Consider the following 233,049-nt stretch of genomic DNA (forward strand, 5'->3'; position numbering starts at 1 on the left):
CCAATCCTATCCCCCATTTTAAACTGCCTCTTTGAGCAGCGCACTTACTGCGCAAATGACGCAGATCACTCAGGATGATCTGGAGCAGCTGACAGACCAGAGGAGGTATTTATTTCCCCCATTTCAGTGACCCGTCTGCTATAACATGAGCTTCCCCCAAACCAGGCTTCTGCTGGCATGTAGGCCGTAAAAAAGATCTACACACCGAGACGTACGTGAGCCTTTGCAGCCCATATTTCAAGGCATTGTGAAAATCTTCAAATTAAAAGGATTGTTATTTAAATGAAGTCATCTGTGGAATTATTCCGTTACAGACTTTTTGAGAACTGAATGCATGGCTCAATGAGGCCTTGTACACACTTGCAATGAAAACAGGTTGACATTCACATTTCTGCTGTTGTGGATCTTAGTACAGTTCTGTATATATATATATATATATATCTGTTAAGTGAATTGACGCCTTTGCTACTGTGGCATTGCTCTTTAATCTTTGTTGATTGTAAGTGTGTGCAGAATAACACTACCACATACTATTGAAAATGCATTAAATTATGTTCACCACTTATTCAATAAATCAAATACAGTACAGTAGCAATTAACTAAGTCACCTAATAGAAGTCAAATGAAATATTAATTTAATTACTTAACATTTTCACCTGACTGACTTTTTCAAATGTGAACTACAATTTCACATGTGAAAACAAAATGTGTGCCTTATTAATTAGCATAGGTTACCTTTTCCCACTCTCCTCTCATAAGTGGAATCATTTTTATAGTTCCTATGTGTGCTGTACTCTTCACATGTCGGGTGTTCACATGTGGTTTTTCAACATGTGATTTTCTTAATAAGGGTTGAAGTTTGAAAGAGAAAAAAAATCATAGTAAACACACAAATGATACCTTTAGTTTAAAAATCCATTACTTTATGTAATTAAAAATGATTAAGGCAACTTGTGTTACTTGTACGATTTGTTTTGTTTTGGTTCACTTACATTACGACTTTACAATTGTAACAAATGAAAAACATGCGATTTCACTGACATTGCCAATCAACAGGAAGGGATAATGAGTGTACATATGCTGCCAACCATTAAATAAACATAAAAAATAAGCAGATGGTCTAATGTCTGTTTCTAAAAAGAAAAAAAATACTTATTACTGAAATTACTGTTTCTTGACATACTGTACTCAGATGTTTGTCAGCTACTGTAATGTGCTGAAGCAATTTTTTGTACATTTATTTTTACATTTTGAGCTGGATAACTTACTGTAATCCTCCCTGCTCCTCTATATGTAGTTTTGCTTCAATAATGCAACCTCAGTATATTATGTAATTTATATTATATTCACCGTGTGGGGCACTTATAACAGGAGTCTGAATGATGGTATGAGTCTGACTGAAAATTTAATCTCAAACTGAAACAAATAGCTCTGGGATATTATGATATTGACTGCCATTAACCGGAAATAAATCTACATCATACCGATTTGTTTAACTCCATTTGTATTGATTCTTCTTTAACTTTTTGGAGTTTTATTACTGTTGTCATTTCTTTTCCATTTCGAGAGATCATGGGAATTTATATCCAAAAAAGATTTCCAAAGCAGGGCTCCACGCTAACATTTTTCCAAGGAGCTGAAAAAATGGAAGAAGGTGAAAAACGTAGGTGCAAACTAATGCATCCCAATTAGTAGATGTGCTCTGCAAAAAATTTTCCAGTTATCACACATCCATTTTTGCAGATCAAATGCTCAGGAAATGGAAGCACTGTGGAACCCTTCCATGATGCAAAAAATATACAATACATAAAAATAGCTGTTAAGAACTGCATGACACAGGAAGAACACCTGTCCTCAGGACCCCCCTGAGACAGACTCTGTTCGCCGGCCGGGTGGATATCAGAGCACATTAATTTGCCCCGACTTTGTCTACGCACACCTTTGGCGAGCGATGACATAACTGCGGAATCCCACATCTGACAAGCGGGCTGACCCTAATCACTGCAGATCAGGAGATACCGGCGTCGTCGCGGCGACCGGCTCCCGACCGCTCCGAGGCGCCGAATAACAAACGCTAATCTTTCACGGGCTCTTCGCGGACCTCCGGGCGGAAGGCTCCGGAAACAACACAAGTTTAGCCTTCTATTAAGCGCGTGACATTGGCCTCTGTAACGGACGAGCAGCGGATGGCTGCCAGACCACTCGGGTGTAACAAAGTGTCGGGCCTTATCTAATGATGTAAACCGGTTTCACTCCCGATTTCACCGCGTGAGCCAAGCACTGCTATGGAATTCATCCAAGATAATATGGTCCTCCACTGCCTGTAAAGCACACATAAATTAGATCGACATTCTATTCTGAGTGGTTCAAGTGCTCTCAGTTAAAGTACAGTGTTAAAATACTACTCTTCTCAGTAAGAATCCAGCAGAGTGTTGAACTCTGGGATACGGTCAGTGGGAAGTAGCGTACATCAAGCCTTTTTCCCGCAACAAGCCATTTTCCACCCCCAAATTACACACAGTTACTACTACTGCTGTTTAGCATACAAAGTCTCAAAGGACTGGGTGACTTGGACAACAGCTTTGATTTCCAGGGTAAGCTTGCAGGCTTACAGCTAAATGCCCACTCCAATCACCAGCTGGGTTCAGGAGGATCACCCAGACGTATTTCAAACAGGGGCTGCTGGGAAGTGAAGTCAATATTTTACAGTTGTGGAGTATGTTAAAGAAAGATACAAGCTTCTTCACCTGCCATAAGTGTGTTATCTGAATATGCAAATGCAAGTCCTTGTTTCAATTAAGTCGAGGCTTAAACTGTGCTGAGAAAACAGCCTGTGTTGGTTGAGATTTTTCTGCTGTGGGCCTTGCAAGCTCATGATTTAAGCATGACTCACTGCTTAGCTGAATGTTCTTTCCCAGAGGAATGGGTATTTTGGAAGAAGATTCTGGCACATCAGACATCCCTGCATCTTCCCATGGTTCAAACTATGAGTCACGACTACGCGCCGTACCCTCTAGTAGGACTCAGTGTTCCTACCTATCTACCATAATTTCCAAATCCATTCGGAAAAAACCCCACGTTTCGATAGCCTACCAATCTGTATGTGCACGGAGTGATGATAGAAACTTCCCCGGCAACAGACATTTACTCCACTGATGTACCGCTTCAAGAAAGGCAGACATTTACAATGCGGCAAATTGAAATATATTAGCGATACAACCAAGGTGGCGGAGGGATGTAAATAGCTCATTTTGCATTCAGTGTCAAACGTTTTCACGCTTCAACCACATTTTGTATCAAGATGATGGAAGCGATTTGAATATCAAGGCTGCGCTCCTGCCTTTAGCCAACAGGATTTACGTTCTGCATGACTTGAGAAGGGCAGAGGGGCTCGCCGAGTTCTGTTGGCGATGTTTCAATCACGAGACAAAGGTGTGGCAGGAAAGAAACCCAAAGTTGATATACCGGTACGACCCGCACACCAATTAGAGATGAAGATTCGGTCATATCAGGACTTTAAAATTAATCTCATAACCTAGTTATATAACCTGCAGCTTCTCTGCACTGCCTCACAAGACACTGGTTATGCAAAATGGGAATGGAACATTTCATTAATTTATTCATTGGTTACTGTACTGTGGCCAAACAAACTATTTGAATGGCAGCAGTTATGAACTTCGTCCAGCACAATACTGATTCTGTAACACATCGCTTGACTATGTTTGCCCTGAGAGGTGGCCTACATGCATGTATACAGGTGGCTCTCTGGTAAGGTTTGTCATTCACACCGATGCAACTGCCTCTTTAAATTTTGCTACAGTAGTAAAGAAATAAACAATTTGATGACACATGTCCTACAAAAAAATTCCAGAGGCACCTACTTGAAATGAGTCAGTATAAAAGTCTCTCTGCACAGTCTGCTGCTTTCACTGTGGTGACCTTTAGATTTCTGTAAAAGGGTCTATGGTTCCTTAGTTGAATAAAAGTCAGGGCTCTTTCATTGAGGCTCAAACTTCAGTTCAGTTCACGCAATACTTCTTGCAGGAACTGTCTCACAAAAAAAGAAAAAACGATGAAAGTATAGGAAAATAGAGCCAAAATTCTGAGGGAGTATGTTTTGAAAACAGATTTTCCCCCCCTCTGACAGTTGCTTGACTATGATGAATTTAGCCTTGTTGTGCTCGCCTCATCCAGGAACTTTGCCGAGGCTACAGAGAAAGGCCTTTTTTTATTAAACTACACAAAAATGTTTCGAAACAACCTCAGCGTAGCCTGCTCTGAGCACAAGGCCTTGCGAATGCGCCATCATAGCCTTTCAGCCCTCTCCATTCTGAAACAGGATCACCTTGGCAAAATCTACAGCGCTCAAAAGAGGCACATACAGTACTGTATCATGGCTTACTGCTGCTACAGCCCCAACACAAACCGCAACGAGCCAATATCGTTAGGAGAGAGTACTGCCTCTGTGGTAGTTCGGGAAATCAACAGCACAAACAAGACAAGCAAGAACTACAAAACCCAAACAGACAATACAGACAAAAGCAAGCACTCCTTCAGGCTAGTATGCTGCTGTACTTTAACTAAAGTCCCTTTTAACTGAAGCCTAGTCAAATTCTTACCTGCCTCTCTCCATTACAGCCTGCACATACATGTATGCATATGGGTTAAATCTGCACATACACTAAGTGATCACTTTATTAGGTAGACCTGTACACCAGGTTGTTAATACAAATATTTAATCAGCTAATCTGGCAGCAACTTAATGCATCCAAGTATGGAGAGATGGTCAAGAGTTTCAGCTGTTTTTCAGACCAGAGTGTGGAAGAAATGTGATCTAAGCGACTTTGATTGTGGAATGATTGTTGGTGGAATGACATGGTGGTTTGAGTATCTCAGAAACTGCTAATCTCCTGGGATATTCATGTACAACAGTCTCTAGAGTTTGCACAGAATAGTGCAGAGAACATCCAGTGAGCAGCAGTTCTGCAGGTAAAAATACCTTAATGAGAGAGATCAGAGAAGGGCCAGACTGGTCAAAGCTGGCAGGAAGGTGAGAGTAACGCAAATAACCACACATTACAACAGTGGTATGCAGAAGGGCATCTCTGAAGAGACCACACGTCAAACCTCAAAGTGGATAGGCTACAGCAGCGGAAGACCATTAAGTCTAAAAAATAAGTCTAATAAATACCTAATAAAGTGCTCACTGAGTATATAACGCAAACATTTGCTATACTTGCATAAGCAGTAAATATTTCTCTCATGGGAACACAAGAACGTAAAATAGCTGTGATTCTTGCCAGTTTTATTACTGAATCCAGAATACCTGGATTACCTAACATTAATTATTCTTCCAAAAATAAACCTACAGTTAAGTGCTTTTTTCACTTTTTAAAAGTAGATGATGGAACAAAGAACTAAGAAAATCATTCTTTATTGCTTACCTCTGAGATTTGATTAGATTGAGAAGCAGCATAATTAGTTTAGATTACGTTAATGAACACAGTCAAAGAATGACTATCAAGTGAGCTACATTGTTTGACTCACCAAATGAAAATCATTTTTCTTGCTCGTTTTTGGTTAATTTTTCAATAATTTTTCATCATTGCTAAAAACTGTACATGCACAGTGGTGTGCCAAAATGTGGGTAGCCCTGGTCAAAAAGCCATTTACAAGTGAACAGAAGCAAACCTAACCTCTTAAGTCTTTTGTGCTCATCTAACACTTTCATCTTGCACTTATATCATTATCTTCATGTTGTGGTAATGTAATCATTCCTCATTTCTAGTGTATGACTAGCCATAACTTTACTCACTTAGCCAATGCTTATCGTGTGAACTAGATTTGATGTTCATGGCTATGGGTACTGATATAAGGATGAGGATTGTACCTTATCTGACCTGTGTTCTGTAGTTATTTGGTATGTTGCTTTGGATAAAAGTGTCTACCAAATAAAATATAATGTAAAAGTGGAAAATTCAGCCGCTTATGCATAGATCTCACATCAGGCAGATATACTCAGGCCCTTACTGTATCTCTTTGGTCCATCTTCCAAGCAGAATGAAAGAGTTAGTGTGGCATCATCTTCAAAAAATTCAGTAGAAAAGGCATCCCACCAAAGGTTGTCGCTCTCCTGAAACAAGAAACAAGAATTAAGGATCGTTCCGAGATTTAAAATTCCAAAGACTTCCAACCACATTCAATCTGACAACATATTTCTTCTTATATTTCACTAATAGGTTTCAGCAAAATTGGCATTTTGTAAACAACTCAATAATTTCAGTACAAAGTAAAATGTTCAGTGCTAACTCAACTCCAAGAAAATATACAGTACTTCAGCAGGAATAAAAAAGTCTGGTCTTTTCAGGTAAAAAGAAGTTGGGAAAGCATAGACCCGCAACTGCTGCAAACTGCTATTTTAAGAGGCGCTGTAATGTTGTGCAGTACCATCTATTGTGAAAAGGAGTGAGGAAAATGTTCAGACGTAGCATTGCGTCAAAAGGATACGTAGCAGCACAAACAGTCACCACAATAGTTGAATAAAGTTCCCTGCTGTGAAGTGGGCTGGCATGTCAGACAGACTGGCACATCCCAACATTCAACTCACATCTTCCTGCAAGATGCTTCCTTTATACGATACCCTCGTCCATTGTCTGACGGGGGAAATTCAAGACGTATCTGAGGTACTAATTAACTCTTTCCATTGACTTCCACAAAATGTAAGACAATAAATCAAGAATTGTCTTTCAGGCAGCGTCTGACACCACTTACTAAACTCTTTTGACATTTGAGTGAGATTCAATATCAGACTTTTCAAAAAAGAATAGGCTAGATGACAGTTTTTGCAGAAATTGGACATGTGCATATGACAACATGATAATACCAACTTTAAGCACTATGGCAGCATTTAAACAGAATAAAAGATAATGGAACTGAGAAATAAAAATAAAAAAGAAATAAAATGGTCACCCATGATTAAGACACTATCTGACCGACTTTGAACTGAACACAATTAAGCTGACCTCTCAAATTGTTCAGGCTGTCTGTCTAATCACCGCAATAGAATCATATTTAGAGAACATACTGAAGAAATATAAGCTATTCTTATAATTATCATTATCATTACATTAGCAAGATTTGCAAATGAAAATACTGAAACTATTGCCACTTTCATAAGGTATATTGCAATATACATGCTATTGTGAAGTATATTTATCTAAGTCCATATTTTTCAATATATTCAATTTCTCTAAGGGTAGACTTCCTACTCGGACAGAAATTCTCAATGCCTTTTCTTATCTATCTGCTGTGTCAATACACTGACAGTCAGAACCGTGTTAAGAAGCGGTGGATGTGTCAAAACACCTGCCCTCAGTTCAGCATAAAGCTTGTCTATGTTACACTTTGACTACTATATAAATATCGAAATATTGAGAACATTTGCTCTAACCACTACAGCATTTTACGCATAAACGTTTGAAGTATAAATCAGTTTTATTATTATTATTTTATTACACAATATTAGTTTGAGATAACATTCAAGAACTGAAGATAAGGCAATAGTTGCATATATCCTTAGATCACAAGAAAACACTCCAGTTCCAAACTGATATTCCAGAAGGGAATCGATTCTAAATGACACCCCCTTTTCAAAGACTTATTCATTTAATTAGTTTTAGTTCTCATATGCAGTTTAGTTATTTTAGAATCCTCCAAAAAGTGATACAAGAGAGGATGTCTATGAGGTTTCTGTGTATCCCCCTGTGTAAATACGCATAGGCGACAGTGACTGCTCAGGCAGCATGCAGCACCAGTGAAGAACAGCCTCATCATGTTCGGTCTTTGTAAGCAAATGTTTCACAGCGGGAACAAGCACCCCTGCCCTGTAACGTTCTCATTCGAACCTTAAGCCGCGCGCGGTCCTTCTGACATGATGCTGCATGTCACCACGGAGACGCGGCGTGCCCCATACCCAGGCCTGACTCCGCCACATCACGTCCTACTCTCAGGAGCGAAGCAGCCGCCCTGACACACAACATCGCGAGGCGGGTTCTGACAGGCGGGGTGTTTGTCCGTATTGTTTGCTGTGTGTTGTGGAGCGGTGGGGGTGGGGGGGGGAGGCGGGTGTAGTTAGCGGCCGCGCGCTGTCGTGTGTAATGAAGACCGGCCCGGCGCACTCCCGTGTCTCGCCTCATATCAACGCACGTGGGCCAGAGTCACGGTCGACGCAGCTGCACAAACATTGGAACGTATGCCGCAACGACTCATTTAACGGAGACACTTCAGACTGTACCCTATTAGCGTGAGTCTCAAACAATAACACTGTGGAGTCAATCAGCGCTTGTCTTTAAATATCAGTTATTATTAATTATTTATTATTAAGGGGTGGCTGGGACTCGACTGGGTAAGTCTGGGACTCTACAGTACAGCGGCCTACGTGACCTCTCCAGATAATCCAACACTCCGACCGCACTCCAAGAGGTGTTCAGGGGTCAATCAGTACCTTAGCCTGCACGCTAATGTGTGCCATGCTCTTAACAGTGGTGTCACGTTCAGGGGGTCTATCAGCATCTTAGCGTCCCCGATACTGTGTGTCATGCACTAAATGACGGCCGGCAGCCCACCAAAAATATGACCGCTTTTCAGCTTAGTTACTAATGAAACCTGAAACATTTAAGAAAATTGCGTCTGGAATTTATTATAATTGCAATCTATTAGGAACATATTTGTCACAACAAGATGGGATTTAGTGGTTTTGCGGTTCAGTGAAAAGGCTGTATTTCTTGAATTTGTAGGATAATGGGCGAATTCACAGACATTAGTGGGGCATGGGGACCCTTTTTTTGTCAGAATAAAGCAGTCAACAGTCAACAGTAGTGACCTTGTAGACAGTATTTTTGCCATTTAAATTATTGCCTAGTTCCCGCAGAAACACCAGTTTACAGACAGTAAAACACTATGCAAAGATGTAAAACAACATATCCAATGCACAGATTGAATTCTTTCACAGGATTATCACAATGCCTGTCGTTGTTCCTTATATACCTACTAGCACAATGAGTATCAGTAAAGAATGCTGTTTTTTTTAATTCAGCATGTTGCACCAAATTGCTCGATTGACCTTTGTTCCATTACACATCTGAAAATCCAAAGTTTCTCTTTCATGGGGTGTGTGGACTACACTGCAGGGCTGCTACACATAGAGAAACATTTCTGATGCTGGGGTCGGCCTGTTTACACTCCTGACTCATATCGTCTTGTTTCAGCATCTGACCTGTGTTCGCTATGTCAGTGTTCAGCTCTCTCTGCACTCCCTCGCACACAACACGGACATAAATAAACGCACGCACATGAAAACACAATCACACCTCTCTGCAGCTACTTTTAAACAGAAAACCACACAAATTAGTCTAAAAAGTTGTGAAAGTAAGGCAAGGAGTTGGGACGGGCGAGTGAAGAAATTGTAGGCCTAAACGTACCAAGTTCCACACTCAAACCTTTAGGGGACCTTCAATGAAATTGGCTATGAAACTTCTACTTAATTTGGCCTATAGATGAACTAACAATGTATTGAATGCAAAAGCTTTGAAAACAATCCTACTTCCAGGAAGAGGATGCCTGCACTCTGTGACATATAGCAGTGTCCCTGCCGTCCGGCGGGGGGGAAATCCCTCTGGCAGAAAATAACTCACTTCCAGTGTAACCTTTGTGTACCATAAGAACCCCAGTAACTCAGCCACCCTGGCTCAACCAGATTCTCTCAGGGACTCAATCATACTGCGCAAAAGTCAAATGGGACATTGATACCTGAAATCAAGTGAATGGCACTCCCATATCTATCTCAGTCAACAGGTTTAATACACGTGCACCCATGAGAAATTTATTAGGTAGACCTGTACACCAGCTTGAAATTCAAATATTTAATCAGCCAATCATGTGGCAGCAACTAAATTCAAAAAAGCATTCAGACGTGGTCAAGAGTTTCAGCTGTTCTGACCAAATGTTAGAATCGATGAGAAATCTATGTCACTTTGAACACGGAATGATTGTTGGTGCCAGACAGGGTGGTTTGAGTATCCCATATCTCCTGGGATTTTCATGCACAACTGTCTCTAGATTTTGTAGAGAATGGTGCAAAAAACAATAACATCCAGTGAGCAGCAGTTCTGTCACCGGAAGGTGACAGTAACACAAATAACCTTAAAACAGTGGTATGCAGAAGAACATCTCTGGACACACAACATGTCAAACCTCTTAAGTGGATAGGCTAAAGCAGCAGAAGACTATTAAAAAAAATAATAGGTCTAATAAATACCTAATAAAGTGCTCACTGAGTCTATACATAATATACATACTATATGTATACATACACATGCACTATACACATATATGCACATGTACACATACATACAGTATACATACACATATGCAGAGATGTACATACATATGCAGACATGTATCTACATATACAATACACATGTACACACATACATACACACATACATACATACAAATACAGTACATAGTATGTTACTCCCCATACAGGCCTTTCAAATAAAAAGGTCACACGAGGCAGTTAAATTTGTTGCCGTTCAGTTATTGGCATGACAGCTCACTGAGATTTTCTAATCATTACCTTCCAGACAAGACCCATGGCACAAAGAACAACTCGTATACTGTGTCCTGACAGGGGCGATTACCGTCTGCAGCAGCTCTGGCAATGCCTATCTATAGCCGCACAGAAACATATTTTCCAAGGCCAGGTTCTGTCGCGCAAGCATTAAGACAGACAGCGAAAAGGACGGAGACTATGAGATCTACACCTTCATTTTTATAAGGCTAAACAAACAATGCCTTCACAGCCTCGGTGGAAATTAATCTGTAATTTAGTCTCCGCGTATTATTGGGGTACTTACCTTTCAAGGTGACTAGATGCTCTGGAAAAACATTGAATAATGTAGGCATAACCTCCCCGAGAACAGAGAGCTTACAGAGGGCAAATCATTTTACGTATCTTCAATAAAGCCGAAAGAGGCTAATGTAAATACGCTTGAACAGAACAGAACAAAATTTTGTTAGGAATAAATATGCTGGCCTATTTCCTACTGTTTAAAATGGTCAGTGGGTGCTCTTCGGTTATTGGTAAGACTCTGGCAACTGTCATTTTGCTTAATCGCTCGCCAATTGTTTTATCTGAATCAAAATGCAAAAGATGCAAGGACAATTTTCAAATTCATTCCAAAGACATACAAGAGCATTAAAAAAGTGTGAATAGTTTGTGTTCAATAGTCCCTTCCAGGGTTGATTCCTTTAAAAGCCATTATCCTCTTATACTGCAGCCAAAGCATGTCAAATCCTGTGCTTTTGCCTTAATTGATTCCGCACTTCCTTCAGAAAAATACTATCTAATATGGTCAATATGTAACAGGCGTGTTTGAAAAGGTCCGTGAACCAAACCGCAGCAAATTACTGCAATCTGGGACCTCAGGTAAACTGGCGTGCTTCGTCTGGGGCGGTCTGGCTGATAAAGTGATATTGATTTTTACATATCGCCCTTGTCAAAGGGATTTATAAATGTGTCAATGCCTGTTCTCATAAGGATCACAGCGAGACAGCTGAACGGATTTATGTTGAATCCGCGGGATTTGAGGGACTCTGGGCTGTAGCTTTAGAGTAAATAATTGTAGCCCCCTTCCTGAGGACAGCAGGCTTCGCTGAGGACTAAATTAGCTACTGTGCTCCATGTCAATAAGTCCAGACTGACGGGTCCCAAGTGCCCCGTCCAAAGGTTTCTTTCACCCTATCGCACGCGAGAGGCATCTCTGTCTGGTTGTGTGTGTGTGTGTGTGTGTGTGAGAGAGTGCGAGCGTGCGTGTTTTCGTCAGGGGGGAGGGTTGCTCTTTGCTCCGCAATCGATGAGATGCTAAAAAGATGTTTAGAAATGTCAGGTTGTGTACAGACAGATGCTAACATACTTCAGAGATATTAGAGAGAAGCTGGTATGCACCATTGTGTGGGCAATTATCAGAATAAGATGATTTGATCTTCTGCGAGTGATACTGTATGTGTTTATATCGGTCAAAATACACATGGCTTGGGGTTAGTTGTAATGAAAAAACATATTGACAATTGCCTTGTCAATTAGTTAATTTGACAAATAAACACGTATTCCATACTGATATATAGACACTGATGATGTGTTTTCTGTCATCAGTAATCCTTAAAAACCGAATAAAAGAGAAAAAGCAATTCAGCATAGGGAACCTGGAGCTGACGCTAGGCCTTGCTTGGCTTTCCCTCAAGGTAAAAAAAAACATCAAAATTAAAAACATTAAATCTGCTCACATTGTGCCCTCGTTCAACAAAGGCAACACTTCAAAAGGCAACAACATTTTTATGTACGGTGCATTACCTGACATTAAGACTCGGCAATTAAGCTCTTAGTCAAAAGGAACATTTTCTCCACTTTCATCTTCTTTGCACCACTTTCAGACAGAGGCAAAGGGCACCCCACGTCCTCCACGCTTCAGCCTCTCTGCTCATAGCTTGCAGCTTGCTTGGCTCCATTTGAACGCTCCTGTTCAGAGGGTTTCTGCATGTTCGAAATGCTCGCCTTCTTCTTTACTCTTTATTACACCTCTTTATTCCATGCCTCTGGAGAGCTCCAAACATAATACATATTTGTGTTTGTCAGATTCAACCATCCACACTGCAGTGGTGACTCTGCTGCTCTGGCGGTAAATGATATGTTATCTGGTCTAACTGCCATTTTAAAAGTATTATGTACAAGGAAACAACATCACATCGCAGCTATGGTCCAATGGGTTTTTTTTTGTGGGACTTGTGATTGACTACACGCAGTAGTAATGACCCACCTGCAACTTATTCTTGTCACCGCTGCGGGGTTTACCACTTTGCGGGATGGGGGTGGGTTTGGGTGGTGTGTACGTGGGGGTGGGGTGGCGGTTGGGGTTTGAGGTTTGGTGTTCAAACCATTGAACTTGCTTTACTGGGTAACATAAGGATGAGTCATCTGAGACGCGTATGTCTGTTCCTGTATTTTCCTTGTTTATCAGGTAGGCCTTTGGAGTACTTAACACACACTTAATACCAGAAGACAGGCTTTGACTGCAGATGAAACATGACAGCTGTTTGGGCCTTCTGATATTTGAACTTTAAAGAGAACTTGATAGTAAATTGTGTTTACTATTATCCTACTGTCTTACATTTATCTACTTTAAAATAAACTGCCCTCCAACTTACTTCTAACACCACCCTACACAGCCACCATCACAATAAAACATAATTAAAATGATAATTTTAGCAATAATAGTAACTGCAATTTGAAAATGTTACCGTTGACACAAAAATACAGTATACAAAAATCATAAAATCTTTAAAGCAAGAAAAATAAAAAAGGCTTTTGCTTCAGGTCAGTTTTCAGACACTGGTTATTGCACGCTGAGGTGAACTCATTTTACTCCTTGTTTTTGTTTTTCCATTTTAATTAGCTTCCTTATCATCTTAGCTCAGAATTAATTAGACAAAGTGACAAAAAATGCTTTCTTAACTTGACTTCTGCAAATGCGATGCACCCATTTTTACATATTTATCCTTATGAATTCAAAGCTCAATGTCTATTTGGGGGACAATCCCCTGAATAAGATTGCTATAAACTACATAAATCATGGCACATTAAAAGTATTTATTTTTTTATCTAGTAGTTTTCTGTACCATTGAACACCACGATTTCATGTGAATAGAATTAGAGAACTACTTAAGTCAGATTAAGTCAGAGTGAGCTTATTTTTCTTATTTTTTAATTCAATTAAGATATAAAATGGGCTACTTTCTACCATTTTACACTGTTATTGTTTAAAATATAACACTTTATTAGGTATTTATTAGACTTCTGCTGCTGTTCCCTACCCGCTTAGAGGTTTGACGCGTTGTGTGTTCAGAGATGCTCTTCTGCATGCCACTGTTGTAATGCATGGTTATTTGCATTACTGTCACTGCACTGGTGAACAGCTCTACCTATTAAAGTGAATGAATATACTGTATATACTCCATATGCATGTACTGTGCTTTGACTGGACCCTTCATTTTCAACACTTCCCATTTTGGTAAGTTCAGCCATAATAAATCTGGACCTAATAAATTGAACTTCAGAGGGAAAAAATGAACAGCTGTATACATTATAAGTCAAAGTTAAGGACAAATGTTGATTTAATCCAGGCCGACGATGGTTTATTTGAAAGTTAAATTAATATCTCCATGTAACCTTTTAAATGTCAGGACATTTTTGGGCACCATTAGCAATTTTAGATCACCTGTTTTCAGTTACCTGCTGGACAGTATTTTATTAACTAAAATAAAATCATCTCAAAACCTAGTGAACAACACATGCAACACATCTCATCATCAAATTCAAATGGTGCCATTTGAGTGAGTGGTCAGTGGTTTGTTGGTTGGGCACAGCCATATATCCTGGAGACCACACTAGCAATGGGAAGGACGGTTGACTCAAAAAACCAGATTAGCAGAGTACAATGCGGGCTGGCGCCCCTGTCATCTGACTCCGATTAACACGAGAACAGTCCATCAGGTCCTCTCTGCAAACGACTCGCTCGCTCCCACACTCCTTCATTTAGAGACACGAGGGAAACTGTCAAGTCGAGACTTTGATGCCAATAAATGAAGCACACAGTGTTTAAACGGCGAGGCCCACTCCTTTTTATAACTGTCAAACAGGGACGGCATGCTAGAGCGACTGCAGCTAATGAATGAAGAGCATTTTTAAGTCAAGTTAAGAAAGCATTTATTTCAACAGAATTACATACCTACCATACACTCGACAATCCTCTAATAAAGACTCCTAAAGTTAGAATAAATTATCACAATGTGTGATTTATGATCATAATTTAGCACTTTCTGGAGGAATCGATAGTGATGTCTTTGTTAAAAAAACAAGGATTAAACTGTATAAATCGTGCCATTAAAAAGTTATAAATTACAATAAAATATTAATCTATTTATCATTGCAATATTTACTTTTTAATTAATATCTCCCTTTTATATCTCAAGCAATGTAAGCCAAATCACAAGGTCACTACAGTCTCCAGACATGCATTTACAGTCTGCATACAGGTGTAATCACTCCTGATGTTTTTCTGCCCAGGAAAGCACCAGAACTTTCCAGAAGGACAATGACCTCAGTCTCTCTCAGTTATTTTATTCACTGAACCTGGGTTATACATAAGTGCAGAGAGCAATTATTATATGAATATGAATTATTAAAGGCCTGGTTCAGGTTTTTTTCAAGCTACAGGACTTATACACAGGTTTTGAAATATGTAAATAGGGCAAAGATATCATTCCCTTTTGATGTGAAATATGTCATTTCTAAACGTAAATACTGGAGGTCCATTGTGATGTCTATTTGTTATGGATATTTACTTGAAATTTCCTGATTGGTAGCCAACTAAAGAGTGGCACCAGTGATCGGTTAAAATGAATCTTTAAATGACTAGTACCCAATACTCCTATAGTAGGAAGTAAGCAAACTTTGTTGATTTAGGCTACTTGTTTTCTTTTTTCTTTTTATTCTGATTTTGATTGCTCATGGTTAAGTTCTACAGAATGTAAAATAGTATTTTATTTATATGATTATATACAATTTTGCCCTGAAATGGTTGTGCCAAAAGGCGTGTTCATCTAAAGGTCTGCTGTGCCCAAAAAGTTCACACACAATACATTATTTCTGATACACAGGATGACAAAACAAGACGTAAATGGAATACGACCATCCCTTATCTGTTATCAGCGCAACACTGTACCCTGGAAGGAACTGTGGGAAATTTGCAGGAAAAAGGTGGGAGTATTGTCCCAGTTTCCTGGTGGCCAGCCCTATGCCTCATTGTTTGTATATTTTTTTTCTTCTTCTATTTTTCAGTCTAATGTGTCGAATCATGCTCTGCCCTGCAACATCCCCTATCCGGCTGGGGTTTGATACACTATTTATCGATCTGTAGTAAGTGCACCACTGCTAATGCAATAGTCTGCAATGCCAGCGCCAAGCAAACTGTTTACAACCAAACAGGAATGAACATGAATATTGCATCTCGAAAATCCATTTTCAGTAAGTCACGGCCACCGATGTGCGAGTGGAAGATTACAGCGCATGATGAACACGCTATTCGAGGGACGGAGTGCAGAAAAGCAACAACAACAACAACAACACAGTAAACAACTTTTGGGAGAGCTTGTATCTTACAGTTTGTCTCAGCAGAATTACGTACAAGCTGACAGGTGGTGTACGCCAAGTTGAAGTCAAAAAATAAATTTACATTCGATGAAATGACAGTTTACAGTTGTGCCATTTTTCGCAGGCAGGGTGTCTTGTCATGAACTTCCTAGAAAAGGTGGCCTTCTAGAAAAGCTCTACAAATAGAGGAGTTTGAGAAAGGCCTTTAACTCAAGATCAGTATTAAGTCTGTCGTTTGGATTGACAATAAATCTTACTGAGCTCTAGCTCAAGCTTACAGATGGGAATTTGGTCAAAGCACAGTAACCACCCCGAAGCTTTACTGTAACATTAGTGGAACTTAATCCCCCTTGATACATGGATACACATTACTGAGGTAATATTTAGAAATAAATCACAAATGAACAAATTGAATTTGAAGTATCACATTTATACCCTCGTTCTGTGGATAATGTGGACAATATTTTATGGACGCATTGCCAAATGTACAAGAAAACACAAAGCCTCTTTGTGACAGCGTCTCCATAACAATCGAGATACAAATAGAATAGAACTGAATTAAAACTCAGCAGACAAATGAATGTGCTGACAGCACTGAGGCAAGTTGGGTCCAAATGGCCAAATGAATGCAGTGCAAAGAATCAGCAATGACATGAAATTGTAGAGAAAGTGACTGTAGACTGGTCAAAATCAAAATGCTTTCCACTTCTCCTTTAAATGCGTGGGTGTGTCGCACTTCCTGAGTTTCTTGGTGGAGTGCATGTTCAGTGATACTAATCTCGAGTATGATTGTCCTTTATGCTGTTAGTGTGACATTAAATCATCTTTGATGTGTTTATGCTAATGGTTTCCTAATTACAGACGAAGATTGCTCATTGATGTTTTATTGACAATGTATGCTGAACATAATTTCTGCTGGTATAGAGCAATTTGTCTGCTAATTAATTGAAAACATTCCAAAATGTGTTACACTGGTTAGTTTCAGACCTGTTTTTGGTGAGTCACTCTCTATAAACTCCATTGCTGATCTTTTTGAAGGAGGATTTGGCACGGATACGCTTGATAATTGATATAGTCAGTGAATACACACATTACGTCCCAATGTGATATGAATCTGGAATTTTGTAATACGCGAGCGTATTTTTTTCTCCTCTTTTTATCATTGATTATTCTCTTCGTGGCGTAACGTTTAAAGCCTGCTCTCCCACTGAATATTAATGAGGTCTATGCTAATGAGCTCACACGGAGGCTCCTCCTTGGAATGTTAATCAGCGCTTTATTTGCATTCGACGAGGCGTCAACGTCTCCGCTCCCTGCATAGTAGCAAGCTCACACTCGGCGTGATGCAGAAACACCACTATGGCTCAGGTGTCAAACCTGGTATTTAAACATAAAGTGCATATCCGTGCACAAAAATACATTCAATTATGACAGCAACAAATACAATAAAAACAATATCGAATCATTGCGGGTTGATTCATTATAAACTGCAGCTGAACACAAATATGTCACAAACTGATATTTCAACTGATATATCAATTCCCTCAATTACATATTTTGGGTAAAGTGACTAATTGCAAGGTTAATTTAGTTTGTAATAATTCAAGAGATGGTCCTATGAATGTTTACCACATCTTCCACAGTTCTGCAAGAATATGCGCAGCTACGAGAAGGAAAAATTAAGATGTGGGGGAGAGCCAGATAGCTGCATGTTTGAGAAACGGAAATCCCACAAAGAATGGGAGTAGTGACAGCCGGCCCTGTCGTACATGTTCATGTCACCTCACCTGGGGAGGGGAAGTGTAGAATTAAATCGCACAGAAAATTAATGCTTTGGGAGTAATGAGATTATCAACGGGAGGCGCCCAGCGAAGGTGGCACGGTGTCAAGAGGCGCACAAAAGAAAACAAAACCCTCTCTTTCTTCGACACCGCTTCGCGCCCGGACCGGGGGCCCACCTGACGAGCCGGACCCGGGGCAGAGAGAGCGGCTCAGCTCAGGACAGAGCAGGTGATGGGAGGCGGAAGGCGCAGAAAACGCTGAGCTTGTAACATTTAATCATGAGTTTTCCAGTCAGCTTCAAAAAGCCCAAACCGCCGTCTGCAATATCCTCTCTCTCGGCGCCCAGATTTGCCGGCGATCTCAGATCTTGTCTTCATCTCTTCTATCGGCTGCGGTGCCGTAGTGAAAGGCAGGACTCCAAACCGCTTTATACTCGGCCTTAAACGGACTTATAAACCGGATTTGCGAGGAATTACGACAATTAATTTTTAATTTATTTTATTCTAATTAGCACAGGAATTCTTAATGAACCTCATTCAAGTAATCCCCTTGCTTTTATTTGAACGCACATGCCACCTGCCACATATTCGGAAGATACAATTCACTACAAATGACAATATACCATTGCTCTACATGGCAATAAAGAAAGTAGAGTCATTCAGTGGTACAACTGCTCAGCCTCTCAATAATCAAGCTACCCCGGCTTTGTCTGCACCTTCACCTCATCCTTGTAAGCGGTGATCTATCTTCCACTGAACAACCAAAACTCTTCGAATTACAGTGTTAAAAGGGTGTCTCCAAAATCCGACCCAAGTAAACGGCGTACAGAGTGAAATGGTAATGGGGAGAGTCTCTGTAAATTCCCCAGTCTAAAAAACATGGTTTTCAGTGTCTGTATTAAGCTCATTCCTCAAGACTGCTTCACGATTGTTACAGCTTGCGTTCAGGTCTGATATATGCGACTGAAATGTACCCACACTGTCTTTCCTAAAATAAGTTCTGCATTTCCTATTATATACTGTAGCTTAAATCCCAGTATTATATGCTTACGTCCCATTACCACCCACGTTATGCTGCCTATTTCTCATTTGTTTATTTAATAACCCCACTGCATCCTCCATTTTCTCTCACACTAATATTTACCTTGTATTGTTCTTCTCCTCCCTGTACAAAAGAGAAGTCATTTTCCATTGTCTACGGCTTTCTTATAGAGAGCAGTGAAGGGTTCATCTTCAAAGGTATTTTGTGAGAATTGCTGTATAACTATCCATCAGCCCAATGATGGATGAAACAATGTTACAGCCTCTTCGTTTAAGTTCAGAAACGACTGCACAATTAAAGATGTTATGGTAAGCTTGCTGAATACCTGGCAAAAACACTCTCGGAAATAAGGGTACAGTGGAACATTTTTGTTTTTCAAGGAACACATTTCAATGAAAGGTACAATGCTGGTACAATGCTGTTCTTTTGGGTAGAAACAATGAATTATTAATTAAATGGGAAGAATAATTGGTTATATTTTATGCACCTATAAGGTACCACCCCAGTGACAAGGTTGTGTACCCGTTTTGGTACTTTTCATACCTTTATTTCTTTTAGGGGTGACATTGGTTCTGGATGTAAGAACAGCCATCTGGCTGCCGGTTCGATCCCGCCGTGGGTGTGTTATAGTGTCCCTGAGCAAGACACTTAACCCTCACTTGTTCCTGACGAGCTGGTTGGTGACTTGCATAGCAGCCAGTCGCTGTTGGTGTTATACAGCGCTTTGGATAAAGGTGCTATATAAATGCAGACCATTTATTTCTAAAGTACTACCTGAAAGAAACAAAAATATTCCAGGCATTGCAATATCCCCAGCAGCTCAGTGAGATGCTGTAAAGATACTGGCTATGAACAGAGCTGGGTCCGACCATCTTAGGCCTGGGCCTAAACTTGACAGTGAGCCTGCTAGAAGTAGAGTGGGTCTAATTCATCTGGGGTTCCTCAGATAGCTCCAGGTCCTAGCTAACTTCTTGCTAACTGCCCACAGGCTACCAGTAATTGTCAGTGGGAAATCACCACATCTCCAAACAGCACTGGCTCTCCTTCTATACTGCATGAATGGTGTAGCATAGCCACTGCCTCACTGAGTAGCCCATCAGAGGGAGACAAGTTAGTCAAGAGGCACGCCGAACGACTCCGTATGCGGGAGAGAAAAAACCCCTGGTAGGGTCATTATAAATTAATTATAGAAACCATGGTATGTATTATGCTGTATATGTATTCATTTTTATTTTAACAACCCTGCAGCTGTCTTGTGAAATGAGCTCTTTCTCAGACCACGATGGTTTCTGGAGGAGGGGGCTCCTGTCCCAAGGTGCTTCCAAGCTTTCCTGAACCAGGTAATAGTCTGATGAAGCAGACATTGTACATCCTGAATAAAACAAAAGCTTCATCCTTGAGGGACTCTAATAATGGTCTGTGACATGGAAAAAATATGTCAGCGGAAGCACGGTGATCTGAGAATTGTGATAATGTCAGAGATGAGCATGTGTGAACTTTTAGTGTGTCAGGAGCGCCTACTTCACAGCAGGAGTACACTGGAAACTTAGTGCAAAAAAAGCTGCATGATTGCATAGCCGCTGAAGGTTTCTTGGTGGCGAAACCATCTGATTTCCACTGTTTTATTTTAAATGAACAAAGTTACTACAGTATCTGTCAACAGGAGCACACAATTGGCTTGGGTAATGCTGGTATACAACAGCAGTTGTTTAATTTGTCAAGCATTCGGTTGGAACGACATACAACATATCGGTCAATACTAGGGATGGGCTCCAGTACTCAATTACTAAAAGACAAGAAAACTGCTTGAGTAGTATTCAAAGATATTTGAAAATAAATGTGTCAACTTTGTTATTTCATGGAAAAAATGATTCATTGGATAAACCTAAATTTTTGCCTTCAATCTGTTACACTGATATTATTTAGGTTCTCAGTTGAGAATTTTAGGTTAATTTGAATCAATCTAAAATCACAGGTGCAAACAAATGTATTTGCCAATGGGGCAACAGCAAAATGGTCTTAGCTATTATCCCAGACTTACAGTGTACAGTATTAAACTTAATTTGTCAAAGCATAATATTTTTTTATAACTCCTTCAGTAGCAATAGTGGTTTCTCTTCATTTGCTACAAGTGAGTATGAATGACTGCAGCTGTCAAAAATGTTTTGACATACAGTAGGCTCGAATGCATGAATGTACTGCTAAGTAGCCTTGCTTTTGTGAGCATGTCTCCAGCAAGCACATCTGTCTTCCAAGCATAACTAGCTTGCTACATGTTTACTTTGCGGCCCAGAGGTATGTCTTCCTCCTCTCAGTCAGTCACTTTTGCTCTTCTAACCGTCTCTGCTGTCACTCGTAACTACAATGGTGTCATCACTTTCCTCAATTGTAGAAATTGCTCTCAACTCTTTTATGTGTATTTCCTTTGGACAACCTTTGAAATTGTTTGTATTCAGTGTTCAGCGATTAGCCTGCTATTGATGAACAAGTAGCTAACCATTAGGCTAAAGTTACAAACAGCGCAAACTCTAGAAACGGTTAACATTAGGTCCAATTGGTAGTGACGTCATCGGTGTAATGTAGCTGGCAAAGCCGATAATGTGATGGTGGTGGAGGAGACACAATTAAGTTTGTGGAAGAAAATAATACAGTATCTAACTAGGTAAACTAGAAAGAATGTACTTGCACAGTTAACCATCCTTAACCTAACCAACCAAAATAAGAAGAATGCACTTATCCTTTGGAATATAAAATTGAATTGAGGTGAAATATTCTGAACGAATCTTTCATATTAATATTCAAATCTATAAAACTGTACAACTTCAATGTGTCTCACTGTCAGAATAATAGATACAGTGTCTAACTCCATGCTTCATGTTTGTTTCATTTTTCCAAAAAAATAATTTATACATATTTTTCAAATAAATGCTAAAAGTAGCCTTTTTCATTTTTCAAGAAAAGTCCTCTTCTCTTTGGCTCAGCTTCATGCCTTGGCTTCTTTTTAAGGTCAAACCCTTCTGTTAAGGTTGGCAAGGCCTGAGACACCACTGATATAATATTCTCAGAAAAATAAGGATACATCACAATACAGCCAAAATCATTTTTGTTCAACTCCTTTTGGGCCAACAATTTTGTGCCAATTCCATCTCCATCAATTGCAGCTATACTACCATAATTGCTAATGCGCTCCATTGAACTGTTCATTTAAACTGCGTAAGAGTAAATGAAGATATTATTCCGCTTGTATTTGTGATAGACATTCACTCATCAGCGGCCAGGCCTGGGTCATTTCATTTCCCTGGATTTCTGCTGTTACTTATTTAGTTCCTCTGAAACCTATTGTCCTGTTTGTGTTGTGTTTTTGCCCTTGTTCATGTAACACCCCTCTCAAATAAATGTAACCCTGTTACATCTTAGATTTTATGTAGTCTACATAAATTATCTTATCTTGGCTTCTGGATGTATTGGATGAATTATCTTCAGAACTGTTACTTTTTGAGAAGAAATCTTTGGTTAAAAGCTGGTGTGCCATAGAGTTAATGCGTCCTTGGTAACAAATATAAGGGAGTGGAAGTCTTCAGGGGCTTACACCACTTCTCATGAATAATGCATCATGTTTTGCCATTGCATCTCTGCAACATTGCTTCAGTTTTCTTAAAGCTACAGCGCACAGCACCTTAGTAAACCTTCATCCACCTGATCTGTGATTCAAACTCAGCTGAGACTTTTTACGTGATTAGACTAATTTACTGCAAACTCCTATTTGTAACCATTTACTTTCAAAACCAGTGTTATCTCAGTTGTTCATAAGCCCATTGCAAATTTCTTTCCTTTTTAACATTAATTTAAAATAAATTAATTTGTTGGTGGCTAGACTGTGATACTGTTATCCATAGATGTACTGAAATAGATTAAAGAAATTAAACAGAATTTATCAAAAAATGTGAAGTTTTATCTCACTCTGCTCTAATGGCCAGACTACATAAGACTCCTTCAGGCATGAGCGTGACTTCAAGCAAGCAAAATCCTGAATGAAGTTTGCCAATCTGCTTTCACCCCCAAAAGAAACGGGTTAGGACACCCCTAGTGTTATTCAAACATATTTATTACGATTTATATTCTGGCTTCAATGATTTTCATTGTTGTTAGCCTGCCCTGAGCTCATATTCTACAGTGCGATTTGCAGCAATTGTAATGGATTAGCGTAATATTTAGAAAAGTCAAAATAATGATATCACATTTCTTCCTTAACAGTCTTACTTCCAGGTTCATCTGCATGCCTGCATACGACATAAGATGAATAAATAAATAAAAGAATTTGTAAGAACAGTAAAACTCCCGGTGTTAATCCAACTCAAACAGAGCACACAAGTCCAATTGGAACCATATGTACTCTGTAAGAGTTCATTAAACACTGAACATTTTTACATTTTACAGTGTCCCCTCCCAAGAATACCCTGTGGACATGGTACAGTGTATCTCCGCCTACACCATTCTTATGCATACTGTATATACATACTACTTAGACATTTTAAGACTGTAAATACATACTCCATACACCCCTGCCCATCCTTTTTGCACATTATAATGTAAAATCTGGTAATAAACTGTGGATGACTGAAGTCCCACAGACTTGGGACTGTGTGTCTCTGTAGGTCACAGCACTGAGTTGTAAATCATCCTTTTTAATTCCCAACGGTGACCTGATTTACAGGCCTCTAAGTACTCAACACAGTACTATATTTACGAGATTAGCGCAAGCATCTAACACAATATGTTTGAGAAAAGTCTTCTACTGCAGTTAGCCTTCTCTGAAGAACACACAGGATCACAAACCAGAGCATAGCCGATTTGGTTTCAGATCTATAAAATATAAGTGCCTCTAACTCAAAACACAGTTATTACTCCACACTGCTATGTGATAGAATGTCATATATTATGTACTCTCATACTTGACGTTGTCCCTCTACAGCCAATCAAAGAGGTTGCATTGATTGAAACAGAAAGTTTTTTTGTTTATTTTTAGTATTTTCATTTGGAAGAGGTAGTCCATCATAATTTCTCACCTTACTTTGGAGATCTATCTAGGATTGTTGTTTATAAGGTTTGATGCTTAAAATGTTAAAATACTTCAATTAATTATGTATCTGTAGTATAGAAGAAAACGCATACACACAGTCACACCATGTACAATGCACAACATTTACGCTAAAGTGGAAGTAGGACTGAGTTTTGTCCAGTGGGAAAATATGTTCATCGAGGCCTGTACTCCTTGACTACTCCTCGGCCGGATCACATTGAATTTTATCATGAATAAATTATTATTAGAATTCATTACAAGGCTTCTAACTCAAATGTTCCAAAACATTATAAAATGTGCATGAACGTGACCTTTTCTCGGTCGTTTAATCATTTTAATCATTTTCCACTATACTCCTGACTGAACACATGTACGCTGTGCGCTTTTTTTTGCTTTAGTTTTTTTTTTTTTTTTTTTAAAGGGGGGCGGGTGGTGTTGTGGGCAGTGGAGCGTGATTGTTTTTGGAATGTTGGTAACAGAGTAACATGTTTGCTTGTGAATGTGTAAGTTTCAGCACGTAGACAAAAATGTGTTTACTTGATAAACCAACTGTGGATAACCCTCACCCCTCCCCACTTGGTTTCATTATGTGCCAATCTGGCGGCATATAATGCAAATAAAGGTGATAGTCTCAAAGTGAATGGATAAATTCATACGCATAATTCTGCATTACGCATATAAATAATTTGTAGACTACAGCACAGCAAATACCAAAACATTCTGAAAAAAATAAATAATAATGTGTGCATTTTAGGGTCTAGAACGACACACACTATTTGCAGCGATAACCGATTGTTTTATCAATACTTACTGTACAAATGAAATGATGGAAAGACCGCATCTAGTCTACATGTACAGCAGCTTTCCCAGTACAAATATCAAACTGACCCGGATGATTACCGCTTAATCAAATTCTAACTTCAGCATGACTTTTCATGTGTAGCTCCCCTGCTTTCCATGATTCGTCTGCTATTATCATCCGTAGCAAATGTTTGGAAAGCTATAGCCCACCCTGCGCAAGACCTCTAAAAACTTACTTCAGTAACGTCACCCACAACTGCGTATTCGTTCATTCATGTCCTAGTTATGATCTAAATGTAATACACATGATCAGTTACATAGTTCAATTTTCATGTGCTGTTTATGATCACACTAAACAAGGTAGGGGGAGATTAGATAAGGTAACGCTAAGGTTGCAGTCCAGTAGTTACATCAGAGGAGAACAGCACTGTTGTCTGAAATTCCACAACAGTTATGCTTCGGAATATTAACGTTATATGTGAGCCTATCGCGGATATGTCGGAAACGGCAGACACTGGGGCTTGTTGCTACATGTGAACGAGCAGACTGATAATAAGTGTCTGTAAACATACAAGATAATATGAGAAACGCGTGACACACCAACACCGCCTGCCACCATATGAAATGGACCAGGCACAAACACCACGCACTCAGCACTTGATAAACATCTGCAGATCAGGCTGTGAACTCACCTCTGTGCGAGACTGAAGCCGTTTATTCATCTCGTAGATCCGATACTCGGGCTGTACGATGTACGGCGAATGCCTTCTATAGAAAGGTCCGAATGGGGAGGAATAGAACGGATCGTGGGGTGTACTGGACATATTGTCTGCTTGCCGCTATTCAAGCTACACTGCACGATTTCAACATCCATACAGAGCACATGGACTCTAATGTTCGGTATACACTGCAAGCACTGAACAGATATCTGTAGTCTCACTCGGTGCACGTTGAGCGGAGCAGCTAGCTGCACTGGCAAAACGGGAGAGGGAGGGGCAGGAACACGGGGAATGGAGGAGGGGGGGACTGGGGGGATTATTGGATACCTTTAGGCTGCGCGGATTGCGCCTAGAACAACAGTTTGTTGAAGGGTCATTTCCTGTCAGTTCTATGGAAAACTATAATTCAGAAAGCAGAAGTAGATACTGAAGTAGAGTTATTTTTGATTTGATGAACGTAGAAAGAGCTTTTTGGAACCTGATAACGAGCGTTATTGTATTTGTTCCCCAGCATGTATTCTCCCGACACCAGTTGAGAAATTATTTAAACGTTAACGAGTTTGCCATTCATGTTTTTCGCCACTATACTTTAAAACACTGTAGTTGTGACAGATAGGTTACCTTAGAATAGACAACAAAATTTGAAGATTTGGGCGGAAAGCCTCAAAAACAAGTTTGAATAGCCTTAGGCACAAGGGATGGTCATCTTTCCAGACGGTGATTGAATCAGAAGCACAGTAGCCAAAAAACGGGGTGCAGAAATATAAGGCTCAAGCAATATACACGTACAGAGCTCAACAGAAAATGTGAACCCAGAAACAAACAACCAAATTACAAGTTTCCAGCAAGACAACGACAAGAACCTTCTGTACAGCAGTTTGCTCCATGGAAGTTTCAGAAAAGACACTGCAGTCTGTGCATTTATAAATGATCCAAAAAAGAAAACTAGAAACACCTGGGCTGATTGCTAATCAACCTCAGGTGTAGTGACCTTTACAGTGGATGAGGTCACCGCTGTCTATATCCCTGTAGCTCTCTCAGGCTTCCCAGATAGCAAGAAGCTATCACAACCAATATGGATGGCAGAAACTAATATGAGTCACTAATATAGTTTAAAATGAGTGCACCATTTTGAGAGATGCATGTTACTTTCATTATGAAATCCTATATTTATATTTTTCATTTTATATTATACATCTTTTTATGAATTATCATTACATTTGGTTTAACTCTTAACACATCTTCTGGAATGTTGAGCAGCTGCTTTGTATTACTTTTATGATGCCTCTCACAAGGTAGAAATTAGCCATCAAGCCCGTATGGTCTCTAGCTTGAATAGGGCCAACTTTATACTGAAACATGAAATGTGTTGTGCAGTTTTCATGAAGTATTTAAGCTGGCTTTACCACATTTTTCTTTTCTACTCTGAATCTGAATAGCGTGATTTTATTAATTTGCCTGTCGTGTTGCCACAGTACAAGTGGGAGAAGTCTGGAGAACGTACACGTGTCTTACAGAGTACATTTTAGTCTAATACACTCTAAGAAAAAAATTCCTTCCAAGAGGAATCCTGCGATTCCTTAGAAAAACCCCAATCTTTTGGGTCCGGAAAAACGGTTCTTTGTCAGGGAGCTTTCACACTTCACACCCATGATAGATGGTTCCATAAAGAACTAACAAGGCTTCTTCAATGAAGATAAGCCAACCCCTTTTTTTCTGAGAGTGCAGAGTACATGAAGTCCCTATTAAACTCTGTTAAATTAACACTAGACATTTGACTGTGCACCTGTGCTACATGCTACAGTACTTATCGCGCTGTGTGGGCAGGCACCCGATTAACCATAGCCGTCATTCTTGCAGATTGACAAAGGTACACCCCAATGACTGAAATCCTCACCTTCTCTAGGTGATTCTACAGCCAATTAAAATGACAACCTGCGGGGTGTGGGTCATGTTCGGAACTGGCATGGGCAGGATTCCACACCGTGGTGATATCACAACACTAAAACTGAAACACTATCCGCACTCGCAACCCCATTCTTAACATTTTTAAAAGATTTTTGAAGAACTCTTAATCCACAGCTCAGAATACTGTATGTATGCATGTTAATATCCATCTTTCTAGTTACAGCACTATCTATCTACAGCACGGATTGTGAATTTCTTTATGCTGCTGCATATGATGCAGTATTTTATAGAATTGCACCAAAATGTAGTTGTGGTTGTTAAGAATAGCAAGTGTGTGGGTGGATGCAAGCACAGCATTCATTGTGTGTGCCGGTTCAGTGAAGCAGCTTGTGAAACAAAACCAAAAAAATTGAGGGTCCTTAAATGTGGAGAAATGCATGACTTTTACTGTAAATGGACTTCAATCTCAGGTGAGACAGACAGGAGAAAAACAATGTGTTCAATTAACCAGCCATGCACAGAATTGGCAGCGGTCAAAATAAGCTATGTCTGAAAGAGGTATGGTAATAACATAGAATGGATTAGTCACCGCTATGAATCTATCCATATAAAAACACCCAAACCATGCTGGAATGGTAACGTTGACCATTGAAACAGGCTATAATTCTTGTCCATGATGATGTACACAGCTGTGCCTGTGCACAACAGGCTGAGCAGGTTTGGCTTTCAGGAATGCTTCTGGAAGGATTGATTTTTTTTCTACTCTTAATAAATTCAACCGGAGAGCAGAGAATCTCAGGCTCTGGCAGAGAGGCAGGGGATCTCTTGGGAACAAGTTGACTGCAAATTAAGCAAGCTCTTGCTCTCTTCGTCTGAAAGAATATTCCTCACTTATTATGTGTTCCGCAGCAACATTTTAAAAAACAAAATATAAATACGATATGAGTACAATGAGAAGGAACATTTGGGGTGGGGGGTACAGTATAGGGATATTAGCCTTCAAAATACATGTCAATGTTGTGTTCCTTGAAGGGTCATCAAGATTTACTACATTTCTGTGGGAAAACAAACAAGTTATATGAAAAATATGTTGTGCTAGTTTTTGGTTGGCTATTTATATGCACAATGAATTATTAAGGAAACAATTCCGCCGCATATATTTCAATATTTTCCGTAATTCTCATGTGATCAAATGGATAAAATAAATAAGATGAAAGCTCTCAGATAAGCTCTGAAGAAGACCAATTTCATGATGTTTATCAATTTCTTTCAGGAGGCCTTTTTGGAATGCTGACTCTTTTTTTTTTTGTATGAAACTTCTGATTACAATGGTACCGTAGTATTCCTGAGATTGGCTCATGTCTGTGTGAAATGTTTACCTGAAATGTTGTCCAGGTTGTAACTGTTATTGAAATAAAATAAAAACAGCCAAGAGAAAGGGTGTGCTCTACTGAGTAACAGATAAGGTGCTGTCTAAAATGTAAAAATAAAGATGTGTGAATAGAAAACAAAACAATTGAATGGTGAAACCAATGACAGAACAGAAAAGTAAAAATCACATTTATGACAGTGATATTGGCATTGCTAATTGTTTTAAATGCAATTGTATCAGCATGGAGAGGACAGACTCATACTGTGTAGAGACTAGAGAGTAATTTCATACTTTCATTAACTGCAGTGTGAATCAATGAATCTATAATAACCTATAATTACCATTATTTTTCATAATCTCATCATCATTTACAGTGATTGGGAGGTGGGGCTCAAGTCAACCAGTACCAATGTGTAACTTCCAACTGGATGATATACAGCAGCCATTTTGTGCCCCAACATTCACCACACATTAGCTCATGTTTAGTGAGGGGGGATTATTTGAGTCAATTACACTGCGGAAGCAGGTTGAGAGAGCCAGATTGTACATTTTGTCAGGAACTCCCAAACTTTGCAATAATGCTAACCATGTGATCTTCAATGATCATGGTTAGTCATGGTTAGTCATGTTCCATCTGAAAGGCAGTATCTCCTAAAGCACAGTGTTCCCATCACTGTATTAGGGCATTGCCCCCTACTGGCTCCTACTTCCAGCACTTCCAGCACTAAGTTCGTTTTCTCAGGAAGTCACCCCTCTTAGTAATAAATGAGTACATACCTGCATCACTTCAGCAAAATCAGGGAACATGGTGGATTTGTATGATTTGAAATCACAGTACTAAATAGGCATAGTACATAAAAACATTAACTTGCAATATATATTCATAAAACCAGCAACAAGTTTGTTTTGGTGTTGAATCAACAGCCATCAGACCAAGAAGTATATGAGGTATAGAATTAGATGCTGGTTAATTACAACGCTCTTTCACACTTTTTGGCCTGACCAAGTCTATATTTGTAAAACAAGTCCCTGTGGTCACATTTGTATAGTAAGTGATCTCATCTATGGACAGACAATCTGAATGAAATATCATTTTTTTGATGTTTATCTTTGTCCTTCTGAACATACGACATAGATGTTGTTACTAGGCGACAGCAGCCACAAATCTTTACTCTGATTAAAAGATTCAAAATACAAATAATACATTACTTTATCTGCGGAACTGCAATAATTCAGGTCAATTTGTGATGAAGAACTGCTATCATATGACCTGGACAGAATTCACAAACATTCCCTAATTCACTAGTGTGGTAAGTGCACTAGTAAGCAAAGCATGGTTAGGATGCATATTTTATTCAAAATTGCTAGTAAATCATGATTATCGTGTTTTTCTTATCTAAATTTTGCTATCGTTTTGCATTTCATTGTTTCTCCCTGAATGGCCAATGATATAAATAATCAAGGCTTGAAACAGATATGCATCATAAAATTATGCTTCTCTAATTAAAGGAATTTTGATGGTCTCAGTTCAGAGGTGTCTGCCATGTTCAGAAGCAATTCATTTTCCAGCGCTTGCCTGAATTCTCTATTACTTTGCCACCAGGTATTTTACATCAGGTGACTTCTTTTGTCTGCATTTTAATGTATTTAAACATTTTTGAGAGAAAAATATTCATGGATTCCCAGACATTGTGTTCTGGAACAGGTACAGTTTGTGGATACAGTTATTAAAAAGCGGTAAAAAGAGTGATATGGTTGCCCCCTTTCTGTCTCTTAATTGACATTGGGTAGAAATGTAAACTTTTCATAATTATTTATGTTAATAGGGCAATGGCATTTAATTATTATATTTACTTGTGACCAATAGGTTTGGATTTTAATTTAGAATTGAAATTGATTGATTTCAAATAAGAACAATGAAAATGTATGCTTGCTTAAATTTGACATAAAAAAAAAAGCTAAATAAGAAAGGCGATTACTTCTTCCAGGAAAACCAGAATTTTTCTTAAACAGGTTGGTTTCGTTCTGGAAACCATATTTATTGTTTCATTGTTGGTGATGCTGACAGACAGTTAACCAAATTTGAGTTATTTTGCGATTCTCATACTGCCAATCTTCTGTGCTTGTGTGTTTCCAAAATCAGGAAGAGAGTTGCTGCAACTGGTGCAAGTGCAAAACACCATGCCAACCATTATAAAGTATTTAAACCTTTGTAAAAAAATATAAAAGTCTCAGAAATAGAAACGGAATACGTCTTGATAACATAAAGCCCCAGCCCCCTCTTAAGCCTGTGGCACTTAGTTGAGTAATTAAAAAGTTAGAAAAATCTATTAATACATTTTCAATTAAAATCTACATTTCTAATATTGCAGAGACCTTTCTTTTGACATTTCTACCACAATTAAATTGTTTGCCAAAAGCCATCTTCACTGAGGTGCAGGGGCTCTAATATTTATCTAGTCTGATGGGGTGTATGTGCTACAAGGGACAAATCTGCACGCTTTGATATCTTTCATTCGTTCATTTTATTTATTGAAGGCATTAAGAAAGATGAAGACTGGCTGTGTTGCTACGGCGCCAGAAACGCAGAAGTGAAGAAAACCAAACATCTCGGAAAAGACCGAAACGGGTCAGAACACATATAGAGACTTATTCCTTTTTCCGAGCTTCTTCTGGGCTGTTTCTATGGTAACATACTGCACAAACTCTGCGCATTTACATTTAAAAGCATCTGCTGCTCCTAATATGCGGCAAACAGGGAGCAGTGCGCTGAAGATTTGTGCCGCATCACACCTGTAATGTGAATAATTGCCATGTACGCATTTCGACATTGCTCAGCGTAAATAAGCTTTCTGACTGCTACTTAAATAGCAATGTATGCATTTGAAAGCAGGGAGAGTCTTATCTTGACAGCACCTTATTGCTTACAAGCCAAAAGGCAAGTTTGTGCAACAGTATACCTGCAGATTTCAGTTATGTGTATAATAAAACAAAAAGCAATGTGTCACCATTTAGCATCATTGTTTTGGATCTACCACAATAGTGGTATATGTAGTATTATACAGTGTTTTCATCAGTGGGAAACAGGGTAATTTCTCTGTGTCAAACCTGTCACCATTATGCAACCCAGTCAAGTCCCACCCTTGTTTACATCCTGCTTCTTCCATGGCTACTGAGTGGATTAACTCACTTATGCCTGATGTTAATATTCATACTTCCCTTTCATGCTGTGCTATATCTGCATACCAAGTGACTGGCAATAACAAAAATGATCAGTACTTGCTGTTCTATATTATTGTCTGTTCAATGAAGAAAAGCAATGTGAGTAAATATTACAAACTCACCATAGTGCGCTATTCTTATCAGTCCCAATTATGAATTTAGATTTTCCAGCAAATGTGCAAATTTTCCACCCCAGTCATTTGTATACCTCTGCAGAAGTATTCCTGGTTTTCCAAATAAAGCCGAGGTAATGCTATTGACTATGGAAACTACTAGAACTGACCACCAGGTTGAGGTACAGTAGCACATGCCCAATGGATTTAATCTATACTTAAATTATGTTTAAATAAAACTATTTTTCTGGAACAGCTTGTTTTGATAGTGTATGTTATACTGATATACACTGTATAGAAATGGACATATTGTACGTACAGTAGTTGAAAAACGAATGAGCATTTCCTTTGTCCTTTGATGTTTTGTGCGATATGTTCCGACGCTTTTTTGTTGGTTGGTCGATATAGAAATCAAAATGGAAGGAAATAAATGCTTCAGTTTTTATAGTTACAAAAGATGATGTTTGATTATTTGTTGCACATTATATACCTATGTATAGACCATACTGCACACCATACAGTACTGTCATGCATTACAGACTTGGTCCTAAATATTGGACCAATCCAATATTATTTACAAATGTATGTTATGAAGGGCACAAGGCAGTTTTTAATCTTTGTCTGTAATTTTTTCCAAGGTGTTTGACAGGTGTTTAAAATGTCTAGTTATACTGTATATTGTTATATAGTTATATAATATATCCTTAATAATGGCTAATGTCTATTGTTTGTTATGATAAACAACCAGTTATAATGGCATTTAACATTAAGTAGAAATGGTTGAAGCATCAACAGGTCTTGGAGAAAAGCTTGTGAGGCATGGGATCTCACCTTAATGGCTTGCTCTTTTGGCGGAACACTATCTATGCATCTTGTTTATATGCATATCACATTAACACTACTATTTTTGACTAATTGTCTTCAATTTTCTGGCATTTTGTCATTTTGAAGTCACAGTTTGGACACACAATCCAACAAAGAGCATGTGTAACAAGGACACTGTGGTGATTGGGAAGAGATTATCCAGTCACGTGAATGGATAATCATCTTAGTTCACTTTGCCCCTGAACTTTGAGATCAATATGAAAGTAATTAATACTTGCTCATCACCATTCACTAAAAGAACATGAAAAGTGCAAAATATGTTGCACTTTTCAGAAAATGAATAGTGCTTAGATTTAACCTGGGACTATCACAAATTAATGCATGCATGTCATAATTTTATCATAAACTACAACTGACTATTAAACCAACAGTCATAAAAACATAGTTGAAGATACTTTTTTTGGTAAAATATATTATATCCACTAGTTCTTTGGCAATTTTATATTTGCTATTTTTACACTTTGTCAAGTTGTTTCATTTAGGCTGAAAAACATATAAATGGCAATAATAAATTCAGTAAATGCATTGTAGTTTTCATTGTTACCAACAACCTCAAAAATACTCAAATTTTGCCATAGCCTTTACTCTTGTACACCTAAACAGACCTGGTTGCTTATTTTGGGATCATTTTCTCTGTTGAAATGGAACTCACAGCACACAAGCTGTACGATCTCGAACAGAGGATTGCGTTCCCAAACATGTTCATTGGTAGAATTAAAATGGAGAGAAGAGAAACAAACAGAATAGGACGCAGAGCAGTTTGGGTGTGGCGCCATTCCTCAATCACTAATGTTTTGAGAATATGGCTGAAATCTGTTCCGGATGCTGGAGCAATGAGACCGCTGAGCGAATCTCATTAGCATTGTAATAGCTTGCAGGTTCATTTGCATTTTGCCTTGAGTGAATTTTCTTCCCCTATGCTGGAAGAGGAGGGGGGTTTGGGGGGGGTGGGGGGTGGGGGGGTGGGAGGGTGGGGTTTGGGGTAGGGGGAGGGGAAGGGGTGAAGTGAGAATCCAAAACTTTGAAGCTGCTGATTCTATTTCATTTAAGTTAGACCAATTGTAATTGAAAAGCACTTTTCAATTATTCTTTTTTTCACTTGAGAGACAAATGCAACTTTCAGGCCATTTTGAGTTATTGTGGTAAAGCATCTGATTGACTAACACCCATGCATGCACACACACACACGCACATGCACAAACACGCACACACATGCACACACACACGCTCGTACACACACGCACACACACGCACACACACATAATTAAGATTAATTTAGGAATTAATTACTGAAACTCTCTGAAATATGCTGTTATGTCTTTGAAAATCCTCAGTGATATGGAATATTTAAAGGATTATTTTAACTGATAGCCACTAAAACGTGCATGTGTGCTTCTATCTGAAATAACCGAGGTGAGTCTCAATAATGATGTTCCTTTCCACCACTTTCAATGATTATCATAATACAATAGTTAAAATACACCTCATATTGAAATAGTACAAGTCAAACTTAAATACAACAATTATGCAATTATATTAATGGGTGCCCATGCTGTTCTCTGAAAAATGTTCTGCAATTTATTGAACAATTATCATTTAATATGTATGGGAGGCCGATGTCTTTTTGTTTTAAAAGGCAAACACATTTTGGAAATATAACTCAGGGAATTAGGTAGACAAATGTACCAACAAGTGTGTGACTATTGCAAGATGTATTTATGATTACTTGCTTTGCACATCAAACCAAATACTTCCCAATACTGGTATTTTTATCATTGAGCAAATGCATGTGTATTCTGCAGGTACAATCAAAGAATTTCTGAACATATTTTGCTAATGTGTAAGAAGGAACCATACACTAACAGTGTCAAATTATTATTTCTCAATATGTTTTATAATCCAGGTTGACACTGAAGGGTTAATAACTGGATTGTGAGTAAGTAATTATCCACACCATTTATCAGAAATGGCATTATAAGTATATTTATCAATGCTCATAGGCATCTCTAAGGATAGGAAAGATGCATTGTAATGAGTAAACAAAGGAGCAGCCACATATTAATTGAGATCCACCATTTCTGTGGGTTAGTGAATGAACAAAGAAACTAATTTTCATTAAATTCAGTCTTTAAGTACGGCTGTCAGAGTTTCACTTATTTCCATAACCATGTCATAAAGTGATGATTGTGTGAGATGGTAGTTATTATAGTCTTAATTTTTTAATTTTTTAATTTATCATTAGCTAGAGTCTTGAAGCAGCTAGTACATTTAAGTGACTTGAAAATTTAATTCAGGCTGGTTGTATGTACAAGTTCTGACCATCCATATGAGTGTAATTCTGTCTATGTGTGTGCGTGTGCATGTGTGTGTGTGTGTGTGTGTGTGTGTGTGTGTGTGTGTGTGTGTGTGCATGAGACAGTGCTATTTGTCTGTCCTGGAATGAACTGCAGCTGGAATCAAGCCTGCTTCTTGCATTAATATTGCAGAGCCGATGTGCTCTCCAATCTTTTCATCACTTTAAAAGGATACATTTTAGCATTGCTAAACAGAAAACGTTACATATGCACTCTAACCTGCTTCATGAGTCAAATTTTAATTTGCTTTTGCCTGAAATAATCCAGTTACTAGTTACTGTAGAGTTATGCCCAAAACTATTTGTGCATGTTGCTTGCAAAATTAAATAAGGATCTAGAGTAATGTGCTTACAAGCAATAAGTAATGGTGTTCAGTGTAAATAAAAGAAAATCCAACATACCATAAGCATATGGCATTGTGGGAATGACCATGAACACATTTTAGATTACTGTGAACACATTATACAGATTTATAGACTATACATATTATACTATTCAACTTAATGTAAGATTTACATAGACAGACATGACTTCAGCAAGCTTTGACTTGAACAAAATGCTTTGATTTCAGTTTGTCAATTTTATGCGAAAACTAGCAACAAGTCACTTCAATATGTTATATGTAGACATTATGTTACATACAGGTAACATACTGTACAGAATTTTATTCCAAGCCTGAAGAAAGCGAAAAAATAGAAGTGTAAATGAAATAAAAGGAGCAAGACACAAAACAGTGTAGGGAAAGTTTATAATTATTAAATAAAATATTTATTAACATGGTGAAATTCATATTCCACCTCTTCACGCACACAAAAGCAAAGTTATGGTTAGTGCAATACAGTTATACCAAAATCAGGTTGTGGCAGTCAATAACCATAACTTTAGATAGATTTACATTCCGCATTAAACAATCAACTTTAGTTCATAAACCCAACATCAGTGAAGTTAAGTTAAGGTGCATTATAAAATGTTCCACTTAATAAATATGAACTTGAAATATGAATATGAACCAAAAACACACCATGAATACGATGTTAACATATTTTTTTTAGAATAATAAGGTGCACTACATCAATTGCAAATCATTCTGACATTTTTATTTGGCTACCTTAATGACGGTTCAATTATTATAAAGCTCCAGGAGCATTACTGGTGTACAAGGCAGGACACAACATCTGTTACAGATTACATTACACTGAAGTTGAAGTGCAGCTTAGCTTTGGCCAGAAGACAGTGCCGCCCCTCCATATTGTGACTGGATAGGGGGATATGGGAAACCTCTGACATGTCTCTATTGTGGCTGCCAGAATTATATAAAAACTACCCCAAATTCTATTGAGAACGAAGGGTATTTTCTTCAGTGTGTATACCAAACCCAATTTTTAAGTTCATCCATGCTGCAAACAAGAGTTGCCCTATTCAAACATATTCTTGAATTTATGAAACTATCACCAGGGGAAAACGAATATGTCGGTTGGACGACCTCAAGATTTCAAAATAATCGAGTGAACTTTTAGTCAACCCGATATTCCAAAAAAGATTTTGTGAGCGGGGTAAAAAAAAAAAAAATCTTGTCAGGCTCTATTACAGAACTAGGGTTATGTGTCAGTGCAATATTTGGACTGCCCACTACAAAGCACCTGGGGATTAGCGATGCGATTATGAGAGAATTGGGTACTGGTCTGTTTTCAGCCAGTTTGAGAGAGGTTCCCCGTTCAAACAATTTGTGCAATACTAAGCAGGAGGAGAAAACAAAGAGCTACGCGCTTTCTGAACATCCTCGCTAACACAATCCTCTGGAGTTCCACTGCGAGACGTTTTTGCAAGCAGTGGCAGTTCAAAACCATAATTAGAATAATGAGCTAGGAGCCCAGGGTCCAGAAAATGGCTTCCAACCCAGCCTCTGTTTTCTGAATAGTCCCAAATTTGTACACTTGTGTACTTACATTCAGTTCCAGCGCACTGCTTTATCTGTTATTAAATCATAACAGATCTGTTATGTTTATTTTGCCTTGATATTGTCTCGAGATTCAGAGATAAATAAAACATATTTTTTAAGGCTTTATGTTATGGGGTTATATCAGTATGACAGTATATTGTACCTGCGGGTTACTCTTAGCTATGCTGGCTGTGCTTTTGGTGGCGTTTGCCTGGAGAAAGATATCCTTTGATTATCTTTGCCTATTTTCACAAAGTGTTACAATGTAGTATCAGGTGTGACCAGATTAAATGTCATTAATAGTTATTTAGGTAATGTAACAATTTACAGTAATGACCCCAGGAACCATTCACATGTGTGATAGGCAAGAATTGCGTGTGGCAAGGCATTTTATCTTTTGGTTTGATTGTGAAGTGTACATTTTAGGCATTGAGGATGAAGATAAAAACTTGAACTTTATTATGAAAATGTTTATGGGCTATTTCCCCATTTTCTGTCCAACATGTCTGTCAGTTAAGGAGAGTAAATGCTAGCCGTCTGTGAGATATGCAAGGCCTTTTGTGAAGGAATCTTGTTACAATACATACTGTACATGCATGTACATGCTTTTTTTCTCAGGCGTATACGACACTGTAACAAATGCAGTCATCATGCATTGTCCACTCTTATTGTGATATAGCCTACCCTATGCTGCTCTGCTGACAGAATACCAGTTATTTGTATTTATATTAACTTACAAGCATGTTTATTCAGATTTGGCAATTATAAAGCAGCCATAGTCCACCTTGAACAATCACATAAGCACCATACAAATACACTGGCACCCAAAAAAACACCGTTCTATGGAAATCAGCTCTCAATTGAAAGAAAACATCCCTCAATCTATGGCCCAGGAAGTTAACGGTGGCTAACTAACAAGCCACGTGATAGCAACAGCTATACTATTGAACACACACACAATAAATCACAGGAGATCAGCAGTTTCTGAGATACTCAAACCACCCTGTCTGGCATCAACAATCATTCCAAGGTGAAAGTCACTTTGATCACATTTTTTCTGATGGTTGATGTGAATGAAGCTCCTGACCCATATCTGCATGATTTTATGCATTGCACTGCTGCCACACTATTGGCTGATTAGATAATTGCATGAATAAGTAGGTGTACCTAATAAACATGCAAGTTAAATGCATAATACAGTTATATGAATGACTGCTTTATGTGGGGGCAAAGGCTCAAAGCTTGGGCTTTGATTCAAAACTGCAGTAAACACAGAATGAGGCCACAGAGGTAAGTGCTGCTTCTTTCTAAAGAAATACCATACAGCAGGGTAGGGTTTTAGACAGAGGTCCAGGACAGACATCGAATGCAGTGGAAGTTTCTGTAATGTAAGCAAAAATGGACAGAATTATTCTCCATCCATTAAAGCTACTGCGTAACTGAATCTCAGCAAATGAGACTTTATTTCTGCATTTGGGGAACTGAGTTAAAAGTGTGTACGCATTCTGAAAGGGGACCGCAGTAATTGGAAGGTGCTCATCTAAAGTTTGTATGTGCAGTCTCCACCAGAGAATGCATGAAATAGGCTATAGCATTGAAGAAGCTACAACATTTTACATCATATAGTAAGAGAGGATAAGTGTTTATAGTGATATAGAAACTGGGCTTATTGTGTTTATGCCATAAATGAAATACATTTAAAATTCAAATCTATTCTCACATGTACGTATAATTTCAAATTAAATCTGTATGAGATAAGAACATGATCTGTTTTGTTAAGTTTTGTGAAGCAAAACTATCATTATCTGTGTTTGCAAACACTTCAAAAACGGTATTTAGTACAGATGGACTGTCTCAGAAAGAGAATGATATACTAAGCTCTTTAAGGCAGCATACATGGATTGTGATTGATCATTTTGAATTTCAAAACTGAAAGTACACACATCTGCCACACCCACACACACACATACACACACATTCTCAGCACACACACACACACACACACACACATGCTCAGCGCAAACACGTGCACATTCTCAGAGCACACACACACGCATGCTAGGCGCATACGCACACACACATGCTCAACACACACACGCACATGCTGAGCAAACACACACACTCACATGCTCAGCACACACACACATGCACATGCTCAGCCCACACACACACACACATGCTCAGCACACACAGAGGCACATGTTCTGCACACACACACACACAGACGCACATGCTCAGCACACACACACACATGCACATGCTCAGCACACACACACACATGCTCAGCACACACACACACGCGCACATGCTCAGCACACACACACACACACACACGCTCAGCACACACACACAGACGCACATGTTCAGCACACACACACACACACACGCTCAGCACACACACACACAGACGCACATGTTCAGCACACACACACACACACACAGACGCACATGCTCAGCACACACACAGATATGCACATGCTCAGCACACACACACACACACATGCTCAGCACACACACAGATATGCACATGCTCAGCACACACACACACACACATGCTCAGCACACACACACACGCACATGCTCAGCACACACACACACACACACCACATGCTCAGCACACACACACACACACACGCACATGCTCAGCACACACACACACACACCACATGCTCAGCGCACACACACACGCACACGCACATGCTCAGCACACACACACACACACCACATGCTCAGCATACACACACACGTTCAGCACACACACACACACACATGCTCAGCACATACACACATGCACATGCTCAGCACACACACACACACACGCGCACATGCTCAGTGCGCACATGCTCAGTGCACACACACACACACACACACATGCTCAGCACACACACACACACACACGCACATGCTCAGCACATACACACATGCACATGCTCAGCACACACACACACACACACGCACATGCTCAGTGCACACACACACACACACACACACACACACACACTTCCACCTCCTCGCCCAGTCCTCCCTGTACTGCCTTCCCATCCCCCCCGGTCAGTTAATAAGACCGGCTGCCGGAGCGCTGCAATGTCTCCTGGGAATTGGCTCATGCAAAATGCTGCCCCGCTGAGAGAATGGAATTCTACCCACACAAGACCTCCAGTCGCCCTGCTCTGCAGGAAACCACAGTCACATGCTTACACTTTCCATCATACTATGCCTGTGTATTTCTCTTACATTATATGCAGAAAATACACATACACACACCCACACAAGCACATACAGTACACACACACACACACATGCACGCACATACACACACGTACACAGACACATACATACGCACATGCACACATACACACCCACTCTTATACATATGCATACACGCATGCACCCACATATACACGAACATATATACAATATTTATATATACAATATATATACAATTTTTTTACAGTTAAATATAAGGGTGTACAGTATATACATGGGCCCCTACATGTTCTTCCAAGGTTTGCTGGCATCAAGGTAAGTAATCATTCATACTGATAGTAAGACTAACCTAAATGGGAGAAAAGAAACAACATAAAAGGGAAGTGTAGTTATAACAGACTAAAAGCCCATTTTAGAATTTTAGACATTGAGGATTTGGATTTTCAGTTCGCTAAAAAGTATTTTTCAATATTGAGCTGACTTTTTCAAAACTCTTCAAACTACTCTCTGCACCAACACAGAGCTTTGCACAACTGTTCATGTTCAAAATGCACCAAAACTACCAAAACTCTGCAAACATGTCTCAAAATAAATGAATTCACCGAAACACCAGCACTAGTTTTCTTCCAACAAGAATACCTTGTCAATCACAGCACAATGAGCTAAAAACACTAACAACTGGTGGCATTACAGTAGATGCACTACTTATGTCAATCTTTAAAGTAGTATTTTTTTCAGCTCTCTAGTTCTCTCTAGTTTTTGGAATCAGTCAAAGTTTTGACTTATTCTTTGACTCATAGTGTATCAATACACAGGTACAGTTATGCTGGTTTTTGTCCACCCAGTCTACTTCATTTGGCCACATGTTCTCATCCACATCACACCATAATATATGTTCTCTCTTGCTATACACTGGGGAAGGAACCTCTGTGCATGCCTGATAGATCCCTGGTAATCATCAACTGATATAGCCAGGCATCCAGCATCCATCCTCTTTGTTGAATGGCACCAGAAATTCATACTCCTCTCCCTCTCCCCCTCCAACATCCAGCCATCTGTCTTCCTCTTTAACCCACTTTTGTGTTTCTTCCTGGATCAATCTTGAGCGAAATCAGTCCAAAGATGAAATTGAAATTCCCTCAATACCTGGGCAGGTCTCCAACTGAATCAGGTGTGATTGTTCCATTCAGTAACCAATTCATAATCAGAAGCACAATCTGCATAAACTTCAATTAGCACTTTGTGTCTATAACTATAATGAAAACTTTTTAAGGGTTTTGAATGCATTTCAATAAAGCAATTTTGGCTCAGCAAATTGCTATCCACTTGAATATTAGCCTATATGTTAGGTTTTGAACTTGAGCGTATCAGTTTTAAAATAGTGTGTGCAAACATTTACAAATTGAGCTGTAGTGTTGTAGTTGGTCGTTGAGCCTGATTGAGAAATTAATTCATAAAACTGTGTCCGTTGAATGCATTTATTTTTGTCAAAGAAATAGGACCACATCAAGTGCTGTTGTGCTAACTGTGTGAAGAGTTCTGAAAACATAACTCGGTATCAAAAAAGCTTGTTGGCAATTGTAAAAAAACTGTAATTGGAGAATTTTGACTGAATTCAAATTCAGTCTCTTCAAGCTATCGCCAATGGAGGATTTAATGGTAAAGGTACATGGATCTGAAGTGTTTTTACAAAAACAAGTAACAACAGTGACACTCACTGGATCTTATGTGTCAACCAAAGGGCAAAACTATTTGAATGTAATTTTTAAAGAAAATATTCCATTCACTATTCCATTTCACATTCTCTATGTTTTGAGAACAACAGAAAAACTCTATCTCTAGACTATAAACAGTCATGGCCTCTATGACAACACTAACAAGATCGACTGAAATTCACAGCCCTTACTGACTAGTTTCTCCATTAAACACAGTAGTTATCAGACAAAAAAGGCAAAAAGATAAACACAAATTCAACTATTCTTGGTTTAAAACACACTTTCTTTGAATATGCCTGCACGGTATGTTCGGAGATATACAGTACGTCCAGCTTCATGAAGAGTTTTTTGGCGTTTCGCCAGTGAAAAGTGAGGTCAGTGGGTGACCTGTGAGGGGGGAGGGGGGGGGGGGGGGGGTGTATCCTCTGGGAGCGGGTATGGCAGTCCTCTACATTGTGCCATGATCGCGTGGCAACCAGGGCTTGTTACTGTCGAGGCCAATTATTCCTGCTAACAAGCTTGTGGAAGTGTCTTTGTGTTTGTCACCTCAGCCTGCGACAGACCCTGCTGACAAGCACCATGGAATCAAGGCTTGAGAGAAAAAATAATCTTGTTGACAGTCAAACTGGCAAATGTTATTCATCTTTTTACCAATGGAAATAACTGCCTCGTTTTACATTTTGGCAAATCAACGTATTCATGGGTAATATGTGTGATTTTGGAAATGTAATTTATTTTTCCAAAATCTTTTTTGTGTTTCCAATGCAATAATGCAGCCTTTAATTTATACCGTCGAGTCTATGCATAATGCTGAATGAATTTGGCTCAGAAATGCAGCGCAATATCAATGAAATTATAATAATAAGCAGTTGCAGAACTTGGCCCTAACTAAAAAAAGACCGCAACGGATAAATAAATAAATAAACACACAAACTGTCTCGTCTGCCTCTCTTCACACTTGGCTGTCAGTGATTTGGCTCGGCATGAGAGGTCTAGTACGGTTGCCTACATCGTCGTTATCCCATCGTTGTGCGCGGAGTTAGCAGTTTGTGCTAATTCCTTAAAAATGTTCTCCTAGGTATCAATTTGTTTGTTGATGGACTTGACAAAAAACATGGCCTTGGATGATAACATGTCTGTCTTACTGCAGAACTCCCCACTCAAAGCGCCTACTGATTTCTGAAGCGTGTCCTGGCTCAGACAGTGGGTGTACTGTGGCCTAGCTGGGTGTACTGTGGCCTAGCTGGGTGTACTGTGGCCTAGCCGGGTGTACTGTGGCCTTGCTGGGTGTACTGTGGCCTAGCTGGGTGTACTGTGGCCTAGCTGGGTGTATTGTGGCCTAGCTGGGTGTACTGCAGCCTAGCTGGGTGTACTGCAGCCTTGCTGGGTGTACTGTGGCCTAGCTGGGTGTACTGTGGCCTAGCTAGGTGTACTGCAGCCTTGCTGGGTGTACTGTGGCCTAGCTGGGTGTACTGCTGGGTGTACTGTGGCCTAGCTGGGTGTACTGCAGCCTTGCTGGGTGTACTGTGGCCTAGCTGGGTGTACTGTGGCCTAGCTGGGTGTACTGTGGCCTAGCTGGGTGTACTGCAGCCTTGCTGGGTGCACTGTGGCCTTGCTGGGTGTACTGTGGCCTAGCTGGGTGTACTGCAGCCTTGCTGGGTTTACTGTGGCCTTGCTGGGTGTACTGCAGCCTTGCTGGGTGTACTGCAGCCTAGCTGGGTGTACTGTGGCCTAGCTGGGTGTACTGCAGCCTTGCTGGGTGTACTGTGGCCTAGCTGGGTGTACTGTGTCCTTGCTGGGTGTACTGTGGCCTAGCTGGGTGTACTGTGGCCTAGCTGGGTGTACTGCAGCCTTGCTGGGTGTACTGTGGCCTTGCTGGGTGTACTGTGGCCTAGCTGGGTGTACTGCAGCCTTGCTGGGTTTACTGTGGCCTTGCTGGGTGTACTGTGGCCTAGCTGGGTGTACTGCAGCCTTGCTGGGTGTACTGTGGCCTAGCTGGGTGTACTGCAGCCTTGCTGGGTGTACTGTGGCCTAGCTGGGTGTACTGCTGGGTGTACTGTGGCCTAGCTGGGTGTACTGTGGCCTAGCTGGGTGTACTGCAGCCTTGCTGGGTGTACTGTGGCCTAGCTGGGTGTACTGCTGGGTGTACTGTGGCCTAGCTGGGTGTACTGTGGCCTAGCTGGGTGTACTGTGGCCTTGCTGGGTGTACTGTGGCCTAGCTGGGTGTACTGCAGCCTTGCTGGGTGCACTGTGGCCTTGCTGGGTGTACTGTGGCCTAGCTGGGTGTACTGCAGCCTTGCTGGGTTTACTGTGGCCTTGCTGGGTGTACTGCAGCCTTGCTGGGTGTACTGCAGCCTAGCTGGGAGTACTGTGTCCTTGCTGGGTGTACTGTGGCCTAGCTGGGTGTACTGTGGCCTAGCTGGGTGTACTGCAGCCTTGCTGGGTGTATTGTGGCCTTGCTGGGTGTACTGTGGCCTAGCTGGGTGTACTGCAGCCTTGCTGGGTTTACTGTGGCCTAGCTGGGTGTACTGCAGCCTTGCTGGGTGTACTGTGGCCTAGCTGGGTGTACTGCAGCCTTGCTGGGTGTACTGCTGGGTGTACTGTGGCCTAGCTGGGTGTACTGTGGCCTAGCTGGGTGTAGTGTGGCCTAGCTGGGTGTACTGTGGCCTTGCTGGGTGTAGTGTGGACTAGCTGGGTGTACTGTGGCCTTGCTGGGTGTACTGTGGCCTAGCTGGGTGTACTGTGGCCTTGCTGGGTGTACTGTGGCCTAGCTGGGTGTACTGCTGGGTGTACTGCAGCCTAACTGGGTGTACTGCGGCCTAAAAAATTTGAATAAATAGGTTTCAAATGGGAACTGTGTTTAAAAACAGATTAGTTTAAATATCTCTGCATGGAGCTAAACATGTCTTACTTCCTACCTCTCTAACGGAAGTCCTTTTTAGATTTTCAATAATATAATGTGTGCACAATGCCTTCAAATATCTGGCTTACATAAAGGAGGAACATGCAGTGATACAGGCATACAGTACAGTACAATATCAAGACTGCAATTATTTTGAATTGTGCTACCAAAAATGGTGAAGATTTAAGCCAGATTTAGCCAGCTAATTTAAATCTGGCTTAAATCTTCACCATTTTTGCCACAGTACACCCAGCAGTACACCCAGCTAGGCCACAATAGCCAAAAGGCACTCCGGTGTGGTTATTTGGAAACGATTATTTGGGAAAGGTCCTCCTTAGTGGAAATGTTTGACATATTTCCTAAAGTACCCTTATCAGGAGTGTCATTCTAGAATAAAAACACAATGGTCCAATTCAGCTGAAGGACCCTGACCCTAGGAAAGGAAAGCTGTGAGCTTCTGTTTTAAATGCCAGAGGACTCCATTTTCAACTGAAAATTTCATTTCGCTTCAGGGTATCTAGATATACTGTATTTTGATTCACTTATTTGAAAATACTGCATCTAAATATAGAATGATACTAAAATATTGTGTCTCAATAGCCATTATAAAGTATAGACAGTATACAACGTAGGCATCGTTGATTATAATAATGTACATTTTAATGATGCCATTCATAAATTGGAAAGATCATACAGCTATTAATTAGGAGAATGATGGAAAGACTTTTCTTCAATGAGACAGAGAGAGACAGCCTTACTGAAAGCATTTGTAGAAAATGCTAATTGATTGCAAGCAGTTCAGACAATGCCATTTCTGATGAGGCCTTTTGGGGGAGGGCTTTAAAGATGACCTCACTTTAAATGAGTACATGTGACGTAAAGGCTTATTAGCTGAGGTAAGAAAGCATTTGATGAGAAATCAGCCGGGATTGTGTGATGGTGCTTGACCTAATGCCTTTTTGGCTAAGGTACGAGAGCTGATAGCAGATACCTGAAGATGACTTAAAACGGACACATCGTACAAATTAATAGCCACACGCATAATCTCTGCTGCAGCAAGTATTTTAATTGTATTTCTTGTTTTATAATTTATATGTGTGTGAGAGAGAGAAAGAGAAAGAGAGAGGGAGATTGAAAGGGAGAGAGGGGGAGAGAGAGAATGAGATATACATATATATATTGAGAGGCACAGAGGGAGAGAGAGCGAGAGTCAGACTGTGATAGAGAGAGCGATTGAGAGAGCGAGAGAGAGCAAGAGAACTAGAGTGAGACAGCAAGGGTGATAGAGAGAGATTGAGAGTAAGAGAGAGAGAGGGGGAGAGAGAGGGGGAGGCAAGGCAAAGAGAGAGAAGGAAAGAGATAGAGTGAAACGGGCAGTCTGAGCTTTGAAAGGAAAAGGCTGAAAACAAAAGGCAGAGAGACAAAAAAACCCTCAGATAAAGGCTAGCAGCAGCAGTGCAATTAACGCAATAGCGCTAGCAGTACAAACATCAGGAAAAAGAGACGGATGGACATTGGTGGTGCGGTGAGTTCCTGGGCCACCTTTGAGGTCGCACCAAAGCGGATGAGTCACCCAGTGCCTGGGCTGCTGGCGCAATCACACCCCAATCAGCCAGTGTGCGGCTACAGGCCGGGGGGACTTCACACCGGCCCAATGGGTTGGGTGGAGAAGCTCTGAGGCAGCAGATCAGCGAGCGAGTCCAGGGGAAGCTTACCGCCCGCACCGCTGTGCTGCTGCGAGATAGCGCCGTGTGTGTCCCGTACTTAAACACGCCCTGAACTCGCACACACACGCGTGGTGGCGACTGAGATCTACGGGCAGACTCGGCCTCTGAAAAACCCGACTTCACTGCATCGAGACGATGTGAAGAAAATGAAATAATAATAAAGAAACATTCCTCATCCTTCCTGCAGAGGTTCCTAAAGAGCGGCTGCTGCCGTCGTCTCCATGGAAGCCGTAATTCAGCTTTTTGTTGTCTATAACCTTGCTGAAAAAAAACCTCAGTCTGTGGATTTAAGCTTATAAAATTCCTTTTCGGATTTGCTGTTGGGGACTTAGTAACACAGACCCCCCCCCCCCCCCCCCCCCCCCCACATTCTATAATCGCTCTACAGATGTTCCAGATATTTGACAGTGGATAGCAGCTGAGAATCCGGCACTGCACCCCACAGTCATCTGCTAATAAAATACCTAGCCTAGCCTCTCTCTCTCCTAGCCTATCTCTGCATTAGCCTCAGTACAGGAGGACAGCACCAGAAAAAATAGTGCACAGTAAGTTTAATGGAGTCATTATTCAGCAGTTAACACTACTAAAACACAAAGCGCTTATCAGAATTGGAACATTTTCCAATGAATAATCTTGTAAATGCAGCATTAAAGTTATAAAAGCAAGAGCTAGTGTTGATGGTTATCCATGTTTTTTAGTGATGCAACAGCTACCCAAGAATGACTACAATCAGGCACGTGGCTTTAATTGTCACATACATATATTCACCATATGCAATATGGCCATCATTAAAATTAGATAGGTTCACTCAGCAACACCAATAAAGTTGATATATGACGTAGAGAAGGGGCAGAACAAAATCAAGCTGACTTGTATTGCCATGAAAATGAATGAGATCCTAATTTCTGCATGGATTTTTTATTAGTTGTGAACCTAAATTAAGGTCAGAGGAGAAGAGCCAGACTGGTCAAAGCTGACAGGAAGGTGACAGTAACGCAAATAACCACACATTACAGCAGTGGTTATTGCATCTCTGAACACACAACGCATGAAACCTCAAAGTGCATAGGCTACAGCAATGGAAGACTTAAAAATACCCAATAATGCTAACTGAGTGTATCTTGGCAGGTTGCCGGCATTATGCAGTTATTCATTAAAATTCGCATCACAAATAGAAATATTTTACATCAGGGGTGTCCTGTTTTCTCGGAAAAGGGCTGATGTGGGTGCAGGTTTTTGTTTTAGCCCAGCTCTAGGTCACCTCATTCATCTAATTAACAAATTACAGTCATCAATCAGGATCTTGATGAGTAGAATCAGGTGTATTAGTGCTGGATTAAAACAAAAACCTGCCCCCACACAAGCCATTTTCACACTAAAATGAACACCCCTGTTTTACATAGACAATAGCATTGAGGGGCACTGCTATTGAATTGCAGGCTATTCATTTGCAATTAAGGTAAATAATCACTGTACAATACTGATTCCCACAGGATTTCATTTTCTTGGCCATTTTGGCCGAAATGGATAATGGGATAGAATGAAAGACTGTAAAATGCTTGAAAAACAAGGATGAACACTGGTGAATGTCAGACAATGTGTGGTAGTTACACCTAGTTTTTTTAGCAACATCGCAAACTTTTATCATTTATCATTTTCCCTTCACAATTTTCGAACATATTTCGAAAATTTCCCTGAAGCATGTATGACGCCTTCATTAAAATGCCACAAAGTCTTTACACATAACTCGTAAAATGTAAGATTTTACAAAGGGTAAAATAATGCAGGTTATTGAAAATGCATGTGGCAGCACACGTGATGTCACTTAATTGCCCACTCTCTCACTCAAGTTCTACACACATGATTATGAATGATTAAAAAATACATTATATAGGAGACATTATATAGGCTTTATGCAGGCCTTTGCGTGTTTCATGTAATTTCACAACGCTCAACGTGATGAACCGAACTGTTTCCAATGAGTGATTGGAAAAAGCAGTGAAAGATTGCCCTTACACTTGAACTTAATTAAACACAGCCATCGGCATGCTAATAGCACTAAACTGGTTTTCTTTGGGCAAAACCAGAGTATCCTTTCTATAGAAATTAAACAACATATACTGTCATTTATGTATTTGTTCATTCATTTGAAATGTGAATAATTGGTCTGAAAGAGTGTCCTCTGTGGTTCAGTCTCTGTCTCCCAGTGGAAATGGAAACAGACCACTGAGCTTCTGTCTGTGGAAAATGAGGTCTGTGCTGATAGAGTTCTCTAGAGAACAACCACCCAATAGAACATCACACACACACACACACACACGCACACAGATACAGAAACCCCCCCCCCCCACACAAACACATTCACGCACACACGCATGCACACATACATGCATTCACGCACACTCATGCACACACGCACACATGAACTGAACAGATGTCCAGTTTCATATTCATTTCAAATATGAATATAGCTTCTTACATTTAACAGCATGTTACCATGAATGCAATACTTCTTTGTCTCTGTCTCTCTAATACGAACATGCACACATTCAGTATCCTAGTCCTACTGTTGCAAAAAGATGATTTCACTTTTTTCCACAAGCAGGTTCATAATACACCAAAAACCAAAAAAAACATGTTTTAGAAATAATTGCATGTTTTAAAGAAGCTTTTTAATGGCTGCAGTATTAAATATGGCATACTTCACTATAAAACATGCCATTTTATTACAAATACTGAAGTTTGGAATACAATTATAGATCACCATGTGTATACAATATACAGTTTTACACTTGGCATAGAACATAGAACATATTGTAATAAACTGTTTACCTCCTTTCTTTCAAGGTGAGTTTACATATTCTTGTGAACCTGGTGCTCTTCTATCGCTAAAATACGCTAAAAGTAACATAAATGCAACAAACTATTTGTATATTCCTACATATTAGTACATCGTATTATATTTGTCGCTGTTCATTGGTGGGGTGTAAATTATATTAAAAAAACTGTGATTGTGCTATTTTTTGAGTGATAATGTATTCATTAATAACATTCTGTTGTTATTATTTTATTTATTTTCTAGAGGCTGCAAGCTCCCTAGTCGTCTGTGCCGTTCATGAATACTAATTACACTGTCTCCACGGCACTGAATCCTGCTGAAACAATGTAGCTGGTTTACGGACAGAGAAAGCCTCGCACCGCAAAATTCACACTTTAATCCGCCTCTCCGTCACCTCCAAACCCGATGCAGAAAAAAATTTTTTTGCTGCCTTTATTTATATTTTTATTAGCTTGCGTGTTAGCGCCACGCGTTGGTGCGCCGTTCACCGTTTCACATTCAGCACAACCTCACAACGAGGGGTCTGAGGACGAGTATCTGTGAAAGACTGGGGCTTTTGACAGTGAATGATTGCTGCACACTACAGGGAGATGTGGCAAGCACCCTTTTTTCAAGGTCAGTGTGTCAGCTGGGGATTTTAGTCCTCCCCTCCCGCCCAGTTATTTTCCATTCAATTAGCTGATTAACGTTTTAAATTGTTTAATGGTGTTTAATGGAAAAGTGTTCTTTGCTATAAAACACTGGGATTGTATGCCTTCCAGTTTTGTTTCAAGCCATGTAAAACAGCATACAACATACATTTTCAAAATATGAATATTCCATTGAAGCTAGCATAGTTTGACCTCCTGTGCTCATACCGGTTATTGCAGAAAAAAAAAAATCTAATAAATACCATGATGTGTAGCACACAGTCCACACACAAAGCCTTAATTCTGAGCGCCCAAATGTATTGACTTGGTGTCATCTGAGTAATGCCTTCTGTGAATCAATGCGTGCTTAGGAATATTAAGGCTGTAAACTCACACAACATTAAACAACCTCATCCTGACACAGTCGGAGGGGACGTTCATCCCGGTCCTTAAAGAGTAGAAAAGATACACGATCCTGAAAAATGCTTCATATAATAAAAAGCTGCCGTCGATCCTGTTGAATGCAACCTAATCTCTTCGCAGCCCTCGAGAATCCCATCTGTGTTGAATTCGAGAAGTCTGAAAGCTAATTCAATGTTTGGCTCAGTGTGACCCAGTGGCTGTACATCCCGGTGAAAGCCAGGGAATCAGAGGGAGATCAGAGAAGGTTTTCCTGAAGATTGATTACAGCTCAGTTTTAACTGACGTGATAATTGAAAAAAAAAAGAAAAAAAGAAAGTTCCATTGATAGCCTGCAGCTTAAGGCTGTATTTTCAGTTTGCTTAAAATATAGTCCTAGGGTAAAGATTAAGGAATACTTAAGACTACCCCACCTTTCAGAGACAGGGCACGCATTTAGCAGGATTGGGGTCTTCTGTGTAGGTTCAGCGCTGTGGATAGAGAGTAGACGAGCAAGAGAAGAAAAAATGCTAATAATTTCAACAATTTCTTCTCGCTCAACATTTATTTATTTTTTACCATTGGAATATCATTGGTTCCAATTATTACTGTCAACCATGAACACTACAATACACTGTCATGATCAAACTGGCCAAAGTAATGAAGTACTGATAAGACTGATGCATATTCAACTGACCTTTAAGCACTGAATAGAACACAAAACTGCAAGGGCGCTGAAATCATATGAGAACGACAAACACAACCAAACGCCACAAAGAAAGAAAAAACACGCACAACAGAGACAGGGGGTCAATGCAATGCTAGATCCTGCTGTGGTCAATGGGTGCAAAGTCCAGGGGTTAGAAAGTAAAAATCCTGCCATGCGTTTCTTCCACCCATAAACTCAGTTAGCTGATTTCACTAAATCATTATGCCTCCTGTCTGAAGAATTAATGAGCAAATCCAGGTGATTGGAATAAAATACTGGGGAGGATTTGTACTTTTGAAAATTTCTGAACATGGATTTTCTACCTCTGGTGAAAATGAATGGCACCTGCTACATAATCTCAACATTGCCATACATTTGCAGATGTCTTCATGACTGGTGTGTAGTTAGCGCCATGTGTCCATGCTAGAAGCCCGAATTGAGTTCTGCATCCTGACAGATGTGTTCCCTCGCTGAGCCAAACTCACCAACTGTGGCAGAAATTAAACCGAGGTTGGTTGCTACATATCAGACAAAACCTAGTGTGGTGACTCTAAGGGAGATGAAGAATCACAAATTACCGCTACCTGACCTCATCGCCCAGCTAAAGCCGACCCAGGGCACCTGTTAGTCAACCTCTCCATCCACTTCAACACCAGGTCTTATGTCCTCTTCCCTTTAGATTAAAATTCATCCCTGCTAGGTCCACAAGAAGCAGTAGTTGCAGTTAATATAATTACAGTGGGAGCAATAATTATTTGATCCCTTGCTGATTTTGTAGGTTTGCCCACTTACAAAGAATGGAACTGTGTAGAATTTTAATCATAGGTACATTTTAAGTTTGAGAGACAGAATATCACAAAATAATCCACAGTAACAACATCATATAAATTGTATTAATTTATTATCGTATTTTTGCATGAAATAAGTATTTGATCCCCTACCAATCAGCAATAATTCTGGCTCCCACAGACAAGTTAGTTTTCCATTAAGAAGCACTCGTTACATCGTTATGTAGCTGTATAAAAGACACCTGTCCACATAATCAATCAGATTCCAACGTTTCCACCATGGGCAAACAAAGGAGCTGTCTAAGGACATCAGGGACAAAATTGTAGATCTGCACAAGGCTGGGATGGTCTACAAGAAAATAAGCAAGCAGCTTGGTGAGAAGTTAACAACTGTTGGAGCAATTATTAGAAAATGGAAGAAACACGAAGTCACCGCCAATCTCCCTCGGTCTGGGGCTCCACGCAAGATCTTGCCTCATGGGATGTCAATGATCATGAGAGAGGTCAGGGATCAGCCCAGTACTACACAGGAGGAGCTTGTTAATGACCTGAAGGCAGTTGGGACCACAGTCACGCAGAGAACCATCAGTAACACACTACACCGTGAAGGATTAAAATCCTGCTCCGCGCGCAAAGTTCCTCTGCTGAAGAAGGCACATGTACAGGCCCATCTGAAGTTTGCCAAAGAACACCTGGATGATCCAGAGGAGGCTTGGGAGAAGGTGATGTGGTCAGATAAGACCAAAATAGAGCTATTTGGCATCAACTCAACTCGCCGTGTTTGGAGGAAGAGAAATGCTGAGTACAACCCCAAGAACCCCATCCCCACTGTGAAGCATGGAGGTGGAAACCTTATGCTTTGGGGGTGTTTCTCAGCGCAGGGGACAGGATGACTTCCGTATCGAGGGGAGGATGAATGGGGCCATGTACCATCCCTGAGTGAGAGCACTGAAAATGGGTCGTGGATGGGTCTTCCAACATGACAATGACCCAAAACATACAGCCAAGGCAACAAAGGAGTGGCTCAAAAAGAAGCATATTCAGGTCCTGGAGTGGCCTAGCCAGTCTCCAGACCTAAACCCCATCGAAAATCTGTGGAGGGAGCTGACGCTTCGAGTTGCCAAGCGACAGCCTCGGAACCTTAAGGATTTGGAGAGGATCTGCAAAGAGGAGTGGACCAAAATCCCTCCCAAGATCTGTGCAAACCTGGTGAAAAACTACAACAAACGTCTGACCTCTGTGCTTGCCAACAAAGGTTTCTCCACCAAGTATTAAGTCCTATTGTTCTATGGATCAAATAATTATTTCATGTGAAAATATGACATTAAATTAATAAAATTTATTTGATGTTATTGTGGATTATTTTGTGATATTCTGTCTCTCAATGTTAAAATGTACCTATGATTAAAATTCTACACAGTTCCATTCTTTGTAAGTGGGCAAACCTACAAAATCAGCAAGGGATCAAATAATTATTGCTCCCACTGTATATAGTAACTATGACATTGTACTGCATCCAGCATCAGCCTCTAAACCACAATGATTCTCAAAGTCCCCTGTACACCTGCTGTGTTCAAATGGGAGAAAGGGTGTGGTTTCAAACATGCCAAATGCTTACCTTTTCTAAGCAGAATCAAGAGAAAATCTCCCCCCTAGTATTCAACCAGTAGAAATGATAAATATCCAGAGGATTCAGTGACATTCCCTAATTGAGAGAAGTGTGAGTACAGGTGTCCAGTTGTTAATGTCAGATCTATTCTTGCATCCACATTCATGCACTATTTTCGTTTGTCTGAGGTTCTATGTTTTATTCTTGTACATTGGCAGGAAATGTCCTTTCCAATGCACCTTTCAATGAACCAGGCTAATTAAGCATCATAATATCAAGAAGGAAATTGGAACTAATACTGTTTGGCCTAAATAACGATATAATCTAAAGAATTTACACTCTGCTAGCTCATGTTATTCCATCTTCACAGTTGAAACATTTCCAAATGGAGTGAATAGAGTAGAATTCATACATATGGCCTCCTTTCTGGCCTGAAAACAAAACATTTGGATTTCAGGTGCTTTTCTCTGTTACCAGATTTTATTTCATAAAATAAACAGGAATGGTTGAATTGGTAGGACAAATAATAGTTGAAATAAACAGTCACCATTTTGACAGCAGGTTCCAAATAAAGTATGAAAACTTTTGTTTAGTGCAATCATGTTTTTTTTGAGTGGCTGAGCTGTGTTATTTCACATACTGTACAGTATCTGAATTTCTGAGAAACAACGAAAGGAAATACAGTATGCATATTGTTTAAACAAGTGTATATTCTGTAGATTTGTCATAGATAACAAGTATAGTAATTACACCTTAACTACTCATTGTTTAATTGGCTAAAACAGTACATCATGTTAGGCATTGTCACTTGATTGGCCAGGTGCATTTTTCCATTCTATTATACACTTTACCATAGAATGATTTAGAAATGTACTGTTCAGAAGTATGGTATTATATATAGCCATTATTTGTGTTAAATGATTCTTCCATTTACATCTTCACACTCATGTTATTAGAATAATAGCTCTCACAAATTTCATCCGATGCAGTTGTTCTGGGACATATCTTCAGCTGGAAATAGAACAGAGAGGAGAAGGGAAACCATCACTACATCTCTCTGACATATTTCAGTCCTGAGCTCAAAAAAACAAGTGTGTACAAATACAGTATTCCGCACATACAGAAAGATTCTCTATTTTATAGACAGGAGTTCTCCATTGATCTCTCTCCACAACTCTCCCTGCTTCCCATGCTGAGAGAAACACGTCTTTTAAAAGCACGTCGTTACAACTTTTGCATGATAATTCAGCAGCATAGATCAGTCAGAGGTTCTGCCATCAGGAAAAAAGATGTCATACAGTCATAAAATATTCACATACAACTATACTATACAAATATACACAACTGAGCACAATGCTATATATACATCTGAAAAAAGGCAATATCCAAAAATACTGTGTAACTGCGCTGAACATTTTTTTGTGAAAAACAAAGGTTCTAGCCTTTCCTTCAGTGCTGCCGCATCCTGAGTTCTTAGATGTGGCGTTACTATGGCAACCATAACTTGGTGACCTCGTTATTTCAGCCTAATCCTGATCTGAAATTATAGTTGCTCCACCCTTTTGCCTGGCTGGCCTGATAACATAATCATTGTAAATGAGGATGGAAAAAAAAAAACAGCAAAATGAGCTCTCCTCAGTCTCGCTCGACAGAAAATTCAGCAACAATTACAAATACATCGGTTGCGCTAAATGTTGTTGTGATTCACATTTTTCATCTCCGGTAATATTATCTTTTTCAGAGTGTACTGTAGGTTGAGTTGTAATTTCTTTATTTAGGGGTATGCTTAACCAAGTATAGTTAGAGAATAGATAAGTAAACCTTTTCTTTTTACAGCATGTGGGGTTGCAGATTACATGACTGTGTGGAATTTGAAGACAAATAACTAATTTAATGTGACAGAGGTTTCAATCTGAATTATTGATTGAAGTGGGAGACCAGCCTCAAAGACTTGATGTGTTTTTTATGAAACTTCCAATTGAATAAAATGCACCATGAATCCACATTATATTTTGTTTACTAAGTTTAACCCCTTAGGTTTTGCTTCTTTTCTTGACACATGCTTATGACAAATGACATACCCAAAATAAAATAGTGCCTATTCTTGAACCCTTTTAACAATAGGCATAAGCCTGGTCTCTTCTGAAAGGTAACCCTTTGGGGTCGGCTTTCCAAGAGTGAGAATTACTCCAAATATTTTTTCTCACTGAAAATATTTTCTGTTTTTGACTGGGTACAGATTTCTGTAGCTGTGGCTTGTGTGCTTAAACGCAATGGCACACAGTCACAACACTGGACAAATCCCCTTTCAAATTTGAGGCCAATATCACCATAAATAAGCATTCTGCATTGTTCTTTCTAATCTATGTCGAGGCTGTTTTCCAAAAAGGACATTCGGAGACTCATGGACACATGGAAAGTAAATTATATTATGGGTCTTATGAGGCAAAATGCTGCATTTTGCAACTTTTTATCCTGTAAAAGAGTGTTTGCATTTCCCCCCCACCTGTCATCCTCCCCTACCTGTCTGTTCCAAACTCCCTCTCCTTGCAGCTATCCTGAGACAGCATCAGGTCAAGAAGATCAAACAAAAGAAGTACAATAATCACAATAATACCATCTTATACACTAATATGTTCGTTGAGGTCCATGGATTTAAGTTTTTGTAAAATACCCAACCCCAAGTCAAACACATCCCATAATTTCACATGCTATTTATTATTCAAAAGCAGGCTGGCTGCATATGTATAAGCATACTGAATAATAAGAAAATATTTTGAGAATGTATTTAGATGATCATCAATATAAAATTGGGTCACGTTACTGAAAATGTGTTATCAATGGTGTTTTCTGTCTTCCTCAGAAATATTCACTCGGATGACGTATTCCTTGGAACTCCTCCAAAGGAAGTTCTCTACTTAGACTTAGACTTAGAATTTCAAAAACGTTTTTTTTGCCGAAGTGCAACAGACTCATTAGTATTCGTATTGAAACTGCTATACTTTCGTTACACAGACAACAGCTTGTCTAAAATGCTGTTATTTTAGGCAAGCCTAACAAATTATACACTGTTGGAAACATAATGTCATTAGCTAAAATGCTTTTTAGTCGTCACTTCAATACCATGCCCTTAGTCGGTTTGATGAGCTGAAGTTATACTGAATGGGGGTAAAGTATTTTCTCTAAATTACAAATACTGTTCAGAGACAGTTGTAGATAATAGCATTTCTACCTACAAGTACTTTAGTAGAAGTATACAACGGCAAAATGGACAACAATGATAATTCCTCCAGAGAAATTTCAAGTTAACAATGGACATTACTCTTGGACAAAACTCAACGTTTTCTCAAGTTAGTACATTTTTAGAATGAGAAACTATTATGCATTTGGTTTGCTGGACCCTTGTCGTGAAAAGGACACTGACATTATCTAATTTCTTAGAGTATGTGGATTTGCAAAATGAGGTGAAGGTGAGGTCCCCCTACACTTGTATTACCACCCACATGTTACAAAATAAGGAACTGTTGTCGCTAAAGCAGTGGCATGTTAAAATAGGTTATACGGATAGAACAGTGAGTTTTAATGCTTTCATGCTGTATATCCTCTAATCATAATGATTAAAAATTGCAGGCTGAAAAGAGGAATGAATGCAAAAAAACCCTCATCGACCCAGCCCTGGGGGGATTAATTGTACTTAAGGGGTTAAATCATACTATTTTTACTTCTGTTAATGATGGGTAGAAATACAAATATAATAGCATCTATTTCAATTTAAATGCATTATTGCACAATACCGTCCATAATATACTGCAAGAAAACAGAAACTTTTGCCTGCATCTGTCTTTCATGTTATACACAGAGGAGTCATGATTTAATAATTGATAGAGACATGATTTAAATTCAGTTGGTGAAAAGGACATACAAAATGTTTTGAAACATTGATGGCTCCTTGAAATAAACATGGAAGCGAATATAGAATACACAGTCATGCCTCTTTGATAATTCACTTAATTTGCATCTTATTATAAACACATTTTATTACTTTGGACTGAGATGTACTTACATATTCAAAAATGTCATTAGTCGGGTATCCCATTCCATGAATTAACATGAATAATGCAAGCTTTATCAATCATTTTTCAGACACATGGTCAAGAATCTAAGTGTCAGTCTGTTCAATTGTTTTTGGACTCCTCACAGGCAGTTTTTGCAAGATATTAGTGGGACAGAAATATGGTTCCTCCACTGCTGCGTGCATAATTCATCCTCTTGTAAAGTTCACAAAAACATCAAGATTTTCAATTTGTATGGAGAGAACAAGCTGTTTGCTCATTGCCACAGACACTAAACTACACACTCTCTGCTCTCTCTCTTTCTCTCTATTTCAATTTCCATTTTCAATTTCCATTGGCTTTATTGGAATGACAAATACATATCTGTGTTGCCAAAGCATATAAAAAAATACAAATAGTAATAATATTAATAATAACAATAACAATAATAATAATAATAATAATAATAATAATAATAATAATAATAATAATAAATAAATAAATAAATAAATACATAAATAAATAAATAAATAAATAAATGGACAAGATAAAAAAACAAAGATACATACGATAGATACATGCACAAACATATTCTCTCTCTCTCTCGCTCTCTCTCTTTCAATTCTCCTCCTCTCTCCACACACATGGTGACTATCAAGTGCATGAATATTTTACCTTCTTACCATGTTTTGTGTTTTGTAAGTTGAAAGAAAAATACATCAGTCGCTATGGATTCCCTTAAAAGACTGCCATGAGCAATATGCCTTTCTTATCAGCCGTTTGTCATAAAAAAATTAAGTGAGACTTTTTATGTTTTTCCTACATTATCCAAACCATCCTTTTTAACTTTTAACTGACTGTTCCAAATTCATTCCTGTAGCCCTATTATGTGTGCATATGTATTCATGCATTATGATGAACCCATTTCATGCAATGTTATATCCCTGAAATATGCCTCAAATATGCCTCAATTTATATAGATTTGTGCTTGGAAACTAGATTGAATTAATGCATTTTTTAAAATATTCTTTTGGAAAATATTTCTATAGTTCAAGACCAAGCCATCAATTCAATCAAAATTCATCAGCAATCAGCTCTCACCACTGTTAACTTGCTAAACTGACATTGAAATCATGACAAAAACAGTGATACTTATGTTTAACCCTGAATCAAGAGTTTTCACCATTTGAACCCTGGCCTTAGTTCCCAAATTTTTTCAATTTTTAGTTCCACAATACATCAGACATCAAATCTACTGTCAATTCTACTGTCAGTCAATGCTAAAAATGTATTCACCAAAGAAATGAGAATCTTGTGGGTGCCATTGTGGCGGTGTATAGGTCAGGGAACTGCGTGATTTAAAACCTGCTACAGTAGCATCTTTGAGTCCTGGCTATAGCATTGATGCTTGCTGTACACTTGAACAATGAGCCTACCCTGAGCCCTGCCAAAACATTCCAATGGCATAAATGAGAATTATATGATTTCACCAGGATAAGGACATTTGCAAACCAAATCAATAAAAGAATGTTGAACATGTGTTACTTGGTCTACATCTGATAAAAGACCTCAGCTAAGATGTGTTCGCGAAACAATATAGCCTTCAAAAGCCATTGAGAGCTTCAGAAAGCCTGTCATACTTTGGTTCTCGTTTATTTTGCAAAAGAGTAAAACGTCTTCAGTATTTGCACCATTGAATGCAAAACATTAAGGCCTGCTTCTTTGAAGCAGAAAATGTATGGAGATAAAATATGTAAGGTTACTATTTCAACGCTTGTGACTCGGTTGCATCATGTTCTTATTATTCCAGTCACACAAGGCTACATTAGTAATGTAAATGCGTTTTAGACAAGTATGTGTGATCTCATTGACAGATTGTTTTCATTACAACCAAACTGGCGGTCAGAAGAATTTCCCAATGGGAGCTAGCATTCTCTTGCTTTGGAAAAGATTATATTGCTACTGAATATGAGAACACAAAAATGCAGCCAGAAACAGACAAAAATAGAGAGCATATGCATGTCATATGCATTGTTTATCGGACATACCTCTATCTTAAATACATTTTGTGTTTATGTGGAAACATTTTTTTGATAAATATTTAAATTATGTAATCTGGTAAAAACTATGTTTTTTTCTTCACATCTGAGAAAAATCTTGAACACTCACTGAACACATTATTAAGTAGACCTGTGTGTTAATGCACATATTTAATCAGCCACTGATGTGTCAGCAACTCAAAGCATAAAAACAAGCAGACATGGTCAAGAGGTCCACCTGTTTTTCAGACCAAATATCAGAATGGAGAAGAAATGTGATCTGTGATTTGACTGTGGAATGATTGTTGGTGCCAGACAGGGTGGTTTGAATATCTCAGAAATCTTCTGGGATTTTCACGAGAATGGTGCGAAAAACAAAAAAACAGACAGTGAGCAGCAGCCAGACTGGTCAAAGCTGACAGAAAATAACCACACATTACAACAGTGGTATGCAGGAGAGCATCTCTGAACACACAACGCATCATTAAGTGGATAGGCTACAGCAGCAGAAGACCGATAAGTCTTGGGTCTAATAAATACCTAATAAAGTGCTCACTGGGTGTATATTGGAGAACACAAGACCATGCATAGCATAGCATACTCTCCTTGTAGCTTATAACGCACATTGTGCTTTCAAAATGTGAACCTTGAGTAAGATTTGTGGGCTGTAAAAGGAATGCTTTATGCCTGACCCTAAAATCACCCTAGTCAGAGACAGGAAAGGAGTTGGGTTTGTGTATTCTGAAGCCTTTGGGACACGATTCCCAATACAATTATCTCCGAAAACCTAATACTTAAAAATTAAGAATCGGGCCTGTGAAACGACATCCTCGACCTGAACACCAATAGCGGAAACGCTTCATCATTCCCAGCATCTCCTGCGGCAAACCATAACTTAGCCGCGAAAGTGAAATATATCCCAGAACAACAACTCAGAATACCCCTTTGAAGAGCGGTTACTGCACAGAACATTGTTAAATGACACCCTGGGATCTTCAACGAGAGAATAAAACTAAAGGGAAAGTCTCTGGAGCCTTGCAAGGGCCATTAACTAAATGTGCGTTAGGTAAATCAAACTAAGTGTGGCCAACCTTTCGTGAATCGCAGGACATTTTTCAAATACTCCTATGTTAATTCAACTCTAACAGTTTATTTGAGTCCAATAGGGACCGCATGCACTGTGTAAGAGTTCATATAACAAGGAACATTTTACAGTGTTCTCTTAAAATGGAGTTCAAGACAACTGTGAAGCAAATTATCAGGAATATGGCTGGGAAACAGACGGTTTAAAACGAATAGGGAGCGACAAGCTCCTGAGCTTGGCCTTATCGCCCTTATCCCTGGGACATGTTTAAAAACTTCACCTTCTTCCGTTGCTTGGCTCCATCCTTGGCCTGCTTACCTCTTATCTCTGCGGGTATATCTCAACTAAAACTAGCAAGGACTGTTGGCTTTCAAATTATACCCTCTTACTGCCCATGCCTAAGGTAGCACTGAACTCTGTAAACAGGCCTTTAGTGTATGTTCTCTGCCCCTACAACCTGGAACTGCTTTTTTCAGCTAGATGAGCTGATACCAGTTTGGACATGTAGTGAATGGTTTGGTGGCAGACTTGATTGAAAATTTTATTTGTTTCCTTGTCTGTCTTCTCAGGCAAATGTTTATTTGAGCGTCCACTGTATGTTTCACTATATGTTTTAATGTTTGCTTTTATGTTGTTTGCAACACTGTATTGCTGCTATCTTGGCCAGGGCACCCTCGAAAAAGAGATCCTGTAAGCTCAATGGGACTCACTTGGTTAAATAAAGGTTAAATAATTAAACTAAACATGGTGAAGGAACTGCTCTCTCTTTGGCGATCCCCAACAGGAGCCTCTCGACAGCTGGGTACCATTGTTCCCGTATTGGGCAGCGTCCGTGACAACCGTGATGCTCCCGTCGTTTCGCTCATGAGACTGCAATGTTTTTGCGGCTCCGATGTCAGGGGCTGTCACTTTATCGGGGTCAAGTGGGTGTCGGAGTTTTGACAGCGCGCTAAACGTCCGGCGTTTCCGAGGCGTCCCAGCGCGCTCTGGGGAGGGAAGGGAGCGTCCGAGCGGTGAGGGCGGGCAGAGGCAGGAAAATAATGAACCTCCTGGTGATTGGCTGGCCGTGGGAGCACACTCAGGTCACTACTCAGAGAAAAAAAATGCGAATGCATGAAACGCTAATTGCTGTATTTGTTCCTGAGGCAACAGAGGGAGCGTTTATCTGAGAATTCTGGGAAATGACCTGCTAAAATATAAACCATGTATCACAATGGTGAAAGAACAGCACCCTGGCCAAGTCCCTTTTGGAACAATGATGGTTACCCAGAATGCACTTAGAAATCACTGTTAAAAGTCTGTACTTCCAGTACAAAGTGTTGTCAGCAATTGTTGGAATTCTGACCCTTGTTAATGTCTTCCATTGGCTTATGGGCTCACAAATTATCTCACAAATTATGGACAGAAATGCATACCTTTTTTAATTTAGATTTTGTACCCCTGAAGTAATTAAATAAACTTTGAATGGACACAGATTATTGATTTTGGACAAAGATAGTTATTGCTTAATTATAAAGTACGAGTAATTACATACAGCGATAGTGATTTATGCTAAGGGACCGGCAGTGGCATAAATTAAAGAACTGCCAGCCCTCTAAACCAAACCCACTGCTGTTACATTCTTTGTAATGAAGTTCACTTGGTTCTAACATATTCATGTGTAGCCCTCCCGTCTTTGAGAGCGCAGAGAGAAACAAAGCCATCACACCACCGCATTACTACAACAAACAAAAGCACATGGCCCAAACACACTTGACCTAAATAGGACAACATCTGGCAGCATCACCGGGAGGGGGGCGGAGAATACGAACTCACAGCTTACAGTCACATGAGACACACTGCCAATGATTGGACGGAGTCCTCCTGACTGAGAGAGGTACAGTATATACAGTATGTCCTGATCAACACCTAATATCTGTACAGAAAATGATGGACATTTTTCCACGTCTTTGCAAAGGCTGCGCTGTAGTGTATAATGTATGTTGAAAATGTATGCAGTATACTTACTGCATGAGCAGATTTCTATAAAAATAGAACAAAGTGTACATTGCTTTTGAAATTTTCGCTCTCCCTTAATTAGCCTGCTAGTTGGGAGGAAATGGTTGCCGGTATTAGGACTGCATTACCTTGCCTCATCTTCTGGAGCTGTATCTCTTAAAATGGCTCTTCTGAAGATAGCATTTCCCTTGATCTGTCAATTTCCTTCTATTCATACCTCTTTTTTCAAACATTCATTTGAGAAGAATGTGATTTTTTTCAAATAATTAATAGGCTGTAATTCATATTAATATACAGTGGCTTCAGAATGTATTCAGACCCCTTTCGATTTTGCACACTTTATTGTCTTTTTGATTTTTCATAAATGTATCTAAAACCTTGTTTTCATTTTGTCATTATGGGTTATTAAGTGTAGATTAATGGGACATTAAAATAAAATCTGCAACACAATAAAGTGTGCAAAAATTTAAGGGGTCTGAATACTTTCTGAAACCAGTGAATGTTCTATTTTGCCATCTTTTTGGCCTGAATAAATGTAAGTGTACACTTCAATATGGTATCTAACTTGCAATTGCCCTAACATGAGCAGTATTTAACTCTTGTTATTACCAAAATGTTATTCAAATGCACTCATATGCTTTACTGGCACTTAGCAGGCATGTTTGTCAAACCTTACTAATCAAACTCAAGTGCAGCGGTCAGGACTGAAACACAATCATTCTCTAGAGGGGGACACAGCAGAGAGCAGGTGCAAGAAGAGCAGTCGGCTGTCAACTTGTCAACTCCCCTAATGAACATTAAACTAAGTTATTCACACAAGAATACAATTACCTTAATGAACAATTAACTACATTATATATTATACCAAAAATATATGATACAAAATACACACACACACAATTCAAATATTACATGTCATAAACCATTATGTAAATATGCAAATGGAATGATATGATTTTTCCTATTTAAACGAGTAACATGGTGCTTGAATGTGACACTTGCCAGTTGTCTTTAGGCAACAATAAAAAAATATTTATTTTATTTTATTATTCATCCATTTAAATGTCTTTTTTTAAACTTATTTTTCTAATTTCCCACTATAAAAGTTTGCATGTACTGTCTGAGTGTAGTATTGAGAAATGTCAATTAGCTATGACGTGCCCCCACTTTCCTGTAGGCCAGTGACGCAAACTGTGGGTCACGAGTTATAGGGGAGGGATAAGGGGAGTGGATAGATATTACTTATAAAAAAACTAAAGAACGGACACATTAAATACTTTCTTCAAAGTGGTTTCTTCAATGCCCTCTTCTGCAACAAAAACCTAGAATGTGTTCAACCACCACTCCTTCAAGACATTTCTCTGTATGAGAATTGAAAACATTGTGATCTGCATTATGCATTTTCTCAGTCTCAGAATATACAGTGCCCCAGCGGTGTGCAGGGAGTCTGACGGAATGTCACAAGAGTCACAAGAAAGTGCTTCAGAACACATTTTCACATTTTCAATTTTCAAAGGACAGGCTGCTCAACACACAGGCATACACGCGTATGTTGCAGAACTTTCAGTAAATCTGAGTGAGAGGACCCGGCCCCTTACCGAGTTTACATCATGTATAGCCTTTGGAGTAGGGGCCACAATTAGTGCCCACAACTATTTGTGTTACAAGCTTGGATATACAGTAGCATGTGTCATGTTGTATTTTCCATTGATGTTATCAAGCTGTATATTCATTGATAAACACATATTCATGTAATGTAAATGTAATGGATTTCATATGGCCTCGTATGTGGAAAATGTATGTCACTGGACAAACATCTAGTTAGTTACGTACTGTACAGTTTAGGCATATTCACCAGCTAGTCATGTAGGAAGTTGGAAGTCTGCTAGCTTCATAACTTTTATAGTGCTAGCAACAGCAAGGTTACCTTGCTGGTTAGTTATATTGGTAGATATTGATAGGTATCATTTTGAAAATGTTTCACATTTGCTAATAAGATTTGACATATGTTTATCCAGCTAGCTAGCTTGTAAAATTCAATTTTATTTCCAGCTTTGTAAGTTAGTAAAAATAAAAGTTTCTTATTTTACAACCACATAGATTATAAATCATCATTTGATTTAGATGTATTGTACTTTATTGTAAAGTGAATAGATCTACGTCAACATTACCTTCTTAAAGATATACAGAATGGTCATAGTGAGTGACTGTTTCCTCCAGAACAAACCTTTTAATCACTCACCATACGTTTGGGAGAAAGGGGTGGATTTGGACAGTCTTGCTTTGCTCTTTGGGTGCACACTGTGGTAATTACGTTAAGTTAAAAATGCCAAGATACCACACTTTACCATATTACTGTAATATTTGTACTGATAGTATGTGAATTTCATGAACCTATAATAAACTTTGATGGAGAACGATGTGCTTTCCTATCATTATATTAATCTTTGCAAATAATAGAGCACACAGGTTTGCAGCCTCAATCACATTCAATCTTTTTCTATTGTTCTTCAGTCGTCCTGGCTGCCCCAACATGCACTCAGCATTAAAGCAAAATCAGCCAATCAAAAAACAAAGGCTCTTAACAGAGACAATGGGCACCTATGATTTTATAATCACCTTTCAGTTCTTCTAAAGCTTGAATTATTGCCCTTTTCCATTGAGCTGTCTAGGATTGTTTAGTATGCACATAAAATGTGCATGCAATTAGATAACCAGTGTTAACCCAATGAAATCTCTTTAAAGAAATATGTAAAATATATATACACTATTAGACTTATTTTTTAGACGTATTCTGCTGCTGCTGTAGAGGTTTGATGTGTTTGATGTGTTTGTGTGTTCAGAGATGCTCTTCTGCATACCACTGTTGTATTGAGTGGTTATTTGCGTCACTGTCCAGCCTGGACGTTCTCTGACCTCACTCATTAACAACACATTTTCGCCCGCAGAATTGCTGCTCACTGGATGTTTTTTTGTTTTCCGCACCATTGTCTGCAAACTCTAGATACTGTTGTGTGTGAAATTCACAGGAGATCAGCAGTTTCTGAGATAATCGATCCACCCGATCTGGCACCAACAGTCATTCCAGTCAGTTAGATCACATGTCTTCCCCATTCTGTCATTTGGTCTGAACAACAGCTGAACCTCTTGACCAAGTCTAAGTCTATTCCTTTAATTGATGCCACATTATTTCCTGATTACATTTTTGTATTAACAAGCTGGTGTACAGGTCTGTCTAATAAATTGCTCCTTGAGTGTGTATCTACCCACAATGCCCACAGCACCAGGTATAAAGTTTTCACTTTAAGTTTATACTACATTGATGTCAAATACCAGAGAGATTTCTATGAAAGAGAAAAGTAGGGGGAAATCATTTCAAATACGCACAGTGAGAAAAAAAAATTGCAGCAGAAATGAATTGGAAAAGTTTGGGCACAGTGTATTTTTAGATGTAATAGAAACATTGCTCAGTGCAAATGCATCCTAAGAGAAGCTTGATCACCTAAAACTTTGAGAATCTGGCAGCTGTGGAAGAAATGCGCCACAAAGACTCGCTGATTCCCCACAGAAGAGAACGTAGACTGATGGAATCCAACGAAAGCACAAACAGAGAACTGGATGAGTCCACAGATGCATACTCTTACCAAGCCTGTCAAAGGAGCTGACTGTTATTCCGGAAGAACTGCTGTACCCACTACCCGTAAACTACTCCTCTGAGCTGCAGTAAACTTACTAAACATACTGCTTATGCAGTAGATTTAAAGTCTCAACTTAAGTTTCGGAATACATTTGACCAGAAAAGCAGTGTGTGCCTCCATGCAATTGCTTGTTCTATCTTGGAGCATAATTTTTCAGAGGCTGACAATGCTGCCTTAGGGAAGTATTTCTGAGGAACTCATGTGGAAATGGGTTACTTCTGCTCAATGCGATTCCTTGGACTGAAATTTATTGAAAGCTAGATCTAGGCAAGACTATTGTTGAAAATAGAAGTACATAGTAAAATGTTTTGTGTTAATTCAACTCCAATAGGAGTCCAATAGTGGTCTTTGCTATCAACGGACAGCCCCACATGACAGCAAACATGAGATACACCATTTCAGTGAGACTCCTGAGATTTAAATTCTCATTCCTAAACTTTAGGTGACTTTTGTTGCACAGTACAATAACCATTGTATTTCCTTAAAAACAGTATTAGAAATAAGCACATTTGTATAAACATGGCTTTAATAAAACACCAGTAGTTTATGAGTACATTTTCTATCACAAATGAATTTAAATTAAATTGCTTCTATGAATAAACTACAATATGAACAATACCAGAATGATTGCTAGTCTTCCAAATGGATGCCATTGTTTTTGTACCAAGCTCAGCTTTCACCCCTGCGGCATACGGAAGCATTTGTAATGTAATGCTTTTGACATGCATTTTATACAAGCCATTGTGACTAACACAACTAATTCATAACCTTGACTGATGTTAATGAGATAATGAGATATCGGGCAGCACAATGATTGTTAATAGTTGAGCAAAAGCACAATGAGTGTTAATAATTAAGCAAATAATTAAGCAAACGGTGGCTTCATAACATTCATATTTACATATTTGTTATTAATCAACTGGTGAAAAAAAACACTACTGAGTGCAGTTCAAAAACATAACCCACTCAAAACCTGTCACTCCACTTCTTGGATTGTGAATTGATCCATGCTCTGTGGAAAAAAACAATAAGAATCAATAAAAATCAATACGCCTTTTAAATCGTACCCCAGGGAAATTCCTTTGTTGGTTGGAAAAGGAAAGAACACAACTCTCGCAGAAATCAAAGAAATAAATGAATCCAGTGAATATTCAACATGGGACATTGTTTAGTGGCTCGGTGCCAACAACATCATCTAGTGATGAGAATCCTAATTTTGTGCCATGAATCACGATCGCAAAGTCATTTAGCAGTCAGCGCCATCTAGAGGTAGGATGACATGACCTGTAAGCCAGAAGAGACTGGCTTGATGGGTGACGCTGACACACACACATGCACACACTGAGTGAGAGAGAAAGAGAGAGAGAGAGAGAATGAATAAATATTGCATAAAAATAAAGCAAAAACTGGAAAGGAGTCATAATGTTGAATAAAGTACTCTCCGGAGATACCCGGGCAGACCGCAGAATGTGTGGAACCCCAGTTCGGGGAGTAACGCAGCACAGCTAACTGAAAGGACAGAAACATCACTCTGGCATTTCCTCACAGCGCTGCCTGAGAGCAGGCCGGACTGTTTTCATCTTCTGAGGGGTCCGCAGTTCCCCTCGCACAGAGCGCGTCGGCCAGTGTAACCATTTCCATCTGCCGTCCCATTACATATATTCACTGTTTGTTGATCTCAATGGTTTCCACATGTCCGACTGCAAACTCCGAGCCCCGAGGACAGCACCGTTGGAAAGGTCCACTTTAATCAGCGAATTTATCTTCCTGCGTCTATTGTAAACATCGCCCTGGCCAAATGCTGGTGTTCAAGTTCCTGACAATAAATCACTCGGGCATTTGTACATCTGCCCCCACTGCGGCTATTAGACCCAGAGGTATCCACCCGTCTAAAGTGGTACTAAAACTCAGACTCAATCTGAGGAGCACAAATAAATGTAGATCAAAGGGTCCAACTAAAGTCAATTCTTGATGAGGGCAACAATGTCTCCTGCTTCAATTTGAACTGAAAAAGAAGAAATTACTCAATACAGTGCTCTCAATTTTGGTGCCACAACTCAAATAATAGTTCAAGATAAAAAAATATCACTCGAAAGGTGAAAAAGGTGAATAATTGCGGATTCTAAGGTTGATGTGAAGCTGTATCATTACACACAAACATCATTTGATCTTTTCACATTCCAAATGACTGGCAACGAATTGAAAAACTATTATTTTTTGTTTATTCTGACATTTTATTACGACATAATTTTTTAAATATTCGCTTACTTGTCAGCATGTTAAGCTTCAACTGTTGGTGAACTTTATTGTCGACATTTCTATCAGTTTTCATGTGTTGGTAGGCTTTTTTTCTCTGAATTAGTGCTCTGCAAATGCTATTCCGATTCACACATCTATAGAGCAACACTTGATGAAGGTGAATCCATGAGCAGGGCACAGTGGATATGTAGACCAGAAAAACTGCAGTGGAATCCATCAAAGTCTGAGCAGCAATGTTCCCTGAAGCACCACCTATGCTCTGGGGTGGGTTCATTGGGATATCAAAGGTATCACAGAGAGGCTGATGGGAAATGCAGTCCAGATGTGGTTCAAACTGTACTGCACTGCATCTCCCTGCAGCACTGGTTTGAAATGTTATGCAACATGTCCCTCGCTGGTTGCTTCAGGCTCTCTCCTCCGCAACGGTCAAATCCGACTGTGTGATTCCACTGTTCAGGGAATGACAGCTTTTCCATCTCCGGCTGTTCGACTGCCACCAGGAAGTCTGGCTCTGTATCGCTGATATTTTTTCCCTGGACACAAGACAAGTCTTAACGACGTGACCAGGGTTTTAAGGAGAGCTACAGTATCTTCAGACACAACTTATTAAAATTCACATCTCTACACATACACAAATTTCGCCTGAGTCAAAAGGAAGAGAGACTGAAAGTCACATTGAAAATTTTTAATGAGCGATACTCTTTTGGGCTACATTTCCACACAAACGCACAGCATTATTTGAATGCAATGCTGATGACAGTGGCATGAATCAAGCATGCCATTTTATTTGGAATTAGAAGCAGCATGCTCCATTTGAGACATCATGTAACAGGGAGATGAGAATTCTGTGATTCATCTCACACAGTAGAAATGATGTACTCCCAGTAGGGGGTACTTTCCTGCACTGGCGCCATACAAAGTAATATATGCAGAACATGTCTAATATGGCATTTTACATCGCAAAATTAATTTTCATACAATGGGAACAAAAAAAAGAGAGTCATGCATAAGCTAAATGGCTTTGTTTATTCCCACTGATGCTGAATGCTTTGATTTATAGGATGAAACAATATGTGGAATTACAATGATACTGTACATAAAGTATTTTGCACATTTTGAAACAGAATTACAGTCGTCAAAGAACAACAAATGATTTGTAGACAGCTGACTTGTAGTTGTGTAATTATGTTTTACTGAATGATGAAAGCAGGTACTTTTAATCTTCCTCAATGTAGTTCAGTCAAAATATGATTCATATTAGAATTACAAGACAATAGAACATTACAGTATAAACCATTGTATACCAACAGAATACTTCCCAGATTTTTTTCTCACATTATTAAATAATTATTTCAAAGCACATCAGAAAGCTTGCGTTCAAAATTGCATTTGATACTTATAAACAGAGTTTACCTCAGATATGAGACTATCAAACATACATACAAACATCAGCTAATTACACGTGCATCACCGTTATTTTATGTGATTTCAGGCTGAACTGTGTGGAATGAAATGGAAAGAAAGCCCTGGATGCTGCGTTGCTTGTTTCCTGAGATCAATCCGTCTCGGTGGCTGAAATAGAAGGCAGGGGGCCAAGATCTATAAAAGCCTCAGACCAAAGCAGTCCATCTCTGATGATTCATCCCCAATGGCCTGTAATCAAACCTGCCTCTCCATATTTCTGTGCTCTTTGTGTAATGGGACAGGGCATACCTGCCTGCAAATACTGGTGTGCTACTCTGGGGAACCATATATAAACCTGTAAAAATATTTGCCAGGCGACATTCCCTTCCCCAGTGAACCCCCCTCCCCCTGTATAATGAGATGCTAATGGTACACTTCTATTAGAAAAAAAAAGCAAGTCTTTCGATTGTTTTTGGTTTTGAGGTATCAGTCTGAGGTCAAAAGATTAATCTCTGGATCATTGAATATTTTTATAGACACAGTATACATTTCAACATGTGCCAATGTATATTTGCCGTAGTATATTTGCAACGGGGTAAAAGTAGGTCAGACACAGTGATCAGACAAAACAAAGATTTTGTTTCCATAAATATGATAGCTGTCAGGCTTTCTCATCTGAAACACCTCACAAATTCCTCCCTTATTCTTAAACAAAGTTACAGGCATAAGTAATACCTACCTTGTTTAATTTGTCAACATTTATATCACACCTCTGTTGTTCATAGCATACAGGAAAAAGTGACTTGACAACTACGATCTGGTGACAATTGAGTCATTGTTATGCATTCTCCCTGGCACAAATTCAGAAGTAAAAAATCATTTTAAATATGTATCCCAGGTAGGTTACATTCAACATATAGAATGTCATTATTAAGACCAGGAAATGTGACTCTTACTTAAAATGAATTGGGAAGTGATGGAAGTGCTTATGAACCACAAATTCAGATATTGTCAGAGATGGTTCATCATAATAATTGCTTGTCCTCCCATCATTCTGCAATATTACCTGTTTATATAACAAATTATTCTATGTCTGTTTTCAACCACACTGTATTCTTCCAAAAATGTCATCCTGAACACAGTGTTAGAGTGGGCTGAGCTCATTTGTTGAAGACTTGTAACAGTTCTTTCTCAGCAGATGGCTGTAGCTGTGAATACTGGAATTATGCATGGGATTATGGACGGTATGTTTAATTAAGGGTAGACTATACTCTGCAAGTCTGCTTTAAACTTTTCAGAAAACCTCCTCTATAATTACTCTTTTTGCATGGATAGAAATGAGCAGTTGTGCACGTACACAGGCACAAACACACCTACACATACTTCTATATTCATTCATTGAACTACACATGCTGTGTGAACATAATTGCATCATAGGAAATCTACAGTATTTAATGTTAACTCATATCTGTACATTTTTAAAGCCACACATATTTTTCATTTAACCACAAAATATAATTCTGGGATCCTTATGGTGGTTATCAGTAAAACTTAATTTAGTCACTAAGGTCAAACGCTCTCAAGCAGATTAATTGAGTGAAATAAATTGCTCATAAGAGGCATTGACTGGCACAAAACACTTGGAGGGATATAACTTTTCATTTGTTAGTGTAGTTTTGTCCTGTATATATAAATAAACATACTGCAATATTTAGTAATGTTGTTATCTGAAATATTTATATATATTGAAACATTATATATTGAAATATATGTGCTGTGCTGAAGTGTCAAATAGTACCATTTTATATTTAAATATTGGATGCATGCAGAATTCCATACATCTTTTCCAAAATAATAAGTGAGTATGCTAGTGGTATGAGGAAAAATAAATTCAATTGACTCAGAGTATAATTTACTGTGAGTGGAAGGAATGGTATCCAAATATAAAAATATTGAAAACCGAGTTTGCCTGTGTTGCCAGGCAACTGAATCCACAAATGACACAATAAAAAATCATTACTAAAGAAAAGGTATTAACTTTTTGCTTTTCCAGCAATGCTATTAAGCAAGTTACTAATGTGAAAGCTGTTCATAATGTAAAGATGTCCCTTAGAATGGCTTTATCAAGGACAGATAATTAAATGCAACTATATAGAAATTCTTTTCTTCTGTGATTCTATAACAGATCAACTTCTACTTTATGTAGTTTTAGCGTATTTAATAAGTGCTATTATGATATAGCAGTATGCATAGCAGTGCCAGTTTTATTCTAGATATGTTACATTTTTATTTTATTAGTACAGTATTTTTTGCTATTTATTAGAATTTTTCAAATTCAATTTTGTTGCAAATGACCACAAAAGGAGATCAAGATTTTGGTCAGATACACCAAAGAGAAATGCAAGCAGAAGCACCTCATACTTACTGTCAACTTATGAAGGTGGATCACTAATGTTTTGGAAATGTTTTGCTGCCAGTGGTCCATGGGCACTATTTAAGATCAATGGCAATAAATTCAAGCACCAAGAATTTTGGCAGAAAATCTGGTTCTCTGATAGAAAGCTGAGACTCCAAGCATGCTTCAAAATACACACAGGAATGGCATTGTGAAAACAACATCCATGTTCTGCAATGGCCATCTCAGTCTCCAGAGTTAAATCCCATCAAAAACCCAAGGGTATCAATGATTCTGAAAAGAAAAAAACCAAAAAGAAAACAACTATGCATTACAACAGTGGTATGCAGAAGAGCATCTCTAAACACACAATGTGTCAAACCTCTGGACAGGCAACAGCAGAGAGTGGACAGGCAACAGCAGAAGAAAACTTAATAAGTCTAAAAAATAGGTCTAATAAATCCCTAATAAAGTGCTCAATGAGTATAAGTAGGTAAGTAATGGAAAAATTAATATATGTCAAGAATTTAAGTCAGTTTAACGTAATGCAGTGTGAAACATTCACATAATTTGGACTAATGGAACCAATGTACAGTATGGATGTTAAGGGCACAGCTGTGTTCTGCATTTACTGAACTCTAACTAGACTGCTTAGCATGAATTATTTCAAAATGATCCCTATGTTTGACCTTGGATGCATTTTTACTCGGTACTGAAAAGTAATGTTAATTTTAATGATGTTAATCATTTATTTTGCTGAAGTTGAGTTTAAGACTCTATGAAATACTGCATATACTGTATATTGCTGCAAAATGTGGAGCACAACTGCTAGAGAATGCACTGTAACCATGACAACAGAAAGCAGACAACCACTCAGATCACAGAATTTTAACTGAAGGATGAACGTACAGGGTTACCAGTTTTCACATCCATTTCACTTAAATATATTCCAGGTCTGGATTTCCACTAATATTCTATGTCTGAAAATATAGAAGTTGCAATCCAGAGAATAGGACTCATGATGACTTCTATTGGGTTTTCTTATGCCATTATAGGGATGTTACACTTAAATATGTCAAAGCTGAATTAAATAGGCAGTTAGTTCAGGTTGAGGTTTTCAAGAGAACACTATCAATTCAATTATCCTGTGGGTCATTTCTATTAATCAGTTACCAAGGTCCATTGATAAAATAACATAATTTTGTGAGGAAACTAAATGAGTTGAAGAGGCAGACATTAAAATGTGATTATCAACCAATGAGTTAAGCTATAGAAAGCTACAGAGCACAGCACTCCATCTCTCTCCTCACTCTGAAGGACCAAGTAAGGATCAATATTGATTCAGATTCACAGACCAAATCAACACATATCAATATTTTAATATTACTGGGATCAGGTCTATATTCCACCTTAAATATTGAAGAATGATTTTGATTTTGATGCATGATCATCTGATAATTTCTCCCCAGGTCTCAGGCCATTCTATCTGAACATTTTCTTCGTCTTCTAGACCGTGCCTTGACTTCAACTGTTCCATTTATCTTCCATTTTTTAATAATATTTCTAACAGTTTGAAACGTTGAGAGTGTTTTTTGTTTTTTTGTAGCCTTGTCCTTCTCGGTGGAAATTAACCACCTTCATTCTGACATCCTTGGACTGTTTAGAGGAACCCATGATTGTTAACACCAGACAGAACAGCCACTGCAGTTGGATACTTTAGAAGTGAGCCATGGAATGATATTAAACTTACAAAATGAAACCCTAACAAGTAAATCACCTGGGTCTGGGCTTTAGTAATCATCTTTTTAAAAAGTAACAAACTATTGCAAAGGGCCCTTTTCCTATTATATCATGTATAAACAGTCAAATTTGGTCTCATGTTTAGCTCAGGTTTGCTTCTGTACCAATATATTCATTGTAAAAGGCTATGGGTGCCCACATTTTTGTTTGTGACCGTATATGTATTCATTCTGATTCAAGAGACCTTGCAACACATACTCCATTAATAAAAGTTGACATAATTATGTATAACATACACTCATGGAAATTCCTAATCGCAGATATGGATCCTTCAAATTAAAATGCTAAAAACTGCATCATATTGGGCCAATGGTCTCAGGGTGAGATATTGATATTGAATTACCCAACATGCCTCTCTTCCATGAAACAATCTCACAAGATCACCTCTCTCCAACAGTCACTAGACACCCAGACAATGTGAAGTGTTAATGTGAAAAATAGGACCTTCCCCTCAAAATAATGTGTTCTCTCGTTATTTTGTTTCGGCTCGCACAGCCCCACAATTCCTGCTGCAACATGGTACACAACTCACCCTTGATACTGACAAAAAACTATGCAGCAAAGCTAGAAAGAGGTATTTGTATGGAAACAACTGCATGATTGGATTCATAATTACATGCAATAGATTCAACAGCTCTCACTTACCAATTCCTTTTATATTGTACACTGTATCTACAAATTAATGAGGGACACACATATAATAAAATATATAAATATATTATCTGGCCTTATTCTGCATGAAGCCATCTTTAAAGCCACCCAGTGCACATGACTCACACAGCCAAGGTGAAGAAAATCATCTTATGTCTTGGAAAGGGAATCAGGGGCCTGCTCTTTCAAATATAACTTGATGCAATTCCAATTATGATTTCACACATACGCAATTCCAGCTATAAGTTACATTTATAGTGTTCTAAAAAATGTCAGAAACTTGTTTCATATGTGCTTGATGTCATAGTTCATTTCAAGGTGCATTTAAATACACTCAAGAAAACTACAGGAACAGCGTGAAATGACTACAGAGGGAAGGCATTATTGGTCAAAACCTGCCACCTGGTGGCTCAGAGGCAAACGTATAAGAGAAAAACTGCATGTCATAAGAACATGAATACAAATTTAACACAAAATTGACTTTCCAAACATAAAAATTGCATCTAAATCAATCTACTGTATGAAGTAGTGTGCTACAGTGTCAGTCTGGGACAGGTCTGCCAATAAAACCAACAGTGACTTAACAGTTATATAACTAAGCAGACAAAACTGAAAATAAATCCTCTCTCTTCTCATCTCTCACATGTACCACCACCAGGTCTGTTGAGGTGAAATATTCCATTTACTGACAGCAAAGCTAATTTGCACTGGAAGGCAACCTGAGCAATGTTATAATTAGGCTTGGGCCATAATTTCTTGCTCGTACAGCAATAGTTACTGCCTAAAAATAGACCTAGTCAAACAAAAGCACCTACTACTCTAGTACAGCCAAGAAATATTTAACTAGTCAGATTTAACAGTGAGAATTAATGCTTTTAATGCCATGATTCTGCAAGGCTATGATGCACTGCAACTACAGTGCACAAATGGTACTGTAAACTATTGTACCTGCACTAAAATCTCAGAAATTACAGTGTGTACATGTCACCATGGTACCCACTGAAACGTGGATTGAATTCATACATAATCATAAATCTGCCCCTAAAAGGCACTTAAAACTAAAAAGGAGCAGTAACTTTAAATTAAATTCCACAAGATACAGGCTACAGATCTCTCTGTAGCCTCTGTGTAGACAGTTTATGAGAGATTTAATGTTTCATATAGACCATTAAAAAACTGTGCAACTGGTTGGGAATCTTAGGGAAAGCAAAAAAACACCCTGAATCACTTCCGCAAAACCCATAGTTTGTCATTTTGATTTTCTGGAGCTACATGTTTGGATGTAGTAACAATTTATTAGAATTTCAAAAATGTCACTATTCTGTTTCTTATTGCAGAAATTTGTGAAGTCAGGTCCTGACATACACAAAACTACATTTTCTTATTACACCTTAACTCAAAATCCACAATTTGGGACATTCAATGACAATTTTCATCAATTCTAATATCTTAAACACTATTTGTTGTAAAATAATAAATAAACAAAGAAAAATGATTCGGTTTTTTTTAATTGCAGGTAGCTTCTGTTTTGATATACCACATCAGATACATTTTCTTGCAAATAAATCATATCTGGTTGACTAAAAACTGACTTGTACTGTAATATTGATAGACTTAATGTCTCAAGGTCCATTTTCTTCACAAAACATTAACACCCCACCCACATACAGAAGGTATAAACACAGAGTAAGGCCACTGAACTGGAATGCATTGTACGTTTAAGGTGTGACAGCGGGATTCGCTCTTCATTTGATTCTGTGGTTTTTTTATGCGAGAGGACTAAATGGGAACTAGGGGTTGCTGCCCCCTGCAGGTTACTTCTGGCACTGTCTTCACTGAATTGCGGGCGTCGCCACCGTTCTCCCACCAGACGTCACAAGCTGCATCAAGCTCCCCGACGCCGGGCGTCCTACACCTGTTGCCCACTTGAAGAAGGCTCTGGAAGATGAGAAAAGACATAGTTCGTATTTATACCACAAGCACAGCTTTAACAAATGACCTGGGAGCCTGTTTCTATGAGTCCAACCCTTCACTTCCTGCTGCACTCTCCTGCTCACAAGTTAATCCCTGGGGTGAAGTTCGTCCATGCCCCTCGGGATTATGGAGCTTCGTCAAATCTCCATCTAAATCCCTCCGTGCTACAGGGTGGAGACTTGTCTCTTTAATCCTAAGCTTGTCTGTGTACAGTATGCAAGGGCCAATGACATTGAGGGCTACAAGTACATTGGTTTACTATGATGGCAATCATTGTGTACTACAATCAGGAAGTCCAACTCATGGGATGATTTGATCGGAGGAGCTGCAAAAGCCTAGTGGTCTTTTTAAATGTGCAGCCATTAATGTAATCTGCACAGAGATAGCAATGGCTAAACTTTAGTGAACAACCAAATTAAGCCTATCAAGCAGTCATATTGTTCATTTTTAAAATTGTTCATGTATACTTTTCCATGTTGCATGTTTTGCCATATAAACAGTAATTTTCTTCAAATACTGTATGTTTATGTGTGACCTGTGGAAAGCCACCATATTAATCATTTTCTGAAAGCCCATTAGTGCCATCTTCTGGTAGTACTTACAGTATAATGCTGTGGCTTTCTCAGCCCATACAGACCCAGTTCCCCATTAGAAATGACAAAACCCAAATAAATTCAGCGCAAAGGCACTATACATATGGTCCCCACAGCAATTCATAAAAACATTCTAAAAATCCATTATAAATCCAGGAGGCTTCAAAAAAGGCCTATGGTGAAGTAGAGATTCCTATCCCCCCAGCATCACTGTAACAGCCCTACTGTGACCAGCCATGGTGGTGGTCTCACACGACACTCAGATCTTCTCAAAGCAGGTTTCACACGCCACATCCCACTCACTCAGCCACATAGTCCAGCGGTGTCCAGGACCCAAAGTCCGCGTCTGGCATCCATTTCCTGTTCATCGGTGTGTCCAAGGTAACGCTGCGGAAGGCACACAGAGCAGTCACATGATCGGGTTCAGGACTGAAATAAATTTAACGACCTGTAATGAGCGCTTTAATGAACAATAAAAATTCAGAACACCAACCGTGGGCGCTGCAGCACCAGGCAACACTAGCAATTTCTCACGAGGCAAAGTATTACAGCACCAGCAGACTCCTCTGAACATTACCTCTAATTCTCCTCACACTCACCAATTAGCTCAGTATCCGACCAGAGCCTCCAATTCATGGCTTCAAGAAAAATGATATTGCTAATTAAAAGTACTTAATTGGACATACCAAGGTAATTCACATTCCCATCAAATTGCTCATCCCTAAAATTCAGATTTATAAATTATGTTTATGTACAGTATATCCAACAAAGCATGTATTTGGGTTTCAAATTTTAATGCAATGCAACAACCGTAAGGTGCTTCTTTAGAATGTCGACTACACAGCGACATGCAGTGGCCCTGGCTTCGCGATTCATCCATTCAACCCCCTCCACCCCAGCCCCCACCGTGTCAGTGGTTCTTCTTTCAGAGCAGATACAGAGTTCATACTACAGTACGCATTCTTTAAAAAACATTCACAATAAATGTCTTATTTATAAGACATTTATCAATCTATTTGTTGTTTTTTTCAGGCTACACCTTTGAGCTCAAATCTGAAGAATTTCAGGAAAAGCTATACAAGCTGACCAAATGCCATTGGCTATCTCTGGTGAAACTGCAAACTCATGGTGCTAATGCTGACCAGATGTGTGATAGAGGCTCCATGAAGAACAGAGCACAACTCAACTTCCTTAAAAACATCAACTGAGCCAGAATGCTACAAGCAGAAATATTACATTCCCTGGTAATGGGTATGCACATTGCACTTTGTTGTACATTGCTCTGGATAAGAGCGTCTGCCAAATGCCATTAATCTAATGTAATGTAATGTAATTTACCTGCTACAAATCACAATTATCTATGAGAGCTTGGCAATATGACAACTAAATATTTAAATAAAAATAAAACCGTAAAAAAGATGTGGGAATACTTAACTAAATCTCAGGCTAGCTTTTGAATACTGGATTCATTCCAATTTATTTCTAGAATAGGCTTTTTGTCAATTCTGCCATCCACTAATATCATCGGTACCTATCAGAAATATAGTCTGTTTTTCTATTATGGAACAGGACCATTACTCAAAAGGGCAAAATGCATTTTTGTTGCACCGAATGGAGGGTTTTTTGTGAGTGATGGATACAGCAATGTGGACACTGGACCACTGTTCCTCTTCTCTTTTAGGTGGATTTCTGGTAAAAATGGTACTTCTTAAATTAGATTTAACCATTAAAGGTCCCATATTGTGGAAAATGATATGTCCCTTGCTATCTGGATTATAAAGGAGTTGATGATGCTAAAAAAACACTGAAAGTATCAAAACACAGTCCTCAAAATCCAATGTACATTTAAACGAGCAGTTTGGACTTCCGTGAAGTTCCGTTACCTTGAGCTCCAAGCTCTCAGCACAGAATACAGTTCATTGATATTAATGAGCCTTAAAGACACAGTCACTAAAATGACCTGTCCATAGTAAAGCTCATAAGAGGTCCTGGAGAATTAACTGGTAAAACTGGACAGTGATATGTTTTTGGTACTTAAAACCACACAAATGCATTCTTACGGATATGAGGACCTAAAACACTGGAAAGGTGTACAATATGTACTTAATATTGGAATATTGATTTTACAATGATACAGGATTGTCCCAGATATACAAGATCAATTCCGGTGAATGCAAATGTGCCTCCATGTTACATGTGCCTGAGAAAAGAGGGAGGTTGTCTACTGCAGAACTTACGGTAGAATGGCCACCGCTGTGCTACCCAAGGGCATGCCACTGTCATCTCCAGCCAGGCTCTGGCACAGCTGGTGAACAGCAGCCTTAGCCATGCCATACCCCACCATGCCTGGGAGAGAGGGGTCCACAGCCAGTCAGGAGGGCACAAAGGCACACCACAAAGACAAAAAAACTAAACGCACAGACAAACAGGCTATAATACTGAATCCTCCAAATTCACACGAGGTAAAAATAATTACACAGCATCAACTGGTGGTAATCAGGCACTCTTTATGGAATAATCTGATCAGAGATCAGATATCTGTTGGGAGATATCATACTGTGTTCATCAGTGGCAACCAACCCTGTTTCTGGAGATCTACTGCCCTGCAGGTTTTCACTGAAACCCTAACAAAACAAAGCTCATTCAACAGCTAGAGATCTTATTAAGCTGCTAATTACTAGAGCCAGGTGTGCCAAATTAGGGTTGAAATGAAAACCTACAGGATGGTAGATCTCCAGGAACAGGGTTGGCTACCACTAGTATACATTCAGATGAAATGCAAAATTTCAGTAGACTGTGAGACTAGTCAGCATTGTCCATTTTGCACAGAATCAACACCAAGGAATTTGTAACTGCACAAAGTCCAATAAATACCAATCCTAATTGAAGTCAGATTGGGCTGCAGCTGTTATTTGTCCTTTTTAAGTGCAGTCATGGCAAATGCAACAGTTGTGACGGAAGAGTTCCAATATTCTGCATTTAACCAATTCACAATTACATTGATTTTGATTGGTGCTTAATGGTTTAACCTTGTTTGAGAGGAGGTAAATGCTTGTTTCAGAAGAGGAATTTACTATACCAAGCCCCTCCTGTCTGGGGTGCTGTCTGGATCCCCTTATCTACAGCCTCCTTAAAACTGTTCCAGACTTTCATCTGCTAAACAATTTCACTGCGTCCCACATTTTACTGCTCACTGAAGGCTGCTGCCTTTTAAGTACAGCCAATGAGAACAGGGGGCGGAGTAGCTTTTGGCCGGACACAGCTTTCAAAACTCAGTGATTTCGCAGTGTAGTAGGAAATTGAGCTTGATGTTTAGACTTATCATTCTGAAGACACAAGAACCTAAAGTGGATTCTTATGTTTTACCGTTTGCAATAGATATTACACCGGGACATATACATATACTAATATGCTACGACTTGATTCAGTAACTTTTTGTTAAGACAGGGTAACAACCACAGGTCAGAGGTCAGTCCTATATTCCTTGGCACATGGCTGAACCATTCCTAAATCTCCTATGGAATGCTGGATGCATTCGCTTTCCCACACAAACACCTTGCTCTAATCTGAAGAGGTTAAGAAGCTCGTCTTAATCAAGATTTTAAGAAAGGGGCTGTGTTGTTTGATATAGGCTACAAAATAAATGCAAAGTACCCTGTGGGATTCTTCACAAAAAAGCTAATTCTATATCTTTGTCAAAAGAGGTATAGAAAGATGGAGAACTGGAGACACCCTAAACTGGGTCTGATGGAGGAAATGTTTGGATGAATCTCCAACTGAAGTAAAACCTATTTAAGAAAGGGCGAGGGCACTAAAAGTAGTGACAGCCGACACATATTTGGACCATATTAAAGAAACTAAGCTGGCTAACATGGTCTGATGAGAGTCAGCGTTAGATGCTGAAATATCAAAACTCCCAATTACCGAGAGAAATGTTCATTTTGTATTTTAAATACAGAATAACGACACTAAAGAGGTAGCCATCTGTAAATTGTTACTGCAGAACACAAGAGGCCTGGACTGTTGTTTACCAATTAAACAGAGTGTGTTAGAGCATAATGTTTAAAAAATCTGGGGCTGTGGATGCATATGCTTAATGACAATTGCTGGAAATATAATTAAGCAGTGCAGGAAGAGACCAATTCAAAGGTAAAACTGCAGTGTACAACTTTATACTGTGTTGTGAAACCCACAACTTTCTCCTTTTGAGTACTTAACTATTATGCAACTCTGCTATTCATATGCTATTTTTTTTAAACTAAACAGTAATTTACAGAAAGGACAAGGTAGACACAGATGTAATAAGAGTATCAGATATGTAATTAACTTAAAATTCCCAGTATGGATACAGAAACATTAATATGCAGATCAGTGTTAAAAAAAAGTATTCAAATAAAGAGTAAGTCCAGCACATCCCAAAATAATCTTTGCTCAATAAATTATTTTATCCTGCAAACACCTTCTGGTTTCTATTCACAAAAAAGCATTTTTTTTTGGACTGTGGTTGGATAGCATGTGAGCCATTCCCCGGTCTGAAGGCATCATAATACAGACCACATGTTGAGTCAAAGTGCTGAGTCACTCTCCTGTTCCGGCTTGGAGAGAAATTCTGGAAGGGTTAGATGCTCTGTTCTAGTCTTCTGAAGCTGGAGTCCTACATGCTCTGTTATAGTCTTCTGAAGCTGGAGTCCTACATGCTCTGTTTTAGTCTTCTGAAGCTGGAGTCCTACATGCTCTGTTCCAGTCTTCTGAAGCTGGAGTCCTACATGCTCTGTTTTAGTCTTCTGAAGCTGGAGTCCTACATGCTCTGTTCTAGTCTTCTGAAGCTGGAGTCCTACATGCTCTGTTCTAGTCTTCTGGAGCTGGAGTCCTACATGCTCTGTTTTAGTCTTCTGAAGCTTGAGTCCTACATGCTCTGTTCTAGTCTTCTGAAGCTGGAGTCCTACATGCTCTGTTCTAGTCTTCTGAAGCTGGAGTCCTACATGCTCTGTTCTAGTCTTCTGAAGCTGGAGTCCTACATGCTCTGTTCCAGTCTTCTGAAGCTGGAGTCCTACATGCTCTGTTCCAGTGTTCTGAAGCTGGAGTCCTACATGCTCTGTTCTAGTCTTTTGAGTCTTCAGTCTTTTGCATGTTTAATGCAATTTTTAGCACTTTAATTTACATGGGAATCCGTTGCTAGCATTAGCAATTCATTTGAACAGTTCTGTGGATCCACCATTAGCTCTAGAGCTTTAGTTTACCAGGGGATCTGCACTTAGCTGTAGTATTCAGTATTTCAGTTTATCAGTAGACATGTATTTTTTTTCAGTTGACTGACAGCCTATAATTTAGTCTTGCAGGACCTATTGCTCAAGCTTTGGTTTGTTTTTTGGGAGCTTGTGTATACATGAACGGTCAAATGTCAAAGTCTGAAAGAAAGAGTGAGAGAGAGGACACAGTACAAAGAAAAACACACCACCAACAGCAGGAGTTTAAAAAGTAGTCCTACCAGGGGTTCCGGTCAGGGATGCTTTGGCCCCTGGCAGAGTCAGAAGACCCCCTTCCTTTAGATGTTTGGTGGCCAGGTGAACAGATATGACTGAGGTCCAGACACTCTGCTTCCACATTAGGTCGGTGTTCTTGTACAGGGCTTCAAAGGAAATGAGCAAAACGGCAGATAACATTATAACATTCTTCTTGGCTACTTTACAACTATAGCTAGATCTATAAGTATGTATTATATAAAATGATTCGCTATACGATAAAGTACGCACACACTGAATACTTTATTAGATATTTATTAGATCTATTTTTTTGTACTTATTAGTCTTCTGCTGCTGTAGCCTAATCAAAAATAGAGGTTTGATGCATTGTGTGTTCAGAGATGCTCTTCTGCACACCACTATTGTAATTTTCAGTTGTGACATTTGATATATGAAAGCCTTACTTTTATATGAACACATGTTCTGCAAGTCACACTGCATAACAGTCATGTTAATTGAGGATAATCTCTCTGGCAGGTTTGGCTGCCTCTGTGACGCTGACCTTTATCGCTGGCATTGCCACCAGCCCAGCCTCCAGCCACACAAAGGATAGCATCTACTTTCGAGTCTCCCAGCAACCGGGAGACATCTGCTGTCACCTGCAGCAAGAGTAACAACACAGAATGAACAGAGCTTACAGTGTGTCCTACAGTGAAACAACATAGATGTGCTTCCATTGGCAAAAATGAAAGTTGTATGTGGAGTCGGTCTTAATTTCTAGTTTTGGTTTGTAAAATGCATTGTGCAAATAAGTCATCACCAACAGCACTTTTACGTGGTATGGTGTTTGTTAGATATCTCTATGGCTTTTTTTGGGTATAAAACTACATGGCACATGAAGATGGTGCTAACGATGACTATCATCCAGCAGAGACGACTTTGTAATGGCTGTATCGTTGGCGTCTCGACACGATGGCTAATAAACAGTAGCCGTCATCACTGACGCAGGGAATGAAAAGCTCCACCTACCTGGTCCGCTTGATCAGTAAAAGAATCGGACAGCTGGACAAGCACGTTTGCATCTGCGTTTTCATTAGATGCGATATCAACAGACGCTACCCACTGCAGAAAAAATAAAGCAAATAAAGAATATAATCCATATTTTTCTTATGAATGGCTTCTTCATGTCTTTCAAAATGAAAATAAAAACAAAACAAGTAATCATATAGGCTATACAGCTACGGAAAAAATAGTTGCTGGTTTTTACAATACGAGAAAAAGTAAAACTATGATATAAGCCATTATTTCAGACACCTGTTCAATGTAAAATACTAACTTTAGTTACGATACATGTCCTCGTGGTATATTGTAAAATGTAAAATGTGTAAATTACATCATCCGCATAAGGGTCTTACCCAGCCTTTGGACTTGAAATACTCGACACATTTTGATCCCAGAGCACCCCTTCCTCCATAGATAAAAACTCGGTGCGCTTCAACAGCTGCCATTCTCGCTCGCTCTGTCAACGCACTGTAATGACTGCTTTTGCAGTCGCTACTTGGCCCGTTGAAAACCACCCGTTGATCGCAATAAACATGGTTGCCAGAACATCAAGAAAATCCCCGAGTTATGATTTTCTTTTGCAATAGAAGGGTAGAGCTTAGGTAGCCTACCAACACTCGTGTAAGAAAGCCACGAGACATACTTGTATTTAGGTGAATTGAAAATATTCGAAATACTCCGATAAAGTCACCTAATCTAGTTTGATTGGATAAATTGGTCTGTGAAGTGAAACTTAAACCAAGTCACTCAGTGGATCTCTGGTACCAGAGAAGACAAAGAGGATTGTTCATAACTATTCATAGCTTCGAATGTAACGTCATTAGCAAATTTACATTTTGCTAATGATTTTGATACCCGTGATTTAAACCCCATTTAAAGATTTTACTCAAACTTGGCAACCATGCAACGCATCACTTGAAGTCCCTCCTACCCACAGCAAACGTTTTCTCGCGGATTTACCAGTGGAGGATATACCGACTGGTTATTATTTAACGCGGAGCATTAACTTCATCTTGACAGTTTAGCTTTTTTTGTTTGTTTGTTTGTTTGTTTTAAAGTAGCCTAAATGACTACCTGTAGTAAAACACAACTACAAAAAAAAAGAAAAAGGTTTATTCGTGAAAAAAGCTTGCAAGTTTCCCAAATTGCTAGTCTAAAGCTCCCAATGCGTTTCAAAGGCAGTCTGAAAAATTGCCTACAATTCACACATTGTACAGAAATGCACCACATCACATCGAAATTCTTTATTTAACTAGTTACTAATGTTTGTTCAATAATTAAGTTACTAATGTTTGTTCATGGTTTGCTTTGCAAGGAGCATTTTCCTTAGGGAGTTCATGCTAGTGACAATTTGGTTATGTTGCAAATTCATTAGTTAAACTCGCATCCAATTTATTCTTCACACGATACCATTGCTCTTATCAAGACAATCTTGCCTCAATGCCGTTTAGAAAATGGATGTGTGGATTTTATGTATTGCATCGCAGTGGGTAACCCATATAGTAATAAAAATGGCTGTTTTAGACATGCTTCGATATTAAACATTTGAAGTTTGTTCTGGACAGTGTCTTCCCAATTTCCGAAAGTAAGGTGAGCAGCATGCGTCTCCTGCAGAACATCCTAGCTGTTGCAGTCCATCATATACCTACTGAGTTGGAGGAGTACCAAATTAGTACCAGCTCAGTACCAAATTAACCATATGGGGGCTTTGGCCAATTTTGTGCTGTCCTTTGCTGGCTCTTGGATGAAAAAAAAAAAAGCAAAAGCCGTGGTAAGCAGCCTAAAAGGCCAAAATTGAACAAGAAACAGACATCTTAAATCAGCCATATTAACCAATGCAGTCAATTTGTACGAAGCACTCAACTCTTGACAATCAGCTGCAAAAACGTCTGAGCCAGATAAGATGAGTGGTTCGTCACACACAGTCCAACCACAGGTCATGGGGCCTGTGCACACACCGTAGTAGCCCAACCAGTAACCCAGCTCAACCACAGGATAAACCACCCAGAGTTACACAAATTAGTGGTTTATGTACATTGTACCAAGACACTGAAAAATAACCGATCGCCTAGGGAAAATACAGCATTCTGATTGGCCGAATCGTGTCACATGGGAGTGAATTATTTTTGTATAACCTTGCTAATGAGAACATGTCGAACAGGTGCGTATAATTTTTTCACAGCTAAGTATATGCGCACAACATCATACACAATGGCTTTGTAATTAATGCAAGTAGTACGGTTATAGCCGACCTGGTGACAAAAATATGTTACTGTAGTCTACATCGTATAGAGTTAGATAACCATGGTAGATGTTTCAAACATGATATAACATCACACGTTTACTGTCTGTAATTCACTCCGTTAAACAACAGAAAGTATAAAGCGTAGAGGAATATACGTAGACATGGAAAGCCCCGAGATAATAAAATATGTTCAGTAACGTAGACTCGCTGTTCTGTTCGACCGCTTCCACCAGAAATTAATGTCCCTTCAATTTCTGTTTTAAGCCTACCCGGTTCGGTGTCTCTGGTTAACAACAATGCTTCTTTAGCATCTGGACACATATCACAGACTTGCAGTCATCAAACCCCTTTTTAAGAAGGCAAACTTAGGTGTGAACAACTTGTCTAACTACAGGTCTATCTTGAACCCCCTGTTCCTCTTGCTAAACTCTGCTAAACTAAAGACAGAGACAAAAGTGGGGCCAAAGTCCCTGAGATGCAAATTATCCAACTATATGCATATATATCCATTCATAGATATAATTTGCTGGCGGCACGGATGGTGCAGTGGGTAGCACTGCCGCCTCACAGCAAGGAGGTCCTGGGTTCGAATCCCCGTCGGGCGGGGCCTCTCTGTGCGGAGTTTGCATGTTCTCCTCGTGTCTGCGTGGGTTTCCTCCGGGTACTCCGGTTTCCTCCCACAGTCCAAAGACATGCAGGTTAGGCTGATTGGAGAGTCTAAATTGCCCGTAGGTATGAGTGTGTGAGTGACTGGTGTGTGTGCCCTGCGATGGACTGGCGACCTGTCCAGGGTGTATTCCTGCCTTTCGCCCAATGTATGCTGGGATAGGCTCCAGCCCCCCTGCAACCCTGTTCAGGATAAGTGGGTTAAGATAATGGATGGATGGATGGATGGATATAATTTGCTGTCATCAAAGATCTTGCTGTTACTTTTGACCCATTACATTACATTACACTACACTACACTATTGGCATTTGGCAGATGCTCTTATCCAGAGCGATGCACAGTTTATTAGACTAAGGCGGAGACAATCCTCCCCTGGAGCAATGCAGGGTTAGGGGCCTTACTCAAGGGCCCAATGGCTGTGCGGATCTTATTGTTGCTATACTGGGATTAGAACCACAGACCTTGTCCCAGTCATTTACCTCAACCACTACACTACAGGCCGCCCCAGATCTTGCATTTGATACACATACTAAAAAAATCTGATAATGCTGTCCTTACATGATGCAGAAACGCTAGTCAAAATAAGATTACTGCAATGCTCTTTTGTCTGGATGTACAAATTCCTCTCTGAAAGGGCTCCAGCTAATTCATAATGCAGAAGCTCATATTCTCACTAGAACAAGGAGATTTGAACACATCAGCCCAGTGTTAGCTTCACATCACTGGTTGCCAGTTAAATTCTGAATAGACTATAAGATACTAGTTCTTATCTTCAAAGTCTTATATAGGCTTGCCTCTTTGTACTTAAATTATTTACTTCTTCTTATATTCTCTCACGGATGCACCGTTCACAGGGTGCAGGCCTCCTTGTTATTCCTAGAGTAGCTAAAAGTACAATAGGTGGCTGAGCCTTTTCCTAGCGTGCTCCTCTCCTGTGGAACAAATTGCCAGCTGATGTTCTGGGTGCAGACACTATCACCTCATTTAAAGCTAGGCTTAAAATGTATCTTTTTACTCTCTCTGATAGATGAGGGGCAGGAGTGGGTGGCTGGCATTAGCTATAGAGTCTATGGTGGGCTTAGCGGTCAGTGCTGTCCCTGGATCATTATTGTTAGTGCTATGTTAAGCTGAACCAGTCATGGTCTGGTGGTGACTGTCTCAAGCCTGCCCTCATGGCTGTGTTGGCCCCTGCCTCTGTTTCCCTTAGCTATGCTGCTATAGCCTTATTCTGCCGGGGTTTCCCTTATCACACACAGGCACCTCTCTCTCCTGCTCTGCTTGATCAACTACCATCTGAACCCTCTAACAATGTTTCTTTCCTCTTCTCCCTGACCTGGGCACTTGCCTGGAGCTCTAGCCCATGTTTCCTGAGCACCCCTCCTGGCCTGGAGCCCAAGACCAGTTGTAGCACCAAGCCTGTCCCCTTGCCTGACAGTGCCACCCATTGGTGTTCCTGCCATCTCTCTACATGACCAGAGTCATCTAAGTGGCAGATGGTAAATATTTATATAGCGCCTTTATCCAAAGCACTGTACAACTGATGCTTCTAATTCATACACACAATCACACACCAACGGCGATTGGCAGCCATGCAAGTCATAAACCAGCACTTCAGGAGCATTTGGGGGTTAGGTGTCATGCTCTTGGACACACCCAGGGCAGGATCAAACTGGCAATTGTCTTGACTGCCAGATGACTGCTCTTATTATCTGAGCTAATGTCGCCCCATCTTTGCTTGGGCTTAATTAATTTGGATTGGACATTTACGTACTATAATTAATCTGTTTACATGTAATACAATTTTTTATAACAAACCGGTGCCAACCAGCAGCAGATGGGTTCCCCTACTGAGTCAGGATCTGCTCAACATTTCTTCCTGTTCAGCCAGTGAGTTTGTCCTTGCCACTGTTGCCCTTGGCATACTCTTGGGGGCCGTTTCTCTGTAAAGCTGCTTTGTGATATAGCCCGTTTGTTAAAAGTGCTATAAAAATAAACATGGATTGATTGATTGATTGGATAATAGCATCAACTAAATACCTGCATTGTAATTATTCTCAAAAAGAAAACTGTGAAAATCGTTTGATCAGAAGAAAAACGCTGTACTCAAATTGTCCCACACAACATAACCAATATTTTGGAACCAGAGGTTAATCTCAGAACTAATGGACAAACATTCTGTAGCAAGGTACTAATGATTTGCCTTTCATATCTGTATGTTAAAAGAAGCAGTTCCCAAATCTAGCCACTAGATGTCAGGATAAACCCTTAATAAAAAGGTTTAAACATTAGACCGTTTGTTCCTTAACTTTCAATAACACAGTATAGAGTTGGACGAATTTAGCCTTTTAAAAAGAAATCATATAATTACAGAGGGCTATGATTACGTTTATGACAATGATGTACAGTATCCAGGAATTCAGTTTAGGGTGTTTGAAATTCAGAAACCGAACTGACAAATGTAATTTAATAGAAAATGGCAAGGCAAAAACTATTTCAGTTGTTGCAAAATAGTCCACGGTATCACAGATTATTTCCTGTAACTCACAGGAAAGTAATCTGTCCTGTGAGCCAAAATGGCGGGGGAGAGCTCTGACAGAAAATAAATACACTAAAGCTGCTTTATCTCTGACACTGCTTTGTGGCTGCAGTCACATTCCCCTGTCCTCTGTGGCCCTAGCTTCCTGCTCAGTAGCAGCTGTGGCACATGATACCTGGCTTTATTGCTAGGTGCAGGTGTAAGGCTTTGGGCTATGAACAGGAACACCAGGAGAGGTAATGGCTGGAGTCAGTTTTCCTCCTGTGCTCACATAGAGACTGAGCTGATAGGCAACCCACTGCTCAGGGACAGGTGGGAATAGCAGGGACAGAGTGACACTGAGTTAAACCTGGAGCTCACTCCAATCCATTATTTTCTCCTCTTTTTTATTTTTCTTTCTCCTTTTCTTGCCCTTAGGTCCACTCATTGGGAGAGGCTACAAAAAGAGTAAAACGAGTAAAAACAGGGAAATCTAGAAAATGTGAATTAGGCAGATGGAATGCCCTTGCTCCTTTAAACGTCAGTTCGAAGCCACGTCAGTTACAGACATGGCAGATGCATGGAAGATGGGGAGAGGTGGATCCATAGGTTGGTCATTTATATGACAGGCTTTCCAAAAACAGACTTCCACAACGGATGCGCTGATGTTTTCTTGCTCAAAGGAAAGATTGGGAGTTCCTAACTTATACTTATAGCTCCTAGAAGGGACATTTAAGGGGTTGCAATGTTTTTAAAGATGGCGGACCTTTCCAGTAACATCGGACCTTTCCAATTTCCAGGTCAGGAGCAAGGAAAGGAAAAAGGTGGAGAAAATAAGCCATTGTAATGAGTCCCTGGTTTGCCATTGTGTCTATTTTCTGGAATTTACCATGTACCATGTACCCATGGTCATTAATTTAAATCAATTGAAAAATGATATGCGCCCTTGAAATGCTTCACACCTGCGATTCTAGATTATGCCAAAGCAAATATCGATAACACATATTGGTGAAAATGTCTGTGTTAATTAACTGACTTTACCGTGCCATGCATTGACTGTTCTGCAAAGAATTATGCTGAAAGCATTTGGTACAGCAATGTTGCAGTTTACATGTTATTTAATGTGTGTGTGTGTTCCTTTTTTCATAGTGCTTAACAAATTGTTAAATACTGCACTTTTCTTTCTTTAAAAAAAAATAAAAGGCCTTTTTCCAAGTTTGTCATACTGAGCATCTTACCAGATGTCATCATTTTCCTCAGCATTTAAGGCCATTTTAATTTATTTTGAGATTTCACTGAGAGAGACAAGTGGCACAGCACAATAACCGCAGGGAAATCAGTATATAATTTTGAACAGTATGCCTTTTTAAGTGGACGTTTATGTAGAAAATAGTAGCAATTTGCCTTTTTCGAGTAATTTTTATTGCAATCCACTTTTCCGCAAACATGTCACATGCTAAAATCGAAAGAACAGAAATTTTAACAATTGGGAGCAACTAAATGCATAAAAGAAGACATGTGATCTAAGTTACTTTCATCATGGAATGATCGTTGGTGCCAGACAGGCTGATTTGAATATCTCATAAACTGCTGATCTCCTGGGATTTTCATGCACAACAGTCTCTAGAGTTTGCAGAGAATGCTGCGAAAAAAACAAAAAAACAAACAAAAAAAACATCCAGCGAGCAGCATTTCTGTGAGCAGAAATGCATTGTTAATGAGAGAGGTCCATGGAGAAGATCCAGACTGGTCAAAGCTGACAGGAAGGTGACAGTAACGCAAATAACCACGCAATACAACAGTGGTATGCAGAAGAGAATCTCTGAACACACAAATAACCTCTTAAGTGGATAGGCTACAGTAGCAGAAGACCGATAAGTCTAAAATAAATAAAAACCCAATAAAGTGTTCACTGAGTGTATATCTCCATACCTAACACATAAATATGCGTGCATAACACAACCCAATGATTTGTATCCTTGAACTCATCCACCTAATTTTAAAAAAGAGAAATTAAAGAAAATGGAACAAATGGTTTAATAAAACATTTCTTACAATTCAGTCAGTACTCTCTTTGCAACATTGGGGCTTTTCTTAATATTTATATTGGTTCTGTATGCAAGACATTAATTAACAGTGTGATGAATAGCTGTAATCAGTCCAGTACTTGGTGTGCTGCACTGACTTTCAGTGCAGATGCGAAAAACCGACTTCGGGGGAAATAATGGCGGCACTCTTACTTATTTAAACTATAAATCATGTCCCAACCGTTTGACACAAGAAGACAGCACGGATAACTGATGACCAACAGAGTGTATACTATTTTAACATTTACATATTTTATATACTTTTGATTATTTTAGCTATTTATAAACCCAAGTATATACTGTTTATGGCATTACACTTAAATAAAATAATACTTGTTTAAACATGTAAAGACAAGTATCTAAAGTATGTAACATGTTTATGTAAACATGTCAAACGTTCCTCTGTAATAACTGTTGTGGATAGGCCTATTGAATTAGGATAGACTGTGATCCGCTTTCAACAGTAAGTGAGTGAATGATATAGGCTGTAAACCTACAGTGCCCTTTACATGAAACTGTAATATGCGTCAATCACGAACAGAAACGAACCGTAAACTCCAAATATTGAAATGTACTTCTTCGTCCTGTAGACGATATATCTGTCAAAGCACTATGGATGTTTATGAGAAGACCATAGTAGTAATCTTAACACGAAGGATTTGTTGAATTCCTAGTATTGAAAAACAAATCATTCTAATTTCAACGCTCGAAATCTCTTAGCAGCAGAAGACTGTCACGGCAGCTGACAGTTCAGGCTCCGCTTTATTCTGCGGGCTTGTTCATTGGTGGATACTGTGATTGTATGTAAAGCCGCTCGGGACGTAGGCAGTAGGTGAGGTCTGAGGCAGTAGCCTGTGTTTCAGTGATACAGGAGACCCCAGACAGAGAGGTGAGACGAGTTTTACTCAGGAGCTGTCCACTCAACTACTGGTGCTGAAGTCAGGATCCCTTATTCACGAACGGTATCGCCACTGAAGGAATACAGTTTTTGGTTATCAGCTTCGATTACGGATTTACACGAACGCGGCTGCCGTAAAACAAATTGTGGAATACACCAAATCCCCGCTTGAGACACTGTTGGTTTTAAACTATTCTTTTTTGATGTTTTTGTTTTCTTCTCTATAAGTCTCCTGGAAATATTGTAGCCTACTGGATGCCTTGTGACTGCACGATCAGGTAAATACAAATATATTATAGTCTATATTATGATATAATTACAGTATATGTAATATTGGGATACAAACATAAAATACAAGACTCGCTTGCATGATCCACCAAGCACGATAACGTCAATGATGTAGTCTCAAATGAGTGATGAATAAACTTGGCTAGTGTGTTACAAAGTTCCCAAATTTATAATCAAGGCATCTTTTGACCACTGACATTGTCGGTGTTCATAAGCCGCCTGACATTAACATCTAATCTTTATCCTATTCCCATTACAACTCTGGTGCTTTTAACGTCAAATAACACTAGAGATACTATGGAGGGTACAAAGTTGTGAAACGCGTCTTTACGGCATATATTTACGAAAATAATGTTTGCGTTAAGAAATATTAGATTCATCAAGGACATTTTGGAGTTTTTAAAAGGCAGTTGTTCTTTAAGCGCGATGTACTGTAAGCAGGAGAATGCTTTGTGTGATTTTTTTTTCAGTCCTCACTAAGCCTCGCCACCGTCACCGTCACGGGGATTAGAGCGTTTATTCCCCCCGCTGAGTTCTTCTATGTAGTCACTATTTCGGGTTCATAGTTTTTTTCCCCAGCTAGACTATCGCCTGTAGTTGTATCACGAGCAATTCGCTTTCATGCCCTAATGTGTTTTTCCCGCTCAGAAGTCGCAACCTCACGCAGTAAGAGGCTGTGATGTGGCTCTCGCTTGTACTTGGTTCATATTTTATATATATACTTTTCATTGTAGGCTATTTTTGACAACAATCTACTTGACTCTTCGATACCCCGTGATTTGTGTGAAAGCAACAACGGTTTTAAAACAATGGGCTGAACTGTCCAACAAAATCGTGATGTGCACTGCCAACTGATTCAAATTTTGTCACATATTTTGTTTTGAACTTGAGAAACGCCACTGAAGCCCTCAGTGATGAACTTCAGACCTAAGCGCAGCTTGGAACTCATAGCCTCATAGGTTTGAACCCCTTGCTATAGCTCCTCCTAATTCACTGACTTTGTTTTTAAAACAGTATTATTTCTGTGCTTATATTTTATTGTATTTGGTACTATATCTCAATTGCTGAATTTGAACATAGAAGTGATGGGTGAGTAGATATGTACCATGTCCTGGAAACTACGCATCTGGTCAAAGACGTACGTGCATGCATTTATGTTTATTTTTAAACAGATTTTATTTTATTTTTTTTCATTTCCCGTCCTGTTTTCAAAATTTGCTGGCCAAAAAGACATGCTACATTGCATGAATCTGACCAACTACCTAATACTTTCAGTCAGCTATATTAAACCACTCATTAATCATTGAATGTGTACAGTTTTTCCTACAGGGACTGAATATTTAAAATGGTCCCCATAATGAATAATGAATTCATGAATAGCATGCCTATATGTGTGAAAGGTACAATTCTCGAGTCAATGCGCTCTTCCCTGCATTGGGAATGATTTACTGTGATAAGAGAATCCCCATGCTTTCCACAATGAAAATTACCTTCTATACTGATAAATACAATGCACTTGGATGTCTGACTTTGACTCATCAATACGCTATATTAAAGTCAATTATTTTAATTGAGCAAACATGTTTTCCAGAGTGAATTACAATGCAAGATAGCATTTGCATCCAGTGATATTGCAAATCAAGATGTGTGGCTGACAGTTGTTTTTAAGGTTGTATAAGGAACTTTGGACAGCATCAAATTATAAAGAAATATGGGATACCAAAAGACGGCATATACATTCATAATCGCCTAACCTCTACAGTATATACTAAATTGGAGGTGGGGGGCAGTAGTGTTTATAAGAAGTAGCAGAAAGCTAGAAGAAGTGCTGGTTAATTTGCTGCCGTATAATATATTAAATACCATACCAAGCTTAAATTAAATTTAGCCTTTTTTGATGAGCCTATGGGCTGGGGATACCGACTGGGAACTGCCATTGGAACATGATCACATTCGGTTTTTCATTAGAGAGTAACTTCCAAGACCTGGGAATGAGCTGGTCTGCTTTAGCTGAGCTGAGCTGAACGGAGCAGGGCTGTGCTGAGTACCTTCCATTATTTAGGAAGCAAAACATTTGAGCTTGCTCATGTCAGCTGGAGCTGGGGAGATTATGTTGAGCAACATTTGTCACTGAGGCGCGGGTAGTCAGACAATAATAAAAGGAACATTTATCATAGGGGCGGGGCTGGAGGAGAATGCCCCCTGTTGTTTCTCCGCTGAGTCTGAAGCTCCAAACGTTGACATTAATAATCCCTAATGGTCTAGCGAAGCGTCGCATTTTAATGGCTGCATTTTGTGAATGGTTTGACGTTACGTATTTTCTGGGTTGTTCTTGCTATGACACGTGCGTTATGGGCATTACGTAACACATTCTGAAAGGGGGAGGGGACACCGTGGGGATTTGCATGCAGTGGGGTCCAAAAGTCTGACACCACGAGTGAAAAGGCTATTTTGCATTCTTTTCTAATTTAATACAAACTTTTTCATTACAGATGATATTATCAGCATATCAATTTGAGTGAAAAGTTGATTCTTTTAGAAATGTACTTAAATTTCAGAATTTCTTAGTGTTTGGTATGTCTCCCTTTTGCTGTAATGGCAGCGTGCACTCAAGCTGGCATGGACTCCACAAATTTGTGCAAAACCTCATGATTCTTGTTATCCCAGCATTATTTGATAATGTTTCAAAGAGCATCTTGTGATGTTACTGATTACTTTGCTTTTGTCAGTCTTCAAGTGTCCCCATAAATGTTCAATGGGGTTGAGGTCAGGTGATTGTGGATTGTGCAGCACTCCTGGCTCTTCTTTGGTCTTCAAGTAGTTCTTGCAAAGCTTTGAAGTAACTGTAATTTGTTAAAATGTTTTCAAACTTTCTGTTTATTTCCAGGATTACATGAACCCCCCCAATATTTTCAATGTGGTCTCTGACCTTTGGACCCCACTGTATGCATGCTAATTCCTCCCACCCAAATGATAATGCAGCTGGCCATTAAGACTCAATTAGCCAACTTTGGACGAGCCATCTTACAAGGTGTGCACCGCTGACTAATGAGAAACTCACAGCCCACCAGCGAAGAGGGACGACGTCATTGATCTTGACAGTTATCTTTATGTTAGTTTTCACTGCTCGTAATTCCCAGTAGTTCTGAGGGAAGAGTATGTGTGGATGAAGCATGCGAGGATTACTGATTTCCCCTCAATTCTCACAATGTGCTATGAACTGTGACTTTTACAGACAGTTTTATCTACCATTACCATGTTCTTTTAAAATACAGGGAAAAGATGCAAATGAATGCATTAACACCTCACATATGATTAATTATGTGTGCTCCATATCTAATAATATACACCCAGTGAGCACTTTATTAGTTATTTATCAGACTTTTGAGACTTTTTAGGTTTTCTGCTGCTGTAGCCTATCCACTTTGAGGTTTGACACATTGTGGGTTCAGAGATGCTCTTCTGCATACCACTGCTGTAATGTGTCTAAATAATGATTTGCATGCAAATCGCAGGAGATCATTTCCGAGATACTCAAACTACCCTGTCTGGCACAAACAATCATCCCACATCAAAGTCATATTTCCTCCCCATTCTGACATTTGGTCTGAAAAACAACTGTACTTCTTGACCACTTCTGCATGCTTTCATTTAGTTGCTGCCATAGATTGGCTGATTACATATTTGCATTTACAAGGTGGTATACTACGTAATAATGTGGTCACTGAGTGTATTCTTTTCTTTGTGCAAAATTAACCACATGGAGAAATAAAATACTTTTCCTCCCAACATTTTTGCTTTTATGCATGCAGAAATAAAAGATTGCTGTACAATTTCAACTCGGAATGAATATCCTTACTGGATCTGAAAGTGAACCCAATTTCCATTACACCAGGGGGGCATTGGCACAGCCAGAATCTAGTGAATTATGCTATTGTGCCTGGGAAAGAAAGTAAAAAAACTGTAATGCTATGAACATGATTAAAATTACTGAAGCATGCTATACTCTGAGAATGCACGCTGCTATCGTACACTATATTCAGTTAGACTGTTTTGTATCTGTTATGGCCTGTATTCCGGTTTCCTTTTCTTTTCCTGTTTGTCCACAGGAATTAAATGCCGACAACCGGATATCACAGTCCTGGAAGCCCAGGTGAAACCAGAAGACAGCTGTATATCGACCACTTTAACCATTTGACGCTTAACAACAAGCCATTTCAGTCCAATTGCACTCAAGCAATTTGAAGGGAAAGTCTTGGAGGTTGTAATATAAATTCAGGAATAGCTTTATGGCATTCGATTCCTGTGAGCTCAGTATGGCTAAAGGCTGGTGTCTGATAACTGTTTTCAATCTCAGCTGTTATATTAGCTTGCTCCAGTCTGATTGGGAGTCCACAGTGGTTGGGCAGAATTAGGCTTACTCTGCTAGGGGTAGGGTAGGTTTCATTTCCTAGGATTATTATTAATTCCTTGTGGAAACATGCCTGGTGCACTCAAACTTCTGAGTTTCATCAGTGAAGGGTAGTGTGCCCTCTGATTGGTCTTATATCCCTTACAGTAGTCCTGTGTGATTCTTACAGGAAATTTCATTGGAGAAATTGATATTTAATTATTTGCCTGATTTAAGTATGGGAAATGCTGTTTTTTGGGGGCATGAATGAACCAATATGTAGTTTTGATTTGTGCTACAAGGCATTTGAGACATTAGGTATGCTGAATTGCGTCACTCCCAGTGGTTCGGATTGCACAGCTAGCACAAGCTTCTTTTCAATCATTTCAGTATTATGGACCATGTTTTCTCTTCACAGAGATTTGATTTCCATGGGTAGATTAATAAAAGATTACCCTTTAATGATTCAGCCTGGCTTTAGATGACTTAGTCCTGATGTCATCCACACACTCATCTGTGCTTGGTTTTATTTTTAATCAGCAAAATATCAGTGCAACGGTTTATAGGAAAAATATAGGGTATATATATATAAAAAAAACTGAACTAAGGTTTATTCTTGGAAACTGTCAGCTTCCATGAAACATAGTTTTCAGGTGAGAGATATTTTCAGCACAGTCGATTTCCTTCTTAAACCTCCCGTTATGTTCTTACACTCTCAGAAAAAAAGGTTCTTTGGCTTATCTTCATAGAGGAACCCTTTTTAGTTCCTTATGGAACCCTGTTTCATAGGTGTGAGGTGTGAAAGCTCCTGGACAAAGAACCCTTGACCTGGATAGGGTTCTTCTGTGGAATCACAGGGTTCATTTTGGAATTGTGAATGGATGTATGGATACATTTTAATCCTATATGTTTTAATCACCACCTAGTTGTCATAATAGCCATTTACAGTAACCCTCCGTTTGTATTTTACCTTAATTACCATGTCGTCAGCCAGCTACAGCTACAGACTGAGACTGACAGGTTTTACAATTTACAGCAGCAGCCTAATGCACTGTATGATACAGCACTCATTTCATAAGGAAACCCTCATTTTGCAGCACCGATTAGGCCTGTATTTTGCATGATGGAGAACTCATACGTTCTGTTAGATTATCATGTTTTAGCATGCACATACCTCCCAGCTATTGTGTTCATCTTGATGACTTGTGATAATGAACAATTTCACTACTTTCACTATATGCATCACAAATTCAAACCAAGGATTCAATAACAATTTCTGATTAAATAAAACCTCATTAGACAATATAAAATAAATAGCATGAACGTGAAAATTTTGATCCGTATACAGCCACTTTTTCATTTTTTCTGACTGGTTTTTAAATCATATTTGATTATAATTTGTCTACTGCATTTCTAGATCAGTGCTATTGTCCAAGATGGTCAAAGGTTTAATTCATGCCTTAGTGAGCTTGTCAGTGTTGTCCACTCCTCCCTTGCCATTGCTGTAGGCTTAACTGGATCATGTCACCCATATCCTGATGTCATTTTCCCCTGTACAGCTATATTTATGCCCTCAACAGGGCAGACGGTCGTGTCGAAAGAGTAATATTGCATTGTAATCTCACGCCTACGTGGTTGCTAATCAATCAGGAAAAAAAAAACATTGAAAAAGAGAGCAGCCTTGTATACTGAAAAGGCAGCATTGGCTCCCAGCAGATTTGGTGGTTGTGGTCACATGCAGGACACCAGGACACCTGTTCCTTTTTTTTTTTAATCTAGGTCCTGTTTTTCCAGTCCAGGGGGTTTGGGGAAAGGCAATCTTAACTGAAATAGGTCCATTGGAGCAACTCTCAGTTGAGAGGGTAGAAGGGACTTCACTTCAGTAGTCAACATCAAGCAAAATGCCCTCAGGGTGCATTGAGCAAGGCCTCTGAAAGGACCTGGTTGTTTATCCAGTGTGACCTCAGGCCCAGGATTGTACAGGCATGGAGAAAGCTTCGCCTGCTTATCCCACACATCCGCACTCTCATAAATAAAGGCTTGAAAAGTGCATGAAAAGGTCCAAATGCTTGTAGCTGGGGCAGGACCCTTTAGGTACATAAAATTATACCCTTAGGCAGCAATATATAATTAATTTGTTTGTCATGTTTTGGTAAATGGACTGCATTTAAGTAGTGCTTTTATTCAAAGTGCTTTACAATTGTCTCTCATTCACTCACATGCACACACACACACACACACACACACACACAAACACACATACACGCATGCACATAACGGCGATAGGCTGCCATGCAAGGTACCAATCAGAAGTAATTGGGGGTTAGGCGTCTTGCTCAGGGACACTTCGACACACCCAGGGCGGGGGATCAAACCAGTGATGGGATTCAGACTTAAAATGATATTTAACTGCTGGTTGCATTGCAGATTTACTAAGGGACACATCTTAGAATTACTCTTTTATTGTTGTTATCGTCGTATTGTCACATTTAGCCCTGGTTTAGTCGGTGATAGGGCTAAATGTGATGCCTCTCTCTTTTCTGATCCTTCTCTCACGAAAGCCGCAGTATAGGCACAGCATGTGAGAACCATAAACCCAGAACCCGGCAGGTGTTCTATTGGAAGATAAAGTATGGATCCTTTCTGAGACCGTCATGAAACTGAAGACACGCTGGCCTACGCTTGAATCTGATGTGGGGGTTTTGTTGGAAAGTTTCTAGCCCGACTGAGCTCAGTAACGATTTGTATGGCAACCATTCACTTTTCCTGGCTTCCATTTAATCATACAATACGTCCCTCAGCTTAAAAAAATCAATTTGAAGCAATTTTCCTTTCTTCTGTGTTCTCAATCTTATCTGTAGCCTGACCACATCGCTGTGTTACTCTTTGCCAGTTTGGGAGAGTACAGACTAGCATGCATTCACCTCTGTCAGCTCTGATTTTCTGGAAGTCCACCAGCTAAACTTTTCAGGCTTGACATTAGATGAATACACTAGCTGAATAACTGCTACATGTAGACTGCAGGAACCTGATTATTCGGAGGAGACGGTGTTGGACTGTTTATGTGAGGGAATGACCCCTGAACCTCTTCTTCCATGGACCATGTTACGGTATCATTACAGCCAATCGGATTCCTCCCTTTGCTGGATACCCACATGATTGTCACAGTGTGTACAGCGTAAGGTATGTGTGAGAGAATATGCCAGCCAGAATGCAAGTGACAGAGAGATCAGAGAGAGAGCGAGATAGTGTGTGTGTGTGTGTGCGCGTGTGCGTGTGTCTGTGTGTGTGTGTGTGTGCGCGCCTGTGCCTGTGTGTGTGAGAGAGAGAAAGACAGAAAGGGAGACTGAATGACAGAAATCCTGCCAGGAGAATGCAAGTGGCAGAGAAAGATCAGAGAGAGACCAAGAGAGAGAGTGTGTGTGTGTATGCGTGCGTGCGTGTGTGTGTGTGTGCATGTGTGTGTGTGTGTGTTCGTGAAAGAGAGAGAGAGAGAGAGAGAGAGAGTGTGACAGCGACAGAAAGGGAGACTGACAGAAATCTTGCCAGGAGAATGCAAGTGACAGAAAGATCAGAGAGAGACAGAGAGAGAGAGTGTGTGAGTGTGCGCGTGTGTATAGAGTTTTGTTTTGAAAGCATTACATTCAGCCTGCTGTTGTTCTGACAGTTCACAGAGGACACTGGCAGTTCAACACTCGCTGTAAAGGAACAGCTGTGCCCAGAAAAATCCCTTCCCCTGATTTCCATTCTCTGCTCTCAATCCACCAGAAGCTAAGCACAGCACTGTTTCTTGTGTCAGAACGGACATTTAAATTGGACACCGGTGTCTAATTATAATAATTTAAACCGGCTGAGAGGAAAGGGGGGGGGGGGGTAACGGTAGCTGTTACAGAACATGAGAAATAGAAACAGACCTGACTAAAACATGTACAATCTCACACACACATTACGCGAACCTGTTCTGGAAATACTTTCGATTGTAACAGTCTGCATATCTGTGGTGGTAAGACAACAGTCAGCTTGGTGGATTTATCCATGACTGGAGTGAGGAGCAGAGTGTGTTGGTAATTATTTTTTGTTTAAGACGCTGTGTTGAATATTTGGGCAGAGCTGAATTCCCCCGAAAGATTCTCTGCCTGATACAGACGAGAATTTGCCATATGGAGTGTGCTTGTGATTTATCATTTCGATCTTCCCCTATTATTTATAATTGATTCATCAAGACAGCATCTGTTTGCTACACTTGGGTGAGTGTAAAGACACACCACTCAGAATAGCTTGCCCATGTGGATCCTCAACTCAGTCAGCTATGCTTTTCAAGCGATAGACCCAAACATTTATTTTGGATTCATTGCTTTAGCAGGGTGGTTCATGCTAAATTCAGAATAAATATATATAACGTTTTATGGCTTTAATATATAATATATAATTGCAGTTCATACACTGATTAATTATTTACCATGTATCACAACAATAATAACAAGTAAACAAAGTCATATTTTGGATTTGTGGATTTTTGGAGGAAAATAATACAAAGGAAATGAAAGGCTGCTTACAAATCAGCGCAGAAGCATAATGTTAAATCTGGTGTTAGGCAGAAGCTGTGTGCACTGTATATTCAAATGAATGTGTTGCTTTTGATGTAGAACTCTTTGTTTGGAAAGTAACTTGTGTTATATAAAACAAGATTCTAACTTCCCTTGTATACCTCATAGCCTTGTTATTTGCGTGTTCAGGCCTACCGTTTGCCCTTCTGCTACTCTGTAAAGTGTCTTTCCGACAGTCTTCCGGAAAAAGCGCTATACAAATAAAATTGAATTGAATCGAATTGAACGAAAGTTAAATGACCCTGTCTGTGAGATGATCAATTTCATAAATCAGTAAAGCAGTCTTCAGCACATTTATCCAGATCAGTGCATTTCTCTCCAATGCCAGCCTGCTACAGACAGCAGTGCAGGACCCCAAGGACAGAGACTCCAGCACTAATCTGTTTTAATGCCATTCAGATCCTCCGCGCTCAAAGACTCAATGGCAGATGGAGTTCCCTACTGCTGACCTAGCCCTCTAATTCCCGTCCGCCATGTTTACCATGGTCGCTATTACAAAACCCATCAGTCACTTCCGTTTTATTCTCATCCCTGGATGGTATATAACTTCTGTTTCATGCAAAAGCATATGCCAGATTTAATTACACACGCATTGAAGATCTCAGCCTGCTGTATGTATGCCGTGTGCATGTCTCATAACTCAACCAAGCTTTTTTTTTTCAAACCCCATATGGCGAAGTTTTTCTCTGCCCGCCAATTACATTTTCAAGAGATATAACCTAAGGTTAGTAACACGAAGACATTTTAAAAATTAAATTGCTTATGACCAATGGAGGCTTCCTGCAAGACTGTGATAGGATTGAGGGTCAAAGACAGACACCTGGGTAATGGAGTCCTATTGATTTCTTACATCTCTCTGAAAATGAAGGACCACTGAATATCATGGGCTCATAATCACCAGCATTAATTTGCTCTTATCATTGATCCAGAGAAGCACATAAGGGACAGACTGAAGCAAAAAGAGAGCTCCTCTGCTCAATGATTCTGTCTGAGTTTGGTCCCATCTTTCTGCTGCTTATTGTCTGGCTCAGTTTTTTAAAACTTACCATTTTAAGCAGCTAATGGAAGACTGAAAGCAATGAGCCATCAGCCACTGGACTTTTTGCTTTTTGCTAATCTGCATATTTGATAATAGATTGGGAGAGCCTCATTACCATGCAGAAAAAGCAGAAAAATAGCCACCTTCCAATGAACCTTATCCAACCTGTTCAGTTGTTTGTTCTATGACCTTCATGTGCACTGCCTTTGGTTAAAAGTATGCTGGAAGTATAATGCATTGCAATGTCATGTAATGTATTGTAACTTGTGTCTGCTGGTATCCTAGCTGTGGTTGCAGGATATATTGTATACTTCAATACACAAGCATTCCTCAAAGTCAAATCAATGAAAGTAAATGGCAAAGCTCAAACAAGCTGTCGTATGATTTTTATGGCTGTGGTGTGCGGTTATTGTCACTCTCCCAAGAAGACGGCTCTTGATCCCAATACACCACCCTCCTTTAAAGATCTGTCACTCTTCATCCAATTCTATCTGAACTCATAAGACAATGTTTGGAAGTGGATTACTACAGAAGCCTTTGAATATCACAGGAAGGATTTGAGAATGAACTCTGCTCACACAGGAAAGAAAACCTTTGTATATTTAAAAAAATATGCATTTCATTTAATCAGACATTTAATTCTGATTCCGGTTGAAATGCATTAGGTTTTTTTTTGGAACGGATTTTCAAAATTCTAAACCAGCTCTAGCTCTATTGCTTTCAATTGCTGCTTGTGTTACATCAGTATTAATTAAGAACACAGGATCTTACACCTTAAATATAACCATGTGCATATCATACAATATGCCAGTTCCTGGAGTATTGGAGGTGTTTGTGGTGTAAGCATTGGGAAAAAAACATATTTATCTGACTCATTTTCGAAAACTATAACTGTCTGGAATGTTACAAAAGTTTGTTTGTGAAAGCAGGGGAAGGTGCTATTGGAACACGAGACGCCCAGAGACAACGTGATGTGTACGCTTTGGTGTTGGGCATCCCAGAGTCCATACCTGGCACTAGCATCCCTCTGGCTTTGTCACAGAAGTCTTGGGACTTTTTACCTGACTCAGTATTCAGAGATCTTGGGACTTAGATCCTACTCCAGAAATCTGTAGGTCTTGGGACTTGTTACATAATTCAGCATTCAGGTGTGGGGAGTTTCAGCTGCTTAAACTCAAGAATCTCTTGTGACTAGCACCTAGCTGTGAGTCAGGCAAGTATAGCATGTATAAGTATACATACCATAGTGCCGGGACACGGCTACACTTGTATTGTAGTGGGTTCTTATACCTCTGGGTTGTCGGTATTTGTGAAGCTGCAAAAGAGTTAGAAAGGAGATGCAGATGAGGTGAAAACGTGATTAATAATTTAGGATAATTAATACGTTTATTCATAAGCATAATCACCGGGTGAGTCTGAGAGAGCAAATATGAACACATTCTGCATCTATAGCTAAACACAGGATGGCGTGCTGGCCAAGAACATGAAAATATTTACCAACAAAATACATACTGTAACCAAATGACTCCATATGGCAATGACCATGGTACCAGGAGAACTATTAAGCAACATTGAATTTTGCTTTGGACTTCCCTTATATGTTATCCCGAGCAAGCCGTCCACTCTCTACAGTTCCCTTTGTTTTCCCAAATAAGGTCTGGACAGGAATAGGTCTGTAGCACCCTGCTCCACCACAAAGAGACCTCCCTACTCCCCCAGGAAGGTGCATTGTAAACTCCTCCATAATCTAGTGATACTCTACTCATAAGATGCTTTGTATGACAGTGCATGATCTTATGATTGTTGCTATCATTCCCCTAGATACGTTTCTATGGAAGTCTAAGGTGGTGATCCCTCTATAATCCAAACACTTATGTAAGAATACATATCTAGAAATATACTTTACTTTGAATTCCATACATAGTTGTGATCATAACCTCCTTTTAGAGTGCCATCTCAAAACAGCTCATTGTATTTTTGTCTATGTCTTTTACATGTGGTATCTCCTGCATTTCAATTGATATTATATCATGGTAGCTACCTAGTCTCATAGGATATACATACCTTGGAGCACTTATGTGCAGAAAACACAGTTATGTTCTCACAGGTAAACTTTGGTACAGTTTCATAATCAAATGTCCTCTGGGGGTTCTGAAGCGAAGCTGTCACAGGAGAACAGGCTTGTTTGCTGGAGAGGCAGGCTCAATCACTCCACTGATTTACAGTAGTAAGGTAGTTAGTGCGTCCGCTTCTTCCGTTTGTGGTCTGGGTTCGAAAACCAGATTTATACAATAACATAGCAAGCTGCTTGGCATAAATACAACAAACTATATTAAATCAAAACATGTCAAGGAGGAGGGGAGGGTGGATTTGGGGACATTTTCTAACTGTTCTTCATGAATCTGTTGCTAAATTCACACATCCATCACATGTCAGTAGTCTACCTAATATGTAAAAATGGGTAGTTCCGGAGGATTTGAAAAAATTGCTGGTAATGTTACAGTCTTTAAAGTCTGAGTGTCTTTACCACTCCCAGTGGACGTTTCGTTTGAAAACTGCAGCAAAGTGTACCTGTGAGAACGTAGCCGTGGTTCTGCAAAGAAGTGCTCGGAGGTACACATATCCCATGAGACTAAGCTGTATTATTCACAGTCCACCACATTTATCATATAGCCCACAGTTATTTAGCTGCGCGTACATCTAATGCTTTTTTCAGTCTATAGCATAGACATTAATTTTAGCTTGATTGCCCTCTGGCCAAACGGTGCCTGACATATCCTGGCCATCTGTTTATCCCATGACATGTCCTGGGTTCTCATTCATGCCCAGTCCAAGGGGTCAACCAAAGGTCACAAGCAGATCTGGGTTTAGTGTATTTAATTGTTTTGGATTCAAATACTTCTACGCTTTACTGAGCTTGTCTGGTGTAGTGGAACCTATGCTCTCAAAAAGTGCAAACCATGCCTTCTGATCCTCTTGGCAGGCCCAATTGCCCCAGGCAAGATCAATCGAACACAGAAACATATTGGAATTATGGATTTGACCCAGGTCTGTCTACAGCAGCCATTCATAACCTGTGGAATTCATGGCTCCACTGGGGCCCAGGGGTGGAACTGGAGTCTGGAGTGAAGGGACACAAGAGTTAGTTAGGCCAGTCTTAATTGAACCTCACGGTGTTATTTGTGCCATCCAAATCCCCACTGTAACGATGTAATAGGATTAATTAGCAGGCCTAATGAATGTCAATGACCATGGGCTGCGAGTAGCCAATGTTTCTGTCTCTGAATATTCAGACCCAGACTCTTAATAATGAACAGACATTATTTCCTGGCTTTCCTGTACCATGGTTCCGACCTATACTACAAATGCATTTATTTTTACTTTTCATATAAACATAAATATTAACATTGAAATTTAGAATATGCAAAATGACATGAATTTAGCCAGTAAAAGCTACAGTTAAGTGGTGGGCTTGTGGTGTCTCATCCGCTCCCTTCAGCATGATGTGTTGTATGCTCCACTCTTCTCTGGGTGTGTAAAGCAGGACTCCTCAAATGTGTGGTTGGGATGGGCTCTGTATGGGAGAGGCTCTGCATGTGTGCTGTTTCCTTCCTGTTCAAACTGAATTAATGAAGTTCCCTTAAAACCTGCATTAACATTGTTGTCTTCAAACAGTTTTGACCATCCTACAGGTTTAGAGTATGCTCACGATTGCGTTCCTTGTCATTCTTTCTAAAGGCAGGTTTGTTTTTTAATTGGCATTGACATACGGTTGGTGTTCTCAGGTTCTGTAGTTATGATGCATTTATGAGTCTTGTGTCGCTAAATGGACAGTATTACGGCGGAGCCCTGCACTTGAGGAATTGCATTTTACAGATGAGATTAATGCCAGCACACCCTACGACTCCCCAGGAAGGAGGGTTGGCAGGCCTGGCGTAAACAGCCAGAAGAGGACCCTGCCCTTTCTGATATAAACAACAGAATGGAGTCCTAGTGGACTGCTTTCTGACAGATACCAAAGGGATTATTAATGGGAGTTTATTTAGAGAATATTTTATTCACTCTCCTTCATCAAGGTACAGTAATATGGAAAAAAGTTTGAAGATATATGACAAATATAAGACAAATATCACCGTGATCATCTTCAACCTTTTTCTTAACATTACCTCGGCTTTATCATTTACCAAGAAGTATTGAATATGTTTTTAAGAAGTTATGAATATGTTTTTTTTGTGAATTCCAGCAGGATGGAGTTATGAATATGTGTTTAAGAAGTTATAAACATGTGTTTTTTTGTGAATTCCAGTTTCATCATGAGAACGTGAAGTGCAAAAGTAATATAACTGAGGAAACAAGTATACTTAAGCATAATTGAATCATATATTTTAAAAATGCATTTTAATTCTATTAGTAGAACTGTTTGCAAGTATAATAAAAAAACAAAAAAGTCTGGGAACACTTTGAATGCATAGTAACCAGTTACATAACATTGTTTTGGTTGATTTATGTTTTGTAGTGCTGTGTAATATAATTTAGAGTCCAAAAAAGTTGCTTGGCAGTGTGCTCAGTTAATACAATTAATTGCAAATCGTTATGGTAATTAGCTTACCAGAGCGGTTCTTTATATTTCTTTAGTTTTCTTTTCTCCTTTAATTGATTCCAAGTAGATGTAATCCTCTCAGTGTGTTCAAGGATGTTATTGATAATGTTTGCTTAAGCTAAAGTCAGATTCGCAGTGCCCGTTGTCTTCTGTAATTACTCCACGGTTGATGTATTATCGGAAAGAAACATTGTAGAAAAAAAGCATTGATTGCGGTCAAACGGATTGTTTTGCTGATTATTTACCCTTTGCCTCTTACAGCAGAAGACCAATGAGGACCCACGGGCAGCGCTTGGCGATTTTAACGCTCGGACTCTTCTTCTTGGGAACTGAAGGGAGGCCTGGCCAGGATGGACACAGGCCTAAACTCTATCAGCCTCTAGTGCGATTCCGTCATAAGGTATCGATCCCTTTCAGTACGTTCTCAAACAAGCAGTACCCTGCCTTTTGCCAAAGAGACTAGCAGTTTCTGCAGAGAAACCTGGCACGTTGATATAGATGCATTTTGGCCCAGGAAGTGTGCTTTTTATTACACTGTTTCAACATATCACCCGTGTCGAACACTGATGGACGCCACTGAATGCAAAATGTGTCTCATCAAGGTTAATATGGTCACCATTGTGGGCTTGAATGCCAAGTGACCTTGTTGAGAACAGAGCACCCTGATATTGTTGAATTATTGAGTGTATATTGACATTCTGGAGAGGACAGTGAATCCCACAAACATAATTGGGTCTCGGAAAATGCTTTTATAAATCAAAGGACCATTTTGTTGGACTTATTAAGGTTAATTTATTTAATAGGGTCAAAACTGTGGCCATGAATGCCAAGTGACCTCCTTGTGAATGGAATATCCTGTTATTGTACAATTATTGAGTGCATATTGACTCTGCTGAACATAAAGGATCTCGCAAACATAATTTGGTCCTGGAAATGCTTTGATATATCAAAAGAACATTATGTTGCGCTGAAGAACCCACTCTCTTATGGGAATTCTCTGAAAGGCAGCAATAGCAGGAGACATAATATAAATGGTATTGGAATCATCATCATTGGGTAAATGATGAAATGGCTCGTTCGTGTAGGAAAATGTAGGCATTTCCCAGTCAATGCTTCTGTGAGGAATCCAAAAAGCATGAATGTAATAAATAGGATGTAACAGAGGCAAAAATACATTCATTACACAATAATGGAGGCCTTAGCTCCGAACAGTAAAAAAGTTGCAGCGCTTTATAATTCCAAGGTATTTTAGAATTGACAAGTGTACAGTATAACTTTGAAATGGAAGCAGACCTACTACGTTTTTGAAAGAGCCAGCTACCCCCTAGACTATCATCTCATGCTGAGTGTATTTACTATGCCTAACTGTATTTACTACACTGGGCTGCAAAGGGTACTTGTTCATACTATATGCAGGCTCTCACAGTCCAGATGTCCCTTGTACATACTGCACTGTTGCAGTGAACGCCAGTGATTTCCCAGCACGAGACCTAACTCAAAAATAGACTAACTTATACACCAATGCTGCCATACATACAGTACATACATTCTGCAATGGTCAATATCTGACAATATGTGTTCTCTTGGAATTAATGTATTATTTTGCATTACAAATTGTCCTAGTGCACCTTGTCACCCAGTGTTATCCAATTAAAAGGATGCTCCTGAACATAAACAGTATAGTTTTGAATTAACAGATGGGGAAAAAAATCAGTCATGTCTATAGTAGTTTTCTCAATTTAAGTTGAAGTAATGCCAGAAAATGGGTCAATTTTATATGTTACACATCACGATTTGCATAATATGTGCAGGACAACTTCTCTATGTGAAAGACAGCTTCTCTGGCTGAGGATGACAGTGAATGGAAGAGATTTATGTATTTGTGCGCTAATGATGTACCAATGCTGCTAACGACACTGCAGCTAGTTAATCAGTGCAACACTGAATGGAAATAGTGTTATCTCGTTTCCGTTCTCCTACTTCAGTTTAACCTCAGTGTCGCCATCAGAATGCTCACTCCCTTTGTGTAATTGGGAGTGCCACTGCTACCTATAAATTGGTGTACGGGAAATCCCATGGCAGCATGCAATGGATTGAGACAGACAAGCTCTGACTATAACAGAAAGATTCAGGCTTACAGTGTAAGGAATAAACAAGGCATGCTGGGACCACATTGTTATACATATACAATAGTATCTAAGTTGCATTTGTGAGAACAAAGGTGCTCAAGGGAAAATGTTTAAAAGTTAATGCCACTAAGGAATGTAAACAAAGGTGATACTTTATAGTAATATGGGCTCAACATAATCCATTTAAATGTAATCTAGTTTGACATAACCAGGAATGGAACTTAAAAAAACAACAACTTCAGAACATACGTGCAAATAGCAGTTGCTGAAGTTAACTTGCACCAACACAGAAGACCCTGCATCCACAATTGTATGTAATTGTGGCTGTGGCACATCCAGTTCACATGCCTCTCAAAATATAGCAAACTGTGGAGGTGCCAATGCATGTGAATTATTGTCAGTGATTGGTTCTTGGTGTGTGAGAGAAAACTCTTCTGTCTCTGTTAAAACACGGTGGCTAGAATGAAAGCAAGCAGTGTGCTGACACAGTACATTTAAATATATATATGCACTCAGTGACCACTTTATTAGGTATTTATTAGACTTATTTTTTTGACTTGTTTCTGGTCTGTGGCTTCACTTCAAAGTTCATTTCTTATAAACGGACAGTTTCATCCACAGCTGTAGTCCAAGCTGCAATAGCTAAACTATTGATAAATAATAAAAATATGAACACACATGTGTCATTCCAGCTATTTAGCTATGTTATTAACATATCATGAACATGCTTCTGAGTGCTTGTGGAACGTAACGCACCAGTTGGGCTGGGGTATCAACCTGAAAGCTCCTTTGATGAGAGTGTAATAAGTATTTATGTCTGATTGTTGTGGACGGTCTGATTACTTGTTGGCGAGCATACAGAGACAGACAATGCTGAAGATTTACAGTATGGCTGCATGTATGTCCTTCTTTTCCTCCTCCCGTACCCCTTCATAAATGAACTACTGCTATTTATTGTTAGGCTACATTTCAGCTTTGAGCAGATGGGTGTACCTTGAACACATTTTTATGTGCAGTCCATTTATACAGGTAGATATATTGGTGAAGTAATTTTGCTCAAGTACCTTGCTGAAGAGTACAGTGGTAGTGGATGACAATCAAACAGAAAACCTTTGCATTATAAGCCCAGTTACCTAACCACTACACTGCTTCAAAAGAATTATATTTACTTCATACAGCACAGTGTAGTGGGTGCTCTAATTCAGGGTTAGCCTATCTTCAGGATGGTTTTGTATTTTTTGGTTTTGTTTCTTTGTCATTATTAATACTGATGCATTGCAATTATTTGTTATAATAATAGTTATATAACCGACACTGATCTGGGGTCACTTGCAGGGCATTAATTGCATGACTCATTTATAAGCGTATAAGCCGTTCCGTGACACAGTCATGCTGACCCATGACAGCTTAGCGGGCTAACGTTATTGGTGCTGGTGTACGTACAAGCCAGCCGTGCATGGAATCTTCAGTCTGCACAACCGTATCGGCCCTCCTGGGTTGTCCGTTAGACTGCAGGAGGAGCTGGTGAATGCGAATGTGAGAAAGGAGCCTTTTTGGTCCGTAACAAACAACCAGAGGCAGACACAAGCTAATGCTACGTGAGCTCCAAAAAGAACTGACACATTTGATAAAAATGAGCCAATAAGTTTGGAGGCTATTGCAGAAGTGAGAGTGCTCCAAGAAGCCTTTAATATGGATGAATATGAATTAACTCCTGTCCTAATCAGGATAATTACCCTTGTTTAGCTGGATGTCCCAACTGAACAGCTCTTAATTTATTGCCTTAAATCATAGTTTGCTAAAGTGTCAGCTACTTTAGTCCTTCCTCCGGTCCTTCCTAAAACACAGCAGTTTGAGTATTTATTTGACATAATACACATGTCCTTGATCACTCCCTACTCCCCAGCTAGACCACTCCAGTCTGCCAGCTCTGGTCGCCTTATGGTTCCCTCTCTACGTGCACCTGGTGGTCGAGCTGCACGTTCACGCCTGTTTTCCATTCTGGTTCCTCAGTGGTGGAATGACTTGCCTACCACTGTCAGAACAGCAGAATCCCTGCCCCTATTTGGACTCAGACTCAAAACCCACCTTTTCAAACTCTACCTTAGTTCTCCCTCCTGATTTCCCCCACCCCTCCTTTCTGATATCCCCCCCCAAAAAAAAAACTAACTAAAATTTTTCACTTATGATGACGACTATGTTTAGAACAGCATTTCATGTGTATTTTCCTAGTTCTGGATGTGATGCTTTGACTTATGGTAGAACCTATGCACTTGTAAGTCGCATCTGCCAAATGAAAAAAATGTAAAAATGTAAATGACAAAAACATGTTGCATTGAAATAAAAAAATGTGAATGTCTTTTCAATTTTATTGAATGTAGGTTTCAGCATTGTAAAATATATAGTTCTTGAGACGTCACTGTCTCTGACAGTGGATAAAAATTAAATGATGGGCCTTAGGAGGCCATAACCACCAGTCTCCTGTCCTGTTCTGGATATTATACAGATTATTCTATCACTTGAACAAAAAAGTATGTAGTTATAATGTGGGACTGCAGATTACATCAGTGCAGCAGTAACAAATCTGTGCTGCATCCAGGCAGATCATTTTTTTATTCCACTATTTATCAATAGGAACCTGGGGGTGTTTTGCATAGCTCCCTGGCTAAACCGAAAAACTAATTAAATGCAGGACAGCAATATGTTAATAACAGGAGGCTGAAAATGAAAATGCTGGCTAAAGTCATTTTAAAAGGTAATAATTTACATACACACACTCGCGCACGAGGACACACACACACTTTTTACCACATTGCAGTAAAGTTGAACCGCATGAAATGTAGCAACTTTTTTTATCTCTTCAAATAATTATACATTGAGATTTCAAAAATAATTTGCTGCCTCGAGTCAGTGTTGTCTTTCTCTGCCAAAATGACTTTAGCCTTGTGAAACATCAGCAGGTTCAGTTGACTTCCCTGCTGTAGCCCCGGCCAAATGTACCCCATAAAGCACCCCTCATTCAGAAGCACTGGGCTCATTCCAATCGCTTATTTTCCTGCACTCTTTTCCTTTCCTTGCTACCGACCTGGGAATCGATCAAGGTCTGCCATCTTTCAGGACATGCCAACCCCTTAAATGTTCCTTTTAGGAGCTAGAAGTACAAGTTAGGAACTCCAAATCTTTCCTTTGAGCAAGAAAACATCCTTTGTGGAAGTATTTTTTTTGCCTGACGTTTATATAATCAACCCGTGGATCCACCTCTCCCTATCTGCCATGTCTGTAACTGACATGGCTTCGAACTGGCTTCTGATGGAGCAAGAACATTCCATTCACGTCTCAATTTATTTTTCTTGCCACTTTTCTTAGCCTCTCCCGACGCGTGGATCTATGAGTAGATAAAGAGAAAAATAATCGATTGGTATGAGCCAATTGTGCCATCTCCTTTTATTCCATCCATGGTTTGTCAAGTAAAGGACCAATGTGGAGAGTATGCTGGCATGTTAAGTGCTTAATTAACTTAGGAGTCACACCTTTGTAGAAGCACCTGATTTCAATATATTTTCTATCTCTCATTTCTATTTATTTTGGCAGTTACCTATACATTTTTTTTGTTGCAGATTGCATTTTTTTTGGGCATGTACTGCAACCTTACTGCAATGAAAAACATACCTGGGCACACACTCCCACACAAAGGTATGTGCACTTGTGCAATGCTGTATATTAGTCTTGGCAGCTCAGGACAAAACAGATAAACAAAATGGACCGATCAACTGATTTTTCATGTTTGTTAGTTTAACAATCACACAACGACTAATTGACTAAATATTGAAATAGCATTAAGGAGGATTCAGGTAGCAATTCAAATCTGTTATTTACTTCTCTATAAATCATTTGAAGTATAACAAGGATTATTATATACTGTACTATATTATATATTATTATAATACTTTTGTCCACAAATATTTTGGGCATCTTAAAACTTTTTTTTATTATAACAAATAAAATAATTGCTATATAAAGCTCAAGAAGGTAACCGTATCAAAGTCGCAATTAAGATAAAACTAATGAGATGGTAATACGTCGTCCTCATTTAAATTTGATAGTGCTGCTTGATTAAACAGTGACAATTGAAACTGATTGTGACTGTGTTTTAGGCAAGAGGCCTTTCTTTCTAAAATACAATTTTAAATCATGAAGATCAATATTTTAGAAGGTGCACACATTTTCTTTCTCAGCGTTGATATAGGTGCTACAGTAACTGTGAAAATCTGCTGTCCAATGGCTGCATCACTTCTTGTCTTGTGTCACCACCTTGCTGAAGAAATCCACTCATGATCCATCTGCCATCCACAACTTTATAATCCTGTTTTTACTGAGCATTGTCTCAAACCACTCCCCATTCTTAAGACTCTTTGAGACTTGTCTTGCTTTTAGCATACAAAAAGCCTGATGCTAGAAGGACTGAATTGTGACATTATTCTTAATTAAAGGATTGATCTTCCCTGAATTTGTGTATTGACTTTGTGGCAAGACTGAAGTGAATCTCAAGTCTGCAGTAAATGCCCACATGATGTTTTATGCTAAAGATGGTGAGGTGAATCAATTCCTTTCACCAGGGAAACACATTTCCCCCTCTATTTTTTCCTCTTTTTCTTTTGAATCCTGACACGCTAATATTATGTGTTTAAGACTACAAAGCCATGGAACAGCAATCTGTAACTGCAGGTTTTTTTTAGTTGAAACCCCAGCTATGTACCATACATCTGACGCAAGTATTCATTTCTACAGCTGAATTGTTACAGGAAAACCCCATGTTCAGTCGGCCTAGTGTTCACCCAGACAATGCAAGTCGAGGAATTCAATCAGTGGTTAAGTCCTACCAGAGACTACTACATGAAGCCTGCTGGCTCTGTATTGCACTTGGAGAATAGAGAGAGAAAAACATAATATGGCAAAGGTATGTACTGCACATCAAGGTGCTTCAAGCCGTAGCAACCCGGACGTGATCTGACAGTATTCAGTCGACTGCAGTTCTTCAGCTTTACAATGTTAAGAGCCGTGTCACAGCAGGGAACTATTTATCATCCTGATCCATCCATTCCGTTTTTTTCCGAAAGGCACCTCGAGAGCAGTTCCATTTAAAACCCAATCATGTTTTTTTTCTGCGGCTGGTACCACTGCTGCGACGTCTACTGTCTGTCCAGTGGGGCACAGACCACCACAGGCAATCATTCTTTTAGTGTGCAGTTTACCAGTTTTGTTTTGAAGCCATTGAATTGGTGAACCACATGTCCTGGCGAGGCGGCACGGATGGTGCAGTGGGTAGCACTGCCACCTCACAGCAAGGAGGTCCTGGGTTCAAATCCCCGTCGGCCGGGGCCTCTCTGTGCGGAGTTTGCATGTTCTCCCCGTGTCTGTGTGGGTTTCCTCCGGCTACTCCGGTTTCCTCCCACAGTCCAAAGACATGCAGGTTAGGCTGATTGGTCTAAATTGCCCGTAGGTATGAGTGTGTGAGTGAATGTGAATGTGTGTGAGTGTGCCCTGCGATGGACTGGTGACATGTCCAGGGTGTATTCCTGCCAATGTATGCTGGGATAGGCTCCAGCCCCCCTGCGACCCTGTTCAGGATAAGCGGGTTCAGATAATGGATGGATGGATGGATGTCCTGGCTACATTGGCTCAGGTGGTAAGACCAGTCGTCTGGCAGTTGGAGGGTTGCCGGTTCGATCCCACCCTGGGTGTGTCAAAGTCGCAGTGTCCCTGAACAAGGCACCTCACCCCAAATTGCTCCTGACGAGCTGGTTGGTACGTTGCATGGTAGCCAATTGCCGTTGGTGTGTGAATGTGTGTATGAATGGGTGAATGAGAAGCATCAATTGTACAGTGCTTTGGATAAAGGTGCTATATAAATGTCAACCATTTACCACAATTCATACATCATGCAGGACTGGTATAGCTAGCACTTCCTCCCTGGGTCGTATTATGGCCAATGGTTATTATTGGCCACCCTTGACACTGGTATTCCTAGGATTTGATTCTGGAGTTTGTAGTGATTCTGAAAATGAGTAGTTTAACTGGTCATACCATCTGGGCAGCCCTTACATCAGATTTTCCTTTGGAAAATGTATCTATAATTGGACATTTATATGGATTTCCATGCACTCCTGGAATGACAGAGGATGTTTCAGCAACACGATAGGCATTAACTGGATATTTTAAATTGGGATCAAAAAGGTAGTGCTTAGTTGGGCATACCAAGGACATAGCATTCAACGGTGGTTTATACATTCGTAGTGGCTTCTGGTTTTCGACTGGATTTTATTTTAAAAAATGTTTTAAACCATGCTTGCTTCCATTTAACCATTCACAGATTCTGGTTCTCAAAGCATTCATTCAAAGGGTTCATTCAACAGGGATTTTTAGGAAACCAAAGGTACTTTAATAATAATAATAATAATAACCATACATTTTATTTATAAAGCACCTTTCATGCATGAAAATTCAGTGAATTACTCACATGTTAATTTTGATTGCTGATCGCATTGCCTTTGAAAATCAATTTATTACAGATTTTGAAACGTTCACTGCTTGATATAACCAAAAAGTTGATAAACTGGATGTGGGCAGTCCGTTCAGAACCTTTCACTTCAGCGAATAAGCATTCTGAACCGAGAAGATGTTTCCCTCTCCGTCACTGGGAGCCATCCATTGCCACAATATCACGCAGGGTAGAGAAAGCGACAATGTAACAATCATCGCGGCCGAGGTAAAGGCAGATTAAACGGGATAAGAAGAGAGAGTGCCTTCAGATCCCGTTTGAAAGGCGAGCTTTAGCAGAATTAGGTCCCTGGGATTTGTAGATAAGATAAAGATAGAGGCTGTCTGTCAGCTTCTTTTTATCAGGGCAGATGGGCGCTCAGCTCCCAGGAGAGCTGCAGGAGATTCTCTGCCAAAGCCCTGCGTGAATCCATTGTGTCTCCATCGCCTTTCATTACGTTTAAAATGATGGATGGTTTTTTTTTGTAGAAAAAAAGCCTTTTTTGTGCTGTCCAGCTTTTCTGTTTTTGCCCCACTCGTCTGTTTTGATTATCTCATTGGCGCTCCGTTTTCAGCTTAGAGACTTGGAAGCGATGTCTTTTTTGTGAATGACATATGCTCTGCGGATTATAAAACGGCACGTTTTGAGCGGTAATTTGGTACAGCTGGTGTGCAGAGCTGTAGGTGCGAGATCACGGGCTGTGGGTTTTTATCGCTCTTTTCTACTTTTAGAGGCCCAGCTAGGGAGAGGTTATGAACTAATCCCAGCCCAAATCTCCTTACCTCCTCGCACAATCTTTTCTCGAATCAACCTCTTACTACGCTTACTACTCGTGTACCCCTTGTTGGCCTGCGGAAACTGGCTTTATGGTCCTCTCCTTTATCCCCTTGCCTGGTCTTTCTCTCTCTCTCTCTGGCTTTTAGGCCTCCACTTTCCTGGGACTGCCAGCTCACTGCAGACAACCCCACACCTCCCAATCTGCCACAGCGCACCGTGCCTGTACCATGGTCTGGCTTGTGCCTGTACCATGGTCTGGCTTGTGCCTGTTCCACCGTCTAAATTTCTGCCTGTTCCATGGTCTGGCTTGTGCCTGTTCTAGCACCTCAGTTCAGAAGAAACATTTCTTCCAGCTCCTCTACCCATCGAGTGTCTGTAATTCACTCAGGGTCATTCGGTGACCAAGACCCATGACCTTTCAATGTTTAGCTGCTGTATTTCAACAAAAACAAATATTGTTACTTGCAGGTGGAGTGGGCAGACCCAGACATTTTTTGTTATGTTGACTTGTGATTCCACAGTAGCATGTTGTTTTGTTTCTAAGCAAATTACTTTCTATCTTTAATTGAATGAAAGCAGAGGTACTCTTGCAGCACTTTCCAATTAGCTTAAATGCCCATTTTTACACCCCAGTAGAGAATTTCTTTGATTAATGATTGGTAGCCAGGGCTCATTTGCGTAGGCTCAACACTTTCACTGTACAATGTACAAAACATGAGCATTTAACAACCTCCGCTGAAATATTTATTTCTGTATTGGGTATGAATTTGGTATAGAATTGAATAATTATGCCTGTAATTTAAAAGGCACAGTAAAATGAATGCATTTGTTGAATCATTTGGCTCCCTGTACTAAAATGAGTGATCTCACAAGATATGATGGGTCCATTCAAAGACTGGTCTCAACATTCACACATGTCCTTCATGTAAAGCATTAATATGAATGTGACATTTACTTTATCGATAACAGATACTACTTTCTAGTGAAACATGAATAATGCCATGCTAAATGCAATGGAGAATTGAAATGCATGGAGAATTATACATTGGTTCGGCCCTCCTAAGATTCCCAGTAGAATAAGCCTGTCTGCATTCTAACTGAATTTATTTTGTTCTGTTTGCCATACTGCGTGATCTTTCAGCTTGAAATTTCTGTCCGCCTTATTCAGATATTTTCGAGTCCTTTCAAGACCATCTGCACCTAAAACCGGTTTGCTGTCAGATCGGCTGTAGTGTCATTGGCGGTTGTTTAATTAAGAGGGTGGATTTCATTTCAAAGGCGATCGCTGGAGCAGTGCTGGTAATGAACCCTTCCACATGCCTCTGTCAGCTGGTTGTAAAATATTTTGTGGAAAACCTGTCACTGGGAGGTGGGATTTCTGACTCTAGCTATCTTCTGTATATCCGCTGTTGTAAGCAGTACTGTATGGCAAATGGTTAACAATCTAGTTATTTACTATATTTTCAAGAAATGGTTGAGTGATCCAGAAATGTCTTTTAATTAACATTTTGACAATCAAGTCTGGTTGGAGGGCCTGTTGCATTGCTTAAATGTTATCCTGTGATTAAAAGGGATGTACACTGTACAGAAACACTGTACTGTGCCGTTTATTGTATATGACGGTGCTTGCCAAAATAGTTAGCTTAAATTAAATTAGAGCTGTACATTTTCATCGGTCCAAAAGTTTACTCTTTCTTGTAAAGAGCTGTAAACATAGTATCTATATGTAGCTCACAGTCAAGGAATGAATTGAATTCCACCAATTTCTTCCCCACATAGGAATAGATGGAAACAATTAGACTGATATAAGTCGATATTGCACTGAAATTGATTTCTCTACTGTTGCTGATGCTTAATGCATACCATAATAACGCCATACAATGTAGTTTGAAGCCATTCACGGATTAACCTTTACAGTCACCTTAAGATTTTTTTAACTTGCTGGCATCTTACTTAGCAATGAGCGTGACTGGTTTTCTAAAGTTTCATATTAGCACAAATCCTGAATTACCTACTTGTGAGATGTTGCATTATGCATTTGCCCTATCATCTTACTCCCCAGTTCCTCATAATCTTCAGAAAAAATCCTGATGGTCCTTATGGAGAATCTGGCACAGTGCTTCTTTGAACGTTCCTTTAAAATTGCAAGAAACCTTTTCATTCCTTTTTACAGAAAAGCAGGAAATCAAATCCCGTTGATTCCTCTAACCTTTCCGAAGGGAGACCTTTCTCTCATCTTGAATAGTCATCTTGCACTTCCGTCTGCGCCTTAAAATTTATTGTACATTCTGGTATGTGAGTTGGCAAACCTGTGTGAGTAGTATCGCAGTTTGGAGAAGAGCAGTTAGCGGTTGTAGTGCCCTAACAGGCAAGCAGTGTCACAAAGTACTATCTGCAATTGCTTTTGTACAAACAGACCCAGAGCCATAGCAATAAACATTTACATTAAATCATATTAGGGGTGGTGGTGTGGCACAATTGTTGGGAGAATTGACTTTGTAACTCCAACACTGTGGGCTTGATTCCATGGTGACACACTGCTGTTGTACTCTTGTGCAAGGTGCTTAACCTCAATACCTTCCGGAAATTTCCAGCTTCATAATAGGCTGCAGGTAAAGAATGCAAGCAGTGTAGGTCACTCTAAGTAACAGAATTTGCTCAATGCTTTAATCAATGTATTGTACATACTCCTGAATCCACATGGCTTCTTAGGAATCTTATGTTGAATGTTTTATCCACAGAGTCATGAATAGTTTTTTGTTTTCTTTCTTTTTTTGGAGCTTTTGCCTCCGGCGCGTGATATATTATCCTTCACCTTCTCTCTCTGTTTGTGTTTCAGCAGGATGGGAGCCCGGAGAGTTTACGCATTACAGGTACGGATTCATTATTTATTCCGCTTTCCGCACTTTAAGATGGCTGCCAGATCCGCTTGCCTCTTAGCACTCCTGCTGCCCCTTCCCAGCTTTCAGCTTCTCAGATAATATGGCACCCTGCTCGCGCGCCCGTGCCAAGACGTATTCGGTTGGCTCGCCCGTCGTTTCGTTTCCTCGGCGGTGACGGGAAACATCAGCGCTTCACCTCTGCCGTGCCTCACGGCTGAAATGCACGCGCCCGCCGTGTCTGCCCCACCGTCGGCGAGTGTGAGCACTAAAGCACAGTAGCGCCGACCGGCAAGGAAGTACTCCTTAGCCTTGATCCTGGAGGGCCTCGATATGTCCAGACTATCATTTCACTCTGCCATTTCAGCCAGACAATCACAGCTTCCTTCGATCCCTGTTCTGAAAGTGATTTTTATTTTTTTCCCCAAGATAGACAGAAAGTTCTGGACTGTAGGTGCTGGTAATGTAGTTTGATTTTCTGCAACAGTAAATTGATGGAGCTGCCTAAAAATCACTACAGTATTGCCACTTAATATACTGTATGAGTGGTAATTCATATTCATATTTACATTACACTTTTTTTATTTTGCATTTAGCAAGTATTCATATCTATGACTTGTTTACATAGTTGCTTTTACATAGTTACGTGTTGTTACACCGTTATGAATATCCTGTGTACTGAACCACTCTAGGCTACACACCTTGCTCGAGGGCACAACAGCAGAACAGAGGCAATCCGACCTGCAAACCCTGGATTACAAGCTCACAGCCCTGAGCACTGTACTACACAGCCACCATGTTTGAACTGGAGGCATGCTGGATATCTGAAACACTGAATTATTGACCACAGTGACAGATGTGCGTGGCAGAACAAAATAGTATGAAATATCAAATACTGCTTACAAAATCTGGGTTAGAGTTACCCAACTCAAGATAAACAAAAACAACTTAACATAAATAAAAACTGTTCACGGCTTAAGTCAATATGATTAATGACAAAATACACTAGGGGTGTATAGTTTATCCTACCCTGCTGGGTCCCATAATCCAGTTTTTTGGGGGTTTTCTACCAAGGTTTTATGTATGTCAGGCTTCCTTGGCTGAAATAGAGTGCAGGGTAGGGGAGTGTCAGGCCTCAAGTGATCCACAGTCCATGTGGGATGCAAGAGTTGAAAATTTAATTTTCACCATCGATATCGATCTGAAGTAAGGCAACGAGAACTGGAAATGGAAAAATACATAAAAAGAAGAGGGGAAGAAACCCTGCAAGCCAGACTTCTTATATTTGTTGTTCTGTAGTGTGGACCTTGTTGTTAGTGTTGTTCCGAGGTGGAGGCGGAAGAATTTTAAGTGGGTGATTGTCATTGACAGTGTATACCATCCTCAGTGCTCACCTGTTGGAATTCACAACGCTAGACTCACTGTAGAATGAGATACGCCCGAGTGACTTTCCCCAGACAGCAGTGTTGAATCTCTCACTATAAGGTTACTGCAAGGTGAATCAGGCAAATTGTTGACATATAAATAACCACACAACGCTGCGCCGGATTAAATATTCTCCTCCACGCTCGGATTGACAATAAAGGGAAGACGAAAAAAGGTTGGGAAGAGAAGTTTTCATGTACAACGGCGTAAAATGCATACACGGCTTTCACAACAAACGGTGATATTAAGTGACCTTGAAACTGGATGCTTGAGTAACTGAACGACATTGCGTGCATTCCAGCCACTTAAACAAACTGTAAACCTCCCTGAACCTCCGGTTTAATGGGTCTCAAAATGGAGTTCTCACAGCTGTCTCTGGGAAAAGGGCGCTCCCTTCTCGTTTCTTCGTTGGGAGCCCTCACCACTCAAGCCTTATATTATTTTACCTCAAGATTTGAGTGCTGAGCACACAGAGGCCATGCTGTGAACCTGAGAGGCAGAAATTGGTTAGAGCTTATTATTGTGACGATTTAAATTCTCTCACTGCTGTCAGTTCAGATAGAAAACCGTGTAAACTTTGTAAGAATCTTTGAATTCAAATTTTCATTTGAATTTCATTTCAAGCAGAAAATATGCAGCTATAAATATATGCCTATTGCATGACATTAAAATGACAATTGATCACATTAAGCCATTGTACATTACTAGCAACAATGAAGATGTCTGTCATTGGGATTTAATACTCAGTGGCTTGGCTACCCTCTTGCCATTTATTAGGATAAATGAGCTAACTCTCAAAGGTGCAAATAATTTGTTTACCCATGGGTATTCTGATGATACTGATGGGTATTCATTCATGTTCTGCTTGTCAGGCAAAAATGCACAATTGCCACCTTTTGAGGGAATAGAACATTTTTGTTACAAACCTTGAACATAGCATACACTCATATTTATCAGTGAATTATAGAGCTGCAAGCCCGCTGCTTTGCCTCAGCGTTTTCCTGACGCTTTGCACTTTACTGAGTGAAAGAAGATGTGATATTATTATATAATATAGTAATATGCATCTCGGTGACATGCTCTCTATTCATAGTCAGCTAAATTTCAAGGCTTGCATAAGATACAGTGGTGAGGAAAAATTTGGTTGAAAAGCCTTTTACAATTAATATCTACGTGAACAGAAGCAAACCTGACCTCTAAATGGTACAATGTTAACATGACACATTTTTTCATCTTCATCCTTTATTCTCCAAAAATACCTTCTTTGATGGTGGCATAATTGTTTTGGTTTTGTCAAAATATTGTTTCAAAAGGCTTCAGGCTTCTCAATGTTTTCTTTTGCATACTTCAGACACTTCATTTTGTGTTGAGGTCATTCTTTCTGGGAACTCTGCCATGTAGGTCTTTGTTGTTTAGAGTAAGTTGTATTGATGTCCTGTGAACAGCTAGACCTGTGTCTGCTATTCTTTTATGCATGTCTTTTGTAGTGATGTGTGGATTCTTCTGAGCATTTCTCGCAAGGTTTCCTGTGCCGTTTTATCTGAAATAGGTAGTTTGAGACGTTGAGTTTTTTTGTAGCCTTCTCCTTCTTAGTGGAAATGAACCGTGTTCATTCTGAAACCCTTGGAGAAGTGTTTAGAAGAACCCATGGTTGTTAACACCAGACAGAACAGCCACTGCAGTTGGATACTTTAGAAGGCATGGAGTTATTTCTGAATAACCCTGGAATTATACTCACCTGACTCATTGAAGCCCTAACAAGTAAATCACCTGGGTCTGGGCCTTAGCAATAATCTTTTAAAAAATAATCATCTTTTTAAAAATAATCCAAAAGGGTTCCCAAACTAATGAACAGGGTCCTCTTTTTGTCATTTATAAACAGTACAAAATGAAACTAAAAAATTGCTGTATGTGATTTGCTTTCGATCACATACAGATTCATTGTGACATTTAAACCAGGGGTGCCCAAATGTATGCACCCCATTGTAAAATGGAAAAAAAGGATGATTCTGTTACCATTTCAATGCTCATTGAAAGATAGAATTTCCTTGAACCCTCAACAGTGTGAATCTTTTAGCTGGAAGAACCGCTTCCGGGAAATGTAGTCCTGCCATAATGTAAAAACTGACTGAAGGTGACTAACTCAATGTAATGCCAATAAGAGAACTTGCTAAACAGTGGATTCATTTTCAATGGGTGACTCTTTCCTAAGGTGATACATTTGTGTCATTTTACATTGTAAAATTGAGCAGAAAATTGCTCAGAATTATATAACTCAAACTATGGATGGCTCAACAGAGGCAAATTTACCAAAGAAAAGTAATATGAATAAATATGAACTTTCATCTGAAATATATATAGTGTATAGCCTATACCAAATGCACAAGATGTATATTGTGGCATATATACATATAATTATATTCTAACTAAAGATGTATCATCCATTCTCCATCAATCTGTGTTACATATGAACTCCACTGTAAAACCACAAAGTTCAGTAATAATCCCCATCAATTTTCCAGTGTAACTGCAAACAAACCTGATCTCACTGTGATTGATGAGTACCATAAAGAGGTGTTCCTACTAGAAATAGGCTGTGCCTTCGATTCAAGTTTGGAAGAAGCATATCTAACAAAAAAATTCAAATACTGGCCATTAGTACAAGCCATAACTGAACTAGAGTATAAGTGTCAGCTCCTAGTTTTTACATTGGGAAATATTGGCCATGTCCACAGACTAGTGGTCAGAGGTCTAAGATTAATTGGCTGGCTAAATGGACAGCAAAACGACTAGTTTGAAGAAGATGTTTCTTGTGCCCATAATGTTTTGTGCTGGTACTAATAACTGAGATTCAAATGTTTATTCTGCATATTGTTTGCTAGATCCCTACTGGAAAGCATTCTGCTACTCAAGTGAAGGACATCAGAATGTAATAAAAGACATTTTTATAAATGTGGACCTAAATAAAGAATTAAATGTACAGGTAATGACATATCCCTCGTTAAGGTGTGCAATCTGCTGTAAGTAATTACCAGCTGAGCCGCTCAAGTGGTCCTTAAAATCATTCCTCAGAATTAAAAACCTTTGGGGTTAAAAAAGCTTTGGTTTGAACTGAATCAGGCCATTAGCCTCAAACTCCCAGAATGTGAAATGTGGTGACATGTCAGAAGCTATGGAAGCAATCTCTAGTGTGCCCTTTACCTCTGACAGATGCATCTGTGTTCTCCCTGTATGAGCTGCGTCTGTGGCTTATTAATGACGGAGACAAGAATCAATGACAGGCTAAAGATAGCCGAGCTACTAATTCATTTGGCAGAAAGTAATATGAAGGTAATGCAACCGATATCCTGTATTCACTAGAAGGTCAAACCAATAATGGGGGAAGGTTGGGCCTATCTGTCTGTAAGGATACACTTTTATTCCCTGTTTATCTGACTATAAGTACGTACATGTTTGGAAATTAGATTTTTGTAGCAAATTAAATCGAGCAAAGAAAACAAAGAAGAAGTATATAGTGCAGTATGTGTATTGTGGCAAGTGAAATGGAGGGCCTTGTGTTCAAATTAAACTTTTACTTACATCGGCATTTCAGGTCATTAGGTCAGGTGCACCATGTAAAAACAATCCTGATCACAAAATTCCTCATTATTGTTCATTAAATCCAAATGGTGGAATGAAAACCCTGAAAAGGCAGACTATTTAGAATGTTGGTTTTCATGATCATGCCGCATCAATGGCTTCTGATGAATTCATCTACCGTGGTTGAAAAAAAAGGTTGAGCAATGCTGATTACTCAAAGCTCACTGTAAAAATAATTTTGCTTCAATTTAAAAAGGTTAGAGTCCATGCTGCATTAAGCTTTTATGTCATTGCATATATGCCATTAAGGTAATGTTAAGTGAACTTTAAAAGACAAGTTGTTTACACTAATTAGTGTCTTCTTAAGTTCACTTAACTTTGCATTTTAAATTTTTTAAATTGAAGCAAGATTTTTTTTTACAGTGCACTATTTATAATGGAAGAGTCTTAATGGAAGGATATGCACATATTTTTACCAGGATTCATATGAACATATAAATATTTAATGAATTGATATCTACTGTATACATTATACTGGAGTCTAACAAAAGACTCTAACAAAAATATATACAGTGTATTCCCAGAATTTGACATTCTGAACAACCTATCATCCATTTCAATTCCCTACAAATAGACATCTTTATGAAATTTTATTCTGGAAGGCAACAATCTTAAAAGTATTTCATACTTTAGAGGAATATCATGTTTATTTCATTCCTTTGTGGAGTAAACATCATACAGAATGCTTATCTTGCCAACACATTTTAGATTTAATTAGTTCTAATTCTCTTCCCATTATTTAATTATTTACTAAAAGCAATTTGATTACACAATGCTTTAAGTAATATAATTCCTGCATTCGTAATTAAAAAAACGCGCTGCATGCAGTTCAGTGTACATTGCGAAAGCACCACATGCCATTCCGTAGCCTTCTCACGTCTGTGGTGTAAATTACACAATTATACATCCTGCGATGCATCCTGCTTCAGCCGCGTGATGAAACGCACACAGCTGCAGATTGTTTTCCAATTCATTTAGTACACTGCAGGCTCTCAGTTCACATTTTCAAATGCTGTCAGTCTAAGGCTCTTGGCCTTTGCGTTAGCAACTGCTACAGTGGGACCATGTGCCATGCCTCTCATTTGTCTCCTATTATCTCATATAAAAACATAGCGATACACATTATAGATTACCTCAGATATGGAAATCGGGTGATATCAGAATTGTGGACTGCCCATCAAGTGAATGTGGGTTGAAAGCAGAAATAACATATGCAATTATGCCTCACCTATGTGAAGCTCTGATACAAGAAACAAAAACAAAAAAAAGACACTTTCCATAGATTATTATTGATTATTAAATGGTTTTGGGTGTGTGGAGTGGTCAGTAGGGCAGCTGGCTCTCAGGCCATGTGCAGTTCCCCCTGCCTTGGCAGGGGTTTAAGGGCAGTGTGGCACTTTCTTAGCTGGGGCCCCTTCAGTGTTTCTTACCCTCTCTGCTCTCTGCCTGTCTGTATGAAAAAACACAGTGGAGTGTCCTGCTCTCCTTGAGAAATCGAAATGCTTTATGCATTTGAATGCTATCAAACAAAACAAAGCTGATTAATATTTGTCTCCATTGGCAACTCCATGTGTTCCATGTCTAGTAGCACCACGAACGTGGCACAGAGCACCGGCATTTTAGTTACGAGGTCGTCTGAGCGGAGGAAAATGAAAACAATTATTTGACACAAACTTTCACAATACTTCATGTTTTATTGACACACTGCCTATTGCGGTACCAAACCATGTTGACACAAATCTGACAGTATCTCGAGGCAATGCAACAGATAGTAGGCTACATTTTTTTGTGAAATAAATAAAAACACATCGCATAGCCCATTGCACTTGACAATGACAGAAGTAATGAGTGCTGAAAACTCACTTTTCACTTTTCACCCATGAATCACCACAGCGTAATACTATTTACAAAAGAGGCAAAACTGTAACACACACACACACACAAATGTGGTAGACTCCCACAGTCTCTATAGTATATGTGTCTGGGTTGAGTTATATGGATTTAAATAGCATTGAATTTAAAAGATCCTCTGGCTTAGAGTAGATTAAGTGAGAAAATGGCACCATTCATAGCTCTTCGTGTGTACGGCTTACATATATTCAATGCCCCCACTTTGTAATTCACTCCCACCATTTTATCTTCTGGTCTGTGCATGGTGTGCATTCACATGGAGAGGAGTGTGCTGTCTGCATGCATCTTCACTCTGACAGTGACTGCCCTTGCCAGATGTTAGATATGTGTTGCATTTTGTGGAAACTCTAAAAGGTTAAAAGCCTCATCTACCTGACAAAGGGACAAACAACTTAATAGGTACCCACAGGTAACCAAAATTTCACTTAGAGGAACAATGAATATTTCCTTACGACCCTAAGAATATGTATATTGGAAAAGTCAGGATTTGCATCTGCTGAATATTCATGCGGAAACAATGTTGGAGAAACTGCTGACTGCTGGTACACAAACCGTGTGTTTTGTGCTGAATGTACTATACAGCAAGGGCAGCTGAGCAAAATACAAGCAGAATAAAACTAATACGGCCGTAAGAAACACTAAGGCGAGTATATACAACTACTATAGGCCTGCTACTAATAGTACAGCCAAGTATTACACATTTTATGCACTCTACTGGGATTATTGTTATGTAAATGGAAGTAGTTATGTTTAGTACTTTGCTGCATATACTTTGCATGCAGTGAAAGTGTGTGACCCATAGATATACTTTATTGAACCCTGTGGGGTAATTTATTCTCTGCATATCACCCATCCAAGTTACTTAGGAGCAGTGGGCAGCCACAGTGCAGTGCCTGGGGACCAACTCCAGTCGTGAGGCCAGTGCCTTGGTCATGGGCAATGATAGGAACACACCTAACTGAACCTGACCTGCATGTGGGCATATTCCTACAATCAGAGTGTTTATTCTTTTATTTATGTATCTTTTCATCGACAATATCTTGTCTTTATAATTCTTTGTAACTGGCTGAATGTAAAGCACTTTGAGCTAAATTTATGTATGAAAGGTGCTATATAAGTAAAGCTTATTAATATTATTATTTATCTGGTGATGTTCTGCCAGGTCTGTTCTGAAGCCATCTTCAGCCCCTGCTTGTTTTGGTGGCTAGTTGAATTCAGTTTTCTCTTCAGTGTATGAAATGCATGTTCAGTTGGATTCAGATCGGGTTAATTGGCCAGTCAAGAATTTTCTGGTATTTTCTTGAATTTCTTTGGTGCTTTTGCAGTATGTTTGTGGTCATTGTCATTGTGTTTGTGAAGTGCCGTCCAATGAGTTTGGAGGCTAGAGGCTATTGCTTGCACTTGAGCAAATTCAATGCTTCTGTACACTTCAGAATTCATTCTAATAGCAAGCATAAGACAAGCATACAGTACATGGCCAACGTTTCACAGATGGGGGGGTGCTTTGCATCTTGGGTAGTTCCCTTTGGCCTTCACACTGCTCATTTATGCTCTTTGCTTTTGGGTCCATCCAGTACTTTTTAGGTTATAATAAAATTGTATTTATTGTAGGTCTATCATACTGTGTCCGTGCATCCCAAATATCCTTTCTATAATCAAAATTTTTGGTATGGGATAGCATTTTTATCGATGTGAAAAGGAATATGTTATTGATGAAACTGATCTGATTGTAGGTTGGGTATGGCCTTCTTGAATTCTGCATTCCTCTGACACACCTGTCCCTTTGTATATTCTTTTAAAAAATCAAAAGAGAACAAAATAATATTTTTCACAAACCCACTCTCTAATTAAGCCCGTCAAGGTTTTTATCAGTAGAAAGTATTTGCTATGAGACCTTACTCTGCTTTCCTTCTTAAAATTTTCTGGGCTCTCTTTTCTTTGGCCAATAAAATACAAATTCAGATACATTCGACATGTATGCTGCAGAAGGAATATTTTTGTCTTTTCACTGTACCCAGAAACTCCTTTCTCGAGTTCTCCATCGTCAAAACAGTAAATGGCTGTCATATCCACTGTAAAAATGACAAAAGCTTTGCTAGGGGGGAATGAATATTACAGGAAATGTTCAATGTCTCATCGTACTTTGTCCCCATTTTTAGAAATTCTTCCATTTTAAGGATACCTGGAAATGTATTCGATGGGTTGAGATTTTGATGGAAGAAAGCCAGCATTTTAATTGGTAGCATCTTGCCCAGAATAAGACATGTTCATTTTAATGTGCACTCAAATTGCGACAGGAAAAAAAAGCCATTTTCAAGGTATTTTTTTAGTGACATTAATATGATTATTTATTTGCCTGGAAGTGAAGGATATTATTTTACCCTCCACTTGTATCCATTTGTGTTATGCGTTTATCGAAGCCATTCCAGTTTTGTCTAATCTGTCATTTTCCAATCACCTCTACATTACTTTTAGCCAGTAGCTTACTATTTCTGGCCACAATAATGTTTTTTTTCTTCTTCATAAAACTAGTGCAGATAAAATCTGCTATTAGTTGAAAACCTCATTTACAAACAGGGGTTGCAGCAAGGGTTGTCTTGGGGTACCTTACTACTTGCTTTTTCTACATGCATAATTTTTGTGAGATAAGGAAAATTGGCCCAAATAGGCCTACTAACTCTACCCATGAACTCTACCCACCTACATCCTTAGAATATCTTTTCTATACGGATTTGATCATTTGTATGCAGCAAAACAACTCTCCATAGTCGAGTATGTTACTTGCTTTCATCACGCTCTCAATCTCTTTCTCCTTCCTGTTTTCAAATCGCATTTATTTTAAGATTACACTCATTTGATATCTTTGCAATATAACACTGCCATTATTATTACTGCATTTTTCTTTCCTTTGTGTTAAGGATTCCACTGTGTTAATTAATGAGTTCATAAATGGAGCATAACATGAAATTAAATGTATTGCTTTCATATTATAACTCCCTCAATTCTTTCCATAGTCTGAATTTATCTTTGTGTTAATATATTGTATTTTTCATGCTCATAATCTCTTTATATTGCTGTTCTTTTTTAATAATTCTGTCTTTGGTTATTTTGTGTGTTCTTTCCCTCTCTGTTGCATCATTATGGAGATTAATTATTTGCTTTGCTGCAAACAATGCATGTGTATACTTCATCTGGATTCTTTATAAGATGGATACATTATTTATTGCAGTCAAAATGGGCGGTGCTGCCCTGCATGTAACAACAAAGACATCAGTTATTGGTCAGGAAAAAAATCTGGACTGCATCTATTCCTCTATCAGTATAATCTATTAAATTATCTGTTCCTTCCATTTAGGTTCATCCAGCTGTCCTGGTGTATTACTGTGTAGTGAGCGCAGGAGCAGTAGTGCTCACTATGTTTTTTACGTCGCGCCATTTCTGTGTTATGGATACCCTGAAAAAATGATCATAAAACATGAAGTCATTTTTTATGCGAAAACAACTCAGTTTAAATCCAACGGATCCTGACACAAGACCACTCATTCTGTGGGTAAATCAGAACTATATGTGCTTTTTTCTAATTTCATGACTGTGCATTTTATTACATTTGAATTAGAGCTCACAATTCCGTAACACTTTACAATAAGGTTACATGAATTGGCATTAACTAATGTAGTTGAGTAATTAACTACTGCAAAGTCAATCTGTACAGCTCTCTTTATGTATTTGTACATCATTAATCCATTTTAACAACGACATTAGTTAATGGCTATTTATGTTAGAATGTAAAAAAACAGTCAATGTATTTGTTAATGGTTAATTAATTATAAGTATATCCTATGGTTTGCTAATGTATAAATACTAATTTAACTAATACATTAGTTAGTAGTTAACAAATACATTAACTAATGAAAAGTTGTAAACTAAGTAAACATTTTGCACACAGGTCATTGACATGACATAGCCCACAGACAGGCTAATAGCAGCCAGTCTCACTGTCTGTCTGAAGTGGAAAGCAAGCACTCAATTTCTGAAAATGTAACAGATACATTAAAGCAAGGGCAGCCAAAAAGAGACCAGCTTGGTCGGCATATATAACAGAAAATGCCAGCTATTTTGGATAGTTTATTAGGTTAGTCATAAACACCAACCAAGTGAGTTCACTAGCTATACAGAAAAATGGCAGTGACAGTGTTAAGGCCAGCTAGTTAACTAGCTAACACCAGCTAGCTTGTAGTTAGGCTTTTAAAAGTAGTTATACCTTGCTAGCTGATATGGAATATTTATCATTACACAAGAGAACATGCAAGCAAGATGGAACTTAATATAAAAAGTTGTGTGGGGATAGCCATTTTAAAGCACTGCTGGATTTATCATCCAAACTTAAGGATAACAGGCAGTGTGGTCATATGGAATCTGAACCTCTATAATACATTGACCCCAAACAAATACATAACTCTTCTAGTTCTACAGAGAGAACAGAGAGAATTTGTGCTGCTTTGATAAAGTCAATTCCATAGAGTACTTACAGTACATAAAATAGAAAATAAGAAAAATAGAGAGCCAGGTTTGCCAGGAGACTTTCCCCAACAGATCTGTATAATCAAAAAATGCCTTCTGAATTCCAACCACCATGATCTTTCTTAAATGTCTGAAGAATTAATGATATCATCGCCTGATGCGTTTATCGTTCCTGTTGGTGTGGACCAATTTTATTCCTTGCTCAGAGACCTGCTGATTCTCTGAGAAACAGAGCTGCATAACTGTTTTCCATTTGTCTGGTCTTCCTAATTGATGCCTAGCCTAATTCCTGCCTGCTCTGGCCAACGGTTGACTAAGCATATTATAGCACTCTACTGTAAAACAAAGAGCACCTCATATTTAAAGACTCTGTGCTTTTAGTTGTCACCCATAACAAATACAAACCTCAGGCTAATGCTGTACTTGACACACTGCCTGGTGAAAGTGTGCAGCTGTGGTTTTCTGCTTAAACTCGAGCTTTGGGTTCACAGTCCAGAAAGCCAACCAACACCATAGCCTGCTACCATCATGCAAAACTGAGCATTCTCATCATGTCTGTAAGGCACTATACCCTATGAAATTAATGCTGCTAAAGTGTACACCTTGTTTAAATGAACCCTATGTTGTCATATGTTTCATGTATTGCCATAATGACATTTTATAATGTGCCTATCCCCCCTCCACCCCACATCTACAGTACTTATTTAAAGTGCAGTTAAAGTGAAATTGTCACTGGAAACTAAAGCTTAAAATGCAGACCCGATGCTTACAGCTGCAAAGGAGCTATCACTAAAAGTACACAATGGCTGGTTGCCACAAACAAGACAGCTTAATGTTATGTGAATTAGCTGTGGGAGCTCTGTGAAGAGTTTACAATTAGCGGAGCATGGCTAGCCTGACAAATAGGGCTGTTTAGAGAGACAGTATGTGGGTTGCATTTAAATTTTTTTGGGAACTCAACAAGCCTGCATTGCCTCTTCTCTGCCCAGACTGTGGACCACAAGAAACAAAACATTCTCATGCAAGCTGTGATACACAAACATTATTATTATTTTTTGGACATTTAGCCTTAAGAAGTTTGAGGGAAAAAAAAATCTACATTTTAAATAGATCACTGCAAGGAAACAACAGAACAGACCAGGAGTACACTGAGCACTCTGGCTTGTCAGATGTTGTTATGAGTATCATTGATTTGAGGGCTTAATGATGAATTCTTCTGGCTCACTTTTTCCCCCTGAAGAGAACATGGTACTTCATATCCATTGTCCTTGATCATTTAAGGCTGTCTCGTTTTTCAGCTTTTTACATCTCGAGCACTTTGATTCTGTAAGTGCTATGGCAGAACGGATATTGGACTCCATCGCAAATACAATTTTTGTTGCCAATTTTACACACACCAAAGATGGATGATACTTTCATTTGATATGATTTACATATATTTTTAGCTTGTTTATAAAAAATATTTTTTCTTTTCATCCTTTGGTTAGGTTCTCCTAGACCATGCCATGTTTCCCAGTTGATGGTTTGAGAGGTGTTTAGTGTATAACCATTTTAAACTTGAGTGCTCGTGTTAAAATGGAAATGACCTTTATGAATGAATTCCTTATTTCATCTTCAAATCTTCCATTTATTCCTGCAAAATGGTCTCTCAGTTTGGGAAAAGTCCACGTCGTTCACCCGGCAGCTATCTTACACATTCTGCATGGAGAGATCTGTTTACACAGCCACTGCAGGCAGACCTCCGGTGCCCAATCAACCAGACTGAGGCCCCTGCCGACCGAATCCCTCTCTCCCTCGGTGAGGCTACGGCCAATTAAAAGCCACCCTGTAGGTATTCTAACCGCACCGAGACCGGCATGGTCAGGATTCCACTCTTGAACCGGTTGCAAACCGCAACTGGCTATAATTGCGTGATCTGGCATGATGTATTGCCACATCTTTGTCAGACAGAGTCTTTTGTCCTTAAAGAGCCACATGGACATGCTTTGTGCACATTCTTTATACCATTTCTTAGAGGAGATAATGCTTTCTGAGGTGGGTAGAGGAGTAAGGAGTAATGAAAATGTTCAAATACTGTATATGTTTCATTTCACACCTCATTGGTGCCCTGAGACTAAGCACACACAATTGTAACTATTAACAGTGAGAGGGAAAAGTTATGCACATCTAGTTTATGATACAGCAGAATTAATATGCTTTTTGCCATGTTTTCTAAACGAGCTCTGGTTTTGGGACCATTGATTAATGCCCTGCTTACCAAGAAAATAAAAACAGCTTCTTCTTGGCATGCTCTGATAAGGATTAATCACTCTTGACTTCCTATAACTTCCCAGTAATCACACTTTAATTTGAAAAACTCTTATCAAACATAGCAGTGACTAATAACAGTAAAAAAAGATTTAATGGTAGCGAGCATGTAGTAGCTTCTTAATAGCCGTCAATACATCACATTTGTTAATTTTCCACAAGATGTGGGCTAAAAATATATGTGTACTGCTAGTATACACTGATTAATTCCTGGGAGAGCAGAGCTCAGCTTTGCTTAGCTTTAAAGCGGTAAGTTAACATTGTGAAAATTAGCAAGTAATGCGTCCATATTCTATAACTTTACAGGAGCACATATTGAAAAGTTGACCAAGAGCCTGCTCTCTTTGCCCTGGTTCCAGTCCTGTTTTTGTAGGCGTTTATTTATTGTGATGTTTTTCCTTTGTTTCACATGCTCTTGTGGTTGAATCTTCTGGGGCATCTGAATTAGCTGTGGTGAACAAGCTGAGAGATGTTTCCTGTTGTTTACCACACTCTTCCCTCCCCAAAGACCGCTGGCTCTCCAGGCAGAAACCTCGGGCAGGTCCAGCCCCACTCGCGAAAACAACAACTCACAGAAGGGATGTGGAATTAAAGGAACACAACAAACAGCGTCTGTGTATTAGACCATAATTACACTATGTAGAACAGTGGGAAGAACCAAGATTGTACATTCTCAGTATATCTAAAGGCAAATAACACCACAAACAAGTTTTTTTTTTACAAAATTAAAGTTGGGGTAAATGTAAATCCGGTTTGCACAAGGGAGAGTGGTTTTTCACCTTTTCTGCTTTGATTGTTTCGTTGCACGGTGGGATTTATTTCCATAAGCTGGCAAGTATGTTTTGGGGGCTTATGCAGTGAGGTGCGAAAAACTAATTTTCAGCCTCCCAAATAATATCTGAGCAGCCTGCCTTTCTCTCTCCGGTGCGGTATCACTCAGATACTTTTCCTTTCTGTTCACACAGCTCATTAATCTTGTTGATGCTAGTTGGAAATGGCAAGAACAGCGGACGTCATGCGCGAAACAATCGAGCCGGTACACGCGGTTTATGTAGGATAGCATTATGGTCTCAAAGGTGAACGTTTTATATAGGGGGTCTCATGGGGTCAGGGGAGGTTAGTGAGTGAGTCAAGTGCACTGGGAGGTTTCGATCGAAAGAAAGAGTGAGAGAGAGAGAGAGAGAGAGAGAGAGACTGATTTGGCATGGTGATGTTATCATGACATGGTGTCTGTCATCCAGTTTTCTCATTACAAAGGGACACTTCCATCTCAACAGAAACAAGTCACTTTTTGGTTCCCAATTATTTCATCTTTGTCACTACAGACATTGGCTTGCACCTTGTGTACCACAGTGCAGATGGTTTGGCCTTTAGACAGAAGACCCTCTAGGACAAACCAGCATTTTTAACAGATAATATTCAGTCCCTCTTTTATGGTCAACAGTTATTGTGTGTGTGCATGTGTGTGTGTGTGTGTGTGTGTGTGTGCGCACATATGTGTGTGTGTGTGGCTGAAGAGATACAGTAATTAGGGGAAAAGCTTGTCAGCACTTGAACTGTGATGTGGTAATAATACACATTTAATCTGAAACCTCTGCCTGTTCGATTCTAAATTAAATGTTACAATCTGCACGGCAGGGCTAGCTTTCCATTTGGATTTTTTTCTCTGTCTCTTCAACATGTCTCTATATAATATGGTGCTCCTTAATTAAACTATACGATTGATAAGATTAAATTTAACAATGTGGAACTTCATGGTTTGAGAAACAGCTTGTTAAATGTGCTGGATGTTTAATCTCATGATGGACAGTGTGAGTGGGCTCTCCATAGTACTCTTTCCTCTTTTCCCACCATTATCGGACTCACCTTGACCATGACAGCTTAAAAAGCTTTTAAAAAGTTATGGACCTCATTAAAAATAGTTTGAGCATGGCAACATAAAGGGCTAAAAATGAAACCAAGTACCAGAACTGCTAAATAAATGTTCTGGGATATGACTACATGCAATGAAAACAGATATGCATTTTATTATTACAGCTATACTATAATATATAATAATCTGTATTATTTTAATAGTGATCAGATGCTGGCATTTGAATTCAATGCGATGTCACGTTCAGCAGAAATAATTTGACTTAACGCTGTTATTACAGTGACAGGCTGAGATTGCTGAAAGTAGGAGTCTGTAAATACTTTAAATACAAGGCTACAGGAGTGCCAATTCAGACATGGTTATGCTAATGTAGCTGAACTATCTATCACATCAGACAACGTGCAAGCAAAAGGCAAAATCGTACGCGCCATATTTAATATGCGTCTGCAATCCATCTTTACCCCAGCGTCTGCCACTGGGTCCTGAACCCCAGCTTAGGAAGGATCTAGTCATCTTCTGACGAGAGCTCAGATAACAGTGACTGCTGCAGAAGCTTCATTTCGGCATTTTCCTCCTCACAGGGATAAAAGAGAAACACGAGAGCACAAATTGAGTTTGCATTCAGCCAACGAGGAGACTTTGCAGTGTGGCGATCCGAGTTTTCCTGTAGGAGACTAAGATAATTGCTGTGATACCCGAAGCGAAAGTCTGGCTTGTCTTGCTGTAAAATAGTGTGGGTGTTTTTTCGTTTCACATGCTCACGCGTTGTGTCTGTCAACTCTTACGCGACAGTGGTACAGCGGCAAATGCTAAACATTATTTTTGGCCGCCGAAGGAACGCTAAGATTGTTATGCCTCATTCTTTGCATCTTGTCCTTAATTTTACGTAATTTTGGCGAGTGTGACTATTGGACAAGCTTTTTATTTTTCAGCACCTTCTGTTTCTACACAGAGGTGTTGTGAGTGTAATGAAAAACACTTTTTGAATTACTTATTATTCATTATCAAAACAAATACTATGATAGTAAGGCCTTCTGTTGAGATTTTAAATAGTGTTTTATATATATAGAAATTGTTGCTTATGTACACAGAATTGCAATGTAACCAATAAGTGGTATGCCAAGCTGCCTGCCAATCATAAGTTCCATAACTCACAGTAGCAGTAGGCTACAATAAGTTCAACAAATCTCAGTACCAGAATGAAAATGCCATGCCAGGCCTTCAGCACTTGTTTTTATAAATGACATGCTCTACATCAAAACCAGACGTCTCACCTCTCCCAGAAGGTTTGGGAGTCTGCCAGAATTTGTCACCTGCTCTCAGATAGCAAGCGGATAATCTCTCGCAATCTGCCGCAGAGGTAGAAGTACAGTTTAGAAATTGTCATTATCCCGTTGTGAATTACCCCCCTGGTCGGTCTCTGTCTGATCAAAACAGAATTGTATTAGTTTGCAAATTTTAAATAAGTATGTTTTCATCTTTTCTTTGTGGCTTAATGACACTTCTGCGAGCTGTCAGCTTTCTCAAAATTGTCTACATGAAGATATGGTCTGTTCTGATTCATGTGGCTAATTACAGAAAGTCGGAAGTCTGGCATTCGACTTCAGATTTTTGGTTTGGCTTGTCTTTTGGGTTGTTTGTCTCAGGCTGTGTTTTGTCCACTTCAATAACCGCACTCTTCTACGTTCGCCAACAGGGCTGTACGGTCGCGAGGGGCATTCTGGATCCTGCGAGAACAAGTACTGTGGCCTGGGGCGACACTGTGTCATCAACTGGGAGACCGGACAGGGGGACTGCGTGTGTCTGGACAGCTGCAAGCCTCATTACAAACCTGTGTGCGGGTCGGACGGAGAGCTGTATACAAACCACTGCGAGCTGCACCGTTCGGCCTGTCTGAAGGGCAGGAGGATCACCGTGGTTCACAGCGAGGGCTGCTTCTACAAAGGTAAGGGAGCTCCATGCAGACATCTGCCCTTTAGCTCGGAGCGAGCGTTGTAAAGTGTTTGTTCTGTGTGCAAAGGCTGCCAGACCACCGCGCTTTGAACCGTTCAACCAGCTGATTAAATTTACCTCAGCGTGTGTTAGCTGAGTTGTAAATGAGTCTGCACATTTGCCTCGAGAATAGCTGAGTTACTGTAAATGGGAATTGAGAATACTGATTTTTTTTTAGTGTTGTGTGACTGGCCAGATGAAGAATTGTGCATATACACATTAAAGCTGGAAGATTTCACAAACGAAATAACAAATCAAAATCACAGGACCTATAAAGCTCAAATAACTGGTCAAAATGCACAGTAAGGCTAATGGAATCAGGAAATGAAATCAGTATTTTATTGTAGTCTCCATTTTCAAAATAACTCAGCCAAACAACTAAAAGCTTACTTGTTATGCTTGGCCTTGATTACTTATTAGCATATACTCTTGCTTATTAGCATACTGTATACTCGTCAATAGATAGTTATTCTGCATAATATCCTTGTACCTCCACTGAACAAGAGCATCAGTTCTCCAGTTAGTCTAAAGCATTTTATGTCAATGGTTTGTTCCCTTATTCAGCACAAGTTTTTCATTGGTTTTGTGAGATTTTGAATTGGGCTTGTACTAGGGATATAGGAGAGTCAAGTAATGCTATGACATTTGACCATTTTAGAATAAATCAATATGAAGTCGGCGTTGGGCAAAGACAAAGAGCCCTCAGAATCCTGAAGGGAGATGATCCTTTTGTATTTATTCTGCACAGCCTTTTACCACAAACGATTTTGCAATCAATGTTGTAGTGCATGCTTTGAAGAAGAGCTACCCAGACACTGATCCCAGCCAATTAAGTATATATGCCTTTATTTGTAGGTTTGTTTGTTTTTTTCCAGCACCAAAACAGGAATTAAATACATAAATAAACAACTATTTTAAATAATATTGTTTTAAAAGAAACAATAATGTCATCAAACCGTGTCAAAGTAAGGGACGATCAACTGTAATTGAATCCGGGCCTGAATTTAATTGACGCATTAGCTAACACACAAGCTTTTTTTCAGCCTCAAGGATTAGAAGAGTACAAATGGTGCTCTTTGTCAGTGGGGAAATGTGCACGATAAAAAAGAGCTGTTAAAAAGCATGCTAAAAGTCACTGCCACATAATTCTACTTAAAGTGGATCCTCTGAAGTCCAAGGCACCTGAAGAACAGATGCAGATGTGATACGGCTATTGTGGCGAACAGGCCATTTTGCCAATTTGCTGGGCCTACAGCACAGTAATATATTCTCACAACCATGGCTGAGATCAGAGGGCTTGAAGGGGGACCATATCACTGCACCCAGCACCAATTTTACAATAGCGATCCCTGCTCAAAAACAGCTCAAGCTAGGTTTTGAAACTGCTGGTAGCTGATTGACCGGTTCAGACCAGCACCCAGCTCGATATAGTTTAGCTGGTTGACCTGCGCAAGGTTTATGCTGTGTATGTTTCAGAATAAGCCCGCCCACGCCATTGGCTGTGGCAATTATAACCAATTTCAACCAATGAGCTTGAATTATTGTACAGCTGTACAATGTCAGGGGACAGAGTGTCGGTCTGTTAACTGTATATTTTGAAGCCCGAATTTAAGGACTATAAACACAGGCAGACGGTGAGTCTGTCAGTGAGTCTTTTTCAATGATAGGACGGGATTTACAATGGTCTTGGGACAATGTTTTAACACAAAAATCTTACCTATTGCACTTTTAAATATCTCAATATAGACAAGAGTGGTAGCTTATGTATTCTTTTTAATGAGGTGGCAGTGCCCAGCTGCAAAAAAAAAAAGAGAGACCAAATTGAGCATTCGTAATTATGATCAGCATCATATTCACAGAAATCTGTCACCCTCATTTTATCATATGCTTCATTAAGTCTGTTGCTTCAGTTCCTCCTGGTTCCCACCATAGTTATTATCCCTGTGGAACAGCTGGGAAAAGGTGATAACACTCAGTTTCCCGCTCAACCTACAGTAACCACGATGTGCATGTTTAACCATACATATATGTGGAGCGAAATTAAACAAGTGCTCTTCCGCATCCTGTGGCCACTGAGAAGGATCAACAATAGTGCATAACCCCCCCACCCTCCTCTCCAAAACATAATAACAATACAAAATACTGCTTGAATTAGTTGCTCAAAATTACATTCGGTCACTTAATTGGGGGGTTTAGACTTTATTGTGATATAGCAGCCACCAAGCCATTGTTTTGAAATGACACAAGAAATGATGAGCACTTTCAATGGACTCTCCGTAATGAGGACGCATGGAAAAGAGCAGAGTTAATCCATTCTGTGAGCTAATGCCCTTTTCCGGGATGAAAAGAATGAAAAATGGCAGAAGCTGGCTGATTGAAGGTTCTCATTAGGCCTGGGAAAATGTCCGTCCCATCTTTCTCCTGTCCTCCGGTATCTCAATGAAGATTAGATCTGATTTAAAATTAAGTAGAATGCAATAGCTTTCTCTATCCAGGGTGGAAATGACATGCATTAGTCAGCGTTCTTTGCACAAATCAATAGACATAACAGCAGACAATTAACTATCAAATCCTGGAATACTAAACAGGCACGTTCTTTGGCAGGAATATCCTTTTATCCGTCAGACATTTCTCTTCATTTTTTTCGGGGTTTTTTTGACCGATGCAGTCGATCGTTCCAGGGGTTTTAGCTGGAATATTAGGAATGCGGGGACATGCCCATTGATGCTGCGCTGGAGAGAACAGTCTTATTTTATAAATTACATGTCACATCACATCATTAGTAACTGTGAAACAAAGCAAAGCATTGATTGTGAGAGAGAAAGAAGAGAGTGAGAGTGTGAGAGAGAGAGAGAGAGAGAGAGAGAGAGAGAGGGAGTTTTTTTCATGCATGTTCTGTAGGCTTTTGAACTAGACACGATGAATAGAAATGGATCTCCAGAAAGCAGAATACTATGGCTGGAGTTTTATTAGCATGTCACCTACTCAAACATAATCATTATTTTCTCCACATACTTGCTGAATGCAGCATCACAAAAACAAATTTGACTAAAAACAAAACTCATAATTCTTCTTCTCCTTCTCCTTCGTCCCTGAGAAGTCTGTTTTCAGGAACCCTCTGGCCCTGCCTGTGTCGCTTTGTGTTTCTCTCTGGGTTATTCTGAGCTGCACCACTCAATATCACTCTCCGTGCCACTCAATACCACTCTGTACTGTGGCTGTCCTGCTCTCCGCCGCTCTCATTTTCAATGAGCATTCAGACTTGCCTGTATTTTCCGCACCCTGGCCACTTTCCCTTTTTCTCTGTTCTTCCAGTGTGGCAGATGTAATGGTGTTCAGGCAGTTCGCCTGAGTCATGTGTTACATGTGGAAATGACCCTTTAGTGCCAGGCTACAGAATCTGCAGGCATTCGCTCCAGCCTCATACTACACCAGCCGATTTCACTAATGAGCTTATTTCCTCAACCAAGTTGGTAAAATAGTGAAATCCGGTGGTGTTGTGCATGGTTGGAGCAGATATCTGGAGACACTGCTGCCTGCAGCATTTGGAGTTGAGTAGCCTTGCTGTAGTGACTCAAGTTCAGGATTCTATTTATTTCTGCACCTCCCAGCAGCAGGTAGGTGACCTAGGTGCAAAGGTGGAAAATCTTTCCATCTTTGTTCTAATCTCTAATCACCCAGATTTGCTAATGAGTTCTTCAGCCAAGAGGTAGACCTAATTAGTCAGCTGGCCAAGTTCAGGGGTGGAACAAACAGTTGGCAGGACTTTTACTTTCTGACCCCTGGACTCTCTATCTCAGATTTTCTTTATGTTGTTCACTTCACTCCAGGCACATCCGTTCCTCCTGTTAGATGAACCCTCCTGTTATGTTTGGAGTCAATTTGACCCCATTCAGTGTTTGACATCTCTTAAAAACCAGTTAACCCTTTTGTCATCTTGATACTTTCCATTTTGGCGGGATTAAATGTGAGTGAACATGCAATGAACTATGTTTTCAGAAGTCCTGTACCAACTTTGCATTTGCATTTGTTGTATAGGCTTATTTTGACCCTCTGTAACTGTATAAAATGTCAGAAAATATACAACCATTTTTATTTTTATCTTATTTTTCTTGCGGATGATTCTGGTGGTACTTTCCCATATAGGTACCAAACTTTTTCTTCCTGTACCTCAGGCTCTAAAATGTGATGTTTCTCTCTTATTTATGGATAAAAGGCTAGTCATTTGGGATGACATTTTTTTATTTTGCAGTACTTTTGTGTTTATTTAAACTGCTGGGGTCAATTTGACCCCCATAAACTCTTAACATAATAGGAGAGTAAAGCTTTTCCATTGCGGTTCATAACAAACATTTTACCTCTCTGTAACTCCTCTCTTCCACCTTTACTAACATGAGGCCCATGGTTCTGACTCATGCTGTCAAATAAAAATCAGCAATGACTGCCAGGTTATTTCAGAACTATCACACTAAACAAAATGGTCCAATGGCTTTGCCAGTGGTAGCTATCCTGTGTGACATATAGGAATTCATTATGGATGAGCTGCCTCAAACTGAACTTTGAGACATACGCAGACTCAAATTAAATACCTGTACCCCAGTACCTCTGCTTGAACGTTCATCACAACCTGCAGAAATATTTCACATTAATTCCATGTTGTTCATTCCCCTAGAGTGTTGGGAATAAATGAGGACTATTTTGGTTTCATTTGTCACTTTATTCAGATTCAGAAGATCCCCAGCCGACAGAAAAATAACTAAATTAGAAGCAGAGCTCATCTCAGTGAACTCACCAGTTTATTAAAAATAGCCTGGAGATGTTGCATACATATGGCATCTTTTTTTCTTTGCTAAACTGAAGACATTTTATAAAGATGCAGCACAGAGCTATAGGGATAAACAGGAGACACATTATGTGATTTTAAATATCGCCTTTTTATTATTATTTTTAAAAATATGCTTATGCACCATATTACATTCCTGAAAGATATAAGAGTTTATGACTTCTCAAACTAAAAAAAAAAAAAAAAAACTTAATTGACCTGCTCTCTTGAGCTTTAAACGATGTGAAACCCAGAACAGCGAAATGACAGAAATGTGATTGCCTCTTTGAAGATCAAATTGTGTAATCATATGTCTTCATGTCCCCAGGGCTACAGACATGAAAAAAGTAAATGGAAGAAATAAACTGCACACTATCATTTTATCACTATTCAATATATGTAGCCATTTTCAGTTGGTCTGTCGGTTGGTTTTTTTTATTGGGGAAATTACCTGCATAATGATACCAATTTTTGTTGGTACTATCATTAATTACTGAGTGCCAGAATCTTCAAGGATCCATCAATGGATAATTCCAATTTCCTTACATTTGACTAATTTGACAGCCAGACAATCACAGCCATGCCTGATTAATCATTGTTCCATTATTATTTTTTAGTTCTTGGGTCCGAGCAACCAAAATGTAATTCTGTCAGACACAGAGTAAGTCATGCCAAGTGCAGGTGAGATGACTCTTGTTTTTAAGAAAAGTAAGTCCGCCAAGGTTTGACTACACTTCCCTTGGAGACAATCAGCTTTAATTAGGTTCTTACCTTCTCTCTATCCCCATGAGATAAGTTCATTTGACGGAGTATTCCAGGCTTAAGAACAGTGTGCTAACGAGTTCGTTAATGAGCAGGCAAACTGCGACCTTTCGCAAGGCCTTGGGTGTGTCCCACTGCACAAAAATATCCTCATTAAATCCATACCTGCAGATTATTAACATTTCAAGAGCGACAGGCAGTTGCTCACCCTTGTTTTATATGTGCAACTTTGATCTTGCAGACATATGTACATTATATTTGAGAAAATTTAAATACTAATGAATGAATTTGTATTTACACACATTGGTTAATATTTGAATTAAAGGACTCCTCAACATTCCAGTTACCATAGTCTCTAGTGCAGGTGCCTTAAGTTCCAATACTACAGTACAGTGTATCTTTGGATTCTTCCCCCCGCCCGGAGTCACAAGGTCAGAAATGTGCTGTGAGATTTGATAAAGAATTGACTCGCCCAACAAAGGTTGGTCACACAGTCCCACGCACAGCTGGAAGGACAATTGGTACCCAGAGACAGGAAGGTGTCAGAGAGAGCCGTGACAAGGTTTCGGCTAAGTGTCACTGAGGTGTGCTGATGGTAGCTGATGCAGTCTTCGTACAGTAGCAGTGCCTCTCACCATACGCTTTCCCTTTAGAACTACATTTCCCATAATTCTTTATGCATTTGTTTATTAACCACATCAGATCAGGTCATGTACTGTATGTGCATGGGAGTACCCCTCCAATTAATATTTAAAGAGCGTAAACATATAAATCAAGTCATAAGGTAGAAGCGATAGCAGTTAATAACAGTCGTATTTTGAGGAGCGTGGAATGGGGGAATATTAAGTACGCAGGTGCCTGTGCCATCACCTCCGAGGACACGGGATCACTCTGTGCCCTCTGGGCCTGGCTATCCCAATCCAATTAAGTCACCGCTTTCTACAGAATAACAAAGCTACCTCTGTTCTTCTGACTCCTTATAATACACCGTGAAGGAGCCAGGCAATTCAAAGGAAGACAAATCAAAGGATCCCTGCTTTGCACCAGCGCTACTGTACATGATAAAGGTGACTTACTGTACAGTATGTATCGGTGAAAGAATGAGTTACTTGTGACAGCATAATGAGTGAAGGTTTGGATTTGCAATGTTGTAAACATTTTTTGTTTCTATGGCTAGTCTAACCTTGCTGCTTTGCTTCTTAGCAGCTTTAATCATTTCATTTTGACTATGCACCTTGTAAAGGATAATTACTCCATCCTAAAGAGATTAAAAAAAGAACAAATAATGTGACAACACAGCCAATTAAACTCTTTATTCATGTTAGAAACCCCATGCTGAGCGCACTGGCACTGTCGCCCAGTTAAACAGCATACCCAAGGTGTTGGGAGAAATCATGTGAGTGTGTGCAATTAGAGAGCTCTTAGCTTAAATCTGAATTTTTTCATGGTTTCAAAAGGAATACCTCAATAATCTTCTGATTACTATCCTAATCTAGGGACAAAACATTTGTTGAAAGCGTATGCGTGTGCTTCACCAAAGGATTTTCAGCATAAAATGCTGCGTAGCACATTAACTGGCATGCATTAAATCAAAATCATCTCATATTAACGTTATGAACATGAAACAAAGTGTCAGTACGCAGTCAGAGGCATAACTGTCAGGCGGTGATATATGAGGTGGAGGTGGTAAAGGCTGGCTTCTCTGACCACGGTCAGTCAGGTGTTGAGTTCATCTGAATGAACTGAGCCTGCAGACGTGATATTACAGACCACTGCACACCAACGATTCTGCTAACCTTGGGGGTTTCCATTTCTGCCTTCTGCATGCAAAGTCCTGATTCACGCTGTTTTGCAGCAGTAATGGGCTTTCTGTGCATTTAGCAGAATTATTTTCCATCCGTATAAAAAGGGCCATCTGGCTTGTGTCCCTTTTTACCTTCTTACTGTTTGAATTTGGTTTAGTTTAATTATGCTTGAATTATTTAATCAGGTATTTAATTCACATCCAAACTTACAGTACATGCAGTATGAACCGGGGGTGTGCAACTCCGGTCCTGTCGGGCCCAGTCTGCAAGCTGGTTTATGTTCCAACCAATTACCTTCATTTATTTTTCTGACTGCTCTAGAAACGATGCTCGTTCACTCCTGTACTTGAGCACAGTAAACTCTTTCGGATACACTTTCAGCCCTTGCTGTTCCCCCCTGGTAGACTGGCATATACTAGGCATATAATGTATAGAACAGCTATGGAGAAACTTTGGCTGTGGACCAAAAGTGTATCTATATGTTATGTATTATCTATTAGTCCGACACCCGTCTGCACACTTTCCTGAAACATGATTTCTAGAGTGTGAAAAAAGCACTTGCTTTTTGTACTCACACTGCATAAAGCATATTTACCCCTCAAGTTTGATATTTTGTCACTTTTATAATCTCCTTGAATGCCATGAATGTTATGAAGGGCTTATATGTGGCGTATGTTGCTTCTGGCTGAGCTGTGGCTTTGAATCCAGCCTAAATCCACTGCTGGATAAACCAGTAGCAGGATGAGATTTACATTACTGTGCCTGTGTCATCTCTCTCTCTCTCTCTCTCTCTCTGTCTCTCTCTCTCTCTTTCTCTGTCCCGCTTTCTGTCTTTCTCTTTCTATGTTTGTCTTTCTCAGTCCTCTCTCTCTCTCTCTCTCTCTCTCTCTCTCTCTCTCTCTCTCTCTCTCTCTCTCTCTCTATTTGAAACCCAACATTGAAACATAGAGCAATTTGGAGAGCACGAATGCAACCATTACTGCAGAGATTGCCAGAGGGCCTGGATGAGATTGAGAGACAGTTGGGACAAAGCAAGCCTGGATATACGACTGCTACAGATCTGTAAAACACCCAGCCACTGAGTGTCCAGAGATCGAACAGATGCTTCACTGTACACTGGAGCTTTTTATAGGTATATAGAGTCTATGCTTGTTCCTCAGAACAGTATATAATGTTGAACAGAATTACAATGTTACATTTTCGTTGTTGTTGTCATCTTGGAGCTGATTCATATTGCTATAAGTGCTGTACCTATTTGTGGTTTTGTTTGAGTTAGTACTTTTGCCAAATTTTCAAAAAGGTTGTGTGTCTGTGTAGTCATTAACAGACATCCAGCTGACATCCATTTTTCATTATCTGGTCATAGACTGAAGATTTCTGCCAGCATATATTAAGTTCTATAGTTATTTACCCATATGCAGATTCACTCAAGAAAGTGTAACTTAGAATATACAAGGTGGAAATACACTATATGTACTGAAACATACTGTGTAGTAATAAACCTACCTACTGCATACTATGTACAAAACATGATGCGGGTTGAACACTGATCCACAGATTAATGAAAAAAAAAACTATCCAAATACAGTTTACAGGGCAAAAACATAAAATTATTTTTCATATGAAGTTTTATCTCTAGAGAGGAAGAGGAATGTAACCACAATGGTAACTTTGGCCCAGGGCAACTGTATCATATTGGAGAATATGATTCTTTTATACCCAGGTCAACAAGGTAATCCAGTAGAAGTTGAAATAAAATAACTTTCTTTGGTCAGAACTGAAAAAATATGGTCATTCTTCTTGCCCTGTTTATCATGCCGTGTTAACGGTTGCCGCAAGGTAACCACAAGCTCCAAGCTGCCATGTCAGATCTACATATAGGATAGGAACGCAGCATTTGAAAGTTTGCACATAGTGATTTTGAAGTGTAACGAGGCCCGGGTGACTGTGCCTATACAGAAATATCAGGATGATCAGGGAGATACAAGAATATAAACCATGGCTGTCAACTAATCAGAATTGAGCATTTACCCAAGCAGTATAAGACAATATACATGTTCTTTTTCTGAAACAGAATTACATATAAAACAGCAATCATGTATTTTTTTCTTCTCTGCCTTCTGCTTCATTTTACCCCCTTTAGCTTTTTGATTGATGTTGCGAAGTTCAGAAAAAGCCTTCTTTCAGCACTTTAGGGTGATTTTGTCAGGGTCACGGGGTTAGATTGATCATGGCAGTGGAATTGATCACCACATCACTGCAGATCACATCAAAGCACAATGATCAGACCTGTGTTAACAGCAGCCAGACCGAGGCGAATTGGCATCGATTTCTTCACGGTGGTCAGTGTGACCGCTGTGGTAGTTTCTAGATGTGACAGAATGATGGTTCTATTTTTACTGCTCCGCCGTTTGCTCACTGTCTGCACTGATATGATTTGCGGGAAATGTCGTCTCGATAAAATGGCAAATTTGCATTTGTAAATTTGCATCTGTTTGCCTATTTTTCTATTCATGTTTTTCATATTGATTCTATTCAATGAGCTTTATTGGCAGGAAATTCACATTGTAAATATTGACAAAGCCAAGCAAAAATCTCATGTCATATACGTACCTCTGAGCACTTTTTTGCTGAACGAAGATTACTTTCTCACAGGTACACTTTGCTGCAATTTTAAAAGAAGACCGAAAGTACTTTAAAATCTAAAAATATTAAAACAAGATAATACAAATTGTACCACAAAGGAACAATAATTGCCGAAGCGAAAAAAGATTTTATTTCTAGAAATAAAGAGGAGGAAATGAGCAATACCTAAGTAAATGGTAGGTGTGAAAGAAAATACAAGAAGCACAGACAAGATTGCATTGAAAAAGCTGCCTTTAATCTTTTTTCAAGTCATGTCTTTAGGAGCCAACTTTTGGACAACAGTGTTCGATGGGCAGCATCATTAGTCAATGTCATCCCGCAATTGTCGAGCTCCAGTAAAAGATTTGGAAAAGGAAGAATGGTGAGAAAAATGAGGCTGGCTGCCAACATGTGATCTCGGCGGAGAACAGGAGGTTTAGGAAGAAAGGGGTGATGGAAGAGTGAGGGATGCGGCAGGGTTAAAACAGCAGCAAGTGTGAACGCGAGCATTGCCAAAAAAACAAAATGGAGGAAATTGAGCAAATGAGAGGCCTGGGAGAAGAAGGGATGCAGAGAGGATGAGCCCAGCGACATGACTCTTGCATTAGCAGGGAAAGTACGCTCGCTGAATGTAAGAATGGATTCTGCCGAAGGGCTGCAGCGATCAAGGAAAAGCATGCCTCAAATCTGAAGAAGGCGCCTCTAAACAGATCGCTGTGGAGGCCCCCTGATCAAGGAATAAATATCAAACCCATTGAGGGTTCATGTCTGAAGAATTTATAGCCCAAGAAATCTCGTTTAGACATACGTACCTTTGCTTTTGTTGAAGTCCTGTTATCGACCGCTCGTGTTAAAGGGTCGCAGACAGAAATATAGTAGCGACTAACAGGACAATGTCGTCGATGCTGGAGCCGCACCCAGGTGGCGGGGTGAAGAATTTACAGCACACTGACCAGATATCCATCTCGGCTCTAGCCAGGTGTCACCGCAATGACACTTCTAGTTGGTCTTTAAGATTGCAATCAGTGACCTCTGATTTGGGTAGCTGAGATTGTCATGCCACACTACCTTGATATATGACCACGTTGCCTGAATGGCAAATGGAAAGAGCCGGAACAATCTATTTCGCCAAGTACTATCTTTTACATAAATAATAAAACAGTGCTTTAGCAGGAAAGCCCACCGGTTGCAGGAGACACAGATGCACCCAGCAGAAAGATAGGATGTCCGATTGAAACTGTGATGCATGAACATTCAGAATTCAAGGCTCACATACATAATTCCAGATAGACAGATAGACAGACAGAATGTTCTGTTTATCACATTTGACTTGTTACTGGATCAAGTGTTTTATTTCAGATCCTGGCAAAATGGAATCCCTGCTGGCTACTTCACAGTATTTTCTATAGCCTTTTACAGTATTACAATTACAATCCTGGTAATGAGTGCACTACATGCTGAGGAGGAACTGAAACCTGCCTTGAGCTTGTTGCCACTCATCAGCCCTTCGTTCAAGGTTGCATTGCATTCTAGTCCCTTAAGTGTAATGTGATGGTCATGGTTGTGCACGTATATAACATAGTGTTGGGTTAGTCCTTGGCTTAGAAATTGGGATATTCAGTGCTAAACTATAACAACACAGTTTAGTTTGTAATTTTTTAGAATGGTTAGTTAATATTTTTTCAGATATTGCCACTTTTATTACAGGACTCGTAAAACATATATGGAAAGGGTTAAGGGCTTGAAAAAGATTTTGTTAGAAGATGCAGTTTTCAACTTCACAGTGGGAATTCAATCATCTCAACAGTTCACAAGAACATGTCGACAATAACAATTTCTTTGTCCATAAAAGCTACCGTTTGAGTCTATTGCTCAACGATCTTTGTTTTTTGTAAGAACTTAACATTTTTTTCAGAAAGGTGAGGTGTATTTAAAGTGCAGAAAGTGCTTTGTCTGTAGATTAAAACAGTCAGGATTGAGAATGGAATAGTGTTAAGCATTTCGAACGGGATAGATGCCATATTTTCGCCCACCAGGGAGGGGAGGTTGAGAAGGCCAGAGCTGTGAGCTTTGACAGGGCGCTGCATCAGCAGTGTCATTCAGAGGCGGCCTGATGACAGAAAGAAAGAAAGCTGGCCTGCGTGGGTGAAAATCAAAAGAGACAAGTTATTTGCTCAAGCATTTAACTCAATGCACGGCCTTGTTGTAATTGCAATGGCAATTACTTTTTAAAAAATGGCAACTTCAAAATCACCTTTGAAACGATCCACATGCATGCCCAGAGGTTTGTGCTGTGGATGTCAGATTTGAGAGTGGTGGTGGGTGCTGAACATATGAAAATTTATTGCAAGGCCTCATTAAGATCCCAGATTGTACATTCATTTTTTACTGCACATTTCAATGAAATTAATATCTCTGCTGTGTAATTGTTTTTAGTCATACAAGGTGAAAGGGTGAGCTTAATACATGTGCCATGCATGCATTCTTTACATGGGTATGTAAAACTGGAATGCATCCAAACTTTACTGTGTATTTCTAGAAACAGCAGTTGTCAGAAATACAGTGCCGTGAAAAAGTATTTCTGATTCCCGAGGTCCTCTATTAATGCATATCTGTCACACTGAATGGTTGCAGATATTTATACAAAATTGAATATTCGACAAAGGGAGCCTGATGAAGCACAAAACACATTTTTTAAATGACTATTTCTTTTAGTTCCCGAAAAATATTTCAAATACCCAAATCACCCTTGTGAAAAAGTAATTGGCACCTGAAACATAATGACTGGCCGCACCAGTTTTTGCCTCAATAATTGCAACCAAACGCTTCCTGTAATTCAATAACAATCTGTCACATTGCTTTGGAGCACTTTTAGCTCACTCTTATTTTTAGAACTGCTTCAGTTCAGACAAATTGATTGTATTGCTCATTTGCTCAGGTCCTGCCGCTATATCTCTATTAGGTTCCAAGACTTTGACTAGCCCACGCCAAGTCATTACTCTTTCTTTTTTTGAAATTAGTTTTTATTCCGAAGCTGCATACAAGGACTATACATGTAATATGCACACACATTCCCCTCCCCCCAACACACTGCTTACAGGTACCATATGTGATATGGTTGAAACATAAAATATATCCAGTAATTACAGAGGAAAGATCATACAAATAAGTTACATTAAACTGGTGCACAAAGTAATTTGCAGGATATAAGCTACAGGCTAAAGCTGGCGATACTTTTTTCACAGCAGTGTATGTAAAATGCATCCTGGTACAGAAGAATCAATGCAAACTCCAAACATTCAATAACTCTACAATATATAAAGTGTGAGCTACAGATTGCCTCCAATGAAGTTGCATTTCTGATGTAAATGAATTTCCACTCCTGATGTAATCAGTGACCTATACATTGTTGTCTGAGACATTTTCCACCTGTCACATCACCCAGTCCTGTTATTGATGGCCGTTGCTCCATAACTCAGTTATCATATTTCTTCTTTGCCAAATTTGGAGGCGACACCAAACATAGAGACATTCTTTTTCTTAGTACCGTCATAATCGATCCGTTGAGTGTGGCAGCCTTCCAAATCAGATTACACTTCAGTCAATCAGAATTATACTGTAATTCTTTGCAGTTTGCCATTATTTGGTGTGGTCAATTAATTATGCATTGTCTGGTAGAACGTTTATATTTTCATACTTTATATATGACCCATTATATCATAATCAGTCATAAGTTGCAATGGCCAATTTCACATAAATTGATGTATTAATTTTTGGATGTTTGAGGCTCTCATCTTCATTTTGTAGAACAATATCGTGGCTTTCATAATGTCTTAATGCCAAATTCAGAGTAAAACATAGTTCTTAAGCTTCTAAAAGCAAGACAACACAACTCCGGAGTTGAGAGATAACTTTGGTAATGTTAAAAATCTTGCATTTTCCTCTTTTTATTTAGTACCTGGAACTTTTGGCCGCCTTTATTTCTATAAAACAATGAACTAGCTTTGTTTCTGCATGCTCCCTTGGGTTGCACATGCCTTTTACAGTATAGGCAGTGTTCTGCTAGCTTCTTGTTATGAATTAATTCATGCATTAGCTTATTCACTATGTGACAGTAGGCATTTCTTCAGGCGAATTGCTGCCGGAATGCTTTGCCTGTGTCACAGTTCTGGACCACATCTCTGACTGTATTGTTTTACTCACTCGGTTTTTTGTGCGTTTATGTAATGCCAGTTATGCACATTTATTTAATTCTTCATGAAGTTCATATGAAATCAGAATCATGCAGCATTATAAATTATAAGAAAATCGGATGCCACAAGAGGCATACACATTCAGGGGAAGAATTGTAATACAGTATTATTCAATTAAAAATGTATAATTGTATGTTTTCATACTGGGTATGGTAAAATGCTTTGTGCAATATCAGAAGTGTACTGCATAATATAGTAGCATCCAGTAAAAATATCCATGGTTTATCTGTTGTAAACTTGTAAATGCATGAAAAGAAAAAAATACATGGCTACAGTACATGACACAGTACAAGAATACTGCTACTTATGTAGCAACAGTAAAGATGTGTTTTAGGACATACTTCACCTCAGAATGTGTCACCTTAATGCATGTGAAGATCAATTAATGTGGGTGCCACACAATTCAATTCATCCAGAGACATTGTAAATCAGTTTAGCAGAACATTGTAATTACAGTTACACTGCACAGGTCACTGGCTTTGCAGCCCTTCCTGGTACACAAACTGGAAATAGTTCGCACTTACTTGTTGAATCAAAGTAGAGCCATGTATATTTAAAAAATGTTAACTTTATGTGAACTGAGCACCCTTGACAAAATGTGATGTTGGCCCACTGGTGTTGGAGACTTTCTGGCAATCAACATATAATTTCAAATATGATATGACGAGTTGTTTTTATGTCTTGCCTTACTGGTCAAATTAACATGTCTTGATGCAATCAACCACAAATTCATTTTCAATTATTGCTATTGGATTTTCCAGTTCACCACTGCATTCTGAATAATGTATTAATAAATCTTCACTGGTTTTCACTGGTGAATTTTTCCCAGCTTGACTTTGGTAACCAGCCAGCTTGTCAATTTAATATGGGAAATACAGAAAATACAACTGTGAGAGTTATGGGAAAATAGTGTTTGCAGGTGTTTGCGAATGTTGACTTAGTTTAGCACAAGTGCACTCAAGCAGAAATTCAGACAGCTCTGCTCAAAATGGCGGAATCACCCACAGCCATCTCATCAAAATGAGTCATGTCAGAAACTCTCCATGTTCAAGCCTGGTTCAAATGCACATGCATCAGAAGGCAGTTTTCATCCACTCGTTCTGTACTTGTTCATCTGAGAAATAATATATTTTTGCTCTTTTTTCTTTATTTCTTTTTTGGTGCAACATGTTGAAGGATCGCAAACATAAACGTAACATTATTTGTAATTTAGCTGGTGCTTTTATCCAAAGTTTGCAACAGCTGTGTGGATCTTATTGTGGCTACACCAGGGCTTCACCCACCAACCGTCCGGGTCCCAGTCATGCACCTTAGCCACTACGCTACTAAAGTTCATAGCTATATATGCATACATCTCATTCATTTCACTCAAACCCAATATTTTATCCAACCAAGTCTCTTTGATTGCAATCCCAAGAATAAAGTCACAAAATAATCTGTTCTGTTTAGGAGCAGAGGAGAGATGTAGTGCTCAATCAGAACTCAGTGACTGAAAAGAACAGAAAACAACTAGCCTATATCCAACTAACCAATCAGTGTTCATAAGCTAAGTAGGAGAAAGTGAACCCGTCATTGTTTAACTCAAGCCATGTGATATTGTTTAGGTCTTCAGTTTTGGAAGGGGTTGGGTTCTTTTCTTTGCTACTCTTTCTCTCGCAAGACTGAGTGCGGATGTGTGTGTGTGTGTGTGTGTGTGTGTGTGTGTGTGTATGTTTGATGATTCTCCATAACTGACCTTCATCACTCTTGGTGATAAAAAACATTCATTTTTCAACATTTTTCATTTTTCAAACATTCATTTTTCATTAATTCCTCTATTCCTAGGAATTGCAACCTTGCTGTCACTGTGGTCTGTCAACATAGATTCAGTGTTGTGATGTGCATTTTTCCCACGGCCAAATTCTTCGTGGTTGAGTTTTTTAATGGATGGGATGCTCTGTCAAGGTGATTTTGTGCACACTTACAATGGAGGCAGCAACAATTATCACATCCTAACAATAACAATAACAATCCATCCTCCTGTCTGCCCTGTCAGCAACGGGCATCTGTGGCACAGCCCTGGACTGGATTGAGTCCTACCTCTCTGGTCGCTCCTTCCAGGTTGCCTGGGCTGGTTCGGTATCGACACCTCGGCCCCTCGCCACAGGAGTTCCCCAGGGCTCAGTCCTAGGCCCGCTTCTTTTTTCTCTTTACACTCGCTCCCTTGGCCCTGTGATCACTGCACATGGGCTATCCTACCACTGCTACGCGGACGATACCCAACTCTTCGTCTCGTTCCCGCCGTCTGATACGCAGGTTTCAGCCCGTATCTCTGCTTGCCTGAGGGACATCCAGAGCTGGATGGACAACCACCATCTAAAGCTCAACCCATTACATTACATTATTGGCATTTGGCAGACGCTCTTATCCAGAGCGACGTACAACAAAGTGCTTACCCATAACCAGGGATAAGTTCGCTGAAAGACCCTAGAGGTAAGTAAAATTTCAACTGCTACCTGTACAACAAAGATAAGGACAAGGGCCATTTTTTTTTTTTTTTTTTTGAACAAACAAACAAACAAACAGAGCAAAAGTCACCAAAGTGAACTATCCAAACACTGCTTACCTAGCCAACTAAAAATACCGATACAACCCAGGCAAGACTGAAATGATATTCATCCCTGCTAAAACCTCTCCCCATCTGGATCTCTCCATTTCCCTCGGGGATACCACACTCACGCCGTCACCCAGTGCAAGGAACCTCGGCGTGGTGATGGACAGCAGACTGTCCCTCTCCGAGAACATTGTGGCGGTGACCCGGTCATGCAGGTTCTTCGTATACAACATACGGAGAATCCGCCCCTTTCTCACCCCCTACTCGACCCAGCTCCTGGTCCAAGCGATGGTTCTGTCCCGCCTGGACTACTGCAATTCCCTCTTGGCTGGCCTCCCAGCGTCTGCCATCAGACCCCTCCAACTCATCCAGAATGCAGCAGCTCGTCTGGTCTTCAACCTTCCCAAATACTCACACGTCACCCCTCTGCTTACTTCCCTCCACTGGCTGCCTGTCATGGCTCGCATCAAATTCAAAACATTGGTGCTAGCCTTCCAAGCTGTTAAAGGGTCTTCCCCAGCTTATCTACAAAAAATAATCAGACCCTACACCCCTGCCAGACCTCTTCGTTCAGCCTCCACAGGCCGCTTGGCACCTCCCCCTCTCCGAACCTCCACATCACGCTCACGACTACTGTCTGTTCTGGCTCCACGGTGGTGGAACGAACTCCCCGTTGAGGTCAGAACTGTAGAATCTCTCCCCACCTTCAAGCGCAAGCTGAAGACACACCTCTTCAAGCAGCACCTCTCCCCATCCCTCCCTACCTCCCTGTGAACCTTAATTGTTGTCTCTGTGACTTGCTTTGTGTATCGGTATTTTTAGTTGGCTAGGTAAGCAGTGTTTGGATAGTTAACTTTGGTCACTTTTGCTCTGTTTGTTTGTTTCTTTGTTCTCAAAAAAAAAAAAAACACAGGTAGCAGTTGAAATTGTACTTCCCTCTAGGGTCTTTCAGCGAACTTATCCCTGGTTATGGGTATGCACTTTGTTGTACGTCGCTCTGGATAACAGTGTCTGCCAAATGCCAATAATGTAATGTAATGTAAATTACAGTGGTGTGAAAAAGTGTTTGCCCCCTTCCTGATTTCTTATTTTTTTGCATGTTTGTCACACTTAAATGTTTCAGATCATCAAACAAATTTAAATATTAGTCAAAGACAACACAAGTAAACACAAAATGCTGTTTTTAAATGAAGGTTTTTATTATTAAAGGGAGAAAAAAAAAATCCAAACCTACATGGCCCTGTGTGAAAAAGTGATTGCCCCCTAAACCTAATAACTGATTGGGCCACCCTTAGCAGCAACAACTGCAATCAAGCGTTTGCGATAACTTGCAATGAGTCTCTTACAGCGCTGTGGAGGAATTTTGGCCCACTCATCTTTGCAGAATTGTTGTAATTCAGCCACATTGGAGGGTTTTTGAGCATGAACCGCCTTTTTAAGGTCATGCCACAGCATCTCAATAGGATTCAGGTCAGGACTTTGACTAGGGCAATCCAAAGTCTTCATTTTGTTTTTCTTCAGCCATTCAGAGGTGGACTTGCTGGTGTGTTTTGGATCATTGTCCTGCTGCAGAACCCAAGTTCGTTTCAGCTTGAGGTCACAAACAGATGGCCGGAGATTCTCCTTCAGGATTTTTTGGTAGACAGCAGAATTCATGGTTCCATTTATCACAGCAAGTCTTCCAGGTCCTGAAGCAGCAAAACAGCCCCAGACCATCACACTACCACCACCATATTTTACTGTTGGTATGATGTTCTTTTTCTGAAATGCGGTGTTACTTTTACGCCAGATGTAATGGGACACACACCTTCCAAACAGTTCAACTTTTGTCTCGTCAGACCACAGAGTATTTTCCCAAAAGTCTTGGGGAACATCAAGATGTTTTCTGGCAAAATTGAGACGAGCCTTAATGTTCTTTTTGCTCAGCAGTGGTTTTCGTCTTGGAACTCTGCCATGCAGGCCATTTTTGCCCAGTCTCTTTCTTATGGTGGAGTCATGAACACTGACCTTAACTGAGGCAAGTGAGGCCTGCAGTTCTTTGGATGTTGTTGTGGGGTCTTTTGTGACCTCTTGGATGAGTCGTCGCTGCGCTCTTGGGGTAATTTTGGTCGGCCGGCCACTCCTGGGAAGGTCGCCATTTGTGGATAATGGCTCTCACTGTGGTTCGCACAGTGTCTCGAGTCCCAAAGCTTTAGAAATGGCTTTATAACCTTTTCCAGACTGATAGATCTCAATTACTTTCTTTCTCATTTGTTTTCCTGAATTTCTTTAGATCTTGGCATGATGTCTAGCTTTTGAGGATCATTTGGTCTACTTCACCTTGTCAGGCAGGTCCTATTTAAGTGATTTCTTGATTGAGAACAGGTGTGACAGTAATCAGGCCTGGGTGTGGCTAGAGAAATTGAACTCAGGTTTGATAAACCACAGTTAAGTTAGTTTTAACAGGGGGGGCAATCACTTTTTCACACAGGGCCATGTAGGTTTGGATTTTTTTTCTCCCTTAATAATAAAAACCTTCATTTAAAAACTGCATTTTGTGTTTACTTGCGTTGTCTTTGACTAATATTTAAATTTGTTTGATGATCTGAAACATTTAAGGCTGACAAACATGCAAAAAAATAAGAAATCAAGAAGGGGGCAAACACTGTATGTGAATAGAATTGCTCAGCTGCAGCACTGGGTTAAAAAAGTAATATATTAATCACAGCATAAACACCTGCTAGCCACCAGAATTATTACTGGGTGGTCTTATGATAATCTCTGGACTACTGGGATATAGTGCAATCTTCTTAGCTCAAATCTAAATGTAAAAATGCCAAAATTTAACAAATTGTTCAGATGTATCTCATTAAATGTATGGTATTAGAAATCTGCTCAGAAATGAAGGCTTGCTCTGCAGTAGACCCACACCGACTCCAAAAAGAGAATTAAATATCCCTCTGGAATATCTAATCTGGAAGTTAACTGGGTGATGCTACTGTACATACATAAAATGAAATGAATACTGCACTATTTTGCACTATAAAGTTCTAACCCAAAAGCGTAATCTTTTTTTTAACAAAAAGTATGACCTTGTAAAATGCTTATGCAATATGTGGTTAACTCCTACAGTAGGTGTATGCACAAGTCTCGTTATCTGATTCAAAGGCACAGCTGTAGGTCTGTTTTTTCTTTGCCGTCTGTGCAGTGCAAAAAAATACACACACCTAATTGACTTGCAAACTAGTCAATTAGGGGTATCATTGCCGATGTTGCTGTGTTTTCTTTTTTGACAGAAAATGCTTTTTTGACTGAAAAATATTCCACACGAAAGTACACCTCAATTTCACATGCATACGGATGAAAAACTGATAATTAAAAGTCTTTGGAAGACAATGCACATTAGCATATTTTGGCTCTCAGTGCTAACCCCATTTTGTCTAATGCCATTCCTGCAGATGACAAATGCCAGAAGAATGACTATCGGAAGCTGAAAAACATGGTGCTGGATCTGCATAACCAGAGGTACATCAGACAGGATGAGCCCAGTGAGAGTGATGAGAAGATGCTCCTAAAAAGAGCCTTGGTGGACCAAATGTTCAAGTACTACGATGCAGACGGCAGCGGACATGTTGACAGCAGCGAACTGTCGCAGGTGAGGAAACAAAAAAAAATACTTTGCATGAATTGCATGCAGGTAACATGAATTGACATTAACTAATGTAGTTGTTAACAAACTAACTACTGAGAAGTTGTATTTGTTTATTTTTTTACATCATTAATTCATGTTAATAACTACATTAGTTAATGCAAGTTCATACTGGAATGAAATAAATAGTTAATGTATTTGTTAAGGGTTTGTTTGTTACAAATGTATCATGTGCTGTATAAATGTATGCCTATTATTGTAACTAATGCAGTAGTAGCAAATACCATACATTAATTAATTAAATGTTAATTTAATGCCTAATTAATGTAATTGTACATCAATTAATTAATGTTATCAACAACATTGGTTGATGCCAGTTCATGTACTCTTATTTTAAAATGCGACCACAAAATAAATAAAAAATGACTTATATTGACTTATATCAGCCTGGTCAAGTGCAAGAAGCAGGAAAGCAATTTTCTCTTGCCTTTGAAAAAGATTGTGGCCTGCATCTGGCCTCTTTAGCATACTGGAGAAGCATGGATTGATCCAGTGATTTCTGAAGCATGATATGCACTCAAAATATTCAAAGAGTCAAGCCTCTGGGCATCAGAAAAGCATGACGATCCTTTGACTTATGTTAGCCGTGTGATGTAAAATAAGTACATACGGTATGAATTTATAAAAGACGATGCTTTATTGTATTTCAAAAAATGCTATCCTGTGGCAAAGTACAACTGCCTTACCCTGTTTTGGCATGTATAATGAATTTTCTGCCTGACAGAGGTCCCTTAACAGGTAGAGAGAGGGATATGCATACAATATTAATGCAGCTAAATGTCGAGACACTGGTTTGTGTGGCATTCATTTAAATAATTTAATAAGTAAGCAACCATTTTTTTCGGTTTAATAACCTTTCAACTGTTTCCAGAAGGGTCTGTAATACAGTAATATATTCTGGGGCATACTGATTGAAGCTCTCTCTGCTGGAATCTTCCGGAAATATGTAATGATGCTTCTGGTTTTATTCCTCTTGTTTTGGGAAGGACAAAAAAAATCTAATTTAATAGTATCTACGGACATACAGGATACATCTAATTTCCTGACTATTAAAAAACGAGAACAAATGGTAGGCTATGCTTTTCTTTCTCTCTGTATATTTGTGTAAACATGGTATGAACTCTAAATGGTTAACACAGATAATCCAGAATTTCATGATAAAAACAATTTAGAAGCCTTGAGTCATTCACCATCTACAATATGTCATCTCAGTTGTTAGACAGGCCAAACAACATGCAATTGGGGTAAAAATAGGTCTAAGCCCTAAGAGTGTAAAAAATGACTCAATTATAAAAGGCCATGGGGATTTAAACTGACATTTCTGAAATGTAAATTTAAAATCAAAGGATGTTGTTCAGAGGCTAATCTGATATTAAAATAGCTGTGGCTCAAATACCTGTCACAGGCGTTATTGCAGTGCTAAGTAAGAGAACGAGTGGTGCTAACGCACAGTCAGGATCTCTTCTGTAAGTTAAGGGGTGCATGGTAAAAAGTTGTAGTCAAAATAATCTTTCACCCGATCATGCATTGCGTTGTCAGCCATTTTAAATGATACAGTAGCTGTGCTACTGGATATTTCTGATTCTGACCACACTGGAGGTCCTTACAACTATGAACCCTACAAGCAAGCTTCACTTCCAACTGGCTGTACTGTAGCTCTCCTGTGGCACTAGTATGTGTTGAAAACAGTCCCTGGGTCAAATACAAATACAAGCTGTTAGTTGCGGACCCCAGGAATACTATCGCTATGGCATCGGCTAATGGGGATCCTTTAAATATACAATAAAAAGTAAACAAGAGAGGACAACACATTCCTCATCACCAGTGATCCTAGCACAGGTGCAGATGGCTCAGTGGTGACTCGAGAGGCACTACCGGCATTCAAATACCAAAGGAGAATATACAAACAACAACAACTCAACAACAGCAGCACAAATAAGCCGGCCAGAATGCATTACCTCAGAATACCCCAGTAGAGGAAACTACATGCCATAGCCAGCTGACAAGCCATTCCTCAGCATATGACTTTTTACTTCGTTTTTACAAATCATTTCAACAAGAATAATATATATTTTGTAATTTTCCTGTTATACGTATATGCTCATAACATTCATAAGTTAGAGTAGATAAAGCTGTAAGATGCTCCTGTGAATGAAATTCTGTTATGGCACCTTTTTCACAGTCTGAATAAAAAATATTTTTGAATAGTATGTATTAGACTTAACTGCTGCTCACTGGATGTTTTTGGTTCTCTGCAAACTCCAGGAGATCAGTAGTTTCTGAGGTACTCAATCCACCCTGTCTGGCATGGTCAAAGTCACTTAAATCACGTCTTCCCCATTCTGACATTTGGAAAAACAGCTGAACCTCTTGACCACGTCTGCATGCTTGTGTGCATTTAGCGTGCATTTAGGCTGATTAAATATTTTCATTAACAAGCTGGTGTACAGCTCTAACTAATAAACTGCTCACTGACTGTAGTTCTCTGCTCTGTCCTGAGACTGCAGAGAACTCAGACTGTCCTCAGACTGCAGACTGACCTAACATAATACTAAGATCATTTTATATCTCATACCAAGTCAATTCTGCACCTCAGTAAATTCCTAGCATTGTTAAAACAAAGTGCATTTAGCCAAAGTAAATAAAATAATTAAATAATTCAGTGGCTCAGACCGAAAGCTACTATTGTCAACCATTCAGTATATGCATTTTCAGAATTGTCTTTGACGGTCTTGTTGATTTCTCTTTCTCCTGCTCATATTTATTCTGAGCGAATGGCTTGTAAGCCAGGTGAGCAGACATCTGTAGGCAGCCAGGTGTTTGATGGCTGTACGAGGCAGGTGTTAATGGAACCGTTTCAAACTGCACACTACAGATCATCAAGCAGGAGGGACTGGCCAGGGATGGGTCTGAATGCACACTGTTTGATCTCCTGAAATACGACGATGTCAACAGCGATGAGCGTTTGACAAGAGATGAGTTCTACAGGGCTTTCGGTGAGTGCAGATTTTCCCCCGTAATGATGCTGTTGGTGCTTGAATGCTGAAGAGCTCAGTGTTTTTGCCAAAAAATAAAGAAAAAATCAAATTCACATATTATATTATTATTATTATATTATTATCATATTATTCACATATTTTTTATTTATCACGTTTGTACACCGAAAATAGATATCGTCGTATCAATTTTTGTGAAACTCTTTACAATAGTGTCACATCTGGGGGTATCTTTATTACGTCGCTGAGATGTGACCTGTTTATAAATAATTCTGCTTGAATGGGCTTTGTTGTATCGTAAAATACATTTCCTGGTGCATTTTGCAATTATTATTATTATATAATTGCGTGGTTTCTGTGTCGAATAGATGTATTAAAATATGATTTGGAGTTATATTTATAATTCACCGAAGACACAATTTACAAAACAAAGAAAATAAGTAGGAATAAAGATGAGAAAACCTTTAAATAATTTGCAGAAAGGTAATTGTAGGCACACTGGGCTGAGTACTCATCAGAGAATAAACAGTGTATTACCTCAACAGTATGGATGACTGAACATTTGCAATTGTGCTTTTATATTACAGCTTCATTACATAAGCAAGTAGAGTGCAGGTGAGCACAGCTATTCAGTTATTGCCCAGATAGCTTCAAACGTCTAACATTAAGACTTTGGGTAATGGTTAATGGTATATCGTTAGTAAAGTTTTGTGCTCTGATTTTCTGGCTCAAAAAGGGATGTGGCTCATAATTCACAAACTGATGTGGTTCAAGCCCAAACATCCTAGGATAGCAACGCATACAGTTCCAAAATCATTGACTGGCCACTGTAATCCTCTAAATACAGGTAAGGCAATGGAGGAACCTGTGGTATACTTTACTATGACTCAACTGAAATTATGCTCTCTAAATTGAGGCAATTATTCAGGGTGGTACTTCCCTTTAAATTGTTCAAAAGCAAAAAGCCACATGGTAGCTCATCCCCTGATAGATTAATCTTGAATTTAAATGGGTTTATGCAAATGCCTACAGGACCTGTAACTCACCCCAGCAGTGTTTGTGGAAACACAATAGATTCAGATTCAAATTGCGGAGGTGATATTACTAAACTGAACCAAATTAGCTGTAAAAATATACAGTATGAGCGAAAATACAGTCTATGCCTGCTACACACAAATGATGGCCTGGATTCAAACTGAGAAGAAAGGTTGTGCACTCTGTTTACTCCAGTGTAGTTTTTATAACCGACGTTTTAGCAGCAAGCTGCCTTCGTCAGGCCCTGAACAAGGTGAGCTTTCCTTTTTCACTTTGGCCTGGATCCAACAGGTTTTCTTTAAATGGTAAATGGTTGGCGCTGTACAATTGATGCTTCTCATTCACCTATTCATATACACACTCACACACCAACGGTGATTGGCTGCCATGTAAGGCACCAACCAGTTGGTCAGGAGCATTTGGGGGTTGTCTTGCTCAGGGACACTTGGACACACCCAGGGTCACAATGTCACATAACAAACATTTTGATGCGTGACATTTGTTGATTTAATTTGGGAAACTGTTTGCATAGAACAAGCTAACACTTACCTTTTAGCATGCCATTGTGAGTCACGAAAATTGATTGGATTTAGGTTGGTATTTATTATAATAATTTTAATTATCATGAAGATTATTTCCTATTTCGTGTCACTAAATTGACAATGTGCATGCTACAAATGGTGTGCTGTTTTTGTACATTTTCTGTTGGGTTTCATATTGCAGTACATTGTGTGCACAGAACTCATTTTGAGAATGAAATTGAGCATGATACAAATAGCTCCACATAGCCTAGTGTGCAATTATGGTTCTGTTGAAATTCTTAATTACAATGATGATAGGATGAAGATTTTCAATTGGTAGAATGACAACCTCCGAAAAAGCATTCATTAGTTTGATGAGGTCCAAATTTATGTTATGCCATTGGTTAAATCAGTCTGCATGTGTGTCATTATTCTGGTCCAATCCAATTTCAACCAGATCAATGATCGTAGGTAAATCACTCTGGGGGACAACACATTAGGCTGTTTATCTCTCTATATCAAGATGAAAATGTACTGTCCTATACAAAGAATGTACTGTAGAGCTAATATTGGTTGCTTTGGTTACCTTTAGCCATGCACTGTATAGTCTGCAGTCACTTTCTTCCAAGATTCTCATAGCATATATGAATAGCATTTTGAGTTTTTATTTCAACATTTCTGGAAATATTCGACCAAGCATGTGTTCAATATGTGCCTTTATGCTGTTTTACGTTATTTGATTTATGTCAGGTTATGTTATTTTGGTTGAGTGCGGAGTTTAGAGGTTTATTTCAGTTTCTGAAGGATTTAATTTGCAGCAGCACCTTTAACACTCTTCTGTCTGAGGAGAGTTTATTACAGTCGGCTGAGATACACTTTCATTTGCTTGGTAAATTTATCACATTTCTGAATTCTACACTCAGGTTCTGAATAGCCATTTCAGATGATGGATATTTTTTAAATTAGTCCGAAGAATAATTTAGTGAAATGTGTCAAATGCCGGGCGACCTGCAAGTTACATGACTGGGACCCAGATGGTTAGTGGGTGAAGCCCCGGTGTGGCCACAATAAGATCCATGCAGCTGTTGGGCCCTTGAGCATTGCTCCAGGAGGGTTTGCTTAGTCAAATCAACCGTAAGTCGCTTTGGTTTAAAGCATCAGCTAAATAATTGTAATGAGATACAGGCATGTAGTTTCTGAGATGGGCAATTTTGTATTTCTTTATTTAGAAGTGCTCAGTGGCTATTAAGCCATGGCTTACATGCATCTTAAAGAGTAATGTCTAATTAAATCTTAATTACAGTTGACTGTAACCTATTGAGAGAAGTCCCCAAATACTGAAACCAAAACAGTTGTTCTGTGAGCCAATCTCTCCAGTGTTCAACAGTTTGGGTCTGATTAATCTGAGGTTAACACATTGTTCAGACTGGTGGAAAGTGTGGGCCTGACCTGTTCTCAGGATAAAGTGTTATTTAATTGTTATTTTAATTGCTTTACACTAATCAATATAATCTCGAGAGAATAATACTTAGCTTCACTTACAAATACAATTGTTTTTTGTGGGATGTTAACTGAATTGCATTTAGTCAATTTCACTTATATTATATTAGTTGTGTTTCATTGTTAAGATGCTTTTAAATAATGAAATTAAATTGCTGCATTCATAAGACCAGATCAGTCCAAATGCGTTGTTCCATGGCACTATACTGTAGGCACATCCTGTATTTTTTCTAATGCTGCTATCGTGTCTAGCTCCATATTACAGTGAGAATACGGCATCCTTGTTTTACCTGATATAGCTCTCATCCTTCATTTCTGTTTTGCCATTTTTAGACAAACGTACGCCTCCAACACTTTAGCTGGGTTTATGATTGATATGTTTGAGCAATATGTACATACAAGGTTTATGTTTCTGGGAAACTGTCAGTCGATATGATAAAGGAAATGAAAAAAACTATACTATTCAAAACCGAATAACCATTTCATATTAACTACAGAAAGCATTCATATGCATTACATCAGCTTTTTAAAAGACACTAGAAAATCTGTTAATATTCATAATAATACTATTACAGCATGCAATACATTACTATACATCTAACTGCATCTTGGAAAAATGATATTGCATAGCACTAACACATTTATGAAACAGTCTAACCAAATAATGTTATGTTGCTTGTATTGATCAAGTCAGTGCCTGTTGAAAAAGGAAAATAAAAGAAAAGGTTGAACAGAGGTGCTGGAAAAAAAGAGAAGCCAAAGTAATTGTCCTGCCTAGGAGGTGGTTGTGGCACATTTTTGATGGCTGGCCTGAACAGTGGTATTCTAACACCTCCCACGTTGTGCACAGAATATTTACTGTGCTCTGTGAATAACGCTGCAAAATAAAACAACTTTCTGTACACAATAGTTCTAACTTCTCCTTCAAGGCATGTGTTCATACATTTCTCTTCTTGTTTCTTTTCTTGCTTTCATCTTGCATTGACATTTCAAACAGTTTCAGTAGGCCCTGACATTTAGTCGGGGTGACACATCCTTCACATTCTATTGAGGTCCCCACCCTAGCAGTCACAATAGAGAAGGGGAAAAAACCAGGCCATTCAACCTACTTTGGTATGGAAAACATTTCCAGGGAAAAAAAAAAAATTAAAAAGGGCAACAGCCTTTCTACCGTGCCTTCCATGTAGCGATTATGCGGGGGAGGTAACCTGCTTCGGGCATCGCTCATCAAACAGGGAACTTTGACAAACCCAAGGAAAGCTCCCCTTCCTTGAAGAGTTTCTGCTCCATATCAGATCTAACTGCTTTTGTTGTCGCGAACATTAAACAAAAGCTTGTATGAGAACTCCTACTGTAACTTTTAACTGAGAAGTAATCTTAGTATTCCGCTTGGCATTTTTTTGTGTGTCTGTGTAAATTTAAAGCATGTCGAAGAAAATAATCTAATAGAGATAATTAAGATAAGATAATCAGTAAATATTGACTACAATTGTATGATATTGGATACAAATGTGCAGTCGTACATCTCGTATACCGTGCTTATAAGCTTATAGTGTAAATTTGTAAAAGGAGCAGGAGCAAGTAGGAACAGGGAGAGTTGAGATCAGCATCTGTAAGAGGAGTCGGGGTGACATTAGCTCAGGAGGTAAGAGGAGTTGTCTGGCAGTCGGTGGGTTGCTGGTTTGGTCTCCTCCCCTGGGTGTGTTCAAGTGTCCCTGAGTAATGTGGGAGACAGTAGATGGCAAGATGGCAGACAGCACGGCGGCAGGGACGTACTCGGCGGGTACGGAAATTTCAGCTGCAGCAGTGGACATTGTTTACATCCGTTGCCATGGTGTGTTTACCATATGGAATGGGATCAAAAGAGTAGGCTATTGCACTACCTTATATAAGGTGCAAAAAGACTAAAAAGAAGTCCTCAGTTTGGATACACTTGATATTTCAGTCCCGGAAGAAACACGGGGAATACCACAGGCTTGTGAAACAGCTCCAATGGAACGAGGAGAGATTCCCTTCTTATGTTAGATTTAACCATTCACAGTTTGACCTACTAGTCTCACCTGACAGTTGAAGCTGGCTGCTATGTTAGCTAGCTAGCTATATTTTCTCTCTTCCTAGCAGCATCTAGCTGACTAGATCACTAGCTGATAGTGAGCTAGATCAAGGGATTATCATTTAGATAATAATAAAAGTTTAACACTGACAGATTGCGATATCATAATAATAATTCGTAATTTTCAAATTCGTCCTACCATCGGCGACTTTGTCTCATTGAAAACAATGACATCACGTTTCATCCTGCCGTCTACTGTCCGCTGTGTGAAAAGCACATAGGGTACCTAACCCCCCTCTCACCGTTGCTTTGTGTGTTTTTATGTGGGGGCTATTGGGGGAGAACATTGACTGATGTGTTTCATGACTCCATCTTGAAATAATTGCAGATGTCAGCAAACCTTCAAAGGAGGTGGTGAAGTCATCTGCAGAGAGGGTGAAGGGATTGGGGGAGAGAGAAGGGGAGTTTATGTGGGTTACATGATGAATTCTCAAATCTAATTTGGTAAAAAGTTAGCCTTGGCAGCTATGACAGAGGATAAAAATGTAGAGATGAGCCAGTGGGTAACTGGACAGGACAGCAGGATCTCTGGATGTGCTCCATCTTCTCGCTGCTGTCTGTGGTGTGGTCTGTTGGTGCATAGTTCGACATCCCCATCAAACTTCATGCCACTTCCACTAAACATTATGACACATGACTGATGTTGGAGCTTAGATATTTTTATATTATAACAATAAAATCTATTTGTGATTGATGTTAAACTAATATCTGTTTTTACAAGGTTATTGCATTGGTTCTTATCCAACTGCCTCTCAACAGCATGCTGTTTGCTGTGAATGTATTTCTATTTTGTTACCCTACGTGTTGATTAATCGTTTGCTTGCTCATCTGCAGTCTACATATATAGTGCTTTACAGCATGGGTTATGACAAACCATAATCAACATCTGTGCTTCAACTCTATTTAGACTGCCTTCTGGTTTAACAAACCCTGAAATTTGCGAAATTATTTCGGGCTAACTACTCCTACTTGTTATGAAATAATATGCCCTCAAGCCCATTTTCTACTTAAATCATTAAATCAGATATTTCCCTCTCACGCTGTGGCACTTAACATTATATCGTACTCTAGGTTTATGTAATGACTGCTACTGCCGAGTGTGACTACTATCCCGGCCCTTTGCCTATACCTTTGTGTATGCTTCGTCTTTTGTGTTTTTTGGATTTTGTGATGTGTGCTGAATTTTGATTAGATTAAATCCACTTTATTTATCGGCCCTGATCCTCTATTGTGAGGCAAAGTATATTTTGTATTCTATCCTGCATTTACCAAGTGAAGTATCTGGAGTTATTGGCTTTAATTGATCAATTGCGTGCTGAGTAACAATGAAAGCACGCAATTGAGTCTTAAGTGAACCATTTGCATGGGGGGAAAGTTTAGCTGTATTTAAATGTCTTGCTGTATTAAAGTTTAGTTTATTAGTCTTAAATTAAGCTACCAATAAAATAATACAGTGGTTTGAAGATAATACAGTTTAATTGCTTTTAGTTGTGAGCATCCATTGAAGTTCATTAGTCAGGGCTTTATGAAAGTGTAGTTTGTGCGATTGTTGTGGTAAGCGTTTTACAAGGTCAGAGAAGCTCTTGGCCTTTTTTGTTATGATTTTTTGTTTTAATTAACTCCCCAATGTGACATGTACTTGCAATTTATGTACTGTACTAAATAATACATGCATATGGCACTAAAGTGAATATCTTGGAAATGTGCAATTAAACTTTTTGGTAATTGTGTTGGACTAATTATAATAATTTGATCCACAAACATGTTACATAGAATATAACATTTAATCTAGTTAGATATTGGGAAATTGGTCTTTTGGAGTAATTGGTCCTTTGGAGTTCTGACATAAGTTTTCTTATGTCAGAACTTTATATTGTAAAGTTAAGATGGACTGAGGATTGGAACAAGATATGAAATTGGGGTTGATGACCCGGGTGAAACAAAGCACAATGCATGTTTTCAAGAAGCAAGCAAGCAAATAAGGAATGTGTGTGTGTTATGAAATAGTTATGTATATTCAATGAGAAAGATAAAAAACAAAATCAAGATTTGACCTTTATTCAACAATATGCAAAGGCGCCTGATGAGACAACAGATTACATGTCTGTTTTTGTAAACAAAGTAAATAAGTAAATACATAGTGTAGCACGGGGGTGCAGGGGGTAGTGGTATCACCTCACAGCGAGGTGTTCCTTGGTTTGATTCATCACTCAGGGCCTTTCTGTGTGGAGTTTGCATGTTCTCCCCGTGTCTGTGTGGGTTTTCTCTGGTTTCCCCGGTTTCTCCGGTTTCCTCCAACAGTCCAAAGACATGCAGGTTAGGCTAAATGGAGACTCTAAACTGCCAATTGGTGTGTGAGTGAATAGTGTGTGTACCTTGCAAATGGTGACCTGTCCAGGGTGTATTCCTGCCAATGTGTGCTCTGAGACCCTTACCAGGAATAAACGGTTTAGATAATAGATGGATGGATAGATGGATGGATAAATAAATAAATAAGTGAATAACAGTATTTGCACAATAGTCTCCTCAAGGCACCAAACAATGACCAAACAATTGATTGATTGATTGATTGATTGAATGATTGATTAATCAATTTATTTGTTCATTCATCATTCATAGTCCCATACTGGATACCAGATTTAAATAGGAGGGCATTGCACTCAATTCTTTGCGAATCAATTCTCTGCACTTTACAGTTCTTCAATTTGGCTTGTATGGTAAAGCTGAAACTGGAAGTACTGATATAAATAACTTACCTTGGAAAAAACAGGCTCTATGAGATACTGCAGTCTATTTTATGCGAGTGTGGCACAATCAGTTCTGTATTACATTAAACCATAATATTTTATATTATATTATAAAGTATTATATCATGAACCAGACAGTAGTAATGCATAAATTGTTAATTGTAGTATTGTGTTAGGGTGTATTTACTCAAATACATAAACAGTTATGTGAATGGGCGTTGTTGACTGACTGATTCATTAATTCATTATTCTACACTAGGTGCGAGTATAAGCTACTTGAAGTATAAGATGATTTTTCTATGAGAAGAAAGTATTGCAGACTGTTCTGAACACTACATAGTGATTCAGTATGGCGAAGCTAAACTATAAGCACTCATCTAAATAAACAGGCTCTAACTTATATGAGACACTGTCGCCTATTCTCTGGCAATGGGGAATCATCTGCATTGTGCATTGCACTGTAAACCATGCATTAGTAATTACATGCATTAATTGTTAATTGTGGTAGAGCATTAGCGCACACTGAATTGTTTACCCTTATTATTATTTTTGCAATGGCAATGTGATTTGAAGGTTGTGGGGCTGTATCAAGCCTCAGTCTCTAAAACCAGTGTTTGACTTTGTGAATGGTTTAATTTCCATAAGTATTACATTTTTCTTATGTGCATGCATGCGCACACAAACACTGTGAGTACAGTTTAATTAAAATGAATCATTGATATAAAATAGCATATTTAAGATAGCCATCATATCAACTGGGTGAATTATTTAGCGGGAAATTGGATGGAATGAGCATCGGCCAGACTGCTCTGAAATGACTCATTGTAGAACTGCAGCTCAGATTACGGTGGGGATCAAACAATTACGTCTCTTTGAAAAAGTAGGCAGATGCCTTGTATCTTTACTGCATCTCTGCATGTTAATCCCAATGTTTATGGAGACTGATGAATTATGTGATCATGAATATGGAATATCTTAATGCCTGAGGTCTTGTCTCTCAAAGTCCTTCATGATTTCAGGACTTTGGAAGGACGTCGTAGGATAACTTAACCCCATCCAGTCTGCCCCTGTCATCAACATCTCAAGTTATTGCTGCGTCATATTTATATCATACAAAAAACTGTGATGTAATAACAAACCCCATCTGTTTTGTATTTGGAGAGATTTGGGGACATCTGGGTGCAGTTTTAGGGAAACTATTGTGGAATTTGAATGCCTGTTGATATCGTTACCATATTTTGTACATGAGTTGAAATCAAGTTTGTGTAGAAATATAAAATAGTTCTCCGTTAGTCCTTGACTTAGAAATTGAGATATTCGGTGCTAAACTATAAAAACATGAGGCGTTTTTGTCACTTTTGGGTTTTTTGTGTGACTTTTGTGTACGCTGTACACAACATAAATTTGTCTCAAGTATTCAACCATGTGTGTGCCGTAATTATTTTGAGATATTGACAGTTTTATAGGACCAAATAGGTGGGAATTGCCCTCTAGGGGGGGCAAAGTGGAAAGGCTTAATTTGGCTCAGTTCCATAGCCCACAATCAGGCCAGCCTCCTTCCTTCTTATACTCTCCCAGCTCATCCATTGTCCCTGCTTTGCTTGTGAAGTAGCTTTCACTCACCTGTCTGCTTCTTCTTCCAGCCAGATGTTACTAATTACCATCTTCCTCCTCTCTGACAGCGTAGCTTTAGCCTGTGAATTTCCTGTGTCACTGATCCCACTCACCCCCCCCCCCCCCCCCCCCCCCCTTTTGTACCAGACCAACCACATCTCTATGTTGCAGTGCTTTTTAAGGTTGGACTGCCTCCCTTGGGTTCCATTTCCTCCCTGTTTCTACTACTGAAACTGTATTATTTCAAACCCCCTTTGCACACTTGCACTTCCTCTACAAGACTAGTCACTGGCAGCTCCAAAATTCCCTTACCATATAATGCAACACTTCTTAAGCATGGTGGCACTCCCTGCCATTTCCTAATTACCTTGCTACTCATCCTCTTTAGTTTCTCCCCCTCCGTGACAGCAAGTTCATACACAGTCAACGGCCACTTAATATGCAGTAACAATTAAAATTCCAGGATCCACAATTTCAGGTTTCTGGGCAGAAAAAGCCTATCAATAGGTATGCAACTGTGAGCCAATATCACTGATATTGCTAATGGACCAATGCTAGGAAGTGCTGCTCAATTTTTATCTGTAATTGTTGAAGTTTCACAGAGGAATTACAGTTTTAGTGAATACATTATGAAGGCCTTTGAGCTGAAGAGCTCACTAGATGTAAAGTGAAGCCACACTGAGTGTGAATTATAATAGACAGACCATTTATTAATGGAGCTGTTAGGCGGGCATTCCTTGAATTTTCAACACAGCCTGGGTGGGTGGCACTGGAATGCACTGACAGTTTGAACAGAGAACCATCACTTCTCATTATCAACTTTGCAGTCCTGAACTGTCTAGTAGCACCATGCCATAATTCTCATCACATTCAGTCTGCCATCTAGCCATGCCAGTTTTGAGAAGTAAGAATAGTCTGATGCTAACTGAGATGCTTTTGAAAATATCAAACAGGTTGATTCAAACTATTACCTTCGGGGTGAGGAGTGAAGCAGATACTATTAGGAAGTCAGTGAGAGAGAAAGGATTTATGTTTCAAATATAGCCGCTGCCACAATAACAATTAACGGACATCCAGTGCTTTAGGCTGATTCTCGGTTGCCATTGAGAGCTTTAATGGTTGTAAATTGACCTCATAATGCGGGGCTTATTTTAGACTGTACATGACTGCACGCAGGGGTGTTATCAAAACCTAAGTATCACTTACAGTAGGTTTCACTTAAGCATTAGCTTATCTCAAGTGATACTAAATCCTGGATATTATATTGCTTACTGATGTCATATTTTTTTGCCATTCAATGTAAGTTTTCCAATGATTTAAAAAGTGGTGATCACATTATAATACATCACAGTTATGTAGCTGATGCTTTTGTTCAAAGTGACCCCCCCCCCCCCCTTCCCCGGATTGTCAGGCAATGTGGGGTTAAGGGCCTTGCTCAAGGGCCCTACAGCTGTACAGATTTCATCGTGGTCCCAGTCATGTACCTTAGCCACTAATTATGATTTAACATGCAACACAGATTTAAATTTTACTTTCAGTATAAACTTGATTTTGTTCCATTTGATCCAAAAAGGCGGCATGGATGGTGCAGTGGGTAGCACTGCCGTCTCACAGCAAGGAGGTCCTGGGTTCGAATCCCCGTCAGCCGGGGCCTCTCTGTGCGGAGTTCTCCCCATGTTTGCGTGGGTTTCCTCTGGATACTCCGGTTTCCTCCCACTGTCCAAAGACATGCAGGTTAGGCTGATTGGAGAGTCTAAATTGCCCATAGGTATGAGTGTGTGAGTGAATGGTGTGTGTGCCCTGTGATGGACTGGCGACCTGTCCATGGTGTATTCCTGCCTTTCGCCCAATGTATGTTGGGATAGGCTCCAGTCCCCCTGCAACCCTGTTCAGGATAAATGGGTTAGTATAATGAATGAATGATTGATCCAAAAAGGCAACCTTTAATTTGAATCAATCAGCTGAGAAACAAAACGTATTATATATTGTAAAACAATTTTTTTAATATGAAATATAAAAATGGGCTTGTAATATGCAGTACGCAAGTCAAATTGGTGTTAAGCAAGCAGGCGGCTAATATTCTGCTGGCAGACTCACCGCACCTTCAAAAGAATGAAAAAAACCAGAAACAGTGTTACAGTGTCAGGGATGGGTTATTTTACTGCTGGAGGGCTGTCATTCTGCTGCAGCTTGTAATCATTTCATAAGAGTCAGTACTTCAGGTCAGGATGTGACATCTCATGATGTTTCAACTTGGGAAAAAACACTCTGGGCCAGTTTTGCAGAGACAGATTAAGCATAGTCCTGGACTAAACTGAGTTTTGTATATTCAGAATTAAATGTAGTCTAGGACTGTAGGCTTATTCTGTGTCCGTGAAGTTGGCCCTGCTCTGTCTCTCATCTTCAAGTGCTAGTTCTGCCCATCTGTCATCCTTTATCTTCGTGTAAGAAAAAAAAAACAAGGTCTTCTGATACAAAGTTTATTTACAGGAACAGCAGTCAGAAATACATTAAATGTATTGTTTATTCAACAGGGTCACACTGAACCCAGAACTTTTGCAGTGATTACTTATCCCATTCCAAGCTTTGATCCGGAACGTTCAATGCACAAAATTATAGGAGGATGCAGACAATTTTGTGACACCTATCAGTCAGGCCATCACGTACTGGCCATCCTGCTGTGACTGAATTAGCATGTCTGTTGACTCAAGTAGCTCCTAATCTCTCCCTCCCAGCCGTTATTCTACCATTGTACCAACTGTATTACAATATAATACTGATAAGATCCAGGGAATGTGTGGCCAGCAGACATATTGGCATCAGAGACAGATTCTAAGACATGTACAGTAGCATGGAAAATAAAAATTACAATTACATCTAACTTTTGTATGTGTATTAATGATAGCAATATTGTCATATGTGCATGCATGACCAGCCGTATGATAAAACATATACTCACCCCCCCCTTTCAACATAGATGAATAAGACGGTCTGAAGATCGCCAGCAATTAGGGCACCGCTGTCCCATCTCCTGTGCTCAGGACCATCACAACGTTCTCCTGGAGCCTGAGGCAATTATCAGTGTCTCCACCACCAGAGCTCAGTCCTTCTCTCCGTCAGGCTGGGCCGACACGCCTCAGAACAGCCCTGTGATGTAGCGTAGCTGTCCTTAGCACTTCAAAGACATCACCACACGCCCGCAGCCGTCAGTTCAAAGTTCAGCGTCACCAATGGGGCGGCATGTCAAAAAGAAACTCCGCCCGACGACAGCGGCGGGTGACAAACCAGGCGACGGCCGACGTGTTCGTCCTATGAGGTGGAGCTCGTTTGTTCCGTGGTTTTTACGTGAGCCGCGCGGCGTTGGAACCGGTCCAATTAGCGGCTTCTAAAACCACGTAGCATGCTAATACACCAGGGTCCCGAGAGGCGCTCCCAACAGCTGCACTGGAGATTTGGCTCACAAAACATAAGCAGCTCTGATGCACTGTGTAAATTACCATTCATTCCACTTTTATAGGCACCAGTCACTTTATTAGATTACAACAGAAGGTTTATCGCCGCTTTATTTCAAGATTTGATCCATTGCCAACTACGCCGTCTGAAATTATTGTTGACTTTGGAGCTCAGTTCCTATGCAATTCGCAAACATAAATCAGTTTTGCTCCAATTTACAGAGACGCAAAGTGTTTCTACACCGACCTGCAAGCCCGTCTTATCGGTTAGGTATATGAGTAACATTCTGTAAATCATAGAAAATGTGTATATTGAAATGCACAGTAAATGTATCTACCATTTCCAAGGCAAATTATATTTTTAAACAACAGAGGAATTGCAGAAGAGCATCTCTGAACACTCATCACGTTCAACCTTGAAGTATTTGGGCTTCAGCAGCAGAAGACCAATAAGTCAAAAAGTATGTCTAATACATACCTAAGAAGTGCTCACTGAGTGTGTATTTTCTGCTTTTTGAAAGTCATTCTCTGCTTTGCCCCAAGTAGGCATTTCAAAAGAATGGATATTGACAGGCAAAGAAAAATAAATACACTTCAGATATTTTGTTTTCATGGTGCCTTAACAGCAGGAACAAAATGGTACCCACCTCTACCTATAAACCTGTAAGCTTGGGTTTTTTTTGCCCCTTTTACGACTGTTTGCCCACCAGTTTTCTCAAACACTCCCTTTATTGTGTTGCAGGAGATTTACTGTCACCTAAGGGCTATACAGTACCTCCAGACCGCTATGCACTATGGATGCAGTCCAGACTAAATCACAGCTTTTACTCTCTCATTAATCACTAATTGCAGACTGGATGTTGATGGCAGGTCCACCCCTGGAGTGGGACCCCAGGACGTTCAGAATTTCATTCCAAAAATTGGCCAAAAAAACCCCACCAGCTGCGACCGGTTCCAGCTTTAGAAATGAGGAGCGGTGGGAGGGCCAAGCTAGTCGATCTATATAAAATTGCCATTCTCGCCGCTTATGGGCCTTCTGGATCACCCCTGACGGAGCCAGTGTGCACATTTTATTTGCCTGTGACTTCAGAATGCAATCTTGTGAGATCACCACAGACCCTCGCTCTAAGCTATTCCACGTCCATTAAGATACAGGGGTGCTAATTGAATGGTTGGGGAGGATATTATTGAGTGAGATAATGTCTGTGCGTTTCACTCCAGGCCTGCTGAGTTTGAAATGTATGTCTTGTTAAGTGAGATGCAATCGGTCGGATTTGCAACTAGGGCATGTGGAAGGGAACATTATCCCAGATGCACAAGTGCATTTTGTTGGACTTAGTTGATGATACTCTACAATCGTCACACATATGGCTTAATCAGGCCAAGATTCTGTGTTCAATGAGAGCTTAAATGAATATGGTGTGCATATGTTTATTTGCCAGCATGAGACATTATTTGGCATTGGGGCATATAGGTTGGGAGCCAACTTCACCAGTTGTCCGCAATAAGGGAATGAGCTAGTAATGGACAGTTATATGGAAGCCCTAACAAAGAAGAGGATGAGTTAATAATGGACAGTTATATTGAAGCCTTAACAAAGAAGAAGAAGAAGAAGAAGAAGAAGAAGAAGAGGAAGAAGAAGGATACCTTGGTCAATCATAATATTTATTAGTCTTTGTGAGACAGCATTGTCACTATAAACATTCCAAAAGTTAACATAGTTGTTATAGTAATGCTTAGTAAGTTATTGCATATACTGGACAGTAACCATATACAGGCTGTAAACTGTTTTTTTTTTTTTTACTGCCCAAATTCAACAAAATGGTAAATGGTTGGCATTTATATAGAGCCTTTATCCAAAGTGCTGTACAATTGATGCTTCTCATTCACCCATTCATACACACACTCACACACACACCGACAGCGATTGGCTGCCATGCAAGGCACCGGCCAGCTCGTCAGGAGCATTTAGGGGTTATGTGTCTTGCTCAGGGACACTTCGACACAGCCTTGGCGGGGGATCGAACCGGCAACCCTCTGACTGCCAGACAACTGCTCTTACTGTCTGAGCCATGTCGCCCTAAAACTCTGTTTTCTGACTCCCAGGGCAGCATGAGTCTCCCGATCATACGAAGAAATGAAGCAGCAGTGAAACTATGTTGGAAAGGCACTCATGCGTTTTGATTATCATTTGCTTAAAAAATCCATATTCATTTGTGAACAAATTAGTATTGAGTAAACCACACAGATTTGGATCTGTTGGCTGCATTAAACTAGGCAAGATGTCTTAATACGGAAGCCGGTAATTGTCTCGCCGCTTGAAAAACCATTGCTCTCACACTCACCATTTCCCCATTGCAAACTACTAAAATAATGATTGTAATTATGTAGCACATTTTTGGAGTACTGCAGCTGTGAGCACCATTTGTACATAGATAGTAAAAGGGAGGACCCTTTACACATCCATTGAAGTCTTACAACTGGGTATTTTGGTACAGTTAGGTCGACAATACAGTTCATAGATTTTGGATCCCAGAGCTTCACATGAAAATTGTTTGGTAACCTGAATGCCTGTTAAATGTTATTTTAGGCACACACACACACACCCCACACACACACACACACACGCATACACACACACACACATAGAATGCACACACACACACACACACACACACACACACACCCCACACACACACACACACGCATACACACACACAGAATGCACACACAAACACACACACACACACACACACTCACACATACACACATACACACAGTTGCAGACCCCTTACCACTAGTCTGTGAACATTGCCATGGCTGCCAAATATATATTTTTTTATTATACTTTAAAATGTTCAGCCAAGTTGTTCCATGGCTGACACAAGGATTGATACTTCTGTGCCTCTGCTTTCCTCATCCACAACAACAACAACAAAAAATTATAATAATGTGCATGTACTGCATTATCGCTGGTAGTTACAACAGGTGTATGCTGTACGCGTGGATGTACACACACATAAACACACACACAAAGGGAACTGCTTGAGTAAATAAGGCATGTGTTGGAAGCAGGTGTTCCCACATAGGTCTGGTTTCTGAGTTAATGGATAATCTGGCATCCCAACACATTTGCAAATAATGTTAGTGTTGGGCAGGCCCAGTTGCCCATTACTTCAGCTGCCGTAGGTAGCAGACGAGATCTCTGTGCCTTTCAGGGAGGGATAGTTGTTGGGGTGCAAAGAAAGGACCTTCAGTGACTGAACCTGCTGATGTTTCATGAGGAATATTTGATATGGTGATGTTGGTTTGGAAGTCTGTGGGAAAGACATTACTTAGTGGTCGAAGGCTATGGGTGGGCTATGGGTGGGCTATGGGTGGGCAGTGCCCACCCAAAATGATTGTCTGCCCACCCTGGAGAGACCCGTGAGTGGCCAGAAGTCTCCCGCAAATCTGTACCGCGGGCAAAAGTGAAGTTTAGAAATGCAAATTTTCCTGCTACGAATTGACAGACAATCGTGAATGAGGTAACCGAAAAGTGTTGTGAACTGTATGCAGTGTGTATTTAAAGCGCAGATGTGAACGTCTAAAAACAGACAAAATAGGACAGGCCTCCCTGACACATTTATTCTGGCTGAAAAGCGTTACACCCAAATCCCACGCAGGGTGCTCAATTGTTTAACACAAATGTAGCAGCTCTTTTCACAACAAAGAGCTCACAGATTAGCAATGAGCACAGTCAGACACACATCATTAACTAGAGTATGTGCTGTGAATGTTTTTTGGACAGTTTAATGCATTCTTATATTATCACTTTTGCTGTCTTCAAATGATCCTTTCTCATATAATTTCTCTCTAGCTATAGATAACCATCACATTGGCCCGATGGTGACCTTCTGCCATTTTTATCAGTGTTGCAATGTTAGGTTAGCTTTGCCAAACTCTACTCAACACTGCCGCCTGACTCATATGCTTGTTATATATTTAGTCATAGCGCATGTATCAAAATGTGCTTGAATGCTAGTCGTATTGAGGCCAGTTTAACTTGCTGTAGGAAAGTGTCATATCATGTCATCCTACATTTCCTCAATATTATTGTATCAGCACTGAGCCACATTTTGTCTCATCCTACTCATGGATGACATTGGTCCAAACACACCTGAATTAATGTTTCATGGAAGGTTTTTACTGGGGCAAAAAATGCTCCAAACTGGGCCTTAAGATAAAAAGATGTTTTATCTTACTTGTCATTATTTTGTTGTGAGATTGATTGTTACACTGTAGTGATAATGCTGCTGTAACCCAAACCATTGTTTTTCAGTTTTCAATAAAATTTGCATTGAACAGTGAACCAGTGTTATTTAGATACTAAGATACTTTAAAGGAAATCAATACTGTACAAAAAGAGAGTAAACTATTTTGATGTTTAAATTCAGTGGAACACTAATTGTGAACAGAACTTATAGATAAAATGGATGCAAATCTCCTCACAGCAGATAATTGTGGAATTCTTTGCTTCGCTGCTGCCAATTTAATGCGTCTGTTTAGGCCTGGGCTTTCATTATGCTTGGAGTGTCATGCCAAATGAGAAACTGAGTTAGAGTTTCCTTTTTCTCAAAGTTTAGACCTATCTTCATTACCCAGGAGAGAAATTGAAATTGTACCAGTCTTCTTATGTGATGAAATTAATTGACATTGCAGTAACAATCACTGCATTCATTTATGTCAGTGTGTGTTAAATAGTCATTTCAGGGGGAATGTTATTCCCAATTAAAATATTTATTATGTTTTTCATTTTTCTTTGTTTTTATTGATTTTAGTATGTAGTTATTTGATTATTTAATAAATATAAATTGCTTAATCTATAAACACAATGCCATTTCCCTGTGCTATCTGAAGTAATTTCAAGCCTGTGACAGTTTAATGGATTGGACCAATAGCACATGGTTATTTATTACTGGAATTGAATAAAGCGTTTAGTATATACGCAATGTATGAATTAACAAACACATTTTAATTATTCATCATTCCATGGAAAAGAAACATTAAACTAAATGCAGCTGTCGTATAATGTCACATAAAACACTAGGTTACATAATTTGCATATCCCTTTTCTTTCTCTAGAATATATGTGTGCCGCATATGTACTGTTTCCACAAGATGCATATTTCATAAAGTACAGTAACTGTAACATCTGTAGTCATATTATATTCCTGGGGTGAAATACAGACAAATCAGGTACGTGTGTGTTAGTTGTGTGTCTACTTTCTCCTTATAATTCATATTTTTTACCTTTGTGCCTGGAACACCCAAGCACACAATCCAGCCACACAAACACACACACACACACACACACACACACACACACACATACACAAAGATGCAAACAAATGGAATATATAACTACATTTGACATTTCTCTTCACAGAAGTGCTTCAGTTGAGTCTGCCTGATGACCAGAGGTTGAGCATCACCACAGTAACAGTAGGTCAGAGTACAGTCATGACCTGTGGCATTATGGGAATGCAGAGACCTCCTATTTTGTGGACACGCAACGGTCAAGTTTTGAACTCCTTGGATCTGGAGGACATCAGTGTAAGTGCCTAATTATGACATTATACACATTATAATGACAGTGTACAACATATAATATGTACGTGTGGGCTTCACAGTCAACCAAAAATACATTCATTGCATTGAATTATATGCCTAGTGCTGTAATGTAATTTTAATTTCAATACCTTGACTAGCTGCTTGGGTAAATATCCAGCTGTAGATGTAGATGTAAATTATAATAATTTTCATTTCAAAAGCTAAAGTGCACAACAGTGCAAACATAAGTCAACCATGTTCAGATGATTGTAATTTTGCAAAAGCCTCGTCCAAGTATTACCATCAGCTTACGGAATTAGCTACATCTGGTTCTGTAGAATGTAGATTATGGAGCAAAGTTAATTGACAATATGATTAGCAACCACTTGACTAACATGAAAAGCATCCATACACGTACAAGGACAAATGAACTTGTTAAATATAATTCACACTTCCCTTTCATTTATCCTTGATTCATAGAGTACAGTGGCATAATTGGTCATAATCAAACATTTATTGGACTACAATTGGCTGTAATTGAAATGCAGTCTGCCTCTTCAAATGCCAATTCATTTTCATAGATAAAGGAAAAAGTATTGAATTTGAATCTTCCCTAATAAAATTGCATGCCTTAAATCCACTTTAAATCTTGTTTGCACTTTAAGGCAAATTAGATGATACTCTAGTATGGCATAGTAAACCCATAGTAATTAGGTCCATTTAAGCATTTATTTTCATAAGTAAATAAATAAATAAAGACAGAATTTTAAAAGCTTGCAAAAGTATTCAAAGCTTGCAACTAAAGGATAATGGCTGTTTTCACGAAGCAGTGCATGTTACTACCGGCCTTTGATACCACTTGTTGAACAACGGGTGATTTAGGTCAATATGAAAACCGCATGTGGTAGTAGTAGATTTTAGGAAATAGGGTTGGAAATCACTGCTGTATGGCCGGGTTTATAAAATCATTGAACTAGTATTTACTATGTGATTGCTGAACTAGTATTTCTCCTACTGCATATCTAATAGTTACTTGAATTTGATACATGCAATGTCTAAATCCTTTCAATACAACCTGACTCAGCATTTGTCGCCATCTTGTTACTCTAAGGCTCTAGGAGAACAAAGTCAAATGGAAGTCACAAGCTAGTTTAGAAATAATTGAATTTTGTGCAATTTCCCAAAATCCATTGAGTGTTAATGATGGCACTAGATCAATGACGGCCTTTCACATTACAGCGTGACTTTGGATATCCACCAAACACGTTCTTAATTTGCGAAGTAAGTGATGCATAAAACTAAGTAGCACCTGGTACTCACAATGGTGCCATGCATCAATATGGCCAACCCCTGTAGTATAAACAAATACTCCCACTGTGCAGTCAAATATAGTTCTATGCCTCATACGCTCAAACTCTATTCAGCAATTTTCAAAATGACCAAATACGAAATGCCTGAATAGCATCTTACAACATTTACTTAACTTGAGGAACATTGCATCACCATTCTTCATTCAGTGAGTTATAAGTTACAAGTTTTGCTTGTGAAAAACAGCCAGACTAGTGGCAAGGAGTATACATTAGAAACCACATGCATGGGTACAAAGCAGGCCCCGGATTCTTCCGGAACACTTTGTTTACTTGTCTAAAACCCTAGCCTAACCCTGCAAATGGAATACCATCCATCACCTGTGGCAGTGACCTCTATACAGTCTCTGCCCAGCTTGTAGTTTACTGCAGGCCTTGGTTGTAGATCTGAAGAGGTGGTCTCCCTGTCTCTGTGCGCTATATTGTTAGCAGAGATATATCCCCCACCCTGCAGGACACAGGGTTTGATATAGGACTACATGACGAATAGATCTTAGAACACTTCTGCAGCCACTCCACAGGCACTTTGGAAGTGTGAGTTTTTACTCTATTAGGTTTAGAAACAAATACAAACAAAACGTGAGCCAATACAGGGCGCATGCATGAAGTTTACATGATATTTTTCGAGAAAGATGTAATGCCTGAACAAATATTGTGACTCACAGGCTGAAATGTTAGGAGAAAGGTTTCCACATTGCATGCCTCCTGAAGCTATGCAGATGTCCCGGAGCTATTACTATTTTTTTGATATATGTAATTTATGCAATTTGTTCTCCATTTAAATCGACGTACTGTGCTTTTCCCCCCCCAAGATTCCTCAAGAGGTAGGTCCAAGAATTCAAATTAATCTTTATCATCAATGTTTTAAAAGCCCATGAAGCTAATGAGGCCTCATTTTAAGGAGTGTGTGTTTTTTGTGGAAAAGAATAACTAGTCGGCAGACTTTCCTAACCCGTGCACAACGTGGTGCCCCAGACCACGCCTGCACGTGGGCTTTCATTAGGCTGTCCGTGTCGTGCGAATGCAGAAGGGCAGAGAGTGAAGTGGACTAAACCCGTTAACACTGCCAGTGGTGCCTCAATAAATGTTCCTCATCCACCGACACGTCTGCTCAGCGAATGAGGACTTGGGTGGGGGCGGGGTGTAGGAATCTCCTGCTACTCGTTCCACCTTCTGATTTTCATTTTACCTCTGCTCATTTTTCATTTGAAAGGTGACACTATATGCTAGGCTGCATGTGGCCCCAAGCTATAATACACCACCCGAGTCCATTTGCAACGTGGTGGTTTGCAGATCTGTTTTTTTCCCCCCTTTCTGTAGTTTTTCCTTCATTTTGTAATGGGTAATATCAGCAATGTATCTCTGCTGTTTGGAGACCTGCTTCAAGGCAGCCATTATAGGCATTAGAGCCCAAAAACGTGTGTATTCGAAGACAAACAGTTCTAGTGGTTTATGCAGCTTCTGTGCGCTGAATTTAGAGTGGAGGGGCCATGATAGATTTCACTCTCTCTCTCTTCTCCAAATCAGCATCTGATTTGGTGTAAACTGAACCAATCAAATTAAAATGACTGAATTCAATCAGAGAACAGAATTGAAACACTCCCCTGAAAACCAACAATTCCACACAGATAGTGTTTGTCGCAGAAAGTCAACTTGCCCCGTGAAAACAAAAAATACACTCATAATGAATAAGGATGCTAATAGTAGCTATTATTATAGTATGGCATCATTATTTTCATGGGTTTTATCCAATTTGTATTGGATTTCAGCATGATCTTCTGTGAATGCTGTGAAGCTTTTTGTTTTTAGCTTATGCCATGACGCTATCTTATATAAGTTCTGTCAAAATGAAACTGTGTTTTGTCTTTGTGTTTTTTATATCTCAGTACAGTCATTATGTTGCACTTGTCATTGTCTTTGCCGAGGTGTTCGTCACTGTGCCAGATGTCTCTATTTTCCTTGACATTGCATTAGTTACAGTAGCTGTATATAGTATTGTACAGCACTGGAGCCTTCATCCTGTGTCTCTATGACAGTTAGAGTTGCCAGACACCTGGACATTTTTGACCAGAACGTCTGGCTTGTGACTCCCAGGGGATGGAACGGCCTCCCTGACCTTGTTCGGTCCGACAGCTCCCGACCTCATCCGCGATGATGCTTCCCGTTGTGCACGTTGTCTGGCTGTGATAAGCTCTAAATCTGGCAACTCTAATGAGAGTAATATGCTGTTTCACTTCCTAGACCACAGCCTGCTTTATTGTCTTAAAACGATTGTTATTTTTAAGTGCAGTATACTGTATCTATTAGTCACTTACTATATATCAAGTAAAATTCAGATGTATGCGTATGGGTCAATTTGGGTAACTGAGGTGACTGAATATTTCTGTCAGCTTCACCACGAAACTGGATTCACAACATTATCAAAGCCAAGCAGATACCCTCATTATAGGTACAGTTCTACCATAGCTGTGAAGATATAATCTGATTCCTTACTGAAACGATAAAAAACAGCTGAGCTGAAGTTTATTGAAAGATAACATTGTGCTTAGAAGTTGGTCCAGGAGAGATTCTCAGTGTGTGCTTTGTGTTTTTCCCTTTAAAGTCAGTTTTTACTACCTGTCTCAAGGGAGATAGAAAATCTCTTTGCAAAGTTTCCACAGCAGTACAAGACTAATGGTATGCTCTTGCAGAGATTGATGCAAACTCCACTTAACAGTACAATCTGCAGGCATTAAAAGACACTTATGTGTCACCATCCTCTCCTGCTGCAACAGATTGCTTTGATTGATCTCTTCTGCTTCTTACTCAGGTTGTAAATCTGCCTGTTTCTGCATATATACACTCACTGAGCAAGCTCATATTCAGATGCACATTTACATGACATTTGCATGAATGTAAACTATGGCAATTCATGCATAAAGTATTGACGCGGATACAGCTGATATAACTCTTCTTTGTATGTCTTTCTGAAAAGGGTTTTGTTCTTGGTTCAGCTATTTTTCAGACCAAATGCCAGAATGGGGAAAAAATGTGATCTAAGTGACTGTGACTGTAGAATGATTGTTGGTGCAAGACACGGTGGTTTGAATATCTCAGAAACTGCTGATCTCCTGGGATTTTCACGTACAACAGTCTCTAGACTTAGCAGAGAATGGAACGAAAAACAAAAAACATCCAGTGAGCAGCAGTTCTGCGGGCAAAAACGCCTTGTTAATGAGAGAGGTCAATGGAGAAGGGCCAGACTGGTCAAAGTTGACAGGAAGGTGACAGTAACTCAAACAACCACACATTGTTGTCCATTGTGTCAAACATCTTGAGTGGATAGGCTACAGCTGCAGAAGACCTATATGTCTAAAAAATAAGTATAATAAATACCTAATAAAGTACACACGGAATGTATAATGTTTGGGACAAAGCCATATCATCTTGATTTGCCTCTGTACTCCACAATTTTACACATAGCCCCACATTTCAGGACAATAACAATAATGTTTGGGACATATTAGTGTTATGTAAATGAAAGTAATCATGTATCGTACTTTGTTGCATACATATACACAGTGACTGTTTGAAGTCATATGCTTGAAGAGGTCTTCCCTTCAGCATATGAAATGCATGTTCAATTGGATTCAGATCAGGTAACTGACTCGGCCAGTCAAGAATTCTCCAGTTTTTGGCTTTGAAAGATTCCTTTGTTGCTTTAGCAATTCTTTTTGGAGGCATTCGCTTGAACTTGAGCAGATACGATGCTTCTGAACACTTCATATAATTCTGCTGCTGCTGCTGCCGGCAGCTACATCAAAGATGAGCTAGTACCTATGGCAGCCATACATACCCAAACCAAAACACCCAGTCCAGCATGTTTCACAGATGAGGGGAGGGGGTGCTTTGGATCCTGGGCACTTCCTTCTGGAAGGCACGCTTTGCTCTTTCCATCACTCTGATAGAAGTGAATCTTGCAACAAGACCTTTTTCCAGAACTCTGCAGGCTCTTTTAGGTACTTCTTAACAAACTGTAACCTGGCCATCCTGTCTGCATACACAAATGTGCACTTTAACCACAAATTGATTATTTTATTACAAATCTAAAATTGTGGAGAACAGAGCCAAATCAATATTAATTGATTAAATGCTCGGCTTTTCTCTGAATTTTGTCAATGTATTAATTTTTTTCCATCTTTCTCTCCTACAGGACTTTGGAGATGACGGCTCTTTGTACATAACTAAGGTGACCACCACTCACTTGGGGAACTACAGCTGCCATGCTGATGGCTATGAGGAGCTGTTTCAGATCCATGCTCTGCAGGTGATCGGTAAGAAAAACTTACTTCCTTCAAATGTATTGAGTTAAATATTCTATTATTGGCACAGAGCTAGGTAACATGGTAACAGCAGTCAGATTTGTTTGAAATGTGAAATATCCGTTACATACCATTATTCCTAATTATGCTTTTTGGTATATATCCTAGTTTTGCAGGTATGCATTTTGCCTTATTTTGTGTAGTGAAGATTTCAGTTTTGATGGTGAAAATTAACATAAAAAACAGATGCTTTAACAGGTGATTTACCAGTGAAATTAGAATGAATGCTTATATAGTTTCATTTGCATTGTTATAGTTACTTTGGAGAAGGAAGATGGTATAGAGGATGGAAATTAGTTCAATGCTCATTAAAACTACAACTGCATTAGCACATCTTTAATCTATTAATGAAATGCATAGCAATACTGTCTTTGTTTTGACATTATTATCTCATTATTACCTGTCACTTTTCTACCACTGGTTACATTTTTATAAGTAAGCCTTGGGTCTAAGATAGCGCTTTTCCAGTTGCACCGGCTAGCACACGTGTGCAGGATAGTCTTTATTTAAAACACCCTGGAAGTTCAAAGAGCCTGGCTTTAATGAAAGGCATTTTTCTATGAGGAAACTTGGCAGCACTTGAGATTTAATGAGACTTTACAATTTCATGACCTTCCACAGCATGTGCTGTTTCCATTAACAATGACCTTAATGCTTTTGCCATTTAAGTCGTAATTAATGATAAGATCTCATTTTAATTGGCTGAAAACAAATTGGCTGGCCCTAGGAAATGTTGCCAAGCAATTGATTGCGGATGGGGGAAAAATGTCATTACTTTGACACATGTCCTCTCTGTGCTAGCAGTTACCAGGGTATTTGAGGTTTTCTGCTGCCAGATCATTTGATTATTTTTCATTACAACTACAAGTAATCGTACGCTCAGCAGATCCCACTCAGGACTCAAAACTAGATCCAATGTGAACTTTTTTGGGATTATTTTCTGTTTGAGTTGAGGGATGAAGTCAGTACAGCAGTTTCTGAAGTATGTTGGGCTTTGGACTGCAAGCTTATTACATATAGGCTAAAAGTGGAGTGCAGTCTTTTTTCAAACAATGAATGACAAATTAGAGCTGGGAACGGACATTGCGACAGATTTTATTTTGATTTTTAAATCAGTTTCATCAGGCAATCTGGATGATCTCTTGAATGATACAAAGACACACAGCCGATGTACTGTATGTACAGTTAGGTGTGTTTTGGATCCAGCAGCTAGTGTGTGGAGGATACACTATGCAGGCTCGCAGTATCCTACAATAGGTTAGGTGCAGCAACTGGTTCGCACTGGCTTTGGGTAGCCTGTAGGGTATGAGAACAGCCATGCTGAAAGGATAATCACAGTGGGAAGACAGATCGCTCGGGGTCCTGGAAAACGGCTTTCCTGAGGCAGAGATATCTCGGTGGGGGGGGGCGAATGCCACAAGTATATCATCATCAAAACAGGCGTATTTGAAAAAGAGAAGAGGCTCTGTCCTTTCAGATACCACACGCCATTCGGAGAGAGACCCAGACAAGCCAAGCACTTGAAAAACAGAGCAGTTCAATAGAAGTGCATTATTATGACCTACAAAGAGGTCTTTGTGAGCCACAATGCTGACCTGCTAAATGACTGACAGGGAGCCAGTTGGATTCGTTTTGCTAAACGAATGACAGGGAGCCAGTTGGATTCGTGTTGTATGGCCTTCAGTCCTGTATACATGGGTGATCATTCTGAAAAATTCCTGGGAATTCTGGCAAGCTTGAAAAGTTTAAAACCCAAATAGTTTTATAACAGCTGTTTACAACCTATTTTGAAGCAAGGCTGGTTTGCTTTAAAGCTGCACCGTCGTGACATAAAAAGCTGCTGTATGCCAAATATTCGGTTATAGTTTTTTCTTCATCCAGTATGACATACTGTCAATTGCAGAGTGATAATTCATAGCATGAAAACATGAATTAATACATGATTATTGTATCAGGTTGTGCCATTGTGTCATAATAGCCAGACTTCAGCTTTAGTGAATGTATATCTGTAACTGCAATTTTATAGCCATTACAAATCTGCAGTATATAACTCTCAACTGAGCTGTAATGTTTTTGACTACAGTACACTGCATGTTCTGTTGACCATTATGATTGAATTCATGAATTAGTCAATTTTTGCAAATAGGATTCTATTGTAATCGCCTCTGCCTTTGCTCTTAAATGTTCAGCAATGCAGTTGCACTAGAGTTAATTTTAGAGCAACAGGTGAGACTAGCTTATGATTTATTTTTGGAAGTGAAATTCTGAAAATCCCTGTCATTAGTGCAGTATGTGTTGCTTGATGTGGGGTACTAAACAATGCGCCAGAGAAGTTAAACATCAGCAAGGAGAAAATTGTGTGAAATGTATGTCGAATGATAATGATAGGAAGCAAACTATGTATTTTTCTTCACATGATTATTTTTTATAATCTTGTGTGGTATTGTATTTACATTTGACAATTTATAGGTAATGGTAAGGTACGGTAATTATATGGTAATTTGTGTGTTATCTGCAACACAGATGGGCAGTCATGTAAGACATGCTCAAACATTATTCCTAATTTGATGTTTTCCCACAGTGGAAGGCTACGCGCTCAGAATGAGTAATCAGAAATTAGGCTATGCGACAGCAGAAGAGAATAATGAATTTCCCATTAGAAAGGCCAGCTTCCACTTTCTCTGTTATGCGCACCAATCAATTTTGAAGAAGAAACTAGAAAACAGAGACAAGCAGGGCATGCTTTTTATCTAGTTTACTTTCCGTTCCATGAGTCATGAATTAATCTTTATTTCTGACACTGCGAGTTGAGAGTTGCCTGCAGGCTGCAAACTTTGTTGACAACAGGGGGTTTGTTTGTTTTTTTGGTGGGGGTGGGGTTTGTTGGGTGTCATAAATATGAGAGAAATGTTTATTGGATTAGCCCTGCCAGCTGTTTTGTGACTGTAACATGATAAGCTACCTGTGCCTACAGTGAAATGCCCAGTACCATAAATACAACAAGGAACAGACAGTGTTGTTTTTTTCACTGAATACAGTTCACTCACCTCTCTCTCTGCTTTATGCTCCTGTTCTATTCGTCAGGCTTCCTTTGCCTCCACCTTGTGAATGTTATTAACAAGAGAACAATGCCTTGTTGCTATGACAGTGTTGGATGCTGGATTAAGCCAGTGAACTCTTGCTTGCCATCTGGACGGTTCCCCGACAGAAAATTGTAACCTGGCAAGACATTACAGCGAAACGTAGTCCATCAATGACAGACCGCGATCCGGGGGACCGGGAGTCACGAGCGCCTCGCCAAGATCAAGTCCGCATCGCGCTCCATCTTCATAATCGTTTCGCGAAGACAGTTCAGTACACTTTCACACCGCTACAAGCAACCTGTCAGAACCCATTTACGCTTAACTTTGAATTGCAAGCACATACCAGAATGAATTCTTTCAATTTCAGTGACTGTTATACTCCCCAAGCCGAGTCTGTGAAGAAAAACTTGCATTTCATTTCGAGTCAAAGATTAGGAATGCTGATTTGATTCATGCATGTGTCTCGCAGAGGGAATTCAATCAGCATATCAAGCGAATGAAAAAATTACACAGGACTCCCACTGCTCTGTGCTATAATGGAATATTTAACTTTCTCAAACTACTGTATGTGTTTCTCAATTGAATTCAGTTATGTCTAATTTGTTGTAGCAAATTTGTTGTGAGTTCAAGGCAGTAATCCATGCATTTAATTCCGCTATCAATCATTGCTTACATTTTGTTACTTTCTCATACTGCGAAAACAAGTATTTAAATATAATCAATGGCTGCCCAATAACGCTTTTCGGTTTCATTTATTTGGGCTGTTTGTTTTCAGCCCTTTGACTCGTACGCTACAGCCAAGCTACGAAATGTGATCTAATGGCATTCAGTGCCCACTCAGTCCCAGTGATAATATGCTAATGTGGAGTGTGAAAAAGTTAACCAGGGTTGGCATTAGCTCTGAAAGCTGTCTTTCAGTAATCTTGTGCTGGCCCTCGCAGCCCCGCTACAGCTGTTCATTAACCTGCCAGTCCCTTTATAATTCTCTCTTTGTTCAGTTCCACCCGTAATCCGAGTGTACCCCGAGAGCCAGGTGAGGGAGCCGGGGGTGACCGCCAGCCTCAGGTGCCACGCCGAGGGCGTCCCAAACCCGCAGCTGGCGTGGCTGAAGAACGGCGTGGACATCAACGGGAAACTGTCCAAGCAGCTCACCCTGCAAGGTACCGATCCACACCTGAACGAGGTCTCTGTTATCAGGTCCTTTGCTCCAGGGGGGGATCCTGCTTAGTCTAATAAACTGTCAGTCGCTTTGGGTAAAAAGCGTCAGCTAAATAACATGTAATCTCACAGTGTAATAATTAGGTTCTGTCTGCATTCTGAGCGGTTTTTAAAGATACAAAAGCGAATGGGCTCGAAGCAGATACAACCTTTTACATTTAGGGCCCGGTAAACAACGTATTTATGGCACTAATTCATTTTTGCTAAAAATGTCACCTAGGCTCACAGCCACATTGAAAAAAAATAGTGGCCAGATACCAATACATTAATGCAAAACATTAATCCAACATGCTACAAGCCAGCTAAATAAACCAGGACCAAATTGATGCTTAACAGGCAGAGCAAATAGTCTATGGGACTTCTTAGCCAGACAACTTCAAAGGGACTAGCCCAAAATAAGAAAAGGTGGAGCACACAGAACTCAGGGGACAGAGGAGACTGGACTTTCTCACAGTAGAAAAAAAACTTAAACAGAGTTCAGTGCGCTCCACCGTTTCTTATTCGGGGCTAGTCCCTGTGAATTATCTGGGTAAGGAGTCTCATAACTGATCATTAATCTCAGTAGCCCTAGAGGTCTTATTGAACTCTATACAATTACTGCAGAGTCTGCACAAGTAAATAGAAGCTTAATGATGATAAACAGCTGTGGATGATGAATGATATGATAAGTCTGTATACATAATGAATTTGATGGAAATGAATTACATTACAGAAGATTCAAATGGCATGAAATGAATTGAATTAAGATTGTTTATTTTACTCATAAAAAGACACTTGCCAGTAGGTTGGTCGTATAATAAGCGGAAATTGTTAAAAAAAGAAACTGTACAGACAAAAAAAAAATCCACACCTGTCGCATCATATAAGGAAAAAAGAGAAATGCTTATGCATCGTTATGTTTTCTGGAAGAAAAAGTTACTAGCTTATCAAAACTTTGATATACTATCAAAACTCGCCCGACTGCTCAGTTGAGCTGCCAGTTAAAGCGTTATAAATTAAACAAAGGACATTTGGTGGGATAGCATCATGAACACAAATCTGGCCCTCACAGTACTGGTTAAATGCTTAGTGCAGTTGTCTACTTTCAGTAGCCAATGAATAATGTTTTTGCTTGTGTTTTACTGTTTAGGAAATGGAAGTGAGGTTCACATCAGTAATGTCCACTTCGAGGACACCGGAGCTTACACGTGTGTTGCGAAGAACGAGGCTGGAGTTGATGAAGACATTTCCTCCCTGTTTGTTGAGGATTCTGCACGGAAAACACGTATGTATAAATAATGGTAGCTAGCTGTGCTGGCTGGACTCTCTGGTCATATTCAATTATTAATCCAGGCTGTTTTAAATACTTTATGACTTTCAATGTAACCAAGAAATGCATACTGTGACAGCAATTAAATTATTCTAACTACACAGTGAATGCTCTTGGCAAACCCACACTAGGAGAGTGTGGCAAAATAATGTTGTTACGGATGTTTATTTATTTATTTAAACAGCATAAACTCAATTAATTTTGTTGTGAAATATTGAAAAAACGATTGTAACACTTTACAATTAGGTTCCATGAATTGGCATGAACTAATGTAGCTGTTAATTCACTACTTCTGAGAAGTTCATCTGCCCACCTCTGTTAATCATGAATTCATGTTACTACATTTAACTACATTTATTATTGTCAATTCATAGTGGAATTAAAACATAAGTTGATTTATTTGTTAATGATTAACTAATTATAAGTTCATCCTATGGTTTGTTAATGTATAAATATCATGCAACAAATATGTTAGTAAGTAAGTTGTTTACAAATGCATTAACTAATGAAAGGTAACATTCCATGCTTAATTGATTTATTTGTCAATCAATTAATCCCTGTTAACAACTGCATTAGTTTATGCTAATTCATGAGTCTTATTGTAAAGTGTGATCAAAACAGTTTTTTGCATGTATTTTGCTTCATTTCAAGCTTAATTTACAATTGAATCTGGATACCTCATATTTATGTGGATCATGAAACAAAAAATAAAGCACATTGGAAAATATTTTTCACATTTCACATTACAAGAGTGTAAGTCGTACCTTCAAATGTATACCTATTTGTAGTGAAAATACTCTAAAGACAAAAACAGGAAGGACTGAATCTGAAGTCTACCCTCAAATCAGTGCAGGCTTACTGTGCAAAGATTAGATTTGATCTAAGCTTTTGTGCAGATGAAGTAAACCAGCTGTGTTTACAGCAGAGAAAATGTCAGCACATTTTATGCAAACGAGTCAGCAGCAATTTATTTTATCAAGTCCAGCGCGCTGAACTATAACCAAATAATAAAACATGTCTCAAAGAAATCATGTATTCTAGGCTGCAAATACAAGCAATTAAAGCACACTGATTCATTTATTTACAGTAGATCAGTTGCACTTATCTGCTGTATCCTCATGACTGAAAAGATTATGGATGGACCCCCATATAGTATGACTTTATTATCCTTCATATATGTATACAGTGAAAACTCTTTTATTTCAGATGTCTTCTTTTATAAATACCTCATTAAATATCACAACTATATATGAAAAGTATATGGATCATTTTATTATTACTATATAATGGTATATAAGACACAATGCCACAGTATAATAGTAAAGACACAATACCGTAGTACATTTAATCTCAAGAAAAATGGCCATTCAGTAAATTTTCTCAATCCTGAAGGTCAAAACATGTCCTACTGCACAGCTTAAATTAATACTGTCTCCTTGTATTTGTCAGTGCTTACAAATAGCAACAGCCCTAAGCTCACCAGGCCAGGGCGGACTGGAGAGTTCAGTGGGCTACTGTCAGTGGCAAGAAATGCAATCAATCTCTGCCGTACTGTTACTAAACTGGCCTGTGTCCTTTTACACAACTTTAGATCCCCTTGTGCGAGGCAGCAGTTTGTGTTCAGCATGGATTACATTAGCTTTGAAGGCCAAATTCAGAGAACAGAGGCAAACTCTTTGGCCTAAATCATACATACAGTGGCTTCAGAAAGTATTCAGACCCCTTCACTTTTTGCACACTTTATTTTGTTGTAGATTTAATTTTAAATTGATGAATTGCCATTTCTGACCATCAATCTGCTGTTAGTAGCCTATAATGACAAAATTAATATGTGTAATTTCTTTTGACAAAATCAAGAACTGAAATCACTCTGAAACTGAAACTGAACTGAAATGTATGTAAGTATTCGGACCCTTAATTCAGTACTTTGTAGAAGCCCCTTTGGTAGCAATTACTGCTTCTGGGTAAGATTTACAAGCTTTGCACACCTGGATTTGGGCAGTTTGTCCAATTCTTCCTGGCAGATCCTCTCAAGCTCCATCAGATTGGATGGGAAGCGTCTGTGAACTACCATTTTCAGGTCTCTCCACCGATGTTCTATGGGGTTTAAGTCTGGGCTTTGGCTGGGCCAATCAAGGACAGTCAGAGACTTCTCCAGAAGCCACTCCAGCACTGTCTTGGCTGTATGCTTTGGGTCATTGTCGTGCTGAAAGGTGGTCTGAGGTGCATTTTATCTTCAAGGACTTGCTACATTCATTCTTAAAATTAAATCTACACATAAAGTGTGCAAAAAGTGAGGGGGTCAGATTTTTTTCTGAAGCCACTGTAGTTGACATATTTCCATACAAAGATGCAATATATCTATGTCGCTTGGTATTGCTCTTTCTTGAAACAATGCTGCAGAGATGACACATTATCTTTGTCAGGGAAGTAGGATTTAGTCACAGTTTAGGCTGTGGCAGCACTGAATCCAGCTCTGTCTACTGTGAATTATTTCCTTTGCACTAGAGTTGGGTAACGAAACCAGGTACCACCAAGGCACCTGTTCCCATATGACTAGATAGAATTGCAATGCAGATTTTGGTACCACATGCCTTCTGTGACAGAACAGCAGGTACCATTAGCAAGCTAGCAAGCTAGCAGAAGCTAACACTGCTAAAACTGCAATACATTTGTCTTTAAATTTCACAAGGGAATTTGATTACACTCAGATCACATTCTGCTTAACTTGAAAAGAGGCAAACAGACATTTTCTTGCAAAAGGCTTGAGCCATGTTGTGATCTGCCAGAGGTTGGGTGATAAAAGCTCCACATTATCCAGCGAGTTTTAGCATTGTCTTTACAGAACAGCAGTGAAGTCAATCTGTCTTCCATAACCAAATTGAGAGTAAAGGTTTGCAGATTGTCCAGCATGTGCTGCGTTTTATCCGTGTAACTCAAAACGATGCTTCTGGTGGTAAGCATTCTTAAGAGGATGTGAAATGCGATACAGTTATTTTCCCCAGAGCTGTTATTGTGCTGAATTAATGTCTGAATATCACAATCAGCCTGCAGCCAGGGAAAAATTGAAGTTTTTTTCTTTGAAGCAAACAATAAAATGTAATTGGATTTACAGTGCCTTTGTGGAACCCGATGATCCTAGGTGTGCCGTTAAAATGATCTGATATGCCAGTATCAAAATAGTAATATTATTTATTTGTATTCAGAAGTAATTTAAAACCATATATTGGAATGGGCAAATGCTGTCTCCATTCCAATATATGCAAAAACTGCAGCAATCTACTGTAAATTACAAGCTGAAATCAAGAAAGAGTTTTATGTCATTATAAGGTATTGATGTTGTGTTGTTTCTGGTTTTATTTAAGAGCATTAAAAGTTTTTAGTGGCACCAGAGAGAGTATGAATGTTTCAGATGGATCGTGCCGTGGCTACAAATATTGATTGGTACATTTAGTGGAACTGAGTATAGTGTAATCTGGAGCTAATTTGGTACTTTTTGTTCTTGAAATGCACAGTCTTTATATGACTGTGGTGATGTCACAGGGTTGTTGCAGATATTCCTTTTTCTGTACATTTTCAAGTCTTGAGCTATATTTTTTCTGTTATTCTGGCTAAAGTGGGAGAGATAAGACACTTGACAGGTTATACCATTTCTGAAAGGCATGCTGCTACATTTTTCATAATTTATTCCAGCAGTTTGACTGACCCATGTGTTTGTGTCACATAATGCCTTGTCAGTAAAAAAAGAAACTTTATTAGTGAAGAAAGTTTTCTGAAAGTTTTCTGATGCCCATTTCTTATGTCTGGAATAAGTGAACTAGGAGCATTTCTGTATTTACTCTGTCAGAGGGGACACACACACACACACACAACTTCTGCAAAGGTTTCACCTTTCAATAAAAGTCTGCTTTCTTAGAGTAAACTCATTTCAGCAGAGCTCTGTAAGGATATGGCAGTTCTGCAATCTTCAAAGTTTTGCCCTGAAAAGTTATGGAAGTCAGATTCTGCTTTGTGAAACTGGCCTGACAAAAAAAGCAAGAAGGCAAGTAAATTCTTGAGTGTGTGTGTGGAAACAGGATTAAAAAACTTTAATCTCAACACTGACTGGTTGATTGGAACTGAATGTGCTTGTTGAGATTTACAGAGAAAACTGCTGCAGTTGAATCCCAGCAACCAGCCTTTTTGGTAGCTGATTTTGTTTGCTTTTGTTTATGTTTGTTTCTGTTTGTTTCTGTGATGGGGTTGGTTGTAACAAACTGACAGTCTTTGTGAGTTTCTCACTTTTTCTTATATTATTGCACGAGGATGAAAGGTATGCATACTATTACCTGAGACTTAAATGGTTGCACTAGTGTTGAAAGGACTCTTAAATGACGTGATGAAATTGAGTGGGTCACAAGCGAGTAAAAGTCCTCATACTTATAAGCAGTAATCACCATTAGGACTGTTGTTACTTGATGTCGCTTGGTACAATTGTTTTTGTAGCGAGGCTTGCTGCTTGTGCAGTCCACGAGCCATTGGACAACTTCACTTACCGCTGTTGTGGGCAGACTCCAGGTGCCTGGCCATCCAGAGGAATCGTTAGTTTGCAAAGACACAGGGAATAACCTGCCATCTAACCTTCCCTCCCCCCCCCTGGGAGACATCATGACCACTGCAGACCCATGGTCACGATTCGCTTCTAGATGTTGTGTCTCTCTGCACCATGGGCTAGAGCTTTAAGTGGATGCACCATCTCCAGCTGAAGAAAAGCAGTCATAAATGTTTTAGATAACATTTATAGATGAGCACAATGGTAAATCACAGTGTAGCTACTATGTTCATTTGACATTGACATATAAAAATAAATTAACTATTTACAGTACATACTGTATACACTTTCAGCTATACATGATATCATACCATATTGTAAAAGTTGCTCCATATTGCAAGACTGCATGCATAGCCATTATAATGATTAGTAATTCAGTATTTCAGTCGTAATTACACAATACTTCTATTGCTTTCTCCATAAGAGCCAGAGTGAACAATCCCTCAGCGTTGTCAGTTGATCTTGTATGTACTGTTTGTTTGGCCTTTCTCACCCACAGAGCAACACAAAGCAGTAAGAACCTGTAAGAGGCTGGCGTGCTCATTTGGTTCTCCCTTAGGATTATGACCTAATTAGTCTTTTGAACTGCTGTACCACTTACCTTTCGGGAGTCATACTGACCCAGTTCCAGGCTGTTCTTTAACCGGAGGCTACGGAGGTTTATTCGACGGTAGTTAAAACTTTTCATCATGGCCGGGTAAACAAATCAAATTTGCTCAACCTTTTTGGCAGCCGGAAGCGTTCCCCGATGCATAAATGCATCCTGTAACATTTGTTTGATTTTCGGTGGTGCTGGGAGGGGCGCACTCACTGCTGAACTAGCAGGGCGACGATTCTAATTTGGATGGAAAGTATGATGTATGAGTCGTCTGGTGACTGGACCCGCTACCATCACTCAGCAAAGTGATGAATCATTTCAATTTACTTGTATATTCAAAGAGAACCGGGTCCCAGATCTCATCTATTATTTTTTCAGTTTTCATTTTAGTGTCGTCTTGTCTTCGGCGTGCTCTGAAATTACATTGTGCCTGAGTTCTGTGTTTTCCTCCTTCTTTAATTTTAATAATTGCTGATATTACTCCTTCCTCTTTTCAGTCTATAATTTGTGAAATTAGCTTTTTCTTTTCTTTTTTGCTTTGCAAGAGGACTTGACTAAGCACTTGAAAAAAGAGATTAAGCTAACAACTCTGTGTCTGCCTTAACGCATTGCCTCCCTTCGCTCTGTGTGTCCGAAGTTAAGAGCAAATGAGTGTGAAATGGCATCCGAATAAGATTGGAAATGATAATGGAACGGTCCCATATTGGTCACCTGGCTGAGAAGACAGTAGGTGGAATAGATCTAAAGGAGAGAGAGATGAATTAACATTTTGAAAGGGGAAAACATCTGCACCTGTCTGTCAGGTGCAGCCAGGGAAAAATTAACCCAACCGAAAGTGGCCATTTTGTACAAAAAGGACTGAAATATACCACTGATGTCCATATAAGAGTATGTGATGGCACTTTTTGATCTCTTCAGAGTAGGAAGAAGAATGGAGAGTGTAGATCATCATTTTCAGGGGGTGTGTATTACCTTTTTGTCTTGGATGAGAAACATTCATCCTCTCTTGAAACGTGCACTGGGGATAAGCTGGATTTCTTTCACGTGAAGCTGTTTCCTTCTGTGCATGTAGGTCCTGCTGCTAACATAGCTCACATGAGCGTCTGCTAATTTGCAGTACGCTGCCTTTACCATTAGTGTTTAGGGATGGCAGACTTTATTTCAGTTTTTGACAGTGCAGTACTTTGCCCTTGGCTAATTCACTTTTTCGGTTTAAAGTTTAAAGTTGTTAAATCATGCAATGTATGTATGTACAGTACCAATGTTATGTGAACTTATAACTATGAATTATTCGTTTTATGTGAATGTCATTTGTAAGAATATTATATTGTAACACTTCATATTGCATTATATTACAGTATACTTTCCTTACGAAAATCATGAATTTTAACATATAACATTCTAAATATAGGGAATATATTTCTTGTGCCTGTTTACATAGAATTGACACACAAGACAATATATAATAGAATATACTATAATGTTATTTATTGCGTTCTTATGTACTGTAATATGCATATCTATGTTGAGGCTTATTATGTTAAATGTAGTGATCTTTTATTGCATGTATATTACAATAATGTGTTTTTTCTCTCTGTTTCTACAGTGGCAAACATCCTGTGGAGAGAAGATGGTACTTGTTTGTTTATATATTATTTATCTTTCGATAGTTACAACCTTAGGGATACGCAATGTGGAAATTCTGGGCCCATATAAATAATACATATTTTTCTGGTCTTGGTGGAAGCATCTCTGCTTAACAGTACATTATAGCACAAATGCAAACTGAAACCAATTACATATGAGTTTTGTCAAAAGACTAAATGAAAAATATATATTTAAAAAAATGTCCTCATGACTACAATTAGGCTATTCTTGCAATTGACATTTTCAGCACATGGTCTGTACAGTATGTTGCAATACAGTATCAGTCCATCATATTAGCCACCACCATGACATATCAGCTACATGAAAAAAGTGGCTTAAGTTATTATTAGCCAGTACTGATACAATGGGAACGTTACCTGCATCCCTCCCTGCCTAAGAGTATATTTTTTTACAGTTTCTCATTATCTAACATTTGAGTTTATTATAGATAGTGCAGTGTAGTGGTTAAGGTAAATGACTGGGACACACAAGGTCAGTGGTTCTAATCCCGGTGTAGCAACAATAAGATCTGCACAGCCGTTGGGCCGTTGGGCCCTTGAGCAAGGCCCTTAACCCTCCATTGCTCCAGCGGAGGATTGTCGCCTGCTTAGTCTAATCAACTGTTTGTCGCTCTGGATAAGAGTGTCTGCCAAATGCCAATAATGTAATGTCAGGGTTGGTTCTAAACAAATTTTCTAGGGCAAATTTTCTTTGGAGGTCCGCTTTCCTTTGGAGTTAATTCCAACACAGGCACAGGGGGGTTTGCAATTTGCGGACCTGGGGGCCCCTCCAGACATGGAGCCCTATGCCTTTGTCGCCTATGCCACCAGTTCTGACTATATCAAGGTTCTGATATTCCTGTTGTTTTACCATTGTAGCGTAAACTCACTGTGTTCCGAACAAAACACGGGGAATCGGCCGTGGCACTTTTTCTCCTGAGGAATGTGATTTATGATTATGGTTGCTTATTGACTATCTTAGACACTTTGAATGATGTGAATTGGACCAATAAGTATAGAGAAAATGACAAAGAACTGCACAACGTCCCTGTGTTTGGAAGACCATGTTAGCTCACTACAGTCTGAACACCGCTGTATAAGGCGGCCTGGTTTGTAGTCTCTCGTTAGCAGCAGCTTCCCCACTACAGTGTCACTGTGCAGCTCTATTACCATGTCACTGTATGCTGAAATGGATGGCATATGTTAAGTTTTTATGGAAACGGAAGAACACACAAAAATCTAAGCTGATCTGAAAGTAATCCTTTTGTTATTAGTCATGAAAGTGGCACTTTTCGGAACATGGTGAGCTACGCTAACTTGGTGTTCGGAACACGGTGAGTTTACATCACGCTCCTCCTCTGGCAGGTTTCGGAGTTGGGAACATGTTCTACGTGTTTTACGAGGACGGCATCAAAGTGATCCAGCCGATGGCCTGCGAGATCCAGAGACACATTAAACCCAGTGAGAAACTGCTGGGCCTCCAGGTGAGGGGTCCTCGTGTAAGACGTCACTCAAAACACGCAGAGCTACAGTGGCATTTCATCACGCTGACTTCAACACATCCGGAGGGCGTCTCCTAGCTCACACTGCTTTTGTCATTAACAGCAGCCCCCTGAAATCAACGCGTTGTGATTAGCCTTCAAAGCCAGCGTTTATGTGTCACGTGCCGCAGTGATTGCGGGCGCAGGTTCAAACGCAGCTGAAGTAGTGACACTGTCTGACTCCCTGGGGGTTTGATTTGAATTATTCCCACGCTGACTCTCCTTCCTCTCACTCTTTTATACCAGCCTTGCTGTGCGGACCGGATAATAAATCGAGAACTCCCAAATATTGTACTCAAACGACCAATATCTTCAGCTGTATTTTCACCTCCATTATGCAAAGGAAAGAGTAACGGTAAATAGGGTACATTTTGTGGATGATGGTATCAAACTGTGCAGCACGCAGTACAGAAATATGACCATTATACATTTGGTTATGAAATATCGATTCAGGTTCAAATTATAGCAATGCTGAAAGTGTTATTTAGCAAAGGTGGAAAACCAAGGCTGTGTTATAGAGCAACTTTACAGAATGGTCTACTACTAATGAATTCTCTTCAGGTGAGATCTCTGGCTTGGAAGTAAAGAGCACTAGAAACATATTTCTAGCAGTCACATTCAAATCTAATTCTGAATACAATGCACTGCACCTGGCTAATAAAATTGGATGGTGAATCAGGTACACATGTTGAAGGAATGATAATCATCTGAGAGTGTCTCTGTGCATTTTATGTGAAGCACAAAGACATGTGCAGTATATGCGACTATATATAGCCTACATGGCAATCATACTATATATTATTTTGCCTGATTGCCATGATCATGGTGTTCATGCAGAAGTTGCTACTTTTGCTTATGCAACGGTCTGGATATGATGTGTTGAGCAGGAAATTTGCCACAAGTATCGCAGTTGGAAGAAGGATATAAAAACTAACATTCAACAATAAAGTTTATTTGCTCGTTTAATGATTAAGAGTTGAACACATGCCATAGAGATAAATTAGCATTTTAAGGAGGTTATTATGTACCTGCAGGCTCCTTGGTTTTGTCGCAGTAATGAACACTGCTCAGTGGACCACTTATGAGGAAGCGTTAACGCAAATGAACTGTGGAGGGAAAGCCAAAGCCTGCTTCTTATGAGTTTTAAAAGTCATTGAAATGGTAATAATGGTTCTGTAAATACATGGAAAAATATTACTAATAATATTCTGTCCTGCTTATGTGTAGTCTAGAATTGTACAGAATTGAAACAAAATGGCATATTCCTCACTCTGGACTCTTAGAAACTGTGTCTGAGCAATACACAGGATATTAATATGCCCCAATTCATCAATATTATCTGGTTTTACGAAGCCCTGATGACAAGCCAAGAGACTGGATCAACGTGTATTTCAATAATTTATATGCAGTGTTAATTTGTTTATTTAATTACATATATAATTAGTTAGTTCACACTGAAAAAGGGCAATATGCATTCATAAAATTCGGTGTCACATTTTAGGTTTAAGGATTATTACATTTATGGCAAAACTAGGGCCAAAATTGGCTGATTCAACAGGAGCATTGCAGGTAAGCTTGCAAGTGAAATACACCTAAAATCGTTTACAAACAGTGGAAGAAATGAAGTGGACAGGTACATATCATTTTCTCTTCCACTTGAGACTGAAAACTGCACATCTTTCCTGGGGGAAATATGCATCTCTATATCACTGCATGTGTTCAGGGAAAACCTCATGCGTCTCCATTTACTGCCAAAATCCAGTTCAGCTCGGCTAGGCTTGTGAGGAGACAAATCCTCCTTTAGCTTGAGAATTCCTTGTTGGACTCAAACATTCATATCATCAGACTAATCTGATCAAACAAAGTGTGGTGTTAAACAAAATGCATAACACTGATCATAACGTAGCGCTGCTTTTTTCACCTGGGCATGATCAAACTGTAAAATTTGTTTCTGTGATATTTTTTTTAAAGGGTTGCATTTACACTTCTTGTCCTTTTTTGTATTCCTCAGGATGAGGTTTGCCCAAAATCACAAGGCAACGCTGATCAGAAGTGTGTTTGGACGTCTGCGGTCAATGTCAAGGACAAGTATATTTATGTTGCTCAGCCAACCCTGAACAGAGTGCTCGTCGTAGATGTGCAGTCGCAAAAGGTTGTTCAGGTAAGCCATTTCATTAAGTTTTCTTTTATAAATGCAAGATTTGCAAAATGTTTTTTTTTTCTCTGTTCCTGCCGGGTATCTAAACCTCATTACTGTATATTCATTACATTCATCACAAGCAGACATAACGGGGTGACTTAAGCTCAGGAGGGAAGAGCAGTCGTCTGGCAAGAGAAGGTTTGCCATTTCGATCACGCCCTGGGTGTGTCGAAGTGTCCCTGAGCAAGACACTTAAATCCATTACATTACATTGCATTACAAGGCATTTAGCAGACGCTCTTATCCAGAGCGACATACAGCGAAGTGCAGATCAAACACAGGAACAAGTGTGAAGAGGACCCTAGAGGACAGTATGGTTCTAGTCAGTGTGAGTCCTAGCGTGACCATACAAATACAATCGGAACCCTTGAAGAATATGTCAACTTAAACTAGCATACCACGGTAGGCAGCTAGAATACCCCAAGTACAACAATACAAAATCTAATACAATAATTGCTCCTGAGGAGCTGGTTGGTGCATTGCATGGCAGCCAATCACTGTTGAAGTTTTTGTGTGAATGGGTGAATGAGATGCATCAGTTGTACAGTGCTTTGGATAAAGGCACTATACAAATACAGACCATTTACATAATGTTTACTATTCACTGGAACTTTCATTTGGTATGGATTTGGCATCCCTTTAAGGAGACTACTGCAAAAAATGCATGTCTTAACACAAAATTATACTGTGGCTATTCACACAATTCATATTCATGAGTGAAAAGTATCCGATTTAGGATGTGGTGTTTTTTGGACCGCCACAGCACTAGGAAAGAAACAGACAGACTGGATTACGTACCTGAGCAGACTGCATATCCATCAATCAGCTGAAGTCCATGACTGAGCATCTTTGCAGTGCATCCGTTTGCTATGCTCTGCGGTTTCAGCTGCGTCTCAGCCCTTGAATCATCAATTACAAGTGTGCGTCAACCAGGCTGCCGATAAGTTCAGATACGCTCTCAGAAAACTCTCAGAAAAGGGACAGTGGAAGTACATATTTGTTCTTTAAGGAACACATTTCCAAACAAACGTTGTATGTGGGTACTAATAAGTGCCTTTTACAAACAAACAGAATACAAATAAATTATGTATTGCTGGCTAGGGGTAGCATCTATAGCCAGGGTACCACCCCAGTGACAAGCATTTGTGCCTGTTTAGGGTCTTTAAACACCTTTTTTTCTGAGAGTGTGGAACAAGGGCTGACTATACAATAGATCTAACTAGACCTAATCGCTCAGACCCTTACGAACTAAGCTCATATCAGCTGAATATGAAAACAAATGCAAGGTAACAACCACAACAAAAATTCACATGATACTATCCACCGAGTACATTATTTATCATGTTTGTGAATGGAATAGGGCAAAGAGGCCCGGAATATATAGTGGAATGACTCATTCATGGGGTGAGAATGTGAGTTTGGGAAACAGGTTAGTTTAACAGAAATAGCTACTTGCCCCTGATTGGGTGGCAGGTGGGAGTCCTCCAGCTGAAAATGGCTCTCGCCTCGGATTGGCAGAAATCATTGTGTGTCGCTATTGGAAGCGGCCGTTTACCTCTGATTGTAGGGAATCAGCAAGCATTCTGATTGAAAGAAAAAGGTTCTCTGATTTGAGGCTGTACAGCATGCGAATTGTATGTGGTCTAGTTGGAAGTGGTTCTGTGTGTCTGACTTGGACGGCCGCGTCTGCGTTTCGAGGGAAGTGCAAGGACGCGGTTATGGCGGCGAGCCGTGGCTGATTGCCCCCGAGTGGGGGGAGGATGCGCTGGGTTTAGCCGTGAAGCTCAGAGGCTCCCTGAAGTCTCATCCCTCTCAGCGCTCCTCGCTGGCTGTGGTCACGCAGACATTAGTCCGTCAACTGGAGGTTTGCTTTCATTATATAAGATTAGTCCTTCCTAATAAACCACCTGACCCTCTGATACCTCTTGATAAAGACATAAGATTAGTCTGTTTATCTGTTTGTCGACCTACTTGTTAATGTATTCTAAAGCCTTCTGCTTGTTTGTTTGTATCGAGCATGTTTGTATTGTTGCACTTTTATTAATTAGCTCTGAATCAATGGCTATATTGCTATTGGCTGGATTCATAAAATAATTGTACAACAAAAAACAACCCCCAAAGAAATGAATAGTAGGCTATAGTAGTGGCAGCACAGGTGTATATGAGGTTGGTTTAAGAGTACATTATCCGCTTGGGTGAGGTTTGGTTTCACTATGCCCAGTCGGATTGAGTGCTTTCTTTCACCACCACGAAAACTAACATTTTCCTCTTGCCTGGTGTACATTTCAGAAATGCACCATTTTTGTTGAAAAAAATCTAAATACTATCGAAATTAGACAAAGGAGCATGTCTAACCATTATGGGAGAAGAATACATTTTGGAAAAATAAAGTATGAAAGTGAAATAGGGACACTTATTGTGAAATACAAAAGGAAAAGGAAAAGGTTTATTAACAGCACCCACTCTCACACAATAGATGTGCTCAGGCAGTAAGAGCAGTCGTCTGCCATTGGTGTGTGTGTGAGTGTGTTTGTGAATGGGTGAATGGGTGAATGAGAAGCATCAATTGTACAGCACTTTGGATAAAGGAGCTATATAAATGCCAACCATTTAAAGTGATGGTATTCTACTACTAGAGTTTCTAGTAAGATTGAAACATGTTGTCTGTAGTGTATTTCATGCATTTACATGCATCTGTGTATAATTTATTCTGTAATTATGTAAGGTACTGTAGCTTGCCTTAAGACTGGGCACTAATAGTAAACTCAATATAGCTAATAAAAAACAATTAAAAAATGTAATGTGGAAGCAATACCATTTTAGAGATGTTGGATCACATCAGATGTGGAAAGTGAAAACTTCGTTCTATTTTCGGTAGATTAGGTTCCTTGTTCAAGTTAACTTGGCAATAAAATGGCAGTTTTATTTGTAGAGTAGTATTAAATTATATATCAACATTATAGCAATTTCAATTATAGCAATGTCCAAGGTCATTTCTTTGTATGCCTGTCTTACTTTAACAGCATGCTTGAATGAGTGTAGTAACCCATAAAAGTTGAATGCCGTCTGTTTATTGTTATATTATGCAGTACAAGGCATGGGATAAACTGTGCAAGTACACTGAAAACAGATGTTCCATGAACAAACACTTTATGTGGTATAGTAGGTCGATGCAGAAACCTGTTTCAATCAATGTGGTAGTAAAAGTGCTATTACGACAACCATTTTAACCAGGCTCAAGCTACAGTACACATATACTGTTTTATAACTCTAAACATATCATAATATAGCTATATTTATACCACAATCTTAATTAAATGAATTGTGTGGAATACCCAAGGCCAGGGAGAAGTATTTACTCTGGGTTCAGCAAGGATGCAGCAAATCCAATCTTCATATCGACAATTGAATTTGGTGAAAGTCTTACACTACATCAAGGTTTTGAAGTTTCATTGTACTTATTTATTCAATACATGTTCAAGAACAAGAACAACTAACAAAATAATATTAGTACTTTGCTAAGTCAAGTGAATAAGGGTCGCAAGATATGTTAATGGTCGTGAATAAAAAAGACTAGCAAGATAACATTAGTTAACTGAAATGAACGAATATGACTAGCAAAATAACCATAATTTTACATAACTGAAATAAAGCTATTGGTCACTCACATAGCACCACATTGCTCCTTCACAAGCCACATTCTAAAGGCAGGCTTTGAGTCACTGCTATAGCTTAACCCCAAAGATGACCTGCCGCTATGTTTAACAGCAGAGAATACCCCCTAAATCATCTTTTTTCAACTTGGAATCTGATGACAAAGTTTGTGATGAGTGACAGGTTGTTTCTTTATGCAAAATATGTTTGGGGTTTAAAATTCAATTAAGCTGCTTTATTTTAGGGGTTTAGTGAAGGCGGGTAATTTTTTACCTTTAGGACAAGGGGAGTATACAGAATGTTAAGGATATGGGCTATTTCATGTGCAATATTTAAAAGCACTCCCGTGTTGCGTAAATTGCTCGTATTGAGTTCAGCCACTCAGCATGTATTTCCATGTATTTCCATCTTGCGGAGTGTAATCAGCTGACGTGCAATATGTCTGCACAAAGCCACCCAGCAAAATGGAAAAACATTTTTTTAAATCAGTGTGTGAGTAACATCAAATATTGATATAATCTCTTGAAAACAAATGTTCAAACAGAAAAATCTGTGATAATACAGTCCAGGCATCTGTTTTCCTGGGTGGTGAAATGTTATTTCCCCACTGTGATTTCCCCACTATCCTTCATGATAAAATTATTTTAATTAATTCCTACTGCATACAAGGTGCATACTATAATCTCCTAAACAATGACAATTTGGGAATAGAAATGCAGCTGATTTGAAACATTGTTCAAGAGTTTGAGAAATGGAGGCAACTTTAAAATCGGTTACATTTTCCTGAAGAAAATAATTGCTTTGCGTGTTTAGCTGTGTGTAAAACCAAGGTAACATCTTCATCATAATTATGTGTCAGCGCACAGTCAATGCACAAACTAGATAAGACCTACTTTCCTGTCACATATGATTCATGAGCCATTGTGAGTGGAATACGCCGTCCTGATGGCAGTCATTTCTGATACAAATAAGCTCCAGTAAGGATGACGTCTTTGCCATCACAATTTATTGTTGAAAATCAAATTTAAGAAACAAGCTACACCCTGCTGAAAAAACAGCTTGGGCTATGTTTGGAAACTGCTGGTAGCTGGTTGACCAGTCCAGACCAGCTCCCAGCTCAGCTAGGTTTAGCTGGTTGACTAGTTCAAACCAGCTTCCAGTGCAACATGGCTTGACTAGCTCAAGCTATGTGTTGAAACAGCAATGTTTGTTCTAACAGCTCCGACAAGCTACCAGCAAAAGACCCAGCGAGACCAGCTTCATGACCAGTTTGGCCATGCTGGTTGACCAGCTCATACCCAGCCTGACCAGCTTTTGACCAGCTGATCAGCTCAATTTTGCGCAATTTTGAAGCTGGTCAAGCTGGCATAGCTGGATGTTACAGCAGGGAATCTATGAAGCAAAGATCTTTTCTGGTTTGAACAATAGTTTAACAGTTATGGAACTGTACTTGAGTCTCAAAGGTTGAGCATTTGATTCCCAGCCGGGGCTGATGCTGTCACTCTGCCCTTGAGAAACATACTGTACTTAACCTGAACTGCTTCCACAAAATACCAAGCTACATGACTACAGGTAAAAATGTTATCTTTCTATGTTGCTCTGAGTAATTTCCAAATGTAATGTCGATGTAATATCAAAGGGTGAGCAAAGATGAGGTAAAACGTGTAAGAAAAGTTTGCTGTGTGATTGCAGGCGGTGAGGACGGATCCCGTGCCAGTAAAACTGCACTATGACAAATCCCACGATCAGGTGTGGGTTCTCAGCTGGGGCGATATGGAGAAGAATACACCCACACTCCAGGTAAGACAAAAAACCAAAACAAAATCTGAACAACAGGTAAACCCACCCACACTTCAGGCAATCACTGTGTACATTAAGACTGTTATACCCCAGTAATTAGACCACACAGAAAATTACACCCACACTTCTGATGTGTTCAACAAGCTGAATATTAGATGTTAGATTAAACATAAACATATTCAACATAATGTGAAAAGATCCTGTTCAGTGATCAGATGGATAGAAGAAGGAAAAATATCTTCATTTATCAGGTGAAAATTTCTCTAATCACATTTATTTAATCTTAATGAATCAATGTCATTAGCAAAAATGTTGCAATACTTCAGTGGTGTCTATTTCAAGGGACAATGAGGTTTGCCTTGTTGAACAAATATTGGGTAATCACAGCATAAAACAGACATAAGACTGAATAAAGACAGTCATGTCCAACCTATATCATATACTGTACATAGGGATACAAGGTTAATAATACTTATTTAAATTTATATGTAAATATATAGTTTATATATAGCCATTGCCAATGTGTAGCACCCACTGGGTGAATGCATGGCAGCCATTTTACTCCAGAATGCTGACCACAGATCAGCTGAGGTGGGGAGGGTGAGAACAGCCAAATAAACCGAGGGTTGATTAGATTGGCGGGTTGTGAATTTGGGCCCAGGACACAAGACAACCCCCTGCGATAAGTGTCATAGGGTCTTTAATGACCACAGTGTGTCAGGACCTTGGTTTAACGTTTTATCTGACGGTTATCGAAGGCAGTTCTCAGCTGCAGTTCAGTCATTTATCATATTGTCACATACTGCTTTCTGTGCATAGAATCATCTATGCTGCAGACATTTTTTTATCAGGCTTATGAACTTAAATGAGATCATAAGTACATTACTCAAATCCTAGAATCTAGTGGCAGTGTTGTGTTGGTTCACGGTCAAGCCTGAACCTTGATCTTTTGTGCTCCTTTTGAAGCACCATGTACTGTACAGAAATGTAATGGTTTCCTTGGTAAATGCTTTGAAATAGTTTTCCGTACTACTTCTAAGAATTCGCCAGCTTTTGAGAAACTGCTAAGTCCAATGACACTTCTAAATGTCAAATGTGAGCATGAGATGGTCAGTGAACCGCATTTGACATCCAGGGTTTCGTTGAATGTTTTCAGCATTCTCCAAGACAAATTTCACGTGTATTATCCAAGACAAATTCAGTTACGTTGCTAAAATCAACCTCAAAGTTCAACAGGCACTGTTGGATGCTATCCGCGACTGAGCACTAATTTACGGTATCAAGGTACAGCGTCGGCATGAATAACTTTTAAATCAGACGTAATTGATTTTCCTTGCAGAATAAAATGTGAAAAGCGTAATTGTCTGTGCCATCTGTTGACTCCGCTGTGACCATCTTTTCTTCCTCCGAGTCAGCAGCCTGCCAAGCCTGAGATTGTTTTCAGGGAAATTCCCTGCCATTTCTCACATGCCAATTTAAAAATGCTCGTAATTAGGGGTTGTCAGAGTCTTCAAGTGGAATGTTTGCCCTCAGAACCGCATCCGTCAAATCTCGGATGACATCTGACTGCTCAATTCTTTCACGATGTTCTTTTTTTTTTTTTGCAGAGCATTCCACCTCATTGTTTGTTCCAGACTGCAATGGATATTTTTGTGCCTCTATGGATTCATTGTAAACTGCAATAAATATTGACTCACTGTGCGGTATAGCAGGAGACTGCTGTTGCGCTTGGTCACACACACCTTTTCATTTACTTTTCATCCATGTCACATTCCTTCCCCTCACCCGGTTTATCTTATTATGTCAACAAATTGCTTTCACGGGGGAGCACAATTGATCAGTAATTGTATGAGTTACAGTAGGAGACTGTGACAACCGACGTGCCCTAGTCATATAATCACAACACGCAAATGCAACCACATCCACATCATATCTGCATCCACTTCTCATGTGTAACTACAGCCACTACAATAATCACTTCAGAGGACTTGTTCCTTTTTTTTTTTATAAAGCACCCACAGTTAAATGTCCAGTGTTAATTCAGCTCCAATCGAGTACATATGAGTGAAATTGGGACCATATGTACTTGATTTAACACTGAATATTTCACTGTGCCATTGCAAGTCGAACTCACGGGTACAATTAGAGCCAGTCTAAATCTCTACTGACACTTGTTCTGTTTATGAGGAAGAACATTTTGAATCAACATCTGACCAAACTCACAGTCAACCTGCTTACTGTTACTACTACTACTACTACTACTAATAATAATGATTATTATTATTATTATTATTATTATTATTACCATTTCATGTCTTTTATGTCTTATGTAAAGCATTTTGAATTGCCTGTGTGTATGAAAAGTGCTATATAAATAAACTTGACTTGACTTGCTGCAAGTAGTTTTTCTGGTGCAGTGGTAAACCACCATCAGTAATACAGGACGGGATTTGGCTGTGAGTCAGATGACTGTGTGGCAGCACTGATGTGAACCAGCATGGTTCCCTTTGACATTCAGCTGATAAAACTGCTTCATCATGAGCATTAATTTAGCACATTGTCATCACTATTAAAAATCAATACGCTGTATAACATCTGCATATTTCTTCTTCTACAAAAGGAATAAAATATGTGTATTGTAACAGTTGAACATTTCTTTTGAGCTTCTGCGCTGCCAGACAGATTTCCGGCCTTCTGGTCCTATAATTACGAACCCCCCAGCGCGTCAGAAGCCGCTTAAGTTATGAAATGGCATAATGAACTGAATTATTCATGTGGTGCTGCTGAATGGATCATCCTCTCCTCTCCGCAGGTGATCAATCAGGCCAGCGGGAGTATGTCCCACCACACCATACATACCCAGCCAGTTGGCAGGCGGTTTGATAGGGTGGATGATTTCTTCATCCCAGCTGCGACCCTCATCATTAATCACATCAGGTGAGTCGTGAGAAGGCGGCGTTTAACTCCGCCACCCCCCCCCCCCCCCCTTTCATCCCCACCCAGCCCCCAAAAACCCTGCCCCCTCCCCGATGCACATCATTCAGAAGGGGAAGACTCCGTCCTTCAAAGGCGGAGCCAACAAGCGCGGGAAAGACAAGAGCCTTGATTTCAGCCGACACTTTGACAGCACGCAGACGCTCTTAAGCAGCCGATGAACAGGAGGGTTTTTGGGTGTGAATTGCTGCTCTTTCACCAAGGCTTCAGTCAAGAAGCGGTAACTCCGTCAGAGGTGCCGGGGAATTAAAACAGAAGGGGTTTTCCTGGAGTTTTTTTTTCCTCGGGTCCTTGATTGATTGATTAGCCTTCTTCTTATCAAATATGCTCGGTATTACAGCTTGGCTGCGCTTATCTTTGGTGTCCCTGTCTGCTTAAACAGCTTTATATAGCAAATACAAATGTTTGGATGATAGCTTCCTTCTATTATCAACACGGAAGAATGTAGGCTGTAATAATAAGCAGATAAATATAACATCCTGGTAGATTTATTCAGCTGCAGTCTGCTTAGTACAGATATCAGTTTGAGCACCCCAAATTTATGATTACTTCCATACTTCCGTAGTATCATAATTTGTTTTGACAGAATTCCAGTCTACACTAAATCCAAATTAACATTATGAAAATTCTTTCTGACATAATAGCTTTCAGCGAGTTTTGGAGGCAAATTGAGTTTGGTGTGGTGAGAAGTCATAACAAGAATCAAATCTGTGGTGTGTTTCGTTGAAAAACAGAAAAGTATGGCCTTATTTTACCAATATATTCCAGTTAAACATTGGGAATTGCTTGTGACTGCTGTCAGAAGAATTCTCCCGTGTAGGACACGCCATGCTCTGAAGTGATGAAGCTGCCACTCACCCTGTCAAAGGACGGTCTAAAAAAAGCCACATCGATTCAAATACAACGGGCTGTCATTTCCAACACTACACGTGTGACTCAACTGTCACTGCTGTATCAGAGCACAACAAACTACATCATAGCTGCAACAATCAAAGCTAGCTTTTTTCTAGTTAATGCATTTCTTTAAACCACAGGCACAAAAGGTCATAGAGTTCTGTCTAGCTTCAGTCTTGGCATAATGACACACATTCCTCACACTCAAGCATATGCATCAGCATATTGGCTGCTGCAGTGTCACCTGGGGAGAGACTGTTGGCTAGATTTCCAGGTCAGACAGACCCCTGCAGTCTGCAGGCAGTCGCTGTGAATACGTACATTCTTTGGTTCTGTGGCAACGCACTTCAGCTGGTGGACAATGTCAGCCCTCAGTCTCCCACATAGACTGAGGCTGGTCTCTCAGTGATATACTGTAGCATAGAGCCAGACCCACAGTATATCACTGTTCAATGAGACAGAGGGCTGTGGGATTGGCATTCAAGCAAAAGCATTAGTGTTAAACATCCACCGCTTTCAATGCTACACTTTATTTGGAAATTGTATACTTTTTATGCTATACTTTATACAGTATAAACACTTGTATTTATTTATTGGGGCAGCCGATAGACAAGTGGCCAAGTTGCTTAACTGGGAAGCTTAAGGTTGGTGGTTCAATCTCCAGATCTGTGCTGCTGTGGGCCGTTGAGCAAGGCCGTAACCCCACATTGCTCCAAGGGGGACTGGCCCCTGCTTAGTCAAATCAGCTGTACTGTAAATCGCTGTGGATTAAATAACTGTAATGCAATTAGTGTTTTCAGATCTTTGTTTTTTAATGTATTCCAGAACAAAGCCACAAGAGATGTTTTAAGGCAGGATAAGGCAGTCTGATTTGCTATTACTCAGCAACACCACTTATTAGGTCAGGTCTCCTCAGGTCTTATTGGCGTGCACCACTGTAGCAATACTATTTTACACATTTTCCACTGGCAAAACATTAATCCCCTCACTCTCCCAGGTTGACAGATCTATGCTACCTTTTAATTTAATCACATGCTAATGAGTATTTCAAATCCTTTGCTCAGGCCATATTTAATAATCGCTCACACCATGAGTTCAGTAATCGTTTTCTACATTTTAGGAGGTGCGAGCTGTGAGTTGAGTGTGCTGGGAGATGAGAGGCATTGATCTGAAGCTCCTCCAGATCTTCTGTGTTTGACATCTGGGTCAGACTGTCGGTCTTCATGCATCGCTGTCACCCCACGCCCGGCCCTCTGTAGGCGGGGGTTGTAAACCCACAGCGTGAGAGTGTAGTGGGGCTCGCGGGTCTCCCCGTCGAGCGTTATCAGCATTATAATGGAAAGACTCACAGAGGGCCTGGCTAGGGCCTACGCACGGCTGCCCATGCAGATGATCCTTCCCAGCCCTCTCTGGGCTGAGACAGTGCCAGAGAAGGAGGGTCTGTCGATATTACAGAACACCAGCTGTAATCCCACGAGACTTGAGATAACAGAATTTACGCCGGCTGTTTTCGACTGGGATTGCTGACTGGTCAAAATGTAGTTATTTTACATTTTAATTGATTTATCTTGCATGTAATTTTGTAGCCTTTTAAAAAAAAAATCTTAAAGCTGAACAGTGAATTTGTGCTGTTCATGACGTTACCTCGGATATAAAGCGGAGGTATAAATAGCGAAGGGACACATCACAGTAAAGTCGCGTAATAGAACGTGGGCCCACCATGTATGAATGAGACCACGGCACACTGAGCCTGTCAGCGCCTTGAATTCCGCAGTGGGTATATGACCCCATTTTTTCATGTGGAGAATCAATTCACACTTAGCTGATGGAAGTGGAAAACTGTGTCTCAGGTGTCATGCTAGGGTAGCCCATAAATGCTCATATGAATTCATATCTGGTGAGAAAGCAGTGACATACAGTGCACTCTATAATGTTTGAGGGCACTCATTACTTCTTCTTGATTTGGATCTGCACTGAACAATTTTAGACTTGTAATCAAACAATTCACATATAGTTTAAGTGCAGATCATCAGCTTTTCTTAAATGGTATTTTCATAGATTTGTAAAAAAAAAGAAGATATACATAGTGTACAATAGCATCTTATCTGCTCAACTTTATGCAAATAGACGGTGCTATTAATAGTGCTGTAATTTCTACATGGTGAAACAAGAATGTATAAAAATACCTTTAAATAAAAGCTGTCAAATAAAACCATCAATGAAACATTTTATCATTAAGTTTTTTTTCCCACACACAAATTGTTGGTTGAATACCAAGGGATAACAATCCTTTCACATAATGTGGTAATTCCAACAGTACTATTATGTTGGCCATGCCTAAGTCATGCGCTAATGCTCTAAGTCATGCTGTTGACTGGCATTTACTGTTGTGTAGGCAGAACATTCTGGAGGTAGTGGATACCAAGTCTGTGGCATTTATCTCTGCGAACAAGTTCAAAGAAGGAGGACATTCATTTAAGCGTTCAGAGCTATGGATATTTGAATTTGAAGTACCTTTGAGGCTGAAATTTGAACATGTGAACAGAGCCCTTATTGCTGTAAAAACAGTCAACCTGGAATACCTAAAGCTTGAGGTACAGAACACAAACCACTGAAGATCACAGCTAAGGTATAAAACTACTGTAATATTAAGGAAGACTTCAGCATTGATTCTTCAAAGCCTCATTGGGTGTTAGAAGTGACTAGGGGATTTGTTATCTGACTACAGCAGTAGGATACATGTTCTAAAGTTGGTTAACCAGAATAACCAGAAGGAAATTGCACCTTGTCATTCCACGGAATAAGAATGCTGCACTGTTATGCAATTTACAATGTAATTATATTTCTTTGTAAGAAAGTATATTACTTTATTATAAACCATATTAAAGAATTAATTATGTTTTTACACTTGATCCTTGTGTCCACCTTGTCTAAAATCCCAATAAAATAATTAGGCAATAGAATATATTCAAAGTAAACATTTGTATTTGTAAGGGTAGCTAAAAATGTAACGTTCCTGTCAGTTGGAGCGAGCAGGTTTCTGCTGCTTCATTGGTTGGAATTTTCTCTGGTTTGTGCCTTTGCATGGCTTGTGTAATGTGTTCTGAAGACCAACCTTTTGTCATGCATCCAGACAGATGCATCAAGATGAACGATAGATCATTTTCCAAATGCAAGTCTTTGCACAAACTACTTGAGGTTTGCTCAAACTAACTTGGTCACCATGATTTGTGTATTCATTTGCATTTGTGTGCATCCATCAGTTGTAAGCCGTTTGTACACACAGTACCAATCAGATTCGTTGGAATAGGTTTTTTAAGAGCAAAGGGTAAATTTAGTTTGGTTGAGTAAATATTTAATTTGTTAAACAGCTGTGTCTCAACAGGAAAATAAGTAGCCTGCATTTTCCATCGCTTATTAATTGAAACACACACTGCAAATCATATTCTCATTGATTTTTCATGAGGAACATGTTTCTCATCAAACCACAATGAAAACAAAATCTATTAAAAAACCCATTAAAAGTCAGTACACCTCTGGCACACTATCACAGACAGTATATTGGAAATGGTAAAAACACAATATTTTCTAGGTAATGAGGACCACGGTGTTCCTTTGATATTCCAATAGGCAGTATCACGGTGTACACATAATTTATACACATATTGATTTGTATTTTGTATATGCAACAGTGCAAAAAAAAATGGGGATCTGTATTTTGGCATGTTCATTTAAGTCTCTCGGGAGTAGAGTGCACACGTATCTAGCAGAGCCCTTGGTGCTTTAAAAACTTTAGTAATTTCAGTAACTTTAGCAAGCTCCATCACTCTTATACTGTAATACCCCGATAGTTACTGGCCTGTGCGTTCCCTATTTCTTGGTGAAACTGAGCTCTTGCAGGTTTGCAGAGACAAGGTTAATTCCACGGTCATCTCACGCGCCGAATATCCACTCATCTCCTCTCGCCTCCACCCGGCCACTCCAACGTTTCTTTTATGACCTCTTCTGAAACACTCCCCATCTTTTCTCCATCTTCCCCTCTTCCTCCCAGCTTCTGTTTTTCCGCTGGCCTTCCATCTGGCCTCTCTGTCCTTCCCTGTTACAGCCAGCCTGGCATCAGACCCTGCGTTTTTCATCTTTTCACCTCTGTACTTCACTCGTATTTTAGTTCAGCACATAAAAATGCCATGTCTCTCAAAGTGTTTTACGCAAAGCACCACTTTGTGAATCATATTAAAAGTGCTTCTGTGAGCTGATGGACACACACTCGCACATATAAACACACACACACACACACACACACAAACTTGCACATAAAAACACACACATTCACAAACTCACGGACACACACACACACACACACACACACGCGCGTTTACTGTTTTACATACTCAGCTTGTCTACATGGCCCCTGGCCATATCTCAGCTGTTTCAGTTGGTTGCCATTTGTCAAAGCTGAAAGCTCGTCTGTATGTCCCTTACAACCTAGACCCCCCCACCCACTGCTTGTACAGAGATAATGATGAGCTCCACCTTTAAAGCAGTCACTTCAATCTGCGTGGGTTCAAAATAAAATAAGATTCAACGTTTAAAATTTGCATCATATTTGACCAGCGCTCCAGCTGTGAATCTCCATAAATCAGCCTTTTTATATGTACACCTTCAGAATGGTTTATAACAAAATCTAATGTATTCTCATCTTCTTTGCTCACCTGATAATAAATAAAGAACTTTATGAAGTGGTTTGTCACCCTGTTGACAATAAGTGTGACCATAATTGATTTCATGGGATTAAATATTATTTGTCCAAGTAGATCCTCAGATTTAGTGCATTTTGCTTGGCCTAACCGTGAACCCCATCCCAATGTGTGGATGGAAGTGGCCATCAATAGGATGGGGCTGTTATCCTTCACGGATTGAATCTCCCTTCATTAATCAGTAGTAGGACGTTTAGTTCCCCCTATCAGCCAGTACAAATAGGCCCTTCAAAAGAGGTATGACCAAACACATTCTGACAGATAGACATATTTACTGTCTATAAAGCATTGCCTAACTTGATTTGGGAGGTACCCAATGATTTAATTAGAATAAGTAGAATGTTTAATCATGTATTTTTGTTGGCTACTGTTAAGGTTTTGGAATTGCAATATAAAAGCACTTTCTGCCTCCACTCGTCCATGCAACTGTGAATGCAGTTTAATAAGATTATTACGTGCTGTATATGAAATTGGAGTTTGTTTAAGGCGTGTGTAATATTGCTTGTACTGTAATTCAGTTGTAGATTCTGAAGAACTGTCATATTAGATAGCACCTCTGAGTTTTAACATACCTTTGTAATAAATGCAGTGAATCACAGTCCACTCTTTGATTTCCAGCAATAAGCTTTCAAATTCCCAGTAGGTTTACTGTTGGTTTCTTCAAAGTGTCTTGTGATTCTCCATTATTATTTTGAGGAACCTTCAAAAAGTATTTTAATTGAAAACTGATCCTCACTTTAATAGCTTTAACCGCCATCTCCCTTCGGTGATTTTAACAAAGGTGTAATAGTTTACAGTATTCAAATCTTAAGTATAAACAGTTTCCAGGTTTGCCTAAATTGTATTTTTCATTTACTGTAATTACTGTGTAAAATGGCTCTGATTGTCTCGGGTCCCTTATTCATGGTTAATATTCAAGCGGGTGGAAAAATATGAGAAACACTGAGTTCTGATTGACAGATTAGCTTCATCTTTTTTAGTATGTACAACCGACTGCTCAATATATTCTCATCATCTTCAAGTAATATTACACAAAACAAACAGAGGAGAATGACTGAGCCCGTTTGTCCTTTGAGTCAAAACCATTTTGTCTTCTTTTTTTCTGCAGGTTTGGATTTATTCTTCATAAGGACGAGCCTACGCTTCACAAAATCGATCTGGAAACAACACTGTACGTGAATAGCATCAGCCTGAAAGACTACGACTGTATACCAAAATCCCTGGCCTACACACACCTGGGAGGGTATTACTTCATCAGCTGCAGGCCTGACATGGCCGGCAACGTGCAGCCCCAGCTCATAGTTGACAGCGTGACAGACTCCGTGATCGGCTACAACAGCGACGTCACGGGCACCCCGTACGTCTCCCCGGACGGTCATTACCTGGTCAGCATCGACGACCAGGAAGGCCTGATGAGGATTCAGTCTATCACGGTGCGGGGAGAGATCGGAGAGCCCTTCGACATCCACACCAACCTGCACATATCTGACGTGGCTTTCCAGAGCTCCTTCACGCAGGTCCACCAGTACAACGTGTTCGCCAGCTCGGGCCTGCAGACCGATGTCCTGTACATCGAGTTAGACTCAGGCACCGTCAAGATGATCAAGAGCCTGAAGGAGCCGATGAGAACAGCCGAATGGCCCTGGAGCCAGAAGAACCGCGTCGTCGTGGACAGTGGCCTCTTCGGCCAGTTCCTCATGACCCCCTCCAGGGAGTCTGTGTTCATTTTGGATGGGCGTCTGAACAAGCTCAACTGTGAACTTACTGACGTGCCGAAAGGTAACACGGTCTTGTGGGTGGCAGAGGTGTAATATGTGTGGATCCGCACGTTATTGTACTGAATTTGATCATAAAATGTACACCCTCTTTACCTTCTTCAGAGTTTAACTAAAAGCAAGGAAGAAACCAAATCACCTGTAAAAAAATGTGTATGGGATGTTGGGCCTTCATCCGAAAATAGAGCAAGCAATGTTTTTTATTTTTTTGTGTGTATAACGCCAATATTTCTGAAGGTCCTGCAGCTTTTAGGAGAAAAAAAAAATCAATTTTCTGATAGATACAAAGAGAAACAATTTATCTCCAGTTGCAGTGAAGTTTCACTGCCAGAATGAAACCTATTCAACACGCAGCTGCGATTTGTGGCAGTAAAAGCAGGAAAAGAGTTTGACTGGTTTTTATATTTGGCACCTTCACTGCACTGTTGCGCTGTTAAATCTTGCATTTGTGCCTTGAAGGAAAACCCATTGAAGACCAGGAGGGCAGTATAATTATGCCCATAGTGACTGGATATTAAAGTTAACCTTCCTTTCTGGTCAGAGACTTCAAATCCATGCTTATAAAGGGTTTAATTACGACTGGCGAATCCCCTTTTCTGTCTAATTAACAGCTCCATTATTATCGTCCCTTTACAATGCAAGTTACGATGTTTGCAATGACTATTTAACACATGTCCTGACTTGTGATATTGCAGTATACATTATGTAGAGGGAGCCATTTGAATATTCTCCAGTTAACAATAAAAGTCTTTAGAAATGTACTGTTGGAATATAAGAACATTTCAAGTGAAGTAATTTGCAGGTGAGGTGAAAATGTGCTGGTAATATTGGTATTCGCACAAACCGAACTTGATTGAAAAATGTGTCTAGTCCTAATGAGGTGTGGTTTTACGGTATAAAGTGTAGCTGTTGACATAGTTGTTTTTCTGTTGTTGTTGTTGTTGCTATTTTGCTATTTATATTTGGCAAGTCAAGACACAACGTGAGCATAGGTACAGCTGAAACAATACGAAATGTATACATTTGCTACGAGTGTGGGGTGTATTTATTGAGAATTAGTGGGGAATGATCTCTCTTGTGTTAGCCTGTATGCTGAATGGAGTTTAATGTAGACAGACACTCTTGAAGGATTTTCGGATAAAAAAGTCCAAAAAAGATTTGAAAGACAAAACTTTGGAGGGCAGTGTAAAAGATGTAATTCTACTTTCCAAATATCTCTTGGACTTTGGTCTAGCACAAGCTCACGTGCTTTTTTAGATGAATTTTCCCTGGATGGACATATTCTATGCATTTTCATTCTTAAACCCTATTTTAGGGCATTTGGGGAATGGACCTGTACAAATTTAACTTTTAATTTTTGGGTTAAAGAGACCTGATTCAATCAAATGGCAATGTGCTTTGGCCTTGAGTAGGTGAGGCCTTGAGTAACCTATCTGTGCAAATGAAGAATCAACAACATTGGCAACTGCCACGCTTAGTGAAAACTATCACACCATACGAGCGTGAAACTATTGTACATGTAGCATTTGCTCAAATGAGTTACGTAAGAAAAATCACTTTGCAGTTGGTCAAAGCAGAGGCCAAAGCCCAGCTAAATGTTTGAATATTTAATAGATTTTATATTTTTTGATTTCATGTATCTTATTGAGCCTTTCGACTTTCAAGGCAATCATGAAAAAAATGTTATTCTTATATAAAAGTTAATTTCATAAAGAATGTCAATACCTACTGTGTTTCCACTTATTGTTTTTTTTCTTTCTTTCTTTCAGTCTCCCTAGTTTGGTTATGTAAATAGCAGCCATTACTGTGGGGTGTATTGTTGTTAATATGAATATGTTTTTGAGGGCTCAGTTCATAATTCTTAGAAACTGAACTAGCTTTATTTAAAAATAAAATTACACCAACACTCCAAATATTATCAAGTACAGTGTGATGTCACATAAAACATTTCCATATGCATCTAGTCGTGTATTTCAATTCATGTGGTTGCTATTTATGTAGAAAAATGCTTGACATTGACAGAATAATAAAGCCTATTCCTTGGAAAATGCTCTATGGTATCTCTATTACTTTGCATACACACTGATAACATGGAGGCTTTGTCCTCTGGGCTTTTTTTAGGATTGACATTTATTCTGCAGCATCGGCACCAGAATAAAGCAATAATTGTATATAAAAGAACGTATTGATTTATCAACCTATTACAACTGCGCCGTACCGTGGCTGCTTTCAATATATAAGCATTTAAATGGAGTGTGTGTGCGCGAGTGTGTGTGTGTGTCTGCATGTGTGTATGCGTGAGTGCGGGTTGGGGGGTTTTTAATAGAAAAATGAAGCCACACATGGAACAATGCCAAAGAGAGAAGCAGTTTGTGCTGGACAGCAGCGGTATGTCATAGTGATAGCCCAAACCATCAGCCATCTGCTTTTTCCGCTCTATCGACTCCTCAAACAACGCTGTTTTTGTCTCTGATACATATACACCCAGTGAGCAATTTATTAGGTAGACCTGTACACCAGCGATATTTCATCAGCCAATCGTGTGGCAGCAACTAAATGCATACAAGCATGCAGACGTGGTCAAGAGGTTCAGCTGTTGTTCAGATCAAATGTCAGAATGGGGAATAAATGTTATCTAAGTGACTTTGACCGTGGAATGATTGTTGGTGCCAGAAAGGCTGGTTTGTGTATCTCAGAAACTGCCGATCTCCTGTGATTTTCACACACAACAGTCTCTAGAGCTGCAGAGAATGGTGTGATAAACCAAAAACAACCAGTGAGTTGCAGTTCTGCAGGCAAAAATGCCTTGTTAATGAGAGATGTCAGAGGAGAAGGGCCAGACTGGTTGAAGCTGACAGGAAAGGAACAGTAGCATGAATAACCACACATTACAACAGTGGTATGCAGAAGAGCACCTCTGAACACACAACACATCAAACCTCTAAGTGGACAGGCTACAGCAGAAGACCAATATGTCAAAGAAATACAGTCTAATAGATAACTAATAGTGTGAGTCTAAATGCATTACCAAAACATAATTAAAATAGAAATCAACTGTGTTAAAAGGGCTGTATGTAAGGTTAGTGGAGCAGTAGTGAAGATTGAATCCAGGTTAGGACCTTTGTGGAGTTTGCATGTTTTGGATACTCCGGTGTTCTCCCACTGTCCAAAGACATGCAGGCTAGGGTAATTGGGGCTTGGAAACTGGGTATTGCTGTAAAACAGCATGTACATTCAGTCAACCTACCCTGTATAAATAAATATAAATAATACTAATAAAAACGCATTCTCTTGGAAAATTCCTTTGAAAACTGCAAATCCTGTTATGACTTGTTTATCTGGTCTTGGAAATAATTGTTTATTGTTTCAACCGGGGTAGTGTATGATGCTCTTATTAATATGTATACATTTGGTGAACGTTTAAAATGTAACAAGGCTCTGTAGTACTTGTCATGTACTTTCCAAATAGTAACAAAAGGTAATGTCAGGATGCAGCTTGACTTTCCGTTCGTGAGTAGTTGCACAATTGCACTTCTGGTATAAAGCTGTGATTTAAAAGCATTACGATGAGTCATACTTGTGATGGGAAAGCATTAATGATAAAGTAATGAGTTGACACTGACCAGGGCATAATGCAGAGGTGGGCGTGATGCGATATAAAATATGTTATTCTGTTGTCTTTGCCTAATTTTTCTGCTTAGTTCTTCCAGCTGCTCTCTAAAATACACCCGCCAAGTTCTATCAGAGAGGTACTGTATCTTCTGGCTGTAATCACATACAGCGCTTTAGAAAGCGGTCGTCTTCTGTTCCTGTGGATTAGCTTCCCCCTGTTTTAGCTGCCGCCTATAAAAGGTCTGGCTCTCTTCAAGTACACGGGGAGATCAATTCTATTGATAAAAACTGGGGAAGGGAGCCAGCCAGCTGAGGCTCTGGAGATGACATTCATACAGGCTGCATTTCCAAAAGCAAGCATTACAGTATCTTTTCAGAACCGATAAAAGACTGCAACCATTAAACTTCTCGTCAAAGGGGTAGAGCCTTACAGCCTATTTTTGGCCGGATTTTATTGATCTTATTGTGAAAATGGTTAGAGCAAAACTGGTATTCTGAAGGCCTAAAAACATAAACACGATGGGTCCGATTTACTAAGGAAACAGTCGCACACTTGTGGCTGCACTTACTGTTACATTAAATTACCGATTTACAAATACTTTCACTAATTATGCAATTACATATATACAATATATTGATAACACATTACATTACATCGCAGCTATCCCAGTGTTAATTCATTGTAACTAATTTGGTAACAAGGTTATTATTGAGTGACTTCAAAGTAGGTAACATTGAACCGCAGTTAGTGGTATTCTTAATTACACGTGATACATGGCCAGCTGTGTTACATCTGCCCTGGTAAAATGAAATCATTCCATGTCATGAAGACATGTTGTGAAATTAACAGGCGTGGTTTATTTGGTGTGTATCATGAAGATATGACCTATGAGTGTAATTCAATTATTTACACATTCACATTAATATTCATATTAAACAATACTGCTAACTGTTGTTCCAAGTAATTAAATGTACCTGTAACTATTATTGACTGACTCAATAATAACCTCTTGTCGCAAAATTTGTTTGAAATGTTCATTTGAACTACACAGGTATAGCTGCAAGTCAATGTAAAGTGTTATCTTTTCCATTTATTGTATCTATCAGTTGATCTGAAATGCAACACAAGTTGCTGCAAGCAGGTAGCTGATTATGTACGGCAGTGAAATCACAGCACTTCATAATATGTATACATACATAAGTAATGCATCTTATCCATTATGTATACAATAATTATGATAAAGATATATAGATTGAATGGAGAAAGTGGAGCTCCACACAATACTAGAGACACTGTTGTAGAAATGATGAATTGTACATACATAATTAATCACTGTTACTGTAGGTGCCACATATGAAATTACAGTAACTAACCTACCCACCAATCAAAAAAGTATGTAATATTGCTAAACAAACTAAGTAATACAATGGAAAGGGTTGTAATATTCTGTGCTACAATCAAGCAAATTATAATACAGTACATGCCTTCATGTGAGAGTCTTGTTCCATTAGTCACAGTATGTTCTGAGAAGACACAGACAAGATCTGACCGTGTCAACATTAATTGTAATCCCACGCGGCATACAGAACACCCTTCAGGGGTTCCCAAACTTTCAAGGCCCACAGCTCACTTAATAGGCAAATACATGTCGGGTGACTCCAGCCCTAATTGAAATATAGCTAGCCGTAACTAAATGCAGCACGTGACAGATTCGGTGTTCATATGACTATCAGTGTAATTCACAATTCTGAAGTTCCGACTAATAGTTTTGCAACCACAGATATATGCTCTTGTTACTGCAGTATGAAAATCTGTCTTTCAGATAAATTGACTCAGAAACAAGTTCCATCATTTCCTTTACAGAAGCAGTGCTTAAAACAGAACAGACTAGATGTTAAAACCTCTGTTTAGAAGTGCCAATGAAGCTTTGATTAATAAAATGCAGAAAATATTAAAGTGCTGTATGACAGGTGGCGGCACGGATGGTGCAGTGGGTAGCACTGCCGCCTCACAGCAAGGACGTCCTGGGTTCGAATCCCTGTCGGCCGGGGCCTCTCTGTGCAGAGTTTGCATGTTCTCCCCGTGTCTGCGTGGGTTTCATCCGGGTACTCCGGTTTCCTCCCACAGTCCAAATACATGCAGGTTAGGCTGATTGGAGAGCCTAAATTGCCCGTAGGTATGTATGTGTATGTGTGTGAGTGAATGGTGTATGTGCCCTGTGATGGACTGGCAACCTGTCCAGGGTGTATTCCTGCCTTTCGCCCAATGTATGCTGGGATAGGCTCCAGCCCCCCAGCGACCCTGTTCAGGATAAGCGGGTTAAGATAATGGATGGATGGATGGATGATGACAGGTTATTGAGGCAAATTTGTCCTTAATGATGGCACTGCGCTACACCGTACTAAAGTATTGACACATACACTCATCTGACCTAGTCAGACAGGGCTATGCATTCAATGTTTGCCATTTCAAATGACTGCTGAAATTACCCCTTATGAATAGTTCTGACATTGTTATGTTCCTGTGTTCTGTCTGTTAGTTTATCATTGTTTATTATCGTTATTCTTGTAATTTATTATTTTTCATATTCATGTCTGGTGTTCTGTTTATATTCATTAGTCTTTGCACTCGTCTTCCCCTGTGATGGCTGAGTCTGAATGTTTACGAGCCCAGTCACTCCCCTGTCTGCGTGCCCTACTATTCGGGTGTTTACGGTAGTTCCAGGGTTCAACCTTCCTTCCAATCTTGCATTCCTTACTTCCTGCTTTCTCTCCTTTTCATAATTTGTATATAGCACTAATATACTAATTCCAACTAACATAGAATTTGTACAGTACTAATTATACTAACACACTAACATTCGCTAGTTTTTGGGTATTTGTAATTTAAATCACTTTACTATTGTATTACATGTGTGTCTTTGTGAATCCAGTCCGTGTTTTCATTTCCCTCTTGTTATTGTGCTATTACCCTTTTATGTGTCTCATCTGATGTTCAGTTTTTAGACCACCCACACTCCCATACCCCGCCTAGTTTGTCTCATTGTTTCATTTATACCTGTCCTTTTCAGTTGCACCTTGGTAATTCGTCTTGTCCTGTTTTTTTTTAGTCCCGTGTCCTTTATTCCTTCCCCCTGTTCTAACCCCCTTATTCTTGTTTTCCTGAACCTTGTTTGACCCCTGCCTGATTTTGGACTCTTCTTTTGGATCTGCTTTTGTACATTTGCCTGTGGACTGACCCCCTGGTTTTTTAATCTTTTGCCTGTTTCTGATTATGCTCTGTCAGCCCCTTCATCTGCCAGTAAATCTGTCATTTTCCACACCCCTTTGTCTGCTTCTGGTTCCTCTGTCCTCCCTGCCATGACATTACCAGCACATATGTTACTTTTCTAATGACCAACCCCTCGACACTCCTATTTATTACAACCGCATATTAAACCAGTTCTGAAAATACAAACCTATGTACTATAAACCGTGCTTATATCTTTGCATCATTTTTTACACAATAAGAATAACCTGTATGGTAGCTTGTGTTGCTGATACTGGCAGAGAAATTAATTAATGGTTTGGCGTAACTGCCAGTGGTTTTCTTAAGGCTCATGTGCCTGTCTGGAACCCCAGGCCAGGCATTAGTCAAAGAGTCTCCAAAGATTCTTCAGCTTCTTATCTGGAGGCAAAAAAGCCTTTTTACCATGACAAAGCAGTATCTGTTTTCTCTACTGATAATATTTCTGCTGGGGAACAGAGGGCGCTTTCAGAGGGATACGGTTGCAGTAAATAATACTACATTCCTGCATTCATATTTATAATGTGTTCATCATATTGCTTCGCTGTACAGAAAATGCAGAGCTGAGGACTGTGTGGATGGGGGAGGGATGTGGGCAGAGGCTCAGAGCACATGGCTGTCTTAATGGGGATTACGTTCTAGCCACAGCGCTGAGAGCGAACTGAGAGCGAACAGCATTGTCTGAAAGCTTTCTGGGAGCTGTCACATATATTAGACAAAAGAAAATATTAGGCGAACGTGTTCAAGTTATTAATGTTCAGTGGTGAACGGTTAAACAGCACTATCGCATGTACAATACCAGCTGTTATCTGCTACAATCTTCTGTACATAATCTTATGGTAAAAGATATGGCTTGTTTTGAGCTTTAGTGGGGTGTACTGTGGCTAAATCTTTATTAGCATGGATTAATGACCATGCAAAATCAGGATAATATACATTCTGTGCATTTGTTGTGCTGGGATATAAGTGTTCATGGTTAAGAGGACAGATTAAATATCTAGCAATGAGAGCTAGCATGTGTGACTTCAGTCCCTGTTCCAAATTTTGGTTTTGCAAAGTTGGCCAGCTCTCTCGATCCAGATTGAAGACATCCTCTCTTGTCATCAATTTGTCTGTGAAGGAGAATCATTTTTTGTTAAAGAAAATGTTCCTCATATAAATGATGAGACTGACAGATATACCAACCCAAAAAGGAGAAAAATGTCCAGATGAAAGTTGATTGACACCATGATAACCAAGACGTCTCTCTCAATACCACTTTCCACATGGGCTTAGTGAGATTAGCAAGGTACAAGACATTAGCAATATTTAATTCTGCAAGCACATGGAGGTTAAATCACCTAGTTTGCTAGTAAGCACAGTGAAGTGCAGGAAAGTGAAGGCTCGTAGTAGGTTACCGTGGCAATGCTCCCTGATTGAGTTCACCTTTAGTTGACTGGCATTGTTTTCGTCAAGCAAACCTTTGGACGAGTGCAAGGCTGGGGTTCAAATACCACAGGCAAAATCTCTCGGACTCTGCCGTGACTCGGATCTGGGGGGGTCGTAACGAAAAAGTGGCTGCTGGGGTTTCAAAAGGAGGGGGAGTCAGGGGGGATGAGTGTAGCAGGGTTAACTCGGCTAGTTTGATAGTACACAGAGTGAAGTGCGGTAAAGCGAAGGCTCAAAAGAACCCTGTTGCCCTTGGCTAGAGGCAATTTCGTCTTTAGCTGACTGGTAATGAGTTCGTCCAACAAATATTCAGATGAGTGAGAGGCTGGGGTCCAAATCTCTCTCTCATTAAACGCAGCTGTAATCGCTATGCCATAGCAGGTAAAACTCTTTTTTTTCTCTGCCGGAAAACGGTGGATTGCTCCCTCCGGGTTGGGAACGAGTCTTTGCCCCAAGTGAAGGAGTTCAAGTATCTCGGGGTCTTGTTCACGAGTGAGGGTAGAAGGGAGCGTGAGATCGACAGGCGGATCGGTGCAGGGTCAGCAGTAATGCGGGCGTTGCACCGGACCGTTGTGGTGAAGAAGGAGCTGAGCCGGAAGGCGAAGCTCTAGATTTACTGGTCGATCTACGTCCCAACCCTCACCTATGGTCACAAGCTTTGGGTAGTGACCGAAAGAACGAGATTGCGTATACAAGCGGCCGAAATGAGCTTCCTCCGTAGGGTGGCCGGGCTCAGCCTTAGAGATAGGGTGAGGAGCTCGGACATCCGGAGGGAGCTCGGAGTAGAGCCGCTGCTCCTTCGCGTCGAAAGGAGCCAATTGAGGTGGTTCGGGCATCTGATCAGGATGCCTCCCGGGCGCCTCCCTTTGGAGGTTTTCCGGGCTCGTCCAACTGGGCGGAGACCCCGAGGGAGACCCAGAGCCCGCTGGAGAGATTATATATCTCTCCTGGCCAGGGAACGCCTCGGGATCCCCCAGGAGGAGCTAGAATGCGTTGCTGGGGAGAGGGACGCCTGGAATACCCGGCTTTGCCTACTGCCCCCGCGACCCGACTCCGGATAAGCGGGTGATGATGGATGGATGGATGGATAGCAGGTAAAACAAGTAATATACAGTAATGACCTTAATTAAAACAGGTACTACTCGTGTTGGAACACTGCCCTGTATATGTGGTGGGTAGTCCACAAAAATTACTTTAATGCTTCTTTTTAAGATATTTTTTAGGCCTTTTTCAGCTTTATTGGACAGTATACAGAATAGAGAGAAAGTGAGGGGAAGACATGCGGCAAATGCCAGACGGCGGATTCGAACCGCCGACATCGCGGCTCACAATGAGCATGCGGTCAGTGCTCTACAGGCTGCGCCACCGAGACACTCCGATTGCTTTAATGCTTCTGAAGAAACCCTGGCAACAGCAATGTGTATTAGAATTTTGATGGTGATGTAATGCATTGTAATGTAATGTAAAATCTGGACGGAATTCTCCCACAAAGTATTTAACCAGAGTAAGTAGCTTGAGTGCGTGTGTATGCTACACACTAAAGGTAGCCTGATGAAATTTTGCAATGTTTATTTACTGTATACATTTCATGAGCATGGTTTATGTAACCTCTGCTTAATGACCGCATTTACAATGGCATGAACCAAGTGCCAATTTGATTTAGGCCCTTGGAGACGTCCATTGCTACTAGCTTCTGGGGAGTGTTTGGGGAGCCTTCCAAAGCTCTGAATCCAACTGATGTGCACATTCTATTGCTATGTTGGCGACAGCCCAATTTTTAACTGACTGCTTCCTTTTTTTTCATGGACTTGATTTTAACTTCAAAGAAATTGGGTCTTATCAAAGGAAGGGTGCAGCACTATCTCAGAAATATATATATACATATTTTTTTTATTGGAAAAACCAGATTGTGTGTCACCACCAGATCAACTTTCATGAGATTTTTTAAGTATGGGTCCTGCCAAGTTGCATGTTGTCTGCTGGTTTACATTACATTCAAGGCTATTCTTCATGCCATTTTTAACCCTTTCTAACCCCAAGCACACTATAATGTATACCACTTGTTTGCCCTTTTCTTCAAATGATTTGTGACATTTTTCACCACATGAATCTATTAAAAATAAAAATAAAATTTTACAGCTGTTGCACATTTGAATTTTTCCCATCCTTGGAACATTATTCTGGTCTGAAGGGGTCAATTGGCTGTTAGCAGTTCATTTGAAGCTCAATTTGTGAAATTTATTTTGGAGGTGCAATTGCAAACTGCACATCTTGTAAAAGAAAAATTAAAAATCTCTGGCTCATTCCCAGACTAACAGGTTATTAAATAAAATGATAACTCCCTCTTTAAATATCACTAGACTCATTTTTTGCAGTGAGGTTGGTTTCAGCATAGGTGGCCTTATTATGGGCTTTGCGCGATAACTGCTGAATTAATGAGATACTCTGCGTGTATGGATCATTTCGAGGGTTCTTCTGGATCAGCAGGAATGAAAGTTTCTCCACTCGACAAGTGCAATCTAGAAGTTTCCGACAAGGCACTCTCATTCAGGTGCTCACCAAGATCAAAGTCTTTTTCGCTTATCTTCACTATATACTTTTCCTTAAAGCAAAACCACTGCGAATGACAGCTAACTGGAGGGATGGTGTCTTTTTTGTGCAGATTGTACATGTTGGGAGACAGACAGATTTGTGTATTACAAAAACTTCACATATGCATGTTAATGTCCGCAGGAAGCTTCCATTGTTTTATAGACAACCAATAAAACACAGCGGTAGAAATTGCAGCCTATAGGGCAACCCTGTATAACAAATGACCAATCAGAGGTCACACTGTATTTAGCACCCAAATTTGAATACTTGCAAATGTACTTGTATAAAGTCCCCGAACTCCAATGGTTTGAGGGATACTTTTGTGTGAATCCTTCATGCTGGCTTCCTGCAATAAATACTTTCCTGACTCAAGACACAAACATCGGATTTGCTGCTTCCTGAGAAACTTTAATTATTTGGTAAAACTTTGTGTTACCAACAAATTGGCGCTGCGGTACAAAAGGTATTTGCAACGTAATTATTTTTATCTGTTGTAGCAAAGTGAAAATATAGGATATACTGGTCTAAATGTACACCATGACTAATGTTGCATTTCTGTATGATGTATAAACTTAGCGATGATTCTTAGGAGACAAAAATAAATATATTAAGATATATAACATAAATAGTACACTTGAACATGTTGCTGATGCATTGGGCCCCATGTTTTTCTTCCCTTGGCTGAATCAAGTGCATAGATCTTAAGTGTGTAAGCCATATTGATTTCATTATTTCATCGGATACAGCATTTCAAAGCGATCAAAGGTTCACACTCGCCTTCTATCTTACATCAAAGTTTACACCTGGTCTTCAAGATCAGTCGTCCTTTCATAAATCAGAATAGACCTTGTATTTTATGTTCACTCTGTCTCAGGCCTCACACAACAATATGTTCACTGTAGTACAAACCCCCAGCAACCATTTAGAAAATCTAGGCTGAATTATATCTGACTGCCAATTTCTAAACACAAACATTATTACTTACAATCACCTGAAAGAAAGTACTATAGCTTACAAATAATTAGCTAATTCATTAAGCAGGCACAGTTTCAATTGAACTCAGTGAAAAATGTAAGTGTTAATATCAGGGGTATAATCACTTCATGAGATAAGATGTTTCTGACTCCAAATATTTCCTCATTTTGTTTCAAACTTCACTGGTATATTGTTTTATATAATAAATGAGAGGTTAGATATGACAGATCAGACAATAGTCTGCTCTTTTTGTCATGAACTAATAAGTGACTCCTGAAATCCTGGCAGTAGCTATGATTTATAAATCCCTCATCAAAAGGTTAATGAGGTTTGATATACGATAATGGGTTGGAAAATGTCAACAAGAATAATTGGATGTTGCAAATGCCTTTTATGACACAATTTGTCACCCTATTTGTAGGTTTATTTCATTTCATTGTAATATTGATATTGACCGTCTTCAGAAAACTATACTTATGAATGAATGCTGTCAATTGATCAAACACAGGCATGCTCAAAATGTTTTGCTAAGTCCTAGACACCACTTAAACAAGTTTCTTTTTTAGACAGAACTATTTCAGTTTTTTTTTTTATGATGTGAGGATTTGATGAATACAGACAGAACAGCTTTTCAATAGTGAATTGTGAATCTTAAATAAATTAATATTCATATGCACCTTCAAAAATTTAATTGAATCATAGTTGTTTTGTCCGCAGGGACATTCAGACAGTTTAAGATCCAAACACCAATAATTTAAGAAAGAAATAATGCAACAATAGACTCTTGAGAACAGTTCCAGCAAAGTCCCATAATATCCTGTTTGTCACGCAGCTGCTCTCTGTTATGCTAAAACCTGCATTTGCACTTGCTTTCTACAGCTGTAATTCCTCTTTCACTAGAACTGATACATATTACAGTAACCCGCGCCTTTACTCAATTCCTTTAATAAATGACAGGCGGATGCATAACTCCCACTGTGAACAAGGCACTGGTTTAATTATCCATTCTCAGCCCTTCATCTTGCTCTGGTCGCACAGGGAGCAGCTCCAGCCAAATTTGGTATTCTCTGCTTCCATCACCAACAAAGTCCTTTAATCAATTTCGTTACTTTCCGGCTGGAGAGCCGGCAAAGCTCCGCTTCACTACGCTGTGCCTGGTGATGAATGGCTGAGCCCCTAATATGTACAGTATCAGACATCGGGCCAGAATCTTGTCACGCTCTTCTGGGCTATCAGCGAGTGGAATAAAAAAGTAATCTGTCTGTCTCTCTCTGTCTCTCTCTGTCTCTCTCTCTCTCTCTCTCTCTCTCACACACACACATACATGCTTACACAAGCATAAACACACTCACACATGCACTTGAGCACACACACAGAGGCACACACACACATCCACTCACAAGCATAAACACACACACTTACTGTACACACGCACACTCTCACACCCTCAACACTCACTCACTTTCACCACACACGCAGGCACACACACTCACACTCACACTCCCACACGCAATCACACACACACACACACGCATGCAGGCACACATGTCTGTGGACACTTGTCTGTGCATGTGAGGTGAAAAGCTGTGATCAGGAGAGGAAGTATAATAATATCCCTTGTGCTGAGCTGTTGCCCTGGTGCTGAGCTGTTGAGAATACATGCATTATCCTCTCTGGCCTGGCTGTCGGCTTTAGCCGGCTATCATTTGCCGGGCATGACAATGCAGCTATGGCAGTAACCCAGAAGGGTCCAATATCACTGCATGCATATCAATGGCAATGTTCTACAACTGCCACACACTGAGGGCAGTCCTCACAGAACCACCACACACATACTGCAAGTGATACTCTCAGTATAGTACCAAATGCTGTGTTGTCATTTTCATGCAAAGTTACTGCACAGTGCTTTGTCACTGTTTAAACAATTAAGTACTTCCTGGAAATGCTTCATTATTGCTTAAAAAAATCGAATCGAATTCACCAAAATGTACAGTGCAGCATTATGATTAGAACACATCAAAAAGATGTTAATATGTAGTATCAAGGGACCCTTGGAAATGACGAGCACTCTGAATTAAGGTCTCAAGTGTGGAGGCATTAATGTAACTGTACAGATACAAAGTTACTGGGAACACCTCAGCCATAGCAAAACTATGCTTAAACATTCTCACTACTAAATATAGTATACTGTACATTTGAAGAGGAAGAGGCAGAGGACATACAGTGGCCTAAACAATTATTGGCACCCTGTCTCTACCTTGCCTTCTTCATGCTAATCCAAGTGACCAAGGATTGCCAGAGTGTTATGGCCTGACCATTTCAATTCACATTCATCACTACTTGGGATGCTGGTGATTTTAAAATATATACAGTAGGAATTTTTTATATATGCTAGCGCTCATTTTACATCAATCGGTATATGTGTGTTAGCTACATGACTAAATGTACTGTAATAGTGAATATAATCATCATAATATTTGATATAGCAGATACATATTGGATAGTGGGTATAGAACACATAAACCAGTTTCTCACAAGAGCATTTTCAAGAGCAGTACACATAAAACATTTTATTATGATATGTTAAAGACAGTAAAGTTTGATTGGAGCAGGTGCATTTATTTGCGTTTCTGACTCATTCATTTCGAGCAAACAGGCAACCCCGCTAATTGAATAACAAATCAGCAAAGACATCCTCTGCTTGCGTGAAGTCCCACAATTCACACTGAGCCTCCCTTGGCCCTGCGCCAGGCTGCTATCACCAGGAAATATGCCTCGTCCCACTTCTCAAGTACCTTGTATGAAATTAAAGCGGAAGCACTTACATCTTCAGAGGGTGGCAGATGTGGAGTCCTATTTCTTAGGCCCAGGCAGATAGGACAGCGGCTGTGGGAATAGAATATTTTAATAAGTGTATCTGTTTCTGCCATAAAAATGATGTCTTGCAAACTCATTGACCGATTACACAGGAGTTAATGAGAGGAGCAAAAAGATACGTCTAGATAGATTATACCGATAGACTGTAATTGCAAATACAAATGAAATAAAGTGATTCTTACATAGATTGTTGTGAAAAAAACTATAATTAGCAAAATGTTTTTAAAAAAACAGGTTCTCCAGTTCTCTTATTAGGCATGATCTTCCACGGTTCTGGTGGTAAAAACAAACAAACAAACAAACATTGCATGGTCATCGGTGAAATGGATTTAAAAAATACATATCATGCGTCCATATGCAGTGAGGGGATTTTAATATTTGGGAGTTTTATGGCAATAAAACAGGTGTGCTGTGGGGAGAATAAATAGGGCCGAGTTAATACTGTTGGGCTTTGCATGGAGAATTACAAATTACCCAAGGAGGATTAAAGTAGAAGCAATTTCTCATGGAATCTGTTAGAGGTGCAATAAAAATGAATTAATCAGTTAAAGCAGGTGTAGGAAGTAGA

General features: G+C 39.5%; 3 protein-coding genes across 6 annotated transcripts in view; 1 reads left to right on the forward strand and 2 right to left on the reverse strand.

Moving 5' to 3' along the window:
* ldb2a (LIM domain binding 2a) overlaps positions 1 to 25,930 on the reverse strand; it is a 74,801-nt gene extending 48,871 nt beyond the window's left edge. For all 3 annotated transcript variants that reach the window (XM_061251610.1, XM_061251611.1, XM_061251609.1), the window contains exons 1-2: positions 25,664 to 25,930; positions 6,031 to 6,133 (exon numbers count right to left, since the gene is read on the reverse strand). In XM_061251610.1, coding sequence (XP_061107594.1) covers positions 6,031 to 6,133; positions 25,664 to 25,795 — 235 coding nt within the window. In that variant the 5' untranslated portion in view covers positions 25,796 to 25,930. The remainder of the gene's footprint in view (positions 1 to 6,030; positions 6,134 to 25,663) is intronic.
* A 50,947-nt stretch (positions 25,931 to 76,877) lies between these two features.
* On the reverse strand, positions 76,878 to 84,982 carry LOC133135321 (dihydropteridine reductase-like). Its single transcript, XM_061252238.1, has 7 exons — positions 84,832 to 84,982; positions 84,446 to 84,538; positions 83,979 to 84,075; positions 83,443 to 83,583; positions 80,192 to 80,300; positions 78,258 to 78,341; positions 76,878 to 77,325 (listed from the first exon to the last, which is right to left on the reverse strand). Exons 1-7 carry the CDS (start codon positions 84,922 to 84,924, stop codon positions 77,220 to 77,222), a joined length of 723 nt encoding a protein of 240 aa, XP_061108222.1. The 5' UTR covers positions 84,925 to 84,982; the 3' UTR covers positions 76,878 to 77,219.
* Positions 84,983 to 92,868: 7,886 nt separating this feature from the next.
* fstl5 (follistatin-like 5) lies at positions 92,869 to 219,761 on the forward strand. 2 transcript variants are annotated; one of them, XM_061252032.1, is made up of 17 exons: positions 92,875 to 92,881; positions 93,119 to 93,168; positions 108,076 to 108,214; positions 120,098 to 120,131; positions 137,510 to 137,758; positions 158,103 to 158,299; positions 161,229 to 161,349; positions 179,760 to 179,926; positions 185,483 to 185,603; positions 189,733 to 189,894; positions 191,082 to 191,216; positions 198,057 to 198,083; positions 199,462 to 199,580; positions 201,649 to 201,798; positions 207,184 to 207,291; positions 210,104 to 210,228; positions 217,045 to 219,761. In XM_061252032.1, the coding sequence occupies exons 2-17, from the start codon at positions 93,146 to 93,148 to the stop codon at positions 217,745 to 217,747; spliced, it is 2,580 nt and encodes an 859-aa protein (XP_061108016.1). In that variant the 5' UTR covers positions 92,875 to 92,881; positions 93,119 to 93,145; the 3' UTR covers positions 217,748 to 219,761. The 2 variants fall into 2 exon arrangements, with proteins under 2 accessions (XP_061108017.1, XP_061108016.1); XM_061252033.1 differs by having other exon boundaries at positions 92,869 to 93,168; positions 120,101 to 120,131.
* Positions 219,762 to 233,049: the final 13,288 nt, after the last annotated feature.

Source organism: Conger conger, chromosome 8 (genome assembly GCF_963514075.1).
Source record: "Conger conger chromosome 8, fConCon1.1, whole genome shotgun sequence".
Classification (NCBI taxonomy): domain Eukaryota; kingdom Metazoa; phylum Chordata; class Actinopteri; order Anguilliformes; family Congridae; genus Conger; species Conger conger.

What these genes read in the sequence shown, in the direction of transcription:
- fstl5 (XM_061252032.1), top strand. Translation starts at nt 93,146, where the DNA reads ATGCCTTGTGACTGCACGATCAG. An exon ending in TGAGTTCTACAGGGCTTTCG is followed by an intron (nt 161,350 to 179,759) that starts GTGAGTGCAGAT and finishes TTCTCTTCACAG; the next exon opens with AAGTGCTTCAGTTGAGTCTG. An exon ending in AGAAACTGCTGGGCCTCCAG is followed by an intron (nt 199,581 to 201,648) that starts GTGAGGGGTCCT and finishes TGTATTCCTCAG; the next exon opens with GATGAGGTTTGCCCAAAATC.
- LOC133135321 (XM_061252238.1), bottom strand. Translation starts at nt 84,924, where the DNA reads ATGGCAGCTGTTGAAGCGCACCGAGTTTTTATCTATGGAGGAAGGGGT. An exon ending in ATTTCAAGTCCAAAGGCTGG is followed by an intron (nt 84,539 to 84,831) that starts GTAAGACCCTTA and finishes TTTTTTCTGCAG; the next exon opens with TGGGTAGCGTCTGTTGATAT. An exon ending in TGGCAATGCCAGCGATAAAG is followed by an intron (nt 83,584 to 83,978) that starts GTCAGCGTCACA and finishes TTTCCTTTGAAG; the next exon opens with CCCTGTACAAGAACACCGAC.